Source organism: Poecile atricapillus, chromosome Z, assembly GCF_030490865.1.
Source record: "Poecile atricapillus isolate bPoeAtr1 chromosome Z, bPoeAtr1.hap1, whole genome shotgun sequence".
NCBI lineage: Eukaryota > Metazoa > Chordata > Aves > Passeriformes > Paridae > Poecile > Poecile atricapillus.
The window spans coordinates 111,468,600-111,672,311 of NC_081289.1; the positions used below are offsets into that span (position 1 = coordinate 111,468,600).

Sequence of the window (203,712 nt, forward strand, 5' to 3'; positions counted from 1 at the left end):
AGGGGCATGGACTCTAATGAGCCGTCACACTTGTACAGTGGAGGCACAGAACGAGCACTGATCATAATGTCAGACTGCTTATTGCCCCAAGACAAGTAACATTTCTGTACTGTTTTTTACTTCTGTAACTTATGGAGTAAAAAAGATTGTTATATAGTTCCCCACCTGACATCATGTCAATAGTTTCTTGCTTCACCTCTCCCAAAAGAAATAGCTGAAGGACAATCATTAAATATAGACTGTGCACAGCCAGTATCAATAAGAAACACTGTGTTATGGGCATTACATTTTACAGAAATGTCTTTTTTCCCACAATGCAGTTGCTCCATTGTCAGTGAAGGGGAACATGCAGAATATTTTGGAAGGATGAATGTTGCCATTCATTGCTTTACTGACTGCCCAAGATCAGCACGTAAACTGGAGTGTGTTGGGCTTTTTTTTAGGTATACCAGAATTTTTACCAATTGCTAATCTGACTCTTGTTTTTTTTATGGCTTTGGCTTACACTCCGAATGACTTAGTATGTCCAGCCTTGCTAAAATTCATTGTTTCCTATGTACCCAGGAGTTCTTTATAAGTCTCAGTTCATTCACGTAGTCAAGCCTACAGCAATTGCACGCAGTCTGCATTCATCGCAGAATACCACCTTTGTTTGTTAGGAGTTATGTAAATTCTTGTCTGGTGTTTGTTCATTTTCTTTTCCATTTGTGAGTAATTTGTAAGAAAACATTACATCTTCTTTGCAAAATTATTCCATGTGACAAAATCATTGCATCTTATTTCCTTAAAATTCCCAGTGTTTCTTGGTAGCTTCAATTAATGGGATAAAGGCCTGTCCTGAAGAGGAGGTAGCAGAATAAGAGAAAGGGGGTTTACAGGAAGGTTTGTGTTTGATTATTTTTAGCTTCTGATTAGTGGTTGAACTCCATGATTGTGCTAACCAGCTCTTTAATATGTGGGAGTCCTAGGAAGGAAGGCAGAGGCTTGCCAGAAAACCTGGAAGAACATTCAAAACAGTAAAGGAAGCATGGGAGGGGCAGAAGCAAAGGCTATCAGGAAGAAATTAGCTTTGCCCAACAGTTGATGTCATTGGTAGAGCAAGGAGAGACATGGGGCAAACTGCTTTGTGTTGTGGCCCTTTAGGAAATGGTGTTTTAAATGTATTCCACACCACTATTTATAATTGTTACAAATCAAACGTACCAGTCCATTTTGCTATTGAGATTTTTTTTTTTTTAATTCCTCTATAAAGATAAGAAAAAATTGTGTGGAGTTATATCCATCTCTCTGCCAAATTGTGTTTATGTAAATTGTACTGCTGGAAGTTGTAGAACAAAGACAATATTCATGCCTTTTACGGAGGGAGGTGACTAGTGAAGAGTGCTTTGCTGGGCATAGTATAAACAGAGCCATGAACAATGAAAGTATTCTAAACAGTTCCTAATTACAAACTTTTTTTAAAATTCAGGTTAAGGAATTAAAAAAAACCACGTTTAGATAAGAAAACAATAGGTGTTTAAAATAAGGCCTGTAATGTTGCTGCCCTCCCTGGTTTGCTGAATCTGTTTAAAAATTGTTTGTATCATGGTAATTAGGTGATCAGTAACACAATGAATATTTTTGCAAACATTGTTACCTTCCAGATGTAGGCTCTTCTAGCCATCAATATTCTCTACTGTTGTACTAAAAAAAAAAATCAGTTATATATTTAGTGTTTCCATACTCCTCTCAACAGCATTTTAGAACCATTAACCAAGCATCCTAAGGCCACTGTTACAAAAGATTTGGAGAACTAACAGATGAAGTTTTAAAACATTCATTAAGGAAACAGGCATCCACCATGGTGTAAACTAAGTGATCTGACACATACCTGGAAGTAAAACTAAATTTCCATTTCTTGTGCCTTGATTCTGCGTGAAAGCAATATTGTATTACATGCTGATCATGGAATTAGTCTGTAGCTGACTGAAAACATCAAGTTTATGAATTTGACTTTAGAATTAGTCTTCTTTGCCTTCCCCCTTCCCCCCCCCCCCCCCCCTTCTGATTTTTGCTTTTGGGGCTTTTAGACTGAAGTGTATGCACATGCATGTTAATAATTAACAACAGCTACAAGCAGGCCTTTTCCATACAATGAATGCAGTTTCGTATTTGCTATAATAAAATAGGTTCTTTCAGGCCCTCCTTCCAAAGTCCAGCCCCTTCATGAAGAATACTGTTTGCCTTCCTTATCTTACTTTCAGTATGAGATGTAGTGCATGAACTGTACCTATTGAGGAAGAAATTTATCTGAATTAGAAATGCTGTTGGAATCTAGTATTTCTTACCTGCAAATAACAACAAACCAGAAAGTTTTAAGTAGATTTTGTTCTGCATGCGGTTTAATTTTAGAGGGGCTAGCAAGGGGTTTAACTGTCCACCAGATAGGTCGGCAGATAAGGAATTCCTGGTGACATTTAGTGCTTTACAATGCAAAAGAAATATGACTCCTAAGAATCCTGCTAGTGTAGGATTGGCCTTGCCTTTCTCATGTTGGCTGCAGGACAGCAGTGATGCGGAAAGCTGATACCTGTGGAATGCCAGCCTGGAGTGTATTTCTCATGGTATGTTACAGTTTCGGGAACAGTATTGGTGCACTTGCAGAGTGACGCGGGGTTTTCCGGCCTGGAAATGGAGCTACCCTGCCTTCTACTAATCTTATATATTTCAGCTGAGAGTGATGGTGTGAACAGAGCCCTCCCGAGCTGTCAGTAAAGCGGCCGCAGCTATTCTGTGATAAAGAGCAGGGAGAAACAGATTGAAAGGCGTACGTGGAACACTGGCTGTCTCAGAGGTCTTCCCGTTAGGAAGGTTCAGAAGGGCAACGATCCCAAGTTCCAAACAAAACACTGATGTAAACGGAAAACACACCCAAGCGCTGGGCTGGTGACGGTGCGCCGTGCCAGCGGCGACAGGGCTCCGCTCTGCTGCCTGGGCCCGGCGCGGGCTGCCTCGGGCAGAGCCGGGGGCCAGACCCAGGGCCAGAGCCGGGGTCCCCTGCCGGGAGACGGGACGGGCAGAGAAAAGCTAGGGGGCGGGGCGGCCTCGCCGCGGTGACTCAGCGGCGTGGAGCACCGGGCTGCGACCGGTATTTCCTGTTCCCCTGCCGCCGCCGCGGGTGTTGGTGTGTGCGGGCGTGGCCCGGGGGAGCAGGCGAAGGCACCCCTGGACTAGAGGGGCAGCAGCCGCAGGTGGGGGCACGCCGCCCGCCCCGTCCGGTCGCCGCCAGCGCCCCACCCCTGTCGTTCCCTGCCCTCCCCATCCTTCCCCTCTCCTCCCCACCTGGGGGCGAGGCCGGCACCTGCGGCGGGAGCCCGCCCCGGCGTGGCCGCACCGCCCCCGCCCGCGCCCCGCAGGAAATCGCCCGACTCGGCGGGAGCGGCCACTGCGGACCCGGACCCGGACCCAGCCCCAGCCTCGGCCCCAGTGCCACTCGGACTCGACGCCCCCGTCACTGCCCGCTCCGGGGCGGCGGGGCAGGATAAGGCGCAGTCCCAGCGCCGGGGCGCCTCTGGGACCTCTGCTCCCGCTGCCGGACGCCCTTCGCGAGCAGGCGAGTATCCCCGCAAGATATCCCCGCCCCGAAACCGAGCCCCCCGCCGCCTCCCTCCCCCCGGACAGGTGCGGTGCCCCTCGGCACCCCCTGTCCCCCGCGGCCGGTGCCTCCTCTCCCCGCCCCGGGGGCCGCGCTGCGGCCACGAGCTGCCCGGCTTCTCCTCCTCGTTCCTTTGTGTGCTTCGCGTTTTATCGCTCTCTCGCCTGCGCTCCCCGGGCGCGCTTTGCCGCCTTTGTCCGCGGGAGCCGGACCCGCCGCGCCCCCGCGGGGCCCCCCAGGCCGGTCCCGCGCCCGCCGCGCACCTGGGCGGCGCGAACAGCCGGCCTCGGCTGGGGATCGGCTTTTCTCTAACGGGATTAAGCGGCTCTCGGTGACTTTTTCCGTGATAAGTACTTTCCGGGAGAGTGCGATACTACGTGGAAAGTGGGAGAGATGCCACCGGCGAGCCGGAGTGTTTGTTTACCCGGGTTATTCCCGCGGGGGGGGGGGGCGGCGGGTCCCTGGGCCAGCGCACGCCCCCGCCGTCGGGGGCTTGGGATGCCTTTGTTGTACAGAGGATTCCTGAAATCTTTGTGTTGGCACATCCCGAGTGGATTCCAGCCATGCCTTGGGCTTTGGCTAACTGGGTCAGGGGAAGTTTCAAGTTAACAGGGAACTGTAAAACAAAGAACAGGCAGTTCCAGAAGACAAATGTTGTAATTGCCCTGTTAAAGTGCCTTGGCATCGGCCGTGTTTGCGGTGCTGGAGCCCAGTAATGTACCTGGAGCCCAGGTACATTAGATTTTCAGACTGGAGTGCCAGGGTTGATCTACCAGTGGCATGCACTTGCTTCAGTAGACAACTCTGCCCTTACTTACCCCGTACTTGAACCTGTTTGCTCATTTTTTTCCAGCGTGAGAAAGTACATGCTGTTTGAACATACTTGTGTAAGAGTCATATAACAAATCAGAAAAATTTCATGCTTCCAGTGCTGCTTTCTAGTAGTTATTCACTTGAAACAGAGAGAATCTCTGAATGATCTGCTCCCTAGCTTCAGCTTATTGTGTCGGTTCCCACAGCTAAGATGATATTCAAGCCATTCTTGGCCCCACAGCTGTGCTCCAGCAGAGGCTGCAAAGGTCTGTTTTATTTTAACCTTTGGATGTGATTATCAAGGTCGCATCATTTCCAACAAAATAGCTTACCTTTTCTTTTGTTCTGCAAAGTTTTATTTTAAAGGTTGAGAACTGTGATTCACCTGTAGTTGGGGAAAATAAAAGAGAAATTAGTATGTGCAAAACTGCTCCCTTCATTTGTAAAGTGTTTGTTGTCTAAGGCTTTAATTGTTCTCAGCTCTTTCAAACAGTGATATTTGTCAGGATCCATGAAGTCCTGACATGGCAAGAATCAAGCACTGGAAGGCATAGGAGGTTTGCTTGTGTGAATTAACACTAATTGAGAGATCATCAGGCTGCTTTAAGAGACTTTGAAATGTTTTGCATTTACTAAGCATGTGTGTGCCACTTAGACATGGCCAGTAAGATTTATACTCAGTATAACATTATTACAAGGATTATGAGGGCTGTCATCAGGCTTCTGAGGAAGTTTTCTGTATGTATTTGACTTTAGGTGAATTTACTGTTATAATTGCTTCTGGACTGTTACATGCAAACATCTTAGGCCCTAAACATTGGTTTTAAGTAGTGGCAGTGACTTCTCTTCCCTTTATAAATGATGTCACTGTGGACTGCAGAACCTGTATCTAATTGTGTTTTGCTATTGCCCTGTACCACTATCAGTAACTGCTGCAGTGCTTAGTGCCACTGCACTGGATTTTTGCGAGGCTAAAGGCAAGTGTTGGGAATTACGCAGCAGAGTTGGGGTGACCCCAACACTTTGCGGGAACTATAATCTAAATAGAGGTCTTTAGAATGAAGCATCAAGGTAATTAAGTGTATGATATTTTTTTTGATTGCTAATCCCCCCTTTTTCTGGTTCTGTGTCTTCTAAGGACAACCAGGAAATCTTTCTTAGTGATTTAAACTATGTTTAGGTAGTGGCATGGTTCACAAAATGGGATGCGCCATACCTTTATAAAACCTATGTGCTTAAAAGCATTAGAAAGCTCCTGGACCACAGCAGTCCTCAGCTGGTGAATGGCCTAATATTCCAGGACTACTTCAAAGGCTGCATTTAACTTAGAGCAAATCTGAATGATAGCGTTTGTGTGAGCGTTTTAATAGTTACCAATCTTGTCTTTCTCCAGAATTTTCTTGTAGGGTAAAGGAAAACTCGTGTTACAAGATTGTTCACTTTTAATTGCTGAAATAACAGTATTTATGTACTCAGGGATGGTGTAACTTTTGTCATACCATGACTGCGTCAGTTTCATCCTATTGCAGTAGTCTTGGAATCACAATCATTCTAATGACAGGGGGAACAGAGCACTTATATGTTAGAACAGCTACACATCTGTGAGGTTAGAGATTTTCAAGTCTGGTTTATTTTCAAATAGGTGTGAAAATTCTAATTGCTGGAGAAAAATTAATTTTTTTAATTTGGCAATTGATCTTTGGCATCAACTGTAGAAAGGCTGTGGCTCTAAATCCCAAAATTCAGTGGGTTTCTGTGACCTTTGGAAGATTTCTCAGAAATAGGATAATCTATTTGTAAAACAAATATTTATGGCAGTAAGTATATAAGGCATATTTTTTTCTTTTAATATATGATACTTGCCGTAGTGAAGAATGTTTGCAAATGGTGTGTTACCTACAGAGATTGGAGCCGTGACATGGGGATGACGGGTTTTGCATGACCGTGCTGGCACACACGCACCAGTGCTCATCATCTTTCAGAGTCAAAGGTTCAGTCTCAGTCCCATGACCATGCTTTAAATGCATTGAGAACTTACATCGTCAAAACAGAGCTGTTCAACCCTGGGACATTTATCGATTATCTGAACCTATCCTCTTCCTCAGAAAGAGCAGAACAATGTTGGATACCTATGTCTGCTCCCTTGAAATTTCTGCTTCCTGCTTGTTCCCAGAGTCTTTGAAGCCTTCTGTTGCTCTTTAATTGTCTTTTGCCAATTCTTGGGTTATCCCGGTCCCACTTCAAAAAGTAATTTTTTTCTTTCCCAGTGGGTAAATTATGATTTACAACCTGGTGCAATTATGTGGGTATTTTTGTTTGGGGTTTGGGAAGGTTTTTTGTTTGTTTATTATTTGTGGGTTTTTTGTTTAGTTTGGTTTGTTTGAGGTTTCTTTTGTTGTTATTTTTTGGGGGTTGGTGTCTTTTCTGTTGTTTTGCTTTGTTTTGTGTGTTTTTTGGGTTTGGTTGTGGGGGGCGGTTCTGTAGTGTTGCTTTTTTTTGTTTGTTTGTTTGTTTTTATCAGACAAAGCCAGCATTCAACTCTAGAGAGCCGAGGTTATTTTTTACTTAAATGTTAGACAATTTAAACAGGTACTAACTGCAGCATTGTAATTAAACAGCTTGATGCAACAGTAAAGTATACTCAGGTAATTTAATACCTTAAACTATTAATGTTTGGGTTGGGTTTTAGTTGGCTTATTATTGAGATTTTTTGTTTTGGTTTGGTTTTCTTTTTAAGCTGATTGCTTTTTGAAAGTGTATGTTGTTAGGGGATATCGTAGTTTTCTGTTTCAAATCAGAATGCAGACTGTGTCAACTCCTTTCTGTTCAGTGTTAAGATGGCCCTTGCATTTGTGAATGTATTTAGGGTGTTTATGATCCAAGTTCAGTAATAACAGAGTGAGCTGTGGGAGCTCTGGTTTGATATCTGGTACAGCATCTGCCCTGGTGTGTATTCATCAGCTGCAGGCTTTGTTTTTAGGAAACATGAGCTACCCAAGTCTTCCTGAATTTAGGTCAGCATTGTCATTGTGCATCTGAGTCCCAGAACCTCAAATAACCATGGTTGCTAATCTAGGAAGAAAACGAAACTCATTAGTGCTCCCTTTTCACATGAATAATGTGAAAACGACAGACAAAAATACTGCCTGATACAATAGTACGGTCAATAAGAAGTGTGGAAGGCAAAATATAAAGCCCTATTGTTCTGGGTTTTTTCCAATGCCTGCTCCCTTTTCATGCTTGTGTCTCTGCTTTTGTTTTTTACAAGCAATTCAGAACTGCTTTTGAGAAATTTCTTTTAACTTCTTAAAGGTGTGCAATTATCTGGGGTGTGGTTTATATACACGTGAAGTGTCAGGTTTAGGATATCTCCTTAGATTTGGGTATGTTTTCATTGAGCTAGGCATGAGTTCAGATATATTGGGACACTGTGGCTTTTTTCTAAACTGGCTCAATGATACCTCTCCCAAAAGCATTGTGTTGTTATAACTCTATTGCACCAAACTCATTTTTTGACATCAGTATTGTATTGATACACTGAGTGCGACCTTAACAATACAGCCTCATCATAACCAAGATTTCACATGTTGGTTCAAGCTATGTGTTACTTGCCTTGCCTCATTAATTTTTGATTGGGTTTTTTTAAGGCCTTTGAGAAAGCCCATAAATCTCTCCTGGATGTCACTCTTAGCAGAAAGGCTGTCTGTAGTCCGGCTTGCACTCTCTATTCTAACATCTGCTTCATCATCTATCTCTGCTTAATAGCCAGCAGATTTGACTACTGGTGTCTCTAGCCTCCTTAGCACAACTTTGTATAATCTGATTCTGAGAATCTCCAGGAACATATGGACTGTTCAGGGAAGGGACAATCTCTAAGGAGGGGCCAAAAGCAACTGCAATCCGGGAAGCTGTGAGAGAGAAGTTTCCAGATCCTCCTCCTCTCTTTTCATTCCCACCTCCCACGCTCCCAGTCTGATCCTTGATGCTTCTCTACCTTAAGATTTTTTTAACAGATCAAGCTTTATATATGTGCTGGTTGTGGTGCAAACAAAGCAAACACAGGTGTATTTTGGAAGTTAACATTCGACTGTCAAAGTTATTCTTACCAGTTGAGTAAAAGAATGTAGGAAGAGATACTTGTTTCTTTGCTCTCTTAATAAGAGAATTCTTTGATCTGTAGCTGTTACACAGATTTTGTTGAAATATGAGAAAGAATAGGATTTTGGTTTTTTTCACAAGATGGAAAGTAATTTGTGGCTGCATTGGGCAATGACTCTCTTTTTTAGTTAGATCTGAAGTGACTGAAGATGTGATTCTGCCTCTGCCACCAGTTTACAAGAAGTATGCTCTACATCTAGTTAAGAGCGTATGACTGTTTACATCTGTCAAGGATTAGAGCGAAAGAAAGCTTTTTGCTTTGATCTTGTAAATGTTTCTTTAACGGAGAAAAAAAAAAAAGCTCTGTCATTCTTTCCCCATTCTCAGAAATACATTGTATTTTCCAAGGCATCACTTGTGTGTTCTCAGTTAGGAAAATTGTTCTGTTTTCTTGCCAATAAAACTTGGTTTCTGTTCTTCCTGAAAAAAAAACGAAGACATAAAAAGTGGAGTGGATGATAATTCTCCGGCAGGAAACAATGGAGGAAGGTATGTTTCAGACTTTTTGTTTGCCCTACAAAAGTCATCCTTCACTAACAATGCATGTACTACCAGCTTTGAATTTCTGTTTCTAAATAAAGTTGAAGGAAGTTGATAAAGTGTGAGTCAGTCTTTCTCCCTCTAGATACCTGGAGGTTTCACGCACAATTTAACTGAAAGCAGTACTTGGGAGTAACTTGTGCTTATTGTGTGGGTTTGGCTTCCCTGTGTACAACACTAGTTATGGGGCTCTTTTTTCTAGTCAGAATTACAATGCTTTCCTCAAAGAGACAAAGGATGGACGAGAGCTGCACTTAATGCTTTTTACACTTTGCATAGGACTGGCTTTGAAAACTACTGTGGGAAAGTTTTTTTTAAGAAAAATTCCTTAGATCTAAAAAGGGAAAGTTTAGAGTTAAAGAAGTGTTAAGGGAGAAGGTAGACAGAAAGAAATACCAGAATTTCATAGGAGAAAGTATGGTAATATTGAAGTTGTAAATGAAACCAACTTCGAGGGAAGACTGGATTTTATAGAAATATTTCTGCTTTTGAGTAAGATAGAACTGTCATGGACTTCTACAGTCAGAAGATCCTTAAGTACTGGAATTGTCAAAAACTGCTCACTTCTCTTGTCTTTTCTTTCTCATTGCAGCCTTTGTGATAGAGATGCCAAAGCTATCAGAAGTCAGGATGCATGCAGGCTTAATGACGTTAGCTCTGCTTGCATGCTTCTAGTACTATGCTTTCCTAAGCTTCTTAATGCTTTGTATACAGATGTTTAAGTTGTTGTTAAGTGATGTTTTTTTGTTGTTTTTGGACACAGAGAAGTAATTTTTTGCTTGATTTAATTTCTGTGGGTTTAATATATTAATTATTTTTCTTAACACATCACTGTATTTCAAACTACATACTCCTTATCAGCATGCAACTATGTAGGGGATTTTTCTTTTCCTCAAGCATCTAAAAGACCCTTGCTTTTATTTTGTTCTTCTAAGATCAGTCACATAGATTGCTATTTAGTAATTAGTTGAGATAGTTCAGTGTGTGCATGTGCTAACATAACGTACAAATGTGATTGAATATTAAACATATACTAAAATAAATATTCATATTAATTCAAACATTCATATACCAAAATAAAGAAATATTTTACAGAACAAGAAATCATCTTGGTTTCTAAATAAGGAACATGCAATATGATATCACCCAAACAGAAATACACACATGCCTAATAATATTAGGGAATAAGTAATTTGCACAGTTTACAGAGGGAGTTGTGGTTCCAGGCTTCAGTCTTCCTGTCATATCTCTTCTTTCTATGTTTTTATCTCTATTACTGCATAAGTACACAATATTTAAATATGTAACTATGTCTATCTATCTATCTATCTATCTATCTATCTGCATTCATTTCTTACTATCTAAGAAGAATTACATCAACATTTCCTTGATTTGTTTTGCAATCAACAACATCTCTTTGAGTATAGCAATTTGACGGTACTGCAGTGTTTCCGAAATGTCACTGTTATTTCTTTCAACATGTGCATCTGTCTCCACCTTTGTAGTTCATACCTGAGGTCTTTGGCACGCACAGTTAACTTACCTCATGGCTAAAACAATTCTGACGTGGGATGTGGCTTCTGGCATCATGTGAGGAACATTTGAATTACTAGTAGGTATAATGGGAGTCTCTAGCTTTCTTAATTCTGTACAAGCCACGTAAGGAAGTATTTCTCCATGCCTTTTCTGAGTAGATCAGCCAAATCCCTCGTGACACTTCTAACATAGAGAGCTTTCTGGTGCCTTCTGGTGAGAAAAGTTAAGGCAAAAGCTATTTTTATCTGTCACTGTCTAAAACGCTCTCAAGTTTTCTGTGCAGGTCTCTTTTGTTCCCTGGATGGATTTGACAGAGAAGTCACCTAGTGCTCCATTAGCAGTTGAAAGATTATAGACAGCAGAGATTTAGCAAAGGATTAGTCAATTGGAGAGTGTGCATTATCCGACCAGGCTTAGAACCGTGATTGTCTCTTCAATCATTTTCATTAGTGTCTTATTCAAAGATCGAATTACGTAACAATGACGTTTCTGGGGAATCTGGTAGGAGTTTTTCTTTGGTTTCTCTCTCTTCTGCTAACTACCATTGCCTGTGAGAGGAGAAAAAAAGCATTATTTTTATGCTTCAAACTTGCAGTATGTTTCAAAAAGCAGCTTTTCAAATCAGTGAAGAGGCATGACTTCAGTTACAGCATCTGCATTTGGATGATAACTTAACGTGGTGGAACTCTTAAGAAAGGCAGGATGCGGTACAAGAAATACATAACTATTTTAGAAGCAGCAATAGGTATTACTCCCCTTAACAAGAGGGAACTGCTTCCTGAGGGTAGACATGCAAATCTGTGGCAACATCCAGGGTAAGTGTTAAAAATCAATCAGTGAGTAACTGTGGGAAAAATTGTGCTCACCTTGAATCATGCATTTTTAAAACATGTCATCAGAAAGAGGAGAGTTATTCATAAAAAGGGTAATCTTTTTTTGTACCTTCCAAGACCTGTACCTTCAGTAGTTGTGGTTGAACTTAGTGGTTTAATTAGATTTCTGTGTACTACCTGTCCTTGGCTAGAGGAATAATTAGGAGAAGGTGTTATTTCTAAATGAGGAGCTTGCTGAGGAACAGAAAATAATCAGGTGTATACTCATCAGAACAGAAATGAAATGGCTATTTTGTATTTTTTGCTTGCTTTTAACCTGATGCATGTGTGTGTTTCCCCTCTCCTCATTTAAAAATATGCATATTTTCATTTTTATCTGTCAGAGAAGCAGTTTCTAAAATGAGAAAAGGAAAACCACTTTTGTCTGTGCAGGCAACTTTACTTCTCTGCTTAGAAGCAGGAGTTCATCATACTTAGGAATACCGTTTCCTTTCAAGAAGGTTTTCCTGATTTTTGTTAGAAACAATCCAGACTGCTGTCTTCCACCACACAACTTGAGTATCAGGCTTCAGAAAAATCCTTCTGTATGTAACTGTTTCCACCAAAAACGTATGTTGTGTGGAAAACATTGCTGTCTCCCATCTGCCTGTGTATGAGTAGCATGGATGGATGGGTGTCTTCACAGTCCTTCTGGTCTCCCATATTTTTGTAATAAAAGAGAATGTAGTCACCTTGTTTCAGACATTGCAGAGTAGTGCAAAATATGAGAGGCTTTTGTCCAGGACCAATTATTATGTTTCTATTGGTTTGGAATCGCTCTGTGTAAGCAAAACTTAAAAGAAAAACTTGGGTTATAATTGTGTCTGTTTGTGACTGAATTCAGATTTATCCTGTATTTTTTCTACAAATGCACTTTCTTTAATGGTGGTAACAACAATAGAAGCAAATAAATCACTAAGGACCATATGATTTATTTTTTTTCCCAGATCTATCACCAGAACCACAAAAACTAGTCTAGAAAATACACTGATGGAAATGGTTTTTGCGCCCTTTTATTAACTCAAGAGTTCTTCAAGTTGGTCCTAAATTTCCAGTGCCATGTTAATGAGTGCTTGTAGGGCTTTTTGTTAAAAAGCTGCCCATTAAAAGGGATTCTCAGTGCAGTCTGTTTGGACTCAGCACAGCAGGAGTGTGCTGGACTGTGACTTCCTTTGATCGTTCCATATAAATTATGTACATGCAAGTATTTTTGATTTTTTTCAGCTGCTCTTTATATATTGATAAAATGGTACCTGATTTTTCCTGCCGTTTTGAGAAGTTATGTTGGAAAGTAATGATATATTCTTGTAGAATTCTTTGTTTTCAAGTAGGTTAGTCTGGCCAGAGTCATAGCTTGAATCAAGCCCTCTAAAAATGAAACTTATTAACTGTAACATCAATGTCTTTTGTAACTGTGACTGTTTGTCTTTCATCTATTACTGAGTATTAGTCAGTATCAAAGTACAAAATACACTGTTAAAATTTGTTTTTATTTCCAGCATTCTTATTCGGACATCTTGCTTTCAGGGAGAGGTTTAGTTAATGTGATTGTTGTACACACTTGGAATTTCAAACTGGTTAAGATGTACTTGGATTATGTTTGGATTTGCCATTCCAACAGTTTTGGAAAAGCAGAAAAGCTGTTGTCATTGGACTGTAATAGTGATCCCTTTTATGTTTTTATTAAAACTTTCAGGGAACGAAAGGTTGGTAACCACCAATCATGTCAAAGTGAACTGAGTTGACAATAAAAGTATTGTTCTTTTTGTAGCTGCATGCTGCTTATTCTATATGACTGGAATAAACACATAAATAATGTACTTTGCTAAGATCAGCTTATCACTCAACTTCTAGAGGTAACCAGAGGTACATTCTAGAGGTACATTCTTTGTGAAAATAAAATGTTATAAAAGGGTGAGTGGGTGTGTGTGTGTGTATAGGAAAAATGTGTAATATAATGAGACACTATCCAAAACCTAATACTGAATAAAGGGTATAGAGATCCCCATTTGTCAGCTCCTCTAATGCACAAATTCAGGTGCATAATTAAGCACTTTCTTTTTCTTAAGCATCTCTTAAAATACAAAATAGCACTTGAGTGTGATGCTATTTTATGTTATTTTATATATATATATATATTTATATATATATATATATAAAATCTTATTTTATTTCTAGAGCCGTTGCTTGAAAGCTGTAAGAATTCTGCTTAAAAACCCAGACTACTGTGCAAAAGAAAGCAGGAAGGGCAGATTCATTATTTTGCTAAGGTATTCATTTGTATTTTCATATCAAAGACATTACAAAGTAAAGTTTTTCTACTTCCATCTTTGCTTGGAATAGTGATGCAATTTCTGTGACAGATAGATTGATTTTTATAAAGTTTGACAAAGGAAAGTGATGGCAGCAGTGGTAATTAGGTTTAGCTTGCTTGTGTGACCTTTCTGCAGCCTCCAGGATAGTATTTTGTGCACAGCCTAGAACAATAAGACTGAAATTTGTTTTGAATGCAAAGTATAGCTTGTGCTGCTCTTTGGTGGTCATATAAACTCATATTAAGCATCTTTTTGTTCTGCAAATTCTGAAATCATGCCTTCATTTAAAACTGTACTCTACTTTTAGAAAGATGCTTTTATGCTGGAAGAGCATGGAGAGAAAGGAGAAAATAACCTAGTTTCAAGGTGTGATGTATCGCAGGTGCTTGCATTGTTGCATGTTTTTGAAAATTAATCTGAAACAAAATGTATTTTTTAATGTATTTTATAAATTTAAATTTTGCTTTTTAAAACCTATGACCAGATTATATTTGTGCTCAGGAAAAAGTGGGTGTCAAACACAAGACACATCAAAACTTGGGTCAGAATTGCAGACAATTGGGGAAGTTCTGCAGAATTCTTTCAGTGTCTCTTTCTTAATCTTGCAAGCCATCTAAAAATGGTTAATGTAATATTAACCATAATGAAAAAACATCTCTCCATTGGTTGGGGGGAGGAGAGGCTGGAGCAGAAACAGGCAAACAAACTCAAACCTGCTAAAAGAATAGCTAATATACTTTTCTAGGTAAGTCTGGCTATATCCTTCTTTGAAGATGGAACACTTTGGAAAGACGCTTTTGAGAGAAGAATTAAAATTACCCAGTTCTATGTTGGTTTTCTTTCAAAAACCAAACAAAAGCCACCACCAAACCCTAACCACCAGCTTGTGTTTCTATTTCTGTCAAAAGTTCCTTCTTTATCTTAGTGAAACCGTTCAATTTCTCCCTACCGGGGGTAATCAAGTACTAGAGAAGGGGTCAAGGAGAGGGGGAGCCTGCTGAGAGGGATACTGAAGCTAACATGCTACTTGTGCCCAAGAGGGGTAGCTAAGGCCTTTTGAGCAGGGAAAGGAAGATAGAAGATTTTACTGGGAATTGTTTTCTTTCTATTATTTGACAACTGTAGTTCTTAAGTTACCATCTAATGTCATTGGAGTGCCTGTATCTGATTGTTCTCCTGAGGTTATGCTCAAGATACAATGCTGCTACCAGCTTTCCTGTGTACAGTCTTGTGCAAGCTAAACAATCAGACCAAAACTAAATTGAAACAAAAAACCCAGATGGTTTGTGGAGAGAACCAGTGCAACAAAGTAGCTATAAGTATGCTTCCTGTCAATACTCTATTTCATTGGCAAAAATGCATTGATTGCTTTGCATGCAGGCTTGTATGTAAATGTTGCTGAATATCTCTTTCCTTTTTTCAAGCACTATTTCGACTTGATTGCCAGGGAAGCTAAATAAAGCATGTCAAACTAAGCAGGGAAATATATTTTATATCCTCTTCATCCCTAGGACTTCAGTGTTTCAGGCTTCGCAAGCACTCTTTTGTGGTTGTACATTACTTAAATGAAACTTTGTTTTTCAGGGAGCAAACTACTGCACTGCCATCTCCTTGTGAGTGGGACTGGGAGCACAGCTGTACATCAAGCCCAAAGCATCACACAGCAAGTAGACAACGGCACTCAAAAATCATCATTCCTCCCAAGGTACTGGTCAAGTTGCATTGGTTAGACCTAGCCATTAGTTTAAAGTGATGTAATGTTGTCATGTGCTAGCTAAGATGTATATTCTTTTAGCAATGTTTTCATAAGGTTTCAAGAAATTGTACTTAGTAGAGTAATATCAAATTAAAACTAGTTATTTTGAATTCTCAAAGAAACTTATAATGATTACATGCACATTTGCTGAGAACCTGATGATGTACAACAGGCCTCCAAAAGAGGAGAGGTTTCTGCAGTGAAGTCAATATTCTGCTAAAGTTATGCAAATAATAATGCACAGGCCTGTACTAGTTCATCTGTTAGCTAAACTTTGGTAAAGAATGGATGTAATCTATGATGATGTCTTTAGCAAATATAAATATTTAGCATGGACTTGGGGATAAATAAATTACTTTAAGCACAAAGGGTAATATTCATGGGAGTTGCTTAGTGACTCAGTCAGTCCTGGGAAACAGAATAGCCACACACAGGGAGAGTTGTTTTTCTGCATATTTTCTTACGGTACATCATTAAGGTAAATATAATCCTTCTGGCATATTAACCTTGCTTTTGGAACCTTTTCTCAAGTGCTTCCAGAAGGACTATAAAATGCATCCTTAGCTTTGTGTCGATCGAACATGCTTGGCTTGTTTTTGTCAGTCATTAACAGATGATGATTTTAAGAGAGGAAAAGGTTTTTATGCTGATGTTTTGCAAAACTATAATTGACTTTCATTTTTGAGATGCACAGCTATTGCTGCTTTAATCATTTACTTAAAAATGTGCTTATCTGCTGTCCTGACTTTCTAATTTGTGACTTACTTAACTAAAGCTACTTCTCTGTTTTTTTACTTCTCTGAATTTTCTGTGAGCAAGGGAAAATTTGATATGAGAATATCAGTGAAATGTAGCTAGGCAGGAATGCCTCAGCTGAGGTCTTGAGCAGCCTCTGACATTTTCCTCAAAACAAAAGCTTTCTATGGTAGGGTATGCAAACTTAACACCAGGGAATGTGGATAGTTGCAAGCTCAACTCTTAGCAAAAGAAACTCCAAAGCCATTTATCAGCAAGGTCAAGATGGCTCAGAAGGTGCATCCAGCCGCTTCGTCTGTGGGTTTCTAGGAGCTGTGGAATTGTGCAATTTAATGATTGGTATGGCTGTGTCCATCTGCTTTCTCCCTGATTTTTCCTGCCGTTCTCTTTTGGACTCTTGCCGGTTTACTTCAGTCATTTGCAAAACACAGCACCCAAAAGTGGGCATTAGTGCCCCAACTGGGACCTTGCTGTTTCTGAATAGGGCTGCAGAACTGCTTTGTTTCTTAATAAGCTTGTCAGCAGGAGGTTTGCCAGTATAAATAGGATGGGGAGAGGCAGAGCTTTGAAGCATAGATTTCGTGCTCTAAAGAACTAACTTGGCTGAAGAACTGCTGTCTGGAGATTTGTTTTTTAAATTAACCCCTATATTAGGAAAAAGGTAACATATCTTTGTGGATGTTATGTCTTGTATAGTCTGCATATTCTTTTGCTTGTTTTTAATAAGCATAATGATCTCCATGAGAATGGGATCTTTGTTTTCTTTATTGTGTTGTCTTAATTAATTTGAGCCATAACAGCTGATTACCAGAGTAAAGCTTTGATGTTGTAGGGCTTGACTTCTAGTGGGGAAAGGCAGATAAATAGCTAAAGGAGTAGTCAAGAAACAGAGAAGAGAGGAAGGAAATGAGATGTAAGCAAAATGAATGTTCAAACAGAATGTTCCTGCTGTTTAAAATGAAAAAGTTGGGGTTGGGGAAGGGATTTGCTTTCAAGTGTTGACACACACTTTTGTATGGTGTCTGGGGAGAAAACCAGTACACACTTGTGTCATTTGGATTTGTTTAAACTACATTGTTATTTCATACTTTAGAATAACAGTACTAGTTTTTGTATCTTCTTGAAGTAGTAGAGGTTGAAGTGCTTGTGCCAAGGAAAGTTGCTTCAATTTTCATAGTCTGTAGAGGAGGTGATGGGGTGGAGGGTGTGTGTTCCAGCAGAGTCACTGTTATGATCCTGTTTCACTCTAGCAGTAGGTCAAACTATTTCATTTGCTTGCCTTACTAGTGTAATTTTCAAGGAACTAGTGTAATTTTCAAGGAACTGCAGTGTAATTTAAAACATTGCTCAGATGAAAATGTGTTTAGAACAAATAGACTGTATTTATTTTTTCTCACAACTATAATTTACAAACAACTATTACCAGACACCTCTGCATATTCTTATGCCATTTTATTTATCCTATGAATATGCTATATGTCTATGTTTTCTAATTGCCGTATTCTTTGCAAAAAGAAAGTAGCAACAAACAAAACAAACAGTCTTCTGGTTTGAAGCAGAACAAACTTGTAATGTGTGAGATCCAGTAGAACTGATGTCTGTACAAAACACTGAGGAAAATACACATTACATTATAAAAATATAAAAATATAGATACTACTGTATTTCATACTGTATAACATAGTTAATGTCCAGTGCTGTTGTTAGTTGTTCAGCTTGTAACAGTGTGTGTTTAAAACTTTTTTGTGAACTTGAAATTGAATTTATCATTGGCTTAGAACAGTGCTGCCTCTTGCTCTAAATAATTGCCTACATTTTAAAATTCTTATCAGTTTGAGGTGTCTCAGTAAATCTCTGTGTCTAGATTTAATAAAATTTAAAATATTCTGCTCTTGAAAACATCAAAATAGGTGGCCTCGTCAGTGACAGAGTATTTGACACTGTTAAAAATACGTGTGAAATGTGGGATGCTGTGTATGTTGGGCTCTGTGTTTGTTCCTGGGACATCTATGCTTCCTAAAATAACAGCCTTAGTATAGCTGCTTTGAGACTTGGAAAGTGTGTATAGCTGTTCATCCTTACACTAGATCAGAGACAGCCAACAGACCAGACCCAGCAGCTGCGTGCCAAAATCTTTATGTTGCTTAATCACAAGCTGTACTTTGGAAGTGGAGACAAGGGGCAGGATAATAATTGCATCATTCTGCTTTAAGCTGGCACTTCAGTGATGCAGTAACACCAGAATGATATGATAATTCAGGTGGAAAGGGACCAGAGGAAGAAAGAAACCAGGAGGTTTCTTGTGCAACCTTGTGCCCAAGTCACCTGTTTCTTGTGCAACCAAGCCCAATTACCTGGTTGGGTTTGAAAACCTCCTAGGACAGAGACTGCACAACTTGTCTGCAGGGGGTCCAGTTTGTCTGTCCTCATGGGAAATATTTTTCCCTTTATGTGCATCTGAACCTGTCTTGTTTGAATCTTGGCCCATTGTCTCTTATCCACCTCACACTACTGCTAAGAACCTGGCCTAATCTCTTCCTGACAGCACCAATGGGCTGCTGCTGAGTGTCCTGAATCCATCCTTCTTCCAAGTTAAACAACCCCAGCTGCCACAGCCTCCTCTTGCAGGGCCAGTGCTTCAGCTCCCACCATCTTGGTGGGCCTCTGTTGGACTTATTTCTACCCATGTGTGTTGAAAGTGCTGAGATAGTATGCAAGGTGTCTCTTCTTCAGTCCCCCCAAAACCGAGATTAGGATTACTGTGCCATATGTGTGACAACCCCAGTGTACAGCTGCATGTTTGAACCGTGTTTATGAAGTTCCTGAGCAGTTCCTGAGAGTCAGAGGTCAGCTACCTACACATCCTCTAATCCTGAAGGTTGAATCTTTAGGGCCTAGCTTACTATATAAAGAAGTGGACGTAATTGGATTTATGAATCATTTAAGTAGGACTGGGCTGACTGATTTGTGTGATTTTGCAGGCTGATGACAAATGGCAGTCTAAAGAGATTGCCTGGAAGGGAATGGGGAAAGGCTGTTTGACAACATGGTATTTTTAGAAACTTCTACAGTGTCTCTCATGACAAGATCATGAGCACTTGCTTAAAAACAAGAGCAAAACTGACATCTCTGTTCAGATAGTTCCTCAACTGGACTAGCAGCCTACATTCCCAGTATCTCTTTCTGAAATCAGTTCCCGTCTCTTTAAGGAGATTGTCTTTTTGCCATGCTGTCTAGCAGCACTGCCAAGTGTTGAACTTTATCATTTAAAGAAACAGAAAAATAATTGATTGTCATAGGGACAGGTTAAAAGGCTTTGATGGTAGAGAGGAGGTGGAGAGAACCTGAATCACAACATGGTTGCTGCAGGTAAGTTGCAGAATAGCCTTACTTGGTTGGCTGGAGTAACTGTGAGGCAGCTGCTTGTTTTAAATTTGCATCTTCTAGTGTAGTGTTAAATGGGTGTTCCCTCTGTGGATGCTGGAAGTGGCACAACTGCTTCATTCACAGTAGCATTAGATAATTTATGGAATTCATCCTAGGTTTTGCGTGACTCAGGCTACAGCAAGTGATCTCTGTAAATCAGTGCTACACAGACCATAGATTCAATCTGATTGTAGGCAAACAACATCTCCCTTGGTTACTTAAACTGAAAATCTCAATGGGAAATGTGGTCACTGTAAGTTATTTGCATGCTTTTCATAAAGTTAATTCCAATAATCTTTCCATTGAAGTAAATTTTAAAATTCCTGCACACCTACACAGCATTCCATGAAATCCCCTGCAGATGATGCTGCTTTGTAATTATTGCACATGCAGAATAGCTGGTCCTAAATACTGCAGAGAACAGAGCTGCAAATGTGTAGCCCAGTTCATATAATTTTGACATGGTGCTGATACCCAGCCTTTACTCTTCATGATGCAGTATCCCTTGCAGGACTGACTTCAACTGGACCTGCACCTCCCATTTCAAAGGGAGACCAATGATTGAAATGTGCATGCAGCCATGCCTCCAAACACTCAGGGTGCTCAGGGACCTGCACAGACACATCAGACCATTTGGCTGGGGCTTCTGCCCTTCTTGGGCTTGCGTTGCTGTCCCAAGTGAGTTTTGGCTAGTTTACAGGTATTCTGTATCCACACCGGGGTGTCTCATGTTTCAGAGAAGACGAGACAGGAGAGGTTATACCTAATAGAAAACAACATGCTAGAGCTGCAGGTTATGGGTTTGGTTTGGCTTACAAGGGAAGTGAATGGGCATGCTGCACTCCCATGGAATAGCTGTTGGGTGAATTGAATACTTTGAGAACCTGTTCCCCCTTTTCCTACCACAGGAGACAGAAACTTGAGGTGCTGGAGAAGTTTGCACAGCTCTCGTGACTGTTTACACTTGTATCCTTCCATTTGTTGCTTAGCTGTAAACATCTTCCTCTCATAAGGCCTTCCCGCATATCCATCCTGGGAGGACATCTTAGTCAAAGAGCAGGCCTGAAAGTTTGTTCTTGGTGGTTGAATTGCAGGATAAGAAACCTGGAAATTTTTACTACACTGTTTCTTACATCAGTCCATGCCATCACTATGAGTATCTGGGCATTTGGCCAAGCTCTAGAGTGAGCATGAGTGCTAGAGGCCACTTAGTGCTCACGTTTGCAGGCTGGTATGGGATGATTTATATTCCCATTGTGGCAGAGTAGCTGTTTAGTTTGAGGGAAAAAAAAAAAAGCGGGAAAGGATATGTGTACTTGGCTCTTAAAAGTGAGAAATTTTATAGACAAACATGGGAAATATTTTGATAAACCCACATGGATTATTTTCCATCTGTTATTGCAGGAAACTAAATAGAGACAAACTGATAGGCCCTTCCCAGACAGTATTTTGTGGTGAGGGATTGAAAACCTGCCTATCTGGCTTGTGTAACTGTGGTCAGTTCCTGCATCTGTGTTACACTTACCTCAGGCTAGCTTAGTGTGTTAACCCTGCTTGCTGCCCTACAGATCAGGGAAGTATAGCCTCAGTTAGTGATAACACCTTGTGGCTTGGATGAACGTACCAAAAGCAGGCATTAGGTCAAGCCACAGCTTTTGTCTGGAACCACAAATAATCATTCTTGGCCTTGGACAGGATAGGCAGACCCTTAGATTGCTCTGACAGGCACTGCCTGCTCTCCCCAAGAAGCTGTGTTTGGTGGGGAAATCAAGTGGTATCTCTTCATCTTTTACCAGAACCCGTGTGGAAGCAAGCAGCTTCAGGAGGCTGGTGCTCTACTTTATGCTGCCATGAACTTTGTATATGTGTTAAGAGATGGCAGTCAAGAGCTCTGGCAACTTCTCCTTTTCCTGTCCCACCTCGTGTCTGACAGACACTTCTTTTCAAAAAGTATATTGCCATCCTGCTTAAAACAAATGTTCTTGCATCTAAAACTATGTAGTTGTCTGCAGCAAAATCATGTTGATTTCACTGTGTCATGAAGTTTCAACAAGTACTGGACAGTGGGTTTCTCTGCTAATGCTGTGACATAACATTCTATGCTGATGTTGCCAAACAGTGCTCTTTGGAAAGCTGCCTCCAGCTTGCAGAGGTGTGCACCACTTTGGAGAGTGACAGCTGTTTTGTCTTGCCATACTGTATCTCATGGACAAATACTGGGTACCAGAAGCTATCACAGGATCCTGGGGGTGGGGCGGGCAGGGGGGCTGTGCTTCATTATTCTAAGTGGTCCTGACTTCAGGTCATGTACTGGACTGCTGGTGTTGCAAAAAAGTTGTATGGCATCACTCACTTGTAAAACTGAGAGAAGGAGCAACAAGAAAGAAGAGCAAAGTTCATGCTTTGGTATTTTATGGTTTATTGTCTTCAAATTTGAGTGTAGGCTATGCAAAATAAAGTGCTGCTTTCTTTTTTTTTTTTTTTTTTTTTTTTTTAAACACTGGCTTAAGAAAATTTTTCCCTTACAGTTGGCTCTCATTCTTAGTTTCTTCCTTCCAAGATTGATTCAAGTATTGCCTCATCCACCCAAAATAGCATAAAGCCAGGAAGACAGCAGTACTTAGGAAAGAAATCTTTATTTCTGAATACGATGTGGTTGAATTTCTGGCCATCTTCTTTCTCTTCCTTAATGCTTTTAGTGACCACTCATTTCTGCAAGCTCTTGGGAATAGTTAACTCAGTAACATGGGGTTTTTTTAGAATATGTAATTACAGCCTCCAAAGCAAGCAATTTGGCCTCTAAATTGATAGCAGCAGTGTGGACTTTCAAGACTGATGTGGAAGGAAATCTGACCAAGGCTGTGGATGTGAGGAGTCCGTCGGCTATTTGGAGGCTTTCACATCCACATCCTCCTAAAAAACACACTAACAGAAAAGATGGACATGACTGGTGCATGTCTGTCTGACAGAAGAGGGCTGTGGATGCTGTCTGAAGGCCTCACGTCAGAAATGCTGCCCGGGCTTGGGCCAGCGGCCCCAACGCTCCCGTTTATCCTGTGACAGGCGTCAGCTGCTGGCCGCTGCCGAGGGCAGGAACACAAGAAATATTTTTGTAAATGGGGAATAACAATTCTTTTCTTCCCAGGGAGAATGGAAGCGTTTCTTCGCCTCCCCGGGGCGTTTACAGGCACGATTGGCTGGCGGCAGGGGCGGCCGGGCCCCGGCAGGACAAAGTCTCTCTGTGGAGGGCTGCTTAGAGCCGGCTTTGTCCTGCCGGGCTCCGCCGCAGCCGCTCGCCAGCGGCCCGGCCGGTTCCGTGGCGGGGCGGAGGCGGGAGAAGCATTCCGAGGCTGCCGGGACTGCCCGCCAGCCGCGGGGCCGCGGGCGGCGGGCCCGGCGATGTCACTATGGGAGCGACGCAGGGCTCCGCCGGGAGCGGCCCGCGGGAGCCCGCCGCGGGGGCGGAGCAGGTCGGTAGCACCCCCGTGAGCCGGCCCCGGCCCTGCGCCCCGGGGGCACCGCAGAGGCGGCGGGGGCGAGCCTGTGGGGCGGAGTGCGAGTCACACCGGCGCACAGGTGTGTTTGCGAGCCGCGGGGCTCACCCCGAGCAGCGCCGGGACCGCCCGCCCTGCCTCCGCGGGGCAGGAGCCGCTCGGAGCGGGCTGCGGGCGGGCTCAGCGCTTCCCACCTGCGAGGGCTGGCGGAGACAATGCTGGAACCGAGGGCGGTAGGAATGCCGCGTTCTTTCCCGTTAAATGGGAGCGGGGAGGCAGCCTGTCCTCCGAAGCGCTGACCGGTTCCTGCGGCGCCCGAAGGCGACACGTAGTTTTGTATTTGAAATACTGGTTGGGCTCAGGTTGCAGGTCAGTGTTTTAACCGAAAATAACCGCACTTTCTGTGGAGGAACAAAGTCGGAATTTTGATGAAGAAAAGCCGCTTTCCCCTCTCACTGGTCCCGGCTTGTTTTTTGGTTTTGTTTTGTTTTATTTTTTTGAGATTGTCAGTTGCTGAACAGCACTAATCAACGTGGCTAGGAAATAGTAGGCAGCATCTGTCAGGAGTGGAGGGGTGGTGTTGTGCGGCAGAAAACTGAACTTGTCTGCAGTCACTTCCCCTACCCCCACTAAAATGTGGATGGAAGCCATGAACACTTATTTACACCTCGTACTTTGTTTTGTGGCTTGTAGAATAATCAGTATTCCTAAGTATCCTCGAAGAGTTGATTATTTTATGTGATTATTTCCATGCTCTGTGTGTTTGAGTTGTTTTTTGTTTGGATGTCTTGGTGTTTTGTTGTTGTTGGTTTTGTTTGGTTAGGGTTTTGGGTTTTTTTGCCTCAGAGGTTGTGCAGTTGATCTGGGTAACTTACTTAACTCTTCTTGTTTTGTTATCTTCATCCTTACTTGTATTTAAGTGTTTGATCTCTTCTTAATTCTCCTTGTAAGCCCTTTGACACAGATCCCAGCGTATTTGACACTGTTGCTCCAGTACCTTTGGTAAGCAGGTGTAATCATTTGCTGATGGCTCTGGTGAGAGAAAACAGAAACAGCCATAATATAATGTGCTGGTGACTTGCCTTGCAGGGGTCTCTTGGGGATGAGGTTTATATGTGTTGTCCTGAGATGGATGGAATGTCTGATTCATGCAGATTTGAGCTACAGGAGTTACAAAGCCTGTATTTACAGATATACACTTCATATGGCTCTAGCTTAAATACTTCACTTAAACAAAGTTATAGTCATTATGGAATGATTCCTGAAGACACTTTGCAGTGTATTCAAAGAAATGTACTGCCAGATTGTGTTGCCTGTCTCTTTCCATTTGTCTCAAATAGCAACATTTTTTCGGCCTGCTTTTATCAATATTGGTGGAATCCCTTTAAAATTAATGGCAATGCTTCTGTTGGCTTGGTAAAAAGTATGGGTTGTCAGGTGTCAACTGAGTGTACGGCATTCCTTCAAACCGTTTTAGGGCCTGCCTTTCATGTAAAGATGGAATAATTAATCAATTTGGCTAAAGCTTCTTTTTGGTTCACAGCTGTGAGTCCATGAAGTGTGGAAGTTGGTTATCTTGGTTATGAATTCAGTGCCAGCTTCTCTGTCAGCAAAATGGGAGCTTAGGCTGATCATTCCCTCTGCCTATTGTGTGAGACTGTGAGAAAGCTCATGTTTCTTATGTGGTCTGAACTTAACTGGGGAGATAATGGTGAGTGTAGCTACTTCCTTATGTCCCTTACAAGTTATATATATAACACATATTTTATATATATATATAATATATAATAACTTATATATAATATAAGTTGCTAATAAGGCCATAATTCCATTTCTTTTATAAAGACATCAGTTTGCTCATTATTTTGTAAAAAAAGAGAGAAGAACCCGGAGAGATACTATAGCTAGGAGTTTTAGCTTCCTCTTTGTTTTTCCTAATGAAGCTGTGCAAACAATGTAAAATTTATAACTGTACTAGGAATTCTAACTGTAATTCATGGCTGTTAAAATTGCAAATGAAATTAGAATCACTTCATTTTTTAGAACTATATTTGGAAAGTATTTCTTGCCATGAAAATTAAGAACTCCAAGAATTTTGCATGATCTGGGCTGATAGGAGAGAGATACACTGCAAGTACTAGCCTTCAGGCAGATTTATTCAACAGAATGCATCCTAACAGGAGTGTGCAGTGGAAAACAATACGTAAGTGTGATTATTCTCAATGCTTTGTGAGAATAAAGCATTGTTTAACTTACTAAATAGAAGGAGAGGTGCCTTCATGAACTCTTCAGGCATCTCTATCCCAGATCTTCAAAATACAGTAAAGAAGAAAATGCTCCTTCAAGGTCTGCAGTTCTAGCAGTTAACTAAACAGTTAGCAGCAGCCTTGCAGGTGTTTGTATCTTGTGTTGTGCCCTATAAAGTAATCAGAGAGCAAAATTTTTTTTGTGTATTCTGCTGCTAGTCTCTAGATCTGAGAAGCAGTACTGCATGAATGTTTCATAACTGAGTTTTGGATGGTTCTTGTTAAAGAAACACAATATAAAAAAAACAAACTTGGAAAGAAACCAGCTCTGATCTACAGCATCTGAATACAGCTACAAGAAATAATGCACCTATTCATTATTCATTTATTTATGACTTAATAATAGGTGTATACTTAGCCTGCCCTACCTTTTGCTTGCACATGTGTGCCTATTCTGTAATGACAGAGCATTCTGAATGCACATCCCTTATGACTTTTAGTCAGTATGAACTTTTCAGAGATAATGCAGGACATATAACTAGACTGTCATTCTAGGCTCCATAAACAAAGCTCTGAGAAGCAAATTGTTGGCTTTTGACTGAGCTGAGCGGCTTGCTGCCTGTGTCGGCGCTTGGCACTGATTGCTCTTCTTTCTATGTTCCAGCACTTGCAAAAATCTAGTGGATAATGAATGTGGGTTTCTTTTAATGGCCATGGCTGAGGATTCTTCTGCCCAACCAGTATTTCAGAAGCTATTTGAAGAGTTTCAGAACAGGATGAAAAATAACTTGCATTTTTTATTTCTTTGTTTTCCTTAGTAATTCTTATTACAGAAATAAGAAGTGGTCGGTGGTTTTGGTTATTCTGTTTGTAGAGTTGATACATTATTCAAGCAATTGAAGTGACAGTAGCATAGCTAATTGGTAGCATGTGTGTGCATGCTCTTTAGATGATGCATAAGAACTCCTTTTTTTCTGTGTGGAACTGTACTTGCACTGTTTTGTCTGTGGGCTAAGTAATGATTATAGTTCGGCTGTAAATTTTTATTTTCTAACACTTAAGTTTTCTAAAAATCTTTCAGTGGGGATGTTGTTTCTGACTCGGTACTTTGGCAGGAACTCCCTTTTAGTTGCTGGCAGTTGACAATTACTTGTCTGTGCTTTACCTCAGTATGATGTGTCACATTAGGGCAAAAATATCTTACTGTCAGACTTCTGAAGACAGAGTGCTGGTTGCAGACAGATGCCTACTGACATTTCCAATAGCTGCTGTGCACTCAGCTCCCCTTTGGCAATAATTCTTTCCTGGCTGTCTGTGTGAGGTGCCCATTGCACCTGAAAGATTTAAGGATAGGTTAAGGTCCTTGTAATAGGTTAAGTCTTGTACCTCAGAGACACTTGTCATGCTGTTGGTAGAATGGGAGACCCCCTGTACCAGAGCACTGTTGATATATCCCTCTTTTTGTTGATATATCCCTTTAGTGTATGTGAAATACTTACAATCTAGTTCTAGCATATGTGGGTGTCTTAAGTATGTTTTGTCATTTTCTGAATGGCTTTTTGTTTGACAGGTTATTATGATGACTATTTAATGTTGCTATGGTGGTGAACTGTAGAATTTGATTAGTTAAATTTTATTAATTAACTTCTCGTCCCTGTTTTTATAATTTGAACTAATTTTAACCTCCTTTTCCAAGCTTTCTTTTCCTGCTTTATCTTGTAGAAGCCAGTAGGTAAGTTCCTAATGTCTTCTGCAGCAATAAGAATGGACTGAAACTCTTGGATCACAGTAATTTGAAAAAATGATTAAACTGGTCTTAGATTTTTTTAAAGCTTGTTCATCTATAGGCAGGTACATAGCTTCAGTTTCTTTCAGATGGGATAAAAGCAGAACACTTTATTGTGGCTTGCTTCTGCTTTGTGTGTCAGAAGGTTCTTGAAATGTACAATGCTCTTTCATGTGGCTCAGACCACAAGAAGAAAACTTTCTGTTCCAAATCTCATTTGAGAATGAACTTGTAGCTGCTACCAAAATGAATTTTGCTCTGGGTGGTAATTTAATGGAAGCATTTCTAAACCTTAATGATTCAGAGTTGTTTAGTTTCCTTTCAGCCACATATGCAAAAGGACTCTCTTGTTTTTCTTTCTTAGTTCTTTACAAAGCCTCATGTAGTTTATGGAAGTTGCAAAAGGAGGAATAACTTTTTTTTCTGTCACTTGCTGAGCTTGTTCTGGTTAGTTTATTCTTTGTGTACTCAGATTACAGTTCAGTGGAAGTGGCCCTATTTCATAGGGATGTGTCAGTTTGGTTTCATTTAATGGCTGCAGTGATGCCAAGTTACTCACATTGATGTTACATACATGTGAAGCGTTGGTTCGGTAGAAATATTGCATCAAGGGCTCTAGTTTTAAATTGTTCTGCTGGCTTCCTTTCAAGTGAAGAAAGAATAGCTTGAGATAAACTCAGATTAGTGCCATAGGAATGAACCAGGCACGTGAAAGTTACTATCTTGATACGAAGGAAAATGGGCAGCTGACTTCAGCCCTCTGCCCCTTGTGTTGATTTACTCCTTGTTTGTTGACTGCTGTCTTCAACACTATTGGTTGGAATAATTTCTACATACGCTGCAGGCGTATGTGGTAAATTCTTCATAACAATTTTAGCAGAGTCATGCATAACTACATGGTATACTTAGAGTTTACATCCAGTCTTGCAAAAGGATTGAGGGAAACAAATGGAAAATACTTGAATTTTACCGCTCTCATCTGCCCTTCTGTTGTTTTATCAGTGTTATCAGGTACAGATGAATTTTAGTGTAATACTATTTTATGTTGGATGATAGGTTGCTGGTGACACTGTCACAGAAAATTTCAGAGCGGTGGCTATATGATTAATTTTGCTGTTTGAAAAAATAATTTTAATCCTTTGGAGGCTCTGAGGAAGAAACTTTGCTGTGAGTAAAGGGATTATGAATGTGTTTTACTGAAGCAGGTGCAGCTGGCCTAATCCATTGTCTCATGGTCCTGGGAGAGGCTGGGTGATTATTTGTTTCCTCTTTTTCCCAAATACGCTGTAAAGCATATCAATATAAGACTTGCAGACCTAAACCTTTCAAATGCAACTGTCAGATCTGCATTTGCATCTGTGCATCCCACTGTCTGAACGACAGAAAAATTGCTAAACTCCCTTTTGCAACAGATTTTGTTTTCATTTTAGTTATGTGCAAGACATGTTAAAGATTAGGAGTGAACTTCAGCAATGCTCTCTGGCATGACTGAGTAAACTGTTGAGACATCTTGAGAGGGAGAGGTGAGTTGCTTAAGACCTTGAAGGCAGAAGTGTGGTGGTAGAAAGAAAGGAATTGCGGAGAGGTATGACTAATATGACTGGAAACCAGTGTGAAGTTGGCTAATAAATTGTTTATTGTGGAATGTATATGAATGATGCTGAATGTATGACTTCAATCTCTAAACAGATTGATTTTGTACAGTTTTGGTATATTTTGGTCAATGTGACCTTCAGTTTCATGTTTGTGTTCTGTGAGGTTTGTGATACAGCATTGGTAGTTGTATGAAATGCATTGTATAGTGTGAGTTTTATGGGGTTTTAGGATTAGATATGATCAAATGTACCATTAAATTTTATGCATTACACAGAGCTATATTCATGTTTATTTCCTTCAGACAAGAACATAAAGCTGACATAAAGTGTATAACATGAAGTACATGAAGTGACAATATGTAGTAAGATTACATACTTAGACACATACACACAGGAATGCTTGACTAAAAGTAAAATGCTTCCAAGAATACGGCATATCATTGCTCTATTAATAGAGTGAGAACCAAGGCTGCTAGAAACCTTGACAGGGACAGAAAATCTGGTCTAGTATGAAGCTCAGAAACTAACAATTGTTCCATTGTTTGAATTGTCTTGCATTATGACTGGATGATTAAATATAAATGCTGGACTGATTGGATTGTATCCCAGTAATGAATAGGCCTTTTAAAAACCAGTTGCAGGAAGCAGTAGACAGGTACCCAGCTTGTTTTTCTCAGATTCCAGAGTTGCAGGTGTTGAATGACCAATGGAATAACAATCTTTTGATGCTAGAGTTGGTCACTTTTACTGCTTGGTTTGCTATTTGATTATGGATGCCGGAAGATGAAGCATTCAAAAACAGTAGCAGTACAAAGTGTACTGCTGAAGTTGAAAAAAATTATAATTAGAACTTTGGACCATGTAATACATATGGTTTGGGGTTTTTTCCCTATTTCCTTTTTTTTTTTTTCATTTTAAGATGCCACAAGAGTAAAAGCTATGTTTTAGCTGCAGAGAATAAATAATTCATGAAAAGAGGCACTTCAGGAGTGGTGGCTGCACTTATTTTATTTCACAGTTAACTTAATTTTTTTCTTAATGAAATTGATTATGTACACCTACTGAGTCTGATTTACCTTAGCATCAAATCCTGATGCTAAGCACATCAGAACCAAATTTTTGAATTTTTATTTTACTACGCCAAGACAAGTTCAAGTCCCCTTGAACTCAGCTTATGCGCTATTTGCTGTAGCACTTCAATTCTCAGACTTAATTTGTGTGGGTATCCCAAAGAGCAGAAGGTCCAGAAACACAGTGACTGTAAAGAAATGTGTTAGATTTACAGTTAAAGTGATTTGGGCTGACTAAGTCAGAGGTAGCTTTTAAAGCCAGTGTTGATCAGGTGAACTGAAAGTTCAGTGTCCCTTCAGTAGTTACCTTCCTAAAGTGTATACAAAAAACCCTTCCTAGCACCATAATCTGTGTGACAGGTGAAAGTCTAGGAAAAACATTCAGAAAATGAAATGGCAGATAAAATCTCCACTTTCCAGTGTGTATGCACATATGCAACACTGACGTATCATTGATCTGTCAGCCTTTTAACTCAATTAACTTTGCTCTTCAGATGAAATCACTTGGCTTCCAGGTTTTTATCTTCTCAAGCATTGCTGAGTTTTTTTAAAAAAGAGTGGTGGATAAATGTTTACTGCAATACTGGGCACATGCTATGCCTCAAGAGGTGAGGTTTGTTTTCTTCAGAGCTCCTTCAACACCTGTGGGAGACTGAATTGTCATTTCCAAGGTTCCTCCACTGGACTGGTGCTGTAGGTCCTAGAACACTTGAGAAAACCAGCTTTCTGGCTATCCTCTGTGAAGCAATATGTGAAAAGGATTTTAAAATTTGAAATTAATTTTTGATAAAAAAAATGTTAGTTGCTAGAGTGTTATTTCTCAAGAGGCAGAAACTGTTTTCTTAAACTTAAAATGAGCTGTTTTCTAAAAATTAAAATAATTTAATTGGGGTGGGGGAGATGGGGTGATGAAGACAGGGATATAGGATCTGTTTTGTTTCTTCCCCAAAGGGCAGTTTTCTATTTCAGTTGAAGCTGTTCCCTCTTTTCTGAAGAATCATTTTGAAGAATTGATTGCTTCCTGTTGGGGGAGCACTGGAACAATTCTACCGAGAAAATGAGAGAACTGCTCTTGGGCAAAAGATAGATGTACACCAGGAGCAAGTTCTCTAAGCTGAATTTTTGAGATTTAGGTAATCAATAGGTAAGACCTGAGTATCTTGCAGCTGTGTTTTGAATATAATCAGTTTCCTTCCCCCCCCCCCCCCCTTTTCATCTTGAACAGTCTTTTGTTTTGTTTGTAATGGGATATTGTAGTGGCTTTGATGATGCATATGTATGCATCTAAGTCCAGTAGAATTCAGCTGTAGTAAGTGCAAACTACTCCACTTGTGCCTACCACTCATCCCAGAGAAGTTTTGCATGTGTACTTTCAATTGGCAATAATATATGGGGGTGTAAGTTGATGCTGAGTTTTAATGTTTGGATCTTGTTACACTCCACTGCATAAGTACTGCTTTTTGGCCCCATCCCTGCCTCTGATCATTGTAAATGATGACCTGCTGTGGGTAGCACCAAACCAGTTCAGCTGACTGCTTTTGTAGTAACCCCTTTCCACAATAATTAGAGAGGGAATGAGAATGTGAATCTCTTGCTAAAAAGATTCGTTTGTTCAATAAACCTCACTGTTTTAAAAAACACACCACACAATACCTAGTAATTTCTGCATACTCAATTGAAATGATTAATTGTTGCTCTTACTGTCAGAGATCACAGGTACTGTGAAATACAAATTCTAGAAAATCCCTCTGTGTGTGTGTTGTTTACTTTTCTGGTGTAATGTACTTTTCTGTCTCTTTTATGTCAGCAAAATCAGGACCTTAAAGGACCTTGTAGTACTTTCTGAAAGTGTAAACTGTTTAAGTTCAGGTAAAAAGCAGTTTGGAAGAAAAAGCTTCACTCTGAAAATGTAACTATATCTGTGCTTTTTATTGTTAAGTGCTAAAATCTGGGATTGCTAATTTTCAGGTACCTATTTTCATGGTGTCTTGGCATCTCTGCCCGCATTAGTGAGTGGTTTATCTTTGGAGTACCAGATGTTGGTTTGTTTTTTTTTTTCCAGAACACAAGACTTCACGGAGAACATGTTTATTTCCTTTTTATAAACAGTACAATTAATTCTTGAAATAAATGCGGTAAGAAAAGGCACATAATAAAACCGGAATTAATAAAAAAACCAAACAAACAACCCCAAACCCAGTCTGTTTGACGATTCAATATGGGCTTGAGATGAAAGAAAGAAAACATAAAGCACCTAACAAATTTGTTTTAACATCACGTTTTCTGTCATATTTACTATGAAAGGAAGGTTTTGAAATAGCATATTGGCCTAATGAGAATTCTTGGAATGTATTTTTGGCTTCTCCGAATCACGGTGATGGGAAGTGCTCAGCCCGCCAGCGGGCAGGAGCTGAGCGCGTTGTGCCGCGGCTCCCAGCGCCGGGCAGCACAGCCCCCTCCCAGGACAGCGTTCCTGCAGGAATTCGGGTCATGCCAGCCTGCCTGCCAGCCTGCCAGCCTGCCTGCCAGCCTGCCAGCCTGCCTGCCAGCCAGTTTTGGTGCTGCCTGCGCTAAACTTTAAAGTGCCCTGCAAATTCAGCAGAAGCGGCGACGCTGCTCATGGTGCTTGTAAGCCTTTGTGACATGCAGTGTGAGCCGGGGGGGGGCGGGAGGAAGCAGGCTTGCTTCCTGCTCGTCTGTGCCACGGGGCATATATTTACTGTGCATATATGTATAAATAAAAGAAGGATCACACCATGTGCCTGAGAGTATTTTCCAAACACTCCTTCAGCTGTCAGGTTGGTGCTATGGCCACTGCCCTGGGGAGCTGGTCCCGTGCCCAGTCACCCTGTGGGCAAAGAACCTTTTTCTAATACTCAACCTAAACCTTCCCTGTCACAGCTTCAGTCCATTCCCTAAGGTTCTGTCACTGGGCCGCACAGAGAAGAGATCAGTGCCTACCCCTCCTCTTCTCCTCACAAGGAAGTTGTAACTTGAGTCAGGTCTGTCCTCAGTCTCCTCCAGCTGAACAGACCAGGTGACCTCAGCCACTCATACAGCTTCCCCTCCAGACCTTTCATCATCTTGGGTGCTTGCTCTTTAATAGCTTTATATCTTTTGAGGTATTGTGGTGTCCAAAACTGGACACAGGACTTGAGGTAGGGGCACACCAGCATAGAACAGAGTGGGACAATCAATAAATGTATAAAATATTTTCTCATGCACTTAATTAGTCTTAAAGCCACTTGGGATCTTCTCCTGTCTTTTCCATAGAAGTATTTTTCTGTTTCATTTTTCCAAATAGTGGTGGTGAATGGGGTTAAGTCCAGCTGATTGCCAGTAACAAATTGAGTTCATCGGGCTCAGTACTGTGTCTGGTCCTGTTTAATAAGTCAATTGATGATCTGGACAGATAACACTAAGTTGGGCAAGAGTGTTCATCTGCTAGAGGGTAAGAAGGCTTTGTGCAGGGATCTGTACAGGCTTGATCCATGATCCAAGACCAACAGCATGAGGTTCAACAAGACCAAAGGATGGGTCCTACACTTTCATCATAACCCCAAGCAGTATTATAGGCTGTGGACAGAGTGACTGGAAACCTGCCCAGCAGAAAAGGACCCTGGAGTGCTGGCTGACAGCAGCTGAACATGAGCCACCTGTGCCCAGGTGGCCAAAATGGTCACAGCCATGCTGGCCTGTGTCAGCAATAGTGTGGCTAGCAGGATGCCCAGGGAGGTGATTGTCCCTGTGTGTTCAGCACTCATGAGGCCACACCTAAATCCTGTGCTCAGTTCTAGACTGCTCACTCCAAGAAAGACAGGTGCTGGAGAGTGTCTGGAGAAGGGGAACAGAACTGATGAAGGGTCTGGAGCACAAGTGCTGTGAGGAGCAGCTGAGAGAGTTGGGGTATTTAGCCTGGAGAAAGGGAGGCTCGGGGATGACCTCATTGCTCTGTACAACTGCCCGAAAGGTGGGTGTTGCCAGGTGGGGGTGGATCTGTTCTCCCAGACAGCTAGTGACAAAGTGACAGGACATAGGCTTAAGTGTGCCAGAATGATGTTTCAATTGAATATTAGGCAAAGTTTCTTCATAGAAAGGGTTATCAAACATTGTAACAAGTTGCCAAGGGCTGTGGTTGAGTCACCATCCATGGAGGTAGTTAAAAGCCATGCAGGTATACTCTTAGGGATATGATTTAGTGGTAATCCTGGCAGTGTTACATTTACGGCTGGGCCCAATGATCTTTGAGGCCATTTCCAACCTAAATGATTCTGTGATTTAATATATCCCTTTTATAAAATCTCATTTTCCTGGTACCTCCTTCAGCCAACAGATGAAGCCTCATGCATTGTCCAGGTTGAATTTAGCTGCAGAGTTCTAATATTTTTTCCTGCCATCTCAGCTGCCAGTTCAGCTGACAGAAATGGCGAGAAAGTAATTCAGTGAGAAAAAATGAGCATGTTTTTGTGGCTTCAAAAAGCTGTCTTGGCTTCCTTTTAAGAACTAACCAGCAGAATTCACAGAGTCAAGGGGACTGCATGTAATTGAGCAGGAGGAGTATGGAAATCATTATGGTCAGAAAGAATTTGTTTAGTTCATACCATGAAAAGCTGTACCCAGCCTGTGAGGTTGTGTGTTTGGGAAGGAAAAACTGGATAGCCAAAGATGAAAAGGGGTGTTGGTCTTCTGAGAACCTTCCAAAGGTGCTCATTTTTAGAGGCAAGGAAACTTTGTCAGGTCTGAGAAGAAAGCACCTAGAAAGCAAGCAATTGAACAAATTAAAAATACAACCCATCTTAGATTTTCATAAGCTATTTCTAAGGTGAATTGTGACTCGACCTCAAAATATTTTAAGAAAATCCTGATTTTCCCTTTTCTTCTTTTAAAAATGCTTATCCCCCTTCTGAAAATTTTCAGTGTAATTGGTAAATGTTTGGTAAAACTATGTAGGAAATACAGTTTTCCTAATGAGTATCTTACTGTTTTGAACAAAAAAGATTCCCCAAAAACAAGTTGCTTTTTTTTCTTTTCCCCAAAGAGTCTAGTGTGTGCATTACTCAGATATTTATATGTGCAGCCTCCCCATTTTTATTTAGGTGTTTCTTTAATACAGAGTTGAAACAAAACAAAACCACACAGGGATTTTGTCCCCTATGCTATAATCCAGCAAAAGGATGCCCAGTGCCACATTCTTTACTGTCTTCTTTTCAGTGTCTGGGTTAGTCCATTTCTGTTTTGGAATTGCAGAAAAATTAAATATTTACAGAACTCAAATCCCATGCCTCTGTTTTGATTTTTGTTTTCCCTGTGCTTGGGAAAATTCCTGCAAAAATTCTCTTGACTAGGGATGCTGTTTCATCACTGTGAGCCATTTGAAGAAGCAGGGGCTGCTGCCCTGGGCGGATTGTGTGATATCTGTCCTTCATTACATTTAAGCATTGTTTGTAATTTAAATGCTGTGAGTTGGATGAAGTGATACAGTTTGCATTAAAAAGCACACAACTTGTCAAAGATCCAGACAAGCATAGATCTTATCTGTGTGTGAAACCTTTTTCCATCCCCTTGGGCTTATTCATTAAACAATTTTTTGTGCACTGGGAGATCTGGGGCATTATGTTGTGAATGTTAATATCAGGGCTACAATGCTACAGTGCAAATGAGACCTAGATACATTTGTCAATTAATATTCTCAACAGTCTGATGAACAATGCTGTTGCCCGTCATCTCCTCACTTCTGGATAGGAGTGGATTCTGGTTCAGTTTGCAGTGTGGAATGCATTTGTTGTGTTGTGATGCAACAAGAGGTAGAAATGAGTGCAGGTTCTGCCACCCTGGAATTCTTCCTCACCTGTTAGCTGTCTTGAACTCCCACAACGGGAGAAGGTTGGTCCCTGTTTTCTGATTACAGGGGCTGTTTTCCTGCAAGACTTGTATTTGACAGAAATGGAGGAAATCTGTGTGTTGGCTTCCTTGCACAACACTTAGGCTACTGGGCTTGAAGTCAAGAAACCTGAATTGTGCTCTTGGCTCTGCAGCTGAGAGCCTTGGTACTGGGCGATTTGTAGGAAATAGTAGATTTGCTAACTGAAAGCAAAATTCGTAGGCAAATAGTGTTCAGCACAGTGTCAAGTAATGACTGTGGGTATTGTTGTCATGATGGATTCATACTATTCCTAAAATAAGTGAAACAAAAGAGTGTTTCATTATTGTTTGGTTAACTGTTCTCCTTTGATAATTTTAAGAGTTTTCATGAAACTTAAGAACTGAAGATTGGTTTGTGAATGTCCAGAATAGGCTTGTTGTACTTCATGCAGTATTTGCCAGTACTGTTTTAGATCAAATTTACAGTTTATAGCAACTGAATGGTATAACTTCTGGGTGAAATATGATTAAGAAAAGCTTTAAACAATATCTTGTCATTTACATGAAAAATGGTTTGTGTTTCTGTATAGTGACATTCAACCTACCATGATTTTAACTTTTCTGTGAAAAACAAATCTTTGGAAACACTATGCTCAATTTATGTTTTCCCTAGGTCTTTTTAGGTAGCCCTTCAGATTGCTGTTTTTACACACATTGTGTGATAAAAAAGTTTCTGACACAAAGTCTGATAACACACAGAATCACAGAGTGATTTGGGTTGGAAGTGACTTAAAAATTAATCTAATTCCAACCCCCTTGCCATGAGCAGGGACAATTTCCACTTGACCAGGTTGCTGATGAATGTGTTTGTTACCTTGCCAATAGTGCAAAAGTATTTTGGTAATATTTATTCCTGTTGAGTAATTTGGGTGAAAGCAGACCTTATATAATGTAACTGATAATTCTCCATTAGAGGGAAGAGGAAGAAAGGATTGCCTGCACAGCTCATTTCTGTGTGAATTTTTTTCTTCTCCTTCAAAAATTTCCATTCCATTGCAGAAGTATACTAATGTGCACAGTTTGTGACTTTTTTCCCCCCAACTTCCTGCATCCTGTTAATATAACTCACTGTGATGTTAACAACCATTTTCATTTTACTGGAACGTGAAAGTAGAGCTGATGATCTTTTAACATGGAACTGTACCTTAAATGTCTTCTGTGTGCCCCTAGGAGGAAGGAGGAGTTTCTGCCATTGTTGAAGAGCAGTTATCTTTTACTTCTAATGGATATATTTTGCAAACCATTTTTTCTCACTTTTTTCTTTAATTTCAGCCATTCACTATTCTAGAAACCTGTTCTTGAGGAGGATCTGTTGCTCTTCTGGGACTTGCTGTATTGGTGCAGTAACCTACATGAAAAATAGGATAGGCTTCTTTGAATCAGAGCATTTATTGGAATAAATAAAGTAAAGAAAGTAAATAAAGAAAGTAAGGTACCTCCTTTTGTGCAAGATGTTGGCTGTATTGTGAAAGATCCATGGGTAGTTTTTTCTCATTTTCCTGGATCCTAGTCAATGGTCTGCTGTATCATACACAGATAATGCGTGGGAACACATCAGGTCGAGCTTTCTTCCAAGTGACTTTCTCACTGCAGAGAGAGGCCTGGTAAAGGTCCTGTTCCTCTTCAGTCATTTTTCTCTATGTTGAGAATACTTGGCAAGATCTGACTATGCAACTTGTGTTACATGATCATCATTTTGTAGATGTCTTTAATAACCTAGGCTATGGCATTCAGCTGAAAAAGGAGATGTGGTGCTTCACACAGCACACTGATGTATAGATTTCTTCTCATTTCACTGAGCCTCTACTCTCTACAGAGGGCGTTATTTTAGTGTCATCCAGAAATTGAAGTGGATCAGGATCTTTGAAAGCCTGTAAATCTAAGGCCATGCTTTTTTGTCCATCATAATTGTTTTTATGAGGGCAGATTAGGAGTAAGGGCAGCTTCTGATTCCTCTGACAGTGTACCTAGTCTTTGAGACCAGGAATACTTACGTCTTGATAGAGCTTTGGACTCGCTCCCCTGGCTGTTCCTATCAATGGATAGAAGAGTCCCTGCCCCTCTGTCTTTTACAAGTGGGTAGCTTTCAGTTAAGCTTTAAGTTCTTGATCATCTTTGTTGTGTGAGTCTGTCTTTAGGGAAGACCTAGACTCAGCTTTCAAGGTTTCTATGCTTATATCCTTAGTAACATATGAAGGGGGACATGAAAAATTGGGGGGCACAAGGACCTCTTTTCTTGTGTTACTTCCATAATGGAGCCAGCAAGACTATTTCAGGTATCCTTTCTGCTTGCTTGGAGAGATTATGTCTTGCTTATATAGACTATATGTGAAGAAACACCCTTTTTCTTCCTTGTCTGTAGAGGAAGAGATCAAAACATAGTGCTGGGTGTAAAATTTTCACCAGGGTGAGTGGAGAGATGCAGACTGCTGCTGTAGGATTTTGTTGTGACGTTCTGAGGTTGCTCTGTTTTTTGAGAGCTCTCTTTTTCTTTTCACCTTCCCCAGTTTATAAACCAGATCGTCATTCTTAGTTTTCTTTCCCCACAGGATTCACAAACATTTATTGTCAGGATAGACTCCCAGAAAGAACCAGAGTGTTCTGGTATCTGTCATTGGAATTAAGCTTGTTTTTAAAAACAGTTTTTGTTTTAAATGTCTGTGGATAATAGATGTGATATGTAAATCTGTTGTAATTGCCTTCGTAATCTTGTGCTAGGAATGAAGTTAGGTTATCATTTCCCTTTATAGTTAGTTTTTGTGAAGAGGCATACAGGTAAAGTAAAAGGAAACAGTGTCTGGGACAACGCTTGTTTGAAATTTTTTTCTATCTCACTTTAAAATAATTGAATTGAGGTATTCCTATTCTGGAGATATTGTTTTCCTTCAAAATGAAACATCCAAATGCAAACATTTGCATCTTTCTGTTAATTCTCTGGTCTTTTCACTTGCAGCAACATTCCTAAATTTTTTTTTAAATTTCCTAAATTATTTTTTAAAATTTCAGAAAAATTCTGTTTTAAATTTTGGTGGAGGCAATCCATTCATTTTTCTTATTATATTCCTGTCGAGAAAAAGGATAGTCCAAAACCAAGAAAGAAGAGTCCTTGCTGTTATAACTGCTACAGCCCATGGATAATAATTCACCATTTTTATTCTCTAATGTCATGATGGTCTTTTCTTCTCTATTAGGAGTGCTTCTGAAGCTTTTTCAGGGCAAGGGGGAGGAAAACAAAAAAGCTAAGAAAACAGGGCTAGAGAAGTCTCAAAGACATACTTACATTTGTTTCTTTTTCCTCCCCCTTTTTTGTAAAAATAAATAAATAAATACCAGTTTTGGAAGCTGTGAATGTGAGTCTGTTGAGAGGAATGTGCTCTTTAGAAATGTTGATGGAGATTCTAAACTATTTTGACCAAACTCTAATAAAAGTCTTACTCGTGTCCAAGTGGGTAGTCTGAGTTGGGGGCTGGTTTCAATGTACTTCCTCTGGGTCCCTTTGGTGTTCACTCTTGGCAGCTCAGTGATGAAGGTGCAAGCCTCTGTTCATCCTAGTTCACCTAGTGCAGAGGTGGGGCCGTAGTTAAAATGCAGAATGCTGAATTCAGTCTTCGCTTTGAATGGAAAATCTTGAACACATGCATTGTCCCTCTGCATCCCTCCTACCCCCATTCTCCCCCACCCCACTGACCAAAAAAACTAAACCCTAAGAAAAAATGAACAACACAACCCTTCACATTTTCCACTGCTGTCTGAATTAATACTCTTTAGCAGTTAAAATTGGTGAAAAATGAAATCTGTGTATAGAAGTTTTGGTTAGCATTGTGTACAAAACTTGGCATATCTTCCTATCTGTTCACTGCCTGTGAAACTTACATAAAGTCTAGGGGAAAAGTTCACTTGAGGCTTAAATTTCACAGTATTCGTGCAGCATAAATGGGAGTGATAGCTTGACCTATTTTCCAATAAAGTAACCTATCTGTTTGGCTGTACGATTAGCTTATCGTTCTTACAAATGATACCTTACTAGATGTCTGATGGCAAATACTGTTATTTTCAGTGAGTATTATTCTGTATTTATTTCTCCTTTTCCTTGCTGGAGCCAAGCCCACACAGTTCTGCAAAAACTGTAAAATATTATAGTCAATATATGAATTTTCAAATCATCTGTGCTGTGCTTCTTAAGCCTTTTTCTTCTAAGTTTAAATTAGGTTCCCGATGGGGTGAACCCATATGTGCTTGGAAGAAGAATAAGGTGCTGCATAGTTTTCAGCACTTCATTTAAAAACAAACATAAGATTACAGCACTGCATTTTCCTGGGATCTTTCAAACTGGGAGTTAGTTAAACTCACAGTGCATTTCCTTGCTGGGGTTTTGATGTGTTTCTGTGTGAAACTGACAGCAGGATTTGTTCTAGTATGTAGGCCACTATTGTATTAGAATTACATAACCATGTTGAGTGGTGGAAACAGATGAAAAGACGGGATGTACGGCGTTCCCTCACAGATTATATCCTGCAACAATGAAGACAGCTCAAGCTCTGCAGAGAATGTGGTCACATGCAGTCAAAAAGTTGGGGATTTTGAAAGGGCACGTGAGTTGCTTTTTGTTGCATCTTGCCTCACGTCTTTTCTTCCCCTCCTCCCCTCACTTATCCCTCCCCTCTCCAACTCACTTTTATAGCCAGATGATTGTTGTGGCAGGTCTTCTGGTTTTGTTGTTCTTTCGGCGTGAATGAAGTTGTCTTCTGTGATCTCTCAGTAGCAAGTAATTGCATAAATCTCTTGGTGACTGTCATTTAGAGCTGCAACAGCTGCCTGTTTGTTGCACACTGGCGATTTTAGCACTTTGACTAGTTTCCTGCCAAAGATTCTGCTAAACAGTCTATTTTGGGTATTTTAGAAAGCACCTGTCGTTTTAGTGTATGAGCATTAGACAGATTTAAGCAAATCCTGACTACAGTGTTCTAATTAGAAATGGACTGACTCTAGTCCCTAATGAATTTAGACTGGCTAGTTACAATAATTTGCATTTACTGCAGGTAGCCTGTTGTCTATGTGAAACCTGGGTGGACTTGTAAAACAGTTAGTGTTAGTAGCTGGAGGTGGGGTTCTTAACCATTTTGCCTGCCTTTCTCTCTCCAGTGTTTTGGTGTGCAATCTTGCAGTGAAACTGCGATCCTGTAAGGGATGCACAAGCTGCTCAGGATCCCTTTGTGTTTCCTTACAGATGAAGTATGAAGAAATTGGCAAGGTGATGAAGGCTTTTCATAACTCATCACTTGATGCATTCAGAGGAGAGTCACATCACTAAATGTGGAGTACAGAAATTTCGCAATTCGGGTGGAGACTTAGATATTAGTTTTGATCAAGTCCCTGACTGATGATTCGTAACATTTGTAGTCTCTTCCTCCCTCCCTCCCTCCCTCCCTCCCTCTCAATCTTCTCTTCTCCATTACTCTGACCGTATGGGTTAGCATTGTGACAATGGCAAGCAGCGGTAGTTTGTTTTATAATATTAAAGAGATTATTGTTTAGAGATTGTTTTTGCCTTACGGGCTTCCAAGGTGGCCATTCAGTTCTTTGAACTGTGTTGCAGAGCCTGCATTGCTTTATCAGTACAGCAGAACTAATTGTGTTGTCTTGGTGATTACATTGTACAAAATCAGCTGTGCAAGTACATAGTGTGCTTTCCTTCCCTGATGCAGAGGACAGCAAATGGGAGACAGTTTCCCAAGGAGCAGTTTAAAAAAATGGATTACTTCAACGAATTTAAAAGTGAATTACTTAATTATCTTTTGAATTTTCAGTAACAGTGTCAAGGTAAAAACAAACCCCCAAATTTACACAGAATGTACCTGAAACAGTCACTGAGGATCTTTTTTCTAGGCACAAATGAGATAATGCTATAGTCTTGGCATCTTGCAAGACCTTAATTTTAGCATCTGTAGGCAGTAGTTTCTCGTTCGTTCTTACTACTTTTTTTTTCTTTCTGACCAGAACCATAAGAGTTATTTGTCAGAGTAAAGTAACATAACTCTGTAGGCTTATGATGCTTTGGTTTACTGCCCAGTACATCTCTCCACTTGTGCACAAGGTTATACTTACGCCACTGCTCACGGAAGGCCTAGTTTTCTGGAAAGAAATTCCTGTAAGTTTCCTGTTTCATATCCTTACATCCATCCCTGATATCTTTACAGTGCTTTCCTCAGTCCTTTTCCTGCAGTATTGTACCGAATAAACAGTCATTTCTCAGGTCTGTCTTTCATCCCCATGGGTCGTAAGCTCCCCCTGACTGCATTCTACCTGCCTTACTCGTGTACCTGTTGAGAGCTGGCCTCAGTATTCTTGGCTGGGAGGTGGTGCTTGTAGGAGCTGCATAAAGTGCAAACTGAATTCAAGTGACGTTTGTGCTACACGTGTAAGTTGTTGAGGCTTTTTTACCAGGAGGATGGAGAACATTTCCTATCTTCTGTGCTTCTACAAAATTTGAACCTACCTGCTTGTCCTTCAAATCTTAATCATCATTTGGTACTGACTTTCATTTCTAAAACTATTCAGTGAAGTCAGATGGAATTTAAATGACACTGAGACCTTTTTTCAGCATAGACTCATTTTTTGCAGAGCTTAAAAATACATAGGAAAGCAGGACTCTAGGAAGTGTTAGGGGTAGGTAATCTGTTTGATACATGCCAGATAAGCAAGCCTAGTTGCTTCCATTTACAGCAGCATCACAGCAGTTCAAAAGAAGAGCTTAGTTAAGGAGGAATTTTTCACTTGTGGCAGAGATTCTCTTTGTAAGGGAATATATCGAGTGAGTTCAGTTTCAGATGGCTGAAAGCTTAGACATGTTAACTGGTTAAATGGTATTACCAGATGAAGCAATTTTATTATGTGATTCAGCACATTCAACACTGACCCCAGACACATGTTTTGAATACTAATAATTATGAACACATTCTTGTCTGATCTAGACAAGTCAAAATTTAGAAACAATTACTTACATGTATTACTTTTAATATAAGCCATCGTCTCCTACATCTATTTTCAATTTTCTTTTTAATTAGACACCAGAGGTACTGGAAACTGGAAAGCATTGTTCACTTTCTGGCAGAACAGTGGAAATTTTACACTGTTCAGTGTTGTAAAATTCCTGGTAAGAATGCTGAATGTTTTGCATATTCCTTCAGGATCTCTGAGCAGGACTTACTTTTTTTTTTTCAATACAGTGAATGTGCGAGTGAAAATGTAAGTCTAGTTTCTCTTTGTGGTGCATAGAATCAGCTGAAACTATGCAACAAGGGTTTTTTTGCATATGAGAAATAACGTCCACAGCTTGCTGAACAGTTATGCACTGCCAGAAGTCTTACTCTGAAAATGCAAGGGATGCCTTAAATTACAGGCATACCCTTCTTGTGTCACTTCTGTGTCTATTGTTTCTGAGTTTAGTTGTCAGTACTCCCTATGATGCCTTTAAAAAGACCGTTAAGTCTGAACTGAGCTTCTGTCTGTAATTCAGTTTTCTGAGATAAAGGAAGACAACTTTCAACAAATAAAACCTATGGCTTAAGTATATGCATGCACATACTTATGCAGTGCCTGGATTTTTCTTCTGCAGTGGATACTTTCCATTTTGAAATGTTTGCAGTATCATTTTTCTGCAGTGCAGTGGCTCATTTTTCTCCTAGTTTTACAGGGCAGACACTGAAGGGGCTGGCTGTTTATTATATGATGCATCACAGCTGGGTGATTATTCTGTATTATATCTTAAGCTGTGATGTTGGAAAGATTTCAGGTTATATCATGTAAGATAAAGTGATCAGTTTTAACTAGAAATGTGGAAAAAAAAAGTCTCTGAGAAGTGTCACTGAAATGGCTATATCTGTATTACATAGTGATATATTGTGTTTTCCTGTAAAATTTAATTTCTTGATGGGAACCTAAATATTTAGTTATGTAATTCATAGCAGACAAAACATTTTGTTAAATCCACATGAACAAGACACAAGAGATTTGAAGTCTAGTTCATTTTGAAAACCTCAGTTTCGACTGCTAATCTTACTGCATACTAGGACAGAAAGGTCTTCCATAAGTATTTTATGTGTATTTGAATCAGGGCTATAGAATGCTAGTTGATCTGAGTTAAATGCTTTTGCTGAATAGGATTTTCCAGAAAATCAGAATGAGCTGTTAAATCAGTGAAACGTGAAGGGATACTACCACTCTGGACCTGTTAATAATTTTTTCCTTTTTTTAAAGAAAAATTGTCATTAATTGAAATATATGAATTTCAAACTAATTCTCCCCAAATATTAGAATATGCATATAATTTAAAATCTGTGTTTTAGTGGGATATTTCACATTTTAATTTAAATAGTTATATGCTGTGTGTTTTACTAATTGGTTTCTGTGTGCAACAGGCCTCAGGCATGGAAGAGCTGATATGGGAACAGTACACAGTGACCTTACAAAAGGTGAGTGAGTGCCCATTATATTTTTAGTTTTCAAATATTCGAGCACTGGTTTACTCTGAATATGTTTTGCAGCAGATTTTATTAGCATGTCTGAGTCGAGAATAGGATGAATTCATTGTCCAGATCAGGTATGGTTTTTATTTTAAAGCTTAGTTGCTACTCCTACAATAGCACATCTCTTTAATGTTAGGAGTAAATTCAACTAACAATTTAATATTTGCTACTGTTTGGTCTTTCAAATACACATAGCTAAATTTATCATTGAAGAGCCTTAAAAGTAAAGCAGATGGTTTTCTATCAAGCAGGTTGTGGTTAATGTCCAAGCTTTGTAATAATCACTGAACAGGATTCCACCGATTTTATTTTTGTAATATACTTTAATATATACTAGTGTAGAATCCAGTGGAAAAAGTGTCATTAAAACTTATAAAACAGGTGGACTGTAGGTGTCACTATGAAAGGTTTTTTAAGAAAAGAGGAAGTATCTCATCAAGTGGAGTCCTTTTGAATTAAAGAAAACAGAGCACTTATGCCTGTGTTCTCTAATAGCTAGGCTGCCACACCACAGTACAAGGTGTGCACTTTGGGCTTCAGTGGTGGTGGCACTCTTCTCAGCTGTTCTGGTGATCTGGGTTCAGTGAGCAGCCTGCACTGAGTTGTTCAAGTTTTTTTCACATCTTCTGCAGCGAACTGAACTTGATGAGCCAAGGTGAAATAGTAATCTTTTCTATATAGCTTGTTTCATGTGAGAAAGTATGGTTGAAAAGAGGTTGGTTTTGAGGTTACAGAGGAAGACAGGAAAAAATTGCAGAAGATCTTAGTTCCTGTAATTTCCAGCATTTCAGATCACTGATAACTGTGTAAATTAGCATTGCTTCTTTACCACATAGATAGGCTTAGGCTACTGAGATGGCAAAGGGCTGCTGAACTTGCTGTATCAGCCACTGTCATTGAATTTTACCATTATTTTGAATCTCTTGTTTTCGTGTAAAACATCAAACTGCTCCCTGTAAAACTGAGCTGTAGCAAGTGAAGTGCAGTTTTAAAAGAAAACCACACTGCTTTTTTCCTCCTCAAAGAAATAATCGCTTACTATCAGCATTAGTGGAACACGAGGTGACATACAATGGACTACACATGCTGAGTGGGTGTTGGGGGAAAAACATGACTTCAGTCTGATGTATTACTTTGCCACTATGTTAAAACATTTTGCTCAAATGTAGCATAATTTGTAATTTTTAGTGATGATGTGTATATTAAATATTAGATGAAATTGAACTTGTGTGTGTTTTTTTAAAACTTGTGCTCACCTTGCTGTCAGCAGTTCAGTTATGCTAAAAGTTATCAGGTTTAGTGCTGTTCCTTGGCATTCTGTGAAGCATTTCTTTGGTTTTATGAATGCTGTCCTAGGACGTCTATGGATGTGTTATTTCTATGATGACAGGTTTGACATAATTTACATATTTAAAATAGTTGATTGTGACAGAGGATGAATATTATATAGACAATGCATAAGTTTCCTAATTGCTCTTTGTAATCAACCATGATCTTTTTATTTTGATTGAGGAGTAAGTAGTTGTCACAAACTACTTAGCAATCATAATGAAGATGAGATCCTGGGAAAGCTATTCCACTTTCCCAAGCATCACTAACAAAGTTGATTTACCTAACAATAAATTTGCTATGAATAACCCATGGGATGGTGAAGCAAAATGCAGGCAAATTTACTAAGTTTTTCACTTAACTACCAATAATCAGAAGGCTGTAGAGATTTTGGAAGACAGGAACTTGTCATTTTGATACGTGGATGTGTAAACCTAATCTTTCTTAAATCTAGAGGTACTGTGTGTGTCTGCAGCACTCTGCCTGCAGCTATCATATTTTATATAATATCTACTTGGAGTGCCATCATGAGAACATTCTTTCTTTCTTTCATTTTTCTCCCTGTCAAAATTCCTGTCAATGTATTCAAGTTTTGTTGTATTTGGTTTTGTTGTAAAGGATTCAAAACGAGGATTTGGGATTGCAGTTTCTGGCGGCAGAGATAACCCTCATTTTGAAAATGGTGAAACATCAATTGTAATTTCGGATGTTCTCCCAGGTGGTCCAGCAGATGGATTACTTCAGTAAGCACTTTTTTCTTTGTCTGGCATTTTGGGGAGCATGGCTGTAGAATATATAAATCCTTTAGACAGACATGGTTGAAATCCTGATGATTTAATCACCTCAAGATTTGGTGCCTTCTTGAATATCTAGATATCTCTTTGAAAAAAACCAAAACCAACCCAAAACAATAAAACAAGTAAACCCTACATAGAGGTGTTAGTTGCTGTTTAGCAAGACATTACATTTCTGTGGTGGTATTGAAAAGTCTTTAACAGTTAAGTATGTTTTTTTCAAGATTGCATTTAATTTAAAAAAATAGTAGAAATACTTAGTATCTTAAAATTATCCTCCTTAACATCCTCCTTGTTCCTCCTCCAGTAAGCATGTTTAGTGATTAATCATTAGTTTCCAAGAATGGCTTAAGTCAACCCAAAGAAGGTTTGATTTTATATCCGAAAGAAAAAATTATGGAAATAGTTTCTGTTGTCTTTCTGCTAACTTCATCCTTGGTGAGGCAGCATCTGTCATGTACAAACAGTCAGTCTGTAGGCTTAGAGTTTCTGTCCTACATCATATTTTCATTCTTTGATCTGAAATACCTGATGAGGACTAGACAGTTTGGAAAATGCCAAATAATTGTGCAGAAATAATAAATCATGAGAGTAGATTCTGTCGCTATTGCCATGCATTTATTTTTGGTCAGAAAATGAAATGTCTGGCATAGGAATTATTGAGTAACTAAATAAAAGGGTAATTGTAAAGCACATAATAAATAATTTGTTACATAAGTGTATAAATCCTACATTTTATAACCGTGAGCCCTGCACACCATCACTGTTCCATAATCACCTGTGATTTGGGAATGAAATGATGTCCATAAATTATGAAAGATCATAGGTAAATAGATGATGGCAAGGGAATACCAAGATATTTGGGCACTTTCAGACAAAACGCATTCTGAAGAAAATTGAAGGCAAAGCTGTTCCTCCAACAAATCAAGGAACATAGGTCTAACCTATGGATGCTAAATCTGAACCAGAGTGCCTGTAGTTATTACAGGCCACATAGCTCTCAGGCCTGACTGAGAGCTAGCCTGAGAAGTTCATGGGAGGATTTCAAAACAATCCTCAGGGACACAACACAGCCTTGCAAGTGCTGTTTGTCTGTCCTCTTGTTTTCCTTGCGGGAGAGGGTCAGGAGGTGGTGTACACCACTGACCAATGATGGTGATGTAGCAGTTGACTAACCAATAAGAGTTTCCTTTCTGTACTTTCCATGGAACGAGTCTATAAGACAAGCCTAGAGTAACAAACTAGAGATTCTCCTGTTCTGACTCCACGAGAGTCTGTGTCGCCTCTTTCCAGCCGTTCCTAATTAGAGCGACATTAACCTTCAGAGCGTATGGGTAAAATCATCCTGTCATCTTTTGTAGGGTAAAATGTGTAGATGAACCACTTGACATAATAGTGCAATGTTAAGTTCAATACTAGCTTTGGATGTATAGATTCTCCAGAGATCTATTTTAATTCTTGCATAAACCTGGATGAAGCTGATACTGAAATATAGCATGCTGTTCCGGCATACTCATCCACTAAAAAGAATTGGAAGGATATGAAAAGAGGCACAGAAATCATTTAGGAGTTAGAGTGCCTTACAAATCGAGGCTTAGAGTATATAATCTTCTTAATTAAAAAAATAGATTGCAATGTGATTTAATTATAATGAAGATAAAATAGTTGGTACCAAAGATTTCTTTTATCTAGCAGAAAATGGCAAAGTAACTAGTAATTTTTTTGAGCTCATGCTCTGACTGTAACTGGGTAGTCACCAGAATAAACTAATATGAGAGTATGAGGAGTGGTAATTTCGGGGTTTTTTTTAATCTTCACTTTTTGCATTGAAATGCCTTTATGAAGTTTATGGGGTTAAATTAATCAGTGTTGTGGGGGTATTTCAGACGGGGTTATGTGGGTGAGGTGTTAGTGGTCTCTTTGATATACAGGAAGTCTAACAGAAAAGTTACTAATCTTAGTCTGTGCTTTAGGGCAAGGGAGACTTCTTGTGTGTTACTGTTTTATTGCGATTTTTTTTCTCTTAATCACCTTTCTACAGAGTAGATGTGACCAGATGTGAACACCAGACTTTAGGAAAAATGTACTGCAGTTATACTTGTGAATATTTGCCTAATGGCTGCAGCAGTTTGACGCTTTCATGAAATTCTTATTTAAAACTAGGAGTCCTGTTTCAATGTGCATCACAAATGTTCTTTAATAAATATTATGACAAGATGCTTAAACTGAACATAGTATATGCACAAAGATAGTGCTGCTCAATGTCTAATTTTTAGATGTACCAAAAGCTGTTTCTAGTATTCACATATTGTGGAATTGATATAGCAAACAGAGTTTAAAAGCAAAACTCCTTGGTAAATGGAACTAAATCCATAGGTTTCCTCTGTAAAAAGAAAAAAAAAAAGATTTTTTTCTGCTATTTTCATGAAGACTTTTCTTAAATCCTCTCTTTCTTTTTTTATCTCCCTCCCCATTTCCAGAGAAAATGACCGAGTGGTCATAGTTAATGGGACCCCGATGGAAAATGTTCTACACTCTTTTGCAGTTCAGCAACTTAGGAAAAGTGGGAAAGTGGCCACCATTGTAAGTAAATTCCAAATGTAATCAGTGTAGCGCCAGTGGTATGTACCTGTGTAACCAGTCAGGATTTTGGTTTTCTTCTATAAAGTGTACAAAACAAAGCAGTCCTTTGCCAAGTGCAAAGTACAAAATAAATAAAACAAAGACATCGTTTCTGCAGGTGAAACAAATGAAAATTAATCAACAGTATCACAAAGTTATCTTGCTGAAAAACAGAATAAAATTTTATTTTATAATGTTTATTTTACTGAATAACAAGTGGTACAAAATAGAAGTCACGTGAGGCAAATGATGTTCTGCATACACAGATTTTGTCCAATAATAAATAGAATATATATTGACACATGAAGAATATTTATCTGTTCAATTTCACATTCTGATCTTTGATAGAATTTGTTTGTTTCTTTGTTTTCTCTTGCACTGAACAGGTAGTGAAAAGACCAAGGAAAGTGCAGGCAGCTGCGCTGCAGAGAAGCCCCTCCCTTGACTATGAGGACAGAGCTTTAGATGTAATGGATGACCATGCAGAATTTGATGGCAAAAGTGCTCGAAGTGGCTACAGTGAGAGAAGCTGGCACAGTGGAAATGGAGGGCGCAGCCAAAGCTGGGGAAACAACCTGGATCAGAGCTATAGAGATGAGCACAACCGAGGGCGTAACCGAAGCAGAGACCGTGACAGGGAATTCAGCTACAGCCGCGATCGAAGTCGTGGTAGGAGCGTGGACAGGAGCTTGGATCGAGACTATAGAAGGGATCGGAGCAGGGGAAGGAGCATCGACAGGGATGCTGGCTATGAACGGGACTACAGAGGAGACTACAGCCCACCCAGTTACAGTCATGGATCTTTATCTGATCCTAGATATGGGAGGGAAATGAGGAGTCGTAGTCGGGACAGGCTTCGTTCCCGCAGTCCTTCACCTGAAATACACCGTCAACATGAATACCTAGGACTGCAGGATCAGGGTGCACCAATCAGTGTTCTCTTAACAAAAGGCAGACATAACGAAGGTAGGTACAATAGGGGAGGAGAGGAGTCAACTTCCAGTACAGCATGGGTTTTGGTGGGGAAAAGAGAAGAGCTGAATTACTTTCTACTTTTGTAGGTTAAGTGTTGACTTTTGTAACTGATGGTTTAAGTTGTTCTGTCATTCTTTCTGGCTGATTTGGGATGCTTTTTTCCCCAGAACCTTGAACTTTACCTTTGAACAAAGATTTATTCACCCACATCATTTCAGTCTTTTCAAGACAGTGCATCCTTGGTTTTCCATTTTCTCTGCCCTTTTCTTCTGGTTCTGATGAAAAACATGGATCCGATAATGATTCAGATTACATTTGGCACATCTACAAAAGGGTTAGCTAGAAAGGGTAAAGAGTAGACTCTGCCTTTAATAATACAGTTTGTTTAGTTCTGGTCATTAAAGAATACTGAAATAGCAGCAGGTGAAGCACTGAAATATCAGTATTTCAGCCTTTCTTTGCTGAGTATTGAAGAGTGTAAATGAAAGCCTGAAGGCTTCATGCTTTCATGCTCCCCTTCTAAGTCTGACCCTTTTTTCACTGTGAAATAAAGATTTGTGGTGGAAAACATATCTGAGAGTAGATTGTACATAACTGTCTATTTGGGGTTTTTTGCAGGGGGAGAGGGGGTTTATTTCTGGAGGGGTTGGGTTTTTTCCAAATCTGCCGTGTTGTAATTTTAACAATTTTTTGCTAATTAAACTTTGTATGCAGGAGCTAATATCTTTTCTTCATTGACTCTGGCAACAATCCTTTTTCTTCCTTCCTCTGCTTCCTCTGCATGTAGTGTTTCCACTTGTAAAGATAATGCAGATATGTATACAAACAAGGAGAAATTTAAGGTGCATTTGTTGACTTTTATGTTTAGCTATACTGCAATAATCTCTGTTGTTCATATGGACACTTTGCAGATTTGCTGAAACGTGGTGATCTTTTAAAGCAGAACAACATTCTGTTCCTCTAGGATGCATGTTTTTTAAGGACATTGCCTTTCTTTTTAAGTAGCAAATATACTGACCCAAGTAACTTAGATCACAGGGCAAAAAAGGGACAGGGGAATAAAAAGAAATACCTTTGCCTGAAACAACCATGACATTTCCTGGAGTACAGATAGGGCAGGGTCAACATGCAGCAACTGATGAAAAGAAATACTTCTGTTAGTGCTTTTTGACCTTTTTGCCCCTTCTATGCTCTGCAAAATGAGAATCAGAGAGAAGCAAGTCCAGTACATTAATAAGCAGCTCCAGAGCAAAGGTGTTGTTTTGCTGCTGAAGGTGCAGACCAGTCGTCCAGCTGTAATTGGATGTGGGTAGTTGCTTGTTCATATTGTAATGGCAGCACAGGTATCAGAAACTTGGCTTAGGGTGAAGTGGGGTTTACTAGGCCTACATTTTTTTCTTCCTCTTGGTTTTTTGGGTGTTGTTTTTTTTTGTTTGTTTGTTTGGTTTTGTTTTTCTTCTCTTATGGTATCATGGTGTTTGATGCATGTACACTTTGTAGTTTTTAAAACAATGCATCTTTGGTCATATTCTAAGCTTCATTCTATCTTCTTGGTTCCAGAATATGGACTCCGTCTTGGAAGTCAGATCTTTATAAAAGAAATGACCCATACTGGCCTAGCAACCAAAGATGGCAACCTTCATGAAGGAGATATCATTCTCAAGGTCTGTTCTGGTTTTACTGCTAGCAGTTTGGCAAGCACTGGTTATAGTGGTTATTCTGAACTAAGTCATGTTATAGTCAAGTTTGCTATTAAACTTGAGCACCATGTGGACTTCGTTTGTTATTGTTGCCTTTTTGTGTCCAGATCAATGGTACAGTGACAGAGAACATGTCTTTAGCTGATGCCCGAAAATTGATTGAGAAATCACGTGGGAAACTCCAGCTGGTTGTTCTCAGGGACCGAAAGCAGACGCTGCTCAACATTCCTTCATTGAACGACAGTGACTCAGAAATGGATGGTGAGGTTTAATGTGGATCCAAAGTTCTGGACTCTGTGCAAGGACACAATGGAGCTTATGTTGTTTTGCTGTGGTAGAGTGGTATTAAGTTCTTTAAGAAAAACAATGAAACACAGACAAACCTAAATAAGTCAATTAAGCAACAAGTCCCCTTCCTTTAGGTGAAAACAATTTTGTAGTAACCATAGAATTACATTTTAGGAAGGGGCAGAGATAGAGGGACCAATGTTGGTCTGGCAAAATCGGTCTTACTTCTTGGAACAAGCAAATCAGTTGTTCTAATAAAAATTTTTAAAACAAGTGCATTGGACTGGTCTCTCCTTCTTAGGGCATGAACATTCATGGCTGGATTCAAATGGAGGGAAGACATGTCAGGACAAGAGGAAATTAAGTGTCCCTAGAAAACTGGTTTCTATTCCCAGCACCTGTTCCATACAAGTGTGTGAGCTGTACCTCTCAGCCTGATCTTGCTTTGGGAAGGACTCAGAATATTTGGGAGAGCAGGATGTTATATTATTTGGAACAAGATACTTGCTTTTCTGGTGTCAAAATATGGGGTGGAACTTTCTGTAGGTTTTACTGTGAAGTCTGAGGTGCAGTTCAAATCCAAGGACCACTCTTGTTTCCTTTGCTGCTGAAGGGCAATGATGTGAGGACTGTTGATGTGAGGGTGGTCTTCGGTTTGGAAACCTCCACAACACCTCAAATCAAAGCCTGCTTGCACTAGCTAATGCATCTGTGGTTGTGCTCAAAGTAGTTGTGTGATGTGAGTGTGCTTCTTAAAAGTTCTGTGAAACTTTCCTGAAATATTTTGGAAGGGTGGAATGGTGGGAGCACTAAAAGGCACTTTCTGAATCTTTGTCAAATCCAACTTAAGATGAGAGTGTGCTGAAATGATCAGGGTATCCTATATGTGAAAACTTTGTAAATACACATGCTGATCAGGTGAGCAGTTAACTTAAACAAATCCTGCATATCTTGTTTTTTCACTCTCTTTACAGATATTTCTGAAATAGAGTCAAACAGATCATTCTCCCCTCAAGATGACAGATTACATCATTCTGACATAGATTCCCATTCATCCAATGAAAAACTGAAAGAGAAATCAAAGTAAGAAATGGTCTTCTCTAGTTCATTTTTCTCATGAATATCAAGGAAGTTATTCAAATATATGCATTCTTATCTGATTACATGACACTTTTTTTTCTTTTTTTTAGTGCCAAAGAGGATCCCTCCAGTAGGATGTCCAGAATGGGAGCAATGCCCACTCCATTCAAATCAACTGGTGACATTGCTACTCCTGCTGTTACTTCTGTAGACTCAAACAAAGACCTGAAATACCAAGATGACACAGCAGGTCAGAGCCTGAAGGTTTTGGATCCTTTTTTTTTTTCCCTGGCCACAGAATGTCCATTCCCTCAATCCCATTGATAAAGCTGGTATGCTCTTCATGTCAGTCCCACCCTGACACACAGAGGAAAGGTTTGTCTTTGCTTTGTGGTGCAGGGAAGAAACACCTGATATTTTTTGGCTGCAGTTGCTTATTAGAATTACCGGGTGAAAAAAGCAAATACTGTTCTAGAACATCTGCTGTTAGACTGTTGCCCTAAGCAGACGAATGAAATCTTATTTAGCTTGCCTGAAAGCTTGCCTTGTGTGTCCCTTCCTTGAACTTTTTTTTTGTTTTTCAAGAATTAAAAAAATAGAAATAAATGAATTTTAGTCAGACATGCTTGATTTTTAACTCTGTATTAATCTTCAGTGTGGAGGGTTTGATTGCTATATAATAGCTAAAAATTCCTGCTATTTATAACTTTTTCAATATCTCAGTAACTTCTTTTGTCTTTTTTTTTTTCTACATTTAGTGCCTCAGCCAAAAGCAGTTACACGAACAATTCTTAAACCCAGCCCAGAAGATGAAGCAATATATGGGTAAGGTGACACTTGTGGAGTTCTTTTGCACTCAGTATTATTCCAGGGACCAGTATGTGATTCTTGGCTGCATGAGTTTGTGTTCTTTCTCCCATTTGGAATGACACTCCCTTTATAGCTTAATGCCAAGAAGAGGTGACATGGCTTCTAACTGATGATATTTGAGATCAACTTAGTTTTCAAAGTACAACACTGTGTTTATAGGCTTGCATGGGAACATACACAAGAGTTTTGGTTTCTTTTATTTTTATAGAAAATAAATTTTATAGGAAATAAATGTACATGTTTTCTTCTGAGAGTTTCCAAATAAAGAAATTGAAGGAATAGAAGTGTTGGAATTGTAAGAAGAAGCCTAAAGTTTTGAAAATTTCATATAGCTTGGGGTATTTTCCTAAGTGGATTTTCTTCTCAGACGTTTTCTGGGTTGGACCCTGTGTATATTGTCATTGATGTGCAAATTAATCAAGTGGTTACTGTGGCGAAGGGGAATTTATAATACAGGCTTAGGGTATTACTGAGAGTGGCTGACAGATAAGTAGTGTCCTCTGAGTTGGAAGGTCACTCTGGCATACAGCTTTTCTGACAGCAAAAAAGCTGAGCCTAGTCCAGTAGTCTCTCCTACTGCAATGTGAAAGGAGTGATTGTTAACATATCACTAGATTTTACTTGAAAATATTTCTCAGTACAAGAAAATTTGAAGACTTCTAACGAACATGTTAAACAGTAAAGAAAATAGGTATCAGCTTAATTGATATGACCGTTCCTTAGATTATAGAAGAAAAACAATGAGTATGATTACTCATAACTCAGTCTGTTTGCACAAAAACCACAGGTGTTCTTATGACAGAGGATACAGTAGGTAGGGAGCTACTTTGGAGTTTCAAAAACAAGGACCTGTTTCCCTGCTCAGTCAGGTCTGTGCATGCCACTTAGTCACTATTTCTAGTTCATTTTCCACTCTGAAAAATGGAAAGACTCTGCTTCCTGCCTTCACTGAAGAGTTGCCTCAGTAAATACAGCCTATATAGTGAAAAAAATAAGATCAGAATATTATTAATATGATACTTTTCAGGGTTTGTAATTTTTTTTCTTTTGGCATCCTGCTATTGCTATATGCTTAATATCTGGCCTTACTTCCTTTTTCTGTTTGTAAATCCTGTAGTCCTAATACAAAAATGGTGAGATTCAAGAAGGGGGACAGTGTGGGTCTACGACTGGCTGGTGGAAATGATGTAGGAATCTTTATTGCTGGAATTCAAGAAGGTACCTCAGCTGATCAGGAGGGACTGCAGGAAGGAGATCAGATTCTTAAGGTACGACTATGTGTCCCTGAAATGCAAATTTGCTTGTTTGCTTCTTAGTGGAAATATAGGAAAAAATATGATTTTAGGAATGAAATTATTGCTTTGGAAGGGTGTATATGTGGTGGAGGTATCTTACAGAAATGAGTTTTTGAAGGAAAATTGTATACCAAGCTTTAGTTTGTTTATAATGTTGTGGAAGGAGTAGTTAAATATTAATTGAGAAAAATGCTGCAAAATGGGACAGTACATTTTTTGTACAATGTTTCTTCCTAGTCTTGGAGGGGGCAAAATTGGGGCCATCATAATTTTTTTCTTTCATCTTTTTCCAGTTTATTGGGTTATTGTAATTTATTTTTCAAATTCCTGTTTTATGTAATCTGTGCCACTTAATCACTTCATTCTGCTTTTTTACTGAAAATTCACATGGAAGGTTAATGTAATTTTCCCTCTTCCTCTTTTTTCTTGCCCCTTCTAGAGATTGTTAAAGTGGAATAAAAAATCTAGCAGTGTACGAACAGAACATTTTATTTCAGTAAGATAACTGTTAATAGCTGAAATTAAATATTCACAAGAGACAATCGTTGACTTTTATATAAATATAGATAGATATAAAAATAAAAGGGAAGAGAATATTTAAGATTTTTCAGGTGAAAGAAAAATCTGTGGTTATTCCTTTTGTTGTTGATTTATCAGTTGTTGTGGGGTTTGTTTTTTGGTATGTAGGTAAACACTCAAGACTTCAGAGGCATTGTTCGGGAAGAAGCTGTTTTGTATCTCTTAGAAATTCCCAAAGGTGAAACTGTAACAATTTTGGCTCAAAGCAAATATGAAGGTAGGTGCTTTGAAAAAACTGTATGTATATCTATGAATCTTTTAAGCTGTGTTTTGTCAATGAAACCACAAATACTCTCTCATGCTTATTTTTAATAGCATTTAAATTTATCTCCTTTTCACTAGTTGAGAAGATAGCTGTATTCCATACATACAAGGCTGTATGTGTGATGTATTTTTCAGAGTACTTCTCCATGTCTTTTCTTACTAGCAAATATCAGCTCTTAATCCTGCAAAGTGGCAAGGTACTGCTTTTTCTTCTGCTTTTCTGTCTGTAGCAGCTGGGAGAAGATCTGCTGTGCCTTGGCCGTCAGAAGGAATTTGGTCAGCAGAAAATGGACAGCTTTATTCATGAGCAGTTAAGGAACAAGAAAGCTTCTTGCTTCCCTTTTGGGAGACACAGCCTGCTGCAAGACTGTAGTAGCATAGCTGCCTTTTGCCCTGGAGCTGTTAAGGGCTGTGCACATACAAGTATGGAATACTACTGATAAGTGTGTCTAGGGAAATGTAGATCTGAGTTTTTACATCTTTCTGCGCAGACACTTAAAATTTCAAAGCTGTATTTGCTAGAATCACAGCTTAATCTTTCTTTCACATGTAAAAAGGTATAAACTAAAATGGAGGTCTTGTTTTAGTCTACAGAGACATCATGGCCTGTGGCAGAGGAGATTCATTCTTCATCAGGAGTCATTTTGAATGTGAAAAGGAGTCACCACAGAGCTTAGCATTCACCAGAGGGGAGATCTTTAGAGTAGTTGATACACTGTATGATGGCAAACTGGGAAACTGGCTGGCTGTGAGAATTGGAAATGAACTGGAAAAGGGCCTCATTCCAAATAAGAGCAGGTAAGATGTCACCATGTCTTCCTACCCATTGTTGGAAGGAAGATGTTTTCCCTCCATCAAGTCATTTTTGCTTCCTATGCCATACCTTTCTTCCTTTTTAGTCCCCTCTACAAGAATGAATAAATTGTTTTGTTTTCACTTTTACAAGAATTGTGCCTATAAAAACTGCATATTTTAGAACCACGGAATTAGGCAAGGAGACAGTGAAGAGAGGGGGGTATTGTCTACATACTAGGTCATTATTTGCAGCACAGACCTAGAGTTTCTGTCTCACAATAAGCCAAGCTTTGAGCAGTAGCTGCTCCAGTTCCTCTTTCAGAAAATGGGTGGTGGGTCCTATTTTTGTTTGGTTTTTGCTTTTTTTACCCACCTTCTTCTTTGTCTGTCCACCCTTACCAACTCAAATCTAAACAAACAAAACACCCCCAACCAAACAAAAAAACTAAACAAACAAAAAAATCCTTCACCTTAGGAAGCTCATAACTCTGTGCAAGAATACTCTGATGAGTAATCTTTTAGAAGAATTCAGTGCTTGAATTTCTTATGTGTATCCTTGTGGACAGTGTTTTAAGTATTTATTCTGAGGCTTTTTCTTTTTTTGGTAGCTGTATTCTGTACTTTTGTGTGAAATATTGCGTGAACCACAGCAACCTTTTTGCGTAAATATGCTTTCCTAATCAAAATTCATGGGAGGTAATAATAAGCATTCAAATGTGCACAATGCGCAAAAGTACTAAAATTAATCAGGAGAATATAAAACCGAACCCTAAAAACACAACCAGACCTAGCTGAATTTTTACACTGTAGCTTTTAAGTTCTGGAGTGTGGTTGTGATTTTATGATGGAAGGAAAAGCTCACAATTACATGATGCACACAAGTTACAAAGTACTCTTCTTGTGTGACTCCCCTGTCTGTTTCCCCGGTAAGTGCATTTTCTCCTCTCCGTTAATTGATCTGACCAAACCAGCCTTTGTTTCTATGCTGTAGTGACTTAACTTTTGAGGCCTAATGGAGAAGACAATAGTGACAGTAATTTCTTAGGTCTTCAGTTCTGAGTTGCCCTCTCTCACCATCTCTTTGCATGTGCATTCTTATATTTATGCTTGTGTAAGTGACCGGTTTAAGACCTCAGGACTCATTCTTGCCCACCAGCTTGCAGTGTGGCAAGTGGGAGCGTTTCTCTGGCAATGTGTTTGCTTCAAGGCAAAGGCACCTGAACTTGTTGTCTTTCACCTCCTCTCCTTCCTATCTATCTGGCAAATTATCTGTTGCAAATTCAAAATCCATTGTTTATCAGTGAAAGCACACCTGTCTTCTTCGATTAGTTCTGAACTCCTTTCTTTCTCTCCCTGCTTTCTCTGTCAGAGCTGAACAGATGGCCAGTGTTCAAAATGCCCAAAAAGATGGCTCAAGTGATAGGGCAGATTTCTGGAGAACACGTGGCCAACGATCTGGAGCAAAGAAGAATCTGAGGAAGAGTCGTGAAGATCTGACAGCTATTGTATCTGTGAGCACAAAATTCCCAGCTTATGAGCGCGTTCAGTTGCGTGAAGGTAGGTGAGACTGCTTTGAGCTGGCTGCCCATTTATTGCTGGCTGCTTTAGCATCCAAATGTTTGGTCAGCTAAGAAAGTAATTTCTAGCACCTTCTAATGATGTTAAAGTAGAACAACAGGAAGGGATGACATTTTTCTCAGAATGGAGATCTCTGGATACTACTAATTAAAAGAGAGCTTTTTTACCATTTTAAACTGCTGCTGTTCTCTCTTGCATCCAAATTACACCTGCAAGTTTTAAGGTTTAAAATGAAAAAGGGATGAAACAGCAGGACTTTGCTTGTTTCCTCAGATTCTTCTTGGCTAGCTCTGAAAGTACAATCCATATGCCTGAGATCAACCTCAATCTTCATAAATAGCACTTCAGCAGTAACTTCACAGCAAGTAGAACCCAGCAGTCCATACATATATAATCATGGCTCATGTGGTCTTATCTCCAAGACTGTAAACTAGCTATATTACTGGTGATGAGCAGATCAAGCTGATTTTCTGGATAGTAGCAATGTAAATACATGACAGTATTCTGTCATGTATTTACATTGCTATGTAATAAACAGTAGAGAGTAATTTAAAGGAGATCCCAGATGCCAGAATGAAGACTTGGGGTAATGGCATTCCCCCATTTACTTCTGAAGACTGTGTTTTCACTTGGTTTAACATGAGCAGTAGCAAAGTTTTACATCTCTTTGCTTCTTCAAGCTGCATTGCAGTAGGCTTACAATTTGTGTCTTTATTCACACAAAACCCAGCATGTCAAGGTTCATTGGGTTTTGATGGATGGAAAGATAAATGAAGATCTGTACATTTTCAAATGTAGAATATTCTAAATACAATTCCACTAGAAGGAATAAGAAAGCTGTTAAATCAAAACAGTCTATTACTTTCTCTGGTAAAAGTAGTTTCCTCTATTATTAGTTGCACAAACCTCTGAGAAATAATTTTTTAAAAATATATTTTAAAAAATAATATATTATTTTATATGTATATATAAAATCAGTCTTATCAGATTTCTCTTTTCCCCAAATACTTTTCTTTCAGCTGGTTTTAAGAGACCTGTGGTGATATTTGGCCCTATTGCAGATGTCGCTATGGAGAAGTTGTCAAATGATTTGCCTCACCTGTACCAGACAGCAAGTAAGTTGTTCTCTTGGTGTCTTTTTCATCCTTAACTGAGAGAATGGATAACTTAATAATCACAGCTGCCTGGCCACTCTAGATAAGCTAAAATGTTGTCTTTGCAGAGACAGAACCCAGAGACGCAGGTTCAGAGAAGTCAACTGGGGTAGTGCGCTTGAACACTGTAAGGCAAATCATTGAGCAGGTAGGGCATTCCTCTGAAAATTGCTTATGCTCAAAGGTGTGGTGTTTCATTTGCTTGCTTCTAGAACTTTGAGAGTACTCAAATTTTCACTATATCTATTTCTGTAATAAGCTTCATGATAAAGCTGTTTCAAAGTTGTTCAACGGCAATTTTTGGTAATTTTTATAGCTTTGAACCTGGTATTAGAAATTTTCCTTCTCATTCTCCTTCTCAAGTCCATTCTAAATTTGGACAGAGGAAAAATTTACTATATGCTTTGTGAATTTGCTAGAGGCTTTATGGTCATGTAGTGCTGTATTTGCTCTTAACATTCTACATATGGTATAAGTGGGGGAAAACATTCCACGAGTTGTGCTCTTATTTGGACACAAATACCCTGGTTTTCCTAGGATCCCATGTTCCAGTCACCTCCACTTGTTCCGACATGCACCACATTGACTGGCTTTTCTTGTTAACAGGATAAACATGCGCTGTTGGATGTCACTCCTAAAGCAGTTGACCTGCTAAATTACACCCAGTGGTTTCCAATTGTGGTCTTCTTTAACCCAGACAGTAGGCAGGGTGTGAAGACCATGAGACAAAGGCTATGTTCTACATCAAACAAGAGCTCAAGAAAACTTTATGAGCAAGCAAACAAACTGAAGAAAACTTGTTCCCACCTCTTTACAGGTAAGGAAGAATGTTTGTTTAACCTGCTTACTAAGAGAATAGTGTATGAGACTGTGTAAGTCTCAAGACATCTGTTTATTACTCTGCATACTAACTCATGCAAGCTGGAACTAAAAGAGTGTGAAGGTATGATCATGAGTAATGCCTTCCTTGGCTTCTTTCAAAGTTTCTTGTTCTGCCAAATTCTAACAGAGAAGAAAGTGTGAGCTGGTGTACTGTCATTAGAAGATAAGTGATTTAATAAGCCTGGAAATGGACCAGCAGTAAAACAAAAATATCGTGCTTGTGAATGATCTAAATGAAGTGGCTGTTTAACTTTCCCACATACCTAAGCCAAAAGTGTTAAACAGCAAAGAATGGATAAAGGATTGGATTGCATTTACTATGTATATATACACACCTTTTCCTTCAATTTTTACAGCAACCATTAATTTGAATTCAGCCAATGACAGCTGGTATGGTAGCCTGAAAGATACAATTCAGCAACAGCAAGGAGAAGCAGTATGGGTATCAGAAGGAAAGGTAAGCAGTTAATTCATACTCTTTGAATCTATAGAGATGTTTCCAAGATGGTTGAAACAACAGATGTTTTACTTGCCAATAAAAATTTTCCAGATTTCCATTTGCCAGTAGGCTAGACAAAGAGTCAGTTTATGTATGTCTGTAACAACAAAAAAAAATTGCTCTTTCTGTAACACTTTGGAGCTTTCACCACTAATGCTAGGCTAGGAGAGAATGATGATGAGGGATAAACTTTTTACAGGACTTTTTATTGCGATTCTGCATTGGTTTCATTCAGTTCCATGAAGTCATTCCTAAGGGCTTGTTTGGCCTGAGGTTGAATCAGAAGTGGACTTCAATTCTATTCTATTTAATCTTTGTTTCTTCTTACTGACTTTTCTCTAGATGGATGGCATGGAAGATGATGCAGATGAGCGTATGTCTTACCTTACTGCCATGGGTGCTGACTATTTGAGCTGTGACAGTCGGCTGATCAGTGACCTAGAGGATACAGATGGAGAAGGTGGTGCATACACTGACAATGAACTTGATGAGGGTTTGGAGGAACCAAGGATTTCATCTGTTAGCCGATCCTCTGAACCTGTGCATCATGAGGAGGTGAGATGATTGGATTTTTCAGTAAGACTGAGCTTTGGGCTTTCTGAAAACCCTTCATGTATGGCTTAAAAATCAGAGGGTTTTTTTTTTAAAACAGCATCTATACCTTGCTTCTGATAGTGTTTTAGAGCTACACTGTGAAGAGGAAAATAATAATAGCTCTGCTTTTCTGCCTAAATTTGTAGGTTTCCTGATGATGTCTCATGACCTTGAACTTTTGAGTTACATTTGCAGTGATTGTAGTCAGGTTGTTGTCAGTGGTTTGACTCCTGGTTACTGTTCCCACAACTGTTAACTTGAGAGAGAGGAAAAATGATTGAAATACTGGCTATTGCAGTGATTTTATCTCTTCCTTTCACAGAGTTTAAAAAAGCCTACTCCAGAACCAAGGGCTCAGTTGAGAAAAGCTGGTAGCAGGGAGATCCTTAGAGAACCGAGTCCGCCTCCAGCATTCAAGCCTGAACCACCTAAGGTAAATTAGTAGAAGTAAATCTGAATACAAACATCCTCTTTCTGGAGAATTCTCCAGGGTGGCAGATCGGAAAGAGCAACAGACATGGTCAGAGACTAAAAAACAGTTTAAATGTGGACAGAAGAAATGACTCAAAGTGTTGCAGGATCAAGCAGAAAGAAGACTTACAGGATAACAGTTCTTCTTAAGTACATGTGATCACTAATATATCATTTCCATATGGAATAAGATGCTTTACTCAAAGCAAAACAAGAGGCACTTTTTTAGCTCAGCAAGATCAAAAGTAGGCTTTTCACTGGGGAAAACATATCTGATGGCTATTACTGTGAAACACAGACTCAGAATCTACCACCTGACCATCACTTTAAATTTACGTTAACTGTTCAAACATTGCTCAAAAATTATGCGGGGGGGGGGGGAAATTACAGTGTTTGGACAGTAAGGTCTATTTTAGAAATTTTTGAATTCACATGACCCTGAAGTCCTTTCTTTGTGAGGATTGGTGCCTTCATATACTCTAAATATTCAAAATACAGCCAAGTATACCTTGACAATGAAGATAGGGCAGAGGAGGACATGCACAGGAAAAACAAAAGCTAAATATAAAACAGAATTCTGTGAGGGTTCTGTGCACTTCTAAATTTCAGGTCACGAGACTCCACATTAAGCAGTAGTGAAAAATTATTTGGGGCATCAGTTTTCTCTCTGCTGTGCTCTAACACAAGTAGCTCTGGTAATCCTCAACAAATAGGACAGACAAATGTCTAAAAAGTCCAAATGTCCTGGTCTTCTGTAGGTTGATGTGTAGGCTATGAGCTTATGCCCAAAATGTTGCAGCAGTTCAAATATCTTTGAAGTGTCTTTGATACATATGAAGATTGATCCATGTAAATACACAGGCAAAGTGATTACTTTCAGGTTAAAGCCTTCTTTTGAAACTAAAATTATACAGTTGCTGATGTAAATTTTGTCGTTTTTATACTTGCAGGGAAAGTTACAAAACAAAGAGGATCCATATGACCTCCCCAAGAGCTATGATGCCAAATCGAGTAATGTTGCTGTCAGCAGTGAGACTTCAACTGTTCCAGCTAAAGCAGCGCCACCACCTGTTTCTGTGAAACCTGCCTTTGGGCGTCCCATTCTGAGGAACTCTCAGCCAGCAGTCCTGCCTGCGGAGGAGGAGGATGAGGGAAAGTTGGAAGAGGAAGGAAGTGAACAAGAAAATACTCCAAAATCAGTACTGAGGAAAGTAAAAATATTTGAGGAGATGGATCACAAGGCAAGGATGCAAAGAATGCAAGAGCTGCAAGAGGCCCAAAACGCCAGGGTATGAAGAGATGACTTTCCCCCTCCTGTGCTTTGCAACCTATAGAACAGCCAGAGCCCTGAAAACAAAAATAATGCCCTTTGCATTGTGTTGCTTTTGGAGGGACAAGTTTGGGAAACCACACACAGAGACATACTCTTACTCATTGTGTGCATTCGTGTATAAAAAGAGGTAGTATTTTAAGGTTTCCTGTTGTAGCTATAAAAACCTGACTTCTAATAATCCTATTGCTGTTGGCAATCCATTGTTCTCAAGTGTGCTTTGAATTACTACTCTAGCAAAAGGTTATGTAATTGTAGGATTATCAGTAGGATATTACCAATTTGTGCTTTAATTATTTCAGATGTAGCTGTGACCTGCTAGATCCTAGATCCTAATATAGGATCCCTAATGGAAGAGTTAAAAAGAACAATGATTTTCTTCTACTTTCTTTTAAAGCTTGAAATAGCCCAGAAGCATCCAGATATTTATGCTGTCCCTGTCAAAACACAGAAGTCAGAACAGAACTGGCCCCAGCCAATGAGGTAAGGTGTATCCAATTCCAAGCATTCTCTCTTGATTCTTGACTTTGATGGCAGGAGGAAAACTGATCTTGCCAGTTTTTGTTCATACAAATCATCCTGCCTTGGTATATCATTTTGTTTTGGTGCCTCAAAGATTATTGTAAAGGTAGGGCAGAATTTTAGCAAACTCTTCAGTGAATTCATTTCAGGATTTTATTTGTTCTTTTAGTACATTTATGGTAAGTTCATTTATAGTATTTGAGTCATCTTGGAAGAAACACTATATTCTGTCACTGAAATATGTGCAGAGCCAGTTTTTTGCCCCAATCAGTATTACAGAAGCTGGACTGTATTCATGTCCTCTGATGTCCATCCTACCTGTGCTAGATACTAGATAGACTGACTGATACTGATAGTCTATCCTAACAAATATTTGCTGTTCTAATAACGCTTAGTTACCTAAATACTTATCCTTTACAGGTATGTAGTGTGGCTAGGTAAATCAAGGATGAAAGCTGATATAGGTGACCCATCAAATCTCATGAAAGTAATAGTCTTTTGTTAAAATTCAGTAAGTTCTGGATGGATTGACCACCGCATCATCTTACCCTACACACTGCACATTTCTAGGACTTGACACCTATGCAAGGGCAAACACACTGCATGATGGATTGTGTTTTCTGTTCTTCAGGAGTCTTAATTTTTTCTTGCATCTTAGCAATAGCCAGTAGAAATTGAACTTTTTTTCCTAGTAAGTCAAATGCTTTGATATAACAGTAAATAATCTAAAATGCAAAGATGGAAAAGTGGTATTTTCTGGATTTCTTGACAGGTTCAGAGAAACATCCTTTTTTATATAGCATTGGAAGCTTTATAAAAGTAAAGAAAATTAATCTTTCACCACATTTGCAGAGTGTTTGCTTGCATGTAGAAATCAGTGTTGTTTGCTTTCTACAGGAGTGTTAATGATTGGCCTTAGAAGGGGGTATTTAAGCCCTGGGAGAAAGATGTGAGAATAACATCTTGTTTTTCCAGAGCATGGGTTGCAAAAATCATGGAGCTTGAAACTGAGGAAATACCCTGCCTTGATAGATTCTGTTTTTCTATGTCTGCTTAATGTCACGTCAAGGGTGTATCACCACAGCCTATAAAAAGCGAAAGTGTGGGTTATTTCTGCCCACTTTAAAGGCCAAGGGTCTTAGTGAGAGCCTTGAGTGAAAAGGCTACCAATGTAAGAAATATCACTTAAGAAGTCTTTGGACTTTGAGACAGAAGACTGAGCATGCAAAAGAAGAAGAAGGCATAGAAGAAATTCTGTGCAAAGCTAAATAAGGGAGATGTCAGTTGGGGGAGTACCAAGGCTGAAAACCTCTCTGCTCAGGGAATAGAGTACTGTAAAAAGCGATTGATGTCTCTGTGTGTGCAGGGATGTTTAAATTTTAAATTGTAAAATTTTAAATTTGGCATTTTTCCAGGTAGGTCAAGTACATCAAATCTGAACATCATCTTCCAGCTTGATGGAAATAAGATGCCTCTCCAGATAGGTTTACCATAGTCATGCAGTTTTTTATTGGCTAGAAGGGGTTTCACTTGCTCCATCTGCCTTTCTTAAGCTGTATGTGGCCATGAAGCAAATATTAAGCACAACTGTTTTTCACTTGTTCATAATGGGAGTAGACATGATCTCTTTCTCTTTCCTTATTCTACTGTGTTAGCTCCAGGCCTCCAGAACCTCAGAAGCCTCCTGTTAGACCTTACCTGGAGAACCGTGCCAGTTACGGCAGCGATGAGGAGGAGGAGGAGTACCGCCGGCAGCTGGCAGACCACTCTAAGAAGGGCTATTATGGACAACCATCCAGATACAGAGACACAGAGTTGTAGGCTTGCTAGCTTGTCCGTGTCTAACACTCTTCCAAGGTTTCTTCTTTTGCAGCCAAAGTGGAACAGTAGTTAGTCTTGGAAAGCTGTATATTTACTGGGGGTGGTGTTAGAGGGTACGCTACTCAACTCAGACATATCTATACACTGGAACTGGAAGAGTTCATTTTTTGGGGATATTATTTTGTCAGTGTCTATGAAAAGAAATCACTATTGCCTGAATGCTGTTGCCTGTTTTATAAGGACCAAATCCTTAAAGTTTGTGTTAATTCTTGGCATTTCCATATTTTAATATAAGCCCCCCCTTTATCCTTTTTATTAATGCTGCCTTTTCAGACTGTTCTGCTGTGTTAAGAAAGTATGATCCCAGAGATACACTTCCTAATGCAATAGAACTAAATGTGAAAGTGTATTTGAAGAACAGTAAGTGCCTTTAACAAGAAGCATCTGAAGCTGTTTTGACATCTGATACTTGGTGCAAAGCCATAACACACTAAAAAGGGGATTGACTGTTTTACCTATCTTTATTTTTTATCAGTTTCATGGTAACAATTTTCCTTGCATGTTATTTTTCTAAGTTCATAGATGCATATGCAATATTCATAAAAACTGACTGTATATATTAAAGGTGCAATTGACTGGGTGGTTAGAAAAGACCAGAATGTGCTTAAACAGAGAAAATGGTGTAGAAAATTCAGTCACATATTAAAATTTACACAGACTACAAATAATAAAGTATATATTCTAGACAAACCTTATGTATCTAATTTTTCTTTTCAACAGTATTAGTCCAGAATTGCTGACTTCCATGAGTACACTGTTTCAGTTCAGGGTCTCCTCTCCTTCTGTTTAAGTAACTAGAAAACATTGCTACTGATTTGCTTCACACTGTTCTGAACATCATTTTAAAATCTGCTGTGATTTAAAGCTGGTGTGAAACTATGGAATTCCTGCAAGGGACTTACCTTTTAGAATATTAAGTTTTGCCTCACCATTTCTGCTCTTTAACCTTATACAATAACATTCTTGAAAGTGTCATAGAGAAAAAATTGGTTTGATCATACAATATGAAAGATTATTTTAGAAGAGCATTAGAAAACTAAGTGCCTTCCAACCCTAACCATTATATTCTAAACTAGGAGAATGTTCTTCACTGGGCAGGTTGTTCAGCACTGACTGGAACAGGCTCCCCAGGGAAGCACTGACATTGGACAATGTTCTCAGGCACATGGTATGACTCTTTGGAATGGTCCTGTGCAGGTCCAGGAGCTGGACTCACTGTGGCTCCCTTACGAATCATAAGAAGTCCATGAATCTGTAACACTATTAAAAAAGGTTGAATTTTCTTCTTGAGGCAATAGGATGACAAAACTTGTGCTGCTCAAGCTAGAATAATTTAGGTTGGAAAAGACTTCCAAGATCATCAAGACCAGCCACAAACTGAACAGTGCTAAATCTGCCAATCAACCATGTCCCTACCACATCTGCACGTCTTTTAAATTCCTACAAAGATGGTGACTCAACCGCTTCCCTTGGGCAGTTCTATGGCCTGAGTATGTCATTTATCCCTTTCTATGAATGGATTTTTCCTAATACCCAGTCTAAACCGCCCCTGGTGCAACTTGAGCCCGTTTCCTCTTGTCTTATCACTTGTTACCTGGGAGAAGAGACTGACCTCCCTCACTACCACCCTCCTTGTAGAGAGCCCCTGAGCCTCCTTTTCTCCAGAATAAACACCCCCAGCTGCTTCTCACAGGACTTGTGCTCCAGACCCTTCACCAGTGACGTTGCCCTTCTCTGGACGCTCTACCCCCTCAATGTCTGTCCTGCACTGAGGGGTCCAGAACAGCACAGCACTCGAGGTATAGCATCACCAGTGCCAAGCAGAGAGGGACAATCACAGCCCAGGTCCTGCTGGCCACACTTGCTGCTACAGGACAGGATCTCCTTGGCTAACTGTGCACAGCTGGACTATGTTCAGCTGTTGTTGACCAACACCCCCAGGTCCTTTTCTGATGGACAGCTTTCCAGCTACTCTGGCCTCAGCCTGTGGCACTGCTTGGGTTTGTTGTGACCCAACATGAGGGGCATTCTCAAGGCCAGGCCCTGGTACTTGGTCATGTTAAACCTCGTACTACTGGCCCATTGTCCCGGCCTGTCCATAGCCCTCTGCAGAGCCTTTCTACCCTCGAGATCAACACTCCCGCCCAGCTTGGTGTCACCCACAAACTAACTGAGGGGGGACTTGATCCATTTCCTGATCACTTATAAAGAAATACCAATATAATACAAGTAAGTGATGTAAATACGCAGACCAGATGAAACAAACCGATTTCAATGCGGTGTAACGGAGCTGAGGGGTGGCTCTCGTAGAGAAGCTGTTTGAGCTCGGTCCGTCCGGCGGGGCACGGGGCTGCTCCGGGGCGGGGAGGCCCGTCCGGCGCCGGCCGCGGTCGGCGGGAGGCGCTGGCGGCAGCCGCGGCCTGCACCGGAGCCGCCCGGCTTCCAGCCCGGGTGCCGCGGGCATCGGGACGGGCAGACGGGACATGGCGAGGCGGGGTGCCAGCTTCCTTGCTTCCCGGCCCCCGCTTACTCAGGGGTCATCCACCTCAACCAGGATGAAGAGGCGGAGCTTTACTGGATTCATGGGGAAACACTGTGACAAGTGATGAGGAAAAAAGGCTCAGCTACTGAATGCCTTTCTTGTCTCAGGCTGGAACAGTAAGAGCAGTTGCCCTCTGGGTATTCGGCCCCTGAGCTGGAAGACAGGATCTTTATAAATGACATAGACAGTGAGGATCAAGGGCTGCTCAGCAGGTTTGCAGATGACATGAAAATGAGTGCTGCATGTGACACAAAAGGATAGGGTGCCACCCAGAGGAACCTGGACAAACCTGAGAAGTGGGCCTGCAAGAGCCTCATGTTCAACAAGTCCAAAGTGCTGCACATGGACCAGGGCAATCCCAGACACGAGTACAGAGTGGGAAGTGAACTCACTGAGAGTATCCCAGCAGACGAGGACTTGGGCTCATGGCTGAATACTTGAACATGAGGTAACTCTGTTCTTGCAGACCAGAGGGCCAGATGGGTCCTGGGCTGCATCCAGAGCAGTGTGGGCAGCAGGGGAGGGAGGGGATTCTGCCCCTCTGCTCTGCTCTGCTGAGACCCCACCTGGAACCCTGCATCCAGCTCTGGGGTCCCAGCACAGGAAGGACTTGGACCTGTTGGAGAGATTCCAGAGGAGGGCCACAGAAATGATTAGAGGGATGGAGCAACTCTCCTATGAAGAAAGGCTGAGGCAGCTGTGCTTGGTCAGCCTGGAGGAGACTTTGGAGTGACCTTACAGCACTCTCCTGTACCTAAAGGGAGTCTATGGAGAAACTGGAGAGGGACTTTTGACAAGGATATGTAGTAGTTGGACAAGAGGTAATGGCTTTAGGTTGAAGGAGGGTAATTTTAGATTAGGTATGAGGAAGAAATTCTTTAATGTGAGGCTGTGAGGCACTGGAACAGGCTGCTCAGACAACCTGTGGATGGCACATCCCTGGCAGTGTTCATGGTAGGTTGCATGGACCTCTGAGCAGCCTGGTTAAGTGAAAGGTCTTCCTGCCCTTGGCAAGGGGGCTTGGACCTAGATAATCACAGGATCACAAAATCAGTTACATTGGAAAAGACCTCTGAGATCAAGTCCAACTTTTAACCAAACACCACCTTGTCAACTAGACCATGGCACCAAGGTTGCCATCCAACTATATCTTGAACATCTCCCAGGATGGTGATTTTACCACCTCCCTGAGCAGTCCCTTCCAAAGCTTAGCAACCCTTTCCATGAAGAACTTCTTCCTGAACCTGAGGCTGTGTCCTGTTGTCCTGACCCTAGAAGAGGCTGACCCCCACCTGCTACAACCTCCTTTCAGACACTGGTAGAGAGCAATAAGGTCACTCCTGAGCCTCCTTTTCTCCAGGCTAAACAACCTCAGCTCCCTCAGGTACTCCCCACTGGACTTACAAGGTCACAAGCCATTCTACCACCTGTAAGAGAGAAGACTGGCACACACAGGTGTGTGGAAGGCATAATGGAGAAAAATATTTCTGCTTAACAGGGGCAGTGTCAACCTAGAAGGGGAGGAAGCTGTCTTGTGCCAAGCCAATCCTACCTGAACTCTTTCGTTGCACACTGACTTTTTAAAAATCAGTGTGTTTTGACTGAATGAAGAAAACAAACTGATATCTAAAGTAGATTAAATGGTTCAACACAGGGTAGTTATAAAAGGTCAAAAGATGACCATTTTATAGGAATTCTCTGTCTCAATGCTTCATTTACCATCCTATGCACAGGTTAAATTTAGACTTTCCATTTGCGTTGGTGCCTGAGATGAAAGAACCTGTGGATTACAAATACTCATTTAATTCCTCTATGGTGTTATAAAATATAATGAAAAGTTTCCATTAGAGAAGTATTTTACAGCATTTTAAAGACAAAATTGTGCACATATTTAGCTCTAGTCTTCCTGTTATGAATACATATATAGCTAGATGATCTTTTAGGAACAAATCTTTTTTTGTGAATTGAAGACTAGATAACCTTTCCAAAATAATGATCTGTTAGGTCTACTTGGAAACACAGCTGTGATTTGTCGACTCTTTTCCTCATTTCATTCTAGCTTAGAATGGTTGCCCTGTGCCTCACCCACAGCCAGAGAAATAAACAGAAATCTGTGCTGCAGCTTCGTATCACTCAGTTACTCCTTCCAGTCATTACTTTTAATGAGTTGTTTGTTCCTGAATGAAGCAGTGAAGGTAGATGATTAGAATAGATTGTGTCCTGAATCGTGCAATGTCACTACTATGCTTTGCTTAGTGCAATAATCAAGAAACTGGCTGACTGTGGAGGAGCAGTTTATTGTTATTAGACAAACACAGGAACAAAACCAAACAGAAACCAAACCCTGGTGGAACAAGTCAAGTGCAACTTTCTGTGAGAAAGTGTAGACAACATGTTAAGACAGACAAGAGAATAAGACACCTGGACCTACCCAATCTTCTTAAGAAACAGGGAAAAGACCATCTTCTATTTTTTCCACTGTGACACTCAGTATGGTGTCCTCAGCTATTCACTAAGAAGAAAACCTGAACAAAACTATTTTGCAAGAGGAAAGAAAGAACTTGTGTTTATTATATCTGGAAGATATAGTAAATATGACAAGGTTTATCTGTTTAGATCACTAGAAGGATTAAACTCATATAATGATTAGAGCTTGGGAAAAAAATACTTGTGTATAATTTATGGAAATTGTTGTACCATTAGGGAATAATTTTCTTCAAGTACATGTGGTTTTTTACTGATTTCTGATGCACTTCAAGTCAGTTTTCCAAAGTAATAAATACTCCCAGTAAGTGAAAAGATTTCATCTCATGTTGAGCTTCTTGAATCCCACTCTGATTGTTGTTACTCTTCGTTGTCATAGGTGATAGGGGATACATTTTTTCCTTACACTGGCAGTACATCCAGTCCAAGTTTGCTTAAGCAACTTTTTAAAGCCTCCCAAATACCTACAAGCTGAACATAAAGGAAGCTCTAAACCATTATCATCAATCTGCTTGGAGTGACTACCAGACTGGGAATGAAGCCAACCACATAGCAGTGGGTGTAACAACAGAACAAAAATACTGTAGGAATGAGGCCTAGAGCCATGATATGTCATCAAGGGATGACTGTGGGCAGGATGGCTTGCTGATGGGGTGACAGGTCATCAGGAGGATTGTAGCTGACTCTTACTGCTGCAATTGGCCAGGTGAAAGAGTGAGTGACACCAAGGTGTCCTTAATGTTTTGTGTTCCACCCTTGCACAAGATCCACAGGTTTCTCTCTCTGTATCTTTCATTAACATGCAAACTGGCTGCCCCCTCTCCACGTTCATGCAGTTCAGGCAGTAATGGTGTTTGGCTGCAGTCTCACGTTCACTTCTCCCATATGTATGAACTGCTACTTGAAATCCTTCATGGCAGAGGATGAGAACATGAGCACCTCGCAGGCAAGTCAATGGGCTTGCTCCTCTCTCCTCCCTAAAGCAGGGACACTTCTTTGGTAGGATTTGACCCCTATCTGTGTCAGAGTGCACCCGGGTACACTTGCACATAGCACTGTACACTTTTTTCATGTCTAGTGAATCTGTCTCCTGAAATCTAATGAGAAGCTATAACTTGATGTCCCAACAAACTGAACTACTGGTGAACCTGGGTTCTTGAAAGTTCTTATTCAAGTAGAGCAGACTTGCTCATGTGTTTCGAGTGTTGAATCATTAAACATATCTGTGACTCCGTCATTGCAAATGAGACCAGACTTACAAGGTAACCCACACCATTGGTGCCTCTGGGATTTCATTGAATGTGAGTGGACTTAGAGTGACAAGTTGCTTCTAATCAGAAGTTAAGCACAGCTGCACCTAGCCCCTCTGTTCTCTGGGGATCAGCTGGGAACCAAAGGGATTTATTTTCTGCCAGTCTTCTCTACTTTTTATACAAAAAATACACAGCCAGGTCTCAGACTAAAAACCCAGTTTATCTGACCTCTTCATCCAGACAGTATGACTTACAGACTATTGCCTTTCTAATCACATATTATATTCACAGGAGACAGGGGGACAACAAAATGGCATTTAAGACTAGCTTTCACCAAAATACAATCAAAAACAGGGGCCAGATATCCCAAAGTACTGCCTCTATTATATGGCATGGGAAAGCAAATGGCTGAATTGTACTTTTTGTCATCCCTATTCATTCTCTTCCCATTTATTGTCAGAATTCAGACCTGTACTCATTTGGCATTGATATCAATTATTGCTCAGTTACTCATATGAGAGAAAAAGAGTATTTCATCCAAGTACCTAACTTTTTCCCATGTCAGCGTGTTTGTATTTGCAAGGCATTTAAGGTGTCTAAGTAAGATCAAGTCTTCATGTAATTAATTTTTTAAGTATCTAAACATATTAATACACATTTTTATACAAACACACGCACACACACACACATATTCCAGTGATATGTATCCATAAGAAATAAGAAGTAAAAGCAAGAAGAAATAACACATTTTTCCTGAAAGAACATAGGTAGAAAAAGATTAATGGAAGCTTTGAAGCATGAATCATGATATGGAATACAAGATGGCAGTAGTATTTAGCAGGTCCCTGACCCATAATTGAAAATATTACTTTATTTCAGCATGTTCTTCCACTGCTGGAATATTAAATAAACAAGTGTTTCTGTAACTCTTTATTTTGAATTCTCATTATGCATCCTATAGAATTTTAGTAGTAGAGACAACAAATAATCTAACACAAATAGATATTATATTCTAGTATCCAGCTGAAAGGAAAATTAAGTAGCAAAACAAAACAAAACAAAAAAGACTATGAAGTCATAAAGCAGAAAATGAAAGTGTTGTTAAAAGCATACACAGGGGGGGAAACCCTAAAAACCAACAAATGAAGAAAGAAAACTTCTCCTACAGAATAATTAAATGTCATGATTTTGAAGAAATGGGAGTCTATAAATAACTTCAAAGCACCCAGCATAGCACTCAGAATTTATACACAGGAAAGGAGGAACATTAGAGCTTGTCCTTATTATGAGTGCTTTTGGCTTGATGCAAATTGGCCTCATACTGTCAAGCACCACCATCATCTCCAGTCTTCAGTGCAACCACCTGCCTTTGCAGCAAAGAAAAGTGATCGAGAACAGCCTGCGACTCTTGGATAAAATGGGAAAAAAGTTTCCTCAACAATGTCTAAGAGAGAAAATGTCCTTCAGATTTCCTACACAGGTTCTGCAGCCCAGGCAGAAAGAGACTGTTGGCGTTGCCATTGAAGAGATCTTCCAACATATCTTCTATATCTTTAGCAAAAATCTGACTCTAGCTGCTTGGGATGGAACAGCTTTGGATCAGTTCCAAAATGGGCTTTATCTGCAACTTGAGCAACTGGAGGCATGTGTATTTAAAAAGCACACTCAACACCATTGGAGTAAAGAAGCCAGCAGGCTGAAACTGAAAAAGTACTTCCAAAAAATAGACTATTTTCTTAAAGACAAACAACATGACCTGTGCTCTTGGGAGATCAGCCGTGCAGAAATGAGGAGATGTCTCCAATTGATTGATAAGGTGACAAGGAAGCTTAAAAACTAAGGTACAAAGATTTTAACCTCACATGATTTATAATATTTATAAACAAATACCATAAATAACATTTATTATTTGTTCTATGATATATCTTGTGGCAGTGCTCTAGTTAACTTTTATTGTATTTAAATAATTTTGCTTCTGAAATTTAATTTTGCAAATGTAATGCATTATTCAATGTAATGTAATTTGTTTCCTTGGTAAGCAAGTTGTCTACTCTATCTATAAATTAATCCATAAGAATTTTCAGTAAGGGCTACTCCCTAGGAAGATATTGCAGCCTTTGACAGATAGTGACTTCTTATGGTGTTTTCTGCTGAGAAAACATGCAGCTACTTTCCATCTCTATTTCACCTACATGTAGAGAATCACATATTTGTGAACGAACTTCACATCCTACGCCACACAGGAATTGCTAGATTTGTACTGATCCAGACTACATTGAATAGAAAGTAGTACACTGCATATTTAAGTGGTCCTGACTTAGGCTGACAATATGCATTTTTCTTTGAAAGTTTGTATCCTTTTTTCCAAGCAAGTATTTTTTTTTTTTTTTTACATTTGAGTAATTCTGACATTTGCTTTGTTCAAAGATGTAAAGTAATTCTAGAAAGATTTGTCTATGTAGCACATTTTTCACAATAGTTATGGCTTCTGAAGTAACTTCCCAATTGGACAGTGTTACTTTGAATTGAAATATATTGCCTTTAACTATTTGGGAGCAAGGGTTTTATTCCTTCCTGCAGTGTTTCCAATTCACTTCAACTTTTTTTTGTAGGATTATTTGAAGTAACTTTTCTGTGTAAAAACCACACCTGCCTGTGGCACATTCTGCTTGCTCATGGGTATATTCATGGGCATATTCATCCCGGCTACTGCAACCTGAAACATCATCACCCAGTGCTGTGCTTTATTGCTGCACGAAATAAGCTTCTTTCACTTTACTCACAAATTGAACTACATAGATGTATAGCCTTCCAATTAATTTCTCCTCCAAACCACACAGCCTTCAGTTATAATTACAATATAATCAAATTCCTTAAAACAGCTTGCAATAAAACTGAGCCCGGACTTTACCCTTGGGAGACTGTCCCTGGGTAACTCCATTTCAAACAGTGTGCTTTCCCTAACGACTTGCTATGAGGAGAACACAGCTATATCAAGTCTCTTTTACTTGATAGCGTTAAAAGTTTGGTAAAACCCCAACAACCTTAAAAAACCACCAAAACCAAAACATCTATCTGTGGCCACCCTGATGTATATTTGGCACTTCAGACTTTTGGGTCTGGCGTAAAGAAGCAGAGGAGAGAGCATATCTGTGGATCCCAAAAGAGTTAGTGTTAGTCCTGGAGAGCTGAAACTGCCAGAGATTGGTTTAAGCCCCAGGAAAAGAACAACTTTAAAGCTTTTACTCATCTCCAGACATTCCAAAGAGCATCACTGAAAGTGGAGATAATAAAAAGTGTATCTAAGTGGAAAATGGACTGGTATGAACAGCAGAGATGGTGCATGGCGTCTCAGGTGTCATATCTATGACACAGGTCTCTTTTGCAGGGTGTCAATACTCTCCTCTCTACCGCTCATGGATGCAAGATACAGAAGAGATGGCAGATGTGGATCTCATGGATGAAGCTGAAATACCAGAAACAAAAACAGCTAGAAACTTCACCATGATCCAGAGCAACAAAAAGGACCAAAGAACCAGAGTAAATTATTAGAGTAATTTTTCCATCTGCTGACACCCTGCTAGAAATGTTACAACAAAATATGTATTCTTTGCTTTATAACTAACAGCACTGGAAATGGACCCACCCTGGGACTGTTTCAAATCTCATTTCTGTTGCTTGTTTTTTTTTAATATTTCTTCAAACCTATACAATAAAATTACATTCAACCCTCTTACCCTTCTGGTTCTGGTATCCTTGGGTGGTTTTTGCAATGCAGAAAACTGTTATTGAAATGGTCTTGCTTTCACTGAAATTTGGAAATAGCATGAAATATTTTTCAGCTGCTCTCTTGTGAGGGATTCCAGTTTTTATTGCCTAATTTGTCTGCAATGGGAATATGTTAATTTATGGCCCACTAATTGTTCAGAAACTTTTGTATCATTAAGTTTTCTTTTTAATTCACAGTTGTCCTTATAAATCTCCTCATCGAATAAAAATCTGTTTTGATGTATTTCAGTCAACATGTTACTTTGCAGTGCAGGAGAAAACCAGAATGGGCACTAGAGGGCAAAGTGAAATTAGAGACAAATGTAAGAATTTTAGGTGAATGTTCATGTGTTTTGGCAAGACAGTGTTTCAACTCCCTATAAGCATGCTTACCAATAAGGTGCTAAGGAATTAAAAGAAAAACTAACTATTCTTGAAAAAAAACCAAGAAGATCTCAGAGATGATGGACAGGAGCTCATATAGCAACATTTGATTTCAATTTTTGTACAGCTGTGAGCCAACAGAAATTATTTGTATTGAGACAATATCTAGAAGACATTTAAATATGGAGACCCTGGAACAGTCATAGTTATAGGACAAATAAAAAGGAAAAATAAAATTATAAGCCAATATGCCTTTGTTTTATTCTTACTTTAAAGAAGGGTAAGGACTCTTAAGTGTAAGGTAAGAAAGATGGAGATTCAGAAGATCATTTCTCTTCATCTTGCCCCCTAACATTTTGGAGTAATATGGGTTTCATTGCCACTGTGTTACCAGGGGAGCTGTATATTATGCCTCTGGCTAGCTGAAACCCTTTGGTATTTTCTCCAGTTAGTATTTTTCTATAAGTTAAACAGATGGGGCAAATATATACATAATTTCCATTATTTTCAAGAGGAAAACAGTAAATGTGAAGTCTCAAATCCCCATGGAAAGTTTAGCATAGATGAAACAAAATCCGTCCAAGAAGGGACTGATTTTAAGCCAAGAAGCTTCATAAATTTTTCCGTGAGACTTACACACCAGTGCTGTGCAGAACAAGTTCCAGTCACAGCTGCGGCTGTTCTCCTGGCTAGTCTCACAGCACCTTGTTTATCTGTGTTGTGCTGGACTTAGCTGTGCTGCACTTTTGGGCACACTAAAAATGGCAAGTTTTCATCTATGCAGAGTTAGTTTTCTGGCATAGATTTATGGGACTGGGGTCAAAAGCCTTGTCTTCCACATGAAATTCAAGAATAGCTGCAGCAGAACTGAAGAATGCTTATTCCAGACTTTATTTTGGAAAAAATTACTCACAAAGATCAGTCAGCTATCAACTACAGCTGTTTAAAGCACTTTGTCCATTGGTTTGGCATGCTCCATCAGCTCTGGCTTAATTTTTAAATTGGGGAAATAAAAAAAAAAAGCAAACCCAAACCAGAAGAAAATCCCCAAGCAAAACAGGACAAAAGCCTGTGGAAATAAGTCTCCAAACAATCACCCAGGATTAGCCCTTGTTGCTTGTTCTTCGGAGCAGCCCTGGGGAAGTTGCAAGGGTGGCCATGGTGGAGAGGGGAGACCAACACCAAGGCTGGGGCTGTGGGTGGGAAAAGAGATCAGGAATTGCTCATGGGAAGACAGTGCCCGCAGACTGCTAGATTCTGCTTGTCCTCACCCCTTCCAATCCAGTCTGCCCCTCATTAGGGCTAGCCCTAGTCTGTTTTTCCCCCTCCCAGTTGAGGAGGAACACTGGGTTCTTCCACGGAGCAATCAGAGAGAAGACAAAGAAATGAGGGTGACAAAGATACAGAGTAAATCCTGAAACAAAGTGTCAGTTCTCAGTTTTAACTGATAGAATGAATTTACTTTGCTTCAGAAATTTAATGCAAAGCAAAACAATATGAACAAAGCAAGATTGCAATTGATACTTTCCAGCAAGGTGATTACTTTTTAATATTCAAAAATCTTCTAATCCTCATATTGGGAGGTATGAGTCATTTGTACCATCATTTCCCACATTTCTCCTGACATCACTCAGGAAGCTGAAAGGGCTTCTTCAGTGCAGAGAGCTCCCAGAGAAGCAATCATCTGACAGAGAATGTGAAGACAATCTTTCTTCTCAACCTTCACCCATCTCAGTGCCAACAACCTAGCCTGCAAACTGGAGGGAAGCTGCAGTGCTGCTGTGGGGCCACCCCTCTGCAGCCACACACTGCCAACCCCACCATGCTTCAAAACACCATTCAGGCTCTTCATCAGTTGTGTTCTGAATTAATTTTTTTTCTCTCTGTATGACTTCAAAATTGAAAATCCCATCTCATGTGAACTGGTAGCTTTCTGGTTTCATTTCAGTGGAGCTGAGGAAGAAGCAGTGGTAAGTGATGAGCAGATGAGCACAGGGAAATTCATGTCCTGCCTCAGTTCTCTACACAAGAAGCTGCAAGGTTAGTAATTTTCTAAGACTAACCTTGTTGAGCCCAAGGGCTCACAGTTAGAATCATAAAACCACATTACCTTAATCAGTGAGGAATTCAGTGTTCTAAGCAAATAATATCATCTGCTTTTAAATACATAGAAGTAAACACAATTAATATTCCCTTCTACAAAACAATCGTTAAAGCATGGATGTGCATTTGCAAAGTCAAAATCCACACTTAGGAGATTAGCTACTGAGATTTCAAATAGTGTTATCTGGCCCCTGCACACCAGTTACCAACACATCTACTCACTGTAACTCTTACTGCCTATACTATTCCTTAAGTGTATAATCCCTATTTCTTATCTTGGTAGACCAGAACCTGCACAACTTCCTCTGGATTTAACTAGAGTATTGTGTGTTACAATTCCCAGAAAGGAAATATTTTGACAGACATATTTATATAAAACAGAAAGTTTTTCCTTGACAAAGTAGTAAAGCCTATTTGACTTCAACTATTTTTCAAAATGTTGCTCTCTCTTTAAGCAATTAATATACTTTCTTTTCAAGTCTCTTTGAATTGAGTCTACTCTGTTCTGGTCTCCACTTTTTGTGAAAATCTTGCATTTTCCATAACAGACTTTTTCTTGTGATTATAATATTTTAATAATTAAAAATAAGTTCCTGCCGCCTGCTGTAGAACTCAGTGTTGTCCTTGTGACAAGTGTTAAATCCTGTCAGAGCTACTCACTTGTATTTTGAAAGGATTTATGCTGGATATGATTACTGATCATTAGAAGTAGTTCAAGATATTAAACACTTGGATGCTTTCTATTTTTTCTTCTTGGTTTGCTTTTATTTTTGTTTGTTTGTTTTTTAAACAAAAATAGGGCACATCTCTCTCCCCTTCCCAGCTCCCCACAGATCAGTGTTTCTGCAAACCATTAAATTCCTAGAAAATGTCAGAAGCTGTCATCACAACTTCCGTTATGAGAAACTTGGTGAGGACTAACACTTAAATAAAATGAAATCTCCCAGCCCATCTAGCAGTAATTCCTCTTCATTACTGTAGTAACACATTTTATGGGTTTGTGGGTCTCATCCAGAAATGAAGCTGAGTATGGAGTGAATTAGGAGACGCAGATACTGTAGAAACATGACTCATTTCAAAACTGGGTATATCTTTGATATTTAGCTAATCTTTTTGTTGCCTCTGAAGCAAAACCTGTGAATTTCCTATGCTGCTGGAAAGAGGCTGGTTGGGCATGATAAAGGATAAAAAAACGCTAAGTTTTTTTAACTGAACATGAGAGATGCTATTTACACTGCTCCCTGGAAGAAAAATAAATTGTGAAAAATTGTTACCCTAAGAAGCCAGATTGTATTGTCCCTAAATATGCAGATTACTAAATTATAATAGCCTAAAAAGTCATCCTTTGCATCACAAAAATAATTTTCTTCCATGTGGAAAGGTTTTAATGAAAAACAGGGTTAAGGTGTGATACAGAAATACAATGGTTTGCATTTTTACCCTATGCAGAGAAGATAGTAGCATTCTGTTGTTTACCTCAGCCTGGGGATTAGGTAATATTGTAGCCTCAATGTTTGAAATCAGTGATTGAAAAGAATGAATCCCTTGAATCAGCATATTCCTACAGAGTTGTGGGGCTGGTTATGAGTACACAGGTCAAGCTAGAGGCCATATGACCTGTTTCCTCAGAGACTCACAGGAACTGACAAGTAAGGAGGGTAAGGCTGTCACATTTTCTCCAAGTGACATTTTGGGAGGTCTGGACAGGAAAGGTAGCAAAATGTAAAAGGATGCACAGAACAGGCTGGCTGGGATCATCTTTTTTCTCCAAAAGCATTTCCGTATGTCATTTTTCACCTGATGGAATTGTAAAGCTAACTCCCCTGTCAGCTGTGTATCTACTTGGTGGACCCTTGTGGCACAATGCTTGTTCCCCCTGTACAGCTCTCCTCATCCTAAAGCAGCCAGGAGCTTTGGTGTGACTTGCACTCTTAGATGACGCCAGCAAGTCAGCTCTGGTGAGGCAGGACCTGTTTGCAGCCAAGGTCTCTGCTGAATTTATAAAATCTCCTGGGTGTGAGAGGTGTGAAGATGGCACAGCTGGTTCCCCATTACTTGCTTGCAGTGAAGATAACTTCTTCCCCTGTTGCCTCCACACAGCCTTCCTTTCCTCCCTAGCAGTCATGGTCACACAACACAAACATCATCCAGCACTGTGCAAATAACTCCATCTGCTAGAGAGAAGGGTGGCCAGTGCAGCACCTCAGACCCATGGCCCCCAGGCACCCCAGGATTTACTCTTTAACTGAGGTGAATAGCACGACTGTGTGTGCTTATAGCTAAGCACACATTTCAGAGATGTGATTTACCAGTGCTTAAAATACCATAATCCACTGGCCAACACAGGCTTGAATTCACATAGCCAAAAAATCTAATAATGGAGGAAGTGAGACATAAAGTTAACAGGAACATTGAAAAATAATTTTTAGACACCTGGTTTCTTCTCTTAAAAACACACCTGCATATTGGTTTTACAGCAAGGATTTGGAAACAAAAGCTGTGCATAAAAGGATGTTTCAGTCTGGTGATGCTTCCTGTTTGAAGAGAATGAAATTCTTTCCACATCACATGAAGCCTGTCAGAATTGCCATTAACTTTCTACATAAAGCACCCCCTTAAAAAGATTCCTGACTCAAGCACCAAGCCCAGATAGAATGTGTTTTCCCTACCTCTTGATGCAGGGAAACCAAATGCTGCTAAAATCTGTTTAGGTTTTGAAAAACTGGGGAGTCTTGGTCTTAACATCATAAGCAAAAGAGTCATAAAGCTTGTTTTAAGAGATAGCATCAGCAATACACAAATAGTTTTTTGATGCTGGGTAAGTAGTTTCTAGACAGAAGTCAGTCTGCAAGAGAATAGCTGGAGTGAAGAAGAAAGTTCATTTTCTACAAATAAAAAGGTAGATTTTTTTCCCCCATGATCAACTCTCTTGTTCCTGTGTCCAGTTAACATGTTTCAACAGTGTCATTTAGTATTTCCTTTCCTCTTAATATCTTTGCAGCATACCAAAGTGTTAAATGTTTTAAGCATGAAAGCTTTTCTCAAACCTTATGTGCCTAGAAGTGTCCCTACTCCAGTCTAGTCTAATAAAGGCTGTTACCTGTTACTCTCTAATATTCACCACATTACAAAAGCACCACCACAAATCACACAGCTAAAGAGACCTCCCATGTGTTTTGAAATGAAAGTTGTATGCAGAAAAAACTCTTGAATTTAGAGAAGGATATTTTGTACTAAGGCCTAGCGTTAGGTCTGGTTGGCCAGCTAGAGAAGCGATAAGCCACTGTCTGAATTGTATCCTACATCTCCCAAAGGAGAAGTTTAATATCCGTGTAATAATTGATTTATAAGCCCCGTACCTTGGCTCCATCACTGCAGTGCATTGCCACTCCAATGTGTGGATTAATGAGCATTACAGTTCAGGTCAGAAGTATACCTTTGCAGTGGATTTTCTGTTCATTGCCCCTTGCCATGCCTCATGGCTCATCATGGAGTACGCACCAACATCATTCCTTTTGGAGGACAACATCACTCCTTTCATATGCCATCATCCCAGGAGATTTTTTTTTCAGCAGCGAATGAGCATCAACCCTATAGAGCCACTCTGCTGCCAAAAGAAAGCCCTCAAAATGCTTCAGTGGTGGACAGCACCTCCCCAGCACCAGTCAGACGCAGCTGCCCTGGCTGCCCCTGCCTCCTACCAGGCTGTACCAGAGGTGGCCAGCACCGTCGACCTAAGGTGGAATCCAGCTTGCAAGCCCTTGCTGGTGCCCTTGTGTATTCGGTTTGCATGGCCTGGGGCTTTGGTAGCAGAAGGGGTGGGCTCTGTGAGAAGCTGCCTGAAGCTTTCCCCATGTCCAGCAGAGCCAGTCTCTGGTGGCTCCAAAGATGGATGCGCCACTGACTGGCTGGGCTAATTAGAGCTGGTGATAATGCCTCTGTGATAATAGGTTTAAGAAGAAATCAAAACAAAAATTGTGTAGTTGTAACTGTGGCCAACGAAGTGTGGAGTGAAAACGTGTGAGAAGAATAATTCTGCAGACACCAAGTGGAGAAGAAAGGACAGGAGGTGCTCCAGGCACCAGAGCTGAGATTCCCCTGCAGCACGTGGTGCAGCACACGGTGAAGCAGCTGTGCTCCTGCAGCCCATAGAGATCTACAATCTGCAAGGATGCAGAGATCCACTCACAGCCCATAAAGGAGGCATGCACTGGAGCAGACAGGTACCTTGAAGGAGGCTGTGACCCTGTGGGAGGCCTGTGGAGAGAGAGCCCCTGCTGCCAGGCTGGAGCACCCTGTCCTTGGAGGACTGCACCCCATGGAAGAGTGACCCAGGCTGAAGCACTTTTGGGAGGACTAGTGCCTGTGGGATGGACTCGCATCGCAGCAGTTTGCAGGGAGCTGCTGCTCATCAGATGAAGCCACGTTGGAGAAGTCCATGGGGAACTGTCTCCTGTGGGAGGGACCCCACGGTGCAGCAGGGGAGCGACTTCTCTCCCCGAGCAGTGGGAGAAGCCTTGGGTGATGAACTGACCACAATCAGTTCATTCCTGTCTCCTTGTGCCACTGGGGTAGGAGGTAGAGCAGGCAAGGAGGGAGGGGTGGGGGGAAGGTGTTTTTTCAAGGGTTTGTTTTACTTCTCTTTATCCTGCTCTGATTTGTTAGTAGTAAGTTCACTTCATATCTCTAAGTTGTACCTGTTTCGCCCATGATGGCATTTGCTGAGGGATCTCTCCCAGTCCTTATCTCAACCCTTGAACCCTTTGCTAAATTTTCTTTTCTCTGTCCAGCTGCGGAGGGGAATGTGTAAGCAGCTCATGGATAGGTGCCTGGCATGGGGCCAGCGTCAGCCCACCCCCAACCCCCCCAACTTGTCACTTCAATAAGCCAACAAGTGTTTTGCACAACACAAAAATATGTGAGCTGTTGTTGCTTTTAAGTATTTGAAAAGAGCTGCTCTGTCAGCTCCTGGATCTTACAGTGGTTACAGCAAAGAGCTCCACTCTTGGCAGCATTGGTCACTCCAGCTGTCCTACCAGAGGCAGGCAGTATGGAGGCTGTTTACATGCTTTCAGCAGTGGTATGTTTAATTGCTTAACCCTCTATTATTTCCTCCTGAGAAGGAAAAGAGTTCTTTAGCCTAGAAAACGATGATTGTGGAGCAGTGGAAATAAGCTGCAGGAAATATGGCAGGAAAGCCAGTTTTGACTGTGTGACCCTTGTGCTCAGGTCTCAGGTGGGACACATAACCATGGAAAAAACAATGTCCCACTGTGCCTTCCTGATTAAGAAATCATCCACTAGCCAGGGAGGCATTTTGCACCTTTCTAGGACACCACAGGCATGGTTCTGACAGGAGCTCAGTGCCACTTGCAATAGGGAGGAGATCCAGTAAGGGACATTTTAAAATCCAGCATTTTGTACCTACACATAACATCCTATGCTTATCCTTAGTGTGCTCTTCACTTAGAGCGTCAAATTTCAAATCTCACTGCAGAAGGGCATATGATTTCAACACTAATGCCTGTGGCAAAACTTACTTATTGGCAGAAGAGAGTTTAGAAATAACTTAGGGTATTCTTCATCTGATTTATGCTGAGAAATCCCAGACACCCTGAGCAGAAGTAAACTAGGATGAACACATATTTTCACTCTACAAGTAGTGTCTATATTTCTATTACAGGGGCATGAAAACCCACACATTTCTATATAGTAACTAGAAAATTCTTTCCTCTATCTGAAATAATTTAAAGTTCTCCTTTTTTACTGTGCTCTCATCCGTTCTTATCATTTGATGGAGTTGATAGCATTGCTGTAGTGCTGATGATTTAAGCATAAAAGAAGCATTATAATTTTGCATTTCTTCCCTCCACTAAGCTTTCAAAACATTGCTCTGGGTTGAGGAACAAATTAGAGAGATTTACAGACTGTCTTATTTGTACAAGTACTATAAACCAATTTAGGTTAGGTTAGGTTAGGTTAGGTTAGGTTAGGTTAGGTTAGGTTAGGTTAGGTTAGGTTAGGTTAGGTTAGGTTAGGTTAGGTTAGGTTAGGTTAGGTTAGGTTAGGTTAGGTTGGGTTGGGTTGCGCTAGGCTCGGCTGACTGAGGGTCAGGGCAAAGGCAGTGGAGATATTTGCGTTTAAAAACTTCTTTCTCGGGAAGTGCAGTGCTGTTCCTGCTTAGTGCTACATAGGGTGACGTCGTGGGGTGGGGTAAGAGGAAAGAGGAGGGGTGATCTCCTAACAAACAGCTGCTGCAGCTGCAGAGAGGAAAAAGGAGAAAGCTCAGGAGCAGCAGCAGCAATCCGACCCTTGCAACAGGTAAATACTTCTTGAGTGCAGGTGACACAGACTGCTCAAATGCAAAAACGAAAGGGGATAAACAGTGGGTGGGATATGACTGTGGGAGAAAAGTAGAGCAGCTGTACTCAGAAGCTCTTTTCTTCCTGAACTACAGGATTGCAGCTTGTCACAGGTGGGAAGGGGAAGATGAAGTTCAGAACAACATGACTTAATGTGACTTAGAAGGAAACCATGTACGCAGAGGGAATTTTCTAGTAGATCTTGCCTTCTGAGGAAAAAAAAAAAAAAAAAAAAAGGGAACATTGCTCTCTAGTTTCAGCACGAGGGCTGGTTCCTCTTGCGTGGTCAGCCAGCACGGGCACACGGGAAGACAGCCGAGCACAGGAGTCCTGAGGGGCAGGGAAGTGCTCTGTGCATGCAGACCCTCATTGTGAGACAACTCAGAGAGCAACAGAAGTGTAGGCTTCCTCTTGGGACCCTGCAAGGGACACACAGATGGGGCAAGGGCGCCTCTGCTGTGCTGTCACCTTAGCTCATGGGGGAGCAGGGTCCTGACCACCCTTCAGACCATACTTGCCTTGTATGATAGTTACCACAGAGACACACTGAAGACTTTTGTGATAAAAATAAAATGCAACAGTTACACTTTGTGAAACTTCTGCCCAAGGAAATACATTAGGCTTTGCAACTAAAATGATAAAATCTTAGCTGTGTGTGCTGACATTTCTTACATTTCATCTAGTTTTCTGGGTTTTGAGCCCACAGAGAAAGCAGATAAGTTTTCTGCTAAGCAAGGCTGATATTACCTATGATAAGTGCATCCCTAGCATTTCAAAGTATTTGGCTTAAAATCAGCCACAGTAAGTAAGGTGAAACCGACAATTTAAACAGCAGACAGCAAGTGCAGCCTTCTGGGTCTATCTCCTGCAAGATCTGTGTTTGTTTCTTTCTCCTGTCATCAATGTAGAGTGCTATGACCACCCTCCTCCCACAATGCCTTCAAATGAAAGAAACCTGAATGTCTCAAAGCAAATCACAATACAAGGGAGAGATGTGGCAGCAGGTCAGGCACCAGGGTAGCAAAGTGAGGTTTAGAAGACAAGCCAGCAAGTCTGTGGCAGGCTCAGGGCCTGAACCACTATCTGATGGATGGTCTGTGTTTTGTCTGCAGCAATGGTACAGAAGCAGGTTCTGGGAGTGAAATGTGGGGTCATCCCTGCTGTGAACCGATGGGAGCAAGGGATCTAAATAAAGATCATCTCTTCTGCCCTTCACATTTCACATAGAAGCAAATGCCTGAATTTTGTGTTGTGACACAGAGTTGTTGGGACAGGGAAATAGGCTATCTTCAGCCCGCTTCTATTTCTATAGGTTAAGAGGTCAGCCTTTGGATGAGAAGGTCCTTGGTGAAAAGTTGCATTTCAGCTTCCTTTTATCACACTGAAATCACCTTTCAGTCTCTTCAGATTTCTTCACTTCTGCAGAAAGCTTTTGTTTTGTCTTAAGTACTTTTTGTGTGGGGTTTAACAAAGTAGGCTGAAAAACTGTGATGCATTCTCAGATCAGGGCTGTTTCCTCACAGTGCAGAATTTCAGCAAGGGAGGGAACTGTGCTACTCATAGCTCTGGGGCCAGGATCTGTCTGCCATGTAACACCGGCACACTGCCCAGCACCACATCTCTACAAACCTTGGGGAATATGGGGCCCTCCATTAATGTCAACAGTCTGTACACATTTCAGCAGTCACTGGTGTATTTTAAAGATGATGTGTTCTAACGTGCAACAGCTGCCACACTGCAAAAACACTAATGTGAGGCTGAGTTTACAAATAGTACTCCCTGTTTAGTCAAGATTAAGTACCTTAAGAACTGCAAAAACAACAGTTTTCTAGCCAGCCAATGCAGGAAGACTTTGGAAAATACAACCAAATTACTGAAAGACAGATTCTGAGCATGACAGAATGATGTAGCAAACTAAACTTCAGAAGAGATAAACCATATGCTCAGCTTGCATCCAGTGCGAAGCCCACACAGCTGTATCAGACCAAAGAGAGTGGTGGAGTTGCTGACAGGAAAGCCTCAAGATTTTCATTTCTGTTCCTCTAACTTCCATACAGTAATTTCTATCCATCCAGTAATAAGGCTGTTTCTTAACACAGAACATTGTTCTTAATTTTTTGTCTTTTTATAATATATAGTTTCCCACCTTTTTCTTACCACAAGATGGAACAAAGTGTCATTCAGTAACAAAACAGATAGAATTTGTGTTAAATTGTAATTGATCTCACCAGACTTTACTTCAATTCAGTTGTATCTTACTTTTCCCAAAAGGAAGGTATATATGGAATAGATTCCTTTGTTTGGGTCCTTATATGGCTTATTTTCACAGTATCAAAGGACAATGATGTCTTTTTGGGAAATATTTTATTCACACAATTTTTTTGTGCTTGTAGAAGAGATGATGTGAATAGCTGTCATCCTACATAACTGGAAGTGAGGAAGACAAGCACTTTTTATGACCTCCCTGGGATTTACTTACAATAAAAATTTAGGAGATCAGTTTAACTAGATCAATTTAAATAACTCTGTATTGTTACTTATGATCCAATGCTAGGAATGAAGCATAGGCATTTATCAAATTTATATAGTTTTGAACAGAGAAATTTATTCCATTTGTTAATGTACAGATACAGACGGTGAAGTGAAGTTTTTTGGCAGAGACATGCCACAAGAACACACAGGATCAAGTAACAACCTGAAGTGAGTACTACTTATTAGGGCAGGAAATTAATAGGTCCAACACAGGAGATAAATTTAGTACAAAATTAGCAAGTTCATTTCCTAAAAAGTAATCTTACAGCTGGAGGACAGGTAAGTCTCTCTTTTCAGAATAGACCAGAATAAAATACATTTATGGGAAATTAGGTGTATTCAGAGTTCATGAAGTTTTGCAAAAAGTCAGATTGTCCATGAAAACTAGGTTAGAATAGCTACAAAAGTTAGGAGAAGATTTTGTTTATTAAATGCAACTTGAATCCAGAAGTTAATGGAGTGCCTTTGTTTATATACTTCTTCCTCTAGAGGCACAAATTTCATTTTGTGGCCACCAGACCACCCTAATGATTGGTGGGAACTCTGAAAATTTTTCCGGGCATATCCTAAGTATAGAAACAAAGGGAGCCTTTCATCCATTAGACACAGTTCTGTTCTGGGACCTCTGAGAGACACACGGAGTTTTCACTGATCTGTTTATACTTCACGGACTCAAAGAATGCTTTGGGTTGGAAGGGACATTAAGAATTCTTAAATTCCACTCAGCTTCATCTAGTTCCAACACCCCTCTCATGGGCAGGGACACCTTCCACTAGTCCAGGTTGCTCAGAATGCCATCCTTCTCGCAGGCTTGAACACTTCCAGGAACAGGGCATCCACAGCTTCTCTGGGAAACCTGTGCCAGTGTTCCACCACCTTCACAGTAAAGACTCTTTCCTTAGTATCTAATCTTGCCCTGCCCTCTTTCAGTCTAAAGCCATTCTCCCTTGTCCTGTCACTACATGCTCTTGTAAAAAGTTCTTTTTAAAGTTTGCTCCAGGTGCTGGAAGGCTACAATTAGATCATCCTGAAACCTCTTCTTCAGCCTGAACAATCCCAATTGTTTCAGCCTTTCCTCACTGGAGAAGTGCTCCATCCCTCTGATCATCTTGTTGATCCTCCTCTGGACTCTCTCCAGCAGTTCCATGTCCTTCCTTCCTGTGCTGGGACCCCAGACCTGGATGCAGGGTTCCAGAAGTGGTCTCAGCAGAGCAGAGCAGAGGGGCAGAATCTCCTCCCTGGCCCTGCTGCCAATGCTGCTCTGGATGCAGCCCAGGACACTTTTGGCTCTCTGGGCTGTGAGTGCCCTTGGCTGGGTCATGTCCAGCCTCCCTTCCACCAGCACCCCCAAGCCTTTCTTGGTAGGGCTGCTCTCAATTTCAGCTCTTTTCCTTTGATTTATTAACATGTCCAAAGAGGGTGCAATTTCTTCCAGTGTTTCTTCCAATGTTTCTTCCAATGTAAGTCATATATTTTATGACTTTATTATTTATTATTTTCACTTTCCACAGCTTTACCATGAACATGTACCTGTTTGTATACGACTTAATGCAATTCTGTGGACATTCTTGGATATTTACAAATATGATCATCAGGTTCATGACATTTGGAAAAGGTAAGGCTCCTTCTCTATTTTCCTTGAACATTTTAAGCAGCAGTGACAGACACAAAGAAATATCAAATTAGAGATAAGATTCTGAACATGTGTATGTCCAGTACCAGGGACTATAATACAATCAGAAAGACACTCTATTAAAAAGGCAGAACAAATTATTTGTGCTTGTCTTCTACCTGTGTCACACGGGGAATGAAGCTCTTGTTTTGTTAATGAACTTTCATATTCAGTAGCATGCTAGTAGCATTTGAATTAGACATAAACCTAAATGTGACTAGGTCCAGTCATTATGGCAAATATTAATCTTACTGAAGCCACTAGGGGAGAATATCTTTGTGGTTATTGTACATGACTATCTCCAAAAACATTACAATATATTTCTCTCTCTGTTGCCTGGGGTTAAGACACAAAACCAGAAAACTAGTGACTGGAAATTTGAAATGTCTTATAATGGTGAACTGTTGTAGGCATATAAAATGCCTTCTTCCTGGACTACTTGTTGTCAGCAGTGCAGATACAGGCAGGAACTCAACATCTCCTAGTGTTTAGAAATTCCTCATGTATTTCCTCGACATTTTCTCCTATTTAGAAGTACCCTAAAGCAGTTTTCTCTAAACCAACACATCCTGCACAGTATTTGCCCATGCATTAAGTGTAGGGAACTTAATTATTTTCTCAGCTTTGTGCCTCTGTATCAGAGCCACACACACAGAGCAGATTGCCTCCTCCACCCCCTGAAGCTTTTCTTCTGCTACCCAGAAGTTTGGTACTGCATGTTTGGTACTACATAAACTTTACTTCTTGTCATGTCCAGTGATGACAGGGTAAAAGCAAACCCAGTAGTTGCTCCAGACTTTTACTGTATAACCATCCTCTAATCTTCTAAATTTTGTCTGTAGATTCACTGGCTGACACGTTTCACTCCATAGGACTTGTAATGCGCCTTTGCCAGTTGTTATCTGTACTGGAGATCCTACACATCCTCATCGGCATTGACAAAAGCCGTCTCCTCCCCAGGTTTTTGCAGGTAAGTTCATTCTCAGGACTCTCCTTTCATGACCAACACACATCAACCATGGCTGCCCCTGGGGACAAGCCCAGGCTGAACTACCCTGAATACTGTACCTGCACCCTTCCTCAGGCAGCCTGGTTTGCTGATAGTTTGCTAATTGCAAATCGCTTCCTCAGAACTGGGCTGGTTGAGAAAGAACTGTCCTGTCAACTTATTTCTTTTTGAGTGGAACTGAATAATTAGTACCCCATGCTTGGTCCCCAGTGCAGATCCAGAAAATTTCCAGATGAATAGCCACCAGCAGAAGTGGGTCAGTGGCCAATGGCAGTGATCAAATTAAACTCCAGGGGGACTTGGCCCTTCTGAGTTTCTCCCTACATAACCTCCCAGCATCCCTGTAGCCCCCCAGAATTATCTTCCCCTCCTTCCAGAGGTGATGCACTCTCTTCTTTTACCCTGACATCCACTAAGTTCTCTGTTTAACCAGGCAGGTCTTTTTCAAAACTAGTAGCTTGTTATATGTTCAGCTGCAGGCAGAAAACCAGCCAAAACATCACACACTATTGCAGAAAGTAAGGTGATACTCTGACGTTTTCCTTGCCGCACTATTCTTTTTTTCCTTTTGGGTGCTAATCTCAGGTTTTGTTATTTTTTCTTAATGCATTAGAAAAAAGCAAAATGATGACTTGGATTTACCTTCAAACCTTTTCAATCCTGTATCTGCATAATGGTGAAACTCATATTTCTCTTAGCAGTCAGAAGGTAGAAGACCAAGAGTAGTTAGTTATGTTTTTAGTTTTCTGGATAGCCCATTTTTGTCAAATGATGTATTCATGGATCAAGATGTTCCTCTTTTCAAATCTCTATTAACTGTCTAAATAACTAATTAACTAATTGACTAATACAGATCTCTGTTCTTTACACTGTTCCCTAAGTATGATAGCAAATTCATCAAAATGCAAATAGCTGCTTTTCCCTGCCTAAATCCTTTGATTTACATACTTTGATGCTAATCTAGGGGAGAATGAAGACTCCTATCTAGTATGACCTGTAACAAATCTCACATGTCATGGAAAGAAGAGCAGCCTGCTCTTAGTCATTAAAGCAAGCCTTGTCCTGGCAGAGTTTACACATTCCCTAGCCTTGACATAATCTGTTTCTTCCCTAGACAGACTTACACAAGGCAGAGATCAGGGAAGCTTGCACAAACACTGTTCTCTGTTCTCTGTTGCCACAAATGACATTAGTATGAAATGGATATTCTGAGCATGAAAACTGTGACCTTTCTTGGACAGTGCAGTTTGTGCACTGCTCTTCTGGGCAGCATGGAGAGGCAGCTCAGGGAACCCAACTATGTGGCACTGTGACTCTCAGTGTTCACCTCACACCAAATATAGTTTTGGATCTTTGGTTCTTTCCCCAGCTGCGCTCTCACCACGAACAACTCTCTTCCCTTGATGTTAACAGCGGTCTCATGCTGTGCAAACAAGATGTATAAGCTCTTTAGTGGAGACTCTGCTGTCCTGTGGGTTACCCACTTTTGCTGAGTGTAGGTCAAGCAGCTGTGGGCCAACACTAATCCCACATGCTTCATCACACTTTCTTCACTGCCTCTTAGGAAATAAAAAAAGGTATGTTTTCCACCATGAACTAGGGCAGGAGAGTTAGTTAAGAGATGTTTACCTTGCTGCAGCCTACTAGACTGCTGCACAATCAGGGCATTGATAAAGGTGCAAGAATTTGATAGTGGCTGCCTGGTTCTGTGTTCCCAATCACCTATTCCAACCCTGAGCTTAACACATACCTTGTAACAGGTATATTCATATACATCCACAATGAAGTTCACCTTGGGTGATTACTAGGATTAGAGAAAAGCTGAGTCAGGCAATGTCAGGGAAGCACATGGATGAAGGTATAAATGAATATTGAATAAAAAAAGCTGTGAAAAGGCGCCGTGGTGGCAGGTTGTTCTGTAGCAAATATGTATATTTTACATATATATTATAGGAAATACAAGAGGTAAATTAATCCTTGAGTGAAAGATTTCTGCCTAGTATTGCATTTGTTGTGGTTTAGTAGCATTTAAGAAAAACACTTCAAGATACATGATACAGATAGTGGAAAAACAAACTCAGAGGAGTCTTCTGGAAAAACTCATTGAGGGACAAAGTCTCAGGCCACCAGGCACCTGAGAAGAGCAAGGTAGGTCAAGGCCAAGTCACACCATGAAAGAAAGATGAGTCCTGTGTGACGGATGTGCTGGGGTAAGGTGAGGCAGGGGATGGTCACAAAGCTGGTTCAAAGAGATGGCTCTCAGGCCATTTACACCTTAAATAATTGGAGGAGGGCAGGAGAACATGTCACATGTCATTGTTGTCACCAAAACAGAAGGTAATTAAATGTGTTAGTCTGGCTATGGAATAACAGCTGACAGGACTGGCACCATAGCAAGGAGAGAGGAAAGGTCTAAGAAAAGACTAGTGTTTTTGTGAAACAAAGAGCAGCTCTTCATCCTGTGTAAACAGATTAGATTTACTAAACCAAAAGCAATGTACCACGGTTTTGTGATAAAACCATTATTTTTTAACATTAAATATAGTGACACTTTTCTCACTTTCTTTTTTGGGTTTTTTTTGGGTTTGTTTGTTTTGTTTTTGTTTTGTTTTTTTGTTCTTTTTTAATATACACTAAATTGAAGAACTATGTAAGCATTTCAGGTACCAAGTACAAAATTGCACAGTCATAGTTACTAAAAAATGTAAGTGAATGGGCTATTTTCTCTAGTCAAATTTGCTCTGTTTTGCTGACTTGGTTAAAAAACTCAGTCTGCCTTGCAGAAATTTATACCACTCTACAGAACTTGCTGCATCTTATGAGAGATTAGTGTCAGAAAAGGAAGGTAATTCCAATTTGATTTTAAAGAAGGAATGAAAACTGAAAACATTATATTTATGCTTTGTGATATGTTAGCACATACTTCCTTTTTATGAATGTGAAAACACAGGACTTGTAGTTTTGTGCTTTATTTTTTATATATTTTAAAGCAAGAGAGCAGCTACAGAGAGTATCACATCTTCATTCATGCAAGGATGGATGATCCATACAGGAAACAATCCTTGGCTGAGCAGCAATACATGCATTTTATCTGTGTGTGTATATGCGTGTGTATTTATAAATGTACATGACTCCATGTGTATATGCATGTGTGTACATATATCAACACAGTATTAACATACACTACTATTCTCCAAGAAGTACCCTGTCTCTTCATTGCAGAAAATGTCCCCAGGCTTTTTGCTAAACCCCTGCATTTACCTTTGATTTGTGTGGGTTACCTAAAGCTTGGAGTGCAATAAAAGGAAAGAGAATTAAGGCAAGCAGGCAAGCAACTTCCTGATTTATGCAGAAAAAGAGGTAGGATGCCACTGTCTGTTCTCATGGGGACATCACAATTGTCCTGAGCTCTGTGTCCTGCCCCACAGATGTGCTCCAGACCAAGGCCAGGTCCTTCCAGTTTCAGTGTCTGGTCGCTGTTTTGTGCAGCCCATTGCTGGCCAGATGAGACTGCAGTCTGACAGGAACAAAATACTTTAAGGTGACCAGTTTGTGCCATGTGCAATTTCCTGCTCTTGCAAGTGCTTAACATTACGGTGTGATTACTGAGTTCCATCATGTGTAATTAGCAAAGCTGCATGACTCTCACCTTCCCCAATATGAATCTCTGATGGAGGAAATCTGTTGAGCCCCGGGGAGGTGGTTCTCACTGCTTCATGTTTCTGCTTGTTTCCTGGGAAGAGAAGACAATCCACAGCTTCTTCTGCTTCCATGTTATAAGGCTGAATTGTGGTCATTCTGCCCAACTGGCCAGTACATATCCATTTGAAACTGGAGTTTCAAACTGGAGTTTGAAATGGTAACTACCTTCCTACTGCTTGTCCTTTCTCTCACTGAAATGGGATCAGATCCCGATCATTTATCTCATGCTGTTTTTTAGCACATTTCCACCCAGCCACTTTTTGAAAAGTGAGTGACCATTTGTAAAATCTTCCAGCTCTGACATCCAAGAACATGTCCATCTTTTCACTATCATGATAAAGCCCTTGGTCTCTAGGACAACTACCTGTGGCAATTCCCTGAAATACATCTTGTATTAACAGTTTTCCAGAACTTTCTCTCCACATCTCAAGTCTGATTTTAGGGTCAGTAACAAAATGGCCACACCATCAATGAGCCATTCTTTACCACTCTTCATCTAACAATTTTAACTCAGATTTTATCTGTTCTCTCCAGCACACAATCTCACCCAGTGCTCACATGGCTTTTACTTTTGTTTTGATTTCCTTCTTGTGATGGTTGCCCTGCTGTGTTTCTTGTACCTCTGTTCTATCTGGTTTCAGATCTGCATCAGTACTTCCAGTTCCCCCATGTTTTTGCCATGTTCCTCAGCATCAGTGTATAAGCACAGGACATAAATGGGCTCTCACTTTCTGTTTCCTGACCCATCTATACAAAAGTCTACCAACATCTGACCTTTTTAAAAATCAGTTCCTCAGTTACAGACCAATGGGATCAGCAGCACAAGATGACGGTCATAGGAGGGTGAGAAGCAGGAAAAATGTTTTTAGCTGTTGTGGGCCCCCAGTGCTTTCCAAGATGAGGAACCATATCCCTGGGGGATAGGCATGCTCTCTTTCTGTATGAAAAACTGCTCTGACGTAATTTTTCTGAATAGTGAAGTGAAGGGTGCTTTATCTGACAGATGTGGTCTATGAAAAAAAAGAGAGTTTCTGGCCAGAATGGTCCATGCAGGAACCTGTAAATATTATGCAGCAAAACTACTGCACAAACTTTCTGAGAGGCAAAATTCTTACTTTGTTTAAGGCAGGAGTCCAGGGAAAGCAATGAAGAATAACAGCTCTTATAAAAACAACCTTGGTAATCCACTTTCATTTTGTAACTTTTAACTGACTTAACATCTGAACTTGTGAAATCACTACAACTAACATACCTTATGGAAGACATGGCATTGGGTAAAAAAACTCAACCCAATGAAGCTGTATCAATTCATACCAACAGCTTAGGTGCATGTTTTCTACTTCAACACTTTCAAATAGAGTGTAAATCAGAATGAATTGTTACTGTTCTGGGACAGTTTGACAATTCTTGGCAGTACTGATACATTTACTTTACAGGACAGGGCATGGATACTGTTAGAAGAGTTGTCAGGAAAAAGTTATGCAAAAAGACACACTTGTTTTTAGTTTGTTGAATTTTAGTATTACCAAAGTATTTATTTTAAACTGGAGACACTGCCTGATTAATCTCCTTTATCTTTTCATTTGTGGGTTGGATAAAGTCCAACCACTAGAAAAATTTTAGGACATAAATACTATTGCAATCATTCACGTAAGTGACAAGCTTAAACCCACTTCCCGTAACCAAGAAAAAGATGGAAAGAAGATAAGGAATTCTACTTTTCCTCCTTCTTTCTGCAAATCTTACATGAAAGAGATTCCTTGGGACACAGATTTCCAAGATATGAAAAATAGATCTGGGAGTGCAAGATTAGTACTTTCTGGCATATGATCCCCCCAAAAAGGGCCTTCTGTACCCTACTGCCTCCCACAAAGCCTACAAGCAAGGAAGCTTATCCCTGCCAGCCCTCTGTGGAGTCAGGTGCAGCAGGAGTAGTCCTTGCTTCCATGACCTCTGTGGGCTAATTGACAGGTTTTCTTGGCTACAAAGCCAAGCCATCCCAGCTGGAAAGCAAACTTCCACATGTACCACAACAGGTCTTTCATGCTACAGCCAGCAGTGGCCACTGCTCTTTGCTGAAGGACCTTGAACAAAAGCAGGCCATGAAACAAAATATTCACTCCTGATTTTGTGTAAAGAAAACTGAATCCATTTGTGGCCCCCTATTTTGCCAAAATGCCACAGAAATAACAGTTACAGAAGGCACTACCTGAATTCAAAGTTTTCTTTTCTTTTCAGATGACTGAGAGAATAATTGTTTTATTTGTCGTGATCAACAGTCAGGAAGAAGTTCAAGGGAAATATGTCGTGTGTGTTTTATTTTTCCTTTGGAATATATTAGATGTGGTCAGGTAAGGAGTCAACATCAAAACCATGAGGGGAAAATGGGTTATTACTGCCAGCAGAACTCCACCCCCATTGTGCAGCAGGCTCATTTAACTGTTTCAAAATTGGCAAAGTGTATTATCCCTTTTTAAATAAAACCTTGAACTTTTAAAGTTACCTAGTGATTTTTTAAAAAAATCCACATGGTTAAGAGGCAGAGTAATTTACAGATGTAAGATGGAGTAATACATTAGCAGACTGCATTAACATTTTTAGTTCAAAGGCTTTGATGTTTTTAACAACAGTTTAGAAGGCAATCACAACTACTTTCTGGAGAACAGCAATTCCTGAAACCATCCTGGTTGCCATTACCACCCTGTTGCTTTATTATTTTACTTTTTTATCCAGTTTGAGCCAAGATTTACAGCACAGTAAGGCAGCACCAGCAGAACTTCTTGCAAAGGCAGAAAGACTATTGTGGATTAACTGGACTGTGGTTTCCAAAAAGCCAAGAGCTGCTGCAGGAACAGTTTTGGTATGGCAGGGTACATATCACATCACAAGAACAACAGATATTTCCCGTATGTAATGTAAGCCTCTGTGCACCTCAGTTTGTAGACTTAGAACAGGTACATACAGAATTAAGAAGCATTTTAAGAAGACACAGCTCTTACAGCAACTTATGTATTGCAGCAAAACTTTTTTTTCTGTTAAAATGGCTTTCTGCTGATTTAAATATATTGCTTAGGGGGCTGACTGAAGAACATGGTTTTAGGTAGCATAGGAGACTTATGTTATAAAAGAGAACTGAAACAGGAAAGTGTCAGAGAGAACTGATAAAGATTTTAAGTCAGCTTCAGAGCATTTTGCAATATATTTTAATAGGCTGCTACTTGTATTAATTGATTATAGTTTCATCCCATTTCTTTTTGAAGTTTGTAAAACTAAAACAGTAGAATCTAATCTGAAATGAAAGGGTTCAGTGCAGCTGGAGAAATGCCAGAAGTATAATAAAATATTGGCTGTGAAGTCTTCTCAGTGCATAACAGTACCAGTGATGCAGCATTATTTTCTACCCTTGCTAAAGAACAGTTAAGCAGCACAGCAGTAACAGCAGGAAAGCTACTGTGGTCTGTAGCAGCCCATGACCAATTCAAATAAAGCATAGTACAACTCATAAAAATTTAGAATTCTTACCTGATTTATTTTACAGCATCTGTGCCATGTCCTAGTATCTCAAAGAAATATTCATATCTAAAAGTGCATAGGCATCTCTCCCATCCTTTAGCCAATTACTCTTAAGTATTACAAGTTTTTCCACATTAACTTCTAGGCACCTAAATTTCTCTGAAGGGCTATTTATTATGCATCATGGATAGTGATATATGGAGGCTAAATTTGCATCTTTCCTGCTTATACAGTAACAGCCCATGGAATTGTGTAGAGAGGGAGTAACTGTTTCCTTTTTGTATTTGGTTGGGATTCAGCCTTAAAAGCAACAATAATTAAAAATTATTTTCTACAGTCCAGATACAATGCAAAATTAATCAAATTAATCAGTAAGAAGGGAATACAGGAAGTGTGTTTTACACTAGTTTCATCTATCAGAAAGTCATGGGTAATAGATTTACATATCTCTAGCAAGCCCACAGTGCAAAAAGTCTTTCAGGTGACCAAAAATGCAATGAGACCTGTTTCTCCAGTGTTTGGAGAGCTGCTGTACCACTTTAAAATCAAACCAAGATTAGCTCACCTTTGGAAACTAAGCATTCTGGTCTCCCAGTGAGGAACAGTAAGAGCCACAGTAAAAAGAATATGCTGCAATACACTGGTGAGCAACTAAGGTCCAGGAGAGGGGCAGATGTAATACAAGTTATGTACCTGCAATTGCCTTCTTGTTTAACCTTCTCCAGCACTGATTCAGCTAGGTCAGTAGCCAAATCAGGACTGTCTCGGTCACAAGTGACAGTGATATTCTGCCTGCCCCTCTCAGTTGCAACACCCCCATCTGAAATCCATTTTCTGATGGACCTGTATGAAATAATGCTGGTTTCTGATGGAGCTTTCTATCTGGAAGGCTTTATACCTGCTCTAATGTAGCACCATAGATAACTCTTCTGAAAAAATGGACCATCTACTTTCAGGAATTGGAGTCTGAACAAAAACTGTTGCTGGCTCTGAAATTTACTCAGACAGCTATAAGCTCTTCTGAAATTCCTTTGAATTTTCCAATAGTATATCTTTATTCTAAAGACATCATAATTTCCTCTGAGCTCATCTGCTTTCCTCTTATTGCAGGTACACTTACAACATGCTGGCAAGGATGGGCCTATACTACCTACCACTAACATGGCTCAACTTCTCACTGTGCATCCCGTTTTATCCCCTTTCAGTTCTGGCTGAAGGTAAGGAAGTGGGAAGGGTACCAACTACTTGCCTCCTTAATATTCTTCAGTAAAATGTGATTTGTTGTTTTGTTTAAAATAGCTCCTCATGTGTTGCCAAAGCTGTCATAAATGTTCATGTACTTTCATATTAATGTATGTCACTTCTGTCTCACTTTTCTGTTATTTTTTCTTTAATGGGGACTATCTGGGATTTGGGGCTTGTGTGTCTGGTAGATTTTGGGGTTTTTTGTTTTCTTGATTTTGTTTAAGTTTTTTTAAAATATGGGAAAGTGTTCTTTTTTGTAAAGCAGAAAGCAATCCAAAAGACATATGGATTCCTCCCTTCCATACTGAGTACACTAGACAGCAAGTTCCAAAGCCTCTCCCCCACTGAGGCTGACCTTACTGGCTCAGGCCATACTTAGCAAGTTTTCTTACCTACATCAAGAACTCTGCCCACTGAGAACACACTGAAAGCACTTTCTGACAGAACTGGTTAGCGAATAGAATATACTTACTAATTCTAGTATTTAGAACAATTAGCACCCCAAACCTATAAAACTGAACTCAAGGAGAAAACATGCTTATTTATATGAATGCATATGTATGTATAGGTATATAAAATATTAACGGTAACTGAGTTGTTCATTAAGCTTTTTGATGATCTTCTACTTCCTTTAGACTAAGGATTTACCATGTTTTTACAGGATTTGCAATTTGTGTATCACTACCTTATTTTGAATCCTTTGGCACATACTCGATCAAGCTACCATTTCCATTCACCTTCTCAATCTACTTCCCCTATGTTCTGAAAATGTACCTGCTAGTGCTCTTTGCAGGTAAGTATCTCATCTTCCAGAAAGCTGGGTCTCAACACAACTGGGATGCCTATGGCAACAAAAAATTAAATCCATGCTGAGCCTTTCACAAACTTTCTCTCTGCTACAATCTCCTGCAGACCACTGCAGGAAAGTGCATCACTACCTGTTTCGATTTCCAGTATCTTTCAAATACAAATAGTTAAATTTTCATAGTACACCATACATATGATGCATAAAACCACAAACCTATAGAAGTTGTTTCAGTGATGCTAGACTTGCAGCTGTTTAGTGAAACTTCCTTTTTTGTTTGCTTTTTTTTAAAAAAATCAATTCCTATTTGATCATACTCTGGTTCTGTCCAACTCTTCCTCACTCATAACTCCTAGATGGGATGAGAAGTTATATCTAAATTAAGACTTTTACAGCACGATTATTTAAAGGCATGAAAAAACAAGGCCACTTCAAAACCTGCATGCAAACAGATCCCTTCTCTTTCTCATCAAAATACTTTGGAAAAATTTCAGCTTAATTTAGCTGCATCATACAGAAGTCTTTGTTCTGTCATGGGGTTTTAATGTGAATTTGAAGGATCTCATCTTAATGATGTAGTGTTCTGTTCCTAAGTACATGGAAAGAACTGTGCAAGGTTGAAGGCTCTTACAGTTCCTTCTAAATAAATTGAATACAGTTTGAATTCCACTCCTTTCTTCTTACACGTTTTGTGTTTTGATTCAGGTATGTGCTTTATCATCCAGAACCTCTTCTCTGAGAGAATGGCACACCTAGGGACAGGAAACATCAAAAATAAAAGAAGCTAAGTTGATATTTTGTTTGGAAAGACAAAATATATTCCTAGGGGATTTCTGCACATCATCGTTAAAACCAAACTGGACAAAGATTTCTCAATGCAAAACTTCTCTTTGCATGAACATTATCTGGCTGTATAGAATTTTCAGAAAAGGCAGATCTCTTGAACACACCTCAAAACTAGAGCAGCTTTTGAAAATTTTTGAATGTTTTGAGATCAAGTGGCCAGTTTTTAAAATTAATGGTTTTTTTCTAGCATATGTTATGGAATACTGAAAAAATTGGAGAGTGCCGCAACTCACAGCTACACCCTTATTTCAGTGTTAATTCTTACTTCATTAGCTACAGATATTCTGTAATGACAGTATAATTCCATCTCTAAGATTACTTTATACTAGGCCAACATGTATGTACTTCACATATAAATGCTAAATTTGCTAGAACTGGAATCTCTCAAAGAGCAGAAATCAGAACCTTTGCAGCCTAGAGACAAACATGCTGATTAACCCAGGCATTCACTAAGGATCCTTCACATTCTGGCCTCATACTTCAGTTATCAGAAGAAGGCTCCAGCAAATGCAGCTAAATCAGAAAGGCAAGTGTTATCATACTCATCTACTATATATTCAGGGGGATGTTTAACGGTCAGAAATAAACACTTATAATCATGTGTTTGGCATGTCAGTCTCTTCCCTCACAATGTTTTTCTTCCACATTGAACAGCAGAGAGATACATGCAAAATAAATGTGATGTAGTCAGGTCAAAAAATATGTTGTTTCTAAAAGGGATCTGAATGACTATCAAAAGCCATGTGCAAAATTCTAGGCATTTTACTCAACTGTATTGCTCCTCATACTCCTCTAGAATAGTATGTAAGAATGCAAATAGAACACAGCTTTTTCAAAGGCTGGGAAAGAGGAATATACGCAGCAACCCAGTGGAACAGGCAAAAATAGCCAAATAATTCCTTAGAGACTGGCTGGAGCTTTTCTGACGTTTCATCTGTATTGATTATGACCTACATTTCAATTCAAGCATGTGGGGGAGAAAAGTGAGGCTATCTTTTTTTTTTTTTCTGACTGAAAACTGTGGAAAGGGAGCCTAGATAATAGGAGTAGGAGAGAAGGTAATATTTAAAGGGGGACTAAACACTGTTACAATATGAAGAGGCTTTTGCCTGCATGACTTTTCAAACCATGCAGCCTAAGAGGTTATATAAGGAAACAGTGAAGCTAAATTAATTTGTTATGAAAGGTCACCTACTATAATTTTTATTTATTTAATAATAGTGGCAGACAATGCCTGCGGACTATTTTGACCATCGAGTATTTGCGGACCATAAGCAACAAGATCATGCATAGAATAGTATAGTGTCAACCCTGGATTAGTTTTTTTTAAACCACTCCAAACAGAAATTTGGAACTTAGTAGAGAAACAGGAGTGCTTTCACTTGGGCTTCTGTCTGACCCAAACGGATTCAAGTGTGAACAATGTGAAGAAACATATAGAACAGCTGAATAAGATAACAGTTTTGAAGACAGCCAGATTAAGTCCACATTAAACCACTATATAACTTGCTAAAGTTGAAGCATAAACATTTTTTCCTTGGAAATTCAATCCAACATGCCAGAAACAGCTGGTTCCACCCAGTTCTAAGACTAAGCCTCTGCAGGATGTTGCTGAGCCAAACAACAAAGATCATGGCATGGCATCTCTCTGAAAACTTAAGAAAAGGTAAGAAATGTTACGCAGCAGCTGCGAGAAAGAAGAGTAAGAAAAATGTAAGAGAAACAGCTCAGTAGACACCAAGGTCAATGGAGAAGGTGATGAAGAGCTACTTTAGGCACTGCAGCAGATTCCCCTGTGAGCCATAGTGTACCAGGTTGCCCCCTTGCAAGCCATGGAGAAACACACCAGACGATATCCACATGGCAGCCTTTGGAGGATGCCAGGCTGCAGCAGGTGGCTGTGCCCTGAGGAAAGCTGCAGCCCATGAAGAGCCCACACAAGCACAACAAGAACTGTGGCCCACTAGGGACCCACACTGAGGCAGTTTTTTCCCAATGGACTGTATCCCATGGAAAGAACCTATGCTAGAGCAGTGCTTGAAGAGCTGCAGCTTGTGAGAAGAAACTGTGAAGAACTGTATCCCATGGGAGGGACCCCATGCTGGAGCAGAGTAACGGCGTGAAGACAAACAAGCAGCTGAGATTAAGGTTTACTACCCAAGTGCAACCCCCACACCCACCTTGTACTGCTTGGGGAGGTAGGAGGTACAAAATGCAGGAATGAAGGAGTAAAGGGAGCACAGGAAGAAGGGAGGCATAGGGGAAAGGTAATTTTAGTTTTGCCTTTTTTCTTTCCATCCTACTCTATTTTTAATTGGCAATAAATTTTTCTTCCACAAGTTGAATCTGTTTTTGTGACAGTGAATAGTAAATGATCACTCTGTCTTTATCTCGACCCATGAACTTTCTCATCCTATTTTCTCCCTGTCCTGTTGAGGAGGAGGAGGAGGGAGAATGAATGTCCTGTTGAGGAGATGAGGTTGAATGGACATCTGGAAGCCAGCTGAGGTCAAACCTATCACAGATTAAGCCATGTTTATTGTTTTATGTTTAAAAAAATGTTATGTCTTGAATCTTACTGCTGGGTAAAAGGATGGAATAGGAAAAGGATTCTTTAAAATTCACTATGGAGAGGACCCCAAAATGTAAACTGCATGAAAAAGGCATGAAGCTCATGACAGAAGACTTCCTCACCTCCTTCTAGTACAGAGGTAACTTGGGGCAGTCAGCCTTCCTATAAAAGACCACTGTAACTTCAGCTCCAATGCCTCACCTAAGTTTCTGGAAAAGCTCAGAAATGGGCAGGCAAAAAGATGTTTAAGACAATGGCTTTTATGACAATGAATTGTACTTCAGTGATTGTTACCTGTTAGGAAGGGACTCAAAAAAGAGCAAAAGAAGCTCTGCCAACAGATTGGCCAATTTGGTGAGATGGGCTTTAAACAGAATGACTTGGCTGGGGTCCAAAGTGGCAATGCTCATGCCACTGCTTTCTCCTGGGGAATGGCCATGCCAACCAGGCAAGCTTGGCTGCCTCAAGATGAGAGTCCTAGGGCTAACCACATCAAGGGTGTGTATGGCTATGGGGAATCCTCTTACACCCCTCCTAGGGAACCTGGATGCTCGACTACCTCTCTGAAGTGTGTGTACACATATGCACAAATCAGGGGGAATAAATAAGAACTGGAAATCTATGTCACAGAGCCATGATCTCACTGCAATTTCAGAGACATGGTGGGATAGCTCACCACTGGAATGTTGTCATGGATTCCTGTGTACTTTTTAGAAAGGACAGGTCAGTGAGGTGAGGCGGTGGAGTTGGTCTTTGTGTGAAAGAACATCAAGCTCTGCCCAGGGACAGACAAGGAGTTGAGAGCTTATGGGTAAAAATTCAGGGACAGGCTAAAATGGGTGACTCAGATAAGGAAGTTGATGAGGCTTCTATGGGCAGCTGGAAGTAGCCTTGAGATCATGGGCCTGGGTCCTCCTCTGAGAATTCAACAACCCTGGTATTTTGAGGCACAATGTGGCTTGGAACACAGTCCAGCAAGTTCCTGCAGATACTGGAAGATAACTTGTTAATCCAAGTGGTGGAGGAGCCAATGAGGAGAGTGCCCTACAGAGGTCCCTTCCCACTCCAATAATTCTGTGATTCTGTGAACTTAAATGGTTGTATATTGAGACACCAGCATCTCCAGATCTCTTTATGCAGGGCTGCTCTCCAGCCACTCTACCCATTTAGACTTGTATCAGGCACTACTCTGTACCAGATGCAGAATGCACCATTTTAACTTGTTAGATTTCATGCCATTAATCAAAACCAAATGCTCATCTGTCCACATCTTTCTGGAAGGTCTCTTGTCCTCAAGAGTCAACAGCAACTTTCAAGCTTAGTTTTGTCAACACACATACTAATGGTGCATTCAACTCCTGCCTCCTGATCATGGATAAATACATTGAACTGAACTGGTGCTAGATTCGAATCTTGAATTTGAATGAGGAACACTGGGGATAACTTTGTCAACCCCATGTACTACAACTCTTTGAGCTCTGCCATTCTGCCAGTTCTTTAACCAGTGCACCATGAACCCACTCATCTCACTGTTGAACAGCTTGTTCAGACAGATGTCATAAGGGACAGTATCAAAAGCCCCACCAGGTGGGTGGCTGTATCATAGAAGGGTATCAGATGAGTTACTCAGGGCTTTCCCTTTGTGAATTCATGTTGACTGTGCTTGAGGGTTGTATCGTTCTTAAAGTGCCTTTCAATAGTACCCAGTATGATCTCTGCAAATTTTCCCTGGTAATGAGATTAGACTAACAGGTCTGTAGCTGCCTGTGTCTTGCCTCATGCCCTTCTGGTAAACTGGATTAATGTCGGCCAGTTTCTGGTCAGCAGGGATCTCCCCAGACTCCCAAGAGATAGCTCTTCTAGTGCTCTGGGACAAATCCCATCAGGCCCCATGGGCTTACAAAGATTAAACTGATATACCTACTCATTTAGAGTTTCAGTGTGCAGAAATGGAAAGTCAATGCTGCTCTATGTCCTCTAACCGAGAGGACTAACCAGACTAATGTATATTGATGTTACTAATGACTGATGCAAAAGCATTATAATGCTTCTGCCTTCTCTTCATCCTTTTTTCAGGTGACTACCTTCATCAAGAATTGGTTGAATATTTTCCTTAAATCTCCTCTTGCTCTAAACATACTCAGACTTTCTTTATCTGACCCAACACTGGCCAGTTTCAACTCTGAGATTTGGACTTCTGTGTTTTCTCCCTAGACATGGGAACCACAGCTTTGTAACCATCCTCTGAGGCACGACCTGTCTTACAGAGATCATACCATTTATCTTCTTCCTGAGTTCCAAGAGGAGTTTGCTGTTCAGCCAAGCTGCTCTTCTGCTCTTATTGCTTGACTTTTGGAATAGTGTGATTTGCTTGCTCCTGTGCTTCTAAAAGGTTTTTCTTAAAGATGGACCAGCACTTGTGGATCTCTAAGTCCTGAAAATCAGATTCCCAGAGGACACTGCTAACTAGCTCCCTGAGCAGTTTAAGATTTGTTATCCTGAAATCTAGGATAGCAACTGTGCTGACTTGTTTCTCAGTTACACCAAAAAATTTAAATTCATAATTTAAACTCATGATTACTGTGCCCAAAACAGCCACCTAAAAATCCCATCTTCTCCCTCTCTATTCATGAACAGCAAGTTGGGGATGGGGGGAGGGGTAGAGGAGGGGACATCTTTCCTAGTTGTCTCAATGAATACTTGAGACAAGAAATTATCTTCAGCACACATCTGGAATTTCTCAGCCTTCCTTGCCACAGTTGTCTGGCATTTCCAGTAGATGTCCAGAAGCTGAAATATTCTGTAAGAACAAGACCAATGGACCAGAGATTTCTCCTTGTTGCCCATAGATTATTTAATCAGTGCTAGCATTGTGGCTGAATGAACAGCAGTAGACACTTACAATGATATCTGCTTTGTTTTCCATCTCCCTAATTTTTACTCAGAGGCTTTCAACCACATTATCCCTAACTGCAAGGAATGTACAGCGAAAATTGTGCCTTCCAATGTAACTCCTTTGCCTTGCCTGCCTTGACCATTCCCCCTGAACAGCCTACAGTCATGCATGCCAGCACTCCCATCATTGGACTCATTCTACAAAGTCTCACTAATCCCAGTGACAGCATAGCTTTGGGAGGTGACAAATGCTTCCAGTTAATCCTGTTTATTTCTTGTATCATAGGTGTTGATGTTCAACATTTCAGATACTCTCCTAAACTCTCAGTGCTCTTTGCAACTCTGTTAGCATTACGACCCTCAGGCCATGCTGACCCTTGGCTTACATTTTCTACTACACATCAGTAGGAATTCAGTTAATGGTCCTCTATGCAAATTGAAACACAGCAAGCTGGCATCACACAGTGATTCCCTTTAAAAAAGACAAAATTTCATCTGAATTAAAACACTAATAAACATACAAACTGAGATGATTAAAGTTGTGAGTTAGTTTGAAACTGTACATTAGAGATGGAACCATTAAAATGTGACATATTTGGCTTTGTTAGAAATTACTCAGAGATACACACAAATGGAAATGTCATGAACTGAGAGGCAGACTCACTGACAAGGACTTTCAGTGAGTCCTTCTGCACATTCACCTTTAGACAGTTTTCTCAGTATAGAGTTGCATATGCAGCAGAAAACTACCACTACCACTAAACTATCCACTATTTTGGAAAGTGTAACAAGTACAACAAGTGAAACAAGTACTGCATTAATCCTCCAAACACCCAATCAAAGAAGAAATGCTCAGCCTTCACACAGTATCCCTAGAAAGAGTCATGGAATCATAGATTATTCTGAGTTGGAAGGGGGCCGCTAGGATCATCAAAGTCTAGCTGCTGGACCTGCACAGGACAACCCCAGGAATCACACCTTGTGCCTGGGGGCATTGTCCAAATGCTTCTCGAGCTCTGCCAGGCTGGTGCTGTGACTATTCTGGGAAGCTGTTCCAGTGCCCAACTACAATGGGAGAAGAATCTCCTTCTAACAGCCAACATAAACCTCCCCTGACATGGCTTCAGGCTATCCCCTAGGGTCCTGACACTGGTCACCAGAGAGAAGAGATCAGTGCCTGCCCCTCCTCTTCCCCTCATGAGGAATTTGTAGTCTGTGATGAGGTCTGTCCTCAGTCTCCCTCTTCTCCAGGGCGAACAGACCAAGTGACCAAGAAGTCCTCTTTTACAGAGGAAATGTTATTAGTCCTGAAAAGAAGGTAATTCCTCCAATGGGGAGGGTTTCTTCTAGATGTATGGAAAAAACATTTCCTTCAACCTGATCAAAAATCAACAATGCTCTTAGCAGTACTGTTTTGAAAGACTAGAGAACAGTGCCAAATTATTTTCAGTTATTTTTTGTCTACTTCAGAAAAGAGGATTGCTAAATATAAAAACTCTTGGCAAAATTGCAAAGTGAAAAATTCTCTATTCTTTCAAAAAGAAAAAAGTAATAAGGAAAATAGCAGGGGCTAATCTATTTAAGATGATAAATGTGGAAAAGAGTTGCTGTATTGTCCCTTTTCACTAGAGGCAGAGAAAAACTCTTGTTATGTGCAAAGAAGTGTAAAAGAGACAAGAATGGTTACAAGTGGAAAGAAAATTGCAGCTGTCCTGGAGCTGCAGATACAACAGCCATCAGGATCATCAACTCATTTCAATGATCTTTATAAAGCCATGGCAAAACTGACATGTATACCACCCCTTTTCAGAAATCCTGCTCACATAATCTAGTCATAATGTGTTGTCACTACTGCACAAGAACATTATGTTATTACTAAAAGAAGGATTGTCATTTAAAAAATAATGCTCATTCCAAGTCTGTTACACTAAAACATATTTTAGTAAATACGCTATATCCAAATAAGTTTTACTAATTTGTTTTATTTTCAGCCGTTCCTTCAAAGCTTCCACAAATTAAAGGAATATTCCACTCCAGCTTTTGAGGTTCCCAGATGTCACTGAAACAACTCAATTAAAACTGAATGTATATTTCTCTTTTAGATTCAGTACATTTGCAAAATGTAATAACACATCAGTTAAAGACAAAATATTTTTTTTCATAGATATTTTTGTGATGAAGCAGAAGGGCAAAAACCCAAACCCAATTAAAAATCTTGTGATAGGAAACATCTTTGAAATGCAGCTTATTGATGCCTGAGTAGCAATATTACGCTTTCAAGTATGGACAGTTTTCTTCATCAGGTAAGATGTGCAGCTACCACCCATAAGCTTTAGTCCATACTGCTTTCTTCTTGAACTCTGCAAGAGACCTCAAGGCCAGAAGTGCAGCTGTGAAGACAGGGACAAATTATATTAAGTTTTGTAGTCCAAAGGAAAAGAGGTGAGAGTATTATTCCTAGCAATTTTACTAACACATGTATAGGTTTAGTTCTTGTTTTACTGAATCTTTTCATAATTCTTTCACTTGTGGTGATGTACTGAGCCCCTCCTCTGCTTTGTGGCACATCTCCAAATGAAATCATATCACATCATCTTCTAATTAGTCTATCACTTAGACACACAAATCAACCAACATTGCAGAAAGTTCAAATTCAATAAGCAATGATGCAAGCCAGGACATAGGAGGCACTGGAAACACCAGAAGCACAAAGTTAAGTCCTCCGCACAATTCACTGATTGGAAACACAACTCACTGATTCCTTAATTCAACTTGAAAGGATCATGCGCTTAGACAAAATCCAGTAACCAAACTAGTCACAGTCTAGTTATTCAGATGGAAGTTTCATGTTCTAGTATGTAAAAGGAAAAAAAAAAAAAGGAAGCTCAAGGGGAACAGTGACTTATCTCTATCAGGACATACTGAGAATATATGGTGAGTATCAAAACTCTCTGATACACAGAGGAGGTTCTCCAACAGCTCTTAGCATTGCTTCTGGTGGAGATTAGCAGACATTACAGGGTAATTTACCAGAGTCACTAAAGAGTGCAGACATCAAAACAAGGGTAATTATCCTAAACATGCAAATAACTTATAACTGGATGTCAAGAAGCCTTGTTTAGGTCTGACAAATCAGATGGTCCAAAGGAAGTACACTGTGTTCGTGGAAACAAGTACAAATGCACTTACTTCACTTGAGAATATTTGTGGTGTCCTCTTAAAATAAATTGCACAGATCCTACATATGTAAGTAAGCAATGGGATGTATGCTAGGCTACAACTCATACCATAATTCAACATGTTGTCTACTTTCCATCTTTGATTTCATGTATCTTTTCAGCAACCCTTATTTCTCTTTCCTTTTTTCTCAGAACCCTTTTACTAGGCTCTCCTAGTTCACCTCCTATCCCTTCCACACAGTGCAGTCTTTACTTGCACCTAAGTTATGTGATTTGTATTCTAGTACTGGAGCATTTCCCAATAGTATGCTGCATCTTATTTTTAAGGGTAACAGACAGATCTATCAATGAAATAAGTTTGTGCATTAGATGAACCTCTAGGTCTTTTGGACCCTAAGAGCTACATCATAAGCATCAGCAGATGAGACAAAAAATTTAAGGTCTTACAGACAAGAATGTCAACTTACCTGTGACAATTACCTCAAAGACAAAACCTCACTCCTTATAACAACTGCATTTTGATCTGTACTGACAGTTATGGAAAAATAAGGACTCAATTAAAAAAATATTACCTTTCAGCAGGTCCATGGAAGATTTTGATAATGCTTCCTTAGGACATTCCATCATATTGATCAGCCAGTCAATAAACTGAAGATCGAAATATGAAAAAAAAAAATCTGAATTAAAAGAGCCCCTGTATCAGAACATGACGATTTATTCTCAGTTTGACAAACAACATTTGATTTCTGCTATATTCAGTTATCTAATCAGAAGCAGTGGTCAACGAAGCTTCTGCCCAAAGTAAACAAAACACCCTAGAGTACATCTCCCTGTCAACGCTATTCTTCCCATAGCTGGATCTGAAGGGGGCTTTGTTCCTTCTCATTACCTCAGCAATAATTCTTCGTAGAAGGCACACTAAGTAGCTTCCCTACATCTTGCCTGTTCATACCTTTAACCTATTAATATAATTCTTTCTTATCAGTCTCTTGTCCAAATGTTTTACTGCAAATCCTTCAGAACTCTTATTGCTTTTGTTCCTCTTTTGACCTCTCTCATTTTTTGTTATTTTTTTCTGGCAGTGCAGGGTGCCTGGATGACAATATGGTATTTAGACTCATAAGGATGATTTTCAGGGCAAGGCCTCACATTCTTCCTTAAAACCTAATTAGGCACTTGCAAACTAACAGCTCACCCCTGCATTCCTCCCACATTCTGAATTCTGACTTCAGTGATAACTCTGAGCACAGAAGCATGCTAAGAGAAACCAGCTCTAAACAGATTCCATATTGCACAAAATGGATAACTATTCATTTAGAGATTAACAGCAGTACTTCCACATACAGGAACTACATGCATTGCACAAGTTTTCCACATTTATTTTCAACTCACACTTCAAAAGAAATGACACACACTGCAGAAGATCTTTGATTCCTCTGAATTTACAGTGTGGTGTGTCCAACTGCAGAGTATCCTTCTTTCAATGTTTAAAATACTGACTTAATACCAGCAGCTCCCAACTCTCTTCTCCCAGCTGTATTTTCTTAGGAGTTTGACTCCCAGCTTTGGAATTTATTTTTCTTTTTGCAACTCTCAAATTCTATGAAACTACATTCATATCTGATTAAAAATAACGTGAGATCACAAGCGAGATGCAACAAAATATACAGGAAATAACTGCTTAGCTAAGATCCAAGCTGACTACTAAAAATGGGGTGCTTTCTCATGTAAAGTGCTTACCACTACATGCAATTTTACCTTCTGTGTTTGTTCTTTCCATGGTTCTTTAGCCAGCAAAAGGGAAAGGCTATTTGGAAGGAGAGTGAGAGTCTCTTGCACAGCAAACTTGTCAGTGGAGTTCTTGCCAATGTGTTCCTCAGATAATTCTGGTGATACCATGTGGGGTTTACACAGTGACCAGTCAGCACTGAGGCCAAGCAGTAATGGTGCACCATGGTCAGCCCAGGCCAACACAGAAGCTGCAAAGAGCCACATGAGGAAATCTATGCACTAAACAGGAAAAAGGCAAAAAAGAACTCTATTAAATGAATAATACAGAAGGAAAAAACGAAAGAAAATAAGAAACCAATTCAAAAACCCCAGCAAAAAAAAATACCCACAAATAAACTCATCCAAAAAAGTAACCAACCAACAGACCAAGACCAAAATCCAGACGGTAACTCGGTCTTAAAAACAATCATCTAAAAATTCAGGTAAAATTCAAAATGCAAGAACTAAAAAGTTCTTAGTATCCTTCCATGCTTTGTAGAGCATAAGCCCCTTTCCAAATTCAAACTAAAATGTCTACAGAAAGAAAAGTAAAATCAGACTCTTCTAAAATAATCCCTTAGATTAAAGCTGATCCACAATTAATTTAAAATAGGGAAATAACTTTTTCACAGCAACATGACTGTTGAGGGGCCACAAGATGGTCACCCATGTGGTGCTATAAATGGTTGGGAAATATTGCAGCAATGTAATTAATGCCTTTCTATCTAAGCAGCAGCTTATTTTATGCCCTGAAACAGAAGATCTAAACAGCTGAAAACATTTCTCTAAAACTGTCCAAGCACTCTCAGAACCAGAAGCTAAACAAATCTGACCTGCCTAGACAGTTCTACTTAGCGAATTCAAAACTTTCCTTCAATTGTTCTAAATACAGTAAATTTGAAGTAATTATTTCCTTTAGTTGCCTTAAGGTTTTAATATAACTTAAATGTAAAGTTTATTTTAAAGTAAGAGTTTCAAATACACATTCATTCACAAAAATTGTGAGGATTTGCTCTGTGGTGGTAAGATCACAATCTTCTGAAATACAAAAGCATGGGGAATAATATTTATTACTGAGGAAAAATGTAAAATATATCAGAACCTCCTCCTTTTCTTGCTGCAAGTCATTTTCACAGGATTACCTCTTTCAGATCAACATTTTGTAAGGGTGTTGACCTGTATGCTGCATTTCTGATGTAGCCCATCAAGTCTAACAGCCAGTCCATTCTTTTCAGAACTCCTAGAAAAAGAGTAAGAACACCGACTCATGTCAAACACTGGAATGCACTGCTTTTCATTAAAAGCAAGCACAGAAAATCACTATAGCAAGAAAGTACTAACTGTAGAACATGGATCACCAACACCACTATCACATTTGATTAATTTTGCCACTGACTGAAAACATATAGGCCCTTAAACAGTATAGAAACTTTGTTTATAATGCATGCAACACACTGAACACCCATAAAAACAACCAAACCTGACTGGGAATTATTTGCCATATAATGGCAGCCTGCAGGATCCACTAACCAAGTCTGCATGTATGACTGCTACAGAATCCTAAAGCCTCCCTCAAATGTGCAAAATACTGTGAAAATAGTCTTACAGTGTTGAGAGGGTCAGTAAAATAGAGTCAAGGCATGCATATAAAATCAGCCCTCAATTCGTCTCAAGGATGGAAGATATTTCATTGATTCAGGTTCGGCTATCCAAAATCTGTTCTACCTCCTAGAAACTGAAAACCATGCTCACCACCAAGATCACATTACATCATACATTACTATGTCCATGTAATCTTTACAAGTGCCCCCTTTCATGCTGTCTCCTCTTTTACCTAAAGAATCCTCACTTCACTCCGTTAAAGCTCACTACTCTTTGAAGTTCTTCAAACACAGCTGGCAGCTAAGGCATCTGGCAATATAATGCTTTGAAGTTGTTCAGTGAACACAGGCAAAGACTCCTCTGCCATGAAATTGAGACCTCATTCTTGTATCTTTCTGTCCTTGTTTCTTCCTTCTTCATCTTCCTGTGTGATTCTCCTACTTCTCTTGCATCAGCCCCTATGCTTTGTCAGAACCATAACTGAGCCAAACCAAATCATTTACCTATCAGATGACTATCTGTTATAGTTATGAAGAGGAATAAAAGGACATTTAGTTCCTGTGTTAAATCAGTGGAAGGAGTTCAGGAAAGAAAGTTATCGCCCTAGTTCAACCTAGTTCATGGCAACATCCCCCCACCTTCTGTGTCACGTACCAATAAGTCAGATTTTAAGTCAGAAGGTTAGCAGAGTTGCACTATTAAGAGGTCTCTGATGTACAATGCACGTCTGTAACACTACACTAAAAAGACTGGGAGACACAGATCTAGTTAAAACTTGGTCTGTAAACCACATTGATGAGACAAATGACTTGTAGCTGGACCACAGAAAAAGAAGTAACTGGAGAAAAACATAAAAGTAAAGTTTGATACAAGTATTTGAATAATACAAGAATTCTGAAGACAATAGTTTCTAATATGGAAAAATTTAAAAACACTTTAGTTAAAGCATTTTAAAATTATTTTAAAATAATAAAATAATTTTATATTTAATTAATTAATTAATAGTATAAGTATATTCACAAATATCTGTTGATTGGATTGCTGATTTTACTATAAGCCTAATCTTACCTGTATTTTCATGTCTCACAATGCGAGTGTGATAGAAACTATGCAAGAACATCCATAAAATATTTTCTTTCTGGTGATATCCTGCCACAGTTTCAATCACAGCACTCAAGTTTGTCAGAGACAATCTGCCTTGAGAAATTAGATACACTTTCATGAACGTGGCCTTCTCTATATTGTTCTGCAAATACAATTAAAAACAGGTTAAATTGAAATGTATGCTTCTTGTGGGAACAGTAAATTTTGCATTCCTCTTTATAAAAAAAGAAACTCTTTGAATAACTAGTAGACTCAGTTTTCCTCAAGACAAATTATTAAATAGAAGACTGTATATATCACTTGAACTTTACACTGTTTGAAATAGTCTAGCAAAGTGTAACTCAGTAGAGCTTCTTTTCATCCTGCTTACATTTTACATGCCCCTGTGAAATGGAATGAACCAGCTTAACAGTTCTGGACACAAGTCTTCCTGCATGACAGATGCACTGCAGTGACAAAAAGAGGTTTTCTTACATGATGTTTTCCAGTGTGAAGTAAGAACTGAAAAACATAAGGAAATGACAGTTCAGCTTCCATAACCTATTTGAATGCTTGATGGTCTAGTGAATCTGATAGCAAGCAGAGCAGGGGGCTTTACATCACAGATGTTTGTTTTTAAAAGCTTGATCTGAAAACATCAAGTTCTTCCACACAGGTCATTTCCTTAGCATTTCAGCTGGTAAGAATTCCATTGCTAATTGATTCCACTGGTGAGCTACAAGATGAAAGCTTTTTTTATTCCATTATCATCCTCAGTCATCTTGTCCACCAGTGTGAATGTAAATATAGAACATAAAGTCAAGAATGAAAGGTTTTTCAGTCAATTATTTCACATTTTTAACCGAAGCACAGATCCACCAGTTCACGGACAGCTAGTCACCAGGATGCATTTACAGCCCAATTTCAAGCATGAGGGTATATTAACCAAAGAGGACTGCAGTCTTCTGTTTGCATTACTGGTCTGAAATTAAGAAGATGTAACACCACTCTGGTTCACACCATTCCTGCTCTGCTAACGGAAGTAATTCTCAGAATCACAGAATCAGGTAGGTTGGAAAAGACCTATGAGTTTATCAAGTTTACCATATGATTGAACAATACCATGTCAACTAGACCTCAGCACTGAGTGTCACATCCTTAAATGTCTTAAGTCTTTCCTTAAACCCCTCCAGGGACAATGTTTCCACCATCTCCCTAGTATGACATTCCCATTCGAAGGTCTAATCAACCTTTCTGTGAAGAAATTCTTCCTAATGTCCAGCCTAAATCTCTCCTGGTGCAGCTTAAGACTGTGTCTTCTTGTCCTGTCTGGGACTGGTTGCCTGAGAGAAGAGGCCAATCCCCACCTGACCAGGTTAGTTAAGACTCTCTGGTTCAAACCTCCCAGGTGAAATCACGAGTATTTCAGTTGCTTTGATAAAGTCTGGGATACGGATTCTTATCACTTCTGCTTCTCTCTACTGCCAGCAGAACACTTTTACCTACATGTCAGATAAAACTATTAAATGGTCCTAATAAGCTAAAATAGTCTGGTGACAAAAATGACAAGGTTGCTTGTTTCATATGATCTGGTGATAAAAGAGCAGATTTAAGATGTAGTTACCTTGGAGATCTGGACAATGCGATTGATCTCTGAATCGGCCATTTCTGAAATACATCTTGCTACGTCAACATACATCTCCAGTTCACTTCTCTGCAAACAGAAAAGTAAAAGCATGTCTAAATAGCCTATTTCCTGCTTTCTTCACCATCAAAATTGGTGAGTTTAGGAACTTGTTAATGATAATGATGAATAATTAATCTATCATCTAGTCTAACTTTATGTAATCTACTTCAGAAATTCTGTATTTTCTGGGGAATTCAACATATATCAATCTACAAGAATAATGGTACTTGAATACTTTGAAAGAGTTTATTTTATTTTTAATGGCAAAGTGCCATTCTTTGGAAGTAATTTCTGCAGCTAAATAGTTTCTTTAAATCACTGTGAGAAGTTGAATCCTCTGTGAGAAAAAGAAAACCTTCTCATTGTTCACTTCTTCTCTTTCAATAATGTTTATTTCAGTACTAATACTGTATTTTCCCATTACCAAATAATTTGTAAGGAAGGAGTGCACATTAGATTGTCACAACATTATTTTATTCTAAAATAACCAAAAATAACTTAAATTGAAATTATGTGGCTATTTTAACTATTATCATTAAAAACTGTACACATCTAATTCATGTTTCAAATCTGATGCATCAGTGCAAAAAGACGGGACTTACCATCATTAAAAAATACAGTGTTCAAACACTGCATACATACTTCTTACCTGAACCTCATTTGGAAGAAGCTCATATATTTTCTCCACAGCCTGACACAAGAAGCTCCAGCAAAACTGGGCAGGGTTGGGAACTTTCATTGCCTGGATGAGCCCCTGTAGAACACACTGGCAAATTTCTGGCCTTTTTGCGCGGTTCTTCACTTCAAATTGTTGTATGAGAAGCACTTCTGTAAAAGACTGCAGTTTGTCTTCTGCAACATGTTGCATCCACAGGGACAGGGACATGAAAAGGTATTTCTGAGTTTTCATCTGAAAAGGAAAAAGTTTTGCTCACCTTGAACTATTGTTGGATAAAATTATAAAAAGAGTGGCTCAAACACTATTTATAAAAGCACTTAAAAGTCATAAATATTTCTCAGTTATTTTCTTCTTCCCTTTTTCGATAATTTTTTTGAATTAAAAAGAGTTCAAAAATGTCAGTATTCTGTTTTCATTAAAAGCTGAAGAACTTAATTTTGACTAACCTTAGGCATCACATCTCCACATGAACAGAGCAATTTTATTACCTGGTGCCCACTGCATTCCTACATAAAACATGCAACGGTGCAGACAGAAGTATGATAGCCATAGAACCATTAACATTGCTAGCTAGTGAAGAAGAATGTAACCTGTATGAAATGCAGAGCTTACATACTCTGTGGCTCACCTCATTTTGTGACCTCCCCTTCCCACTGCAGCTGTAAAGTGGTAGTCAGAAATAAAATCTTTTTTTTGGTACCTTAGCAATTGTGTACCCTAAAAATACCAGCAAGTGTTTGCGTATCTAAGACTAATGAATTAAAACAAAAAACACTCCCTGAAGAGATCACAGACACAAACAATTAATTTTCTGGCAACTGTAATGAATCTGCTCCTGAGCTTGTGTAAAATGACAGAAATATGCAGTGAAGTGCTCTGTGGGATTCAGGGAGTTTTACATTACTGTACCATGGAATCCACATTTAATTCCAGAAGAACAGAACAGCAATGAAGGATAAGACTAGATTTGATTATCCTGTAGGTTGCTCTCTTGGGTATCTACAAAATTAAGGCAAGGTTTTCAAGACATAGCTTTTCTTTACTAGTTAGCTAGATCAAGAGACCTTGCTATGAAAAATAGGTAAACTTTTGGACAGATGAGGGTAGGCTTTTTTTTAAGACTATCAGCTTGTATAATAAAATAGACTTTTTTTCCCTACATGCCATGCTTTATGTCTCCAGGTTATCAGCACTATAGCATGAAATGAGAGAGAGAGAAAAGGCCCTAAGCAGTAAAGTAAAATCACTGTAGCAGGTCTTAAGTCTGCCTTGAATTTTAAGGCCCCAGAATAACCTTTCTCCCACTATAAATACTCACTAAATGGTATTTCTGAAGACTTCTGAACCCAGTAATACTTTTCCGATGAAACAGCCTAAACATTATCACTGAGGAATTTTGTATGAAAGAGGTGCTGAGCTCCCACAAGTTTTCTGACATACGTACACTGAGATTGTAGATAAGGGGAGGTGCCACCCACATCCCTAAAAGCATTGCTGCGTTTTGAGATGACTGGGCCTGTGTCACAGCCAATTCAAGGCAGAGATGTTTCACCTCATCACCTAAAACAGAAGAAAACAAGCTAATTTACAACAAAATCATTTTCCCTTTAAATTTGTTCTCAACTCATAAAATAAAGGAGGGTTATTGTTCTACTAGAGCACCACATTACAACTTATTTTTCTAAAAATCCTACTTCAAGTTTTTAACACATACATTTTAGAAGACTCTCCTTTCTATTTGTGCACTTTCAACAAGCAGTATCAGCATTTATTCAAGTTATTTCAATTTGCTCAGGAACAAAAATGAGGGAATTATAAGAAAAGTAAAATTTTTTTTAAAAGAAGTCCTTGCTAAATAAAATTAAGATTTTATCCACAAAAGGAAAAATGAGTCAATATTCCTGGACTATGATGCTGTCTGAAATCTAAAAACAGCTACAAAACACATGTACTGTTTCCACTGCAAATTCCCTCATTTAAAAAAGTAAGACTCCTAAGTGAAAAGCAGAAATATTTCATAAGAATTGCAGACTTCAGTATAGGAAACTTTTTCCATTATTTTGAAAATTATCACCCAGTGTAATTTAGTAGAAAGTGTATTTCAAAATAGTGATAGCTAGACGAACTACCAAACATCCAGCAGGTACTGAAAACAGGATACATTTAGTTGTATGTTTAGTCTTATGATGGGCTTTTATGTAAATAGTTCAAATGAAATATTAAGGCCACTTTCACCAAGGTTTTAGAGAACTTCTCAGCTCTGATCTTCTTTAGTTTTTCTTCAGTTAAAATAGTGTCCACATGGTGATGACAAATATATATTTGTAAACACTAGAAAGTCAGCCTTGAAAGCATAATAAAACTAACCACTGCACTAACTTCAAGTCCTGAAGAGGGCTCCAAAGTTTGTGAAAGCTGTATTAGTAAAGAACTCCTGTGACAAATATGGAAGTCTTAATAGAAAAGTACTACTCTTACCAAAGTCCAGCCTCATCAAAGGAGAAAGAATGGATGCCCAGTTTACAGGTGGATACTGATAGCTTTCTCCAACTAATGCAATGGGTGCCAGTGCTACTTTCACCAGCTCAGCTGGGACAGATTCAGGGCCTAGAACAGAAGATTCAGTCAAAGTCTGAATTTTATACACACATATTTGGCTGAACAGCTCACCAAAATATGTGAACACTGCACTGTAGTTCAAGCTGTAGAAAAGAACAGAAAAGTGTTACAAAATCACTGTTACTTCCTTTTGCATCTGAGAATTAGCCATCTCATTTATAATGAACAGTTACATTTTTAATCTCCTGTCAAAATGGCTTCTTCTTACTAATAAATAGAAACTTTCTGGTCCCTTGCTCTTGAGTCAATTTATAAGCTAATTACAGATATTCTACACCTAGTAAGGTAGTATTTTTCCATTTCTTATTGGGAGAACAGTGAAGTTTTCTGCCATCGCTTTCCTTTCTCATCTTTTAGATGCAGGCCAAAAGAACAGTCACATTAGTGCTAACCTTTGCTACATACCAAGTTATGTCCACATAAGTTGATCCTCCTGGAATCAAAATGTGGGCATTTTAATCTCCATTTAAACAAAGCTTGCTTAATAGCATGGCAGTGAGCTCACTTAGTTCCACATAGGAGTAATCCTCTCTCTCTATTTTCCTTAAGACTACTCCAACACATCTCTCTTTTACCAGGCTTCCTCAGTAAGACCATACTTTCTTCAGGCTTCTTTCCATCTATCACAGCAGTGATCTGTTTAATACCACTCTGTTACAGAGAATCTTAACCCAGCATCACTGAAATAAGGGGCAGCAGAAAGTCAGTCTGATGATGGAGTATTAACTGAGCACACCCTTGAAATGATTTGACTTTCATTCTCACAGGGAAGAAACATCATCTTAAGGAAAGGATTTTAAAAGTCAAAACCTAGGTGGAAAAAACTAAAGTCCTAACTACACAATATTACCTTATCATTTTGAGTGTAATTAAATTTCTATTTTAAATACCTCATATTAGTGAAGTTCAAATTTGTACTTGGAAAAGTTCTCTTAGCAAATAAAAGCAAGTGTTTAAGGCCACCTTTTATAGCTGTAACAAATTTCCCAGAGGGACAATGTAGTTTGATCCTTACCTTTCTTTCCACTTTCAATGGCAAAGTCAATGGCTGCCCTGATAAAGCTGTTTACGGGTAAGTAGCTAAAATCTGGAGGAACTGTGAAGATAAAAAGATGTTTATATTCTAAAACATCATTAGCAGAAATTATAACCTTCTGCTCCCATGTAAATTTAAATGCCAAACTGAGCTGTGTTTGAGCTAACTGATTCTGTAGGTGACTCAGAGTATTCAGACCCCAAGATTGATAGATGTATTGGCCTTGTCACCTCTAAGGCAAGCTAAACATTTTTTGTGGTGAAAGTTGCCAGATCTGAAAAAACAAATTCACAGATCAACTGAAAAGCCAGGGATAAGAACTTCATTAAAAATACATTGGGCGCTGCAAGTTGGAATTTGAAAGGGAGCACTTCAAAATTTAGGAAGTTAAATGCAGCAGAGACATTCTGTATCTATCTAACCTTAGGCATACATGCAGGCATACATAAAAGCAGAAACTTTGAGAGACCTTTCTCTGTGATTTCATCTATGCTTTGTGTTTTTGGTTCCCAGTTTAGTTCCCACCAAAGTGAAGAGCTTCAACTTAATTAGTTTAGTGCTGGTATTTCATTAACGATTAATTATTCGGCTTTTTTTTAACAATGGATATTGAAACAACACTTTAAGTTAGTGATGCATCAGCTGCCCTGAAAGGGCACAGAGCACTATTTTTTTTTTTATTTCAGCTAACCAGAGAAGATCTCCTTCTAGTAAAATACTTTTAAAAAGTCAGCTTGGTCTTGCTATAGATTCGTTTTTAAGTATTGATTTTTTTATGCAGCGGGAAGTGCTAAAACAGATAGTAGATGAATCAGTTCTAAATGGCATGGAGTAGATGTGAAATAGATGTGCCATAGGAGCTGTAAAACCTATTTACAGTTTATCCTATAAAAAACTAAAGAAGCAATACACAAGTTTGACCAGAACAATTTAGAACATTACCTTCATACTGCAAGTAAAAGCAGATGTGGGGATCAGCACACCGATTTCTGCTTCATGTTCCAACCTTTAGGCACACTGGACCGTGAGATCTCAAAGCAGTGTCTAACTTGTATTATCTAATGTGTCTCCCACTGTCTTTTTAGTGATGCGCTGTTTCTATATGTTATTTAAGAAGCAGTAATAAACCATCTTACCAGATGCCCTGTTCTGTGTAGAAGACAAACAGGACATGTGAAGACGTCCCAGAAGTCTTACTGCATTTGTCTGAAGACCAATCTGCTCTGAGAGACTAATTATCTGTTGAGACAATAAACCACTAGTTAGATGGATTCCCCTACACTGCCTCATTCAAACTGGATAAAGGATTACATAGTTTCTTTCAAACAGACTTGGCCTGCTTGTGCAAGGCGTGAAGGTACGGTAGTGCAATATCCAAAGGAGGAAAGAGGAGTCTGCCTTCTTACCTGTGTAAGGGTCCTGATCACTTCATTTAGCTTACTTTGAAACTGTGAGGACTGAATGGTCTCAGATTTCAGCTTCAAGAGGAAAAGAAAAGAAGGTGAATTTTGTAAGAGGTAGAAGAAGAAGCAACAAACAGAGAAAAAATTCTGAAAACAGATTACATTTGCACCCATGCCTTTCTCTAGGGAGTGGGAGAGAGAAAAGGAGAAAGCTTACATGGCTGCAAGCTTTTCCTCAGTGGCACTGAACATGGGCCATACGATGACAAAATGGAACAAACCCCATTTTATGCATTGCAATTCAATATTGCTTGGTTCATACCCAACATGAATTATTGCAAAAATGTGATGTCCTGGTTTACAGCCATTGCTGCAGGAATGGGGAGGATACATCCCATCTTGCCTTCTAGCCAAATTTTTCCATGATATTACGGTATATAAGAAAATATATACAGAATAAGAATATATAAGAATAAGCATATTCTCACCTGTATCATGCCTCCTTCAGAGCCCACCAGCGCAACTAGCCCACTGACAGCAGCCAGACGCTCCATTGTTGGAAAACCCTGGAAGCATAATTCAGGACCAGTGAGCCAATGTGATGACTATAACACTACTATTTTCACTACAAGAAAAATGCCTGGTTCTTCCAACTTAAAAACCATGACTACTATCATCAGTACACCTCTAATCCCAACAGCCTTTTCAGATCAGACTTCAGCATGGCAGATAATATTAATCCCTTTCTTGATGAATGAAAGCTTTATATGGAGCTTCCTTCTCACTTCTCCAAATATGAAATCACCATGGGATTGACAAATCACTTTTTTCCCTAGCACAATCTGCATTCCATAAAATATATCAGTGCAATTCAAAAACAGTTTCTTTATTAATGATTACCTTCAGCTGAATTCTAAATGTGTAAATTTAGAGTTTGATTTGTAACACCTAACTTTTCCAGATAAACTGAAATTATTATAATGACTAAGGCACTATAATCACCCTTATTTTTTTCTGGTTTTGACAAGCAGCACCTGATTGCACAAGACATTTTCACTTAATATCCTAGAATTTATCCTTGGGTACTGTTCCAAATTAGAGAAAATGTCCAAATTAAGACCTCATTGAGATAAACATTTCTCACAAATTTTCCAAGTAGAAGAGAAACAGAGATTTCTTTCCCTTTAACAAACAATTCAAAGTTATACTCTTGCTTCCAAATATCAATCAAAAAGCATATTCAGATAGTCATAACTTCTCCTAGCATCACTCCTGCAGAAGAGCAAGGAAAATTATGTTCCTACTGTTAATTTTAAACTGCACACTATCACTTTCCCACCTCCTCTACTCTCACCCATGCAAAAAAAATCAAAACAACAAAACAAGTACAAAACTCAGGATATGCACTCAAACTCCTTTACCTCTGCAAGCACAGTTTTTATCCAGGCTGGCATTAGTCTGTTACTCAGGTCTTCAGCTTTCCCATGACCACAAGCTGACAATCCATGTACTATTGCACCTAAAGCCAAAGCAAAACTGTAGGTCTGTAAGGTGAAAAGAACTTATTAAAAAACAGATTTTACAAAGGAATTTGTATTCTTTTATACATTTATTATTGAAACATTACTTGTATATTATTATTATTTCCCAGCTATTAGAGGTAACATCTTTGTCTAGAATACCAGATGCTTTCTTATTTCAAGTGACATGGGATTTTCTGGGATTAAATCTCTGGCACATAGAGCCTTTGTTTTAGAGCAGACTTTCTGATATAAAGATAAAAAGCCCTAGCACAAGTAATTAGCTCTGACTTATTATTCAGATAAACATTCTGAACAGTTGATTAATACAATAGCAGGCTTTGATTCAAAATGGTTGTCTCTCCTTGGTTCCTTCATTTCCTGACAAACATTAACCAGAAAAGAACTTGCACTAAAATATTGAGACTACAGAGACAAAAAATAACAGGATACAGTGACTAAAGACATCTAATGTAATAATTTATCTTCTAAATGCAATCAAACACATACAATTTGCTTTTCTTTTACTGTCTTTTAATCACTATACGAATTAATGAAATCAAGTGTTAGTCTTCGTAATTGCATGGTATGCAAAATACATTCAGTATTACTTAATGATGAAAGAAGATCAATATAATTGTCTTGAATTACAGTTTTGGTAAAGCAGTATCCAGTATTAAATAGATAAAGAGAGTAAGAGAACTGAAGCAAAGCCCAAATACAGTTATTACCTGCTGATTATCTTCTGCTAAGGTCCGTAGCTTGCTCATAGCCTTCTCAGCCTCAGCTGCTTCTATGATTCCAACACTGAAAGCAGAGACACTGGAACAGGCCACAGAATAGGCAAGCACCTGAAAAAAATTTTACTTCATTACCTAGAGGCTAATCAAGCTCATTGTAGCAATGGTCACATTGAATAATGTGCCAGTATGATAGAACAGACGTAACATTTTCAGTTTATACTTTCAGATATTTATTCCCTCTCTGAAAGACTCTTCATAGATGCCATTAATACTACACAAACACAACTAAAGCTTGGAAGTACTTCTGATTTTACAGAGGTCAAGCTCCTGACCTTCCACACAAATTTAGCTATTGTCTCAACACAAGTTACCTGATCACTATTTACGTAAGCATGCTCAGCATCCCATTAGGACTACAAGCAGGTCCACCAGGCCACACAGCCCACAACACCAGCCTCCTGTCCTTGCAGAAGGATTCACCAGCAACATGACTTTTCTGTTCTCCTGCCTTAGCCATGGAGAATAAGGAAGTGAAATCTGAACCACCAACAAAGCAGGTCTGCCAACTGTTTAACCTCCTCTGTACCAAAGACTCCATGACTCTGAGGGAAGCAGGTGAGAGCAGGTGATAGCACCCACCTACTATGCAGGATTGACATCAACTTGACTTGTAGCAAGTAATGTGCAGATTGTACCTCTTGCTGCGGCGGCCAAAATTGTCAAGTACTGGTTATATCCAAATCATTTACAGCTCTCAAAGAGCCTCCTGTGCATCTCATATAGTAGCATTCATCCTAGAATGCTGCCCAAATTTTACTCATTTGTACAAATCCTTACAGAGGTTTTAGTTGCAAAGGGTAACTTTTGCTTCTCATTCCAAACTGTCTCATGATGTTAAATAGCTGCTGCCCCTCATCTCAGAATTTGCTGTATTGAACTCAGTTTAATTTCAATAATGCACTTGAAGATCTCTCTTATTTCATAGCTGCAAGTAATGTTAATGCATGAACCATAAACTGCAAAAGGCTAATCCCCAACACATATGTATTGTCAAAAAAATAAAACTGCATCGAGGAAGATATTTAATAAAGAGCTTTCAGAACACTACCAACAGGGGAAAAGAACAATACTATCAATCTCTATTAAGTCCCATAGGAAAAACAGAGGATTATGCAAGTCAACTACTCAGCTGCTCCAGGCTTATATACATCATGTACAGACAGGGTTGCTTTTCTTGTGCAAAACATCTGCTTTTTTTGATTTTTGTTTTCTGTTGTAAACTGTTGGAATGTCATCCGTTTTCATTCAAGTTTTATCTCAGCAGAATTACAGGCTAAGTACACGGACCATGTCGAAACTTACAGGACATATCCTGGAAAAAACCTCCCTGAAAATGCAGGGCTCAATTTAAGTGTTGAAAACATAGAGAATAGTAAATGGGGCAATAGCAGCATGCACAAGTACAAAATTCACATTAGCTAGTGACACCAAATTTCGAAGTATACAAAAGGCATATTGAAGGAGGAAGTATTAGCATTATGTTCTCTCTCAGAGTAACCTGCTGTCTGCTCTTAGTAGAACAGATGAGAAGTAAACAACTGTATGTAAGAGACCCATATTCATAGTTAATCATGATCCAACTTTTAATAATTTAATTTGGGGTTAAGGAATTAAAGAAGACCTTTAAAGGACCATGCCTGTTATCTTTTCAGGCACTTTATTAATTTCTGTAAAGCATTACACATTATTCTATTCTTATATTGCTGTTATTGTCATTTTTTTTTCCCCAGAAGACATAAACCCATATATTGTGAAAGAAAAAGTAGAAATCAAGCTTTTCAGTACGACAGATAAAAAGTTTCAGCAAAAAGACTAAAGTTATTAAAAGGAGGCAATAAAATAAAAGGAAGACTTAAAATTTATGATAAAATAGATCATACCTCCTGGATTCCTCTGCTTTGGTTCTCACTGGTGTCCAGGTATTTGAAGAGTTTTCTCAATGAAGCGGAAACGTGCACTCGCGATTCTGTTTGGCTACTGTGACTCATAAATGAAAGAACAAGTCCTACTCCTAAAATACATCCAGTGCTTCAAGAGAAAACAGAAAGGATTAAGTATGCTTTGGCTGGTCTGAACTCCCTTTACAACCCAACAAAGTTTGCAGGCAAGATGACCTCTTGGCCTTGCCTGATAACTAGCCCTGTAGACAATTTATTACCACAGTCAATTTTGCAAATGGTTTTTATTTCACACATCCTTTTCGGGAAACACCAGATAAAAGAAGAGTGTAAGAAGAAAATGTGTATTTAAATAATAAGTCCTACACATACAGCCTCATGATTCTTTCTGCCTCTGAAGAACTAAAACAAAAAGCACCAAAAATTAGTATGAAAGACATATAGATCTAAAATCCTAGGTGCAATTTGTCCTGGTAGTATAAACTAGGAAATCCCAGTTAAACATAATAATTGTAGGTTCACTAGGTGTATTAGCATCTGCTGCTGTCAGACTCCTCCAAGAATTGCTTAATTTGCAAAAGTAAAGAAATTAGTGATTAAGCCAGAGAGCTGCTAAGATGGCTGTAGAGATTAAGGTATGCACCTCCATTTCTTAAACAGGAATGGTCAGGTGTGCTTTCTAACCTGTATGTACTAAAATTTGCATATGCTGTAGTGGAGCAGCTTCATCAGGGTAGATATATCCAGCACAATAAACTGTTTGATGGTGAGGATGATTAAAATTGCAACAAGAACATAGTTTCAAAGGACATAATTTAATAGGGCAGCTGGCACCAGCATCTCCACAGTCTCTGCCTTGTTTTCAGAAATTCCATTCTGGACCAAAGATCTTTCACTAAATTCTGCATGTGTGCTCCTATAACAAATTCCAAGTCATAAGTTTTGTCAGAAAACTTCCAAAGAGTTCTGGCTTCCATTATGAGATACTAAAGCATAGCAGACACTAACTGCTCTGAAGGTGACCTCTCACTGCTCCACAATAGCTCTTACCTGTAGATTATTTTTTCCCCCCCTTGCACATCTCCCTGACACTGCTTGTAGCAAGCACCAAGCCAATGAACATGGCTGGATCTTAGGCATTCACCTAAGCTTCTCCTATCCAATTTTAAAAAAGCAAGAGCTGCTGCTTTTACTCAGCTAGGTAAAAAAGAAACATCTGAGAATAACTTCAGTCATATTTTTAAGACAGTGTTTTACAGTAACTGGAGATTAAGGATGATTGAATGTGGCTAGAAGATGTGGAGGGGCGTCTTGGAAGTGGTATTTTTTTCCAGCAAAGATCAAACAAACCTTTTCAAGTAACTGCTGTATCTGAATTCACGAGTAGCCAACAAAACAAAGACATGGCTTATATACAAGAGTTCTAAATTCAAGTTTACGTTACTGCTTGTTGACAAAACTACATAGAAAGAAAATGGAATTTCTCATTAGAGGTACAGTATTTTATGTTAGATGCTGTTAATAAAGACTTATAACTGGAGACTAAAGCAAGAATAAAACTTCACCTTGTCTGTTCCCCTTTTTGTAACTAACAGTTGTTCTCACTTGGCTACCTTATTTGTGAGCTACATAAAATAAGTATTTAGGTATATTTCATCTACATGATATCTCATATTTCCCAGCATATTTTAAGAGTTTTAATGCCAGAGCATCAGGTTGCAGGGAGTCCTGCCTTCCACCGGGCACAGCTGAACCCGGACAGTGCTGATTCCCACACCCGCACTGCTCAGCAGACCTATGCTCAAAACAGTGTTAGCCTGTTTTTAGTGAAAATCACCAGTTTAGCAGGAGTGAAACACTGGTGAAAATGCTCATGCCTCACAGCTGATCATGCCTGTGTCACACTGGAATAAAAAGCTGGAAAAGATCTTCCTTTGGAACAGCAGTTTACAAGTACAGAAATGCAGAATTTGGACAACTCTGCAACATTTACAGCTTTATATTACTTCTTTGCTCACAGAGAGAACTCATACTAGAAACCAACTTCCTCTTAACCCTCAAAAACCATAGGCAGCACAAAAAACTACCCCCTCTTCAATCTTCCCCCTCTTGCTTGCTCCGTTGTTTCATATTCTTCTGTCAATCTCTTGTTGCCAGAGAAGTGGCTTGGCTCTTCTCTGAGGCTTTGATCTCCAGCTAATAGGCTGCACAAACCAGCAGCAACAGGCATGACAAAGGGGTGCAGCTGGTACAGTCCCTGTGTACTGTGTGTCACACCCTGTGCCACTCAAAAGGCAACAGAAATCCTCACTAAGCTACACAGATTCACAGCCCAATGGTGCACAGCTGTGACTCCTCAGAGCTTTTCAGAAAGTGCACTGGAGAAAGGAAGGAAAAGGCAAAAGGGAATTATTGCTGTTTCTTTTGAACAGGGAAGAGCTAAGCAGAGTAATGTCCAAAATCAAAGAAAACACTCACACTGCTCAAGATGCTGTGGTTCCTTTTCTGATTTTAAAGAGAAATGACTACTGTAGAAGAAACATGCTGCCATGCTATGTTACCTCATGTTAATTACCTCATAGCAACTGACACGTGTTTCATTGTCTTAGGAGTTTCAAATCCTGAATGTAAAAGCTTAAGCAATGTAGACCAAGCCTGTTTTAGAGAGCATGTAGCCCTCCAAAGGGCCTTTCCAGCCAGCCTGAGCTGGTGATCATATGGAAGTACTCTGAACCAGCTGTCTCCTTATCCTACTCTTAAACTTTGCTGTGTAGAATTAAGGCAGAAAGCATCAGTTAAAAAGGTAGACTTCAAAATAAAGTATCATCAGCAATAAAGGAAACTCACTTGTACTCCAGGCTGGTGTCAAAGCAGCAGTCCTCCAACACATCCACGGACTTCATGAGAACCAAGTTCATTTGCTGACCAGGTATATCACTACAAAACCAAACCAAAATAGAAAAAAAAAAAAAAATAATATCCAATGTCTGACAGTAGGAGGAGGTACCTATTAAGCACGATCTCACCTGTAACTATTTATAAGCTAAAGATTCATGACATTTTACACTATTAGCTTTGGCAGTCTCTCTCTACTTCACTGCCTAACACTTACTGATAAAAAAGAAGCATTTACATTCTCACTCCAAAGACGTCATATGGACTCCCCTCTTATAAAACATGTACTCCATTTTCATAATGAATAGGACGTCTTTAATTGAAACTAGGTCTGTAATCTGATATAAGATATAGCCACAACCCTGTGAGCTTTAATTTGTTGCAAGACAATGCTTTGAAGAATGTGTAAGATTAAGTTTTCAAATCATGCAGGGCAATGAAAAAGTAAAACTAGTCTGCAAGAAATGGTTAGATAAATGTATTCACTGAATACCCCTCACCACAGAAATGAAAGAGACACAAACTCCCAAAATACTGATCCATATACTCCAAAATACCGGGCTGATGTAACTTCCTTCTCTTTAAGAGTCTTTCAACGCTTGTACACAGATCAGCCCACTGACTAAACATCCAGAGGTAGTCCATGCCCAAGTTATGTGGCTGAGTCAGTGGCAGCAAGGCATCAAGGCACCAAAGCATGAAGATTAGAACTCAGCAATGCTTCAGTTTTAATGAAAGCAGCTGCCTTGGAAACATTAGCTTCACCGAGCAAATTAAAAACTGCCAATCAAATCTGTTTGGTACCTGTGCTTGTGTACTAATTAAACATTTTTTACAGGTATACAAGAAGACAAAATCCCTAGCAGTCAAGAAACTGGAGGAGTATAAAGCCAAACCCTACTTCTTAATTTCTCTGGAATCACCAGAAATGTGCAACTGAGGCCAACCTTTCTGAAAAGGGGGCATTTTCCATCAAGTTTAGAACACCTCTGTGCTGACAACACAGTTATAACAGCATGCTTTAAAGACAGTTCATTACACTACTTCCATTGTAGCTCCATTCTCACATGTGTAACTCACATGACGTAAGTGAACACTGTCCCACGACTTACAAAGGAACCAATGAAAACTGTGAATTATTTTACAATTATGTCTTCCAGCATAACTAGTCTCATTTAAAAGCATATGTGTTGCTCTTCTAGCTGACTGATTTGCACTTTGTACCTCAGGGTATTATGAAAACTAGTCCCTCATCCCAAAAGAATGACAAAATACCTAGGATAGCTCTGGAGGGGGCTAAAGTGGGGAGGGAAGACTGATAATAAGAGGCAAATTTTAAGAAACATTATGAAGTCCTTCAAGAATCATTTGCCTATGACTCGTAAATACTTTAATTCCTCAGAGCTTAAGGTCACATGCAGAAAAAGGAAGTTACTTTCACAACTACATTAAATATGGTAGTTCTCACCTGACTTTTTCTTCATACAAACGTGAGATGAACATCCCCAAACCAAGACCCATGTGGATTTGAACAGCTTGAGACTCATCAGCATTTGGTTTCCCAGGTAACCTGTCAGTCAGCATACTCAGGACCTCCTCAATCTTCTCCTTGTATGACACAATGAAAATTGGCACCAGGAGAGACAAAGCTGTGGCTGCACAGGATCGAGCTATAATACTAGCAGTATTTTCACCTGAATAGGATTTCTAGAAAAACACAAAAGAGAGTTTTTTTTTTTTCTCTTACTCCTTTCCAGGTAATAACACTCACCATCTGAGGAATTTAAAATAAACATCTATAGAGCAAACAGCAGCACAGATGTATTACAGCCTGACATTCCTTGCCTGAAGCTTTTACTGCTTTGATAATAAAGACAAAAACTTTAGGCAAACACAAATATAAACAGAAAGCACAATGAAAGAAAATGAACAAGAGCAAGAAAAGTTTTTATTTTCCTCTATTCCAACTACTACAGGTCAAACAGAACAGAAAACTTCATAATTTGAACTCCAGATATGAAATATAGCTATACTGCCTGGCCTTATGTACCACAGCACATACCTGATAGAACCATGGGAAGACTTGACCTTTAGGTTGGTAGCGGCTATTGACAATACTCAAGAGGGTCTCCGTGACCATGGAAATCCAGTGTTTCATAGGAATAAAATCAGGTTCGGTCTATAAAATTCAAATCAAAATCATCATCATCATAATTTTTTTTTAAATCAAGTTCTACCTAAACAGAAACTCAGCTGCTGATGCTCCAGCTGTGATCCATCATGAATGAGATAATTTTGTCATTCCTTCATAGTGTAAGTAGCATCGTTTACTTACAAACACTGCTTTTGATCAAGTACTATTCAGTGGAGACAAAAATTTTGTAATTATGAAAAAAGAGTCCATACAGTGACCTATCTCATCTGTCAAAATGGTCTAATAAATGAGTTAGACATTATGCCTCTTGTGACAGGGCACATATGTACTTTACTTGCTTCTGTATAGATCACAGCATCTGAGAGATGGTATTCACTGAGTATGGTGAAATTTTAACTTGAAAATGTAAAAAATCTTCAAATCCCCTTACCAGCCCCTCAAACACCTGGTCATATTACTTCTCTATATTCTACTAAGAGAAGGGACCCTCTCCCAGATTCACTTACCTCAGGCACCCCTTCAGTGTCTGAAGAAAGGCTGCTTTCATATTTGGCTACAGCAACTGCAAGGCCAGTTAAAGCAAAAATAGAGTTTCCTTTCACCACTGGGCTGTCTCTGAACAGAAAAAGGCAAACAGTTAAGAAACACAATAGAGATGCTGGCAACAAAACATGTATCTTGAAGCTGAAAAGGTATGCTACAGGTGATCCAGGAGGGAAGGCCTTTGCCCCTAGCAACTTCATCGGGCTCTCTTCTAGCTCAGCAGAAATCTGTTACATTTCATCTTCAGGAATTATAGAAAGAATGGAGGAGAGAAGTGTTCCAGTCTTTTTTTTTTCTTGTCTGTCTTTTCTATAAAGGCTAGCACACATGAAGTTGTATAAAAACAGAAGCTTTCTTCCACTATAATAAAGACTGCTACCCTGCAGAGCAAGTAGCACTCTGCTACTCTGCAACTTCTGCAAGAAATGCAGCAGTTAGTATTAGCTAGTACCATTTCCACAGAGCACAAAACCAAAAACATCTTCAAACAGAGAATGCTAGAGAGACAGATGCCACTTCATTGCAACAGCATGAGGAGATTGAGCAGAGCAGCCATTATTGAAATATCCATGTATTTCCAAAAAAAAGTATTGAATTATTTCCCTACACTACAAAAACACTAACATCATGAAAAGTTATAGGATTCAGAGTACTAATTTCTGTGACCGTGCAAACCTTTAAGGAAATTAAGAAAGAAAATCTGCCACTGACAATAATGAGGGAAAACATAACTGTGTTCAGTTTTGCATAAGGAAATACATTGATATTCTAGTAATTCCCAGAAAAACACACTGCAATACAATCCTGATGGAACTCTCTTATGTTGTTTTACGGAAGCATCTGAACAACAGAACTATATTAGACCACTTACAAGCCAGTAAGGCCAGTCTTTTGCACCAGTCTTCCATTTCTAAAAACTTTTACTGCTGCTGTAAAAATATACCTACACTACCAATCTAGCATTTATTCCAGATCCAAAGATGTCATTATCATAGTAAAAGTATTTGGCTTTTTAAAGCAAGAAATATGAGTCTTAGTGGAATGTTGTCATTTGGAACAGTGAGACTATCTCCTCTCAGATAAGAGGTACTAGCAAACAATTACAACAAGGTACTTAGTTAAGTTCTTTGAAGTCTCTCAGTATCTTTTGCCTTAAGTAATTTCCTACTCTATGCATAGAACCTTTGCTGATTTGATCATCAGCTTCTAAAAGGCTACATTTCACTATGTACCTCATAGAGAAACTTCTAAATCTAAACACTCATGAAACCTGGATGCTTTAAATTTAATGAAGGTAAAAATCATCTTAAGAAGATCTAGGAGGAAAAGGAGCAGTGTCCCACTCTCTATTGAAAATATGTGAAAAAAACATCAACTGTAGTAATTTAGCAGTTCTTACTTGGAAGCACCTTTGATGACATCGGTCAACATATCTCTGACCCTGCAAGAGAACAGAAAGAATTTACACCATGTTCATTATAGTATAGCATGAACTCAGCTATATTTCTCTTCTGTCTTACATTTGTCTATTCTAGGTTAACATCGGCATCAGAACAGTTAGCATAGGCTATTAACAACAGCCTATCAGAAGACTTAATGCAAAATAATTACAAGCATTTGGTGTTTAAGAAATCTATGCACCATCTCAAATACCTTCATGCTCAGGTGCAACCCCAGTGTTTTATAAAGAGCTCTTATTTGACTTAATACCACTTTTCATAAAATGCTGGTTCATGCAATAGCCATAAATGTGGTTTATGAGCATATCAAATACGTAAGTTTCCAAATCATTGTGCTATGTTCTACCATAATGAAAGCTGAATGTTTAATAATGGACAAGCATTACAATTTATTCAACCCTTATTATATTTCTGGAAACCACTACAGGCAGTTATGCTATGACATGGTCTATAAACCTGAATCTATTTAAATTAAGGCCATAGGAGTGGTTACAATTTCTTACATTGTTTTAGTTGATTTCTAATAGGCTACTTGTTTTCAGTTGTTTTGTTTCGCATTTATAGCAAGACTGAAGCAGAGATGCAATCAATCTCCTACTCAGAAAGGTATGGATGAGGAGAGAGATCCTCTGTCTAAAACCTACAATTCTACATGGCCATGAATGTAATTCTACAGAAAAAGACAACTTTACACGGAAAATGCATGTCTCCTGAAACAGGTTGTATAGAATGTATAAAACTGTGTAAGACTGAGTTACACTGAAGCTTTTGAAGAAACCTACCCAGATTTTCCTTCATAATCACACTGCTTTTGCACACAGTTTCAAAGCCACCAAAATAGAAGCATTTACAACTTGGTAAATACCAATGCAAAACTGCCCCCCCCCAAAAATGCAAAACTTAAGCAATAAAGTATTAACACTAAAGTTTATACCACATTGTCCACAACTAGGTTAACCCCAGTGAGCAACAAAAATTCTTAACAGCTACTGAAGTTAGGGCCCTGAGGAACCAAGTAAATAACTGTGAACTGGAAAAGAAACTAAAGCTATTACTGGGCTCCAGTTCATTTACTGCTTTGATTTCTTTCCTGAAAAAGGGAATTCTGTTTATTTTTGACATAGCTTATATTATCACCATTTAGGAAATACAAAGCAGAAATACTTTCAGGAGAAATCTACAAAAGTAGCACTGCTACAAGGCCTTTTTCTACCCTGTCAAGAAAGGGATCAGTCACTGATAGAGGATCTTTTCTACAACACTGTAGCATTCTGGACCTTACAACGCAAGCCTCTACCCCAGAATTAGCTGGAATAAAATAGACACAAATTCTGATTTACTCTTGAGCGGGACTTAGTAACACACCTTTTTGACTGAAACAGACAAAAAGCATTTTGGCTTTGTACATATTTGCTTCCAAAACACTTATGAACAAGCACAAAACCAGATATTTATACTGTCCATGGATAGGTAGTTTTTCTCTTGTGACGCTTCCCACTTCCCACCTTCTTCTCCTGGCCATACACATACATGGCTAAATTCTGACAGACTGAGAGACACTTCTCACTTGACTGAAACAGAATTAGTTGAGGATATGGACCAGGATGTGCATCATGTGCTTGCTTTTAAGCAACATCCTCACACTCAAAAATGCTACCTTATCATCAGTGCACCATGTCATACATCAGACTGTGACTTACACTTCTTTTACCAATGTATTTTCTGCGAAACAGGTCATTAAACTCTCAAGAAATAAATTTTTATCTTTGCATAACCCTTCTCCTTTAACATCCTATAAAACCTATAATTCAGGAATTCTTTCATTCTTTCCTGCTGCTCACCATACAATGCTTTTAGGCTCTGTAGAGGGGAAGGTACATGTCAACCTGTGCCTATGGAAATCCTTAGTTACCCAATAGTCTTTCTTTCCACTGCCCTCTTCCCACCATGGTCACTGTATGTGGTGGTTGCTTGTTGTTTTGGTTTGGGGCTTTTTCATTAGTTCTCATACAGTCTTTAAACTTGCAAACTTAAAGGCTTTCTAACTTTGCCCTCCTCTGTCCCCTTACTTGCCATTACAAGTGATCAAGAGTACATAGGTACTTCCTTACCATAGCCAGGCTGTAAATTGTTTGTACTGCACCTCTTCGGGATCCTCTTTTCCATGTTTTAACTGCATCTCCAGCTCAGCCTGCCTCCCCTGCAAAATTGCAAAGTCAGAAATGGATCTTATATAATAAGATTAATTTACATAGTAAGATTTCTTTGGAGAATAATCAGATAACACATGTAGCCTAACCTAAGGGCTAGTTCGTAAGTGACCTTGACTGCTTTCCATATGGGATCCCATTGTAATATACACTATATCAAGGTGAAGAATCCATAATTTTTTGTTCTGAGTAAGAAAAACAAACTGCAGATGGCATAAATGACCACAAATACTGAGGCATCTATCTAGCACCTGCAGAGCCAAGTTCCCTTGGGAAGGGCTACAACAAGCAGGGAGTGAGCTTTAGAAGCCTGCTAGCTAAAATGGATTCTAACAGCAAAACATCGCTTTCCTGCTGGTCTGCTTAAAGCAGAATTCCTCATTCTTTTACTTTACATAACTCTGACTTCACCCTGTGATTTCCTACACCATTCTTTCTGCCCCCTAGCATGTTTTATGTTGTAACAATTTTTCCAATTGCTTCCAATTGAGAGAACTATAACTTAACTTGTTTAGTTTGTCAATTACTGCTTCTTAGCAGATTATTAGGTTTAAAGGAAAAAATACAGGCACATATGCTGTGTTCTTCTGGTACTGAATGTCTGTAGTTTGGGTGTACATACCAACCTGAAGATATAACACACTGAATCTTGAAAATCCAGGTCTCACTCAAAAAGTGACCCCCCACAGAGATTAAAGGAGTACATACTACTGACTAAAAAGAAGGCAGTATAGCAGTTCAGAAACACTGAATTATGTACTATCCAGACTACTCATACTGTAGTCTGTTTTGGCCACTTCTGATGAAATGTACTACAAAAGCAAAAGGATAAAGTAAGAAGCAATGAACATAGACTCTATTGTCTTTTAAAATGGCAAAAAATCCTACAAATCCTTTAGAAAAAAATCTGGTACATGCTAAGCTTCTTGTGAAATCTTGCCTTGGAAGGGAAGCAAAATAGGAAAGTAATTAAATGCAAGTGACAATGTCCCCCTAAACCTGCAATCTGAATAGCTGCTGCTTGTTTTGTAATGGGGCATGCCTGGTTTAGGACCTTGCATTTTGTTGACGATCAAGAGAAAAATTGTTTTGAAAATGTGAGAGAACTGTATCCTTTGCTGCACAGCGAAAAAGGGAGCAGTCAAAGCTTCTAGAAATTCATTCAGCAACCTGTGCTGCTCGCACTGAAAACAGCTGATGTCCCCTGAAAATACAAATAAGCCATTCTAGTAGCACAAAGAAAACATTCTGGAAGGAAGCTATTTGCTAAACCTTTTTTAGATAATTTTCCTGTTGAAAATCAAATTATACTACATTGGTCTAGATACCAGGTTAGCTAACCTGATAAAAGAGATAATTTAAGATATTTCCTACTCATTATATAGGGTTGAAAAAACTGAAAGAAAAGTCTCTTACAGTGCAGCAGGATTACATGCTGATTAAGGGAAATTATTTTTAATGAATCATTCCTTGATAGCTTCTGTTTCCTTTGTGATACTACTGTTACAAACTTCCTACCCAAGCAATAGGTTAGAGCTCTAGCTAAAATTTAATCTTCTAAAAATTCTAAAAATTGACACATTCTGCAAGTTAACACATGAACAAACCTGCATGAACATGAACTGTAAATAGAAACTAAACTTCTAAAAGTATCCCAGACTGTGCTGAAGACTTGTTTTTATTTCTTTTTTCTAAATGTTATAATTAAACATCTCAAGCTTAATGTTTTTGTAACTTGTATGAGTGTTCTTGCTTGTAAAATTAAAATCCATACCACCTCGATAAGCATTAATGTCCACAATATCATTTATATATCTCAAAATTACCTGCAGGACTGCATTGTAGGTTCGACTCATAAATCCTAACCACGTCTGGGGCAGCAGTATGGAGTGGTGCCATTCAGAAGGCTGAATATTAACCTGTGCAACACACCAGAAAGGTTAGAAGCAATTACAGTAAGTCTAACATATGCAGAATATATGTTCTCCAGTTTATGATTTGCAGACAAACATTCACTCCTTTCCACAGGCCATTACACATGGCTGTAGGAAACTAAAATCATTTTCCTTTCTGATTTTACCCACACCAAGTTGCTTTCAACTTCATTACCTAGGCCAGTCAAAAGTAGTTGCAGGTAGTGAAATAAATAATTGATCCCAGAGAGACAGTGGAATTCTATGAGGCAATAAGCACAATACTTAGCAGCACTGGCAAACGTTTCTTCATAGTTTGTGAGTATCCTAGGTGTTTCTAAAAGCAAATAGTTTGCCAAGATAAATAACTGACCTCCCCTTGTATCATTATTTTCCTGAGTCATCCTACTTATTCATCTCTATTTTATGCCCCTAATGATCTACGTAAAGCAGTCAGTACTCTTTCATCAACTGGATTTTTTAACAAAAAACAAAGGACCATCCTAAAGCTCCATGTCCACTGCTTTCAGTGAACTTGAAAGACTTGTGAATAAATACTAATAGACCTATACAAATATAAACATTCTCAAAGTCAATCAGAAAAGATAATATACTCTATCTCACAGACAATACAAATATGACCTATAGTAAGAAAAGGAAATCTCATCTTAATAAGGACTCATGAACACTAGTGCTTCCTTTTAGTCAAAATTATATTCATACATCCTTCTCATCTCTGCTCATCAATTCCTCTAAAAGTTTATGAGCAGTCAAGGTTCCAGTTAGAATTGGTTTCCTTGGTTACTGAGGAATCTGCAACAAGTCCAGTCTTCCGCTCTTCCTCTACTCTGAAACTGTTTTAGACTTGTGCATTAGACTGTTTAGATTTCTGCTGGTCAACAGACAGCTGAACATGAGCCAGCTGTGCCCAGGTGGCCAAGAAGGCCAACAGCATCCTGGCCTGTACCAGCAATAGAGTGGCCAGCACGAAAAGGGCAGTGATTGTCCCTGGGTTCTTGGAACTGGGGAAACCACATTTTGAATCCTATCTTAATTTTTGGAGTCACTCACTTCAGGAAGGACACTGAGGTGCTGGAGTGTCCAGAGAAGGACAGCAGAGCTGGTAAAGCATTTGGAGCACAAGTCCTGTGAGGACTGGTCGAGGGAGCTGAGGCTGTGTAGCCTGGAGAAAATGAGGATCACTGGGACCTTACTGCCCACTACAACCACCTGAAAGGAGGCTGTAGCCAGGTGGGGATTAGCCTATTCTCCCATACAACTAGGGACAGGACAAGAATACATAGTTTGAACTGTGCCAGGGAAGTTTCAGACTGGACATTAGGATGAATTTCTTCATGTAACAAGCTGTTAAGCATTGGAATGGACCATCCACAGAGGTGACATATTCACCATCCCTGAAGGTGTTCAAGAAATGTCTGCATGTGGCACAGTGCTGTGATCTAGTTGAGAAGTTGGTGACAAGTCAAAGATTGCCCCCAGTGCGGTCTTCTCCACCCTAAATGATTCTGTGATACAGGTTTAACTGGTCTCGTAGTGATTTGTGAAGTTCACCATGTAATCCACACTTGTGAAAGACAACGAAAGCAGGCCTGCAAAATACTGCAGGTGCTCATGCAGGAATTCATTACAAAGCTTTAGGCATCTTGTGACATTTTAAGCATCTAGACAATACGGTATATCAGAAGCAACTAAAATTTACAGATGTTTTTGATGGCAATAGAGCTGCTGAGGTGCTTTTCATTAATTAACTTTATGGCAGTAATCATTTTGCATGTATGTGGAATATAAGGAAAGAGGGGACTGAACATCTTCACATAACAAAGAACACTCAAAATTCATCTACAAGTGAAAATGACTGGACATAGTGCTGAAGATTTTCATATAACCAGTACTGTTCAAGGGAACTGAGAACCAAGGACTAGTGCTTGTGAAACACTGGCACATGATGCAGGCTTTTTCTTAGGAACATCACATGGCCAGATCAAAACCAGCCAAGCAATTTTTAAGGAAGAGCTGTGATCTGATATCTGAGGCAGTAAGAAATGGCATGAGCTTGGAGCAAGTAACCTGAGCCTGTCAACTGGTGCTTAAGAAGGACATGTCTGCCTGAAAAGACACAAAATCATAGACTATGTTGGTCAAAATGCAAGACAAATAATGCTGGCAAACCCAGGAGACACTACTCCTGAGTACTATTGTCAGTGAAATGTTTAGGCATGTATTTAAATGCTCTGCTCACATATGGGACATATAAAATGCCACCACAGTGATTTAATAAATAAGGCTAGCATTATGTATCTGCATCAAGGAAATAGTGAAACAGACTCTCTTTTAATTTTAACTTTTGCTTAGAGGGTCTTTTTAACATACTTGATTGCATATACTTCCAAATCCATCCCCTAACATTTCTTTGTAAGAAAAAAAAAAATTCTCTCTCTAAGACACAAGAGACTAAGGAAAAGAAAAACAAAAATCTGCCAGAAACCTAATTTCTGAATACTGTTTTATCACTGAACGAAATACACTCAGTAAATTCAGTAGCAGAAACCAGCACAAACTAGTTAATATTTGGTGCAACATCCCTCTAGGCACAGAAGAATACACTACAATGAATTCTGCTCCAGAAAATCCAATAATCATCTTAAGGTACAAGGTTTGAATAAACGTTTCCCATACAATGTTTGAATAAACGTTTGAGTATCCTGATTACATCAAAACCAAACCAGGAAAGAAAGCACAGAAGGAGTTTTTCACTTTACTTTCCAAAGATGCATGTCATCACAGCGCATCTAATCGAACACACTTAAAATATATGCAGGGAATGGTTCTTCCATGACTATACAGAGTGCCTAACATGATTATTACTTGTACCAAGTATTTAATAGTGCATAACTCACCTCTGCAACTCAACTTGGCAATTGTGCCTGTAAATATGGCTCATAAATAGGGAAAAGTAACTTGTGCTATTTCCAACACATTGAAAGCACTTGGATATTGAGAAAAATGCAAAGGCAAGACCATTTTCCATTTAAAAAAAAAACCTACAAATTGCACCAGTTCAGAGTGCCAAAGCTATCATCTACCACACTGGTCTGCCAATAGTGGTCTGCCTCTGTGCTTTTTGCATGCAGGATGAACTGTCCTCTGCACCTCCACTAAAGAACGAAAAGATGGATAGCTAGCTGAAAGCCTAGTAACTCTGATGCAAAATACCCATGAACAGAACCATCAGAATATATTGTACATCATGTGAACATATGTGACTATTCATCCTCAGTCATTTTCACAACAGATTACATGATTCTGAATTTCCTATGAAATTTCTATGAACATTATTTGCAAAACCTGAAACAGTCATAGGCAATATTCAGAGACTTCTTGTAGAGTGTGCTCCAGACAGCCACAGGAAAAAAGAAAACCCATGGTCTATACTTCTGACCACTCTGACTACAGCAACTTACATGTCCCCTCAGAGAGAGGCTGACAAGCTCTGTATAATAATCAAACAGCACATCCCCATTTCTAGGGGTGATGATCTTCCTCTTTCAAGTCACCAGTGACCACTAAAGAGCAATACAGCCAGCATTTGAATCGTACCACAGTTTACTGAACCTATTTTCTTCTTCCTGTGAAATACCCATTCAAGTAATATAAACCTTCTGCATCTTAATCTGATCCTGCTGACAGATATCACAGATGCATCCAATTCCTCAGCTAGAATAGCACCTAGGTGATATAACAGGTATGGCCCATTAAGGTTGAATAGTAAATTATCTTTTTGCTGCTGTTACTGTTCAATTTGAATGGCAGCTAAACCCAGGTATTTGTTATTTGTATGTTTTAAAGACTTTTCAACATACAAATGATGCCTTAAGTTTTAGTTTTCATATGTTCCAGATTCTGTGCTGCCTAGGTGTGTAGTTCTGAGTTTCATATTAAGTGTTAGTGAGCTCTCTACACAGAGTAGGTAGACAAAACAATTCCTTTTCCAGCTCGATATCAAGGACGATTGTTACAACTTTCAGGCCCAAAAGCATAAACAACAGTGGACTGAAGAAAGAAAACAAGGAAGGGACTTCATAATCTGAAGCAGTGATTGGACACTTAACCCAAATACACAGATGGACCAAAACTTATAAAAATGTGAGATCTTGTGACCAGTTGTACATTTTGTGACCACTTTTAGGTCCACCTTGGGTGTAGCCCTGGCCAGCCTCTTGTACTGCCCAAGGTGTGTCCTTTAAGGCTTTTCAATAAATATCTACTTTATTCTTAACTCTGTCTAACCTCTGTTCTAGGTCAGCCTTCTCAAGGTGTCAGTTCTGGTGACCCAGAAGGGACTGAAGGCATCTGGAAAAACCCCTGGATCAAGCAACACACAGCTACTGCCCCCCTACTCCTGCTGGCACTCTCAGGGGGAGTGGGAGGAGAAAGAAAATATTTCCTCTGCATACAAATGTCATATATCTCATTTTTTTTGGGTAAAAGGATACTAGGCATCACAGTTTGACACATAAGGAATCTCATAAAAATGAAACAGGTATTTTCAAGCCCCTCACCTTGCCCCAGATGCTAAAATCTAAGTGCAATAATGGCAACTATATATACACAGACTCATAACCTGTACATGCATACTTTATAGCTGTGAGCATAGATCAAACCACTGAATACACAAAGATGTTATTATCCCAGTATGGTGGTGACTCCTTTGTCCTAACTAAGAAAATGCCGACCATTGGAGATTTTTTGAGGTAAAAATAAATAGATGCCTGCTATCTCCAATTAATTGTATTTTTTTGATGTTTACATTGACCTTAGACTTAATTTTTCAGAGCTTTACACAGATCTCAATGCTTCAAATGCAACTTTAAGACCTCTTATTAACAGAACACTCCTTAAAATGTTACTATAAGGATTAACCACTACAACTTCTTCCCTCTCCCAAAATAATGAGTCAAAGCAGTAGCAAAAGAAGTGTTATTTGGGTAATTTAAACCCCTAAAACAAATGCTTAGTGTGATGTGTTGAACTGTGAAGTGATGACTTTGCAAAAACACATTAATTCCTATAGGACTGCAAGAATAAGATGGGCTTAGGTCCTACTAATACAAAACTTTCTTTGACCAATTTGGCAGTTTTATAGCTTAGGCTCCCTGTCTTTACTATTAACCTCTGCTCCCCAGAAGAACACTGAAGGCCAAACAAACATTAAAGCATGAAATTCAGTTTGATGACTAAACTTGCTTCTCATCTAGCCAAAGGTCCAAACAACTCTTTTCTGACCACCCTGTCTCTATGTACAAAGGGTAAAAACTCTTAAAGCAGTGTAAACTGAAAACAGAAACACTGATTTTTAATCAAAATTTTATAGTTACTCTAGTTTTCTGCTGAAAGCATGCAGTTAGCATTGTCTGAAGATATTCTGTGTTTAGATTTAAAACACAAACATATTCGGATTCATTTTTAGTTTTACTACACCTTGAATCAATCAACTTGGTAAAGTAGTGAGAGACTTAGTAAATTATTTCTGTCTCCAGTTATTCTGTGTATACACTAACTTAATCCAGTTCACCACATTCACCACAATAAAACTGCTATGTATTGTCCAGCAAACCATTTTAAGGTTGTGTTTCTATGAAGGTAGCTTGTTCACATAAGAAAAGTCAGTTTTGGATATGCTGTTGGATTTTATGATCACTGCTAGTACACACAACTATTTTTTTATGAAGATTTTATTTGATGCTTTAGGGCAACAGGCAAGTGTTTAAAACCAAGTTCAGAACTGATCTTCATCCCATTATAATTTGACTGATATAAAACTTTCATTCATGCCTTCTGTGATAGCATAGTTAAACATGTTTTTCTTCAGAACCTCTGTCACAAAACTCAAGTCTCTCTGAATGAAGCAATCACACAGAGTGCAGAGCTTTTATTTCTAGATACTATGGAAGCTCATGCTTCACTCCTAACTCATTAATCTGAATCTGCTCCTCTGACATATGAAATATCCCTGTGAACTTTCCCTGGTGCTCTCTGCTGGAGCTTCCAAATAGTTAGAAAACATTCATTAATTCACACTCCTGCGATAATGAGGGGTATTATCTCCAGTTTTTCCTTTCATTCTTTAGCAGAAAAATGTCACAATGGAAAACATCTATTAAATTTGCATACATGGTTAGATATCTTGAAATCAGTGCTCAAAGGTGGGTTTTTTCCCACCTTTTTTTCTAGTGTACAAGAAGAACTTGTCATCCAAAGTACTTCATAATCCCATTGACACTGACTTTATGAAACAGAGTCAGGGATGGATTTCTACACTCCAGTCCAACTGGTGCAGACTGGCTTTTGTCCTTGTATACCTGGCCTAACTTCCACTGGGATCCATGTGGTGTGTCTGTGGCCATAAGACATGATTATTATTTTTTGTGCCTTTTCAGTCCTGAAGGACGAAAACTACTAGAATGTTATATGGAAAGCAGAAGTTGTATGTGTATGCTAGCAGATGGAAGCATTTGAGAGATTGTATAGAAGCAGAAGACTGTACTTCACCATGGCACACATATACATCATTTGACTGGAAACTTCAGGCAAACTATGCTGCAGACAGGTTTGTTAGAAAAGGAACTGGTCTGCTTGCTCCAGAAAGATTGAGGGAGTTAACCAGTACAAACACAGTGTGAACATGCTGAAACAGGACCTGAGAGCAAAGCCCAGAGAAAGCCATGTGGGTGCACCACAGGATCAGAATGTAGTCCCCATACATTATCCACGGCACACACCTGTGTTCTAGTGTCAGACTTTCAGTTTGTACACAAAAAACTCTCCAAACTCTGCACATGCAACCTTCCCACTCAAAATTTGTGCCATATTTATTTCATGACTGAGTGTTTGATATCAGAGATTTTAGTAGGGTCATAGAAGAACTTCATAGTAGATATGCCTCACATCTGGGTGACCGTCACAAAAAAATCAGGACCCAGATCACCCCCTCAGATGCATGTAAGTAGTTCCTAAGAAATACAAAATGTCTATTAATAGAATTATATTACAAACTTTTAGAAGTTGAACACAGTTTCATTTGTGTTAAAAGCTGCTGCTCCCACTGGCATAAAGTTGGCAAAGGAACATTTATTTCCCTGGATCCAGGAGAAATGTTTGTATTTTTTTACTGTTGCCCAAAATTTTCAAAGATGGACTTCGATATTCAAAAGCACCATAATTTGAAATGCTCTGACAGACTTCATTACAAGCACTTTCTTTTCCATAATGATTAAGTGAGGGCTTACTCATTGCCATTTTTCTAAAACCACACCAAAGGTAACTGCATGGTTTTGGTGGCAAAACTCTAATAGGTCAGGGAGCTGAAATATTTAACAGACAGAAAAAAAATGCCAGGTCTTAGCAAGGTGTAGATATTGTTTCCCCACAGAGTCCCATCATTGTTCAAGCTTGCTATTCACCTACAACTGGTTACACACGGCAGGTATATCAGGCATATATGTACAGCAGTCTGCAAGGCAGAAAAAGGCAACGATAACCTGCCTGCTCTTTTGATTTTCAGAAGAGGCATTTCAGTAGTGAACACTTAAAAAAAAAAGTATTTACAAGTTAAGTTAAAGTTAGTGAGGGTGGGTGACAGGCTGACGATCGGACTTGGTAATTCTGCAATTCTAGCTGTCCTGCACAACACTTTCAGTTAATTATGATACATTCACACATGCCACCACTAGCTGATACCAACACCCAATGAGTGTAAACAAAAGGGACTGTAAAGCAGTTAAGGAGGTGTAGTAGTTGAGAAGTGAAGCGAAGAAAAGCTAGCAACAACTTACCTCATGAATGAGAGCGACCAACATTTGCTGGAAGTTGCGGCCCCTGCTGGCCAGAAATCGATTAATAGGCTTGCCATCCTTGCCCATGTGGACAGGGAGGTCGAAACACAGCAACATGCCAGCTGAAACACGGAGGGAAAGGGAACAGAAAAGTCAAAGACAACACTCACTCAGAGCCAAGGGAGAACCCAAAGCGAAGTAAGGTTAACTTAATAAAGACAACAATTCAAAAGAATATGCAAGCATATTTAAGGGGCATAAAACATAATTTCTTAAGTTAATTCACCTTCAGATTCATAGTAATCTTTGGGTCAAAACATGCATACTTGTCTACTTCAAGAAAGTGACAGCTTACCTGCAAGGCCTGGTGTCATGCCTGGTTGCTTGTTCCTCTCATACATTTTCAGCAAGAAATTTGGAACACCTGCCACCGTCTTCCCCTGGTCTGAGCGTGTGGCTGCTCCTCTTAAGGCAGAATGATACACAGCACGAGGCATGCTGGTCATCTCCTGTTTCACAAGTGATGTTGCAAACTCTTCAAATGCTTGATGAAGTGCAATGCAATGAAGTGAGAGGAAAGGGAATGTGAGAGGTTGGTGACTGAGAGACAAAACTAACCTTTGAAAGCCCAGAATGACACCAGCACTTTTTTTCCACTTCATAGTGGAGCAGCTGTCTAAATCTGATGTTGTAGCATGGGAAGGAGGGACATCTATATCTAGGGATTTTTTTCCCTGAGCTGTAGTGTCTATGAAGTTGTAAACAGCATTGCTGATAAACATGGGAACTTGCTAAAAACAAAGAAAGCGAGGAAGTTCCAGTATAAAGCTACTTTATTCAAAACTGACATAGGTATATTTAAGGCTGGAAAGCAAGACAGGAACTCTAAGCCTTTGTCTTCAACCCTCAACACTTCAGTTTTGTTGGAGGAATAGGTATTAAGGTATTTGTTGACATGAAAACACTATCCATCTACCTCTCTAGACTTTTTATAGAAAGTGTTTCATTTAGGATGGCTACAACAATAGGGAAGAAATTTGCTGAAAGAGGGAGCTATTTCTCTGCTGGAAACCATTCACACAGATAGAGACCCCCTACCACTGCTGTCATGTTACTGCATTCACCAGTTATGCGAGAAGGCATAAATATAAGCCATTTAGAAGCAACTTTTAGGCAGGCTCTAGACTGACAGATATAACCCCAACTACAAAATCTGGATGAATTTAGCAAAAATACTAGACGTGCAGTAAATACTAGAAATACAGTATTTCAGTGACTGAAATAAATCTGAGGGTAAAGATAGATAACTAGCATCACATGAACAATATTTTTATTATTATTATTATTGTTGCTGTTACTATCATCGTTATCATCATCTCCTTTGCAGTCAGGATACTACTACTATTACTAACAACAACAGCAATGATATCAAGCTTATAGTTCATTCTATGAATTCTTTTTAATTCTCTGACTACCAGGCTTGAGAAGAGTCTCAGGCACCCAGAATGAAAACCAATTGAAATAAAAGCATAAGGCTGTTATACTCCTCTGGTATCCTGGGAATCTAACACATAGAAACAATATGAAAACTGATGTGACAAACCAGTTTTAAAGGAGAATTTTTGAGACAAAATACTACCTAAAGCTCCAATTTCCAATGCTTCATGAAAGTAGTTGCATGTTATTAATCTCAATAACACGCACCACTAGAATTCCAGCAAATGAGATGACATAGATTCAGCTCCCACAGAACAGGGAGCTTTTCTGTGGCTTTTGGCCTGTCTTGGACATTGACTCATTAATCTAGTTTCACAGTCTTTCAGTGAAGCAATTCACTCTCAACAACTACTCCAGCCAGTCACTAAAGGTTTTGCTCAAATGTTCTGGACTCTCTGTTAACTAACAATGTTAGAAGACACCTCTGAGGGAGAAACTGCTCAATGAGTGTTTGGATTCAACTATTTTGATACTGGTTTTAATACACAGATTGAGCTTTCTGTCAAGATACATCATTCTCTTTCATTGAACTAGGTTATGCCATTCTCCCCTGCAAAGCTTCCAGGATTTAGTAGTTAGGACTCTCTAGGTTAGGCTGCACAAATTCCAGATGCCAATGAATGCAGAGTCTGATGAATAGCTTATTTTAGAAACCCCTACTGGGGGAAAATACTACAGAACACCACCTACTATCTCACAGTAATGTTTACAGCCTGTAATCACACATGAAGATCCCATGTATTCTGAAAAGACTGAAATAACAATGTCTATGTCATGGCACAATATCTCAAATCCTGTAACTCTGACACAATGAGCATTCTGAAAGTAATCAAGTGAATGGTAAAAATCTCAAATACTGAAGGTAATTCAACTGCACAGGTTTCAGAACAAGTTTATCAACCAGAGACCATCTGTTGAAGCCTGCTTCACTATCAATATGCATCACTACAATTATGCATTAAGCCTAACACTGATATTTTAATCAATTAAGCAGCCTTTGTGTAAAGCATTGTTTTTATACTATTAATGCTCTGTTTACAAAATAATAAATACCAAATTTATTTTACTTCAATCTGTCCTGGGCTAAAATACAAAGTTGCCCTTACCTGTTCAGTCCTCCCTACCGAAATCACACTGTGATGAAACAATGAATACTTTAAGTATATAATAAGGAACTGGCTTTCCCTTTAGGATGGGTGAATAATTTTTTTATTAACAGTTTTTCCCTATCATCAGGACCCCTGTCACACCATCTTCCTAGAACTGGGTTGTGGGCTTTATTTTTTACTTCACATTTTTTTCCCATCATTTATTAACAAAAAAAAGAGAAAAGCTGCACTTTAATGTGATACTCTATTCTAGATGAGCCACAGGTCTGTACAGTCACTGTGATTCTGTATCTCCAAAGTGACCTCAAACACTGGATATATTATACCTCCTAAAACAGCAGCTGGTGTTAGAGACAACAGCTTGATATATGAAGAACCCGGAACAAATAGATTTGCTTCCTGATCCTCTTCATCTTCATTCATGTCTATCTCTTCCAGTGAGTTAACTTCTGGCCGTGCCTGAAAAAATTTTAGAAAATTAAAGGTCAGCACAGAAATGTCAAGTCCTCATTACCATTCATGATTCCAAGTGTGAAAAATAGCAACTAAATATGAAAAATTCCCCATTTCATAATTTTCACTCCATTTCATAAATTTGAAGCTTAATTAATAAAAGCTTTTCTTCTACCTGACTGAAACACTAGTGGGTAAAAATCACAGGGCGTGTAAATAAATATCTGTAATAATAAAATTAATCAGCTTACAGTTGAACTAATATTCATAAAACTTTACTTTCACTCTGATTATTCTTCAGGTTAACAATGTTTTATACTGGCACTTTAATATAAATAAACCATTTTTGCTAGACACTACTTTTACATTGATAGTTTTTGTAATTTGAAAAACTGCAACATATTTACATTGCTTTCAATTAAAACATATTCACTTACTTTCTGTAAAGTACTGCACCAGTAATACAACTCTAAGTAATCGCACTAGCAATACAGAACTATGTACTAATGTGAAAGAGTTAGTCTTGCAGCAGAGTTTATATAATTCCCTTATTCTGTCCTGTGGTCTTCTATGCAAAACATTCTTTGTAAGGTTTATGCTGAACTCTTCTCAGTGATTTATATAAAGTACGTTTTTTAATTTTAAAGTTGCATATTTCAGCCTTTTCATAACAGCCAGTTACAGCAAACAAATGGAGTCCATCATATAATAAAGCAGTAAATAAAACCTTTACTATAAAGCCATAGCATTCACTATTCCATAAAGTACCAGTTGATTACTGAGTACTGTCTGATCTCTCATACAAAGAAAGAAAAAAAGTCACCCAGATGACCTTTTGTTCATCAGCTTGTCCTCTTTCATTTTGTTAGGTTACTGAGTCACCTAATCAGAAGTTTCAGAGTTTAACAGCCATCTGCATACTTAAAAAGCCTTTTAGTAAGAACCTCAACTCCCTTCAGACTGCCTTTACTGACAAAAAAGTAAAATGCTATGCTGTGAAAGTTCACAACAAAAACACAGGAAAACTTTTCAGCTTCATTCCAAAAATTGCACCTACTTCTGAAACTGACTTGCCTGTCTTAGGAACAAGAGCCCTATCCATGAGTGTAACTGCAATGAAAGAAACAGCTATCACAAGAGCTGCTTAGTGTTAAGACTCAAATGCAAGCACTAACAGAAGAGCATAAAACACAAATCAGCTGCCCAAAAAATAGCTGCCAATTTAATAACAAAATAAGAAAAACTAACTCGTGACTGCTTAGCCCCAGCTTTCATTTGTGCCTTTCCCTGCTCACAAGACTTAACTATGCCAATCACGCATGACATCATCTCATGTCACCAGCAGGAGCCTGTGTTCCTTCAGGAGGCTGTCCTGAATTTCTGGCAGAGAAGGCACAGGGACTGGTTTTCTTTCAAAAGATATAACCCATGTCACATGGAAGTATCAGATGTGCTTACTATCAAACATATAACATGGCTACCTGTTCAGGAAGATGAAGAATTGTATGTTCTTCAGAGTCAAATGATGAGAGTGATTTATAGGCTGAAATAGCAACAAGGGCATCCTAAAAAATTAACAGGAGGAAAAAGAAAGTCACAAACACAGCATACAGTATTGCTACCTACTGGAAACTCCACATACAAAGAGCTTATCAAGTAACCACTGAATGCTGGAAAAAAGAGTTCAACATTTTCCTGAGGCACACTCTCAATTGCTTACTGTTTATATACTCAATGAAAAGTAGCAAGACCAATTATCTAGGCTTGATAACAAGCATTCTACTTCAGGTAGAAATACCCAAGCTATGAGAATAATGTTGATAACGTATTGATATTTAAGCTGTTACTAAAAAGTGTTTACTCTAAATCAAATACTTTTGAGCTTCCTGTGCCACTATGCAGGTGCACAAGATGCTCAGAGGGAGCACAGCCAATAAAGATGGTCTGAACTGACCAAAGGGATATTCTGTACCATAGAATTTTATGCCTAGTATATAAACTCAGGGAAGTTGGCCAGAGGGTACCCATTATTGCTCAGGAATGGACTGGGCATCCCTTAGTGGGTGGTGAGCAATTGTATTGTGCAATACCTGTTTGTAATTGAGTTTTATTCCTCTTTGTCTTTTTGTTACATCCCCTTTCTTTACTACTGTTATTGTTACTGTTATTTTTGTTATTATTATTATTATTATTACACAGTTATTTTATTTCACTTATTAGCCAGTTCTTGTGTCAATCCATAGGGTTTAACCTTTTTCCAGTTCTCCTTCCCATCCCACCACAAGGAAGGGGAGTGAGTAAGTGGCAGCATGATACTTAACTGTCATCTGGGATTAACCAAGGGGTTGAAAAATTCACTGAAATAGGCTGACAGAAGTCTTAGTCTTAAACTAAAATACATTTCTTCCACCAGCCCCATGGTGATGACAGTCCAACATTCCCACTGTACTACAATACTCCACAAATGAATGGAGTTAGCTGTCACAGCAGCATTAACATGCTTCACCACATTAAGGCTGAAATTTTCCAGAGAAAGTCAAACTAGTTTCTGAGAATCACAGAATATGCTGAATTGGAAGGCACCCACAAAGATCATCACGTCCAACTCCTGGTGCTGCACAGCACCATCCCCAAGAGTGACAGCATGTGCCTGGGAGCATTGTCCAAACAACTGTGTCAGGCTTGGTGCTGTAACCTCTTCCCTGGGAAGCTCTTCCACTGCCCAACCATCCTCTGGGGGAAGACCCTTTTTTCCTAATATCAATCCTAAACCTCCCCTGACACAACTTCATTCCCTCAGGTTCTGTCACTGGTCACCAGAGAGAAGAGATCAATGCCTGCCCCTCCTCTTCCCCTTGTGAGGAAGCTGTGGACTACAGTCAGATTTGTTCTCAGTCTCCTCCAGGCTGAACAGACCAAGTGACCTCAGACACTCCTGACACGGCTTCCCCTCAAGGCCCTTTGCCACCTTTGTGGCTGTGCTTTGGATGCTAACAGTTTAAAGCCTTTCTTATATTGTGGTGCCCAAAACTGCCCCAGGACTCAAGGTAAGGACATGGTGAAGGGTTTGTTTTGTCTCCTTGGAAATGACAGAAGTTAGAACTTTCAGTTACCACCTTTTACGTGTATTACATTGCTTCAGAAACAGTGTTAAGCAACAGGAACAAAACTCTATTAGAAAATGAGATTACTAACACTGTCTTGACAGAAAAGTACAAAACTTAATATCCTGTTGCTGACATCGGAAATTAATATTTTCAATTATATCACTTACCTCGTTCTGTGTATTGTTCCAAAGGAAGCTGATAACTTGAGCTTTGAATTTCTACAGAAGCAAAGGAAATATGCATTTATATTTTCTTTGACCAAATAAGCTGCAGAAATAGAGGGAGTTACCTGAAACAACTTACTGGCACATCAACATACACTGAGCTAGGCAAGTGGAAGGGGTGGAGATTTGAACTCACAGTCCTTGCACTCTGTGAGTGGGAAACCATGTATTAACCTTGCACTGGAATTTCCCATCTATCTCCCAGGACTTACTAATTCAAGTGAAAACTTAGAAACTGTATGAAATGTGCATTTGACTAATGTGGACTAGGCAGTGGGTGCAATTTTATCAAAATCAAGCAGGCTTTTGTAAAAATTTTATACAAAGATACACTAAAAGAAAGAGTCATCTTAGTCAGTAAGTACCTACCTCAAATTCATTTGTATTCACTGTTAGTGAGGGAACCAGGGAAAACAATTCATTCAGTGCTTTTAAAATGAGTGGTCTTGTATCACAACTCAGCTTTGGTGACAGAGCATTCCATGTAGAACGGATACAAACAACCTGCAAGCAAAGTGGGAGGCATCCTTACCAAGAGCTATCCCTTATGCCCTATTCACTTAAACAATGTTTCTTTCCAGTTCGCTTGTCCTTGCCCTTCCTTCTTGAGAACAGAAATTAATATATGGTTCATAAAAAGTAAAAAGGCAAGAATCTTAAAAATTCACTTGTAGATCAACTGACATTACACAGTAATACTGCATAATACTACAACAAGGAAAGCAACTACCAGCAGGAGTATTTAACACACCGTTAGCAATACACAGAGCTGTACATGAATCTTCATACCACATTAGAGCTCTGCTTAACTTGGTGAAATTAGCTAAAAAGCAAGCTGTCTGAGAATTCAATAGGATGAAAGCAGAGGAAGCCACAGAAGAATCTATTTTTGCTGGGAGCCCTCCAAAACAAAATGCCTTTACTCTTTAAAAACAATAAAAGCCAAAAAGATTTGCAGAATAAATTCAAAACATAGAAGTTCAGGAATCCAGAAAACTGTTGGAAACTGTCAAACTACAATAAATACTAAACACTAATACCTAATACTGAATGCATTTACACCATAACTACAGCACAATATGATACATAATTGGTCTTCCAGGATACATAATTTCTTTTCTGGAAACAACACACCTCTCACCCAGCTTCTTTTCACCTTCAAAGATCTGCATGACAGCTCAACAAGCATTCAGTACAACATTTTGCATTTCCAGGCACTGAAAATGTCTGTAAGATACTCAGTCAGTGGTATAGTTCTAGCTGAAAAATTATATACAGAAGCCATAAAAAGTAGTAGTCAAGTTTCTCAGGAATGTTGACTAGACAGCAATACTGGTACTAAAACTTCCTCCTTCTTCCTTGTGAGATTTTTTCAATTGCCCAGGCTTTCTCTTGGTAATGAGCCATGTATTTTCCTGAAAACTTAAGTAATTTCCATGGCGTATTTCATCAAACCTGAATCTTGCTACCTGTGGAGAACTGAACATTTCACAATTTTGCCACCGTACCCAAATAATTCTGTCTATAACTTATCTGTTGTTACTACTTGTCTTTCAGATTTCAGGCTCCACTGCAACAAAAAGAGTACAAAACAGGAAAAAATACAAACCAAATAAATAACAAAAAACCCCAACAAACAAAACCAAAAACCCCAAGAAAGTATAACTCTCTTTACCCTACCCCACCCACACCACAGAACCAAGACACACAAAGAAAAACCTCAAACCCCAAACCATGTATGCTTAGAACCAAAGTCTAGACAAAATTTTTAAAGTATCAGTGGCAAAGTGAAGTATAATTTTCAGCCGTCTAAAGTGAAAAACTGCAAATCAGGACTTAAAAGTCTGACCAAATGCCATGAAAATATCTTTCAGGCATAAAATATTACAACAAAGCAACAGAAAACAAAGACATTGAGAAATACAAATTGATCTATGTAATAAAATGAATAAAGGTATGTTTATGAAGATATTCCACAAAGGCATTGAGAAAGGTGGGTTTAGTATTATTCTGCACCCAAAACCAGAATGTTTTGTATCTCTGAATGCAGGTAATTGCCAAATTAGGCAGTCACTTCAGCGAGCGCGAAACACATTTCAGGGTGCAGTTTAAAAAAACAAAGATGTATTTCAAGTTGAATCCATTTCAGGAACAGCAAACCCATGAGTGTGTTTCTATGGTAACAACCACTGATGGCTAGAAAGACCTCATCTGGTAACATTCCAAGGGAAAATGATACCTCTCTTTCCATTCTTTCAAAACAGAGTGTTTGCAAGAATAAGAAAAAAGGTCTTCCAGTGTTCAGAAAGACAGACGTATCTATTAGCACTAGAAGTTTCTCCTCAGCTATCTAGAAATGTTAAATTTGTAATGAGTTCGTTGTCTGGAAAACACAGCATGTATTAATATGTAGAAAAAAGAAGTTGTGCATTCATGGGATTTGATCCTGTAATTTAGGAAGAATAACAAATCATTAGCTAGCCAAGCATGTTTAATTTCATTCTTTCCTACAGTAACACACATATTCTTCAACTTCAGGTAAGTGTTAAAAGGCCTTAAAAATAGCCAGCATTCTAACAAAAGTTTCAGATTTAGCTTAAGACTGTACAATTCCTTCTCAGATGGTATTTTCTAGACTTGCAACTTAACAGCTGTCCTACAGAGAACTCCTACCAAATGATGTAATGGAACAGGGGCATGGGAACAGTGGGAAACTGGTGATTTACACACCATAAAAACCCACAGTAAATAAAGAAAGGTAATTGAAGTAGGAACAACCTTGACACGGTGTCTTCCTGGAGGAACAGACAACTGTGGTAAATATCTTGTGATGAAATTTATCTGCTAGTGTTGATATATTTTATATATTAGTAAAGGCTTGTCTGCACAAACCAGTCTTTGAAATAAGTCGTGATATTAAAGGCTAAAGTCCTTGAAACCTTCCTGCAGAAGAGAGAGTAAAGTAAAACAATATCCCTGTGTGTAAGAGAAAGAATGTAAACCTGTGTGTGTTAGCCAATAGTAACTTGCTTAGCCCGCAGACCCTGTAGAACCCTATAAAAGGTGTGCTAAAGATAGAAATAAACGGTGTTCACGTTTACTTCTGTGAAGGCTGGTGAGTAAGCTGGCAGTCTTTCAATATGCTAGTCATGAATCCCCAAGGCAAATCCCTGTGATCCCATAGACACTGAACAGCTCAACAAAGCTGTCATCTGAAAATGCAAAATACTCTAGAAAACTAGCAAGATTAAGAGGACTTTACAACACTGGTATGCTAATTACTGTCTTAAAAAAAAAAAAAGGATCGGTGCTATTCAGTGCTGCTCAGTATTGCACTGAGTTCAGTGTGTTTACTGATCTAGACATGCTAATGTCATACTTTGGTAAAAGTTCTTAAGTCTGTTTTCATTTTTGTTGTGTGGGCTTTTTTCGTCCTGGTTTGTTCAAATTAGCATATCATTGTCATATGGAGATATTAATAATCATACAGCACTTTTTGTATAATACATTTTGGTTTACATTTATGTTTTCTTGTATTTTCAAAATTTACTTTAAAATAGCAAGCTTGTCACTGCACAAAACACTGACTACTAGAGGGGAAAAAGCTAAAAGCTAAATTTTACAGATGCTGAGGAAAGACAAATCACTTTTGCTTCAAGTGACCTACTGCTCTAAAACGGTGAGAAAGGAGAAAAATAGAGAGCAACAACATTTCAATGGAAAGGGGATTTAAGCACTATGCTTAGAAATTTTATTATTGAATGTTTCTTGGCTGGCATACTGTACTTGATACATTAAATTAATTAGATGCAAGGATAGCCTCATATGAAGTACACTAGCTTCTGTTGAAATCACTGGGGAAAAACAAGTTACATGCTGAGAAACAGGAAATGCAATCTGGCAAGAACCGTGCTTTTTTTCCATTTCTGACATGCAAGTCACTGCACTTTATTCATTACAGACCTTTTGTTACACCTACCAAAAAATAAAAGAGGGGGGCAGAAGCAGCTAGCCCTTCTGCAAAAGCTAAGCTTATATTCTTAACACTAGCCATATAGGATGCACTTTGAATGAAGCCATTACATTTATATAAAACAATTACTGCAGTCAGCAGAACGGATAACTATTTTTACACAAGAGTCAAGCGAAAAAAGAAATGTTACAGCACATTTTATCATTGCATTACTTTAACAAATGAGCCTTTCTGAGACTCTCAGAAGCCAACCCTGACAAAGCCACATGGTGTATAAGGTTCCATCATCAACTGAGTCAACACTATATGTATGAAAACATAATTTATTATTCTGGTTCAGAAGCTGACTGAAAGTTTGGTGCTCTTTAAAATCCTACATCTAAGCAGCTGCACATGGAAAAGCTCGGAGACTATATCCCTTTCCCTTAAGTCAGTGGCAGAGACAGAAAACACCAAAACAAAACCAATCTCTATGATTATATCCTTTCTGCACTGCAAACTACAGTCTAAATAATAAGTAAGAGACAGACTAAATTACTTAACCCAAATGGTTACCCAGCTTGCCAAACCCCAAAAGAATTCCCTGTTGAAGTTTCAGAATAGCTAGTTGATAGATTTGGTCTCCCAGAACGTTACCCGGTAGTTGGGGAAATACGGCGAGTTGAATTTGGACAGGAAAAATCCACAAAATCCACCTCTGTCTGTCCATCCTTTCTTACATCCTTCCTTCCTTCTATCCTGAGTAGTCTTAGCCTTCCAGTCTTCAACTGATACAAGTGGTACAGTATACATCTGCTCTCAAATGAGTCTATTACAGCAGGAAGCGAAATTTATCATATATCTAGGTCCTACTTATTTCCAAGACAAAGTCTAAATACAATCCAGCCTGCAAGAACACTGATTTAATACCAAGGCCAACATTCAAAGTATCCATGTGACCTTATGAAGAGCCAAATTTCACACAAAAGGCAAACAAAAAAATTACACTAAATAGTTTCTTAGCTGCCAGTGTCTGAAGATTTTCAATTATATTGAATACAAACATCTATGGACGATTCACTGTATTGTTCTTGAACTGCTAAGTGATTTCAAATATTGTGGCAATTGCTGGTCTCACATGCCATTTACATATGCAGTAAACAGTGCAGTGAAAGTGTATTAGTGGATAACCATAAAATTGCCATTAGGCAGTGAATGGGTAATCCAATATTCCTGCAGGATACAATTAGTTCATTACTCTGATGGCCTGTATGGTACAGTTTGTCAGCTGCAGATTCACAGCATGTCTGTGCCTGCATCACAACACCTGGATATCACTGTCTAAGATGTGGAAACAAAGAGCCTTGTCTCTAACTTAGAGATACTGTAGCATCGCAGTACTATTTGAGTTCAAAGAGACCTCAGGATATTTCCAGCCCAGCCTCCTGCTCAAAGCAAGGTTACAAAGAGATCAGATCCAGTTGCTCAGGGCTGTATCCAAAAGCAATGTGAAAATCTCCAGGGAAGGACACAGCACAATCTCTCTGGCAGCTTGTCCCCAGGCTTGTCCTCTTCATCAGTAAGCAATGAATGCATTATGGTAAAAGAGAAGCCTCCCAGCTGCTAGTTATTTCACTCCCTATCTGGTACACTCTATGAATGAGACACAGCAGGGCAGGTCACTAAAAAGATACAAAAATTACATTATTTAAGTGCTTTTCAGCCAATCAGAATTATGTACCAGTCTTCCTTTCCAAATCCCAAGGAAAGCACAGAAGGATCTCTTTGCAATAAACTGCAAAGCTGATTTAAAACTTCAGTCCATGCACTGAAGGGCTGATCTGCTGTGATGGAAGGTCACAGTACAATTTCCCAGGAACTATTAACTTATGTTGGAAGAGAAGAATTAAATTTGTCAGAAGAAAAAGAAATTCTGCAGCAACTCAATGTACTCTTAAAAAAAAGCCAATTGGGAAAAAAAGTTCATGAACCACGAGCAAAACTCGAAACACAAGGGCAAGCCAATTTAATCTTACCTCAGCCTCACAAAGTGCCCGTAGACCCTGTAATACTATGGCAGCGGGTGAAGCTTGATCAGGTTTTGTGCATTCATTTAATACCTGGGAAATTGCAGCCAACATGTCTGCTCCATGCTGGTATGGTCTAAAGAAAAAAAAAAAAAAAAAAAAAAGAATGCAATATTCACAGATACACACAAGTAATAATTTATACACAAAAATCTATTTAGTGCTGGTTTTATTTAAGTGACAATTAAAACTGCCTAGAACTGGGAGTTCACACACACACAAAAAAAACCCAACAAAACACACAAGGAAGATAATAGAGAGAGCTCTGAAGGTTGAGTGACACAGGGAATTAAATCACCAGGCATCAAGTTCTAAATAAAAGATCACGGAGTGGTTAAGTTATAGAAGGTTTTGTCTAAGCATGTTGTGTTCACTAAAAGATTATATCATTCAAGAAGGGACTGAGAATGAAAGTCTAAATGCATTATTAAAGACACTACTTGGCACTTTGTTCCAGTCTCTTTCAAGTAGCTTCTACTGCATATTGGTGGAGATTCTACCACCAAATGTCTTCTGTCCCTATTACATCAGATAGCTATTCCCTTTCCTCCCCCCCCCCCACTTTTCTTTTTCTGCTGCAGTGCCACTTGTCTTTCCCTCAGTGACTGCACGGGCTGCTTTAGCTCTCCAGTCCATTAACTATCCATTCAGTTTCGTTGGGTTGTGGTGAGCAAGGTGTTCAACAATTCCTCATACTATCTCTGTAAGAGATTCTGGTAGGTGATTTATATGCATGGTAAATTGCAACTTATCTATTTGTTCACACTTTCTTCCAATCAATTTCTAAATGCACAAAGATTGTGCAAACATCTGAACTCCAGCTGTATCACTTACCTGGCAAAAATATTACAGATGCATTGAGATTTCTCTTGCTTTCACTTTTAAATTATTTCTTGAAAAATACTGTCTGGCAAAATGGAAGAAGGTTGAAGAGGTAAAGGAAAAGGTATTTTCTTTAGGAACTTGTTTTTAGTTGATACTTAAAAAATATATGAATCTTCCCAGCTGTTAACAGCTTCAAGAAGGAAAGTGAAAACTGGAACCCAAGATAGATGACAAATAGGAAAGATGGTATGGTGTGCATAAAACCAGGAAGTAAATACTAATGGATTTAGTAAACTGTAAATTATTTAATAACTGTAAATTATAATCAAGTACTGATATTCATGGATTGCTAGAGCTGGAAAGGATCAATGCATTATCCAATTAGACTTGCACAACAGTGTTCTGTGGTATTATATCTGAATAAAGACCAAAAACGTACATGTGACAAAATATGGTTTTCAGAAAAAAAAAATCTATCTTTCTTTGAATAGATCAAAGGAGAGACCATTAATTCTTTCTTCTATTTTTTCATCTCTGCCGTTTTCCAGTCTGGAAGTGTTATGCCTGAAGTTTCTATCCTGAGCCAGTATAGGATGCATCTTTTGTTCCAGTATGAAGACCATTTAATTTTAACAGCATTTATATGTGTGTTCTATTAGTCGTAACTATTAGTCATAATAGTAAACCCCAAACTTAAGTAGCTGTTCAGGTTAGCAATGGCTGAGACAGTGTCTCAACCAGAAAAATATTACTCACAATTAATGTAACGGAATAAGTAAAAACAAGGATGCAGTTTTCCTCAAAACTACTCTTTTCCTTTACAAAGACATAAGATGGGTAACACTTGCACTTACCTCAGCCTACATATATCTCTTATACAAGCAGCTTTAGCAATCAGCTTTTCCCATTGAGCATCTTTGTCAACAGACACAGAGGGCATATCAGACATTGCCAGGAACTTCTGCAGTTCTGGGTAAATTCGATCCTAGAGAAGATTTAATTTAAAAATTATCATCACACCTTTAAAAATGTGACTAGATTTTCAATTGGCAGCACTTTTACAGGACTTCTACATACCATTTTGATTTTTATTATTGCATACCATAATGTGCTTTTTTTCATAATTTGGCTCTAATGCTACATTGAGACCAAACTGGCTTTTGTAGACCAGGTCTCAACTGCATCTTTAAAAAAAACAGAAGCAAATTATTAGACATAACTTGTGCTGGTTTGTCTGGGACAGAGTTAATGCTCTTCACAATGGCTGGCGTGCATGTGTGTTTTGGATTTGTGCTGAACACAAAGGTTGATAATACAGAGATGTTTTTGTTATTGCTGAGCAGGGCTTACACAGCCAAGGCCTCTTCTGTTTTTCATATTCCATACTGGTGAGAAAGTTGGGGATGCTTGCAAGGTTCAAAGGAGACACAGCCCAGAGAGGTGACCCAGACTGACCAGAGAGGTATTCCAGACCGTATGACATCATGCTCAGGATATAACGTGGAAGGAAGAAAGAGGAAAGGGGAGACATTAAGATTGATGATATCTGTCCTCCCAAGCCACCTTTACACATGGTTTCTCTCCTGGAGATGGCTGAATACCTGTCTGCCCATGCAAAGCAGTGAATTAATTCCTTGTTTTCCTTTGCTCGTGTGCACAGCTTTTGCTTTCCCTATTAAACTGTTTATCTCAACCCACCAGCTTTATTCCTTTTACCCTTCTGATTTTTCTCCCCAGTCTTATTTGTGGGTGGGGGTATGAGCGAGTGGCTGTGTGGTACTTGGTTGCTGGCTGGGGTTAAACGGCAGCACTGAAGTCTTGTTCTTACTGCACAGAAAGCCATCCTTCAAACAATTTTCTTCTAATCACAGTTTGAGTTGTCATGAAATGAAAAGGAAGTTTCATGCAAGATATACTATTGAAATATTCCACTAGAAGATCAGTGTAGGCACCATTAACACCATTTACTTCACAGTGCTGACAACGACATACTAGTAGAAGCAATGCTCCACAATTATTTCCTTCCTTGGTTAGCGGTAATTAAGTTTTTCAACTGGACTTATTATAGTGACACTACAAGAAGTTTCTAACCTGTCTTTCCCATAATGATGTCATCAGCCGTGAGGCAATTGCTCTGAGCTTAGGTGTGCTCCCCAGCATGTGTATAGCACGTAGAATCTGAGCTACACAAACCTGAAAGAAAATTTTAACCAAGTGTTTTTGTTATTTTATATGTCCAAGGACAAAGAGTAATCTACAAATCATTATTTTAAAACCAAGTACCACCAGGAAAAACCATCCAACAGCAGTATCAGAAATAACCTGAAAGTCATTTTCCAAGACACTTTAACAAATAACAAGTCCAAGAGCATCCTCTCATGACATATATAATGATCATACAGTGTAGACAGTATAATGTACATTTTCACTTTAAAACAAGTACTATATTTCATCCAAAATACTACAAAGTAATGCAGAAGCTTAAAAATCAGTTAAACAAGATATACATTGCTCAGTCTAAACAGTTATCATAAATATATGACCTTTTCATATTTTTATACAGTTTTCATTTTATTAAAAATATACCGCTTTTATACAGTTTTCATACAGTTTTATATAGTTTTCACACTTTTTATACAGTTTTCATTTTACTAAAAATCTTTCATTCTGACCTTATGTACACCAAGTGTAGGCAATGTATACATTATCTCCCTGTAAAGTGCAGGCTCCAGAGGTCTTCCCAATTTAAATATCAGAACTGGGATCAGATTTGGGACCTAAAATAGAACAAATGCAGGAAATAAATTTGCCAAATTTGCCAAAATGATACCTTAGAAAGGACAATGAACTTGTCCCAACATATCAGAAAATCATACCTTGTATTTATTTTTTTCTGCCTATATATATGACTAATCTGTCACATAATACAATATAATTTACTGCATTCTGTAGCATACGGTACAAAACTTCCAGAGAGCTGCTGCTGAAGTTACAATAAAGTAAAGGAGACATGTATCTCCATTCCCTTTTTGATCAGATTTTCACACCAGCGGGTGCTACAGTTTTTTCTTGTGCACCTTCTTATCACTGTGTGATTAAATCTAATCTTAAATTAAATCATTATGTAATTTTTTATGACTACTTAAATACAAACACACATAGACACACAAACATATATGCTATCTATGTATGATATTTATATATATATATATATATATATATATATATATATGAGTGATTTATACAGACATTGGTTTAAAAAAATGGAAAATTCTAAATTCTGCTATAACATTTGTTTCAACATGCATTTTTACATGAGCAAATGGTAACACTGTAAAAACATTTGCCTCAGTCCACAGGAAGAATAATAATTAATTATTCAAGTGCTCTGGGATTTTGCATACTTGGCTCTGTTCTAGTTCCAAATCAGAGACCAAGAAAAAAATGGTTAATTCTGAGAGTCATCACTATTTTTACAGTTCAGCACTGTAAACTGATGCTTCCACAAACTTAAACCAATTTTTGGAATCTGCATTTACCACCTAATGAATTAACTATCATGCACTACTATTTTCAATTTTCCAAATAGTATTTGACATTCTTAAATAGAACAAATCCTTTTATAAACCAAAAATATTCCATTTTTTTTGGTGGAATTGACTAGTCTTCCTCTTTCTCTATTTCTCAAGGTTTTGTCTAATTTCTATAGAATCAGTCATCACCCTATGACCTGCCTAGACAGAGGCACAATCAATAAATGAGGCTGAGAATTTAGGGTGATATTAATTTGAACAGATTTTCACACCCAAACTGAAAGCATCTTCCCATTGGGAACTTCCCTTCCCTTTCTTTCAAACTTTTGGATTTAAGAAAAGTTGGGCAGTTTTACAGCTTCGGTTGTGTCCTGATTTTGTCTAGGCTAGAGCTAAGTTTCTTCCCAGTACCTTGCTGGCAATAATTTGTCAACAAAAAAGTGTTTGAAAACACTGATGTTCCCTGCTGTCATGATATTCTTTAAAACAATAAAGGGCATGGGGGGAAAGTAAGTTACACCGCTTCTCTAGCACATGGCAGAATTGATGTAAATTCTGGTCCCAATTAAAATTCAGCTATAAATTAAATATTAATGTCTGCATTAACACTGAAACACAGAAAAGTGAAACCTGCACTCCAAACATGAGATTTAATTTGCTGTCCAACTTTTTCTTCCCACTCCCTAACTGTAATGATTTGTTTAAGCTAGTCTGAGCAGTTGTTTTTTCCCACTTTACCCATGCTAGAGACAACAGCACTGCCTGAGAGAAAATAATGTATATCACTATATAGGAAGAAAATGAAAATTAACTTCCTGATTAAAGAGAACCCAAAAAAAGACTTTAGTGCCTAAGGCTCAACATCCTTCAAGCAAGACCTCGTTTTGGTTAAATCAAGCCTTAGGTAACAGGGAGTTTGTGTAGAAACCAAATAGTACTGGTAGACAAAAAGTCCCCTTGAATATGTGACCTGATAGAGGAAAGCAGTTTTATTTCTGGGCACCTCTTGTACCCTGAGTGTCAAGAAAAAAATCTAGCACCTGATTTACTGTTACCTACATCTTCGAATGATACAAGGTAAACTGCAGGGTGATGAGTAAGCAGTGGCATTGGGTATCTTTGGGGCAGACGTAATCATTAACACAGCAACCTGAATCACCATGTTAAATTTCAAAATTCTCAAGGAGGTCACACATGCTCCTCCACTGATCCACTGATCCGTAAGTTTTCCATAAAAATATTAACACATGAATAGGGAAGAAATGTCTTCTAATAAAATTATCCAGAAAGTTTCATATGCAGCAGAATAACTGGAAGGGTCTCAGCTCAGAGGATAAGAGGATTTTGTCAATTCTTTACATCACATCCATCCCTGATAAATGCCGTGCTGGGCAAATAGGCTATATAAGATGGCAACAGAGATGACAGATATGTCATCGTAGTGATCAACATCCTTACCTAAGTTGCTTACTTCCAGTCTCTTCCCATAGTACCCCTTCCTCTTGCCAGAGGCAGATTCCTGGGCAACTCAGTTTCATCTTAAGCTAGTTCTCTAGTCAATAGACGACTTCCTTAATTTTTCTCACTTGTAGCTACACTGGACTACACATTAGCAGTGAGACCAAATGGTATTAAAAATAAATTATAATCATAATCCTTAGTTATAGCAACATTCAAACCCTCTTAAGTCAGTCTGCTTAAGCCCAGCCTTCATCAGCTGTGATGGGAAGCTCATTTCAAGTCCTGGGTCTACATTAATTATCTTGTTACAAAGTTTATTCTACAGTTAACACATATTAAATCAAAGTTTTACAATGACTTTTACAGTAATATGTAGTAAACAGAAACTAAGTTTGATTTACAAAATTCTCAGGAAATGTTTATGCATGTACTACTGTAAAGACAGTAAGAAACTTCTTTAAAAGTGTTATCCTTTATGGATTGTTTGTTTTGAACTGTATATTTCAATTGTAAGATTAGGAAAGACTCCAAAATGTTCTGGTACAACAAAGCTGCTCCTCTCTCCGTCTCCCTCATATAATAGACAAACAATGCTGGGATTAATTTCAATATTAAATTTATGCTATGTCTTCATCAACGGTGTAGCAGCTCCACAAAGCTGATATGACAATTCAGTAATTCCCAGTAGGCAGGAACCAGCTTCAGAATGAGAGGCCTGTTGCCTGTCAACATTCTGCCTTCTGCATTTCCCATGGTAGGAGATGATGCAGAAGTTAGGTCAAGACTGACATTAAGAATCTGAAGAAGGGTTCTGACATCAAGTTTTTTGACTTTAAAACTAATTTGCATCACAAAAATGATGCTGAGTTTTTTCAACAATTATCCCTTTTAAAATAAAACTAAATATGTGAGACAAAATGGTACTATTTAATAAATATACCTGAGAAGCATTCTCTACCATTTGGTGGCATGATTTCTTTTTTCTGAGCTATGGGACAACTGCTCTTCAAAAGCAGAAGCTAAGAGAGAACAGTAGGTTTCATTTCTGGGCTGAATTTTGGCAGATCAAACATCAATCTAGTTGTCCAGCAGACAAGACAGCAAAATGAGAAGACTTCTGAAAGCATACAGTACTCTGGCATTTTTTGTCTCTATGAAATAGACAAAACTACTGGACAATTCAGATGAAGGCACGAGTCTTTCAGATAAGCGCATAGAAGTAGCTAAAGTTCTCTTTATAAAACTATAAAATAAATTTCTCTCAAAAATGAGAAGCACTTTTTAGATAACACAAGCTAGGTTTTCAGGTTTCATGTACTTTAGCAGGATCCTAATCTATAAGTTACAATCATGAAGAGTCTGTCCACAAGCTCAGACTATGACATGATTCCTTGCCTACAGGTACTTGCTAAAGTTCACATAACAAATAAAACAAAAAAAGCATCAGACACCATCTGAATGAGACAAGTTCTGTTCAATATCCTTGAACATGTTTTCTACAAGAATAAAAATGAATTTTACATTTTAGGGTATTAATGCACTCCCAAACCCCAAAGAACAGAAGATAATGCATCTTCAGACGAACTTCCCAGAAAGTGTAATTTACCACTAAAATAGTTCATTCCAGCAGCTGAAGGTCCATAAAGAATGCATGTCCTCTATAGACTCATAATCCTCAAATAACAGTAACAGATCTTGTGCTATAGCCACCAGTGACCTCAGTCAGATAATTTAATTTCTTCTCCTTGCAGCACAGCAAGGGTTTCACAGCGTGTAATACCAGTTTCTGCACAAGACAACTCATCCAATTAGACAGACTTTATTAAATCCTTCACGTGTCTCTGCAGCCTGTGCAGTGATTTGACTTCAGAAGCCCATGTACTACTCCTCATTCCTCAGCCTTCAGAAAATTCTTCTGGGCTCCCATAGTGAAAGTTCAGAACCACTACTCCAAAATGTTTCAGCTAAAACCAAAGGAAAAAAACAAAACAAAACAAAAAGTATAACCAGAACAATATCTGCAACATCAATTATGGTAATAATTCTTAAACTTAGTGATGTTTTAAGTGGTCCATCAGTTTAGACAACAGACACCTTGTGAAAACAACATTTAGTGTGAAAACTAAATACTAGCTACTGTTAGTGAACTCTGTCAATTTGTAATAAACATGAAAGCAATCTCTCTTTCTGACTCTGTTTTATTTTGAAACACAATTCTTCAACTAGATTTTGCACAGGAATAACCTGTGGCTTTTCAATTCAATATCCACAGCTACAACCATTGAGTCCCTTTGTGAGCAACAAAGTAATGGAATTTCACAAGCAGCAGAATTCGTGACTGTCTAGATCACTGTAAAAAAGCCAAATAACTAACAACAAAAAACCCCACCACACAATTCTTGTTATGCTATGACCTTCACCACAACCTGTCAGCATTTCTATATTCTCTGCTGGAGTACAGGTAATTCACAGTGGCTCCAAAGTAGACGCTTCTTAATTCTGCCCTGTAGACATTTAACTTCTGCAACATTAAGTGCTGAAGTAGTAACTAGTAAACTTCTAGCTCAAGTTTACTTTGATTTGGATGTGATTCAAAGATTCAAAGAATTCAGAAGACATCTGTTACAAATATCTGGCTTTAAATGGAGTGTTTAAGTGCCGCTAACACTACAGGGACAGATTCAAGGCAATATAGATGTAATTGTATAAAAGTAAGATTTGGCTTAACAGCCACCTTTTGTTTTCTTCTTTCCATACCTGTCCTCTGACTTCTTTCTTCTTCAGAACAGCTCTCTAACTGTTTCTATGCTGCACACCGCTCTCCACTGCAACCTTCAGAAAGTCCCCTAGGCAACCAAAGACTCAAAATGTCTACCAAGTTTGTTGTGATGAGTTTTTCACTTCCTTAAACTTACATTCCAACCATTTATTTCCACTATCTTTTATAAAACACCATTTATTTCTGTGGAACTGAATAAAACACTGAACCAAATATAGCAATTTGTGAAGTATAACTCTGCCATCAGTATGTTAGCGTTAGTTGCCATCACACTGCTGACTGAATTTATTAATCAGTTACACCCTCCATCCAGAAGCTTCAATGCTTTCTCTCACTGTACTGTTATTGCAAGAGAAAGATGAGACAAGTCTAAGGTAATTTTTCTGTCTTAGAGAGAGCACTGAACCTACAAGAAACAACGTGATAATCTTTCAGGGCAGTGCTACACTTCAATAATCTCTGTGGAACCATTAAGCAGACTCAGAACTAAAATAACTTGTCAGAGACAAGACAGATGCCAGGGGATGCCAAGTTCAAATGAGACAGACAGTAAGTTCAAGTTTCAAAGCAGTAAAATCTTTTGGAGTAAAATATGTCATTTAAAATATAGAAATGCATTAAATATTTCTAACTGGAGAATATGGTGTCCTTGGTTGCACTTAACTGAGGACTATGAAGAGAAATATCATCCCAGCTAAGCACTATTTTTCCAAATTTTCAAACACTACTCAGAAGAACATCTGCTACATTACCAATTATACTGGTCGCTTTATGTGATACTACTACAGAGATACCTGATTACGTATTTTGCAGAAAAGTATTTTAAAGCCCACAGTAATTTTAAAAACTAAAAGCTCTCCATCTACACACCTTATTAGCTGACAAAATGTGAGCCCACAAGAAAGTATCAACAAATCAGGTTGAGTTCTGCATTTTTACAATGATTTCTAACTCACATGGACTTCTGCTGATTGGTAGGGAAGCAAAAAACATGAAGAAGTCTAAACGTCATCTTCTCATTGCCTCTGGACACAAGCCATACTTCCTAGTGCCAGGGAGGACTTTTCATGAGCCTGGAAGGGTTCTTAGGTATTCATTCATTCGAAGGTATTCTGACTACCATTGTTAGCTCAACAAGATATGTCCGTTAATCTTTCTTACTGTATTGGTGAACAAAACTTTTGGCTTAAAGAAAGAATAAACAAAGCAGAAAAACCCATTCACATAATGCTAAACACGACCAGCTTCAGGTTAAATCACTCTTCATTTATCTGTCTAAAGCTTCTGTAATTCTGCCAACTTTCTCTTTAATTTGTCTCTAAACCTGTTCATTTAAAGTCAGTGGAGCTATTTTAGATTAACGCAATGAAATTCACAGCAGCCACTCCCTACAGTCAGGCTTCACAGCATTCTGCTCAGGTAACATATTACTTCAGTGGTATTTTTTCAGCAAGTTATTGCTTTTCTTGTATGACTGTTAAACTGCATTTTCAACAACTATATCAAATAGTTAATAAACACAGCATTATTCCTTTCCCTCTCCTGTAATATGCCACTGATAACTCATCCAACTCAAAGACCCAATGCAATAAAACAGGTTAGAGACAGTCCACAAAAACAGAAACTCACTCTCAGTTCACCTGGAGAAATCTTGGTCATTTTTACACAACTAGCTAGGCACAAGGAGAAACCTGCCTTACTTGCAGCAGATTGGATCACAAGTCCAAGCAAGGTTCCTAGAACAGATGTATGTTTTACCTATCCCTTTCCTAGAGAATTTACAAGGACTGGGACCTGGATCCCTGGTTACAAACTAGTGGACATGTCAAACTACTTATAGATGAGGTGTATAAATCATAATAGTTTTGAAAGCTGACTAACAAAAACATTTTCAAGAAAAAACAAAGTTAAAGAAGAGATATCCAGGTGGTTCTGCATCAGCTCAGCTTTGCTTTTATACAGAAGTGCAATTCATTTTGCTTACTCCTGACCTTTGAATAGTTAGGTGCTTTCTACTTAAGTGAGAAACTGAAGTTTTAATAACTACTTAAAAAAAAAAGTATGTCAACAAAACATCTATAAATTTCCTTCAGTTTTGTGACTTCCCCCAAAAATCTGTCTCAGTTACAGAAGTAAATATATCCAGAAGACTCATTTCTTACTCCTGGCTTAGGATGACATGGTCACAGTCAGATCACAGTTTTCATCACCACTAAATTTTACATTCTTTCCCTTTTCATTGATTAGCTCTGCACCCTTCCTCTCAACAAGAGGTCTAAATGGCTTGTAGGAGGTAAAAAGTGTTATTTTTCAGTAAAATTATTCTACTCCTAGCCTGTCTGCTTCTTAAAGGATTTTGTTTTCCTCAAGATAAGATTTCCTGGAGACAATATTTTTATGCAACCAGTTTTCCAACATTTACTTAAATAATTATTTTTTTTAAACTCTTGTGCTGTAGAACATGCAAACTCTTTGACAAGAAAGCAATTTAAAAAACCCCAAAGAAAATAAAGCCTGTCTTTATGGCATAAACTAAAGCTGAATCAACACTTCTCTCCTGCCTATTTTACAAACTAGTTATGGTTGTTTCTGTTCAATGCCTTCTTCATTGCTGTTTCCAGATAACCTTCTTTATCTTTCCAGATTACGTAGGTAAGTTTAAGCATCCTGTATAATTCTAGTTTGAATTCAGTACTGAAATATATAAAGACTATGCACATATTTCTAAGAAGCAAGAATGAAGATGTCACAAGGGACTTGGCAGTTTTCCTGTAACCACGAAAGAACATAAAGAATAATTCATAAGGTCACCAGAAGTTAGAAATTATTTGGTATCCCCTTTTCAGCTTCCTCCTGTTGTATTTTCATGCTTCCTGGATAATATCAACAAATAAACCAGTCTCCTTTCCTAAGTCTAAACAACCACAAAATACTCCAAAACAGAGACATAATACATACTTTTGCTCTAGGTGACACACAAAAGAGAGCAAGCTCAGAGTATATGTGGGCGCATGTCTGAGCAGGATGAGGGGCAGTCTGCATCAGCAACTGCAGTTTCCAGATGTCAACAGCTGCTGAGACTGGGATCCAGAGGGCATGTTTTCAACACACTGACGCACTGCTGCTGGAGGGATCCCTACTGTACCTACTGGGAATGCAGCTTTGCCACTTGTCAGAACTAGGATCATGAAGCTGTGGCAGACTTGCCCCCTCAGGCTGCAAAATCCAACCCAAGCGCTGAAAAGAATCCCAAACCACTAAAAAGAAAACTTTATTTATTTTTAAATAAATACCTGAGAACAATCAGCCTTGGCTATTTCTGTTGTAGCCTGAAGTACATCACGAAGACTGTCTCCATTTTCTTGGATCAGTAGATAAGCCAACAAAAGAAAAACATGGGCAGGTACTTGAGTGCTAACAGGTAGCAGTGACTTCACTGAAGATAACCACTTACTAACTGCAGACTTCTCTTTCATGAGCTCCATGATCTTCCAGGTTGTATATAATGAACTGTAAGAGCTGGTTATGGGGCAAAGGAGTTTGCAGGACACCTGAGAACAAGGAAAACAAATGGAAGTCTCAATCAAACAAGTAAGATACCATGAAAGAACAATCATAACATCCAAAATATTTTTTATGCAATGCAATAAATATAAATAATAAGCTGTGATACATTTTTCCAAAATATTTTATATGAATTCTTGCACTACAGATGTTTCAGTGGGTTAATAATTCCCTGCTTAGGAGTTCCTATTTTATCTGACATCCATCATTCCTGTTCTTGATGGTAACTGCAGTGCTACTTGCCCACTAAAAAGGACATTGTAATTCTGGAGTATGTTAAAAACTTACATTCCTAACAATGACAAGATAATCCCAGAAATTTAACTATCATCTACACTATTTTTTAAAACTGTCTTAACTCTTAATAGGACTTAATACCACAGTACAAGTTAACCTGACTTTACATATTTTGTTTAAGAAATGCTTTGCTTCTCAGAACAAAATGTTCTACAATTGTGCCACTGAAAACAGGAAAGTAAACCCTATCCAATTTGTTAGGTTAGAAAGATGACATTACTTTAATGCATTACTTTAATGCATTCCTGGATGCATGGGGAATTCTTTGTAACCTAACAGACTGGGTTATATTTCTGAAACTAATACATATTCATCCCATTTTCGAATACATCTACATATGCTATTTCCATGGACTTGTTTGGATATGGTTCCAGATCTTCTGATAAATCTTTTCTCTTTGAAAGTACCTCGAATATGTCATCAAGTCACTATGTATTTCTCTTATCATTCTTTGGTCTGACACACAACCCTTGTTCTCAAAACTGAGATATCAGCTAGGACATATTAATCACTAACACAAATAAATAAGGAAGTATTAGCTGGAACATGACTTATTAGTCACATTCACAGGGAGGTAAGACAAGGCCACACTAACTTTTGGCATTTGAACTAAGCACTGTAGGGTACAAAACTAGGCATTAACCAGGAATATAGGGATCATATACTATTGTGATTAAGTTAAAAAAATTTTCCAACATCTTTCCCCACTCCTCCATATATGTCTTATACACAGAAATATAACCCTTTCATTAACAGTTGCAGCCATGGAAGATACCATTTAGCAGCATGAAAGTTGTAAAATACAAATTGGAAATTCTTTTAAGTCAGATTTTTATATAAGGGTATATATATTTTAAAGCTCCCGTAAAATAAAGTTCAAAGTTTTTCACTAAAACAGGAAAGTTTAATACAAGATACGACATCTCTTTCCCACTAATTATTTGCTTCCTTAGAAAATATCTTTACACTATCAAGACAGTAGTTAGCAGGCACTAATCAGGTGAAGAACATTTATATAAAGATAAGGTGAAGAAAGTAGTTGAGAAGAGATCTCCAGATGAACATTAAAAGTGGAATTCAGAATCCAAAAAGCTAGGGCTCATTCAGCTTTAAATAACCAGGGGAAAAAAGACACTGAGTGGCAAAAGCTGTTCTAATTAAAACTGCAAAATTTCATTTTAATCACACTGTTTGATTCAATATAAATTTATTTTGGCTAATGGAAGGTAGAATGCCCTTGCATTTTAGATTACTTTTTAAAAATTACATTAAAATTAGCTGATTTCATTACTTACACATTACAACTACTGTATGTTAAAAATCAGCCATCTAAAGTGCTATCTCCTCTGGCTGCTAAAAATCACTTCTGAATACAGCTGTGATGCTTCCATTTATTGAAAAAGGTATTTAAACTTAATCCAAGGACATACAGAGGGCTAAGAGTTTCAGGATCCATAAGATAAACTGTTTATTTTTCTGCCTGTAGAAGATAACAGGTCTTGAAATCAAGATCTGACTATGAAAGGTTTTTTACTTTTTGGAGTTTTCTTTGGGAGGGTGTTGTATTTTGCAGGTTTTTCTGTGTTTGTGGTGGTGGTTGTCATTTGTTTCAGTTTTTAAATTAAGTACCTGAGAAAAACTGCTAAAATTGGTAGAGCCTGAAATATTATATTGATATTTCCCATTTCACATTACATCCCAAAAAGGTTTTGCTACATAGCTGTACTGACTTACTTCTCCCTTTATTGGGAGGCTATGATTACATTTTTATTTTACTGCTGCACTCTGAGTGAGTTAAGTACAAAATTTCAGTCTATCAACAACAAAAAATATATATAAGGGGGTGTGTGTGTATATACATGCACATACACTCACACACATATGCATATATAAAATCTCTCAATGGCAAAGCGTGCATGAGGGCCTAGCCCCACCCTAACTTTTAAAATCATGGCATGGAAGGTAGAAGTATTCCCCACTACCATCAATGCAAAAGGAGGGAAAAAAAAAAAGAAAAAAAGAAAAAAAAAGTGCCATTAAAGAACATTTAACTTTTGAGTGCTGTTAAAAACAAAAGAAAAGCATATGCTCAATGGAAAGGTGGCCAAATACCCACGGGGGACTACAAATCCTTGCTACGGTTTTCAGGGTTGCACACATGAAGGTCAGGATTCAACTGGAACTGGAACTGGACAGAGATACCAAAACAAAGAAATGGTTGATCAGGTACATAAGCAGTTAAGCAGAGGCCCACAGGGAAGGTACAGGCCCACTACTAGACAAGACAAGAAAAAAATTACTGATAATGCTGGTAAGACAGAGGCTCTCAATACCTCAATACCTCCTTTCCTCCTGACCAATGAGGCTGGCAGGCTGTCACAAGCGGGCCCCCCCAGTACTGGGCTCCACATTGTAACATCTCCATGACTGATCTGGGCAATGGGACCAAAAGCACCCTCACCACGTTTGCTGTGTCACTAAACTGGGTGTTGAGGGGCACACGTTGGCAGGGAGAGCCACCTTTCAGAGATGTGAGCAGGCTGGAAGACTGGGCCACAAGAACTGTGTAAAGTCCAACCAAGAGAAGTGCAGAGTCCTGAACCTGGGAGAACAGGAAAGACCGAAAGAGCCAAGAAAACAAAACCAAAGAGCCCAGCCAGGCTAGGACCAATGAGCTGTGGAACAGCCTTGCCAAGAGGAGCCTGGGGCTCCCAGCAGACAACACATACACATCAGGTCAGCAGTGCACTGCTGCAGCCACTGAGACAAAGTGGATCTTCAGCTGCATCCCTGGGGCACTGCTAACAGAGAGATGTGATCATCCCACTTCACCAGTGCTTGTCAGACTGCACATGGCATTGTGTGTTCAGTTCTGGCCCCCACAGTCCTAAAACAGATGTGGACAGACTGAAGAGGTGTCAAAGGAAATGTCTAGAGTCAGGTCTTTTCACCCTGGAGAAGTGAAGGCTCAAGGGGGATGTCTTCATTTTCCAGTACTTGAAGGGTAGTTACTAAGAGGACAGAAGCTCTCCCTTCACAAAGAGCCACATGGAGAATACAAAGGGCAATGGATATGAGATGCCTGGAAGAAAGTCAGGGATAACACTACAAGAAAGACATTATTGATAGTGAAAAGAATCATTCACTGGAACAAGCTCTCCAGGGACATGGTATAGTCCCCATCACTGGATGTTTTCAACATATGATAGGATACTAGATAATCTTATCTAGGCTCCCTTTCCTATGCAAGGCTAGACCAGATGATCTTGCAGCCCAGGCTGTTCTATGATTCTATGAAAATATACCATAACTTAACCATGTTTGCTCTTATATACACTTGCTCAAAGTTTCTTCACTGTGGAATTAGTATTTGCTTTCTCTTTACTACCTCTTGTCTATTTCCAATATGAAGGAACTCTAAGGACAGTTCAATCCAGATCTCATTTTCTTAGCACTGATCTGATCCTACAACACAAATTGACTGTAATCATGAGACCATTAAAGAGAGTCTACATTTTTTTCATCTTTTAGTTGAGAATCAAAGGTTATCAGCATAATTATTACAAACAATGATCAAGCAAAATGACTGTGTCCCCATTTGCATGGATAATCATGAATTACCAAAGATCTGCCAAGCTACTTGTGATGAACTCTGTAAGGATCAGTGAGACACAAGTGAAGAGACTGTTAGAGAATTCTCAGCAAAGACAGCTGTTTTCATTTGTAACATGGCTAACAGAAAAAGTTAGACATCAAAAATTATTTAAGCCCTTAAAAACTTTCACATACTTTTCTGAAGCAAAGAGAATACCAGAATTCATACAAACAAGTCCTTTTACAGGAAGCCAGCGTAACACAATGCACTGTAATCCTGTTGTACAATAACACAGTAGTCTTATGACATTAAAACAGCTTCTAAAACACAACAGAAAACAAAACATGTGGGTGAGCGACACACAACATAGAGGACTGACATGCTTTGACGATGTTTCACTGAAACAAACCTCTACTGGCATCTGTACAGGCTGGCAGAAAGTCCCATTAGAAGGAAGTGAGCTGTAACCACTGTCATCCCACTATTCTTCAAGAGCAGACTACGAAATGCAAGGTTTTGTGAACTTAAAAAAGTTATTCTCTATTAGGAGCACAAATGTGCTTGCCTTTTCAGATTTGGAGAAATAGAAAGTGAAGTAGGTGGGGGATTCCAGGTCAAGGAGATATGGCAGGACTCAGAACTGGCACTGTATCTGGCTCCAACTTGTCATATTACTCTCTACGCAAAACAGTGGTGTAAAACAATAAGGGACTTTAGCTACTTCAGTGCTAGACACATCTTGATCAAAGATATTTGCTGTCACCTTTTCTTGGGACAGTGGGGATAAATTATTAGATAGCGGAGAAGTAAGACATAAGTAAATAACTAAAACCCAAAACCCCCAATAGAACATGTAAAAAGATTCAGGTTAATGCGCCAAAATTTGCTAATTGACACTCAGGTGCTCCATAACTCTCTTCAGCTAAGGTAGAAAGAATGTACATAAAAGTCATATAGAGCAGTAAGGAAAAAGAGAAGTAGAGAATAAACAAGTTTGAAAGAAACAGAGTAAATATATGTAACCTTGATTTCTGCTAAGTCTTGTTACTTGATTAATAATACAGGTGAATTCTTCAATCTATACAGTCTCTTAAAAGTAACAAATCTCATTTGCTAAATAAAACCAATATCCAGCAAACAAACTTTCGCTTCACCACTGTCTAGTTTTATGGACTATACATATTTTCAAGCATTCCCATAGAATGCATCACACATAAGAAGTTCACACATGCAGAGTCTTTCCTAAGCACATAGGCTTCAAGCAGAAATATTTTTAAATGCCTCCCCTACCTGCCCCCCAAAAAAGAAATAAACTTTATCACTTTACCGATTCCTGTTTATCATTCACAGTTTTTTCTTTTAATAATCCAAATAGATTTACAGCCAGCTGCTGCCTGGTAGTTCCAGAAACATCCCCTGACAGGCAGTCTCCAACTGTTGTAGAAGATAAGATCTGTAGCACAGGCATCACCAAAGTAAGGGCTGTGGTTGAGATGTCCTGGGTTTCTGAACATGAAAGGAGCTTGTAGGCTATTTAAGACAAGTTGAGGAAAAACAAAGATCAAGCAGGAAAAAAAAAGGAATGAACATTGGTACCCTTAGCCATGACAGACATTTCTAGGAAACACTTCAACTGAGCAAAGTAAAGGTCCCCAGATTTACTGTATGTGTATATAACGGGTAAAATATTTTTTTTTGGTCATTTTTCATTTAGAGACACACACATTTCACATTTTGTTTATAGCAAAGTACCTGATGGCAGCAAAGAATACAAAAAATGGAATGTAGCACAGACCTTTGTTTTTACTGGAATAACTACACTAATCAAAACTGCTAAGTCAAAAACATGGTTAAGCATTGCCATGATTGTCATGCCTGCTCTCAATATCTGTAATAAGAAACCATTCAGGATGCATGAATATCAGCTAAGAATATCCCGCTGGCTCAAAAATGAAACCAATAAGCTCCAAGACAGCAGGAAACTTAAAATACAGTAACACCAATGGAAAAAGTGAGTGTTGAAGGAAAATTTATTTTTACTGCCATTACTTTTCAAATCCACAAAAAGTTTCTGCTTAGAAGGAAACCTCATTTCACCCCCCAACTGAACTCCATGAGAATGATGTGCTTATTTCATAAAAATGAATAAACAAAGACACAGTTTTAAGAGTGTAGATTCCTCTTTCACAAGAAGGGCTTTACCTAGACTCAAGACAGACTTCTGCTGACTTTCTGGAGTTTGCAGCAGTAGAAGTGCTAGCCCAATTACAAATTGGTCCACTGGAAATACCTATGATGAAAAAAGAAAAAAGTTCCAAGTCTCCTTTGTTTCTCAGTGACATTAAACAGAATAAACAGGAAAATACCAAAACTTTGCAAGATTGTCCTCATGAACCATAGTGAGTCCACATGCAGTGCGAGAACAATGAAAAATGTAACTTTGTGGAAATAGTATTTTAACTGAGTAATCAGAACATTTTGTTACTTTGTCAAAACTGTTGTAACTTGCTTTAAATAAATTTCCATGCTAAGAGATTAACTGATATATACAGAACCAGATAAGTTTTTACCTTCTGAAGGTATTCAACCAGGGAAAAAAATTAGAAACTTTTGACATCAACACTGGTCACCTGCGGGTGAATGTCACGTATAAACGTCTCTACTGTCTTAAACATGACAATCTTTAAATTTAATAAAATTATTTTACATTTTTACCATATACTCTTACCTCTTTTAAGAGCTCAAAGTTGTCCTCTATTAGGGAGATTAAAGATGAACATTCTCCTGTTACATTTAAACACACTTCACAGAAGCATAATAATTGAAGACTCAGCTGGGATAACTGAACTTTCCAAAATGAAGGATAGCGCAGTAGGCTGAGGAACAGCTCTTGCAGGAAAAACAAGGCTTCTGTAACTTGCAGTAAGTCTTTAAGCTGCAGAGAAGTGGTTAAAACAAAAGAAAGTCAAAACACATGACAATTAAGTTTCACTTCCCTATCTATAGAGAACTTAGAATTGGTTTTATTAGTTTTGCCATGTTTCTATTGCATATAGTACTAAATCTTTGAAGAAATATCTTTATAAACTAATGCCAGGAATCCCTTATCCAACTTCCCTGAAAAAACTAACTTATGACTGCTACCTGATACTTTGAAGTAAAATAAGAAACATGTGAAAGAATTGAAACATGTCCAATTGTTGAGAAAAATCCCTTTTTACTCAAAAGCAACAGCAATTAATTCAGCTCTTGGAGTTCTCATAACAAGACAAAAGAGTGTGTGGGGATTTCATCAAGCAGGTAAATATTCTTATAACAGAAATATCTGGCTGTACAATATTTCCTTTGTAACATAATCAAGATTTTAACATTTGTCTCAAAAGAGAAAGGCAGTGGTGTTACTCAGTTCTAGAACACCATGCAATCCAACCACCACAAAAAGTAAAGGCTGAAGTGTGATATCCAAAAGCAGTATCTCCATATTCGAAAGCCAGCTAAAGAGGTTTCAAGAAGCAGGTTGTCTCCAAGTCCCCATGTGTTGGATGACAGTGCTTCTGTTCTTGAAAATTCTACTTCCAGACAAATGCACCATTCCAATCCAAACTCTGAAGCCAGCATAAAGCATAGCACGCTGATTTTTATTCCATTTTTGTTCTATAAATAATCTGCTCTAATCAGAAATATCACATCACTGAATTGATTGGCAGAAAAGTCTACAGGTGAAGAGCTGTACTACTGACAGCTTGGTTGACACTGTCAGACAAAATGATAGGGAAACATTCTAGTATTTATTACTCAGAGGATTAAATTAAGCTATGCTAAAATGAAAGGATAAAAACAACCTGAGGTTCAGAGAAAGAAGAGGAAGGAATTGACAGGTTATAAAAGAGTCCATCAAACAGTCTTCCTGAAGGAAGTACCTTCCATTGTGAAAGTTGTATCTCAGGCAAGACAAAAATGTTCAAGTATTAATACAAGTTTGAAAATATGCAACTCATTTCTCGTTTAAAAAAAAGAAGTGCCAACACATATGAAAGAAAGAAAGAACGGTTCATAACTAATTTTTAAAGTTTTGTTTAATGCTGTTTTTATGGTTAAATGTTATCAAGTCTGAAGCCTGATCATACATTCAAGACACAATGTTATACTGAAGCTTTGGTAAAATTGAGACAAAAGCAGAAATCTGTGACTAGAAAAGGTCAGCATGTGCCCATCATCATAAAGAACAGACATGAACCAGGATAAACATGTATAACACAAGCTATGTGTTTTCCAAAAGATTGTGAAAAGTAGCTGTGAGTACAAACAAGACTTTTCTAGTAAAATGCCACAGCAGAAAGGTACTACTAAATATCCTTTTAAGAAGCCTACTTAGCTTTACATTATTCATATTAATGAGCCCTCTCTTGATAGCAATAAGGACAAAGCACCTTGTGTTTGGCTGAATACATCTGAAGCTGTTGTCCTAATATCAAAAGAAGAAGCAAAAGATAGGTATGAAAAAGCTCAACTGATATCACACGAATTTCCTCATGATAAAGCATGAGGAAAAGTAGAGCTTTTAAGTTTTACCAGCATCACAGGCCTGTAACAAAGGGGATCATAAGATTAAATCTCTAGCTCCTATCACTATCACTATGCAACTTAAAAAAACCTTCAAAACCTTCAGCGTATTCCAGAAGGACTAAATTTTGTGTTGAGATCCACTAATCAATCTGTTACAAAGAGTGAGAAGGGAATACCTAGAAGCACTTAGCTCATGCTTCACATAGAGTTTGTTGAATTTTAATATTATCCATTTTAAGTTAAAATTGTATGGTTTTGACAAATATTTTGCCATTTAACAAAATTTTCTCATGACTGTCTAAGTTTACTGTATGTTTACTGAGGCAACTAGATGAAAGTAATTACTGTAAACGTGTTTCAATTTCCATCTTAACAGGTATGAGATTTCAACAAATAAAGTTTTATCCTCTAGCAGAAAGAGACAATTTGTTAGATTAATATATTATCAACAAATCAGATCAACAGAAAATGGAATAGAATGCTATATTTGCACACTTGAATGACAATAATAATAATACTACCGCTGTTTTGATAATGTCTATTTGAAAATGTAGCGTCAGGCAACAACTGTACCTGCAAGTGTGGAATCAAATCACACAGAAGTTGAAGAATCTCACATTCCAGCATGGAGGGTGCTTCTTTATTCTTTGGACCATGAGGCTGAAGTAAGATCTTAAGTAAACCCATTCGCAGTTCAGCATATTCCCGTAACTGGGATGGTTCACAATACAGGTATCTTAGAAATGAAGCCATTATGCCAACACATAAACCCTCTGCCCTGCAGTTTAAGAAATAAGTTTGACATGAATGCTTTCTACTGAAACCATAACAACAAGGAAACCCAAGTAATGTGACATTACCTGCAAAAATTCACAAGACACAATTAATAGAAAGGTGTTGAGAAGGACTTTACTAAATCTCACAAAAAATTTGGACTTAACCACAACTAAGTACTGTTATGAGACCTAATACAGTAACCATACTTCAAAGTGTAATTTTTAAAAGACTCAATATGGACCTGCAGGTTATAACACTCCCAATTTTATTCTTTTTGTCCTCATCAATTCAAGAAGTGACTCTCCTTGCTGAGTGTCACAATAGACTAATGTGACATTCTGAAAAAGTATTTGGACAAGACTACTGAGAAATACCTTTTCAAAACACATAAAACATAATTTTAGGAAAAAGGAGCCATCCTTATCAGTTTTTGCAGAATGGTCTTAATACAATTATGTGAAACAGGAACTGTTTTAACCAATATAGCTTCCCAGTAAAATATTATCACAGAACAAATCTTTTGACTTGACCATGTTAGGAACACGTGCTGTCCTTGACATATTAGAACAATCAAATAAAGCTGATGGTCAATACAGTACAAATATAGAATCATAGAATTTTTTAGGTTCAAGTCAAATCACCACTGCCATGCCCACTGCTAAACCAAGTTCTCAAGCGCAGCATCAACAGGTCTTTTTGAATACTTCCAGGGATGGTGACTCCACCACTTCCCTGAGCAGATTGTTACAATGTTTGACAAGCCCATGATGAAATTTTTCCTACTAGCCAATCTAAACCGCCCTTGATGCAACTTGAGCCTATTTACTCTCATCCTGTCACTTGGAAAACAGGATGACTCCCACCTGGCTACAACTTCCTTTCAGACAGAGAGTGATAAAGTTATCCCTCAGTCTCCTTTCCTCTGGGCTAAACACCCCCAGCTCCCTCAGCTGCTCCTCATCAGACTTGTGCTCCAGACCCTTCACCAGCTCCACTGTCCCACTCTGGACTTACTCCAGCACTTCCATGTTATTCTTGTCATGAGGGGCCCAGAACCCGACAAAGAATTTGAGGCAGAGCCTCACCAGTACCAAATACATGGGCACTGCACCTGCTGGCCTCACAATTTCTGATCCAGGCCAGGATGTCATTGGTGTTCTTGGCCACATGGGCAAATCCTGGCTCACATTCAGCTGCTGGCACCCTCAGGTCCTTTTCCTTTGTGCAGTTTTCCAGCCACTCTTCCATCAACCTGTAGTGTTCCATGGAATTGTTGTGACCACAGTGCAGGGCCCAGCATTTGGGGCTGAACTTTGTTGAACCTCATACCACAGGTCTCAGCCCACAGATCCAGCCTGTCCAAATCCCCCCGCAGTGCCTTGCTATTGTCCAGCACATCAACAGAAAACCAAAACTCAGTTTCAAACAAGAGTCAGTCTTGATGCAAAACTGTAGAAAGAATTCAGTAATAGGTCTAGATCAACATAGCTTGTTTATATCACACTGAGGGACACTGTTTAGTGGTGGACTTGATAGCATTAGCTTAACAGCTGGCCTCCAGGTTCTGAAGGCCATTTCCAAACCTGAATTATACTATGATTCCATATTCTTAGTCTAGCACTTTACCCACAGAAACCCTGAACAAAGAGCACCAAGAGGAGCATCACATGTTTTCCTTTTCACTAAGAAAAACTCCTATTTTAATTCAAAAGAAGCCACCAGCAAAAAATCCACAGCTGACTACCATTTATACACCTAAGGGGACTCTATGTGAGTCCCAGCTTTAGCAGCTGAGTTAAAGAATTAACAACATTTCAAAAATACTCTGATCAATTAAATTGAGCAAAACATACTTTTCCTCAAAGTCTTACTGTTGATCATGTAGTCTAAGCCCAGCAGAAATTTAAGAGATTAATTAACTTTTTTTTTACCAAGAGGACAGAACAAAGAAGCAAATTTCTCTCTACTATTACTCTGTTATTAGTCTTTCAGAAGATAGGAGAAAAAGGATATTTATATCTGAAAAGCACACATATAGTAAAATCACTGAAAACAGCTCTCTTTGAGAATGTCACAGATTTGTTGTCTTATATATATACTTATGTATAAGTTTATAATTATAAATTTATAATTATACCATTTCATGTTTTTTTAAAACATGAAATGGTATAATTAAATTTTTCAAGTAGCTTTCACAAAAGACAGAATTCTTACAGCTTGTTTGCCTTCAGAAAATCAGTTACAGTGATACAATTCAGCTGTCTACATTTGCTAGGCTTTTAAAAATTTTTCATTCATTTACCTCTCTGGACACTGATGGAAAAATACTGTTATCTGCTGTAGTAGGACTGGCCAGCAATCAGGTCTGTTTTCTAAGACAGTAATTAATGGATGAGGAGTGTTCCTGAAAGACAAAGAAATCACATTTATATCTATAACACGGGAAGTATGCAAAACAACTATTTTCAAAAAAAGCGTGGCTGTAGAAATACCCAACTAAACCTCCTCCTTTTACCAACTCCCTTTATCAGCTTTGCTACGACTGCTACACTTTGCAAAGAGGATATTTTCTCAAAACTTCCGCAACAAGGTTAAAATTCCCTCCAGGTGGAGGAAAACCTGGGAAGGAGGGAAACCTGAAGTACATAATTTGTTCAGTCAGAAACAAAACCAAAGTCATTTAACTAGAGTAACTTACTGGATGCCCCATCCCTAGAGGTCAAGGACAGGCTGGATGAGTTTTTGAACAACATGGTCTAGTGGAAGGTGTCTCTGTCTGGGGACCGGGGCACTGCAACTGGGTGATTTTTAGGGACTCTTCTAGCTCATACCATTCTATGCTATAAGTGGAAAGGCAAACAGAGAAAGGCAGCATAAATCTGCTTCAAACCACCACCTTCAGTTTGGTTAACCATCTTTCCAGCTCACAGGTCCAACAATCTGTGCTACGCACCAGAGAGACCTTCAGAGAGTTTTACCTACACAGCAACAGATGATTTGGGAGCCACCCCTTGTGGTCTATCTCAAGAGACACTGCCTCAGTTTCAGCCACTACATGAGTGACAGTCAGATACACCTCTTAGGAAGGACTTACAATGGTACTTCACCTATTATGATTGTTTTAACAACTTCTGAAGAGAAAAAAGTCAGAATTTCCAGCAGTCTTTTTATTAGAGAAGACAACATTCACTGAGACACACTCATATCCTATAATACTGCAATACAAGACAGGCTTCATCTTAAGCAGCACCAAACTCAGCTCTAAGTCAAGTGAATGAGATCTGAAATAACACCATAAAAGAATAAAAATCTAATTTTTCCCATTACATGGCAAATTTGAAATGCATAATGTGATGGTACATTAAGGCTTCCCTTAGCTAAGCTTAAAAAAAATCCTGCTATAATCAGGAATGTTTAGAGTTATTCTATGCCTAGCAAGACACTATGAATAAAATATCATCTAGCAGACACATCATTAAACTTAGAGGAGCTCCTCATTATGTTTTTTTGACATTCTCAATGTTAACACTTTTTGAGTCCTGGACAACTGACTGGTTGTGAAGATAATCTAAGAATTACATAGCCATCAGCTGAGTGAAAGGCCCACCAAACTGTGAAAGCTGGTTGCAGAGTATTTTCATCCCTAATGACTCTTGTTTTCTTTGCTGTGTGGTTACAACACAGCTAAAAACGCAGGGCTTTTCTCTTACACTGGTTCCCCCCTCTGCTTGTCATATCATTTTGCTTCTGAAGACGTGTGCTTCTTTTCAGGGAAATAAATAATCTGAAGGCAAAAGTTCTTTCAGAAAGCTGGTTGATGCTATACTTGAAACACGTTCCAAAAACAGATGCCATCTACTAAGAACACAAGTGATGCATATTACAGGTCTGGCCCTCATCTTTGGGGCTTGAAGCCTGTCACTTCTCACATTTATTCCTCAAAAATTACATAATATACTCAACTTACATAAATGTTCTTCATATATCCACCTTCCTAGATTTTGTAAATATTTTACTAAAGTTAGTCTTTTACAATCTGTGCTTAGAAAAGCTAAGGTTATTGCTTGCAGCTTTCAAAAGATGATAGTATGCAAGAGACAAAAAAGTTGCTATCTAGCACCTGAATTCAGAAATATCATAGACCAGATCCTTATCAAGCAGTAAGCTAGAAATACTGTCCACATGCAATGCCACAACCTTGAAAGTACATAGTGCTTGCAAAGACATATAGGTTTATAGCAGCTTCTTATTTCAATAACTTTGTCATATTCCAAAAATTAACTACCTTTCCTAATCAAGAGAGTATGTCTCCAGTCATCATTTAAATGCTGCAATGACACCAAAGCCAGGGGAACCCTCCCAAAGTCAGCACCTCCCACATCAAGTTTCAAATTAAAATGACTCAATATCTAGGGAAAAAAAAAAGCAAACCTCTTATTACAGATCTGTGTTCTGAAACTGGTAAAACTGCACTGAACTGGATGATGAGAGAAGTCAGCTAAGCTCCACAATGAACAGCAATTAATAATGAAACACTCAAGTGCAAACCAAAAATGTTCCACTTGATAATGCTATTAGCAGTAAGAAAAATGAAGTGTGTAGATGCAATTTACTGTCAACACCATCTTAAGAATTGCTAGAACAGCACTGTAAAACACACATCTTTAAATGACATTACAGCACCACAACCCTAAATTACTGTTAGTGGGTTCAGGATAAAGCAAAACACACAAGCAATCATAGTGGTTACCCACTTCTAATATGGAAATGTCCAGGCAAATAAAAATGAATCTTTGTGAGGGGTAACAATAAAACATATATTATTTTTAACGTTTAGGTCATCTGAACTTTTTTATTACATGTCTGAACAGAAGTGACCTCCAATATGATTTAAAGGACAAATTCAGTGTCAGACTTCTTTTTCTGTATGAGGAAACATTGTCTGCAGTCAACATACCTTTCTGTGCATGCAGATGTGACCCTGGTTCTTTCACAAAGCTGATCCTTTCAGGAACAGCACTATACTCCATCAAATATACATTTTTAAAGCACTTTGCTACCTGCTCTGAATCTTGGAATTCAGAAAAATAGTAGCTCTCTATAACTTTCAAACAGTAAAATCAGGCATGATTAATCATTAAAAATATGATAAAATACTAGTTCATTTAAAAAAGGCTAATAGCTTTCAGAAAAAAAATCATATCCAATTTTTTGTACATGTGTATCATAAACCACCTGCATTAAGAATGCTAACAGGAGCCCTTCCTGTGTCAAAGGCAGTTTACTAAAGAAAAGCAAAGGCCAGAAAAGAAAGCAAGGAAAATAAAAAAATATTCTTTACTTTCCATCAGCAGGCAATGTGTAGCCAGTGTCTGTGCAGTAGGGCTTCAGTATGCATAGCAGTTGCTTTGGAAGACAAACACCTTAATAATGAATCCACTCCTGGCTCACACCTCTTAGCTTTTATTCCTGAGCACAGTGTCATGGGTATGAAATAACCCTTCTGTTAGACTGGGTAAGCTATTCTGGCTATGTCCCCTCCCAAAGTCTTGTCCACCCCTCCCTTACTGGCCTTTTGAAGGATGGTAATGAGCTGGAAGGACAGCACTGCTCAGCAGTGGCCAAAACACTGGTGCGTTATCAACACTGTTGTGGCTGCAGATGGCTGCTCTGGAGAAAGCTAACTCTATCCCAGAAGAACACTATATAATAAAATGCACAAGTCTGCAAGACATTAATTTTCTTCCATTTCTTTTCAGGAACTGGTCATGATATTATGTTATCCCAAGAAGCTGTATTATAAAACTAATTATATTGCCCAGAATTAACATTGGCCTAAATCACATTTATTTATTACCCTTTAATACTGGTGACAATAGCAAACCACTTGAGAACGCACTGTTGCATTCTGATTCTTCATTGATGATTTCCATATGGAATATTTTTGCATAGCTGACAGCATAATATACGAACACTGTAATGGGAGATTACTGTTGGTGAGCTACTGTATACATTCTTCTATTCCTTACAAAAAATCAAGTTTTAATGGCATTTCATAGAGCACAACTACAAAAATTGTTACATAACAATGAATGGATAGATTTTTCTGTACACTAAAAAGCCAGAAGTCAGGTTTCAAAATCTCAGGGATCTGACCCTATGTCAAGCAATCACTTTTCGTCATTAAAATTAACTGTAACCAAAAGGGAAAACAAAAACCATACTGGCTAAATAAAAGTCTGCTTCTTATTTTCAGTTCTCTATTACTTTACTTTATACTACTCTGAATTTCCGAATTTCATCTTCATAGTATGTTACCAGTAATTTCTCTTTTAGCGAGTGTGAAAAAATGTAGTAACTTTTCTTGGCCCTATTGGGCAGAGACTATTTCTTTATTCCAGCCACATCCCACCACCTTCTTTTTCATACAAAGCGAGAATTAAGTTCCTTTAACTTAATTTCTTCTTTTAAGCTTTTAAAAAAGTTTCTGAAAGAATTCTGTCTTCATTACCTGCCTTTTCATTTAAAACTGCTCTATACAAGTAAGGATTTTGTAAAGAAAACTGATATGACCACAAAAACAAATGCATGCAGGATTTCAGGAAAGCAAACAAATCCAGCACTCCACAGCCTGTTCTGCTTTTCCTCACTATTTCATTTTGCTCAATTAAAGACATGATTCCTATCTCTCAAATAATGCATTTTATATCTTTAAGCCATTATGGCTACAGCCTCCTACAATGATACCTCTTAACTGCATAAAAAGTAACTTGAAAAACACCCATGGCATCTACCAAGCTTTTCTGCTCTCCAGAAAAGATTCAATAGAGGCTTTTAATGTCAGTACTGACTTACAGTTTCTCAAAAGATTGATGAAATCACTAGGATGTCCTCTTCAAAAGTCTGCTATTGCATGACAAGAAGCTTTAGATAAGTAGCTCTACATGCATCTTTTTTATTTTTACATGTCAATCATCTTAACAGTAAAGACATTCAGCAACTTGACTTTTATAATAAGAATAAAGCAGGAGACTGAAGTGAGGAGGACGTGATTCGTGATTCATAACCTTAAAATAAAATACTTATTAAAAGAAATATTAGAAATCCTCCAGTATTTGAACAAGTACTAGTTGTTCAACCTGTTCAAGAAGTACTTGTTTTCTCCCCCTGTTTTGCCTCCCATTGCCCCACTCCCACTGCCATTGTCCCTTTTGAGCTTATGGTGGCAATCTTATCCTTGTATTAAAAAACTCATTGAAAGTTTCAACTAAAAAAAAGATAACATCAAAGAATCAGATCATCATTTAGGTTGAAACGGACCTACTCAGATCATCCAGTCTAACCCACATGCTCAAGCAGTCATCTAGTAAAGGCTACCCAGTACTGTCAGGTTGTTATCTCCAAGGACAGAGATTCCACAACCTCTGTAGGCAACCTGTGTGCCAGCACTTGATTACCTGCACAGTGTAAACAAAGCAAAGCACACAAAAAGAGTAAGATCAAAATCCATGCAGTAACTAAATTTCCTTTTTTTTTCCCTGGAAATCAGACAGAAAATTATTATTGTTTCTAAATAAAGGAATGCAAAACTAACCTGATTCCATACAGACTCCAAACAGACTCATCTCCATCTTTTCCCAGTTGAATAGCTTGAATTTGTATTAACTTGCAAATAGTTTTTACTAAACCATGCACATTCCTGTTGACAAAAAGAACTGAGTTACTGTCAAGTATGCAGCCACGTTAATTGATTCGCTCATAAGAGAAAGAACAAAATTAACACTTGAGACCTGGAGGTCTACTTAAGGACCTCTTAACATATGCCCACACAGTTCTGGGCAAGTTGTACATTTATGTGTCTTTGTTTTCCTTTTCACATAGTGAGTGAAACAGCAAAGAAAATATTAATGCATCAATTAAAACTTTTAACAGGTGGCTTCTGCCATATATTACAAGAATGAGGATATGAGGCAAACAGCACTTTTAACTATCAGACCTTTACCACACTTTTCACCACTTGCAGACAGGCTCTTTTCCATAAGGTGGTACGGCTTGCCAAGGAACATCTAGAGAATCCCACAGTGGATCTCCTCACCATCAAAATCTCACTTTTATAGTTCAGATACAGGCAAAGTACTAAATTCTCTCTTCTGTGCTGGAAAGCATTGACCCAGATCAAAAGCGATAGAATATGCATGTATTTCTCTCTCTCTTAAAAAAACAGATCACTTATAACATGTGCCTGTAATCTTTAAAATGACTGGCTGTTGTAACACCTCAAAATACTGAAATCTGACAATACAAAAAGACTGTGGTTTGACAGAACTCTGCTACAAAGCAACTACCAGGAAGATGTGCTGCAGTCTTCTAAATCCTAATATACTCAACCTAAAACACAGAGGAGGAAAGAGATTTCTGGATGGGTGTAGGGGAGGGAGTGAGAGAACAACCTTTTAGATTCTTCACTGCTAGAAAAAGCCAGTGAAATGGGAATTTGCAAGTGTATTTCCCAGCTTCAATTGGGTAACTGCAGCAAGGAAGAAAAAAACAAACCATAAAACACTTGGTAAGAAAACCTTCTTTCCTGTTCTGAAACTTCTTTACTCCTGGTCCTAATTACCAGGCAGAAAGTGGGGAATGAAGAGATGCTGCAGGCTTTGCACACACCTCCTGAACACAAGCAACACAAAGGCATGTCATATTGGAAAGATTTCCATCCCATTTCCCATTTCCTCCAGGCAAGGATGGTCAGTAATAAAAACATTCTGAAAACATGCATATACACAGAAATGCCTCTGACAGTTTCTTTAAGATTACAATAATTAATTGTTTCACAGGTTTTTCAGTAGATCGATTATTTATCCTTTTCATTACTGAACACACACAGTGTTTTCCCATCCTCATCTAAACAGAATGCTGAAAACCAATCTTAAAAACATGTGAAAATACACATACAAAAATACACATATATGTATCTATATATGAAAACATATTTCCTATATATGCATAAACACACAGACATGCACATAAATATGATGTTCCATGGAGTTTAAACACTTAGGGCATCAAAGGAAACACTGAGTCTTAAGAGCCAGTTACAGTACAATAATATATACAGTGAGAAGGTATTGTGAACTGCACAATTTAACTCAGATAGACATGAAATCTTCATCTCTGCCAAAACAAGATGCCTTTTCTAGTGTGCATAATTTGATAGACCTGACAAAATATAATCCAGTAGGTACACTTAGTCCCTTCAAAATTCATCATACCAGAAGAGAAGCAAGAATACAACGCGAGTAGTTTTTGCCGATAAAATATACACCTAACTCCATTCAGCCTTGAAAGCACTCAGTGGTTGCAGATGCCTTTCTGCTAGCTGCTACTGGCTACTAATTTTTGTTGTAGCAAAATCTGTGTACTGAGTACTGCAAAGCCACACAGATGAAAATTTGGCAGGGAACAGGATGAAGGACTGCAGACTACAATTTTAAAGAGACGTGAAAAAAAGCACTAGCACTGAAAAAAGACAATCTGAAATTGTCAGTTTATTGAGTTCCTGAGGCTACAGACATTTTAAACCACAGACTTCTGTGGTTAGTCAACATAAATGCTGCTTTGCAATCCATAGTGTATGTGGTTTGAATTGTACCAGCTCAGGGGAGGAAGAGGTAGCAGTGGGAAAGAAGCCACAAATACATGAAGGGTTACTACATAATTTGCCAGCACTTAGTATATAGCAATCAGTCATGTGATGGTTTCACACACGAAAAACAATTTTAAAAGTTTCAAATAGTGTAGAAATGGGGTAGATTGTAGTCCCTTCAATATGTAGCTCCGAATTTGTTTTAAAGGTTAACTTAATCCCAAATATCCCATTTTACACTTTTTCTGAAGTACAAAGCTGTATTAATATTTCATAACCTTATAAACTGCTGATACTGTAACAAACCCGTGGCTGAACAGGAAATTCAATTTTCTTAGTCTGCAAGCCACAGCTGATGCCTTTTCCCTGGTCCTAAAATTATAAATCAGACATGATTAAGGGACAAAAGGGTTTTTATCTCTGTATTTAATAAGGATCCTTAGGTGCAATAATTTGTCAAGGTGCAATATGTCAAAATGCATACACATGGTATATCACATATACAATTTTACAGACCTTGCAAATCAGTGTATTTGACAAAGTTTCCCTAATGAGGAGATTAAATGAATGGCATGACATCTCCTTATTCTAAAGTATCCCCCCCCCAGGTGGGCTTGAGCCTAGTTTACAAAATATGCTCTAGAAAGGGCCTTGGTTTTTCAAGAAAACATAAGGCTTTCCAGACCCCAACTGCAAGGCCTTTAGGATGTTTGGTTTTCTGGTCTAGCAGAATACCAGGACTTAAGGTAAGATACTAGGTTAAAGAATTACAACTGTGTATGCTAAGAATACTGAGAATACATAAACGGTATATAAAAAGAAAAAAACATGATGACATCACAGCTAGTAAAACTTTTACACCACCTTATGGCACAGAACTCAGGTTCTCACAGTCTTAGCACAGGTACTTCTACTTATTCATTACACCTGTGTAGACTCCTCTCTTAACACCAAAATGCCCCAAATTTCGTCATTTGGAGGACAGTGGTTTGCAGAGATTACCCATATTATAAAAATGTATTTATAAAACCTCTTCTAGGTGACCGTAATAATTTATAACAAACCCAGCACAGAATTCGCATCAGCACAAGATTCTAGCTATAAACAAGTCATGAGGTTAGAAAAATATTTAAGCATTTCACTCGTTTACTCAAACCTAAGATCACCTTTGGCTCAGACTGAATATGAGAAACCTTACTGTAAAACTGATTATGTGAAGGTCACAAGGGATGAAGAATATGTCTTGAATAGCATGGTTCTTGCAACCTCTGTGCTGAGTCCACCAGAAGAACGTATCACATACATAGCTCAAAGTAGCTGGTTTGGCTGAAAACAACTCTACCAGTCTCTAGCAAGAGAATTACACAGCTTGGTGCAGGAATCCACTTAGCAGTCAAAAGGGAACTTAATAAGGTAGGTAAATCTAAACAGAAATATCTCCCCAATCATCATTTGACTTCCTATTTCTAAATGCTATGCAAAGTGACTCTTACCTTCACAAATGCATTTTCTCAGTATGTTGGACTGTCACTCTAGGTCAAAAGACCACTACAAGATGTAAGCACTCTGCTTCCAGAACTGTGTCAGAGGAAGTAGCTTTAAAGTAAAGTGACTTCTTCCCCAGCAGTCATGGAAACAGACTGCAGCATTCCTAATTCCTCAACACATTCTTATGGAGACTTTATTTGACCAACTAGTTGTTTGACAGACTGGTTTTGTGCTGTCTGTGCTGGTTTTGGCTGGGATATGGTTAATTCTCTTCACAATGACTGGTATGGGGCTGTGTTTGATATTTGTGCTGCACAGAGTTGGTAATATAGAGATATTTTTGTTACTGCTGAGTAGGGCTTAAACACGGCCAATGCCATTTCTGCTTTTTATGCTGGGGAGGAAGTTGGGGGCGCTTGGCAGGTTGGGAGAAGACAGAATCAAGATGGGTGATCCCAACTGACCAAAGAGACATTCCAGACCATTTGACATCATGCTCAGTATATAAAATTGAGGGAAAGAAGAGGAGGTGTTCAGATTGACGGCATTTGTTTTCCCAAGTCACCACTACTTGTGATAGGGCCCTGCTCTCCTGGAGGTGGCTGAATACCTGCCTGCCCATGGGAAGCAATGAACTAATTTCTTGTTTCGATTTGCTTGTGCACACAGCTTTCACTCTCCCTCTTAAACTTTCCTTATTTCAACCCACGAGTTTTCCACCTTTTACCCTCTCCCTAATCCTACTGGTGGGGGAGTGAGTGAGCAGCTGTGTGAGGCTTGGCTGCTGCCTGGGGTTAAACCACAACATACTCCCCTATAATGGAAGTTGCTGCCATTTTCTTTCCCCTTTCCATGGCAGGGGAACAAAACTAAGCAGTTGATTGACGTCTGAGGTTCCACAGTTCCAAGTTCAGAGCACTAGCCTGAACTACTAACAATTTCAGCTTACATCCGTAGAATACTCTAAGAGCTCTTATGTCAGACCCACACTGTCACTTAGCAAAGGTGAAAGCAACATCCTTCAGCAGAGTGGCAGGAGCAGTAGCAGTCCTTAATGCCATGGTGTATGTGACAATACTGACACAGAACTTCTCCTCTTCTGCTGCATTTTTAAGGGAAAAGCAATGACTGATAACCAGCTGACAAAAAAGAGCCAATCAAACACTACCTTGCTGAGGGAATTAGGTTGAGAGCTCCATGAAGAACGTAGTCAAGCTCAGCATGTTTCTCCACCACAAGAGCCACCAAACCCTCACAGCAGGCTGTTCGCAAGGCAACATTCTCAGTGCAGCACTTCTCCCAAAGCAGGTTAAGAGCAGGAGTCTGAAGGCAAAAGCATGGGACACAAGTAATGAGAAGGCTCACACTGATTTATCTTTGTTCATCTCAAACACATTTTTAAATAAAAATCGGCTCAACCACATCTCCTGAAGCCTTAGAGAGTGTAAGAGGTAGTTGGAGTACAGATTCTATTTCTCAGAAAAGTCTTTGCGGGGACAGCTCCCACGTTCTAGTCCTCTGCTGTCTAGGCCCATGGTAGGGCATAACACTTACTGTCTCTGACAAAAAGGTAATACAGATGAATTTTTCAGCTGTGCCTATGCAGACAGAATCATGGAATGGGTTGTGTTGGAAGTGACCTTAAAGACCATCCAGTTCCAACTCTGGAACATGGGCAGGGATGCTGCTCACTGTCAGGTTGCCCAGATCCTCATTCAACCTGACCAGCCAAGACATCCAGGGACAGGACACCCACAGGCTGGTTATCATCAGTTTCCTGATTTAAAAAGTAAGGATGCAATTTGAGACAAGTCAGAAACTGCCATGACAAGCTATGTCTACACCAAGGTGTAGCACAGTCAGCAAAAAACAGGCATACAAACGGCTATACAAAGGTAAGTCATCTTTACTAAACACATGAAGTTCTATTTGCTAGTAAGCATGAAAATTTGGCAGTAACCATCAAAACTGCTGCTGGTTTCCGTGTAAATTAGTACTCAGATTAGTTTGCAGAGTTCGTGACTTCCAACTGGAGAACAAGGAAGGTTTTAAAACAACCAACACTACAAAATGCTCTTGAATATAAAGAGAGTCTGCAGTGTCTAACCAGCACAATCTTCTGCTTCCCAGCATTTTAGAAGGTGCTGCTATATTTCTGTCTAATACCTTCATATAAGCAGCATTAAAGGGAAAACATCAGCTTGTAGCTCAAAACAACATAATTTGGGAACATGATTATGATCAGGAATGTGAAAGAGCTTCTGTTAGATAAACTACACACCTCCAATACTTCCTCACATCAAAACTTAGCACTTTCCAGCCCTAGGTTTGTCAGGCTGAAGTCCCCAGACAGTGGAATAAAAATCCGTGGTTCAATTTCTTTTCATTTCTGGACGTGTCAGCTTTTGGGGAGAAAAGCCAGAGAAGCAAATCCTAACTAACCAGAGGAGCAAATCCTAACACCTTCCCCATTTGCTGTGACACTTGCAACTGACAATATCTCATATACGTCTCTGTTAGCAAGACATGCACTTAAGTGAGCTTGACTCATTTAAACTGCAAAGTATGCCTTTACATCCTGCTCTCTCCCGAAGAAATACAAGCTCTAGTTAGCTGAAATGAAATATAACACCAATGCAGGTATGTGAAATGCCACACTTCTTGAAATTTTTATAGCAATGTAAACAAATTTCCAACTCAAGAGACAATGTCTCAGACTATGTACTTTGCTTTCAATAAAATAACTAAATTCAACTCTCTTAAACTGAACATAGCTAGATATAGGTATTCTGCAGGATTAAGGCTTCTGACATAAAGTCTTGTAATGGAAGTAAAACTGTTTTCTGATGCCAGAGTTTAACTGTTTCTGTATGCCCAAATAGATATTGATAACTGCCTTATTTAACTTATAAATTTGTATTAAAATTACACAGTGGACAAGGGGAAAACCTAGAAAAAGCACACAGAATAACCATATAAGGATGAGAGAGGAGATGAAAGTGAAAAAATGCCACAGACCTGGTCAGAAGCCTGTCTGATCTTATTTGAAGAAACTTTTTCTTTCAGTATTGCAGCAATCAGATGGCCCACTGCCTAAAGAGAAACAAAAAAAAAATCCAAAACACACACAAATGCATTAAAAGAAATAAAATGAAAATAAGTAAGAAGAAATAAAAAACACATGCATGATTTTTAAATTCTCCATTAAGAAGAACCATTAACATCAATGCTGTTGCATATGGTGATTTTATTATGATTGAAATACTAACCTTATGGATACTGAAGCTGAAATATGCTTTAGGGTCATAATGTTGGTACATTCACTTTTACTGTTAGGCTGAGGCATAAAAGAAACAAACTTCCACAGGGCTCCACATAAGTCCAAAGGACTCTTTGTATAGGTACATAGGTATTTAGGAATTGCAGACATTTTAATGCAACAGCTTCAGTAAACTTTATACCTCCACTGCTGCACAGACCTCCATGTCCTTAAAAGCACTAGTAATTACTAAATTCTGTACTATATAGGGAAGCAGAAGCAAGAGAGGAAGCAGAACACAGCATATCTAAGCAACTTGCCCAAATTTTTGCATCAAATTTTGCTTCAAGCACTTTGCATATCTCCTTATCACAGCTCCCTGCCAAAAATATTTAATTTACTTTAAAGAGGGCATTAACATTATTTCTCATTAAGCTATTCTGTGGCAGAAATCATTACCAAGTGTTAAATAGTCAAGGCCTTCAAAACAAAAAGCTTCAGTTCCCCGAAACAGCCCAGGTTTATTCTTCTGAGATGAAGACTAAGCTCCTCATTCTATTTTAGCGGAAGTCTGATTTCCTCAAACTGTCTTTCAAAATCTAAATGTGAACCAAAATACATTCAAATGCATCAGGTTGTTTGAACCTAGGCTTTTGTCTTCTGACTCATCTGTAATGACTTAGTCTGTCTTATTTCATTATCATTGATACCAACACACAAAAAACCCATTCTGTAAAAGACAGAAAAATGTTTCAGACTATCAATGAGCCCAGAACAGCTGCTGCATCTACCCTTCTCTCCTAATGACAGATCATTACTTTTGTTAAAAGTAAACTAAGCCAGCAAGGAATAAAAATTAAAAATCATGTTTCCTTTTTTTAGTGTATAAAAAGACATGAAGAGTTTATTTTCAATGTTTTGAGGTTTCTTCTCCTTCTCCTTTCAAGATTTATTTCCACTACATTTATGTGGTAGTTCTTAACCTGTCATAACAAACTGAAATAAGAGCTTACATTCCTTAGAAAGACAGCACTCCTAGACTCCAAGGACTATGCTTTTCACAGGTAAGGATATGTACTCTAACACATTTCACTTAAAAAGACAGGTTATTTGGAAATATTACTCCCGAGGAAACAGAAGGAGAAAATGGGACCAAGTTAGACATTTATCTCTGCAACTAACCCATCACAAGAGCAACAGTGTACTCCGCAGGCAGATCAGATCTCTTTCAGTGCACTTACCAAGGGAAGCCTACACTATCTTTTCTTCTCGCTGTTTATAAGGACTTTTAGAAATATCTTAGGTTGCAATGCTAGATGTAACCAAAAGTATGAATTCTATTACCAGCTGTTAAAACTAGGTGGGGAAGTGTTTGTTATCTCTTCCAGGACCCATCCTCCCTCCAGGGGGATATCTCCTGTTAATGGGCCATTGAATCTCACTGCATGCCTGCTAAAATTACATCATCCCATTGTGAGATGCTCCACCCAGAGGGAGGAGCCAAGCATTCCTACCTGGGTATAATCTGAGACTAGAACATCACAGTCAGCCTTTTTCCACTGGATTCCCACAAGATCAGATTGTTCTACACCACCATTGGACCTTCAGAGGAAAACTGAACGATCCTTTTACAGCATCGTTGCTTCAACAGAACCACATCTGTCACTCCAGGAGGGCTGCAGCCACCATTTAATGGGAATGCTACCAACACCCTGACCAACAGGGTGTCAGGTTGTATTCTGACTCTGTCAGTGTTTTTTGTACTACTGTATTTTATTTTCATTTTCCTATTAAACTGCAGGTTTTTATATTTATACATGCTAATAAGGAACTGTTATTCCTACTTCCATATCGTTGCCTGAGAGGCCTTTAATTTCAGAATTATAATAATTCAGAGGGAGGGGGTTTACATTTTCTATTTCAAGAGAGGCTCCTGCCTTCCTTAGCACACATCTGTCTTTTCAAATCAAAACAAGAGTTCACACTGATATCCTTGAGACACTTCAGCTACACAGGAAAAGGGGCTTATCAACAGAAACCTGGCTCTTGCAGTGACCTAGCTATACAGAAAAGCCAAAATAGAGAGTAACGCCCTGCATTTCTGGAACTTGATTAAGCAGTAAAACTTTATGACCTACAAATCTGTGCTCAAGTTCCTCACTTTTCGTGTGTAGACTATACACTGCAGAGCAGGTATCTTGGTTAGAAGAAAGAGAAGACATCTCTCGTGAAATTGAATCCAGACCTGATTATAGTGGGAAGATCACAGAATGCTTTCCATGGATCACAGAATACAAGTAAAACAGCCAAAACACAGGACCAAATCAACCAAAGCACATTAGTAGACTTTAATAATGTGCAGCTGTAATAATGAGCCAAGACATTTAAGCAATACAACCATGTACCATGGGGACATTCGGCACTAAAGAAAAATTAACTTCAAAGATGCTGAATCCTGTTCATCAAGTCTGGTAATGATATAAACACATATGCAGTGCAAGACACTTTGCTAAACATTAGATGAACTCCAGCTTTCAGGGACATGGCTTTCTCTCCCAAACACCAAGTTGGTGACAAGTACGCTTATGCATCTTTTGTTCAAACCAAGGTGAACTGACTGAAATGAAGAGGCAAGAGAGGCACCAGGTTGCACAGACCGTATTTTGATCAACTTATTTCACCAAACAAATGGGTACACATTTAATCCTAAATTCAAAACAGGATAAGGAAGAAAACAGGCAAATGCAATGAAATAACAGCCAAAGAGATAAATTTTTAATGCTGAAATGAGAAATGGCCAAAGCAAGGAAGGTGCATGTTTCCAGCAGAGACTATTATTACTATCACTCTTTCCTGTCCACTGCACATACTATGATAAAAACATTTTGTACATGATTTCAGGTGAAAATGACAAGGAGCCATTGCATGGATCAGAAAATAAAGGGGGCTGTGCTGAGCTGTATCTCCTGATGACAGACAAGACTGAAGTAGTTCATCAGTTGTCATCACCAAGGAAGAAACAGAGCAGTTCTATGAAATATTGCAAAGTATTTCAACCCCACACATGGTATCTGGTAATTTCTGGCTTCTCTTGAGATCACAAGGTCACTAAAAACCACTTGGCCACACTCCAACCTTCCAGTCATGCAAAATTTCTGATTTTCCTGAACAGACTTTATAGTGATGAGCAATTATGCCCTACGTTTCCATTACAGAGAGAGGGCAATTAGGATTTGACTGTGATTTAAGAACACTCTGTTTCTCTGGTTTTCTGTCTTTGAAAAAAAAAAACAGGTTGATAAGCAGCAGCTGTTGGAACAAACATTTCCACAGACAACTTAATCTGTTTTAATGATTTTTAAAAAATTACCTGCGACTGAACAACTGCATTAGGGAATTCAAATCGCTTCTTGATGTCATCCAACATTTTGGCTCCGTCATACGACACTAAATTAAACTCTGCAAGAGACATTCAAAAAATATACTCAGGATAAGGAAGGACAGCATGCTATTTTCTACACCCTCCCTCACCCCCCAGATTTATGTTGTATTTAACAACAGATGCAAGCGTTAAAGCATTTTCTTCCCCTTCTGAAGTCTATCATATCACCTTGTCTTTTGGGCTAGAACCCAAGAAATGGTGAACACTCACTGGTCCTGCACAAAGAATGGGTTATAGACATTTCTTAAAACTGCAACAAATATACTATCCCATATGGCACGGCATATGTGTACTCTGGACAGCATGTATTTGTGAGAGCATTTTAAGTATATTTCATTGACTTGAAAATGAGACAGCTTAAAAGGAGTGTTCACAGTCCCACAAATATGATTTAAAATGCAAAATTATCCACAAACTTTCCATCATTGCATGCAAAACCAGAAGCAAAACAAACAAAAGACCAACTTGTGAGACTGCAAGTTGTAATTGTAGTTAGGGGTTGGAATACTTGAAGTGAAAACCTTCTCCGTAAGTTAGAATATGCAGGTACTCACAAGCACACATCAACATTGTATGCAACACTGGTGCGCAACAAACACTGGCGTACGTCACTGCATGCATACTGGTGTGCAACAAACTGACTTCTAATTTCTCTTTAATGAGAAATTAGAAATCAGTTTGTTGCACCTTCAATGAAACTGAAGGCCACTGCAAATACTCAAATATTTCAGTTTATTATAAACTCACCTCCAGTCACTTGGAATGGCTTCCTTCCAAAAAAAAACTAGTACTTGTTGAAAACCTAATTGTAATCCTTTGCAATCCTAAGCACTGAGGAAATATACACATGCAAAATACTCAAATTCCAAGAAATTATCTGTGTGATAAATCAGTGTGATGCGTTCAGAATCTTGCTACTGATTTAAAAAGAGATGGAATTAAAGCCTGGACACAAGCAGTGCAGCATGTGACACAAAAAAATTACCATTTGTGGCAGAAAAACTCAAAATTAACAGTTATATTGATAGGTCTGTGAATACAAATTCCTTGCAGTTAACCAGTGAGGTATTCCCATACACCTGTGGATTACACGTCTGAAAGTGGAGGAGAAAAAGACCAACACTGATGCTGGTATGGGTTTGTATAGTTTCAGAACAGGCATTTTGAGACATTAAGTGTCCATATAATAAATAGACACACATTAAACTAGAAATTATATCTTGAGTTAAAAAAAAATAAAAAGTGATTGCTATAGCAAACAATTCCAGACATACCTAGATCTGTTGAGCATGGCTAAAAACTCCAGTGGATTTAGCTGTATTGGCCTATTTTTATAAATACACTCAAAGCCCCCTCAGTTCAACACAACAAGCAGCAAAATGAGGTAATGTTCCCTCCTGGGCAGTTTTGACATGAAAACAATGGAATTGTACTTCTCATCAGGTAACTTTTTTTACCTGCATTAAAAGGAAAAACTACTACAAAGGATCATTACAAGCACAAAATATACTCTTAATGCAAGCACAAATCAGCTATTCCATACAGACTAGAAGTCTGTTGCCCTTGCATCAGACACAAATCCTAAATTTCTATCAATCAATCTAAACTAAACATCTACAGGATAGTTACAATGCCACAGCTATATTAGTGTAATTAAATTAAACACTACCTAAACAGTTTTCAGTCTTCAGCATTCACTCTTAGCAGAGGCAACTATGTATGCACATGGAATGCCAGTAAAGTTTACAGGATACATGGATAATCAAGACTGGCAGAGATCTAAAGATGCCTTTTGTTCAACCTCCCATTCAAAGGAAGTTCAGACATATAGGCAAACCATGCAGTCAGTTGCTGAAGGCTTTGCCCCAGTTTGGCTTTGAAAACTTCTCAAGATCAGGGAAGGCACCACTTTACTGAGCTGTCCTGATCAACAAAATCTTTATCTCCATCACTAATCTTTAGCTCTTTTTGCCATGAACTCCTGTGAAGCACTTAGCTGTGCCTTCATTCATCCCCCTCCCATCAGCGCCAGGGCTGCTTCTGGGCACCACTTGTTCAGCTTTCCCTCCTCCTAGCTGAAAGTCCTAGAAACCACAGCCTCTCCTCCCAGGGCAAGGGCCCCAGCCCCATTACCTCAATGATCTCAGCTGAATTCAGTCCTTGTGGTTACTATCTCTCCCTACATAAGGACTCAGAACTGGTCATGTCAATTTGGGATCTAAGGAGTGCTGAGTGGAGGCAGACAAATCTCACCCTAACAGAGCTCTGTCACACATCCCAGGGCAATGCCTGCCAGGGCCTATGGCCACCCTACGGAACTGCTCGCCAGCCCATTCTCTAAGGGGTGGGCCAAGACAAAGCATTTGTCATTGCTGAAATTCCTGAGGTTCCCATCACCTGCTCCTCTAGTCCATGCAGGGGGCAGCCATGCCAGCAGGCACACATCCTACCTTTGACACAAGAACAGGGTGGGAGACAGTGTTGAAAGCCTTGTTCAAGAGGAGGTAAATGACTCCTACTCCTCCACCTGACTGCAAATCCAACTATTATTTATTAAAGACAATCATGTGGCATAATTTTTCCTTGGCAAATCCATACTCATGTGTATTATTCCTAGTAAGAATCACTGAATCAGCTTAAGAACCAAGAGTTCCAGAGCTCATCTAGTCCAACCCTCTCATCAAAACTGCTCTGATTCTTCCTCTCTACCAAATCCAGTGAAGTCCTGGAAATCCACAAGGATGGAAGTGACCGAGGTACCATCCCTGGAAGTGTTCAAGAAATGACTGGATGTGTCACTTTGGGCTATTGTTTAGCTGACATAATGGTTTTCAGTTAAATACTCGACTTGATGATCTTGAAGGTGTTTTCCAACCTCCATGATTCTGATTGTGGGTCTCTTCCACCTCAGGACATTCCATCAGGAATTATATTCAGGATACACCATCAACCACACATAAAAAACCATCCACCCCAAAAACCCCACTGAACACACACACACAGACACGCAAGACAAAGGAAGAAAAAACAAGGTATTGGAAAGGGACCTTGGCTTGTTCTCCCAACTTAGCCAATATAAATTATAAGCATCTGTGTAGCCTTGAGCTTGACTTACAGCAAGATGGCCACAAAGTTGCTTTATCACTGCCTCTCACTGGAAAAGGGGCAAAAACATGATTAAGGGCTTATGACATAATGACAGGAAGATCACTCAGCAATTACTATTATGGGGAAAACTGACTCAAGCCAAAGAAATTTATTTTTACCAATGGAATCTGAGTAGAATAGTAAGAAATATTAAAAAAAATCTAGAAACACAACTCCCACCCCCCCACCCCCCCCTTTCCCTTCCTTCTGGGGTCAACTTCACTCACTATCAACTTCTGTACCTCTCCCCCCTGCATGGAATAGGGGGTCAGGAAATGAGGTCGCAATCACACTCTTCCCAGCTCCTGCACAGGATCCCAAGTAAAGTCAGCAGTACTTCATGAACTGCTCCAGCATGGGTCCCTTCTACAGGGTACAGTTGTTCAGGAACAGACTGCTCAAATGTGGATCCTAAGTCTTGCCAGAAAACCTGTTTCAGCATGAGCTCCTGTCTCCACAGTCCCACTGGTCCTTTCAGAAGCCTGCTCCAACACAGGCTCCTCTCCATGGAGTCACAGCCTTCTTTGAGCATCTAACTGGTCTAGCCTGGGGTTCTCCACCCGCTGCAGGTGGACACCTGCTTTATCATAGCCTTCCCTGGGCTGCAACACTCATGTTTACCACAGTCTTTACCATGGGCTGCAGTGCAATCTCTGCTCCCGCACCCGGAGCATCTCCTCTCCCTCCTTCTGCATCTTGGTGTTTGCAGGGCTGTTTTTCTTATGTTCTCACTTCTCTCCTCGGGCTGCGGTTGTGTAGCAGTTTTTCACCTTCTTAAACTTGTCGTCCCCGAGGTGCTGCCACCGTCACTGATGGGCTTGGCCCTGGCCAGTGGCAGGTCCATTTGGAGCCAGCTGGCACTGGCTCTGTCAGACACGAAGAAAAGTTCTGGCAGCTTCTCACAGAGGCCACCCCTGTAACCCTTTTGCTACCACATCCTTGCCATGCAAATCAATATAAAGCGTCCTAATGCTAAGAGGGACAAGCATTGCTAATTCAAGTGAGCCAGAGAAAGACTGTCACGGGACTACACCTTCGGATCTGGTCCTGTTCTCCAAAAGAAACTCTTATCAAGGTAAGTTAAGCTTCGTAACAGAAAATGATCGCAGGGAGCTCTGAGACATTTCCCATCTGTGGTCTCAGAGCTTTTGGCTTCTTTTTAAGGACTCTGCATTCAAACCGATGTTCCTACCAAGCCCGGAGTGAGAACACCTGCACACGCCCTCACCGCTTGCGTGCAACATACGCAAACGTCTCAGAGCGACCAGCTTTAAATAAAAACGTCAGAGAAACGACACCCCCTCACACAGGGCAGTAGCGGCAGCTGCCTTTGCTTCGCTACCGATCTGACGCCGCGGATCGACGCCGCGGATCGGCCCCGCCGCCCGTCCCGGCGCCCCTCACCTCGGCCGGGCCGAGCTGGGCCGGGCTCGCTGCACCTCCGCCACGGCCGCGCCGCCTCCCTCTCGCTGCGCCCGGAACTGGCCGCGCACAGCGCGCATGCGCGGCGCCTGGCGCAGGCGCAGTGGCGGGGCCGCAGAGGCTGTCCTGCCAGGTACCGCTGGCTGCCGCTGCTGCCCGTCCCCGGGTAATCACAGAATTAATTGGGGTGGAATACACCCCTTAGGAACATCGAGGGTGCAGCTCTCTCAACGGCAGATGAAGAGTTTAAGCCGTGTTTTGATGAACTTTGGTGACTGCTGTGCTACTAACTGGTAACCACACATCTGAGGCGGAGGAGATATTCTCAGTTAAGATTGTTAGTTTAATACAAAACAGCCCTTCTGTTCCCTAATATCAAAGCAACAGACAAGGTATGAGGCATTTATAAGATAAGAATGGCTCTCAGTGAAAATATCTTCAGAAAAATTAAATTTTTTGAAAGAAGTTTGTTTGAAAATGGCTAGGTTATTCTCTAAGGTTAGATTAAGTCCTCTTAAAGTTATCTTCTCTGAGTTGGTTTGAGCTGAAGGTAGTGGAATTCTGACAAATAAGAAACAAAAGTAAATAGATAAGCGTGTCTAGTATTTTTTTCAGTTTTTAAATTTAAAATAATCAGGGATGTACTGTTTTCAGTTTCACCAACTAATGGTGTAGGCAGTTTATGGAATTCAAAGAATCCTGCCACTGTCTGCATTGAATAGGTGGAAACGCATGCACTGCCACTTCCAAGAGGCGCTAAAAGCCCAGAAGTGACGCACTGTATTCTCTTGAACTGGCTACATGTGTACAACGCAAAGGGAAGATAGTCGGATCCCAGAGAACGTGTGGACTGCTTGCTTTATCCGTGACCTCTCTGCAGCAACTGTTTTCATGCAGCACATACAAGCATTTGTGACATGACTTTTGGCACAGTACACTCTGGCCAGGATGGGCTCCCATGTGTGCCTGCTGCTGACGCAGCATAGGATGAGGAAAAAGGACCTATAGGAACTTTCACAAGGATGTATTTCAGTCCATCTCTTAGTGACCATAGGTGATGGTATAAATCCAAAGGCAGTGCTCAGTCTCCTCTGCTCATTCCATGCTTTCTGCTTCATCTAAGGACGTCTTGCTATTGGCAGGTTGGTTCGTTCTCATTTTGTGATTAGTAGTCAGCTGTGAAGGCACATCACTCCACCCATGCAGAACTTACATGGACTTTAATGTAAATCCAGTTTGAGGGCAGAAATGAAAAAAAAGGTCCATGATTTGTATCCTCACAGGCTATTGAGATTAATAAGATTGGAAATCGCTTTACTCTTGCCAGGGAGAACTCTGGCATTCACAAGATAAGGCTTGAAATGCCATACTGAACTTCATCCTGTAATAGTTAATAGGTGAAAACTCCCTTTTGTGTTAGTGCAAGCAAGGCCCTAATGGGGCACATGCAAGTGTGGCATTTTTTGACTGCCTGTACAGCACTTTTCCCTTTATAATTGCCAGGTCGCAGAGCTTGCCTGACAGGTGAAGTGTATCTCAGTATCATGCTATCCAGGGAAACTTCTCCAGCTGCATGTTAGCTCCATGTTGTGCCCTAGACATGGGAGTCTTAGTTCCGAGTACATTGCCAAGTCTGCTACTGCCCAAATGAGTATTAGCCACAATGACTTTCAATTTGATGAAGACTGCAATGAGATCTCCTGAGAATAAAGGAGCACATCATAATTTATTTTGGTGCAGACAGTTCTGAGTGTGTTGCTACTGTGAAGCATCTTGCTTTGACAAGCAGCTCACCAGAGGTTTCATGCTTGGTGTGAAAGTACCAGGAATATCACATCCATTTTCTGGATTACTTGACTGTGGTGTGTAATTGCTAGCACTAGTCCTAAGCCCTGAGTTTTGTGCAGGTCATCTAAGGACATTGAAACATGAGAATACTGAGTGTAGGTAACATGAATGCTCTCACAAAGGACCCTTGGTAGCTCCAGGGACTCAGTTGTGTCTTGAGACAAAAGGAATCCATCTCATCCTCATGAAACCATTTACTGTCATATAGTCTCAATCTGTTTTAATAGTATGTTTTTCATGTAATATCTCAGAAGGAGGAAAAAAACAGAAGATACCTCTTAAAGAACATACTTAGATTTACAGACACTGCTTTTGATTGCCTTTCAGCTTTCCACTTACACAGCCTGGCTGTGAAAACGAGATATGTTTTCTGTAGTAGCCTGAAGTGGTGTCCCCAGCTTTCAAGGTCTTCCATTAAAGTAGGAGAAATACTTGGAGGTTCTGAAGGTAGCATCAGTGTCAAAGTTATAACTGGATTTGATTCAGAGCAGTTCATATCAGCTGCAGATTATGCTGAAAAATGCTTTCCCTAGCAAATTTTTGAAATCAGTTTTCCGTTTTGAAAGAAACATGACACCTTTGATAAGTGTCTCCAACACAGTTTACTGCTGGTCTTAATATGGCCGATCTGTTATACAGAAAATAATAAAAATAGAATTCAGCTAGCTTGTATTAGGCTGCCAAATAGGATTACCACCCTCCATTTTGTGTGACATGAGTTCTTGAGGAGATCAGCAACTCTGTGAAAACTGCCCTGTTCTCTGGCTTGTGAATTTTCTTCCAGGAAAAAAAAAATAAAAATAGGCAGGAGTCCTTGTCTACGGTTACACTTTTTCTAGGATATTCTAAGTTGTTTTATTATGGGACCATCTAATCCCATGAGGGGTGATGCATGGTAATGCTCTCCAAGAAAGGCATTTCAAGAATGCCTTTTTGCAAGAAGGTTCTTTTGGCAGCATTTGTAATGTGCTGTGAGGTCTCCCAGTGAAGGTTACTATGCAAATGAAAATCATACGATAATAGCACTAATAATGGCCTAATCTGCATATCTCATTTCTTACATGGAATTTTATCCAGACCAGAAAGCAATTCTAGCTTTAATCATGAAGCAGAGGAGTAATGAAAGTTCCAGTTAAGAATATATTGCAGAAATCAATAGCAGCAAAGCCTACCACTATTGAAATATACTTACTTTAAATCTCTTGAGCCTGATAATGAAATAGTTTTAGCAAATGGACCTGCCTAGTCAGCTATGTCTTTAGCTGTTATAACTAAGAAGGCTCATTTAAAATGCATTCAACTTTCAAATGCAGCTGCTTTTACTCCAAACAGTAGTCAGCTATGAAGGGCCATCACTCCACCCATGCAGAGCTTACATGGACTTCAATGCAAATCCAGTGTGAGGGCAAAAGTGAGAAAAAGTCCCCAGTTTTTATCCTCACAGGCTATTGAGAAGAATGAGTGGAAATTGCTTAACTCCCACCAGGGAGAACTTTGCAACTCACAAGATTAGTCTTGAAATGCGATGCTGAACTTTATCCTGTAGGAGTTCACAGATAAAAACTCCCTTTGTATTAGTGCAAGCAAGGCCCGTGGCATTTTTTTACTGCCTGTACAGCTTTACTGAAGGGTAATGTAGAAAGTTTGAGGCATATTTCTGGCAAAGGCTAATTGCTACCACTGTTGAATGGTT

At 39.1% G+C, this 203,712-nt stretch overlaps 4 protein-coding genes across 6 annotated transcripts; 3 read left to right on the forward strand and 1 right to left on the reverse strand.

The window, feature by feature from the left end:
• Positions 1-2,909: 2,909 nt before the first annotated feature.
• On the forward strand, positions 2,910-66,636 carry TJP2 (tight junction protein 2). Its single transcript, XM_058826071.1, has 24 exons — positions 2,910-3,596; positions 15,457-15,573; positions 44,337-44,390; positions 46,392-46,516; positions 49,048-49,150; positions 49,576-50,155; positions 51,725-51,828; positions 51,972-52,125; positions 53,127-53,235; positions 53,343-53,482; positions 53,991-54,057; positions 55,220-55,370; positions 56,085-56,193; positions 56,828-57,038; positions 58,405-58,592; positions 59,633-59,728; positions 59,836-59,915; positions 60,374-60,584; positions 61,006-61,106; positions 61,491-61,703; positions 62,065-62,175; positions 63,164-63,502; positions 63,941-64,026; positions 65,721-66,636. Exons 3-24 carry the CDS (start codon positions 44,346-44,348, stop codon positions 65,884-65,886), a joined length of 3,489 nt encoding a protein of 1,162 aa, XP_058682054.1. The 5' UTR covers positions 2,910-3,596; positions 15,457-15,573; positions 44,337-44,345; the 3' UTR covers positions 65,887-66,636.
• Positions 66,637-73,477: 6,841 nt separating this feature from the next.
• LOC131573768 (interferon kappa-like) lies at positions 73,478-75,711 on the forward strand. Its single transcript, XM_058827999.1, has 2 exons — positions 73,478-74,066; positions 75,614-75,711. The coding sequence occupies exon 1, from the start codon at positions 73,511-73,513 to the stop codon at positions 74,063-74,065; it is 555 nt and encodes a 184-aa protein (XP_058683982.1). The 5' UTR covers positions 73,478-73,510; the 3' UTR covers position 74,066; positions 75,614-75,711.
• A 9,002-nt stretch (positions 75,712-84,713) lies between these two features.
• HACD4 (3-hydroxyacyl-CoA dehydratase 4) lies at positions 84,714-102,498 on the forward strand. 2 transcript variants are annotated; one of them, XM_058827849.1, is made up of 7 exons: positions 84,714-84,801; positions 88,886-88,989; positions 89,889-90,016; positions 95,996-96,108; positions 98,381-98,487; positions 99,177-99,308; positions 100,026-102,498. In XM_058827849.1, exons 2-7 carry the CDS (start codon positions 88,893-88,895, stop codon positions 100,106-100,108), a joined length of 660 nt encoding a protein of 219 aa, XP_058683832.1. In that variant the 5' UTR covers positions 84,714-84,801; positions 88,886-88,892; the 3' UTR covers positions 100,109-102,498. The 2 variants fall into 2 exon arrangements, with proteins under 2 accessions (XP_058683832.1, XP_058683833.1); XM_058827850.1 differs by having other exon boundaries at positions 89,919-90,016.
• A 5,097-nt stretch (positions 102,499-107,595) lies between these two features.
• FOCAD (focadhesin) lies at positions 107,596-200,228 on the reverse strand. 2 transcript variants are annotated; one of them, XM_058826304.1, is made up of 44 exons: positions 200,154-200,228; positions 195,531-195,619; positions 191,920-191,994; positions 190,070-190,224; positions 185,362-185,466; positions 180,070-180,171; positions 177,564-177,768; positions 175,153-175,359; positions 174,627-174,714; positions 173,752-173,954; positions 168,262-168,519; positions 159,868-159,972; positions 159,287-159,388; positions 158,050-158,180; positions 156,320-156,446; positions 150,701-150,835; positions 150,275-150,325; positions 148,482-148,565; positions 146,874-147,006; positions 144,297-144,485; positions 143,942-144,063; positions 136,002-136,094; positions 134,077-134,165; positions 131,905-131,946; positions 130,469-130,577; positions 129,870-129,986; positions 129,276-129,514; positions 127,760-127,849; positions 124,895-125,042; positions 122,943-123,062; positions 122,113-122,235; positions 121,180-121,257; positions 120,695-120,766; positions 120,425-120,527; positions 119,268-119,348; positions 118,112-118,240; positions 117,078-117,193; positions 115,604-115,864; positions 114,892-114,981; positions 113,253-113,430; positions 111,725-111,822; positions 110,571-110,822; positions 109,385-109,460; positions 107,596-108,023 (listed from the first exon to the last, which is right to left on the reverse strand). In XM_058826304.1, exons 2-44 carry the CDS (start codon positions 195,585-195,587, stop codon positions 107,950-107,952), a joined length of 5,412 nt encoding a protein of 1,803 aa, XP_058682287.1. In that variant the 5' UTR covers positions 195,588-195,619; positions 200,154-200,228; the 3' UTR covers positions 107,596-107,949. The 2 variants fall into 2 exon arrangements, with proteins under 2 accessions (XP_058682287.1, XP_058682288.1); XM_058826305.1 differs by lacking the exon at positions 200,154-200,228 and adding an exon at positions 199,383-199,631.
• Between the last annotated feature and the right edge of the window lie 3,484 nt (positions 200,229-203,712).

Bases quoted from the DNA above. Each gene is read 5' to 3' on its own strand.
- TJP2 (XM_058826071.1), top strand. From the start codon at position 44,346: ATGGAAGAGCTGATATGGGAACAGTACACAGTGACCTTACAAAAG. The intron at 51,829-51,971 runs GTCTGTTCTGGT...TTTTGTGTCCAG, and splicing joins AAGGAGATATCATTCTCAAG to ATCAATGGTACAGTGACAGA. The intron at 53,483-53,990 runs GTCAGAGCCTGA...TTCTACATTTAG, and splicing joins ATACCAAGATGACACAGCAG to TGCCTCAGCCAAAAGCAGTT.
- LOC131573768 (XM_058827999.1), top strand. From the start codon at position 73,511: ATGAGTGCTTTTGGCTTGATGCAAATTGGCCTCATACTGTCAAGCACC.
- HACD4 (XM_058827849.1), top strand. From the start codon at position 88,893: ATGAACATGTACCTGTTTGTATACGACTTAATGCAATTCTGTGGACAT. The intron at 88,990-89,888 runs GTAAGGCTCCTT...TTTTGTCTGTAG, and splicing joins GTTCATGACATTTGGAAAAG to ATTCACTGGCTGACACGTTT. The intron at 96,109-98,380 runs GTAAGGAGTCAA...CTCTTATTGCAG, and splicing joins AATATATTAGATGTGGTCAG to GTACACTTACAACATGCTGG.
- FOCAD (XM_058826304.1), bottom strand. From the start codon at position 195,587: ATGTTGGATGACATCAAGAAGCGATTTGAATTCCCTAATGCAGTTGTT. The intron at 177,769-180,069 runs GTAAATGAATGA...CTTAAACTGCAG, and splicing joins TTCCATCAGTGTCCAGAGAG to GGCAGAGGGTTTATGTGTTG. The intron at 122,236-122,942 runs GTAATAACTGTA...TTCACCTTACAG, and splicing joins TAGCAGAAGATAATCAGCAG to ACCTACAGTTTTGCTTTGGC.